Source organism: Sylvia atricapilla, chromosome 1, assembly GCF_009819655.1.
Source record: "Sylvia atricapilla isolate bSylAtr1 chromosome 1, bSylAtr1.pri, whole genome shotgun sequence".
Taxonomy (NCBI): Eukaryota; Metazoa; Chordata; class Aves; order Passeriformes; family Sylviidae; genus Sylvia; species Sylvia atricapilla.
In genome coordinates, this window is record NC_089140.1 from 119,057,406 (window position 1) to 119,345,763 (window position 288,358).

At 37.0% G+C, this 288,358-nt stretch overlaps 1 protein-coding gene and 1 long non-coding RNA gene across 2 annotated transcripts; one reads left to right on the forward strand and one right to left on the reverse strand.

Annotated features, from left to right (window-relative positions):
- Positions 1-1,786: 1,786 nt before the first annotated feature.
- On the reverse strand, positions 1,787-3,321 carry LOC136370811 (uncharacterized). Its single transcript, XR_010745240.1, has 2 exons — positions 2,953-3,321; positions 1,787-2,824 (listed from the first exon to the last, which is right to left on the reverse strand). It is a non-coding gene; the product is annotated as an uncharacterized lncRNA (long non-coding RNA).
- Positions 3,322-3,641: 320 nt separating this feature from the next.
- C1H8orf34 (chromosome 1 C8orf34 homolog) lies at positions 3,642-152,199 on the forward strand. Its single transcript, XM_066332160.1, has 14 exons — positions 3,642-4,082; positions 27,584-27,731; positions 28,670-28,801; positions 37,428-37,556; positions 51,342-51,370; positions 57,494-57,663; positions 61,486-61,652; positions 100,282-100,417; positions 117,494-117,579; positions 122,472-122,545; positions 132,033-132,153; positions 137,442-137,920; positions 143,220-143,313; positions 151,895-152,199. Exons 1-14 carry the CDS (start codon positions 4,014-4,016, stop codon positions 151,900-151,902), a joined length of 1,842 nt encoding a protein of 613 aa, XP_066188257.1. The 5' UTR covers positions 3,642-4,013; the 3' UTR covers positions 151,903-152,199.
- Positions 152,200-288,358: the final 136,159 nt, after the last annotated feature.

A 288,358-nucleotide genomic window follows, 5' to 3' on the forward strand; every position in this document is an offset into this window, starting at 1 on the left:
ATGTATCAAATTTTAGCCAGAAGGGAAAAAATTGTTGACTTGGCACTCGGTATTTGTGACCCACGGAGTATCTTTACAGCCAGCCAAGTCATCAGTTTCCTTTTCTGCTACACAGTGGCAGCTCTGACTCCTGAAGAACACCTTTGCGTATGAAGCCTGGGTAACTTAACTCTGGCAATGATGAATGGGTACTGCAACTAACTGCAACTTTGAAAATTCAGTGCTCAGCATTGGAACTGCAGCAAACTTATTCCTGAAAAATGGATGGCAGGACTGAAATCATGCAGAATACTATGGAATTATTTAATGGGTCCCTACTCTAGCAAAGTCTTTGAACTGAGTAAGTCAAAACAGAAACGACCTATCAAAAAATGCACACTGTTCTCTTGAAGAAAAGAGTGAAAGGTGAGAAACCCACCAACACGCAATGGTAAGAGGCAGGGAGCTCAGATATCACAGGCACAGACACAGGATAAGAACTGAATAGAGTGTGGTCATGAGCATCTTAAAATTAACCCTGTTCTTTTAACTCTTTCTCCTTGTTTTTGGGAATCTCATTTGTGAGGTGAATATATTTTAAATTTGAGATACTTTTCATTTTTGATGCCTGTGTGCAAGTGCTTTCAGTCATTTCTGTTATTGCAGTTCACTGCTGAGTGCTCTGTAGATATGCATGCTGTATACTGCTCCTGAAAGAAAAATACCCATGAAATGAAACCAGGACCATGCAAAGAGCAATATAGAGACTATATTTTATTACTTAGGTTGTAAAGTAATTTAGCGTTCAGTTGCTCATACAGAAAGGTTGCTGAAAGTAATAAAAATTCAGGCATGCCTAAACCAGTAATTTTAATCCAAGAGATATTTTTCCTTTAGTATTGAGATAAAAGTTAATTTTAGAAGACTGTATTAATACCAGTTTTAAAACCTCAAAATATCTTAATTAAAATTTAAAAATCCTTTTCTCCTAACAACTAAGAGGACAGCAGAGACATATCCAACTTCCTATGTTTATTTGCAAATCACATGGATTTATTGATTGCTATCTTGGTGTGGCATGTCTTAAGTCTAGCAACAGTTTTTGTGCTTTTTTGGAAAAAAAGAGGAAAGAGTGGCATCAGTGAAGTTCCTTTTCCTCTTATACCATGTCACTCAGCCCGGGTTCTCTGCAGGAGACGCCTGAACTCCCATATTTTAGCACTCAAAAGGCTTTACTGTCAGGGAACTGCTGAAGACCTTCAACTAGGTAACAGTAGCATAAAGCTCTCGGTAAGGAACTGTGTTCATGCCTCCCTAAAGTACCTAATCCATATCAAAGTATAACCTGTCACTTAAATCTCATGGGAGCTGTGGGGGTTACAAGATGTGTCTGTTTAGAAAGTTAATTCTGCATTTGGCCTTGGAAGCTTTCCCAGCCACAGCAGAACTGCCACTGTGCCTCCCAAGCCAACTGGAAAATCTAGATAATATGTCTGGATGAGAATTAAGAGAAGGAAAAATGGTCCAGGGAAAAAGGAAGCAAAAACGACAATGGGCACCAAAAAAACCCAGCATCCTTGGTAGATATTCAAAGGTCATCTGGACATAATGCTGGGCAACGAGCTGTGAGTGATTCTGCTGTAGTAGGGGGCTTGGACCAGTCCTTTTCAACCTCAACCATTCTGTGATTCAGTGGGAAAAATGAAAAAAGAAACCAAAACACAGAAATCCTCAAAACACTGAGGTTTTAACAGTGAGATCTTGGTATCTATCTATCTAACTGTATAATATGCAACCATAGACAGTTATCTTTAAAACCTCCTTTAATAAATTCTCTTTTCTATTAGTATTGCTGAGAGTCTTGTTTCTTTTCTTCAGTCCTCTTCCTGGTCTACACAGAGCAGCGAGAGTTTGCAGGTCCTGATACAGCCACATCCAAGCAGGTCTGGAAGTGCTGCTACTTTGAGAAATCAGGCTGTCTAAGGCTATAGAAACATGTGTTCTCATTTTTGCATCATGGGAAGGGGCATCATTTTACAAAGTAGGAGACTTTTATTTATTAGAGCAATCTGGGTTCTGGTGAGATTTATGAAATTTTACAAACATCCTCATCTGATAGGAATCATTAGAGCCACTGTAGAGAACCTGCATCACTGGCAATTACCCTTATGAAAGTATGATCCTCATTAGGCTGATTAAACTAGCTTAGCACCATATTATTTAAGTGGCACCAGGCAGTACTTTGCTGAAGAAGATACACTAAAACTCAGATGATATGAATTTTAGAAGACTACCCACTAAGAATCGAAATAAAAAAAAAATGTGCCATTTTTAAGTAACTACTATGGAAACAAAGACTGCCTCAGTAAGACTGGGATGAGCACATTCCAGCAAACCATCAAAGAATTCTCCAGGCTATTGCTTACACTACAGGATACACTGCAAGCTCTTTGTAATACACTTACACCTGACCTCCTTCTAGGTAGAAGCATGAGGTTTAGGTCAGTACGGAGGACTTTGAAGTCAAACAGTCAATGGCTGTGGTAGGAGAACTCAGGATCTTTTGACTCCTGACAAAATTCATCCCTTTCTTTAGCGGTTCCTGTATCAGGAGATGCTTGTACTCTTGCATTTGAAGAACACTGCTTGATTGAGAACAGGCAGCCTGATTCAGCAGATGTGTTAAATGTTCCCAATAGTCTTCAAAGCTGTTTTGTCTCTTTAAAAAAAATCCCTATTAATTTTTTTTATTTTTTACCGAACAGGTTAATGTTAGTACAGCAGAATCAGTTAGTGCAAAACAGAAGTGTGAAGCCCCAAGAAGCATGTTTTTGTTTGTTTTTCTCTAAAGAGAGAGAGGGAGAGGGAAAAAAAAAAAAGGCAGCAAAAGCTGGTTATGATCCTGCTTCCAGAAATGGTGGGATACTAATTACTTGAAGTGAAGACAGAATAAATACTGGTTCTTTGATGTACCCATTAACTCACTACTCTCGGAAGCCAGCTGAATATTTCTTATTTCTATTGCTCCATGGCGTTTTGGCAGAGCGCCCTTGGCTGCTTACTGGAACTCAACACAACCTGCGACCAGGATGCACCTGCATAGCTACTCCAATTATTCCACTAAGATGCTCATTGTACCTAACTGAGAATTTCACTGGCATCATAAGAAAGGTGGCATTTTAAGATTTAAAGATAATTTAAACAGAAATTAAGGAAAAGAGCTGTCCGTAGTCCTCGCAACCCCCTTCTCTGCTGGCAGCGCGACTCGTTTCACTCCTCCGCGACCTTCCCCCCGCTGAAGTTTTCGCGTGCGGCTCAGGTGCCTCTCTCCGGGCGGCCCGCGGCGCTCACGCCCGCCCGGGGCACCGGAGCCAGGCGGGGCCCCGCAAAAGCCGGCGGGGAGGGAGGGAGGGCCGCGGCTCCGCCGGGGGCAAGCCCGTCCCCGGGCGGGCAGGGGAGCGGCGGAGGCAGAGCAGCCCCCGCCTCCCGCCCGCTCTCCTCCCCCTTCCCCCGCTCCCGCCTTTTGTGCGCCGAGCCCGGGCGGCAAGGGGCGCCGGCGGCCGCCGAGCTGACAGCAGCCCCCGGAGCTGACAGCAGCCCGCGGCTCTCGGCTCGGCAGCGGCGCTGTGGCGAGGGCGGCAGCGTGAGCCGCGGCCGCTCCCGTCACCAAGGCGCTGCCTGGCACAGAAACACAGACAGAGACGGACTGACAGACACACGCAGCGCGGAGCGGCGCGGGCTCGGGGGCCGCCTTTGCGGCTCCTCTCCTCCCTGCACCATGCTCCGCTCCAGGCAGCGCCCGCCCGCTGCTCCCTGAGGGCAGCCAGCCCCGCGCCCGGCTAAGCGGGCGACCGGCACCCGGCTCCCCGCCCCCAGTTACCTGAGTTAGCTCCGTCCCGGGCACTTCGGCAGCGCCTCCGCCCTCTCCCGCTGTGGCAGCCCTTGTGCAGCGGGGGAGCGAGCCGCCAGCAGCCGGAGGGACTGCAGCCGCCGCCGGGGGAGACGAGCTCAAACCCCCGCCCCCGGAGCTCTTCATGGCGTCTCACCAGCAGACCAGGATCCAAGCCTACCTGGAGAAGAATAAGATCGGTCCCCTCTTCGAGGTAAGGTGCTGTCTCGCCGGCCAGCTCCTCCGCGGTGGGGGCGGGGGTGTCCCCACGATGGCCGCGGCCCCCCGCGCAGCCCCGGTGAACGCAGGGGAGGGGATGAGTTTGAGGCGCTGCTTGGGCAGTGCCGGCACCCCTCGCCCCGTCCTGCCGCCCCGCACCACGCCTGTGCCCTCGTGTCCCTCCTCCACGCCCCTCCGAGCGCCGGAGCTCCGCGCAGCCCTCCCTTCCCTGCTGTCCCGAGGGTGAGCCCCGCTTCCTCGCCCCGCCGCGGACGCGCCGCCCCTCTGCTTCGCACGATCCCGCGCGGGTCGTCAAACAGGTGCCCCTGCGCCCTCCCGCCCGCGGGCCGAGTCCCCGGGGCCGCGCCCGCCACGCCGCTGCCTCGCCCCGGCGGCCGCGGGACAGCGGCCCGGCCCCGCCGTCCGGCCACGGGGAGCCGCGCTCCCACCGCGCACCCGCCGTGCGCCGCGAGCGGAGGCGGCGCTTCCGAGCCCCCCGGCTCCAGGGCGGCAGCGCCGGGCACCGAGCAGCGGGCAGCGGGCGCCGAGCAGCGGGCGCCGAGCAGCGGGCAGCGGGCGCCGGGCAGCGGGCACCGGGCAGCGGCCACCGGGCGCGGCACGGCCCGCGGCGAGCCCCGAGGCGCTGCCCCTCCGTGACCGGCCGGCGGTGAGGGACAGGTGGGTGCCTCCCACCGGGAAACACACCCTCTGCGCCGAGCGCTCGGAAAGAAGTCTGTCCTGCGAAAAGTCCGTGTCGGTGGTGTTTTCTGAAATTTTTATCTGCAGTTACACACCGTGGTTTTGCTACAGATTTTCCGTTTCCTTACAACGATGCGCTTGCAGGGATTTGTAGATGCACAGATGTGCATATTTTACTATTTCAGTACATAAGCTGTGAATACTTGGAATTTGAAAGGGTACTAGAGCAATCGTGATTATTACCGTTTTATCATCCTGTTTCTCATGCAGTTCTAAACATCCGAATGCGCATATATTATGCACTGCTCTCTGGCAGTATTATCACAAGGCACAAGTCTCCCTTTTTCAGTATTTAACTTGTTCTCAGTCAAGCTTACTCTGTGTGAAATCTCTTTTATTCCGGTGTGGTGGATGTTTCATCTTCAGTGTATATTTTACCATCCGTCCCCCCTCCGTGTAAGAAAGGTTCAAATTTTGTTAGAAAATTATTCTTAAATGGTCAATTTTTATGTTTTTTTGTGAGTATAGGCAGTTGAAATAGACTGTGCTGGTTCAAGTGCTAGCAGTGTTAGATATTTTTATTTTGCAATAAATAACGCCCCATTTGATGGAACAGTAACTGGGTACTAGGGAACAGCAGGTGATTTTAGTTAAGGAATTCACATAAGATTCTGTTCAATCAGCTGTGTTGCTAGGTCTGTGTTCATAACTTGTTTATTTCAATGGGAATTCAGTGTTTGGGGGTTGTTCAAGAGTTAGGCCCTTGATAACTCTAATTTTCTTCTAAACTTCCTTAACCCCTTGGTTTGCACATTAAAATTCAAGCGTACTACTTGACATCTCTGTTCTGAGTCACTGTGTTTTAACCTAGTTTCTTTGTAGTATGAGATGCATGTCTCTATTTGGATTCTTGCAGGATGTTAGAGTTATCAATAGCGGAGCAAAAGCTTAAGGAGTTGTATTTGTTTCAGCATTTCATGTATCACTACATATTTCAGTAATCATTGTAATGTAGGAATTTCATTGTGATAGAAAGAATGTGAAAGGCTCTTGCATAACTGTGCAGGCTGCCTACAGGTTCTCAGTGCACTCCTGTATACCAGGAAGACTCTCGGCGTGAAATCCACTTCAACCTGAACCCTAGTGACTGGTTTTAAGATCTAGGGTTATGGCATTCCTGCAGCTGTTTACAGTTATTTTAATCCATTACACTGGGAGGAGGAAGATCGTAATTCTTATCTCCTCTGTTTCCTGATTGGCCATTTAAAATCCACTTACATACTTAATTTTTTGATGTACTTTTTGTTCTCAATAGTTTATTGAAGATCTGCAACCTGTGCTTCATCTTGTAGTCCTTAGAAGAAGGACAGGTATTTGAAGTTCATGGAAATTGATCAACAACTATGCATGGATGAATCTTGCACTCTATACTAGTACTCCTATTAGATGTGCTTTGTGGTGGTTCAGGAATTCCATGTGTTCGCAGTCAGATATAGTCACTAACACCTCAGTTTGTCGTGTGTCTGAAAGTTCTGACACATTGCAAAAGGAGACCTGTGCTTCGTCTTTCATCCAGGAACAGCTATTTCTGTTTTGGATGCTAATCAACCATCACTTGTTATGGATGACAGTCATAATTGTTTTTTTTTTAGGGAGTACTAATTTCCTAATACCAACTCAGAACAGAGTGGACTTGGATTCAGTTTTCCCCAGTGTTATTTGCTGAGCAGGTTGTGGATGTAATTGCTCAATATATGCTTCAAGTCAACATTTTAGGGAGTGCAGGAAATCCTACTGCGTAGCTGAGGGCAGTCACAGGAAAGAAGAACATGGAGAGAGGACCTGTGAGCTTTCTGAGATGAAGCAGGGATAGTGATGCATAAACAGATTGTATTTCATACTTGCATAATCAGAGACCAAGAGTGACTTTACACCATTGATTTTAGACAATTGCAGAGGCACGGAATGCTGATGGATGGAACAGTTGGTGGTGTACTGAAGGTGAAGTACAATTACCCTACATTACAGTTAAGAGCAGTAGTTGCTCTTGCTGGCAGGTCATTGTGTTCTAGTTGCTTGCAGTTATCCTGGTTGTGTCTGATTTCTCCCTTCTGTCCTGTATTTGTGGCCTTCTGTTACAGTGGTTAGGAATTTTTGTACTTCATTAACCAGCAGTACCTACTTAAGAGCATCTTTGCTGAAGTTTTGTGTAGTTTGACACTTGAATTACCTTCCTGATTTGTGTGGAAGAGTTCAAGAGAAGTGCTAACACATGAGATGCAGGAAGACCTTAAGCTCTGCCTTGGTTAGAAAGTTTTTCTTCTCTATGAAGAAACATGGAGAGTAACCTCCTGGAGAAAGAATTAATGAGCTTAAGCTGACTCAGCAGGCATTGGTTTTCTACTGACTACCAGGATCTGTTAGCACATAGTAGGAAGCCCTATGCACTAAGCTGTGAATGGTTATTCAGCACAGATTCACTTGATTCCAAACATTTTTACAAGGTAAATTCTTATTTATGGGTTAGCGGTGGGAAGGAAGGTGGGTGGGAATTACTGTGTATATCTGAGACTGTGTCAATTTTGAGATTTAAGACTGGTTGCAAAACAGCTTCAATACTGCAGCCTCATTTTCCCTTTTGAATGTATGTCCCCAGGTCATGGCTTTTCAAAACTGTTATTTCTCTGCTATTTCATCTTTCAGATGCCCAAGATTTTTGCAGGTAAGACCTCTGTAACTCAGCTTCTAAATGCCCTGGGGCATGCTGTTAGTGCTGACAGTAAGGTCTTAAGTTAGCCCCTTATATTCTGCCAGGTTTCATGGCCATCTTTACCCTATTCTGTGTAGGTTTTGTGTGTTGTGGGTTTCTTTTATTTTTTTTGTTTTGCTTTTGGAAGCTTAGTCATTTTTCTAAGGTGAGAGATTTTTGGCATCTGAGAATACTGTGGTTAGACAATGAGTTTAGATTTGAGGAATGCCCTTTAGAAATGCCTCTTTTCTGTGATTTTTGTGGTAACACATACCATAGCACTACCTGATTTTTTTTTTTAGATTATATTTTTTTCACATTAACTTGGAATGTAACAAGAATTCTAAAAATGAATTATTTCTGTGATGAAGCTTCACTGTTGTTTTTTTTTCCATCTTTCTAAAATGTGAACAGGAGGTATGTGCCTAAAATTGGCTGGGACAGAGTATTCAGAATCAAGCACCCACTCATTTCTGTCTGAGTGAAGTATTGACCCACTTTGCATTTCAAGCATCCAATCCAACAAGTTCTTTTTGTGTGCTAATAATCTCAATGAATAATCCTGCTGTCTGTATCCATACATCTATTCCTCTGTAAGACTGGATCTCTTTTGCATCCAGTTGTGTTTTCATTTGGGCAACCTGACAGTTAGTTTCTGTGAATATGAAAGCTGGATCAGCATTCTTAAGAACAGATTGCAATAAATCTTAAAGAGCTCTGAGATAAATTTAGTGTTTTGGAATTTTTTTATTTCTAGAGCTGCAGCTAAAAAGCATAGAGCAGGTACGTTGTTGTTATGCAAACCCAAGTCCTGTAATTTCTTTGAGTTATAAAAAGCCAGAATAACTGTTCTCAAAATAAACATGCCAAACCCATAGTTCCCTAAGTTTTTTTTTTCTCCAAGTAATGTGGTATTAGAACTGTAATTTTTATTTCAAACAACATAAAGGCTTCAAAATAGCTCAAACAACATAAAGGCTTCATAATAGCACCCTTAGCTTTTTTTTTTTTTTTTCTTCCATTTAGCAGACATAATTACTGAAACAATTACAATGGGATTTTTTTTTTTTTTTAATCCATGGTGATTTTTCTTTCCCCAAATGAAATAGCATTATTGGTATGTCTAATTAACCAGTTCAAAATTTCTGACACTGTAAAACTATGTTTTAAATTGCAGTATCTGCAATTTGAATGATAGAGATGCCCTCAAAGAATTATTTTCTTTTGAGGTTTCTCAGATAAAATTTTATTTTATTTTTGTATTATACTTAATGGGTTAGAGTCTGTTGCTAGCATGAAAGGGTCTGTATTATGGATTGCACAAATGTCTTTAGTGAAGCATTTCATTTCAAGCAGCTAGATGGAGCCTTTGAAAGGCTGAGTTTTTCGGTACTTAGACACAAGGATGGTTTTAGACACTAACTTTAGTGACATTGTTTCAGCCTGGCAGTTCCTGTTGCAGGGAAGCCAGTATTAGCTGTTTTTCAAAGGATGTGTGGAAACCAGCAGTGATCTAGAAATGCTGCAGTCTTACTCAGGAGTGGGTAGGGAATCACATTTAAGTTCTAATTCTTATTTTTGTTGGTGCCTGTTACAGTAGGACATTTTTGTAGCCTTAATGTGCACTGAAGTCAAAGACCTAAGGGTAATGTAAGTTAAAGGTAAAAATAGTTGTAGAGATGTCCTTTGCATTTTGTAAAATTCATCATATATTCTCATAGTTGCCTTAGATAAAGTTATCCTTAAGGGAAAACAAGTGAAAGGCCCTAATTAAAACTACAGGCGCGCTCTTTTCCATTAACAAATTCTTCCATGAGCAATGGCTTTATGCTTTTTACTTGGCTTTTGTGGTGACCAGCAAGATGCAAATGTCAGAAATTTCCCAGTGGTTGAGGCAGTCATAATTCTACTCTCCTGTGTAATCTAATATTAAGAAAAAAATGTTCCTGAATGAAGAAAATTACATTGTTCTTGCTACCTGACTAGTTAATCTCTCAGCATTTAAAAGGAGTTGCATTTTTGTGATTTTACTCCTCTGGGAATTTGTCTGAAGTTAGTTGATGACTTTAAAAGTATATTGGAAAAAAGACAGTGAAAGAGACCATAGATTACAGGTATGGACTTGTGTGGCTAAGAACATAGATAGTAGCCACATAAACCTTGTTTCCATAATGGCAAAATTATTACTTGCCTGAAATGGAAAATTGGGCACTCTTAATTGCTTTTGAAAAAAAAAATTGGCAACAGACACAGAAAAAAAAAAATCCATGTAGTAGTTAAATTGGAATAATTGTATTTAAATATGGAATGATAAGGTGAAAGTATCATAACAGCATCCTTTTGTTACATTAATGTTTTTAAACTCTCAAAATGACAATTATTTTGTTTCCTGAGGAGGAGAGCAGAAGGCTTATATAACCATCTTGCATCAAAAAATACCTGGGAAAATGAGAAGTAGTTCTCAATTGAGTTGCTCTCATCATCATGTGCCAGCAAAGCCTTTCTGCTCAATGGTAAGGTATAAAGCTAACAGATAATACATTGAATTTTTCCTGGCAACCTGTCTAATAATTAATCATTCTAGATCAAAATAAGCCCGTTACTACTGGCCTTATTTCTTTATGTTTTATAAAGTATCTTCAAAGTTTTGGATTACATTGACAGTGTTGAAGTAAGTTCTTCAGTTGTTTTGTTTCTTTTGATTAATCCAGTAATTTTTTTGGTACAACAGATCAATGTGAAGTAGCAAATATAAAGTAAAATACTTTAATGGTTTTAACTCAGCCTGTTGTTTTTTTCTAACATGTTCTTTGCTGTCACTTATCTATGCTTTTCCAAGTGGGCTTGTTGCTATTCCGGGGTCAGCACAGTCTCAGCCTTCTGTTTTTTCAGGAGCTTCTAGGAGGGAAGGGAGTAGCTAGTACCTTAACCAGCATTTCTGCCACATGTGATGTGCTATTTTACTGTTCTGGAGCAAGTGGATTTCTTAATTATCTGCTTTATCATGGCATTGACTGAAAAGAAACACCTAGACAGACACCTGTTATTGGATGTTACTTAATTTAAAAGTGTCGCTTAGTAAATGGAAGCTAGAAACATGGTATTTAAATTGAGTTAGAAGCATGATATTTGAGAGTATTTTAACATCATGTTCTTTTACAATTTGCCTCTTATTTTGAATGTCTAATCAATATTATTTCCTTTTTTTCCCAATTTCTTTTATTCTCACTTGTGTCTTTCCATTTGTGTTATTTATGCAAATTAAGAAGTTGGGACTAATTTTTCATTTTCATTTGTCTAGTGATTATTCAGGATTTTTTCGTACAGTGATTTTTAATATATATTTTTAAAATCTGGTGATATTTTATTTTTCCGGGAAAGCATATGTGCTTTTGTATGAGTGAGGAGGGATAGAGAGACTTTTTAACCTATTGGCTACAAGAGGTGGCTGGAAATATTTTTATGTTCACCAACTTTTGGAACAAACACAATCCAGACACTTTAGTGTCTGTAATTACTCAGAAAAAAATGAGGTGTTACTTGCTGTATTGGCTATTATCCCCCTTGCACAGATGTGCTTTTTCTCCTGAGAAATGTCATACAAACTGTGAAGTATGACAGATGGACAGGTTCTGTGTTAAGAGTCTTCTCTGCCTGAAACCATAAGACATAGTTAAAAACCAGTGAAAGCAAGAACATTTTCAAGAACAATTGTTAGGAAACCCTTGGCCTCCTGACTAAGGCAGTGGGCTGTCTCACACATTACTACACATTACTAAAGGCGGTGAAAATCAGCACACAGCTGATAAGAGAAGCAAAGATTACAGATTTTCATCCTAGGACACAGGTAAAAAGCATGATCACATGAAATGCACACCTATGCCTTTGCCAAGACAACACAACATCCAAATCTGCTTTTAGTATGGAGGATAATATCCTTTTAAAAAGCTTGCTACAGTCATGCTTTAAAATGGCCTTAACTTTTATGTCAGGTCCCATATGCTGTGCTGTGTCAGTTCTCCTTTGTCTACTCAGTTTCACTGAATACTTATTTTTAGTTCCATCTATAAATGTTCAGGCAGAATCATTTGGCTGCGGTTATGATACCCCTCTGGTTTTGCTCTTCTGTTGATCTGGGCAGTTTTCTTCGCTTATTCACATAAAACTCAAGTAGTTATCTTTGCCTTTAAACAGGGAGTTTCCAATGAAACACCTCAGATTTTGGGATATATATAGTGTACATAGCACTATGAGAAGATGTGTTACAGTTATGAGAAATACACATTCAAAATGTGCATTGCCTGTGATAAATAGAAGGCTATTTTAGCCTTCTATTAGGCTAAAATAATTAGCCACCTCTTACAAAATTTCTGTTCATACAGATAGTCAAAACTTTTAATTGTTTATTTGTGTGAAACATCCTTTCTCCTTCCTAATTTTCCAGCTCCTTGCAATATGCAATAAATGAAATCACTCTATTCATAAACCATATTTCTCTATAGTATCTGGTACAATATACTTATACAATAGCTCTTTTGTTGGCTTTTGTAGGAGCTGCTTTCTGGGGCAGGAATTGTTGGAGTTTGGGTCTTTCAACTGTGTTGGAGCCTTTTTAATTGAATCTTTCCTTCTCTCATAGTTTGTTTTACTCCAGACACACTGATGGTTTAGTATTCAGGACTATGGGTTATGAGGCTGATCTAATAGCCAGTTGCTGCAGGTCTTGTTCATCTTCATTTCTGGCTGCACATTCCCAGTGTCCTTGTTCCAGAACTGGTGGTTGTGTCACATTACTGTTACCCAGTTTAGGAATATGAAATAGAAGAAAATGAAGTCTACAAAGAAGTGAAAGCTGTTCGGTAGGCTGAGTTCAGTGGGTCACCACATAGTTTGAGGACTGTGACACTGACTTGGGAGAGGAAATGTAGGTGGTAGGTGGGCTGAGGGTAAAGGAAGGGAGGGAAGGACAACTGCTTTTCTTTTTGCAAGCTACTAGTTGGGCATAAGAGATCTGCAAAGCTTGTGTGCTTATTAGCTTCATATGGATCTTGTCTTTTAAAGGTGCAGTTCCTCATAGGTTGGGGGAATATCATGGAGCCCAGTTGATTCTGTGAAGGAGCAGAAGAGGGAATTGAATAATTAGGGAGAACAGCTGAACAAATTAGGAGGAAACAGACCATATGAATACACTGAGCATGAGAGTGAGAAAGGATAGGAAATGGGAGGGGATGGGATGAAAAACGTTAATGCTATATTGTTAGCATGTTCTTTTTCTTTTCTATTTTATTTTTTATAATCTTAATCCCTACTGTCAAATGGTTACCTGCAATCTGTACTTTGTTTTTTTTAAAGAAAGGTTCTAGTGCTGGTGGTTGCTGAGAGTATAACCAAAGAGAGAGAAAGACAGAGGAAATACAAGAAAATATAATTTATTATGTAAAGATTATATAGTAAGGAGTATGTATATTTTGCAGGGTCTGACTACACCTCTAGTACTTGATCTTGGATATATTACTTAGGCATGGATTTGCCAGAGAGTTAAAGGCATCTTTAGCACCACTATTAACACTGGCTCCTGTGCCATGAACTCCTTCATTACGAAGGAGCTACCCTTTAATTCGATATTTGTGTGAGTGGAGAGGTAAATGGATGATTGTGAAATATTCCTCTGGTCAGGTATCTATATAAAAAAAAGGAATTCTGAATGATCATAAGTTCCATGTTCCTTTTGGTGCCCTAGTGCAGAAAAGCTGCTCTGTGTTGTTGATAGCAGAATTCATCCTAGAAGCCTAAATAAGTGGAAGCAATCTCTTACGGAGACATGAGAGATGGTTTGTAGAATCTGGAGACGTGAGAGATGGTTCATAGAACTGAAAAGGAAGGGTAGTTTCAGCTGTACGTGACCTTTGAAGAGAGCCTATGGAAGCAATTATGCATAGGCCAGTTAGGGAAAGAAAAGGTTTATGATGCAGACCCTGTGATAGCTTTGTAGAGATGGAACTGGGGGCTTTTATGTAATTAAGGATATTATTTCATTTGAAGAAGAAAAGAGAGATGGGCCGATTTCCATGATTGGTTGTATTGGGATTTCTCAGACTGAAATGTGTGTGCACGTGCATGCTCTCTGAAATGCATTCAGATACTCTTAAACACTGGGACAGAGAATCCTTTGTGTGCTGACAGAGATCCCATATAACTGTGGCCGATGTTAGCTGTATGTTTGTGTTCAGACACATTTTATTACTTGCACGTGTCCACTGCAGTTGGGCTCCATACACCCAATGTGACCTGAGGATTCTGAAGAGTCTTGCCCTTCCTACGTAATGAGGACATAGCACAGATGTTCAGGGAAATGCAAGCTGAGGTGAAGACCAAGGTTTGCAGATGTAGAAATCCCTCTGGTGTGCCATATGAACCGCCGCCCGTTATTGTGCTGAGGACATACTTTTGCATGGTGTAGAAACCGCAGTTAAAAAAATTTAAAGAGGTGTTTCAGAGCTCCTCCTAAGTGTGTCATGGTTCAGAATAATGCCGTTATTCAGAGTATATACCATGGTTCAGAGTAATGCCTGTAGTCTAATATAAAGTGTAAGACAGTGAAGTTATGTAGAGACAAAGGCTGATGTAGACTTACCAATAAGGAACAGTGCAGAGAAATAAACACAAAAAGAAGACTGAATTACTAGAGTAACAGATTTAATCTTGATTTCTTGTTCCCTGAAGGAGGAATACCTGAAAGAAAAAGACATCAGGAGAGAAAAAGAAACTCAAGAGAATTTATTTTATTCAGTATTTCTCTATGATAATAGAAAAAAAACTGGAAAAATGAAGTTGGCCAGAATGAAGATCCACTTAACATTTACTTAAACACTGAAAAAAAAGTTAAGTAGTAAGGAGAGGAAATAAAATATATAGTAGTTAGGATACTAAAATGATAGGGAGTTATCTGTCTGCAGTTCTTACTTCTGCTGATGCTGTCCTACTGCATTATCATGTATTAATTTGTGCTTGTGTTTCCCCTTCCTTTGTCTTGTTTATTTGCCTAGAGCCTGCAAACCACTCTGGTTCCTATGGTGTTCACATGGTTTAGGAGTTTTCATAGCAAGGCCCTGAGCTCATTATGGGCTTTCTGCTTTCCCTTCTTTCTTTGCGCTGCCTCAGTGCCTAGTGGTGCTATTAATCCCATTAGCTGGTGCCACACAATCAAGAAAAAATTGATTTCTCCCTCCTTCTCTGTGGCTCAGTGTGGCTGTTCAGAGCACTGACAAGTCTCAAGACTACAGCGCGGTCCATGTAATCATGCTGTATTCCCATGGGAGCCCTGCTGCAGTTGGTGAGACCTTGATTTACAAGAGAAAGGCCTTCACTCATAACCAGGCAGATTTACTATAATGTTAAATAAAGAGCAATCAAATCGTCAGGAAGCTTTAATTGGGCAATCGCTGTCAGGGTTGGGAGGTTATTTTGCAGCCTTGGAAACAAACAAAAACGTACACTAGTGATTCACAGACATTGTTTTCTAAATAAAAAAGCGTGAGAAAATCAGATTAATAATGCTTTGGCTATTAAAAATAGCTCTACAGCTCCCAAACCCTATCATCATCTAAAATCACCCAGATTTCAGCTTCTAGAAATAAAGTGATTTTTAGTTGCCTAAGCAATTGCAGTTGTGATGGTAGAAGTGTCTGATGAGAAATGATGGGCCTAACTCTGGTTCTAGATATAATTCAATTTATCTGTCTTTAAGAATTACAATTGTTATCCATAGAATGTCTCCAGTTGTTAGTAGGGCTCTAGCTTTCTAGTAAAATATAGACCTTTAGTCCTTTGTTTGAAAACCTGAGCCAGAGGACTGCTCCTGGGTGTTGCAGGTCATGGTCCCTGGTAGGCTAGTGAGGACGAGGTGACTAAATCCATAGTGACAGTTTATGTGGAGGAGATAGTCAAAGTGCAAATGACACTTTCAAGAAACATACCAGTTCTGTGTATATATTAAAGTTACCTTGTTTGGGCTAGAAAGTGACTTTAATAAGTTGATCCATATGATATAATTATTAGTACTCATATTTTTTAAGTCTTTAAAATAATTTTCTGCTACTTTTTCGTTCAGGAAAAATATATTCACTAGCTTGTATTTTTGGTACACAGTGATGATAATTATTTTTTTTTCTTCTTTTTCTTAATTTTCTTCTTTTTCTAATTATTCTTAATTACACTTTGCATTTTATAATAATGGCTTTAATATTGCCATCATATGTGTAGCTTAGCTAATCTATAACTTACAGAGTGAAAAGTGTGTCTAGCTTATGTAAGCTAGTATTTATTTAGCTGTCCCCATTATCTCAGACCTACTTTATCTGTGGGCATGTTAGAAGTGTCAGCCTTAAGCCTGTGCAACCAATGCACTTGGCCTGAAAGATCAAATAGTGGCATCCGACATCCTCTTATTTCAGAGCCTTTTTTACAGCTTGATACTGACACAGTTCTCCATTTTCAACTGCTCTTTAGTGCTACTGTGAGTTCTTTCACATTACTTCCTTAGCTGAGGGTTTTTTAAGGACTTGGACATGCAAGCTAGTTGTCGTGAAACCAATAATGGCATGAGACCTCTCTTTGATTAAATGTGTGTTTGGATGTAATCCATGATACATTTAGTGTGTGTGGTCAACAAAGTTTGGTATTTTTCCTCATACAGTTCAACTGTATGATCACTTCTGCTCATCAGTTGTTTTTTGCTGAATAATTCATTTCTGGGCATGATTTTAGAATATACTTCCTCTAAGGAGGAAGTGTCTTGTCTGAAGGAAGTTTTCCAGTGACTCTTTCTGTCCAGAAGTTGGATGGGGATATGTTCTTCCTCATGGTGCTTCACAAGAGGCAATACAATTGTGGAAGGCAGGGAAGTAGAGTGAGAGACCTTTGTCTCTTTTGATGGTGGTCAGATCTCTCTCTTTGATTTGTGATATCTCAAAGCACATGTGCACTGGTTAAGCTGCTTTTTTAATTTTATTTTTCTTTTTTTGTGCGTGTGGTTTTTTTGTTTTGTGACTCTAGTAGCCAAACCTGGGTGAAAAAAAGAGCATCCAAGTGGCAGTTCCACGTAAGATGTTGTAGTTGAGTCTAGGCACAGGGATTTGGTTTTTGGATGTGGAAATAAGTTAATGCAGGACAGTCCTGATACATGTTTAGAATGAATTGACATTACTTGCTTCAGGATTAAAATACTATGTTTCTTAAATGAACAAAGCTAAACATTATTTAGGTATCCGTGCTGTTCTGAATCTGACTACTGAATTATGCCTGCATGCCTTCTGGGGAATAGGGTTGTGTCTTTTTTCAGGGTATGTTTCAAGATGTTCAAAGAAGAATGTAAAATATTACCCTTCCTATATGTAGTTAAATCAATGTCTGCTGCAAATCTCTGTTATCTTCATATTGTATTATCATCTTCTGGCTGTAGTGAGGAAAAGGTACCGTATTGTGACAGAAATTGTCTGGACATGTTGCAAAGGGACCTGACTGATGTGTTTTGAGTCTTATTCCAAGGCAGCACACAGCCAGTAAAGGAGGTGCACAAGTAAATCTGTGGAGAGGATCTGGGACTGTGCATTTTCAGCAGGGCAATCTTGGTGCCTTGCATTGCAAGCACAGGGTTTTCTGTCCTAGGAGCAGCCAGCTGGGCAGCATGGTGTTCATCCTCAGTAGGCAGTGTTATCTCCTGGGCTCAGACCTCAGCCTTGCCAGGTGTGTGTGTTTGGAAACCTCGACCCTGAAGGGCCTGATTTCTGGAGAATCCCAGATGGCAGCCTGGGAGTGCTTCCCCAAATTGCAGCCATTTCTAGCTGGAGACAGGCAGTGACTGTAACTTCTCAAGGCTGAGGCAGAGCAATGAACCTGGTCATGCCAGTGGGAAGCAGTTTGGGAACCTTGGAAAGTGATTGGAGACACGTAGAACATGGGTACCTCTGCACTCAGTGTTAACATTTCCCTTCCTATGTGATTTTGCTGCTGTGTCTCTCTTACCTGATACTTCACAGCTCATATTGGATTCTAAACCTGTATACTTCAAGCCTGCTGATCTGTTTAGGTCAAAATGGACCACCTTGCATGTTTTCTCCTTATGTATTCTTATCTTTATTTATTTATTTTTTTGGTCTGACTGTGATTGGATCTTCATTCTCAGAAGTTTATTTGCCTTAAGTAATGGAAATATCTATTTTAATTTGACTTAACATAAAGAGATAGTCCATGAAGGCAGAAAACATTAGAGATCTGTCAGAACTTTGCAAAAAAATGTTAAGAGACAAAAGAAATCATTGAAGTATTTTCTTTGTCACCTTGGTTGCTGATGAGGAAAATCACAGAGGTAATTTTGGTTTAACTGATGGATGATAAAAATCCATATGGAAGGTATCAGAGGTGGATTTTTCTTCCCCTTGAACTGGAATTATTAAAGTATCTTCCTAGTTGCAGCTAAAGATAGATTCAGGTACAGTGATACCTTTTTGAAATTAAATAGTTTCCAGTATCATGTGGCAAATTCATCTATTTATTGGATGGTAGTACACAAAATGGAGAAAGATCTCTAGAGTGTAAAAACAAATTAGTCAGTATTTCCTTTGTACTAGTTAACCACACGTATTTAGATATTTATTAGTATATTGGTAATTCATGCATTTATAATCAAGTTTTGTTAAATCTGTGGACTGATGGGTTCTGCATGGCAAAAGATTCTTGTATTCTTGCATATATAGAGACCAGTTGTTTCATTCATATTTCATTGTGGGATTTGCTTTTTTTTTCCAAAAAGCAAAGTTCAAGTGTGTTCATGAAGCAAAAGCTTGGTCTATATTTAAGTGAACACAGGTTGAAATAACTTAATATAAAAGTATTACTTGTAACAGTAAAAAGCTGTCAGAGAAGCGGTGAGTATAAGCAGCGTTGAACTGAACTGAACATGACTAAGTGTTCTCAAAAGTGTTTGAGAGCTTGCAGAGAGTCTGCAGTGCTGGTTATCCTGGCAGATAGTGCACATCTTGTGTTACTGTGACCAATCAGTGTGACCTTTCCTGTGGGAGGGAAAATAGGGTACAAGTAGTTTTAAGTCAATCAAACAACTCCTTACATGTGGCATAACCTCTTTGTCTTCTTAAAATGCTATATAAAAAGCACGTCTTAGGATTATATAAGGAGTTTTGGGCACGTTTGCAGTATATAAATGCTACAAATATAAAAAACTTCTTTGTATTTTGCTGTGGTGAAAAGTAATTTCCAGATTTTTCCATGGCAATAAATTCCAACCTTTTCAGTTGAGAAATCTCTGTTGTATTGTTGCATATTAAACATTTAATTCTGTTTAGAAAGCTCATTGCAACATTGGTATGAAGTCTTAGGAGACCAAGTCAATCTCTCACAGGAAAATAACAGGAAATTAAGATGTGTTTCTGAATAGATATTAATCTATTCAAAGTGTATGAATAAAACTTGTAATTATACTGCATATTGCTCATAGTTGTTTAGTTCCTGTAATAAAGGAACATTTTCAAATTATAAGATTCAAGTAATTTTAAACAATCAGGGAGTGTGCATTAACTTCTTTGACATTTGTTTAGTGAACATTGCTGGGGCAAATTAGGGTTAACTTATGTAGGCAGCTAAAGTCAAGGTGATTAAATCTGTGTTACAACTTCCCCACCCTGGACTCTTATAACTCACATTCCCTATTTTATGTCGCTGTAATTGCTGGTTATTATTTGAAGTTCCATGTGACAAGTTTAAAAATTCTTGGTCAAAATAAAAAAAACCCACGAAATTTTTATAATAATTTTAATGCATGGAAGTAAGACAGAATATTTAATAACTTTGGCTATACATACTGGGCAGTAGAATGTTTTAAAACATCTTTTCACATTTATCTTTCTGTGTAACATGAGTAAATCTAATGGTGTAGTAATGCAAAGTTGCTGGAGGAGTGTTTGGGAGGAGAAAGAAAAGCACCTGGGAAGTTCAGTGGTTGCTGCACACATTCTTAAAATGTGTATTGTTGAAGTTGTTCATGGGATGCAATTGTAAGGATTTCCATCAATCTTCAAAATGTCCATTTACCTTTTTCTTTTTTTTTTTTTCTTTTTGGTAGCCTTCCAGAAAGAAGGAAGGAATTATTTGTAATTCTACAGTCACAGAGCAGTGGTCTAATTCATCTAGGCATTTTAAGCATGCCCATGCCTTTGTAATTATCTACTTCTTAGATAAAGAATATCTAAGCCGAAGGGCTTTGCTGAGTCAATTCCTTAATATACCAATTGGGTTTTTTTTCATATATGGCCTTCTCCTGATCACCCCTCATAAACCCTCAATAACCCTTTCTATAGTGGTACTGTACTGGGTCTTGACAAGGACTGGATTTTCTTCACAGGAGCCTGTATGTTGGTGTATTTCAGATTTTTGACTGAAAAGTGTTGGTACACCAGTCTTTTAGCCTGTTGCTTAGCAGTGGTTGCACAGGGTCAAGGCTTTCTCTGTTCTTCTCTCTGCCCACCAGCAAGCAGGCCCGGGGTGGGGACAGGCTGGAAGGGGACACAACTGGAACAGCTGACCCAGCTTGGGCAAAGCGATATTCCTTACCGTAGAATGTCATGCTCAGCGATTAAACCTGGGTAGTAAATTTTCTGAAATAACTTGCTTCTAGACTGGCAAGGCAGTGGGAGGTGGTGAGTGATTGCCTTGATATCACTTGTTCTTTGATTTTGTGGGGTTTTATTCTTTTCTCCTTCTTGTGGTTATTAAGCTGTCTTTATGTTGACCCATGAATTTTTCTTGGTTTTGCTCTTTTCATTTTTTCCCCATCCCACTGAGGGTGGGAATGAGTAAGTGGCTGGTGTGTGCTTAGCTGCTAGTTGGGGTCAGGCTACCAGAGGTAGCCACAAAAATACCTGCTACTTTAGTTTCTAGCATTACTCTTCCTCAAAAAAAATCGTATTCGGCAGATTGAAGCTAAGTCAGTGAAGCTTAAACTGGAAATATGATGAGATTTTTTAACAGTTGCAGTACTGAGTAATTGCACATGGTGGAACAAGTGATTTCAGCTTAGACCTTGAAATTGAAATAATATTACTTCAGCTGATCGGAGAAAGATCAGCTCCAGCCTGTTGAGTTAGCTTTTAGGTAAGGCAGTGGTGTGCAGTCAGTATTGTTTTATGGGTGTAATTTAAGTCCAGGTTGTAATAGTCTTTCCTAGTCTTTATCTATGAGTATTTCTTTTGATGTAAATCCTACAGACCTTTCAGAAAACCAGCAGTTTTCATTTTCTTTGGCTGAACTGTGAAGTGCATGCCTTGAGGGCAGAATTTCGGTGGTTGATAGAGTGGTTGGAAACTGAGGAAGGATTCTGAATTATGCTTCAGGGAAACCTTACAGTGTTTCTGCAATAACATGAACTACCCTCACCTGATAAATCCTTCCTGAGTTCAGATAATGTTATGGTAGGCATAAATCCACAAGTGTGAGATTGTCATGCAGAGATACAGGATTGCAGAAAGAAGTACAAGCTATCGTAGGAAGTCTTAGTGATTTGAAGACTAAACTATGGGAGAAAACGTGGTAACTGTTGCCATGATTGGCATCTCTTGAGAGCATGTCTTAAACCTTTTCTTCTTCTACTGAGAATTATTTAATGTTTTAGAGTTACCTAGTAGCAGTGACTTCTCTCTTGACAGCATTCTTGGAATGCTTGAATGGGAGAAAGGAAATACTTCAACAAAGCCATAGATTGAAGATGTTGGAAGCTATTTTGTAAACTCAGGAGTGGCAAAATAGATTTGGGACAATGGTATTTGAAATACTGAGATTAGGAGAGGAAAAAACCTGTAAGGATAAGTAAGTGAAAAGATGCAGCAAGGGGTTGAGACAGATATTTGCATGTTATAATGAGTGTGGTGGAGTTTGATAAAATGTTATGAACTTACTCAGTGAAACTTGGAAATTGTCCACCAGACCCCATCCATTCCTAAGCAGGATCAATGATGTGTATTTTATCAGGTATCATGCATGAGTTGGAATTATTTCAGATAGAGCTAGTTCATCTGAGTCAGGAAACTGATACGATCTGCAAAGGATTTACAGTGGAACGAGTCTGCTGTTTCCATTCTGCTCTCCAGAGTCCCCCTAAAAAAAATGGTTAGTAACATAGTCCCCAAAATTGTTTTTTTCTTATTGAATTAATACAGATATTTAGTAGATGAACACTTAAGAAAGCAAGCTATTCAATGATGTTTAGTTTCAGACTTCCTCTTGTTATTCTCATTCTATAAAATGTTACCTGTGCCACTAGTCCCATACGTTAGATTTCCCGAGCAATGCTGCCTTTTGGGAATTTTGTTTGCATCAAAGCATCAGAGCCACCATATCAGCTTTGTACTTTCATTTTTACTTCTATGTCCAAAGTAATTTCTCTGTGGGTTGTATTCCCATGCTGTGTACTATGGTCTTGTGATATTAAATTTAACTCCGCAGCTGTCTGAAATGGCATCAGTGAGGTTTTGAAAAGAGGATGTGTTGGTTGAAAATTTTTTCGTCAATTCCAGGTACAAGTCTGAATATTTTCATGAGCAAGCTGAATAGGACTACTGTTTGTTCTCAACTGTTATTCTGCCATGGTTAGTTTGAAGCAAAAAGTATGGTACAGGCGTGTGAATTTTGTTTATGTGGAAATTTGTGTAGAATTGAATAATTTATTTTATGGGGAGATGTGATGATCCTTCCATGAATAAAAAATATGTTGAAGTCCATTTCGTTTATAGTTTATAATGTGATTTTACTACTTTTAATTAAAAATTGCTCAAGAATATTTAAAGCCTGACTATTTTCCAGAAGAAAGATGCTGGTGTTTTTTCATTTATTTCCATAGAAAATAATCTTTTTTTGGTAGAAGCAGTCATTTCTGCTCTCATTTAAGAATTGCAGACTTAATTTAGGCAGTCAGAATAATGTTAAAATATACTTTAAAAATTATTTATTTTTGTTTCCTTGCTTTGTTACTGCAGTAATCAGAATGGAATTCTAACAAAAACGTGTCAGTCATTAAAAAGTTTCTTAAATCTGCTGTCCTTCCACAAGTTTTCCCTCAATTTTATATCTTCTTTGTTCACTTATAGCCTGTATGAAGGGGTTAGCAAGTCTAAATGTAGATGTCTGTATAAGTGTCCAAGCTTCACTGTAGTCAATGCATATATCTCCAATAAGTCAGTGGAGCCAGGAGAGCAATTCTTCTCATTCTAAGTAGACATACTCTGGCTGGTCAGCTGGGAGACATCTAGCCCCTCATGACTTTTTATTGACAAAGTCACTGCTGTCATCGCTGTGAAGACTTGATGTATTTAATTGTATTTAGACTTCTAATTTAATCCATGAAAAAAGAGCATAACACAACCAGAATCTGTGCACGCTGTGCCATAGTCTATAAAAGTCTGTACAGTTAAAATGTGATTGTTGTGCAGTTACTGTTACCAATTACAGGGCAAGGTAGAATGTCTCTTAATTAACTTAATAACCTGATAGGTACATTTAGACAGGCCTAATTAGGACTTTCTTGTAATTGGGCCTATGATTAATGGACTGTGAAGACTGTTTCATTTGTATTAAATGCATGGACAGTTACAAGGAAATTAGAATTTGAGCCTTCATTGAATAACTAATAGAAGACCTCAGGATAGCACAACAGTGAAAGATATAAAGAATTCTTTATGAATTATTGTTTATAAATTCTGTATATTCTTTACAAATAATTCATATATTAAACCACTAATTTAGACCTGGTGTTTTTTCTTTTACAGCCTCATTAGGCATGCATAAATCTGTTACGGAAAATATCCACAAGTGTGCTTTTACAAGTTATTTTTTTTAAACAGTTTAAGTAACTTAGTTCAATGAAACTAGTGAGTGTAGGAGCATATGAAGATACCTTTACAAGGTATGAAGAAAGAAGAACTGATTTGCACAGTACAAGGTAGAAGCCCTGAAGCAGTTAACTCTAAGACCATATTTCACCTTGCTGTTCTTTCTCATTCTGCCTTCAGACAGGCCAGAGCCTAATTTGGGGCAATATAACTAGGAAAAAGCAGGACCTGATGTATTCATCTGGGTGCTCTGGTCTGTAGTAACCACGGAAGTTTCCTTTGGCCCCATTTCTGTGCTCCAGTGTGTCTTGAGGGTGCACAGGGAATTCATAATTACTGACTTCTGAACGGCTTCTTCGATTCTTATGCAACTAAGAAAGAGAGAGACTATATGGAGTCCATTGACAGAAGAGACAAGAGGGCGTAGAGTGAAAGGAAGACACAGCAGTGGAAAGAAGATAGAGAGAGAATAGGTAGTGAGCAGTTCATTTGGCAGCATGGAGACCCAATCTGCCATGGTTTTTTATTTGTTGTTATAAGGCATGTTGTGCACAGAACAACAGACGTCCTTTATTTTAATTATAGAAAACTTAGACATTTGAGCTAGAAATGTGAAGAGTATAATTAATATTTTTAAGAGACTTGTCTTTAGGTGTCTTGCATTTCTGTTTTTATGAAGGGTTGAAACTTACCTGATGATTTGTTCATAAAAAAATCAATCTCAGTTTCAATGATCTTGTGCCATTTTTGTTCTGCTGTTGATGCAGAGGCGTCTTCAGTGAGACTAGTTGGTCTTTTTTATTTTTCTTGTGAAACCTTGCCTACTTAGCACGTTGTGAGTCAGATCAGACTGCTGCTAACCAAAAAGGAATTTTATTTTTGTACCTTGTATGCTTCAGTTTTTCTTATTTAATACATCCACTTTTGTCATCTTTTTTAAAGACATTTCAAACGTGTGAAAGTATATTTAGAGTGCCATGTAGTATGTTATTCCTCCTGTCTATTAAGATGTCACCCGAGCAACAGATGAGATCATCACATAAGCTTTTGATCATTTAATCAGAAGTTTAAATTAATTTTGCTAGAGAATGGTGCTAGAATGAGAGTACCCTTTAATTGGCATTCCAAATATCTTTTCATCACCAGAGAAATACGTGTTTTTACTTAAAAAATTAGGTGAGCACTCACTGTGTACAGTTAATGTTGGTGTGAAGCTTTGTGCCTTTTTTTTTGTTGCCTGGCTGGGGTTTGGCTTTATTTTTGTTTTTCTTCCCCCACCAACCCTTCACCTCACAGCATAGCCAAGCAACTGCAGGCAGCTAGCATATTTCCATGTAATTGCCAATTTGCTGGGAGTGACAAAAGTCTCAAAGGAAATTTGAGCTTGAAGAGCACAGGTTGAGAGCTAAACAGATGGAGTTGTGTCCCTTGATGAACTGGGTGGCAGAAACTGGTGGAAGGGCAAAGGCAGTGAGGATCATGGGGCTGTGATCCTATTTCTGGGATGTTTGACAGTGTGCGAGGCAAAAAGATATGGAGGAGAGCTAATACCTTCAGCATGTGAATGTTAATTTACACAGAGTGTATGTCTGAAGCTATTGTTATTGGAGTGGAGGTGTTCTTTGCGCCTTGTCTGGAGTTCAGGAACTCCATGGAAAGTGGTAAATTTGAGACCTCTTCCAAACCTTGCTTGAAGCAGCTTGAGAAGCAGATTCGCAAGAGTTTCTTTCCTCCCCTTTCGCAGTGGAATACTTGTAATAAAGAGCTTTGTTTTCCTAAATGGCAGATTTTGTAACCTGAGTTGCCTTTGTGTTAATTTTAAGTTGCATTTACTTTTAATGACATTTCTGAGAGTGCTTGAGGCAAATTGATTTGAGGCTTATTACACAAATAAGTAGGATTTTTTTTTGAACTTCAGACTCTTCAGTTTATGAGGATTTCAGCAATAATATATGTATTTTTTTCTTTCTTTTTTTTTTTTTTTTTTTACTTTAAGTGTACAGGATTGGTACAACATGTTCGGTATTCCAGATAAAAGTAGCCTCTCTCTACAGTTCTTTAAAATTTTTTAACTACTGTCTCAGAATAAGACTGAGTATTCTCTGAGACAGCACAGATCTCTATATCACTCAGGTCTTACTATCAATATGATAGTAGGTACAAAAAGTGATCCTTTTTAATAGGATCTTATTTCACATTCACCTTGGTCTTTGGTTTTTTTTTGCTACATCTCAGAAGAGGTAAGGAATCCTGTAAATAGTTTTATTTTATTAGATGAGTTTCTGTTACTGAAAGACCATTTCTTTCTGCTACAAGCAAGTCGGTTATGGCAACAATCAGGTAGCATTTGTCCTACATTGATATGTAGGCATCCTAAAACGTCTCATTTTTCTGTATTATCTTTTTTAATACTATGTTAATATTGAAGTGTTTTACTAATCTAAGACAAAAATAATTTTCAAACTATGATTCTGAGAAATTATTTGAATTACAAGTCAGCTGTAATAGATTGGTATTTTTCCTTTGGTAATAGAATCCTCTTCAGTGGAATTACTGAAGCTATTGTGGTCCAATATAAGCACTAGATTACATCTTTCCATTGTCACTAATTCTGCATTTTGGCAGGGAATAGAATAAAGGTTTGCTGTTAGAGTTGCCAAGCAACTAAAATATGAATTACTCAAATTTCTAAATTTTTCTTGTATGATATATATTGATAGGTTTCTCCTACCTTGGTGAGAGGCAGTCTAGATGAAGTTGTGCTCCATAGCTTCAACATTTCTAAGATTAGTAAGTAACTTAATTTCTCCCTGTGGAGTTCCAGTTCAAAACCAAAGACACCCAGGGTTTTTCATTTCACTGGGGAAAAGTATCAAAAATGACAAAATGACATCACAGAAGATTGTGTCTTCACAAGACATGAGATAGGGTGTATTTCTCCTTTTTTGTGGACAAAGGTCTTGCTGTGCCTTAGTAATCCTGTGTGTAGTTATTCATGTTTGCTGCTATTTGGTATACTTCCTCTGAAGTATCTTTTCCCATCATACTTAACTGATGGTAATTCTAAGTAACTACTGACCTTTGAAAAGATTTTTTTTAAATGAAAGTGTGTGGAAAAAATGAAGTGGGGATAGGCTTTGTGTGTAAGTTGTGTTAAGATTTATGCTTGGGGATAGGTGAAGAGAGAAATATATACTCTGAATAACTTAGCTGTTTGGGGTTTTGTTTGTATTTTTGTTCTCATTTTGTTGTACATTTCTGTAATTTTTTACTTCTGTGGCGCTTTTTCATTTTGCAGTGGCAGCCACAGATCTCCTGTAGAACTACATGAGTTTCAATGTCACTTCACCTGCCCTGAGTCATTCATTTCCTCTCAGAGCACATGTGCAGAGCAGAGCCACAGTTTCTTTCTGGCTTCCTAATGTGTTTTATGCCTAGGAAGCCAGAAAGAAGGCCAGCAGCAATAATGGAGAGTGTTTCTATTTCTGCAGCCCTGCCCAGCCAAGGTGCAGAACAGCAGTTGGATAGTACCAATGCGTGGCATAGAAGATGCTTTCCTGTTGATATTGGCTTTGACAGCATGTCTGCAACAGTGCAATAAAACATTTGTTTATTTCTATACTATAGTATTTTTGAACGCTTGCTTTAAAAACCGTCTGCCTGTTTCATCAGACCTTGGAGCTCCCAGATATGAATGCATATTCAAACCAGACAATTGTTCTATGTCTGGATGAGATGAAAAATTCGCAAACTTTCCTGATGCTCCAGTTTCCAATGAGAAGAGACTTGGAGGTATTGGTCAGAGAAGAGCTACTTGCAGCTCTAAAGAGATGCTGGTTCTGAGTGGTTAAATGGACAGTATTACTGTTTGGTGTAAATTTGATCAGGTAGTAGCAGGGATTGGCTTTTTTAACCTAAGAGAGTGTTTAGGCTGAGATCACTTCAGATATGAGTACTTCATAGCTACTACTACTTCAAAGCTAGCAGTAGTTTGAGGAGGTGGATGTTCCAGCGGTTTTCTTCAAATTTGAAAACAAACCATTTCTTTATAAATGCCTCTTTTTTTTTTTTTTTTTTTTTTTTTTTTTTGTTAATACAGGATTAGTTAAGGTGCAATATCTCACTAGTTTTTTATTTTGGTTTAATTTTCTAAAGGAGTTGATGACCAAGCTGATAACAGAGACACCTGACCAGCCAATCCCATTTCTAATTGATCATCTTCAGTCCAAGCAAGGAAACCGTGGTCAGCTTCAGAGAACATTGTCTGGCTCTGCTGCCCTCTGGGCAGAGAGTGAAACATCAGGTATGTTCTGTGTGCTAGAAAGGGCTGGTCTCTGGTTTAATCTTCCTAGACTTATGTCCATGATTTCCTGGATGCACGTGTGCAGCAGTTACTGAACAGGAACTGTTCTATGGTTTTGAGAATGCAGAATAAATGCTGTTTGTCCAGCAAATACTGAATTTAATATACATTGCTGTCTGTCAGCTCAGCCTATGTGTATATCATGTGAGTATGGATCAGAGTTACAGAATGGAAGCAGTCACACTCTCAGTGAGAGAGGTTCTTTTGCTGTCCTCTTTCTTTGTTTTCCTTTTCCCTCACATGGTGTGTTTGTGCCTGAGATTAACCTCTACTGAGGTATTCTTTTAATAATACATATTTTTATATACCTATAATCCCAACCCTTAATGAAGAGATGCTATGCTACTTTTTAAACTCCAGTGTGAATAATTTATGATTTTAAATCTTCAGAAGCATTAAAATAGTGTTCTGAAATAGTATTTGTTCTGATTGTAAAGTAGAAGTCTTGATATTCATATTTTGTTACAAGCTCCTATTACAATATTAGTTTTGTGTTTAAAAATTGGCTAATGATCTGTTTCAGACTACAGAGCTTAAATAATTGCTGATAGCCAAAGTGGTAATTTACTGACAAATCAACCATTTATATCAAATGCACAGTTTTAACATAGTGAAACATGTACACAACGTGGACATTAAGGACTTTTTCTTAACAAAAATAACTTTTTTAATGAGGGACATAATAATTTCTGAATTTTGATATTTAAAAAGTGGAGTAAATATACTAAATACAAAAAAAAAAATCAGGACTAGGAGAAAAAAGGGGTTATCTTTAATTTGGATTGGTATACCTCCGGGGTTTTTTGATTAATTTTTTTTAAGCCTTTGAAAAATGACCTTACAAATGTTATGATTATCTAATTTGATTCTTTTAACAGAAAATAAAGGAGCAAGAAGAGATTTTAGAAATTATGATAAGCCTTGGCAGGTAAATGCAAAAAAGCCTAAAAAGTCAAAGAGCGACCTTGCTGTGTCCAACATTTCTCCACCATCGCCGGAGTCCAAGTCATGTAAGAAAGCTTCACTACATTAATAATTTGTGCCAACTTTCCAAACTGTAGTATGTTTTTCGTTTGAATAAGGTTTAAAATGGAAAGCAAACTGTGAGAAGATGAAATGCCTATATATATGTTAGAAGAGTTTGATGCTTGCCTTAATCTCACTTGAATTATGAATATTTTTTAATGCCCTATATATATCTCATCATCTGTAGATATAAAAGAATTCTGGGTTGATTGATTAAAAAACAGACTAATATCTGGGTGTCTTGCATTATTTTGGGTTGAGATACTGATTATAGTTTGTTATTTTAGTTGGTATTGCCATTTTGCGCATGTAAAGTCTGTTCTGTTGATATTGGCCTAATAGATTTTTTTCTGTGTGTCAGGCAATTCAAAACTATGAATTATAACCAGATACTGTTCAAGGTATGGGAGTGGTGTCAGCAGAACAGATGTACTGTTCTGAGAATTGCTGAAGGGATCTAAATGTACAGGGAAGAAAAGGCAGAGTAGAAATAGAGCAGCTGAAGAGAATATTATCAACTACCTGTAAAAAATTAGTGAAAATGAAGACAACAAGGCTTAATATGAAGTATGCTTCCTGTGTACTGGCTATTGAAGAAACGTAATTTTTAAGCTCGATTCCTAATGTTGGGTTTTTTTGACAAATATATATATCTACAGTCTGCATACATATGTACATATACTTACACACCCAGGGAATTGGTTGTACAAGATTTTTCTCCAAAATAAATTGAAAAATTATATTTTCTGCTGTTGACTCTTGTAGATTTTTGATATTTTTACAGTAGCCAAATCTTTATAACTCTGAGTGTGACTAGGCGTACCAGATGAGAACAGAGATAGTATGCTGCATTAGAAAATTTGTTGTCTTTCCTTAAGAAGCAAGATGGGAAAGTCAAGACTTCAAAGGAGTCAAAAGAAAATTGCCCAGTGACCTCACTAAGTCATAATATTGCACAGCAATGGCTAAAGTAAATAATGATAAATTTATGCAATAAATGCTTTTGTGCTTTTGAGTGATTAATAATTTGTATGGTTGTGAAACATTCTTTACTGAGAATAAATAATGGCAACAAGTAAAAATAGCTGTTACAGGTAGCTGTATCCCATTGTACAGGATTTTCTCAGAGTTATTTTTTTCTAGAAATGTAGCATTTGTCTCTGTTTCTTCATGAAGCACATTTCCTGCTTCAAAAGCACTCAAATTTGGTCATCGGTTCCACTGTGCCTCTCAACAGGCACATGAATTTTTAAGTCTGTTCAAAAGAAGCCTGTGGATTTTAATTTATTTTCAAGAATAAATACAGACATTCAAATAAATGCTCATAATCACTCAGTCTGTGTCTAATCTAACAGATTTGCAGGATAACAGCAATTTATAGAGATCCACTGTTAGCAACAGTGGCCAAAAGATATTGTGAGCTCTTTCTGTCATTGTACTGTGTTCCTTCCTTCTGCCCTATGCTTGCTCTTCAGACGCTGTGGTATGCATCAAATAACTTCAATGCCATCTTCTGAAGATTTTGAGTTCTCTGTGTTTGTCCCAGATTGGGGGGTGACACCACATCACATGTGTGCCTACTACAAGTTTTGTGCATGTTGGTCCTGAGGTTGTCGGTTAGGGGGACAAAGAGGAGGCCTATCTATTCCAAACTATCAGGTCTCATGTCAGACAAGGAAATATTTTGTATATCTGTAAGACAGCTGAGATCAAGGATCTGACCTTGTGGACTGAAGGACACTTGATAATACTCTTCAGTCAGTAAGACTTACTCTCAAGCTAGCAAGGCTAGAAACAGCGTGTGGGAGTGCAGCTTTGCCTGCAAAGGAGGTAGAATTAGGGTGTGCTTAGTGCAACTGGACATTGATAAATACATGGTGCTACATGGGATTGATTTTAAGTGTGCTGAAAGAGGAGACTAATATCATTGCAAGGCCATTCTGTCATCATTGAAAGGTCATAATGATTGTGAGATGTTCCTGATGATTAGAAAAATGCTAATACCTCATTGATTTTGAGGAAGGGCAATCTGATCAGCCTATCTTCACCCTCTGCAAGGATTATTGAGCAAACTTTCTTGGAAGATGTTCCTAGTTACAAGGATGAAAATGTGATTTGGAACATCAAGCATGGATTTATGAGACAATGTCTGATCAGATCAACACAGTTGCCCTCCTAGATGAAATAACTGGCCCTGTAACCAAGAAAAAGCAATAGATGTTTCAAACCATGACCTTAGCAAAACCTTAGTCGGCTTCCTGTAATATCCTTATAACTCAGTTGATAAGATGTGGACTCAGTAAGTGGACAAGATGATGTATGGAAAGTTGACTCAGCTGGTAGATTCAAGGGATTGTGACTAGCAGTGCAAAGTCCAGTTGGAAAGTCTTATTTTTAATGGCATGCTCAAGGGACTGGTTCTGAGATTGATGGCATTTATAAGAATTTCCTAATGCCTTGGATGATGAGATAGAATTTCTCTTAGATTTGTAGGTGAGACCAAATTATGGGAAGTGGTTGGTATTCTGGGTAGTAGGACTGCAATTCGGAGGGATAAGACAGAGGAATGGGCTGAGAGGAACCTCTTGAAGTCCAACACAGGCAAATTCAAAATCCTACATCTTGAATGGAATAACCCTGAGCAATAGTGTAAACTGGGATATGTGTGTCTGGAAAGTAGCTTGGCAGAAAAAGATGTGGGTTGCTCATTGACAAGGACTTGAGATACAAACCAGCTGTGGCTGTGTGCTCATGCAGTGCTGAAGGTGACCTGCATACTAGGCTGCAGTAGCAAGAGTAGAGCCAGCAGTGTTTGTTTTTGAGGTGGCATCTGGAGTGCATTGTGAGATACAGTGGTGTACTGGAGCAAGTCCCGTGGAGGCCCACCAAGATAGTGATGACAGGGTTTGAGCATGTGATGGACAAGAAAAAGCTGAAAGAAATTGGTTTGGTCGTACTGAAGAATTTAAAGTTGAGGGGAGATTTTGTTGTTACCGTCATCTGGTATGCTGGGGGATGGATGAGAAGGCATAGTCAGATTTGTCTTCTCGAGAGTGTTTAGTGAAAGGACAAGAGGAGACAAAAATTATAGTGTAAAGGTAGTCAAACACTGGAACATCCTGTCCAGAGAGGCTATGGAATCACCATCATGGGGTATTTTTAAAACTGAGCCAAATAGTCTGAGCAACCTGTCCTCAATGGACCAGTCTAGGGCACCAGTTGGGCCAGAAGACTTCCAGAGGTCCTTACCAGCCTTATTATCCTCTGCTTCCATGCTTTGCTGTTTATGCATTTCCATTCTTTTTTCCAAAACACTGATTTATTTAAACCTTAATTAATCCTATTGTTTTCATTACTTACATCTGCAATTAGTTGTGTCTGCAACTTTTTGAAAATACTTTGTATATTTGAACTACATTTTGTTTTAGTTGCTATCACAGAGGTTGGTTTCAGACATGTGCCTTTTTGCCATATCTTACTTCGCTTATTTTCTGCCAAATAGATTAATATTTTTATATTAATCTATAGATATAATCTGTATATATAGATTGATATTCTAAATGTTCTTTTGACATTTCTTTCTTTATGATTTATGCTAAAATCAGCGAGTACCATGTACCCCTTTAACTACACAGATCAGGAAGTGTGTTTAGAGGGATTTCTGTCCAAACATGCACACCATAATCCATTTGTTTTGTGTCTTCAGCTTCTACCTCTTGTCCTTTTTTTCCCCAAGACATCTCCAAAGAGTTAGTAAGGACTCACCTGAGAAACAGTTTTGCACCTGCTGAGGCCTAAAGATTTACTCTCAGATTTGTGTTTAAAAGAAAAGAACAAATCTCCACACCCAAGAATCTAAAAAGCATTCCCCCAAACAGCCAAAATAAACCCAAAATTTAATGGAGTTCATCAGCTCTATTATGTTCTGTTTCAGAGTTTTTGTCTTGTCACCATCTGGTTCAAATGATCCTGAACTTGTATGTTTATTCAGAACTGTCATTTCATAGGGATGTTTGTGAACATGAGGGTATTTGATTTATTTAATTAGGAATTTTTTTTTCCTTCAGCATAGTGATGTTGACTGCAGTGTGCATGTTATTCCTGCACAAATGTCTTTTCCTTATGCTTTCAACTTTTTTATTGGAAAGATACCTCCACTCCCTCCTGCCTATTATGATCTCAGGTGCACCTGAAACACACAAACAAATGTTAATATCTAAGTCATCTGACCACTTGTTTCGTGTGTGGAAAACTGGAATTAAGCAGAAGCTGCTGCTGGTGTCTGGCAAGGAAGGAGTTTGGAGCTAGGGGTGTTTGTGTGTATATAAATGAAATGTTCAAGTGCTCACATTCTGTAACTGAAGAAAAAAAAATTGGAAGTTTCAAACTAATTTGTAAAACAGACTTCTTGTTTCCCAGCTAGCTGCTTTTAGGCAAAGTAGGTTGATCTCTTCACCACTTCCATATTAAATCAGGTCACAGATCATCCTTTCGTGCTGCTTCAGTTCAGCATTCTCACCACATCCCATATGCAAATACAATGTTGCGTGCTTCTAGTTGCTATCGGTCAGTCTAGGACTGTAGGCCATCATTCTTTCAGCCTTTTAATATCCAGATACTGTATAAACCACTTTGGATTTATTATCAAGGAACTCCAATAGGAATGTTATTACAAGATTTAAATGCATGAGTAATTTTACACTCAAATATATTACACATATTTTTGTTGTTTGAGATGTAAGATGGTCATACAATGCATTAATGAAATGTTGAATTTAATGAGCAACTGGTCTGATTCTGTCTGCAGATCATGGATTGAATAGACTTTCATGGGTAGATAAAACCAGTACTGATCTTGTACCATCATCCAGTAGAAAAATAAAGGTGTGCTGATTTGTGGCAGAATTCATAACACATTTGTGAATGAATCTAATGTGCTTTTATGGCCAGGGCACACCACCAGAAAATCAGAAGTACTGGCAAGTGTGTCTGTCCAGTCTCCTAGGATGGGATGGTGAAATCTCATTGCCATAAAGGGAAACTTTACATCTTTCTGTACAAATGCTACAATGTAGATGTAATAAATCTTCTGAATCATAGGCAAATAATTTCAAGAGAAAGTGTTAAATAATATATAAATCTCCCAAATAAAAGAGATGAGGTTGGGGTGGGTAATGTGATAAGAGATTTGAAATTACTGATATGATTTTGTGGAATGAATGAGCGTTATAAAGAAAGATGAAGGTGAGAGTATAATGAAAGGATTTTGCTTGTATAGTCTATAGTGACACGTGCACGTAAACAATTAATGACAGACTTCATGCTTACATAGGAGGATCGTGTATTTGAAAAGATTCCTAAGAAGGGTCATATAGTGTTTGTAAAGTTCTGAATGCGTCCAGCAAAGCCATTCATTTGAAAATTACCAGTGCTTGTTGATCCTACAGCTGAGAAGATAAAAGTTTATGTTTTGAAAAAATCTGTTAGCAAGAAGAAAATGAACTTGAAAGAACAAACACGTGCTGTATGATGCTATAAATAGATCTTTTAGTACCCATTCATTATTTGAAAGACTAGCTAAGTAGGAAGAGCGTGTCTTCTCTAGAAGTAATAAAAATTTCAGTCAGTTCTAATTCTGTTTTACTTCCCCCTCTGTTTTGATTCTTCAGATTGAGACAAATAATTGTTGAAACAAATTGTATTGAAACATAGAAATAATTCATGACAGCATAACTCTTCTGGTATCTTTTCACGGAAGTACAAAATGGTTCAGTAAAACACAGCTGATTGTACACGAGCATGCAAAGCAAATTTCCACCATGATTTTGACTGATTTCCCACTATCCATCTAGTGAGCTGCAGTCCAAGCTTCCTGTGTTTGTGAGACATTTTTCTGAAATCAGCAACCAGGTCACTGTCTTGAGCAAGTGTCCGTGCTTATCAAGAACAAAGATCTTGGGACTTTTTTTTTTCCCTGATGTGAGTTGGTCCATATACTTGGCAGTTGCTGATTCTGGAAGCTCCACTGCTGTCAAGTAGAACTTACATTTGTTTCATTCAGCTTCTGTCTCATGACAAATTTTGCTTCAAAAGTGTATGCTGTGTCAAAAATCCTTTTTTATTTTGAAAAATGTGTTCTGTTTCAAACTGGTATGGTATCAAATACTAACTTGTGGAAATTTTCTGTAGCCAGGAAGCTCCAAGGTTTGGACATCTTTTTATATGGTTTTACTACATTAAATTGTTGCCTGTTTGTGTTCTGGTGATATTCTGAGATTTTTTTGGTGTGGCAAGTTCAGCATAAACATAGAAAGAAAAGTCTGTCTTACTGTTAGTGAGTGATGCTGTAGAATATAGCACAGGCACACAGAAAGGTGATGGTAAGATGACTGCAAAAGGCCTCAAAAGGAGCATCTGATCTCAATGTTAAACAAAGGTAGGTGAAAATAAAGAGAGCTCTTTATAGAATTTCTTTGCTACTTTATTAAAAAATTTATATTTACAGTTAGTAATAATTTTTAAAAAATACTAGGTGGAATATTTTGTTTCTATGAATAAGAAAAAAAGGATGAGAGATGCTGACGTTGTACTGTTTAATTTGTATATGCTACAGTCTGTGAATGGAGTCGATTTTTGTTACACAAGAATTTATGTTAACTTTTAATTGACTTAGCAGTTCTTATACCAGGGAATTATATAATAGTGTTTGAAATTTATAAGTATCAACAAAAATTACAGGCTCCTCATCTCATGAGTGGAAACTACTCATACTCTAATACCTTAAAGCCTGTAAGTATTTACTGGGCACCACTATACCTTGTTATTTCCATTGTCCTAAGAAGGAAATACATTACCTGCCTTTTTTGAGCACAAAGCAGAACAAGACTCTCTGACTCTCCAACTTGCTCCCTTCTTCCCTTCTCCTTATTAGAGGTTCTTGTGTCCCTTTCCTTCTATTCTTATCTCTGTAGGTCTTTTTTAATGTCTCTTTTGTCTTCTGTCTTTGAAAATGTCTGTAATTGCAGTCTACTATATTAACTTCCCTAACAGCCAGGTTCCTGAGTGGGTGTTACAGATCAGGATATACCCTGGGTTGTCAGACTCTCTATAGATGTCTGTTTTGAAGATTAGTTGATATATGTTTACAGGAGGTAGAATCATGTTATTTGTGAAAGAAGGACTTCAATGTAACTTTGTCCCATTTCTTTACCTGGAAAAGATGACTATTGACTTAAGTCCACGAGGGAAAGTTGATGTTGATCCAAAGTGGAGCAGATTGTATATTCACACAGAGGAAAGTCAGCATAAAGGCAAATTTCAATACCAAGTTATTTAACACATTTTGTAATAGCTACCAGCCTCGATGTCTGAGCATGATTTCCCCATTCCATCATAAAAAGCATTGTGAAGTTCAAATTATCACGAATTATTGAAGTTAACACCTTTTTAGCATAATCTGTAGGAGTCTCTAAGTTGCCTTCTTAGCATGTATTTATCTTAGCATGTATAAAAAAGGATGTTTACAAGCATAGATTAGTTGACAGCTGTCAAAATAGTAAACAAAAATTTTGAGGTTGGTCAGGATATATTGGATATTTGAGGGTTTCCTTTGAAGCTATTTTTAAGTGAGTGGTCAGAAACTGGTAAATGATGGTTGGTAAAAATGCAGCTGGTCCTTTCTGGTGAAAAGGTTGGACTAGACATCATCATCTTCACACAGCATGGTAATGCTGTGTTTGGAGACAACCCAACAGTTGCATTTCATGACAAAAGCAGCAGCTCACTTCTGAGCACTGGCAAGAAGAACATGTTAAACTGCAGTTCCAGAAACCGCATTGTTTTTGTTTTCATTTCTACAATTTGTTCAAAATGTTTGCATTGTTGAGTGAAACTCTGTTCATTGTGCGTCCTACATATCTCAGACACTCCTCTTTGTTGTAGATAAACTTAGCAGTTGAGATACTGCTATTTTAAAATTAAAGGCTTTGGTAATAGATAATGAGCAGCAGATTGTAAGGTCAGGTCTGGGCTTCCCAAAGGCTGAGTTTGTTTAAGTAGTGAAATGAAGATTAGAGGCCCCACAACATGAATGATAAGGACTTACTTTGTTTCACTGTTTTTTTATGAACTGTGTTATCTACACTTCATGGCTTTTGAAAAAGAAAAAAGTTGTTTCAAACAGCTGTATGTAAATTACTTTTTTTCTTCTTGATAACTAGCAAACAACTAGCAAAGCCAAAAGTACCATTTACTCATTTTTGTTTAGACATTTTTTTGTTATTGACCTCTAGGCCACAGAATTCTATGTTGTTGCAAATTAAATACCATCATGTGCAATAGTTGAAATACATTTTTGAATTATTAATGTTAATTATCCAGTTTACCAGTCAATTCAGTTCTAAGAATAATTCAGGTATGCATTTGTTCATAGATGTTTTTACTTCACATTGACCAAAGAAAGTATTTCCGGCAGTTAAAATAAAAGGATAGTTAAGTAATTTTCACCCAAGCTACTTGAGTTTGTAAACTCACTGTGCAGATTTTTTTTTTCTCCTATAGGAGTCTGAACTACCAAATCTAAACTTCATCTATATATCTGTGTATATTTAGTGCCAAGGTCAATAGAGCATCCTAAATGGGATTGGAAGACAAAACCGGAGAACCATGATTTTGATGAACTAAATCATATTCTTCAAGAGAGCAAAAAGCTTGGAAAAGCCCTTGAGAATCTGTCTCGCAGTAAGTTGATTGATTTTAGTTTTTTAATGTAACCATGAAGCCTGAATTGTGATTTGGAAGCATATATCAGGAAGGTAGTCTTCTATTCAATGAAGACCAAGGTCATTAACATCAGCAGTTACACTCCTGTTGATAAGGTTTACAGATTATCTGAGGTAATTCAGGAACTCTCCTGGAAACTGAAACTATGACCCCTGCACCACTTTTTTTTTTTTTTTTTTTTTTTTTTTTTTTTTTTTTTCTCATTAGTTTTCTACCAGTTTAGTGAGCTGAATTAGCTCATAAAGAAATCAGCACAAGAGGCTGGTTTAATGAAAATGGTGGAAAAACGCATCAGGGAGACTGCTCCTTTGTGTGGTAGTTGAATTGGATTAACCTTTCTAAAACCTTAACCTCATTGATAGAGTTCAGACCTGTTATTGAAAAACATTCAGCTATTTTGTATCTTTGATTTCCTTGACCTTCTGGTTTTCAAAAGAAATTAAAATATTTTGAAGCATCTCAAAGAAGTACTCAGAAACATGAAATACAGTAATTTCATAATAAACCCCATGTATTAGCCCTTAAATACTCATGTAATGAACAGCTCTGAGGCTTACTGGATATGATCAGAGTAGCTGCTCTTTTTTTTTTTTTTTTTTTTTTCCTTTATAAGAGAATTCTGAAATACACTTGTGGGAGCAAATACTGCTTACAACTTTTAAAGTATGAAACGATAACATGTAGTCTTTGCCATGCTACGTAAAAACTAGGTGGCATGATCTGTGGGATTGTGTGTGCAAGAAACATTTATTTCTTCTCTCATTCAATTTTATCCCTGGCAGTTCTTGATTCATGGGAGAATTTACAGATAGTGAGGTCAGTGCTGAATGAGGAATGGAAGATTTGTTTTGCAAGAAATTTTGAGATTCAGCATTTTTCCAAACTGTGCCAAATACCCAAAACTCATTATCCCAAATCACACTCTCCCAAATGTTTTAGGTTGATCACCACAATTATATTCTGAGCAATTTTCAAACCTTTATTATAGTAGTATAGTTACAGAGCTTTTTTGAAATACTCCTCTAGTAAATTGGTCTATCTGCCTGTAAGGAGCTAAACCAAATCTGGGCAGCATCTCTGACTTGCAGCCTAACTATTGCCTGTAATGAATGTGAATGTAGGTTTCAAGCTTTCCTCCTTTAGAGACTTGTAGGGAAGCTGTGCACAGATACAGAAACAATTATTTTGAATTTCAGAAAGGGTTATTTATTCACTCTCTGGAGATACAAGCCAATCAGATGTAAGAGTTCAATAATTAATGCCTAAATTCACTCTTCAATCCTACATCTTTGTCTTTCCTTCAGAATATTGTGAAGTTTCCACTTCTACCTAGAACTAAATCTATACTTCCTTATACCTTAAATAGATTTTGCAGCATTCTGTACTGCTCCTTGCCCCACAGTTTTCTAACTGGAGTGTAAAACTCTGCAGCTCTTCTGGGTCCTACACTTGGACTGGGTGAATGTACTGGTCACCATTGTTGGAGTCTGTTTTTCATAGTTATTCCACAAATGAAACATCCTTCACTGTTTCTTGCTAGTACTTGATGCTTTCTGGTGATTTGTCAAGATAATACGGAATTTGAATCCCATCCCCCAGAGTGCTTTAAATCACTCGCAGCCTGATAATAAGTTCAGTTTCATAAATGTGCTCTCTATTTCTTCATCCAGATCATAAATGGAAATATTGTCAGTCCTCTTCATGATCCCATTTCAGATCTGACAACCAGTCCTTGAAAGCTACTCAGTAAGTGTGTTTTTTCCCACCAGATGTTTTTCTACCTTGCAGTGTTTTCACATAGATTGTAATTCTCTAATTTTTTTTTAACTGAAGTATCATCTAGGATAGTAAACAGAGTATTATAGCTGAAGTATTTTACATCTGCTTCTTCCTCTTACCCATTAGGCAAGTTTCCCAGTTGAGAATGCAATTAGAGTAATTTGATGCGATTCATTCTTGATAAATTCGTGTCAGCTTGTTCTTATCGCCTTTCTATTCCATTAGATGTTGATACATTATTTATTTAACAGTTTTGTTTAGGATTCTTACTGTTGTCTGATTTAGGCTTGGTGGTTAGTAGTTCCTCACATCTTCCCTTTTTCTTTTTCAAACATATGTATTTGCCCTTTCTATCCTCTGTTCCTGAAAGACAGTTGCTAATGGATTAGAGGTTTCTTCAGTTAGTTGGTTAAATGCTCTAGAGTGAATTTCACAGGAATCTGCTAAGTTCAATCTATCTAAACCACCAGCATATATTTCAGCTTCCCTTGTCTGGCTTGCAGTTTTTCCTCTTAAAGCCACTACTGTTAAGTATCTGGCTCCAGTTGATTTTTTTTGGTAAAAACTGAAGCAGGGATAGTATTGAACACTGGGGAATTCTTTGTATCATCTCTTATCTTTATTCCTTCTCTTTGACGTAATAGTTCTGTATTTTAATTTTTTTCTCATTTTCTAGTGTATTTATAGTATATTTTCTTATGGCTTTTTATGTTTTTTTATAGTTATAGTCTTAATGAACAACTTCAACCTTTTTTTCTTGTTGGTATCATTAAAACGCTTGCATCACATTAATTCTAAGCTGTATATTCTTGTTTCCATGTTCTGTACTTCTGATTTTCACTTCATTTCAATAAATAAAAAAATCTTTGCTATTATTTCTTACATGTCAGCATGCTATTAAAAAATCCAAATGAAAAATCTGAAAATTTTGTAAATAGAGAAAAGGTAGAATTTTGAAATTAAATTGATTTTATTATTCTTGCAGAGGTAGAATGTAGATTGCACGTAGGAAATGTCTTAGGGGGCTTCAATGAATAGAAGGTCTAGGTCTTTAAGAACTGTAAGCTGCATGAAATTCATTCTGTGCTGTACCCAAACAAACATCCCATGTGGTGAATTTTAAAAAAGCCATCACAATATCCTATGTCTACCTCTTCTGATGGTTGTTTCGAGCAGGCTAGTTAGTGCTTTTTTTTTCTGCAAGCATGCCATGAGTTTAATGCTGCATTTGATACTAATCTTATTTTGAAGTGGTGCGAGACAGACTGGTTTCAACAGCTGAGTACACGAATGATCAAAATGTACTATTAATGGCTTTTTACAGCACCCTCTCTTTTTTCCTTCAGTATTTTAACAGCAAAGGGTGACACATGCAAACAAATGTTAGAAGTGAAATAAATTTTCCATCAAGTCCTGGAATTTGTTTACGTTTTAATGATAAGCTTTGGATCTTTTAGTGAGTTTCCATGACTTTGTTGCCTGTTAGGCAGTTGACATAGCCTGTGAATTAAATTCTAGTTTTTGTTGTGTTGCTTAATTTACTATGCAGTCTAGATACCTGCTTTGAGACAAACTTGTGCACTTCATGCAAATTAGAACTGCCTGTAGGATTTGGAAGGTGAGAGTTAGGCACTTAGATGTCTGGTCTCTTCTACATTCAGTCGTAGTGATTAAAACTGAACTTGTTCTTATTTGGACCCTTCTCCCAACTCCCATCAAATGTGAGTAATTCTGTGCTTCAGTAGGTCTGAGAAACCAACAAGTGACTTTGCACCGAGAGTTAGAAGTATCTTAGGAGTTTTGAGAATCTGGAGAAGATTGTATTTGTAATTATAGTCCAAGTGTGGTGGAGCTTGCTGATTCAAATACACCATTTTTCAGAGGCTTACCCACAAGGGAGAGCTGGATTTTGTTTGCTTTCTTCCATCAGCTGTATGTCATTGAACTGGATTTTGAACTATCAAGTCATCTATTTAGGGAAGATTTTGTTTTATAAAGAAACTTGCAGGAATATACTGCGTTTCCCTTGTGCATATTTAACTTTCTTTTGTTGCAAGGTCTCCTACCTTTACTGTTGTCATCCTTCTTCCTGTGCAGATCACAAGGAAGAAAAGTTCCATCCTGTTTCAAAAGTATGTTCTTGTATTTCACCTTCTGGCCTGTTTGCCTTTAAACAGAATTAAAATCTGTATAGCTAAGGATCTTACTAGTGAATATGCCTTTTTCCTTCCCCTGTTTTCTGAGGAGGGAAAACCAAATAACCAGATATAGAAGCCAGTGGATTATGGGAGTTTTGAGTAGGGGAAAATTGAGGACTAAATCAGTGAGATCATGCTGCAATTAGGTGGAAAGTCTGCATGCTTAATGAACAACTTTGCATGTTACACAAACAGTTAAGGATTAGGGTGCATATTGAAAATACGTGCATATTGAAGGTGCTGGTAACTGCATTTGATGAAAAAATATCTTCTGCTCTGAGATAGGTACTCTTTTTAATCATAAGTAGTCCTTTAGCAAAGATAACTGACATTTTGTTAGTGTTTGAATGCTTGTTCAGGCCAAGTGTACATTTCAGATCGAAGGGAAAGAATCAAATTTATCATGCTTTGAATTCAGTTGACATTCTAAGGTCAAAAAAATGGTAATAAGTTAACATGAACCAAAACTATTCAATGATTAGTCCGAGTCAGTTCAGGGAATCCCAGAAACCATGGTATCTATGTATTAACAGGAGAAAAATCCTCTTTTGTTTCTTAGTTTTGAAGAGGAGTAATCAGTAAACGAGAATCCCATGGTTTTTTCATCTAGTAGGAGATATTGCTGGAAATCATAACAAATTGTAGAATCACAGAATGATTGAGGTTGGAAGGGATCTACCTCCAGAAGGCATCTGGTCCATCACTACTTCTCAAGCAGGCTCACCTAGAGCCAGGTGTGAAGGTTCTTCAATACCTTCAAGAATGAAAGATCTTCAAGTCCCTCCAGAGTATCTCAAACAGTTATTTATCATAATGTTAGAATCACTTCATGTTGTTTATAATTATGCTAAGAAAGGCAAGCATGATCTTACCTCTTTAAGAAAAATACAAAATAGTAAAACGTAGAAGAGTGTGTTCTGTTTATATTTTACAGGGAAGAAGATAAGCAACCAGAGTAAAAATCTCATAACTAGAGCGGTAGAACAAGTTCTAAACAAAATCACAGTATGTTAACAAACTGCTAAAATTGTGTCCTCAGTTTTGTGGATGAACCTGTGAGTATGTGGGATGTGAGAAGCTTTATATATACATCATGAACTACTTGAATGTATTTAGTAGTCTCTGACAAACACATTAGAATGGGATTTCATTTAGAAGCTTCTGCACTGTAGGAAACTCTTAATGACTTACATTCCAGTTATGGAAAATGAACTTCTGTTGACTACCACTGACATTCATTGAAGCCAGAAATTTCCAATGGTGATCATGATGATATAAGTGTAAATGCACATCTTCAGGACACATAACTACACTTACGTTAATTGGCTTATGAGGGACATTGTTTTAGGACATAACATGGTAGTATTTTTTTTTTTTCAATTGTATTTAGTTGATGATATGAAATTGACCTAGGGTCTATAGAGATGACTTCCCTGTTATCACTTGATCATCAAGCCCTAAATGTGTTCTAACTGAACCACAAGACTAGTCATCATGTTGATTTTTCCCTTCTTTTCAGTCTGAACTTTAAAATCATGTTGTGCTTATGTGAGATCAATGCTTGTGATTTATTTTGAGATCAACATTTTTAGATAAGCTCAATCAAGCATTTAAGGAAGATAATTATCTGATACTGCCTTTGCTCATAAAATCCACTTGCTTTTAGTATGATGTATGGGTAATAATACAAAATAATGTTTTCTGATGTTGAAAGAGGAGCAATATGAGCATAAATATTACTCTTCAATTATAAACTGGGGTTTGCATGTCCAGGAGATCACTTGCTACTTAAGTATCTTGCTACTTAGTACAAGGGGGTTGGCATTTGTAATGCAGCAGAATGTGAACTATGGCTCTGTCCTTGGCTACTGAATGCTGTGGTCTACCCCTCTAAACCGCCCTATTGCAGTGTACACCTTCCCCTAAAGAGTTCTGCAGTTTTGGTTCTCTTCTGATATGGCCTTGGTCCAGGAGAGTTTTCTGGGACATGCTATTTGTTGGGTACTTTGCATTTTATTTCTCTGTGTTTGCATTACTCGTTAGTCACTAAACCTCATCCTGAAACCTGTATTCTCCATTGGAGCTGCTCAGAAATTCGCATATAGATATTCTGCAAGTCTAAAGCAGAGATTATTTTACTAGAGATAATTATTTTTATCTTTTTAAAAGCCAGTATGAGGAGGAGGGATTAAATCCATATTTTCTAGATGGTGACTATAAGATGTATATTATGCTCCTATGTTGATGTGAGGTGCCTTGAAGATGAGAGTTTCTCTTATTTTAATATGGTCAAGTTCTGGGAGGAATATTATCCTTGTTGAAGATGGATACCACTACAGAGCTTAAAGTTGCTTAATAATATGAGGACATACACCCCTCACTGGTAAAAACTCTGAGGTTTCATTTCAAGATGCCTTCACAGAAAATCTGAGTTACTACTCGATGAAATTTGTCTAATTTCGAAAATGGTAAAATGACTCTCTGTAGGTAAAGCAATATTATGAGAATATATCTATTATGGCAGTCAACAAAAAGCATATTTAAATGATCCTACACAGAAATGAGTGAGATTTTTAGGTTTTTATATACTTTTTCTGGGGGAGGAATGCTTTGTTTGGTGCAATCATTTATTGTCCTTTATAATCAAAGAATCCTGTGAAATAGCTTCAGTTTTCCTTGTTTTCAATACATGGTTCATACAGGTACAAGGACCAGAACATACAGTGCTGCCTGCTGCAGTATGGCACAAGGTTTTGCCATGGAAAATGCAAATATATCTAAGATGTCCTGTCCCACCAGTAAGAACATAAGCTACCCCTGAGAATTTGGAGTTGGAGAAAGCATTGGGGCAGTGAACTGCTGGACAGTTGATATATGATACAATATTTCTGTGTTTGTGCCCAAAGCTGCAGGATTAATAATGGTAAAATAAGAATGCTGTTTCTGTCCTGGAATTTGTTACAGAGCCTGTGATATGCACTATGAGGTTGACAGTCCAGCCACCCGGAAGTTCCCTGGCCTAGACTGATCCTGAGAATGAATTTTGTCAAGTTATTCAGAGTTGCATTCGGGTTGTCTTAGTATGTCTAAACTTTGAATGTCAAAAGCCAAGTGTCAAATCCAGGAAGCTTTGTTTGGCAGGTAGGAAAACTGGCTATTGGGAACTCTGTGGCCATCTTCTGGATGTTGAGGAAAATGCATAAATATTTCCTTGAATATTGAGTTAAATAATGGTACTCTGGCATATATTAAAGTAGTAGCATTTTATTTTCTTATGACTGGGTGCACGTAAGTCCTCTCAGTTGTATATTTTGCCTTTAGAAAAATGCAAGTCTTAAAAGAGCTCCTTAATGAATTTTTATGTTATTTCTTCCTATAATTATTTACAGACCACAAATAAAAGCAATAATGGTAGATATCTCTAAAGTTCTAAAACTTTCATTCTTACCAGAACACCACATCTTTGTAATTTCAGGTGTATATCATATGAAAATATTGCCAGATTTTAAGCTACTCTAAATCTGATCAGAAATAATGCAGCAGTGAGACATTTTATGCCTTGACATTTCATAGAATCATAGAATGTTTTGAGTTAGAAGAGACCTTAAAAATCAATTAGTCCCACCCCTTTTCATGAGCGGGACACCTTTCACTCAATCAAGTTGCTCCTGGCCCCACATAACCTGGGAAAGCTTCCATGGATGGGATATCCACAACTTCTCTGGGTAGGCTGTTCCAGTGTTTCATCACCCTCACTTTAAAGAATTTCTTCCTAAAAGCTGATCTAAACCTAGCCTCTTTCAGTTTGAAGCTGTTATGCCTTGTCTTGTCCCTCTATGCCCTTGTGAAAAGTCCCTCTGCAGGTACTGGAAGGTGCCCTAAGATCTCCCCAGAGCCTTCTCTTCTCCAGGCTGAACAACCCAAACTCTCTCAAGGCTGTTTTCATAGGGGAGGTGCTCCAGCCCTCTCTTGAGCACTTTCATGACTCTCCTCTGCACTTGCTGCAGTAGATCCATGGGGGGCTCCAGAGCTGGACACACTCCAGGTGGGGTCTCACAGGAGTGGAGGTAGAGAATCACCTCCCTCGACCTGCTGGTCACACTGCTCTTTATGCAGCCCAGGGTGTGGTTGGCTTTCTGGGCTGCAAGTGTGCATTGCAGAGTAATGTCAAGCTGCTTGTTTTACCAACACTCAGAAGTCCTTGTATCCAGGGCTGCTCTCAACCCAATTCTCTGCCCAGCCCGTACTTGTGCTTAGGAGTGCTCTGATCCAGATTTGGCCTGTTGCACTTCCGTGAGGTTGGCACAGCCACCCCACCTCTCAGGCCTGCTGAGGTCCCACTGGATGGCATCCCTTCCTTCCAGCATGTCAGCTGCATCACACAGCTTGATGTCATCAACAAATGTGCTGAGGGAACACTTGAACCCACTGTCCGTGTTACTAATAAAGGTAATAAATAGCATCCATCCCAATACCATCCCCTGAGGAATGCCACTCACCACTGGTTTCCACTTTGACACTGAGCTGTTGACCCCAGTTTTTTGGAGTGTGGCCATCCAGCAATAACCCTCTGAATGGTCCATCCATTGAAGCCATGTCTCTCCAGATCTGAGTCAAGGATGTTGCACAGGCCAGAATCGAATGCCCTGCACAAGCCCATGTAGAAGACATCAGTTGCTCTTTTTTTGACCTGAACTTGTGTGGTGCCTTTTGCTTTGAAAATTTATTTTATCCTGTTGAATTGAGAACATTGAAGTCTAAAAATCACTTTTCAAAGAGAAATAATATCACTGAGTGGAGATATTAGGTATTGGTTAAATATAACTCTTCTGGCTGAGAAGTGCATATGCAAAGGCTAGGCATTTTAAAGACTTGTGGAATTGTTGTAAAGAAAGTTCATTTCTTGGTAAGCTAGAAACCAGGATGTCCTAAGCAGAAAACCTGTACTAAGGAAGATACTCATTCTAGACTCAGAAGGATTTTGTTTTATTAAAATATAAAGGTTTTGAGAAGTGGCTTTTACATCAAAGAAGATACTGTAACGCTGTATTGATTTACATCTTTATTTCTCCATACTTACCATTGTGCTGCTGCAGATTGTCATAGGGATAGAAGACTGGGAACAGAAATCTGAGATAACTATGTAAAGAATGGTTTTAATAATCCATGCTAATTTTAAGAGGCATGACAAGCAACTGATTTATATTTTAAATATAAAAAATCTGTAAGGTAAATTGCTTATACAGCGTGAGATACAATTTTTAGGCATACTGCTTAAAGTAGACATGATAATAGTAATTAAAATATGATAAGTAATAATAAATTACATTGTTATTACATTGTTTCTTAGATATATTTCATTTAATCATAGCATGCCAAATCTTTCTTGCAATCAGACAGTACATTGTTCTTCCAGTCCTCTTCAAAAACCAAGCTAGTGACAGAATGAGTGTTCTAGTTGAGAGAGGCTGTGCTAGCATCAACAGCCCCTCTCCAGATTTGTTGCTGATCAGAGATGGCAGTTGTGACTGTGGAGCATTTCTGAAGGACTGTGGAGCATTTCTGAAGGACTGTGGAAACATGTTTGTACCAATTATTGCGTTCTTCAGCACCCTTACAGCACAGAGGGTTGTTACATCCTAAAGTAGAAACAAGTGCCCTGAATTTGTCTGCTTTGTTCACCAGACAGCTGAGTGGGCTGGATAGTTGTGATGCCTGATCAAGTTTCAGCACCAGTAATTACTTGTAAAAGTGAGGATTATTTTAAAGACATGAAATTGGCAGCTGGCTACCTAAATAATTACATTAAACCTTTTCCATGAGCCTTAGCTGATGGTGGGAAGCAAACTTCTTACCCCTTTAGTTGGAATGGTTAGTAAGAGTGGTTGGTTTGTTGTGTGGTTGTCAATCACATGATATAAAACTGTGGCAAATGTTGTCTTTGAGCAACAGCTGCTATGAGAGAAAGGGTAAAGCATACTCCTTTATTTCTGCAGGATTTGCTTTTGACATCAGAAGACCTCTCCCAACAAAGGAGAGCAGTTTTAGCAGTCCCCTTCTTATCTGCTGCTTGGTGTCTTGCAGCAGGGCAATGATGGGGCAGCTTTAAAACTTCCATTCTCTATATTCATCGTCATACAGAGTCAGGCTTTAAATGCTCTAAGCTGGAGGAAGTCAGAAATAGTTGTTCACAGTAACTTTTATTCTAACAAAGCCATAGGATCTAAGGCTTAATAAACTACATGTGTCAGTTTTCCTGGTGTTAGGAGGTTTTTTTGTGATTAGGATTAAGTTTGGATGAAAAAGGTTACAGTTTGAAGAAGTGACTAAATTGTGAGATTAAAAGTTTTTAGTGTACGGACATTTCGGGTATACTTATGAATGTTTTGCTTAAAACTTCAGTGTCGTTTCTGTTTAGTAGTTTTATGTAATGGGCTTTCCCTTTGCGTCTAGCATTCTGTGATTTTATAATGCTGTTTTCCTATTTAAAATATATAAAAGATAAATGAAAACAATTGTAGAAAGTACAGAAAGCATAATCAATTACTCTTTGTCACCTATAAAAAGAAGTGACAAAAGGGTTTTCTTTTGGAAAAATGCTGATCTTTGGATACTAGCAATTACATGAACCGCAGATAGCAACCACTGTTAACATTTCTTTATAGAAATTCAACTATTTTAAATTGTCTGTGTGTTAATTGAAAATAAAGTAACTGACAGTAGGCTATTTGACTACTGAAAAAGTCATGAGTCTGCGAAGGGTTAAGAAATTAATAGAAATCCTAAATACTCCTCTACAGTAATGGTGACTATCTGTGGTTGTGTTCTCAGGATTTGGGATTAAGGTTTCTTCAGTTGCTTCTTTGGGTTTTTGGGGCTTTTTTTGAATGTTATGGTAAATATGCAAGAATTTTTATTTTTTGAGGAGTTATTTTGTGAAAACTGGAGTGTGTATTATTTCACCTGATGTCTGCACCTAAAAAATGATGTTGCTGTTGGGATTTTGTGTCTGCTGTGCACAGGGTGCAAATTTCCCTCCTCTCAATGTCAGCCAAGACATTCTGTGAGTTTGGCAATTGCAAAGAAAATTGTTGAGAGTTGGGCACACACTAACTGTGATACAGTATTGTCTTGGAACAAGATAAGTGTTTTTACATTCAGTGTTTCTTGGGGTTATTTATCTTAGTCTCTGCTAATGGAATTGTGTTATCAGTGACTAAAAGAGTACTGTTAATATTAATGAGACTCAAGATCTAACAGAAAGGTCTGTGTGACTGACATTGTAAATACCACCTCCAGAGGAATCGCCATGCTAAGATTGCTGTAACAAGCTTCTGAAAACGTTTCTTCCCCAGAATCCTTTTTCTTTTCTCTTGATGCCACATTAGAGAGAGAGAGAGAGAGAGCTAAAAAGAGTTTGCAGGTTTATTTCTGTGATTGAAAAGATCAAAGGTTTCTAAATTTGTAAAATTTTATTTTGGCAACATATCCTCAGAAGCTGCTAATTCTCTACATGCTTGTCTAAAAAATACATTTAATTTTAGTGTCTTGCTACTGTTTCCAATTTAGAAAGAAGAAATTTGATGCATTCTGCTCAATTCAATTACTCAGTTCAGTCTCTTCTCTAAATTTAGAAGAAGTTCTAGGGAGCAATAGGACTTACACAAAGCATTTTACTAAAAGCACACATTTAGATTAAGGATGTTTTAAAACTTTATGTCTTGTATGTAATTTAATCAGAGAGATTAGCAGAGCTTTTTGAGTGAGACATATAGTACCGCATGCTGTTTTTTCATTTGCTACTTTGTACTTCTGGTACTGATCTTTGATAGACAGCATGGGCACATGATTAGTAAAAAAACATTTGGCATTTTTTAGAACAGATTTTTGGAAATGACAGAATTACCTCTTAGATTTTTTTTTTTTTACCATAATATTTTTAAGGGGTAGGTCAACAGAAGGTAAAATTGCCCTTCTGTCCACTCTGAAGTTACAAATACCCATTCATAGGGATATGTGGAGGCAGAAGAGGAGGATAGTGATCTTCAGTAGGAGGAAATAAGCCTGTATCAAGATGAAATTAACTAAATTAACGTTATGGGAAATTGCTGAGAAAGGGTAGTTTGACTGTTTAGAGAGTATATGTAGTTGTAGAATGGATTGACCTTGGTTATGCAAAATGCATCCATGTGGTGGAGAACTGGTTGATGGTAGCCAGATTTTCAAAGATGAGATAAAAGAAGCTTGAATTAGGTTTTTATTACCTTCAAGAATGGAATTATCTTCCCTCTAAAAAATGTCCATTTGGGATTGAAGAAATTCATAATGCCTAAAAGTCTGGTTGGTGCAACTTGGTTATTGTACTCTGTGGGCAATAGTGTTGTGTCTGGGCTAAATAATAGTCTGAAGTTATTAAAAACTGGATAATTGCAGTGAGGATGGATGGATTAGTCAAAACCAATCTCTTTCAATTTAATCACTTTAGTCCTGTTGAATTACTATGAATATTTATATAATTTCTGCCATATTTCTTATGTGTTGATGAGGTTTTTAAATTATAATTGTAGTTCTCTTAGAACTTTGTTCCTTTAAAAACAAAAAGTGCTGTAAGGAATTAATCTAAACTGAGAATTAGCCAAAGAGTTAGTGATGAAACTGACAGTAAAAAATTCCAAAGAACTCATGTGGTTATGGTATACCAAATAGTATAGACTTATATGTATGTATATGCTTATATATTATCTTAAAATGGTGCACTCTTTGTTGTGATTTTAGAAACTCTATACTCAGCAGATAATACGTATTTTGCAACATCATCTCTTGCGTTTCATGAAAGAGGGTGTCTTGATTACATGATGAGTTAGAAAGCAATTTTCAAGTGTGTCTTCTTCCTATGTATGGGAGAGAAAATACTCACTTTTTTTCACCACTAAAGAAGTTTTTCTTTGATTTTTGATGTTCTCATCTGGTAATGTTTCTTATTAAATCTCATAAGAATCTAGGAGTTGCTTGCTTCCAATCTATCAGAATTTTCAACATGGTAGCATTATATGTATGATGACTTGAGCACTCCTTGTGATATGCTGATGTTTGTAAAAAGTTAAAAATTCTGAGACCAACTCTGCATATTTAAAATGCTACAGAATAGAAATAACTGAAACATGATATGATGGAAGAAAGTATAGGGAAGCCTTGGGCAGGCATCTGTAGAAAAGATGAGCAAATATACAAGTTCTTGTTCAGAGGATTTAGGAAAGATTTCGCATTGTATTGAGAAATTTTACTTTATTCTCTGAAGTTCCACCTGGTTTTATAGGATCGTTTCCACTTTGTATTGTGAAGAAAGAGAGAAGAGAAATGTCCATATTTCCCTGTAATTGCAGCATAATGTGTTATGCATGCTGGTCTGGGTGAGATTTGCATAATAATGTGTCCATTGGTAAATCTGATAGTGCTGATTTGATTTTAGAAAGCAGATAGAAATATGCTCAAATTGTTGTCACTTTATTGGCACATCTGCCATTTTCATTTTCATAGTTTTTTTGAAAAGTCATTTTGATAATATTGCAACTGAGGAAAATGAAGAGTGTATTGTTTCCAGGCAATTTCACTGATGGAACAAAATATGATATATTGTATGGTACAGCAGCATGCAGAGAACAGTATGTATAGTTTTCAGATTCAACCTTACTTTTACTTACCACAATAAAAGACATGTAAAAAAAGCATTTTTCAAAATCTTTTTTTTTATCTGTTTTGTTTTCAGGCATTGCTATTTCTGATGAACTCGATAAGGTAAGACTGATAAAAGATGTGTAATGAACAGTACAAAGAAACAGATGTTTATGATAAGGCACATGCCACTGTCCTGGCATACATTGAGAACGTGTCTGTTCTCTTGGAGTCAGAGGAAGTTTGGGTATGGAAAGCTATATGGGTAAGTACAGTATATGTGGATACATTAAGATCTTAGCCAAGGATGAGCTGTCAAGTAGGGAAAAAAAAAAGCCACTGAATTTAAGAGATTCTTAATGAGACCATGGAAATACTTCTGATCTTGACACCATCTTTGCTTAATATAGTTTGTTGGATTACTTTGTGTGCTTTTGGAAACATTTAGCCTTGAATGCCTTTTATTTATGAAATTGAATTCTGCATTCCCAGATATGATTTGTGAGAATATTTATAAATTATTTTTGCTGCCCAGGTTTACTCAGGAATGCACAAGGCATAAAGATCAGTCTTTGCCTCCTTGCTAAATGCAAAAATGGTCTCTTCTGTTCTGGCCATTTTTGATACCGTACACAACTAACATGCATTTTAGTTCTAGGTGTAATAAATTCTACACTGAAAGAGCAATCAAGGTAGGTTTATTTAAGTACTTAGGGAAACAACCAATTTTTCTTCCCTATTCTCAGCAGTGAGCAGCAATGTGCTTCTAGTGCCAAGAAACTTACATTGTGTTCTTGGTGTCAGAAACCATTGCTGTCAGGAAAATGAGTTCAAAAGGTATATAAGACACAGGAATAATCCTAATATAGAACACTTTTTTTTTTTTTTTTAAATAACTTCCATTTCTGCTGGTAAAATGAGGACACAACTCCTTCTGACACAAGTGCATATAAAATACTTTCCCTGTGTTCTGCAAGGAAGACCAGTTAGGGGAGATTGATAAATGTTACCATGCAGTCAAATGCATCTGGGCTGCCATTTCCAAATTATGGCCTAAGTCTTCCCACTGTTTCCATAACTGGGCTCAGAAGTGATGGTAAGCGCAATTAGAAAGCCTTTCCATTAGAGCCCTCCCATATAAGAATACTTATGAAGAACTCAATTTCTTACATTTTTATTGTTGAAAAACCTCTATAAGATACTCTTCGAGGGAGGAAAAAGACAATTTAGACTAGAGCCTGGTATGACATACTTCTTACATATCTATTTTAGCAAATAATTTCTGGTTGAGTTGGTTTTCTTTAAACTATGATATCTTATTGTTGAAAAACATCAATGTTTTTTAAATTCAGTTTTTAAATTTAGTTTGTAAATTAGGTCTGAAAACTGAGATGGAGAACATAATTGGGGAATTTCCACAGGATGCAGCTTGAGTGCAGACTCAGGGTTTTTTTGTTACTATATACTTGATTTTTTTATAATTTAAAACTGGAGGGTGGGAGGCTTTTTTAAAATAATACTTGGAAGTAGGTTATATATATTCAGTTAATAGACTGAATGTTCTTGAAGTCAAAAGCTCTTTGTACAATAAATAAAACCCCAAACAATTAAACTCTATAGCATGCATCATTTGTGCAGTACTGCTCAACAGGCTTTCAGCATAAATTTGGAGAAGAGTGATTTATCTCCATAATCTTTAGTGAACTTCATTTCTATTTCTTGTTTGATCCTTTAAGGATTTTTAATTACTGTAAGATTTAGTCTGTGTTAAGAATATAAGCATGGCCAGGACCATTCTGTGAAATCCTGTCTTCTAAGAATGAGCCCTTACCCAAGCTAATTCTTTATATGTTCCTGTGACTTGTTTCTACATGTATTATCTTGGGCCAACATTAGCTGAAGACAACCTGATAATAGTTGTTTTAATATTAAAGAGAATTTGGTTCTATTTCACCTGAATGTGTTCACAGATGATGCTTATTTTTCAGGTATATATGTAGTGAAGTTTTAATTTTTTAATACATGCTGATACTAGAGCTTCCTTATCTAAACTGTGGCAGCACTGAATAATTTTTGAAATTACATTCTTCTGTGGTTTGGATAACAGTTTAACTCACCAGGTGCATGTCTTGAGTCTAGAACAGCATGGCCAAACTCTGCACTGGATTCTGTTAAAACATCAGCATCTCATAGATATTATGAGAGACATCTAAAACTCTACTGTATGCTCTTCCTTGCTTTATTTTCCTGATGAACAGGAATATTTGGGGGAACTAAGACTATGACAGACGCCATAATTATGCTATTTTATCTGTGGTGTGGATTATGAACCTAGAGAAAACAGAAAATGCATGCATATGTTTCTTTATTTTTATCTTTTATTGTCTTTTTTTTTTTAATATTTCTTTCTGGTTTCAGTAACCTCTAATTGCAGGGGAGTATTTAATCAGCATTGTTGATTGATGTGACTCCTCCTCCAAGTAATCCAATTAATTAGTTAGTTGCTTAGTTACTCGAGCATTTGGATTTGGAAAACCAGTTTGCTCTGAATCATTTTTGTGAAAGTGTTTCATTTAAATGGATTCTTGTCAAATATTATCAAGTATTAGCTTTTTGGCAGTAATTAGGCCTTTTGTCCAAGACAGAGATAGAGAAATACAGGCACACAAGATCAGTCTTTCAGTCAATATGGATTCTTTCATTTTGACATAATCTAAAATTTGAGTTCACTGGTAACCTTGCAAAAAAAGCCGAAAAAATCCTAAAATTACTGCAATTAAAATAGATTTATTGTAAAGATTACCTTCTTTTTCATTGACTTCAGGCATGTAGAGCTTGGTGTTCTGCCTCTCTTGATCATTCAGTCTGTCAACTCTGTCTCTAGGCCATGGGAGCTACTGAAAAGTCAGAAACTGGCACTGCAAGTACACTGTGTAAGGAAAGAAAATAAGATGGGATGCCTTGTCAGCCACATATTTTAAAACTAAAATGCAGAGTTAATATAATACAAATTTGTGAACTGACCCTCATTGCCACTAAACAGAAACTCTTGGAGGATTTTAGGAAACTTCCATGCATAATGTGAAGGATTTAGTGTAAACAAATAAGAGCTAGGATGTTCACCTTTTTTTTGATATTCACAGAGTTCTAGGCTGAAAAAAACTCTAGAGAAAAGCAGTGAAGAGTGAGACCTGTCATTACATTGTGACATTTGTCTGGAATTCCCAATGATATCTTTCAGGGACTTCAAACACTAATAATGGGAGACACTTAAGTATTTGACACCAGAGTTAGACCCAAGTGAAGATGTAAAAATTAATAGTGGATTTTGACCCTCAGTATTAAAAAAAAATATTTGCTGTCTAGGGCATACTTTCTTTTTATATGTAGTATTCAAAAATGAAAACAGGATACAATTAATAAAATAAAGGAAACAATTATTCTTAAGTCATAAAAAGAAACACATTTCTTCTCATCCCAAAATATTTATCACTATGGAGATTCCCTCAAAATCCGTATCAGAAAATAGGAATACTGAGCTTTTAAAGTGATGCATAAGTAAATAGATACACAGATGTTGTACTCTTGGGTAGAGGTTGCATCCAGCAACCACATAGCCCAACCTGAAAAGGAGAATCAGCTGTCTGTCAGTCTTTCCCTTCTTTTCCTTTTCTCCACATAAAGGAAGCTTGAGTGTGTCAGATTGGTAGCCACTGATGTGGATAAGTGGATGACACCTGGACTACACCATAAAATAGTCCTCTTCATTTTAGTGCAGATTTAAATACCTGCCTGTGCTGAAAATATTTCTGTGCACACTCATGTCACTGTTAATCTCTTCTGTTATGTATGGGTGAATATAAATTGGAAATCAATAAAGATTCTAAAGTTTATATTAAAAAAATAAGCAAAACTATAAAATCTTGTTTGAGAACAGAATACTTCATATCAATATTTTGCAGCCTTTGAAATAGACTGCCAAATAAACATCCTGGTGTTCTGTGTAGAGCTGTCTCTGATTCTCCATTTGGTGTTTTCACTGAGGCTGCTTATATACTTAAAAGGAGGACAGTCAGTTAGGTCACTGAAACCATAGTGTACAAATCTAACACAATTCAAAAAGGGTAGCAAGGTGATAAAGTGAGGCAAAGCATGACTATATAATGTAAATTACATTTCTGTTAAGTAGAGTATGCAAGTGCTACTTTATCCCTAAAATGCCCATCAAAGAAATTAGCGTAGCAAGGACAGTCACAGAATTAATGTTTTACTTATTCATATGTTGTTTTGTGTGGTGTCAGGAAAAAATTATGAGCGAATTCTTAGGTGCTTTGCATTTTCATTTAAGGGACTGAAAGCTTTTAGCAAGATTGACAGTGCAAGTTATTCTAACTAACTAGTTCCAGGAAGAATTTTTATTAATTTTAAGAAATTATCCTAGGGAGAAAGAGAAGAGATAAAATAGCTCGAATAACAGGAATAAACCTCAGAAGGGGCCAGATGGTTAATATTTAAACAAATGTAAGCACCTTGTGTAATGAAGGCATTATGGGCAGTGAAATAATTTTTCTAAGGCAACAAGAATTGTCACCCCTGGACACTAGTGTTGTCTAGGACTGTCATCTAGTGACACTAATTGTCACTAGATGACGGTCCAGAGGTGACTGTCATCTAGTTTGCATTAGCTGACTATGCCACAGCTCTAAATAGATGCACAGAATATATTTGTAAGTACACTAAAAAAACCCAACACCAGTGGTTAAGTATCCTAAACCATCTGAAGCCATGGATTCAATTTTCAGTGGTCCTTGCAGAAAACAAATGTTGTAAAAGCGAATTAGTCAAGTGATGGACGAATCTGGACAGAGGTATGGGGAGTCGAGTGTGGTAAAGCATTCACAGGCACATTGCAGAAAGCAAAACAAAAGGACAAGGGTGGGTGAGTCAGATCCAGGGCCTGAGTTACATTTGACTCTCAAAAAAAGAGGTTCTTGTGCTCAGCAAAATTGCAGCATCTAGCCAGATGAGGGTGAATATATTCATATTGAAAACACTTAGCAGCCTTTTGTTTGTTTGTTTGTTACTTTCATTTCAGTAACAACCTTTACTTCAAACTGCTTTGACTGTATGTTTCAATTAGGAGGAGATTTCGAAAGTGGTTTGTTTTTAGAAAGGAGAGAAAATACAGTTTCTAGGCTACGTTGTCAGTGTGCTGTACCTTTTCCAGATGCTTTTTGTTTGGAAAGCATTCTTTTATGGCAGGAATATTTATTGAGGCACTAAGTTAGGTAACAGCCAAGGATTTGCTTTCCTTTAATTTTCACTCGTTAAAGGATAGGAATATCTCTCTCCTAATTAGGCACACTGTGTTTGAAATGTCTTTAGTAGCCTATAAACATTTTAATTAAAGAAAAATAATTATTCCTACCCCTTAATTTTATATATTTTTTTTTTCTGGTGTACAGGTGTGTTTTTAGTTTGACCATGCTGTTGTACATGACCCTTTATCTACAGCCAATCTAGTAAAATTGAAAACAGAGATACTCACTACATCAGAATGCTTTTTCATACAATTTAAGGACAACTTGTTTCTTTAATCTAAAGCCCTAATATGATGGTGCAAGTTACTGCTATTTTTTTGAATATGTCAGTTACATTTTGCTTGCTTCTTGTAATCCTGTCCAGTTTATTGCCCTCAAGTAAGTGGTTAAAAATAGTTTCAGAAATACATTTTATTCAAATGTTAATTCCATTTTCAGAATAGAAAGATACATTATGTAAAGCCCAGCAGGGTTATTTTTAAAATGCAAAATGCATATGTATTTATTAGTTTTGCATTAATTCATAATGCAAATAAGAGTGATGCTATTAATCTGCAACAGTCTTTTAGTTGGGGTTTTTTTATAAAAGCAGTGTTGCTTTTATAAACCTTCAGATACACTGAAGGTTTTAAGAGTTGTGCATTTATTTTAAAAAAAGTGATTTCTCTCAAGTTGCAATAAAAAAACCAAATGAGTGATTTGAGGTATCAGGGCAGCTGGGTACGCAATTATTTCTTGGAATTTTGTTAATGGGGAACTTTTTATTAGTCCGTCATTGTTTCTGGGTATTTTGTAGCCGTCTGAAATGATAATGCAATGTATTGGTTTTGTACTTTGTAATTTTTTTTTCTTTTCTTTCTCTGTTTGCATCTAGGATTAAGAACAAACAATACATTGTTTATTTTTTATTTTTGTTTCTCTTCAGGACACAGCAGGTTTTAACACTCCCCTTCTCAGACCTCGTGTGATTGGAGAATGGATTGGCCGTGAAGAGAATGATGCAGACCCTCTGGCTGCTGAGATGCTGCAGCCACCAATACCAAGAAATAAAAATGAGCAGTGGGACAGTGAGGATAGCAGCAGTCCTGGAGGAAGGTGGGTTTTTGATCTGGCCTAGAAATTTTATATTTTGTGAAACAGAGCTGTCTTTGTTACAAAAATTCCATTTCTGAGGGCAGAGTGCAGGGCTTTCGAATTCCCATGCCATAGTGTGGGCACGTGCAGAATAAATAGAAGTCATTAATATGTGACTTTTTCTTCTCATGCTTTTCTATATGGTTAACTTAATAGCCATTTGCAAACCTATGGATTTATTCCCATGTGTAAGAGCTAAGTGTATTTTGACATGGTTGGGGTCCATTGTGTAATAATGCTGTGATGTATAGCTTCATTCAGATACTTAATACCCTCACATCTTTCCAGGGCTGGTAGCAGCTATTTATTAATCTTCTTGACACTTTCATGATAAATCTCATTTTCTCATTTAAAGGAGAGATTGACAAAGGAAACAGACAGTATCTATGTTTTTTTTAACAAGACTTCCTAAATTAGTTTTCCTTTCATATCATAGCTTTTTGGTGTTAATAACAAGTATTACTCAAAGAGAAAATTTTGTTCTCTGCAGTAAATAATTTCTGAAGATTTATTGTGCTTGACTGAAAGAGTTTTTGCTTCAGCTCCATGGAAGAGGTTATAATACAAGGAGTCCATTTTCCATGATTTAAAGATATGTTTGTCATGGAAGGTTAAATACAGTCACGCTTTAAAAGTGATTTATGTTTTACTTTTTAATTGTAAATCTTCTGCACTGCCTCTGTTAATTGGCTTAAACGCCTACATTTCTGCCTTAACCTTATAGCATATCTCCTTTGTTATAACTAGTACTTTGACTGCAGCAGACACCTTTTTCTTCCTTTTTTTAGAAGGCAGAAACTGTCTGTGTTCCCTTTGAAAAGGTCTAAGGTATTCCTTCACTTCACATTCTTCCATGTGCCTTCTACATTGGAATTCACCTCCCTGTCACACCAAAACTAATGTGTCACTAGCTGTGCTCTTACAGACTGCATTCATTAAGTTCCCTCACGTCTTGGGAATATTTTTTATCCATGAATACTTCATTTAATTAGATTATCATGGGGGTAGCTGCCAGCACTACTATTTCAAAGAAGTAGCAGCGTGTAGTAATGATCCCTCAGCCAGACCTTGGACAGGAACCAACACAACTCAGACCCTGGGTCTCTCCAGTGCAGTTCCTGGGAAAAAAATGGAGTCAGCAACTGACACTGCAGCTTGATTGTGCAGGCCTGAGTTTCTTTTTTTCCTTATTCAGCAGTCTAGTAAAGGCACTGAATAAAGATCTGTTCCATGTTTCAGAGCAAACTGAAGATACTGTATCCCTTCTGTCATTAGAAAGGAGGAGAAATAAGCATCTCTGTCTAATTTCCAGAAGGGAGCAAAGAGCACTAGTTCTGAGCAGCAGAGGTGATTCAAAGCAGCACATTTTTCTCATTGTAGAGGGTGGTACAAGCTGTGAGAAACCTCACAGCTAATGCTATAATTAAAAATGTGATTAATGGCTTTGAGAATAGTATTTGATGAATCTTTTTGAGTATCATGACAAAATCAGGTTGCCTGGTGTGTGAATAAAGAGAATGTAGGGAACTTGATGCCAGGAAAGACTCAGGGGATAGTGATATCTCTGTTTTTAGGTGCATTAAGTGCTGAAGGCCTATTGAAAAATATATATTGCTAAGTGGGAGTACTGATTTTCAGTGGAAATGAGTAACTGCTAAATTACATGCAGCATATGGATTTACATTTGGATGACTGATTTTGTGTCTGGGATAATTCTTTGCTTCATTAGCATTTCATCCACTTTTGCATGGCATTTATAAAAATCATGTTTGCAGTCTTGCAAAGGAATCATAAAGTTGCAGAACTTCAAGATGGTGGTGATACTAAAATTGATACCAACTCTATATGGAAGTCTAAAAGACCCATGTTGGTCAAGGTTCATCTGAATGTTTAATAATAGTTCACTAATAACTGGCAGTTGCTTCAAGGTCTGATTTAGTGTTACTGCGAATTAAAGTGCTTTTAACAGAGTTTTGGAATTAACTACACAGAAAATGCATGAGACAAGTACTTGGTAATAATAATTTAGTTTTAATGTAGCAAATAACTAATACATCTAAAAATAGTGGGAAGAGTATGTTTTGCTCTCAAAAGAGTGACATTATCAGTTGTAAAGAAAGTTTGGCTCTGTCATCTGTATTTCAGTAATCTGTTTCATAGTTAATGTAGCCTTAAATAGTTAAGCTACATTTTGTAAGCATAAGTTGCATTTTGGCAAATGAAAGAGAGGGCAATTTGAAAAATCCACATTCAGTGTTTCAAATTTTATCTTGTTAAATTTTATTTAGCAGCACTTTTTATAAAAAGTGGTAGGTTATTGATATTGGATTTATGGGATAAGACAGTAAACTCTTAGAACTAATAATTTCCAGGTCGCATGTTTTGTTTTACCTGTCACTAAACATAAGGAAATGGTACATATATGAAACACTGCCTAAGTATACAAAGGGGTAGACATTGACAGATCATTGGTAGAGTAAGTGCCGTTGGTGTGGTGTGACACAGTCACCATTTCCTCCTGAAAAACATGCATTCCTGTGATGATGAGCAAGGGAAGCAGACATGTCATATGTGAAACCCCAGGCCAGTAACTCAAAAAAAGGGAAAAAAAAAGAGCAGCTGAAAGGACAGGTGTCACTAATGCTTTGACTGGGAAGGACAATGTAGCCAGTCTGAGGTAGCTGTATTAGTGATGTCTTGTCAAGTGGATGAAGAGACACCTTTTTGTCCTGAATGTTCTGGATTGCTACAGAGGAAGGATTTTGTTTGTCACTGGCTTTACAGTGCTCTCTGTCGCTCCTGTAAGGAAGAAAGGCAAGGTATTAATGAGTGATAAGAGACCATAGAAAAGTGCTGATGGCAATTCTGCTGGTACCAAGTTCATCTTTCAGAAATTTGAACTCCGTGAAAATAGGATTAAACTCATTTCCAAGTCACTGTTAGTAGTTTTCTACATGAAAAATTTCTTGGAGGAATTCTGAGAAGAAGCAAGGCTCCTGGGAATCTTCCCCCAGGAACAATGTATGTACACAATGGGGAATTTGGGTTTTTTGTGATATTCCTATCTCTTAGAGCGTGAAATGAACTAGAGCTTGCAGAGGCCCCATCCATAACCTGATGTCCTAAACTCAAAGCCCATTCTTCATCCCCAGGGTGCACTTTGTCTTATTAGTGTTTATCTTTGCTGGAGAAATGAACAATTGTTGATTATGCTAAAAATCATACATTTGCAACAATTCTGTCTTTCTGCAACAGACGGTAAGGACAGTATGAGATGTTGGTAGTACGCTCATGAAATGTCCCTCGTGGGGCACCGAACTTCCTTCTGTTTTATGTTGGTAGAGTAAGGAATCAGAAATGGCAAACGGTAGCAAGTCCTGCCTTAGATCCTTCTAACATCTGTGCAATTCCAATTTGCTGTTATTTAGGTCAGAGGCACAACTCAACAAATCAGGAAAATTTTTACAAATATGAAGCCCTTATTCCTGTGGGGTAATGGTATCAAAAACACTCAAGGGACCAGTTCCTTGTTGTCAGCTTTTTGCTGTGCATCAGTGCCTTAGCAATACTGATTACTAATTGACATTCGGTTGCTTTGTACATGTAGCTTATTTAGACATGATTGCTGCACATAAAGCCAAAGGGAAATTTCCCAGATTCAATCAAAACTTTAAGTACAAACTGAAAACACAAAACGTCTTAGAACATCCAATGATCAGGAAATGAGTGATGCATTTTGAAGAGGGCACCAGTAAGAGAAAGTTATGCTTTCCTCCCTCACAGCTTAAAAATGGAGCCAAAGACCAAAGGATTAAAACACCAACAGCAGCAACATAAGAAACTGCTGGCTGCCATGCTTTCTCAGGATTCCTTTGATTCTGCTCAAAGCACAGCTCCATCTGTAACCGAAGAAGACATTGACAATGAAGATGATGCAATGGAACTACTGGGTAACTGCAAAAAATTATGTGTATTTTCTGAATTTTTTTATTATAAAAACTCAAAAAGAGATTAGTCAGAAACTGCTCTCTGTGTTTGAAACTAAAGTATTCTGCAGCTGTGTGAAGGTTCATTAGGGTTTAACGTGAAACTTTCAGGAGAATTGTAAGGAAGACCATAAATATGTGTGAATAAACTCTCAGCTGCATCCAAATTCCATTAAATCAAATGCTTCAGGTGCTTAAAGTAATTAATTTGATTCTTTACATAAATCCCTTCCAGGTTCTACTTGCAGAATCTATTTCTGTACAAGGAACAGAATCAGTTTCATTGTCTTTCATCTGGTTCTTTTTCTTAGCTGTATCACAATTTTAACTTCAGTAGATTTTTTTTACTTGCTAGCTACACAAAGCTTATGTAATGTGAATTTGTAACCTCTTCAGAGGATTGATTGTAATTTTCCACTAGACTGTATTGTATCTTAAATTGCGCTCTAGAAGACTGGATGCTTGCTGCTGCCTCCCTTTCCTGGAATTACTAATTGTATTTAATTAATAATAGTTCTGCTTGTACTTATTAATTTCTTTTCTGCTATTTTTCAAAGTTTCAGTGTGTGATGCTTAAAAGGAAGTAATGGATTTCAATATTTGTTCACAGTTTCTGCTGTATGGAACATTATGTGGGATCAAAGCATGGGAAATTCACAATCTCAGAATAACTCAGCTTTCTTGAGTTTGTGAATACTGGCATGATTTATTTTCAGGTTGGACCTTAATCTAAAAACACATGCTGCTCTTCTTGCTTTCTATATTTCTGTTGTATCCTTACTATAGTCTTCAAAGAAACACAGAATAATTGAAGTTGGAGGGGACTGCTTGGAGGTATCTAGCCCAACCTTTTGCTCAAAAAAATCAGCCATAGCAGGTTCTTCTGAATGGATTTTGACTCTCTCCAAAGGTGGAGATTCTACAACATCTCTGGCTGTCTGTTCCATCTTTACCATGCTCATGGTAAAAAAAGGAAAATACTCTGTTTGCTCAATTATGAATTAATAAATAATTTATTTTTCTTTTTCAGTAGTTACCATACATTTAATACATACATTTGTTATACAAAAAAGAAGAGAATGGCCTGGAGTATTTATCACATACAGGATAGATTTTTTTGTTAATTTCTTTGCAGATAATGAGCAAAATGTATCCAATAGCTGTACAAGTCTTTTCTTCCAGACACTTGAATCTCCAAAGGTATCTGGAACCAAGAAGACAGTATAAAGGAATTTTCTAGTGTCTTGACATTTGGGTAGAAAATCATCTATCTATAAACTGGTGTTTTGGGTTTTTTTAATAAGTGCTTGATTATAAAAGTTCATTCTGGTTTTCTGCTATGGAAAACCTGGAGTATTTTTCCATCCTGCAGTTCATCAAAACTGGCTATGTTTTTACAAAATCAGCTTAAAACTAAGAAAGTTCATGAACAGGACCTCCAGTTTGGGTAGGGTATTATATAAATGAACATGAGTTTCTGAGGCAAAGTACTGACATATTTGAGGAGTAAGCATGCTTGTAGTGATTATAATATTGCCATGATACAGTAACAACCACTGAGAAAAGGTTCAATATGCACATCTTGGTATTTAAAGTGCTGTGCCTCTGAAGAACTGGCTTTTCTTTTAATTCTCATTTTGCAATTTCCTGACAGTATGTGTGTTATATTTGATATGATGCTTAGGCTACATTCTCCAGAACTGCTCAAAATTTGAGGATATGACTGTGTTTACATGGGAAGGAGGTTGTAGTTTTCCTTTGAAGGCAACATAAAGAACTTCAGTTTCTATCAGCAAATACAGGTATTTTTCATTGCTGTATTTTCCAGGTCAGTAACTGTTTGGTACTGTGACTGAATTTTTTTATTATGTACCACATGACTGCATTAACTACTTTGATGCTTCTTACATCTTTGATGCTTTTTTACAACTTAAATACAGTATAGCTAATTTCAAATCGTGGCTTTCTGCCATCACTGAATTGCCGGGCATTGTCGCATATGGCTCTTGGATTTGTTCTCGTCAGAGTTCAGTATTCTTTGTTTATTCAGCTCTTTCTTAAAAAATTACAAAACTTCATGCTCCCAAGTCAGGATTCTGGGAAAACAGTTCTACTATTTATAGCAGATAATTTAAAGCATACACCATATTTAAAATGCAGAACAAAACCATCCATCTTTAGGTGTGTTCAAGAGAACCTTTTGCAGAGTTTGGTTGATTTATTTAGATACTAAAAGCATGAAGCTGACTTTTTGCATATTTTCTTAAAAAGCTTGTAGGTGAGTCAGTGAAGGTTTTAGCTAGAATTCTTTCATATTCTGAATAAAAGAAACAATTACATTGTTATCCATTTCAAAAGAAATAAATGTGCAAAGAAGAAAAAGAATGTTACAGGGCTATATTCTGATTTCAGTTACCACTTTTTATATATAAGATAAGATGCATAGTAGGGCTGTTCCCATGCTAGTGCCTTTCTAAGTGTGTTCAGTTAAGCAGGTGGCTGAAATAGATTAGTGACAGATAACATCACGGTGGAAAGGATCTTCTTAACTTTTTTCGAAAAGATGAGAACTGTAACTGTTAATTCACATGTGTTTGTAAATGTTAAAGGATCATGCAGCTGATGTCTGGGACAAAATTGTATCAAGGGACTCATTTTTTACACATCATCATGCCAAGTATTGTGTTTTGTAAATCTAATCAGGAGCTGATGTAGTTCTTTGAGAAATTCTGCAGTCCTTTTGGAATTCTATGACATTTGGGCTTAAGCTGTCACTCATATTTGGCTGAAGTCCACTGGGACTTTGAAATCATGTTATTCCCTCAGTATCTCACTGGTTTGCATTGGAGAGGACTGAACTGTTACATTCCCTGAAATTGCTGTGGATATTGATTATACAGCCACCAAAGCATGACTCGTTCGGTTTTAAAAAATCAATTATTTGACTAAGTGTAAGAATATAATTAGAGTGTGTTGCTGTGCATAAACATACACATAATAAAAGTGTAAGGATTTTTGTAGCATGCTTGGACTTAGATACACATTGTTACAAGTTTATACAAGTAAGGAAGACAAAACATTCTGTGTTGTTTTACTGAATAATGGTATAGAGAACAAGTCTGTGAGGAGCAGCTCACAGAACAAGGGTCATTTAGCCTGGAGAAAAGGAGGCTCAGAGGAAACCTTATAGCACTCTCCAACTTTCTGAAAGGAGGCCACGTGGGGTTTTCTATCTTCTCCCACGTAACAAGTGATAGGACAAGGCCACAAGTCATGCCAGGGCACATTTAGGTTAAATATTAGGAAAAAATTGTTCATGGAAAGGTTTGTCAAGCATTTCAGCATGCTGCCCAAGGAAGTGGCTGAGTCACTAACTCTGGAGGGATTTAAAAGATGTGTAGATATGGCACTTACGGACATGGTTTAGTGGTGGACTTGGCAGTGCTTGGGCAATGGTTGAACTTGATCTTAACAGTCTTTTCCAGTCTAAATGATTCTATGATTCCATGATATTTAGTCATTATGCTCAAGCAGCAATTTCTTGGTTTTTCCCTATCTTTGTGTGTTCATGGTACTAAAAGTGTTACCATATGTTAACAGATGCTATGCAGTTGTTAACTCTGTGGCTCCACTGCAAAGGGTACCCAGGAAGTTCACTTACACAACTGTGGTTTAAGGGAAGGGTGGTGATAACTGAAGCCAATTTCCTGCAATTGGTTCATATGCCAGTCTGCATGATTCTGAAGAGCCTCTCTGATATCAATGCAAATAATCTTATATCTAAGCTGAACTTAACTGGTTGGAGCATCAGGACTTGTAAAACCATCTCTTCTTTCCTTTGGAGCTAGTTTCGAAAAAGATAATGTGGTTTTTTTCCATAATGTATAAGTCTTAAATGAAAGTTCAGTGATTGTTTGCCTCATGTTTGTTCTGTGTAATTCCTTCTATACAGTAATAAACCAGAATCTTTAAAGATAGAAATGCATTTCTATTAGTAATAAACTTTTCTATTATTGCTTTGGGAGATACCTGATGTGTTCTCTTTGCTTTAATAATTCTTCTTCTAATCTTTAGAATTTCTTTTTTCTTCAGCAGCTTTCAAATGTTAATTATTTAATCATTTTAACACCCTTGAAAAGCTATCTGGTGATATATTTACATTTTGTAACAAGAGGAGATAAATAGAATATAGTGGAGGTTGCTTTTGCCTGAAGGATGATACTGTAGCTCAGTGTCTGGTAGTCTACTCCTTAAATATCTGTGCTGCTTTTCTAATGAGCCTCTAAGTTCTTAATGAAAGGGTGTGCAATTTGCAGTGGTTTTAGTATATTGCCTCTGGTTTAACAGACGTTCCTGATTTCCTTGGTTCCTAAAGGTCTTTGACAACACGCAAAAACTGACTCTGGGCATGATAAATTATATGAATACTAGCAACCGGTTGTTCATTTTTGCTGACTTTCCCAGATGAACTAAACCTTCTCCATTCTGTGACTAAAATACATAGTTTTTCAGAAAAGAGACCAGAAGCACCTGGGAAAGATTATGTGAGTTCTCCTACATCATCAGAACAGTTTTCTGGCCTGTAGCCTGTTTTGTTGTGATTTAAGCAGAATGATTGTGTGGGAGAAAGATGTGTGAATTGTTCCTAATGTTCCCTTCTGCTGAGTCTTCCTTTTGGAAGCTATTGGGAAATCAGCAGAACTGCCAGTAGGGCACGCACAGAAAATGACATCCCTGAGAGACCGGAGGCCTCGTCTGCATGCAGAGACTGGGTGTGCCATACACTGCAAAGTTTCCAGTGGCAGATATAGTGCACTAGTGCCAGTGAGTGTGTAACAAATGTCCTCTAGTGGAGCACTCAAGCTCCATCAGGTGTGGGTTTAAATATCTTTGTGAGGTAAAAGTTCAGCAAATACCATATTCTTTTTTTTTTTTTTTCCCCTGCAAATATATGAAGTCACTGAGCAAGAGAAATGTGCAGGTCTGTTTAATGTCATTCATGGAGTTCATTGATTTCACTTCATCTTGTGGCCCATTGCTAAGAGACAAACATCTGTGAGAATATTTTAGTTGATCTGAGAATAGGCAAAGCTTTAACTTACTATTCAAAGAAGAGAGATTTGATGTTTAAAGTCCTAATAGAATCCTGCTCTTGCTATTTACTATGCTTAATACTAGAGGTATTTGATGTTCAAATAGAATATTTAGACTGACAAATTTCAGTAAGCTAAGTTCTATTGTTTGGTTAAGAGTGTGTTTGTAATGTTAGAATAAATTATTAAATTAATTAGTCACATATTGCAACACTTGTTAGATAAGCATAAAATGGATTGAAAGGGAGGTTGATTGTGCTTCATATTGCTATAGGGAAAGCAGAGAGAGAAAACCAATTATAGCTAGAGATACTAGCTTCTCTTGGGTTGAAATAAGTTACATGAGCTAATAAAAAAGCTTCAGAAGAATGATTAATTATCAAGGAATAGATGCTTACTGAATATAATGATGTGCAGAAGACTAAAATGTCATTCATTTATAGTTTGTAAAAGAAACCAAAGTTTGTTTTAAACCTGTACCTAAATAAGAGTGAAGAAGGTGCATGTCCGTTACTAAACCGTGTCCTATGCACCACATCTATACATCTCATCCGCTTCCTTGGGCATCCTGTTCCAATGCTTGACAAATCTTCCATGAAGAAATTTTTTCCTAATATCCAGTCTAAACCTCACCTGGCATGACTTGGATCCTTGTTCTGTCACTTGCTACATGGGAGAAGAGCCTGACCCCCACCTGGCTACAATGCCCTTTCAGGGAGTTGTAGAAGTGATAAGGTCACCCTTGAGCCTCTTTTCTCAAGGCTAAACACCCCCAGCTCCCTCAGCTGCTCCTCATCAGACTTGTGCCCCAGACTCTTCACCAGTTGCTCTTTTCTGGATATGTTCCAGCACCTTGATGTCTTTCTTTTAGTGAGGGGTCCTAAACTGAAAATAGGATTTGAGGTTGCCTTACCAGTGCTGACTACAGAGGGGCAGTCACTGCCCCTGGTCTTGCTGACTGTGCTATTCTTAATCCAAGCCAGGGTGCCATTGGCCTTCTTGGGCACACAGCTGTTTCATGTTCAGTCCTCTATTAACCAGCACTCCCAGGCCCTTTTTCACTGGGCAACTTGCCAAGCCACGCTGCCCCAGCGTCTACCACTGAGTGGGGTTGTTGTCACCCAAGGGCACCACCCACCCCTTTTCCTTGCTGAACCCCATACATGCCATTTGCCTTGGCCCAGCAATCCAGCCTGTCCAGATCCCTTTGCAGAGCCTTCCTTTGGCAGATCAACACTCCTGCCCAATATGATCTCATCTACAAACTGACTGAGGATGCCCTTGATCCTTTCATCCAGATTATTGCTAAAGATATTAAACAGGGCTGCCTCAATACTGAGGCCTGGGGAACACCACTGGTGACCTGCCACAAGCTGGATGTAATGCCATTCCCCACCTTTCTCTGGCCTGGTCATCCAGCCAGTTTTTCATTCAATGAACAAGTGCACCTGTCCAAACTGTGAGCAGCCTGTTTCTTCAGGAGAATACTGGGGAAATGGTGTCAATTACTGAAGTCAAGGGGGACACCATCCACAACATTTTTTTTGTTCAGTAAGTAGGTCACTTTGCTGTAGAAGGACATCCTGTTGGTCAAGCAGACTCTGCCTTTCATAAACCTTTACTGGGTGAGCCTGATCCCCATGGACATGAGGTTTTCCTTCATATGCTGTTTGGTGGCACTCAAGATGATCTTCTCCACGACCTTACCTGGCACCGAGGTCAGGCTAACAGATCTGTAATTCACCAGATCCTTCTGGCTGCACATGTAGATGAGTGTCATATTTGTCATATAACTTCTCACATTGGCGTATCGATAAAGTATCTTTATGTACTTGCCCTGATCTTGTATCCTACGGGCTATCCCTAGAATGCTGGATAAATTGATGTTCAAACTACTTTATACTTCTTTAGGACACTCAGGTTAGTTTAGATATACTGGAGAAATCTGTGGCAATATATCTAAGGAAATCCAGCAATGGATGTAATTACTTTTATGCCTGGATCTGTTTCAGTCAGGGTGCTGACTCTCCAGTATTAGTAATCAGCACTTGCATCTTCATATACTCTGCATGTATTTTTTAGCTTACACTGACGCTCAAAATGTGAAAGTTGGAGTTCACAAGTTCACAATCGGGGAGATCTGGCCCACTTGATTGACTAGTCTGTTTGCTAAACTGCCAGCTCCTGAGCAATCTTTTGGAAGTTCTCTTTTGGAAGCATGCAGGGAAAGAAAGTAGGAAAAAAGGTCAGTTACAACAGTCAAACTTGTAATTTGTAAGAAATTACAGGATTTCTTCACTTGGAGATTGAGAAGAGAGCAGGGGAACCCTGTGAGCTCTGGTGAGGGTTCTTTACTATTCAGTTTAAGACATTTGAAATTACTGTTTTTGTACTGGGAGAACAGGATCGATCTAGAGCTATCCAGACAATTCAGGGAAGTGACAGCAGAGTGAGAGTTACTGTGATTACTGGATTTTGGGTATCACAACCCCATAGAGCTAGTGTTTGAACTGCTTCATTGAATTCCTTGGCTTTGGGGCTCTTTTCAGCTACTGAGGGGAGATTGTTCATCCAAGTAATAGGTAGGGAGAGGACTTATTCAAAGAGACATTTGTGAATTTACTTCCTATTGTGAGGCAAGGGTGGGAAGGCAAGAAATTATGTCCAAACACAGCAGAGCTTAAATGCATTTTTCTTGTCAATATGTGGCTGATTGGTGTCAGGTTTTTCTGAAGTGCTAAAGTATTGATTTCTATTAATAAATTGTACTTTATTTTATATACAGATAATTTGTTACAGTAAGATAATTACTGCCAGCAAGAACATTCAGTGGAGTATAAATTTAGAAGGGTTTTGACAGTGGCCACAGAGATCTACTTATATATATAAAATCACACATATAAATTCTAAAAAAATGAAATGAAACATGTTTTTTGCAGGAGTATTTCTTCGGTTTTGCACCCTGAAATCATAGTGGTGTTTATAATAATGAAAATAATTTGGCATATGTAACAACACAAAATAAGAATTGAAACAAAATGAACCAAGCCAAAATTATGAATTAAATACTTTAAAATGTGCTTTTCTGTCCATCTTTCTAAACTAGAATTTATTGAGAGGAAGGTCTTGGAAAATCATGTAGAAAAACTGATTGCATTGCCATGTGCTGCAGAACACTGCAGCACCTTTTTCAAAAATTCTTATTAGGTTTTTCTGATGCATTAATTACTTGGTTAAGCCTTTCCAATTGTTGAAACTGTAATTTAATTCCATTTGCAGAAAATAGGGGTTTATTTACATTTCCTAACGAATATAGATGTTTTACATTCTTGTACAGTCAGGGGAAAGTGTATGAAATTTCAGAAAAAGACTATTTGTTTAATCTGATGCACCAAAAATAAGACAGTTCTGTTGAAATACTATGATTATCTTGTCTGCTTATGTAAATATTATGATTCAAAGCTTGTTATGTATTGGTTTCCAAGTATTTTATATTGTATTTGCTTTCATTTTTCTGTTTTATTTGTTTTTTCGTAGTTGAGTTTGGCACTCCAAATGTGTTTGAGACATAGGTTATTTGTGGTTTATCCCTAATTGGTATATTAAAGTATATTTTAATTGCTTTTCTGCTGATGTTAATTTATATTAGTGGCTTCTATTAAGAGTTAGATTTGAAGCTACTTAGTCTATTTCCAGAACTGATAATGTATGCCATGCAAAATGATAACCAGAAAGCATTCATAATCAAAATACATAAATTTTGCTGCTTCCTAACATTGGAAGCCTAATTTCACATGATTTAGTGGAATTGTGTTGGCGCTTGTCAAGACATGAGCTTATATGCTTCCTCTGTGGAGCACCATGACTGTTTAAAAATTTTGCAAGAAACTAAAAAATTATATTTTAATCTAAGGGCTCATGATGCTCCTTCCTCTGCCATTAAAGAAAAGGAGAAAGAGATGAGAGGGTGTATTAATGTTACATCTCAATGTAGATAGTTCTCGCTTATTTGAGAATTTCAGCTACCATGTATGAAGAGATTCTGCAAGGGAACAAAGGAGTATGTCGAGAAATAATATCTTCCAGATGTTACAGTAATTGAGAATCACACATCTCTGTCCTAGTCTCAAAGAAAGAGTCAGCACTTGGGTGACAAGCCCTGAAAAAGTTCAATCTACTTGAACCTCTTACTTAAAAGTGAAAGCTAAATTGTGAAAGCTAAATGTGTGGTTCAGATGCATAGCTGTACTCAAAACAGTGCAAGGCCCAAGCAGCTCAGAACCCACAGTGGCAGTAGAAAAAGTCACTTCTTCATACTTTGCTTTAGCTGTTTTCTACATCTTTCTGTGTAGGTCAGCTAAATTTGCTTCAGTTTCAGGTGGAATATGTAATGGAGCTGATCCCAAGTCTGGTAGTGCTAGAATGAGGCTGTGGGTAGGATTTTATGCATGCCATCATAGCAGTGAGAGATCAGGTATCTAATACATTGCTCTCATCTCTCTCTCCTTCTCTCAAAAAAATGTCTTTTCATGTGGAATTTGATTGCTATGTACTTGGTGCATTTTAGGGTCTTCATACAATGTAGTTTTAGATAGTTTGCCTTGAAACAGTAAGTATTTCTCCTGTTGTTTGAAGTTAGGTAAAGTGTTTTCTATATTTACTGTTTAGGTGATATTCTTAGCATACCTCTTTGCCCCTAAATCACTCATGAGTTTATTCTTGTATTAATTATTCCTGTTCTGCCAATAGTATGGGAAAATCACACAGAGCTAAATTAAAATTTATTCCCTGAGGGCTGATTCCTTGTCTCCTTTCATTATGTGAATACACCAAATATTTTTGGCTTTTCTCTGGGCTGGAAAACTATTGTTTCTTGCTCGTTCCAACAGACTGAATATTTGGATTTCAGGATTTCCTACCTCATCTACCCCAAATACTTCCAGCTAAAGGTAAGGTGTTGTAAAAATTGTGTGCTACTCCATTTTCCTTTTGGTATGGTTTTCCATTGTTACAAGGCAATGCTTTGTGATGATAAAATTAACTTGCATCTGTAGGGTAGTTGTTTGCCATGCACCAGGAGAGCACTGCAGCTGATGTTACATCTTCCAAGATCTATAGGCAGCAAATCATATAATGAAGTAACACAGTTACCATCAAAATCTGTAGCAAAAATCAGTTCTCAATAAATATTAGTAGATTATCAGGGAGAAAAAAACAAACTCAAACAGTATCTATACAACCAATTACTAAAAGCTTTTTAATTTTGGCTTGTAAGGTTGGGATGTGCTGAGACTTGACATTCAGTTTAGCAACTGGTATTATTCACAGTTGTCACTGTGGTTTATTGATGCAGAATTAACAGAATGACTATTCAAAAGATATTGATAAACCCTGACGAGTTTCTGAATCACAGAAGATAAGTAGGAAGTGATTGTGAGTTTTTTACTTCGGAAATCAGACTGAAATGTCTGTGTTATACACTAACAATTTTAGTAACTCCAAAAGACTTAGCACTTAGTTAATGTGTAGTTAATCATTTTGGTTTAGATTCACAGGTTCGATATGTGGATTTCCAAGTATGAGGGAGTGGGACTTAGGTGTATGATTATATTGAGAAGAAGTAATTGAATCGTAAGATCTTTTCTCAGACTGTAAAACTGACATTTTTTAGTGTGAAACCTAACAAAATGAAATTGGAGTTGACAAGTACTGTAACAGGATGGGGGAAGGATATTATAGCTTTAGTAACACATTCTTCTCCACAAGTGGGATAACTAGTATTCCCAGCAGAAACAACAATGAACTAGTACATCTGATACCTCGTGTATGTGTGATATTGTCTAGTAAGAGAAAAATAATGAAATAAAAGGAAGCCGTTTTAAGAAGAAGTGATTAGGAGAACAAGTAGAAAAATAGAGCCTTATCTTCCTTTTTCCTTGAGGCTATTTAATTTTATATTTTTAATGGCAAAACCTCATGGACAGAAATATGGGTTGAAGTTCAGGTTTCCTGAGTCTTCAGCTGCTGCAGATCTATATACTTTGATGTGATGGGATATAACGGTTTTGAGATAAGCAGATAGTAAAGAAGTAGAAGTGCTGCCTTTTCTATGCCTTTCACATTCACTTGTTCTTACAGCTTGTGTTTTCTTACAATCCTTAAGGAAAAAAAAATCATGTGCTGCAGCAGAGTTAGTGATGCTGGGCAGAAATCAATACAGGCAAAATTCTGATTAAATATAAAGGGGGAAAAAAATCAGCGTATGGATACATAACTGCTGAAACAGGTTGTCTGGAGAGGTTGTGGAGTCTCTGACCTTGGATGTTTTCAAGACTCAGTTGGGTAAAACCCTGGGCATTTTGGATGATGCTGCTATTAGCAGGACAGTGAGCCCTAGACATCCTGAGGTCCCTCTGAGCCTAAATGATCCAGTGAATTGCCCGTGTAGAGAGGGCCATGACATGCAATTTTGGTGTACTCTGCTTGTAATATACTCTAAATGGGATCATTAGAAACTTAATGTTGATCTATATCTGAGTAAACTACTGTGCAAATAAATGTTTTATCAAACAAAGCACACAGACTGAGACAAAGGGATTAGATCTAGACTTCAGAGGGAGAGTAAGATGGGTAATGAAATAGGATACTTTCTGTGGGATTAGAAGACATGCAGAGGGGTTAATATTAGATGGTTTAGATAACCTGTATAAGAATTATATCTGTCATGTAAACATGCATGAATGATTGCTGTATTTCCTTATTCCTCTCACAACTGTATTAACATAAAAAGGCAGTTTCAAATATGGTAACAGTATTAGAGATACAAGCTGCACTTTTAATTAACCAGTAGCTGATTACCAATTCAGTGATCTTGAGTGGGCCTTCATTTACTGATGAGAATTGTATGAGCCCTCTAGTATTGGTGAAATTATGTCAAACCTCATCGTTATCTCCAGAACCATGGAGATAAAAAAGAAGCTGCAACCTGATTCAAAACCAAAATGTTGATTTTGCTTAGGAAGAAGACCAGGTGAGAGGGTTGAAGGGTATTGTGCATTTAAACACTCAGAAGTAAATATATTTTTGTGCCACTTTTTAGATGTTGATACGCAAAAGTAATTAATGACCAAGACAAGTAATTACAGCTCATTACAGTTGTTTACCTTTCCTGAACTTTTGAAGTGGGCTGAAATGCCTGCCTGAAATTATCTAAATAAGTGGTAGTGAATGGCTTCCAATTTTTGCTTTCTTTTCAGAACAAGTAATTTTTAAAAAATGGTAGCAGGCTTTAAAGGTTGATAAGTAGCTTAGCACCTGTGAGGGCAGTAACAGGAGGTTTAAAGGAGGAGGTGAAATGCTCTGCGTAAAATTTAGAAGAAGTAATGTATTTTACCCATTTAGCTCTGAAAAAAACCAGCTAAGTGATAGGGGGTTTTTTTGTGGAATAGGAGAATGACAAGATAGATGGAAAAATGAGTCCTCTGGGCAGAAAGCTGGAGGCATCCCAGACTGTGTGATAGAGACCCATATTTAGATAGAAGAAATAAACAGTTCCAATAGGTTAGATGAAAGTTTAGTATTAACCTTTGGGCTCCAGATAGAGCAATCCTAATGGGAAATTAAAAAAAAAACAAAAAAAAAAAAACAACACTCCCAAACAGAACAGTGAATAGTCAATTGAGAGTGTATGAATTTATTTAGGTACAACTGGAAACTTTATCTGGTAAGAATACAGAGTGATAAAATATGGATATATTCAGTGCAAGAAGCATTACAAAATTACACATGATGGCAGATAGAATCTCTACAGACAATTAGCAACACCCTCATGTCTCCAAAATCCCTGACAGAGAGAGACTATGGATAGTGCATTTAACCATGACACAGGTGAGGTGGCAGTGTTATTGAAAATGCAATGAAATAATTTAAAATGAGGTATTACGGTGACCCACGCAAAGCAGTCCTGGATATTGAACAGGTGAGAGATGAGGTCTTAATAGTATCTTCTGGAGAGATGCAGAGTCACACTGCTCACTCACTGCTGCAGTCTGCAGAGGAGCTACAGCATTCACATCTTGGGAAGTGAGAGGAAGCTACAGAACTAGGTGAGGCTAGTGCTAGGAAAAGCATGTGGGAGCCTGAGTCATAAACATCTAGTCTCTCTTTCCACTGTTGAACAGCCTGGTCAGGATACTTTGGAGCCTCTGCATCAGTTTATGTTGTCTTCGAAATTCATTATTGTTGTTCTAATATTGTTCGGGCTTATATTAATTTATTTAGATTTTTTAAAATGAAAACAGACTTTGCAAACATTTAATTTTTTCTTCAAATTTATTGAGATTAATGGTGTTTAAGAAAAGAAATAATCCAAAAGCAGAAGAAACTTCTGATGGATAAGCAATATTTTCCTTGAAATCAATAATGAAAAAACAGGGACAATAAAGGAATCTTCTATTTCAGTATTGGCCAAATCTTAAGATTTTTTGCTTGCTTTTATACTGATTCCTTACAAAAACAGGTCCCCATTAATTTCATACAGTGCAATGAATGCAGTGAACCCTTGTTTAAAGGTTTTTGGTTGGATGCAAAGTTACCTCATATCCTGAGTACTCTAGCACAAATATTTGGACATAGAAAAAATGAGTTGCTCAAAAAGTCACGGTTTTCTCTGAGAATGACTGGGATAGGCTTCATCTTCTGCAGTACTCCTCAGCACCAACTCAGTCTAATGCCTCTGCCACTTGTGACAGCATGGAAGAGTTTCTTTCTATTTCCAGAAAGGAAATGTTTCCTGTAATACACTGGAAGTAGTAGATACAATGATCTGGTGTATGCCTCAATGAAAACCCTGAGATGGGACCTCAGACACGTTCTGCCTACAAAGATGAACAGGATTCCAGAAGTGGACTGGGAGGCTCCTGAGGTAACTGATTTTGGCACACTGGTTCCAGATACCCCTTTGCATTTGGGACTCTCTTTCTCATTGCTGCTGTAATGGTGTCTTTATTCTGCACCAAAGATTCATACTCTGAAGACTTTATAACTGGAATACTGTGATTGCTGTTCATCCTGAAATTCCAATTATATCATGGGAATTTTGTTCAGGTGGGACTTCTGTCTGATAACTTTAGACTTTGTAGGAATCTGCACTGTTAAACACTGTGCAAAAATGTGGATGGCACTGGGAACATACTTAGACTTTGCCATGCAAGCATACTCACTGAGACAAAGAGACTGTTCCTTAGTGCATTTCTACTCGTGTGCATTGTATGGACTGTTTCGTCCATTTGCACTAGGGTTGGACCATTCAGATTCAGCCTGTCGTTCTTATGTTCTACAACAGCTTTCAGTTTATTTTAAAATAACAAGCCGACATAATAAATGTGCTTTTCTAGTTCTAATTACTTTGGGAAAGAAGCCACTAAAATAAAGAGCGCAGAGGTTATATTCCTCATAAACCTGTTTCCACGTGTTTTATAGTAAAAATACGGATACAAAAGGGAAGGTTTTGGGTAAGCAGGAGAGCGTTTCTGCAGTTCACGGGCCTGGTTCAGCTGCCTGGTGGATGCTCAGGCGCTCTGAAGGCGTAGCAAGGCGGTGCCGTGTGGCTGTGGCTGAGCGGGCTTTTGGAGTGGCGCCGCTGTTGTCGGAGGCCAGCCGTGCCACCAGGGGGCGCTGGCGCTTTTCCTTAGGGCTGGATTCCCCTCCTACGAGATGAGATTTAATCTGCTTAAAAACCGAACAAAGTGCTGCACGTTGCAGGAGAGAAATACCGTATGGGCAAGAAAACGGGGCGAAAAAAGGGGCAGTGTAAACCTTTAGTGTCATTCTTCCGTTCAAAAGTTCTCAAAAATAAAATGAGTGCTTTATTTTACTAAGAAATTAATAAAATATGTATGGAAGTTCACACTGAAGACTGCACGTGACTACAAGAACTGATAAACAATTTTTAATTAGTGTCTTGTGGTTCACAGAAGCTTTCTTGGCTTGATTTTTTTTTTTTTTTCAGTGAACACAGATTTAAAAACTATCTTTATAGAAATTTGCGTCAAATAAAAATAATGCACGGAAGAAATGAGAATTAGATTTAGTTTTATTCCATGAATTAAAAAGTAAAATTTTTGTAGGAAAAAAGCAAACATCTTATTCTTCAAGAAATGCTGAAATGTGCAGCAAAAAATTAGGCATTATGGGCCTCCATTTAACCTGCATTATTGTGACTATTTGACGCTGCACAAATCTGTCCTTTTTAATAAAATGTGGGGGATTTTGCCCAATTTTCCGATCTAGGTCAGTGGTCCTGTAAGCCTGTCACATGATTCATCTAATTGTACAAATTTTGAATATCTGGTTTGTGTCACCTTGATTAATGTAGAAGCAAGTGAAGTCAGAGAGCAACACTTGACCAAATATGACAGAAACACAGCAATAATTGTTTCTTATAAAGACTGCTACTGCTGTTCTCCTGTTTATGTAATTTATCCCAGTTTTTGTAAGTCTGCTGATTTACAAAAGCAGTTATTTACAGAAGCAGTTATTTAGGTATGGGGAGGGAATAAATGTGTAGGAAGGAGAGGAACTGCTGATGTTCAGTGAGGGTTGCTGAGTTATATTTTTGCAAGAATAAACTTCATTGCTGTGATGAATTTGAACTTCATTTAGTTTTATTACGTTTGTAATTAACTTAGCATATAGTTAGTGCTAGACTTACCAATGGTGACATTTAAATAGTGCTAGAAAATGATTTATAGATCAGGAGCGTGACATAGTATGGGATATAACGTGCTTAATTGAACACATACAAAACTACAGTTACTTGTATAAGGCCAAAAGAACTAATTAGTGTGGATCAAGGGATTTGTGAAACCCATCATCAAAATGGTAATCTTTCATTCATCCTCCTGCCACAAAATTAGTAGAATTATTCCTAGTTTTGTTGCAGTGAGTATTGTATCCTTTTCCTCAGTAGAACATTGATACTATTTATATGAAATTTTTATCACAAAATAAGGTTTAACAATACCTTGTGTATACAAACTAGAAAAATAAACTCTTGGAAAGAAAATGTAAATGTATAGAACCTAAAAAATGGGTGCAGTATCTCCAGCTTCAGCTGTTTAAATTTTAACCAGTTTTATACCTTCTCTTTGAGTTTTGCTGTTCTCTTTGAGTTTTGCTGTTCACATAACTTCTTCTTAGTTGGTGTTCAAAAGACATTACATTGGAATAATACAGACAATTTGATTGTTTTAAATTTTGATTAAAAGTACATGCAGTTTTTGCAACTAATTTATGAAGTGTTTGTTGATCACTATAGAAAATAAGAAATTAGTGCTACAGCTGCTGTCAAAACCCTCCTACTGAACTTAAAATAGAATTTGTTTTCTTCTAAGAGATTGTAGGCCAAATGATTTAAAGGGCTTCCTTGTCTCCAGCAAAGAAAATTTTTCATTGTGTATGTATTGCTTTCTCTTTTCAGACTTTTAATTCGTACTTTTAGTTTGTAACGCGCCTTTTACTTTGTTAGAATCATGTAGGAAAATTGAATTTTAAATTATTCTAATCCTGACACTATTTTTCTGGCAAGTTGTTTAGTGTGTGACTATTTTAGCAACTTGAATTTTTTATTTGATTTGTTTATACAAAAGCCTATCTCAAATAATTGGCTGAGTTAAATCTGTTGAAAGAAGGGAGAACTTGTGGTTTAAATAATAAAAACCCCTAATGCTTCTCTTTATCTTACAAGGGAAAAATAGTTTGTTTTGCAAATTGTTTGGTAAAAGGAAACAGAGCATTGGGATATAATCACCTACTTTTTAAAGGATTCTTGCTATAAAATATTTACTCTATGAAAATGAAAGACTCAAAAGTCTAGAGGGTAAAAGACAGTGCTGATAGATTCTTCTTTGTGTGTGAGTGATCACTTCCACATAGAAGATTAGGGGAAAAAACAAGCTAATGCTATTCAAAAGATGCTTTTAAGTAATATCTGCTCTAGAGCATAGGCATTGCTCATATTCCCTTCAGAGAGATCATATCTAACAAGCTATGATCATCATTATAAACAGATGTAGGCATAGATACTGCTACTGAAAACCATCACTAGATCAACTTAAACTTTACTCTAGAGAGTTTTTAACTAAATGTGTGGTGCAATTTGACTGTAATTCCTGGGAGATAAGAGTGCAGAATGGAGAATAGTGTGGATAATTTTGTTGAGGCATGTCATATATTACTGAAGTGAGTTACAACGAGCAGGAAAAAATGCAAGATAAAAGAATTGGCATAATTATAACTTAGCTGGCAAAAAATAAAGTGAATTTATGGGGATTTATTTTGTGACAAAACTACAGCTCCAGAAGACTTTCAAGGAGCAGTCCCTTTGTAATCTCTGTCTTCACTAAGTGGATTATCAAACATAGGACTGGTTTGTTTTTTTTAAAGTAGTAATAGATGTAAAATGGCAGGACATTTAGTCACAACTTGAGAAATAGTAGACTTAGGCATTAGGCTTAGACTCTATTGCACATGTCATTTGAACTCCTTGTTAAAACACATGCTTAGAATGTCATTTTTAAATATATGATTTGCTCTTGTTCTGTGTACCTATTTCCGGCCAAGTCCATCCTTCACTTTTCTCTCCATTTGCACTGCATGTTATCAGTTCTGATGCTTGGTGAAACAGTGCTGGCAAGTGTCCAGCAGAACAATGATTAACTGTTGAAAGAAGGTCCAATTTTGCCCAATTTTCTGATCTAGGTCAGTGGTCCTGTAAGCCGTCACATGATTCATAAAATTGTACAAAATTTGAATATCTGGTTTGTGTCACCTTGATTAATGTAGAAGCAAGTGAAGTCAGAGAGCAACACTTGACAAAATATGACAGAAACACTAAAAGCTTTTACTAACTTTGGACAAATTTGAATTTTTAAGGCTCTTACAAGGGTACCTCATTGACTATGTTTTCCACTGCAGTGTCAATAAGATGTCTGATAGTAATGAAGTACTAATGGCTTGCCACAAGAATTTTGGATTTCTGCTTTAGTGTCTGAAGTCTAAGAACTCCTTGTTAAAATAGATACTTAATTGTCTTAACATGAGCTGACATACTTGGGTGTTCCTTACACTTAGAAATGATAAAACCATTTAACTCAGTAATATTTTCTTGGATATCTTTTGAGAGGTACAAGAAATAAGAAAAAAAAAAAAGATGAAATTACGTGTATTCATCATTATTATAAGAAAATGAAAAGCAGTCATACTGTTGTTCAGGAGTTGAAGGTTTACTTCTCGCAAGCATCTTTATTTTAAGTAACTTTTTCAGAATGATGGGTGAAGTAAATCTGTAGAATCAGATTGTCATCTGCAGTTATTTTTCAGAAAATAAATGTCAGTTTTTCCACCTGAAGTTTAGCATATATTTATGTTAATGACCTCAAGTAATCTCCAGCAAAATTCTGTGATGCACAAATTTATATGTATGTATATATGATAGAATCATAAAATGATTTGGATTGGAATGGACCTTAAAGATCATTTAGTTCTAATTTCCAGTCTGTAGGCAGGAACACCTTCCACTAGGCCAGGTTTCTAAGAGCTCCATCCAACCTTGACAGGAGCACTTCCAAGGATGGGGCATCAACAGCTTCTCTGGGCAACTTGTGTCAGTGCCTCATCACCCTCACCAGAAAGAATTTCTTCCTAATACCTCATATAAATCTACCCTCATTTATTTTAAATCTTCCCCCCCGTTGTCCTCACTACATATTCATGTAAATAGTCCCTCTCCATTTTTCTTGTAGGTTCCCTTCATGTACTTAGAACAATGCAATTATGTCACCCCAAAGCCTTCTCTTTTCCTGACTGAACAATTCTGATTCTCTTGGCCTAATACTTGCATTGTCTTCTGTGCCTACAGGATTTTGCTTCTTTTTCTTACAAATCATAGGGTATTATTAATTCATTGCCATGAAGGTGAATATTGTTGTAATATTACAAATTTGAAGTCAAGAATTAGTGTAAGAATGAATGTTGCAGCATTCTCATAATTTGTTGCCAATAAAAGGGAAGGGCATTTCCTGTGAGAAGCACTCACATCTTTATGTGTTTCCCTGTACCCTGGGGATCACTGAAACTGGCAGAGTATTTTTAAATGGCAATTTAGGTTTGAATTTTTGACATATATGAGTCACATGCCTATTTAGACATGCCTCAAAGAAAAAGTGTGAATATTAAGGTGGAATGAATAGCAGACATTGTCTTTTTTATTTTCCTAAATGTTTTGTTCCAAGTAAGGAATTTATAAATGTCTTTGTGTGAAGGTTCCTGATTTCACTGCTATAGGCTGCTGAAAATGACGTTCTTGGCAATTTCCCAGCTACTTTTAGTGGTGGAAAAACAAGAATGTCATTTTCACAGAGGAGCCGCCGGGACCTGCAAGATCAGTGCCTCACGGGTAGCCCCTCTGTGGGCCATGCAATTACAGACCTGGGCCACCTCGCTCAGGATGGCTCAGAATTTACAAGCATGGTGTAACCTCTGCAGTTAAGGGACAGGGTTGTGATGCCATGTTGACTTCAGTGCGCAGCATGTAAACTTGATCTTTGGTTAGAGCTTTAGCTTCTTTAAACTGCAGGCTTCCAGCTCCTTGGAAATCCCCAGCCCTCATACTCTGGGAGCTGATGCTTACTGCTGCCCAGTAGGCTTTATCAGGCTGGCGGGATAGCAACAAGATGTCCAACCATGACATTTGTGAGGAATTCCTACCAAAATTATTGCTGCTGGGTGAAAAAAGCTGGTGTAAATTGGTGCTGTATGGGGTAGAAATATAGCAGTTTGGTATTTCATTGAGTTAAATATGCTTAAACTTAATGATGTAGTACTTTTGAATATAGCTGAAACATGGACATCTGAACATCAGTCTTCCACTGTTAGTGTGAGGGCAGTTGTTGCCAAAATATGTTTGATGATGTTCAACTACAACTAGCTTGAATCTTGTTTGAAATACAGAGCAGGTAACGCCAGTCATCTTTGTCAGCTCAGAATTGTTTCTCCTAAAAGAAGGAATGAGCATCTGGAATATTTTTTGTGATCATCAGAGTAGATTTCTGTTTTCAGTGGTCCAGAACAGTTGTGCAATTCTGACAAAGCCTGTGGTCTTTTTACCTCTAGAAAGGCATTGCTTAACTAACAGTATGGCAAATACTTCTGTTTGTGGTTTTACATATTTTAACAGGATAGGCTCTGAGCTATTGTCCTTTTGCATGCTTGGTTAACAAAATGAGCTGAAATTTAGAGAATGAATAGTGCTTGTACCCCCTAGGCATTGTATAATTTCTTAAAGGCAGTCTGCCCATACCGAATGAATGACTCTTGGCTGTGAAGTAGATAATGTTTTCTTGGTGTAGTCAGGCTCCATGAAAGGGAAAGCTGCCAGCGTTTACAAAACAATTTAATATTAGAAACAAATCTGACACAATGGTGAAGGCAAGGCAAAACCACATTACTATAATTTTTGCCACAGCATGAAATTTCTAAGAGTTTCAAAGTTGTGCTTTGACACTTGTTGGTACAATGCAGCATTTATGCAGCATTTCAAGTAACTTCTCTGTGAAGATTAGTTATAATTACGATCAGCAGAATTCAAAAGCATAGAATCATGTTCGGTGTTTCATTGTGAAGAGTTCAATTCCATTTTGTTGGTTTATTAAGCTCCCCTGATTAAAAGAAATTGTCAGTGTATATGAGAACTCTTTTTTGTGCCCCACAATCCAAAGAATAGTCAAGAAAGTGTTTTCTTTAGTGTTACTGGCATACCTTTGGTGATAGGTAAAATAACAGTTTTGTGTCAGCTGGTATGCAGTGTTCCAGTGTCATTAATTCACATTGAATATCTTTAAACAAATATCTTTATTTGAAAAATTTTGGAGTCGAGTACTTGTTTATTAACAGCATCTTGTATAGTAAAAATAGCAAATATCCTTTTTTAAAGTAAGTGCTTATTTTGCATTCAAACTAAAACAAATTGAATTTATTCCAAAATTTGTATCAGAGTATGACCAACCTTTAAAAAATAATTTAAATTTTTGTATGAATTTACCTTTGCAGTCTGATTAATTTTTAGTTAGCTGCTTACTAGGTTCAGTTCTGAGAAATAAGACATCAGAGGAGTTTCCATGTAAATATTTCATAATTTCACATAAGAAATACATTGTTAGGATGTGAGCTATTGCTTCTGAGGCTAATATTGGTCTCAAACACTAAATATTTATATATTGCTTCTCTTTTGGTCGATATTTAAGCCAACCATTTGAGTATGAGGGATTTTTCTCTGCTTTTGAAAGGTTTGTGTTCACAGTAATGTCAAGTTTATTCTTCTTCTTAGAGAGCTACAAAAAGAGGATGTTCCTAGTGACTAGACTTGAGTACATCTTTTCCTTTTTGAGTGTGTGTAATTATGATTCATGAAGGTGTTGGCAAAATATTGGCTGGTAGGTACTTAGGGGGATGACTTACTTGGACTCTGGTAAAAAACTTTCGCCAAAACCTCAAACAAAAGCATTCTAAGGAGATAAAGTAGTCATAAAGTGAAAAGTAAAGTGCTGTCATGGATTAATAGGTAGTCATGTGGTGAGAAAGTAATAAATAATGCATTAAGCATTATAATATTTATTTTGTCAGTAATCCAGTAGCAGTGAGTACCTCCATTAGAATGTTATCATTTAATGGGAAGGGGGTGATAAGAGAAGTGATATTTATAACATTACTCTGAAATATCCAGGATGGTCAGGGCCAAAAACAAGTGAAGAAGTTTCTAAAAATTAACAGTGTTGTATTAGATGTCTTTTGTGGTTGAGAAATGTCCATGGACAGATCAGAAAGAAGGATGCTACATCCTTCAGACAATTAAATTAAAATGAATGGTTGTGATGATATGTTTCCAGGCCCACAACAGCTGTGAACATAAAAGCAGCCAGATACCTTTGACCCATGCTATTAGGTCAAAATAATAACATTGTCTGCACTGAATATCCTGCCTTCAAGTGTCTTTCAGTTGTTCCTGTTTGTATCCAGTGAGCCATCCTCATCCCAGTTTGGTATAAAGTCTTTCTGTTCTAGGCACCTTCATCCTAGAGCAGATATAGCAGAAGGAAAGGACATTGGAAAATGACAGGGAAACGACTGAAGACAGACAGAAGTTGAAGAGTATTGTAGATAGCAGATTAGAGAAGGAATGAAAAAGGGCATGCAAAATCATTAGTGAGTATGAATTGATTCTTGTCTGGCTTCTGACAGACTTGCCGCAGGAGATTGTTGGCTGGAGTTGTTGCCACCCTCAGCCATCTGCCTTGCCCTGAGCCTTTAATAGATATGGAAGCCCTCAAGGCAGAGACATCTGATCTGCTTGTAAATCAGCTTGTGAATCACTGATGTTTTCAGCCCAGTGCATTAAGGAAAGCTGTTTCTGCCCAGGAGAGTAGCACTGTCTGGCAGGGGAGGGAAAGATGGTTTCTCCTGGTAGCAACTTCAGGCAGGGTGAGTCTGCCAGACTTCATATATTTGAAATTTCAAGGACTAAAGCTTACTACTAGCTACTGAAAGCTGATAAAAAGGGGAATGTTTGTTTTACCTAGGGTTTATTTCAGTGGGGAGAATGTTCACAGTTACACAAGTGATTTTAGCGTGATGTAACCCGATAGTGATATCCCCTGTACGTCATTTTTCACCCAGTAACTTTTCATCCCCTGTTTTCCAGTGAGGCTGTTTTTGTGTGGATGATTTTGTATGGTGTGCAACTCTGTCTTTGAGTTCTAGCCCTTTTAAATCTCCTGTCAAATTTCAACTGAAACTGACAGTTTCCTAATCCAGGAAATTTCCTCCAGTTCCCTGGAAATTGGTGTCTGCCTGGAAGACAGTCTCATTAGTACCATCCTGAAGTGGCAGTACAAGGTAAAGAGATACCACTGCAGACTGATCATTATTATGGCTCTGAAACAAACAGAGCATCTGCTGACTTGCTGAAGCATTTTGGGACAAACTGTTTGAGTTAATGAAAGAGAGGAAAACAAGAAAGGTGGGCAAGATTACTAGGGAGAGGATACTCTGAGAAATATGAAGGGAAACAGCTGATATTAGCATGAAGGAATTATTGAGATGTAACACAAATCCCTGGGAATTCCAGATTCGTTAGGTTTGTGGCTTATAGAGTAGCTAACTCTACCTTTTTTGTATATTTTAATTTCCCTGCCAGACTGAATTTTAATTTTATTAGATGTTGCAAGGTGTGTGCTTTTACCATTCAACATGATACCAAGTACAAGCCTCAATTTAAAATTTAGAAGATAAATGTAATTGTAAGTGCTGTAAGCAGCAAATAATATATGCAAAGCAGTGGCAAACTTACTTGTTACATTACCTGTTTTTACTTGAAAACAGGATATTAAACTTAGACTAAAAAGCCGTTGCTTGGCCTGACGTTCTTTTTGTAGTGCATTGCATGTGAAGAACTTCTGAGAGTGTTCTATTTTATAAAATTAAATGGGAGTGGAATACTGGTTGTAATTGCTAAAATGAAAAAAAGGACAGAGGAAGAATTAACATGGAGAAGAAAGAAGAGAGTGAAGTAGGAGGTAATTTGGAGCTCAGTACAAAAGGAACAAATTTGGGTTTTCAGAAGGGGAACTCCTCTGATGTTTTCAGAACTCAAAATGCAATTTGAAAAGCTTTGATAAAAATTAGAAGACAGTGAGATTGAAAACAAAGAAGTAAATAACTACACTTCAGTGCATGTCTTCAGCCCACCTAAAATTGGAAGTATTCAATTTGTCTGCTTTGATTGCTGTCTTAAGAAATTCCAGGATAAAACTTCCATCAGGTAAAATTATGAGTACTGCAGTAAAAGTTGTGACTGCCCTACAAAAAAAAGATAGTCTCAAACACTCCAAGTCAGATACCACTACCACTACCAGTGGCATCGTTTGTAAGTGTGAGCCATTAAGAGCAGACCAGGAGTCTCATTACCCTTTGCTATGCTTCACAGGGTCACTGTGGTACACAATACCTTGGGTTTGCAGGTAGTAACTGCACTGCACCTGTAGTTATCTAACATCAAAAGTAGTGCTGCTCCCAGCAGTTCTTGCATTTTCTTTAATGACCCAGGATCATTCTTTGTATGTGAATATACTGGCGGAAGGTGTTATTATATCTAAGACATTTTGACTATTAATGTATCAACTATGAAGAAGGAAAAAATGTAGTGAAGGCTATACTTCAAGACAGGTGGCAGACTAGAAGTCTGTGGAGGCAAAAAGTATTCAGGATATGAGAAATTCACAAACAGAACAATTGTTGAAAAGATAAATTGGGATAATCATTTTATAACATCACAAAATAGGAATGCTGGAAAATAAATAAAAAACAATCTAAAGGAGCATTTCCACTGAAGGCTGTGGTCACTTATCATAAATAGCTACCAGACCCTGTGCATAATCGGTGAAGACAGGAACAGTGAGGGAGAGATAAGTACAGTAAGAATGCACTAAGTAACAAGTCTATTAAAAACATGGCCATGGGCAAAGATGAATCAAGAAAGAGGAAATATGGTAGATTTAAATATAAGGATCCAAGTTATCTTTGATATTAGATAATTTGAAGTCAATGGAGTTGTAAAAAGTAAAAGTAGACACTGGAGGCTGTTGAACATAATTCTTTATTTGGGGTCCAGTCCTTATTTCACTTTTTTTTTTCTCCAGTCGGGAGTGTTTGTTTAATCAAAGTATCAAGTTTTGAAGCAAATTTATCTTCTAATCTTTTGCTTTGGAGTTGTGAAAATTTTGACAATTTCTCTATGTTTCTCTGTATTTTTCTACTGCAGTGATCTCAAGATAATATATGCAATATTTGTGCATGAACTAGTTGCAAAGCAAGAGCTGTTAAAGAAAAATTAAAAAATGAAATTAAATTACTAAATTAAAATTAAATCTTAAAATTAATTTTTAATATATACCAAATAACTTCTCAAATTGCAGGCTATAGGATTTCAATTTCGTATTCCAAGGAAAATAAAAATGATATTTTAAGATGACTTAGTATTGCTATTTTCTATAAAGATCCTTCCTGATGGTATCATCTATTTTAACTTTAATAACATGACATTTCCCTGTTGTAATTTAACTGTTCTTATATCACAGACACTGCGTTGAAAATAAATATGAAGCTGTATTTTAAATTCAGCTTTTCTGATCACCTGTTTAAGTGAGTCCATGTCTGAGCAAAAACCATCAGAGAAGATTCTACTGAGTGAGTCTGAGCTGAGCTCAAAATTAATGCAGCAAGAGAGAACCTTCAGAGAGATGAGCTGCTTGACCCTGATTCTTGAGGGCCACACAAGTGTGGCTGCTGGCATAAGGATGGACAAATTAGTCAGCTGACATGTGGGGCAAGCAGGTCTTACTCTTCCACTGGCATCACAGACTTTGTTTAGCTTAAACTGATTGTGAAACTGCTCCTGGAGTCACTGAGGGCTTTGAACAATTATTGGTACAGGGAGCACACTTAACTCTAAGTGCTGGCTCCACTGCAATAAAATATGAGTTTAGCCACTGATGTGTATAAAGCCAAAGTTTTGCTGTGAAGGAGTGTGATCATGGCAAGAAAGGTGGTGAGTCACCTTTGGAAAAATATGTAAAAGCGAGGATGGAAATGGTTAGCAAAACACTGAGATATTGAGCATCTGAAAAAGAAATAAAAATTTAATAGGTTTTGTGTGTAAGTGTGTGATATTACATGCAGAAAGTTTGTACATTCCTGGACTAAACAGTAGAGGTTACAGTGTGCCTTTGTGACAGAAGGGATGTTGCACACAAAGGTTTCATTTATTGGCTTACTCTTTTCTAGGTTATATTGGTGTAGTCCAAATTTCTTCTCTGTAAAGAAATGGTATATCTTTGAAATGTCCAATAATGAAGGAATAAAATATAAATGAAAAGAATTATAGTTGTTCCATTGTTTTTAATTCTCTTCAGAGAAACTTTATAGTCCTGGGAATAATTAAATATAAATAAATATGCAAATAATTGGATTTGTCAGTTTTGATTTTTAACCAGATGCAGAGAGACAAATCCAATTGTGTCTTCAAAAAGATTTCTCCCTTTATTTTATTAAAACCAGAAGTTACAAGGAGATTGTTTTATTATTACAATAATAAAAATTTGAAAAGGTGGTGTAAATGAAACTATAAAAGAACAAAATTGTTCTTAAAGGCATAATTCATAATAAAAAAAAGTGATAGTCATGTGTTTGTCCTTTGTAACATAAGTAAAGAGCATACTTTTTTGCCCAACACATTCCTATGTTATTGCAGAATTTTAAAATATTACTGACTTTAGTATTTTGCTAAATAATTTTTTTAGTATTTTTCTATTTTGGAATCTATAAGTTCTGACATTGAAGTATGAAAGTAATGTTGCATGTAATCCTTCCATAGTCTTCCTTCAAGTTTCTTCTGATGAGTAATTTCAGCTTCCATTTGTTCAGACAATTAAAGTATTGTCTAGTAGGCTAGAAAAAGTAATATTTGTATTATACAAAAAATGCATTTATTGTTTCAAATAATTATTACAAATCATTACATATGTTTTATATGAAATGCAAATGAAGGCTAACTAATTTTATTCTCATGCATAATCTTTTGTCTAACTAAATTTAAAACGTGATGCTTTGAGATTGAGAAGATAAGCCATGCTTGCCATGTGCATGTTTTACAGTTTTCATGTAGAAATATTCCTCTTGGTGCATGAAAATTTCAGAGCACCTGGAGGCAAATCAGCTGGTTTCATGGACACTAGAGATCTGGGTGCATGTCCTGCACATATCTTACAGAGAGCTTGCCCTTCACTGTGATAGTTCCCTCTTATAGTACAAAGCAGTGACTAAACATTTATTTCCTTCTTCAAACATTGAACTGTCAACCAAAGTCTTCATTTCTCTCCTACATGTAGAGAATACAGTCACTGGTAATTAATGCTTGCTCACCTGCCCATCTCTAAAAGATTACTTTGGCACATCACAGGAAAATGCTTTTTCTTGACATAGGGATTACTCTATTTTTATTTAGGGTATTCAGAAGCTGAATGAATCATTGTCATTTTTATCTAAAGAAAGGAACTTTATGTATCATTTAATTCTTGTTTCAGACTCTCAGTTGCTTAGAGTATAAATGACTAAAAGTAAATGTGAGTTAATGTCTGTGGATAGACAGTTCCTCAGAACGTCACAGATTTAATTATTCAATCACTATCACCTAACTGCAGAGGTACTCTGAGTGATGTTGGGGATAGAAAAGACTTGTCAAGGTGTCTGACAATAGTTTCCAGACCTGTTTCTCCTTTTGGCTGTATGGAGAAACGTATCCATGTGGGGGATTTTATGAAATAGTTTTCATGCTTACTTGGATGTCCTTAGAGGGATAGAAAAATCTTTTGACATATTTGAATATTTCTGAGATGAACTTGTTTTCCTGATATTTTTCAGGAAATGGGTAGCAACTGGGTTATGTCAGTGACAAATAATTCGGCTGAATTTATCATCATGGTGGTTTTTTTATGAATATTCACACAATTATTTTATAAAAACAATACTTTTTTGGGGTGAAATTTGTTCTAAATGTATGTCTGGTTATCAGGGCAAAATATTGTTAAGGTCTTACAGAGCAGCAAGGGTTTTTTTGTCTTTGAATATTAAATTTCTACTAATGTGTTCAAAAGCATTGGTAAAACGGCTTGAATAATGTATTTGCTTAAGGAACCTAAAACCCTCTGTTAAAATTTCCAAATTCTATCGATACTGTAGTTAAACTACCTGTGACTTGGGAATTGTCTTTCTGATAGCCTGGTGTTTAGAGTTTGTTTGAATTAAGTGGTTTTGATTTTTTCATATTACCCATAAGTTATAGTTTGTAAATGAGCAACAGTTTGGCAAGAATTCACATCACATTGAATCTTCACATAGAGAAATGCTTCTTAAGAAATAGAACATTAATCATAGGTGGGGGGGGGGCTTTCATTGGTGTGTTGGGAAGCTGTTGGAAGTGTTGGAAGCCTTTTTAAATGGTTCTGATCTTCTTAAGCTTCTTATCCAGACCGTTCTGAAGTGCTCATCTGAGAAGGAACTTTGATTGTACACAGATAATTGGAAAGGTTATTTGGGAGCTGAGGAAAGTGTTTCCGTGAATATGCTGAAGCACTGTCAGATATTACAAGCTGCTTCTTGTGTTTTGACAAACTTAAGAGGTGTTGAGTTTGGAGGAATGCAATTTAATTGATGTGACATAATTTTATGAAGGATCAAATGTGTGTGTACACTAGTTTCAGTATAATATTTGTATCTGTAATATGAAAATTGATAGATTACTAAGTTTTGAAAATTTCTTTGAGCCTTTGGATTGCCTTTTCTAATTTGTGTTAATTTTCAAAGTAGCGAGACTTATCCATGAAGTCTGCATTCACTTAAAAAGCTGTACCATAATATCAGATATAATTTAATTTGTGCACATTACCATATTTAAGGAATTTTAAAACAGATGAGGAAATGGTGATAAGAAGGTAAGACACTGTGTTGATAATTAGTCTGATTTTAGCCTACTTCTCATGTTCAAGCTTATTTCCAAGTTCAATCATATTAGATTTTAACAGCTTGGCATTGCTTAGTTTAAAAAAAAAAAAAAAAAAGCGATGATTACTTGCCATGTTGTAATACTTTTTTAAAAAAATTGGAAATTGTATTTTAATGTGGTAACATGTAGTATTAAGAATCATATGTTGGTAATATATTAGGAATGCATTTCTGAAGATGTGCATATTCTCACGGAATCTCAGTTTTGAAAAGCTTTGGTGTCTTGAGAGAAGCAAGAAGCAAAATTGCACTAAATTTTAAGGTCGTTAAACCAGCAGTGGTGAGTTGCAGATGGGGTATCATTCTGTTAATGTAAAAATGATATCTTATTTTATTACTAATGCTTTGATAAACATGTTCACATTCTGACTTGTTAGTGTTACTTAAATGCCGGATACTTTTACTCCTTAGGGTTATGGCTCTGGGAGAAGTGATCCTTCTATGATCCTCCCTGCATATGAAAGCTTGTATTTGATCGAGGAAGTGATCCTACTTCCTCCTCTGTTCCTTCAGGCAGAGCTGTAGGCTCCTGTTGTTTGCTTTAGATGGTTCTTAATGCTTGTATTGAGCCCTGAATGTGCCAAGGCAGCTCTGCTAACACACATGAAGAAGATGCCACCAAAAATATACTATTTTTCATATGCATATGTAGCAGAGTCAGGTAAAAATCAAGCACTGACACACTGGGAATGGTAGAAAGGGGAAAGAGCACAGGAATAAATGGAACCTCACCCATGGAAACAAGCTACTGGAATACAGAACCGCATTCTTAGTGGCTGCAAGTTAGCACCTTGGAGTTTGGCCTTATTCAGCCACCATTTAAGCAAACAGTATTTCAGGGCTAGTGAGGTTTGCTAGTGTGCCTGAAGATAGAAAACTATTAATTACTTGGCTTTTTTGTGTTGACAAACCAGAAACTTTCTTGGGGCAGTATTGCCTGTTTCCTTTTGGCTTGAAATAGATATTTTCTGCCATTGCATTCTTTTCTTTATTTTCTCTGTTCTTCCTGTTGATATGGTTTGTACTGTGACTTTGTCTTTATTTCATTTTTAGGTTTTCTATCAGTCAAACTGCCTGCAGTCTAGGAAATTAGTACAGATGGTTCTTTTTGAGAAGGAAAATATAATAAATCAGTAATTTAGCTTCTGTGGTACAATGTACTCTTTTCTGCTCCCTCCATCCAGCATATGATGATTGTGCTTCCTGATGTTTTGTGTTTCCTTCACCCTTGTTTTTTCACAGCTCTTAGAGGAACATTTGATATCTGACATTGAATTGGCTTTCCAGTCTAGAGTCTCTGAGTCCCTCTTAGTCATTGATAGAGTGGTTAGCAGTTTTTATCCTCCACAAGAAGAGGAAGTGCTGTAACTAACAGGGGATGTGGTTTGAATTCTGTTCCACTGCTGTGGACTCCAAAGTTAAAGATGTCTCAAGATCTACCTGAGTTCCACAGCTCTCATAGTAAGGAGCTAAAACCCAAAAGGGAGAAATTTGAAATACTTTAGATAAATTTTCAGTCAATGGAGTTCATGATTAACATTAGTGTGTCTTGAGAAGCAGAATTGTCAGGTAAAATTTTCTGATCCATTTTCAAAATGGTTTTAATCTTCTGAAATGAGGCATTCTAGAGTAATATATCATTCATATCCAGAAGATAAAGTAGTGTTGAGTAAAAGCAAATGTATCTCTATGATGTTTAAGATGCTAGGCTTGAACTAACATTGCATGATTTACATGTAATGCCTGAATTATTTTTTGGCAAAAATCTTGTCCTGCAATATCCAATGAAAGTGTAGTAACCAAATGTATTATATGTACCATTAGACCATTTTCTGTTTCAGCCAGGTCTTTGTCTTGCATTGCAGAATGCTTGCACAAGCATTGCAGCAAAACCAAAAACCTATTTTCTCCTTTCCAAACCAAAAGCATGAGCAAACATAACCCAATAGTGCACTGAACTCATAGGTTACACAAAGCAATCTAATAGCATAAACAGCACCTATACAACATCTCCAACTGCACATGTTTTTCAACAACCTAAACTTTCTTTAAAAAGCATTTACTTCTCTTTATAAAAAGAAAAAGAAAAAATATCGAAAAAAACTGTTAGTGTATTTGAAACTTTATTAAATGATTAATCTATTGGATGTGTGGAATGGTTTTCACATTCCTACTAGTTTATCTCCTTCACCCAACTGGGGAGATAAAATTATATATTTTTTCTACTCTTGTGGAAAGATGTCAGTGGTATTAATTTAATCAATGAATGAGGAAGAGCATGTACTGTCAGCTGTGGTGCCATTGGTATGCTGATGGTATCCAGCTCCGTGTCTGCTTCTCGGAGTGTAGACAGTGCAGTCTTCCAGATGTCCCAGTGTCTGGCCAGAATAAGGATAGTGATACAAAACAGATGGTCTTGTCTCAGCACAAAGCAAAGTTGATGCAAGCTGATGGAGGGATGGGGCTGGAAGAAATGGCAGAGTCTTGGTCGTTGGATGCCATGCTATGCTCATTCTCATCCTGGATTCTCTGGTAGCAGAAGTAACAAGGAGGGCAGTTTTGCCTTTGCAGCTGGGCAGAAATTGAGGAGCAATAGAAAAGATCCACAGTGTTTCTTCTTTTTTTTTTTTTTTTTTAGCTAAGAGCTTTGGTGGTTATCGTAGAATTCCTTACATGTTACTGTCTCAGTCAGGACTTTAATGCACCTAGAGCTCGCTAGGAACTTTCACATACAGCATATGAAATATCTGTTGCTAAATGTGCCTGTGCACACAGAGAGTTTAGAGATTTCTTTGCTTTCTTCCTGCCTGCCCAAACTGTCCAGTCTGAGACCACTCATACATGAATCCCTAAATTAACTGGAACTTTTCTGGCGAAAAGTGCAATAGTGCCTGACAGAAAGGCACTTTTCTAAAATGAGAGATGTGCTGGTTTATTACTAGAAAATTAAGCTCTATAAGCATCTTGTTTCTTAGTTATTGTGGTTCTCTTTCATGAAGGAAATTCTCTGAAAGGCAAGTAAAATATTTGACTATGTTTGGAATTTATTCATTTTAATTTCAGAAAAAAGAAGTTGTGGAAATAGAGATATTTGCGCTGTAGGAATTCTTGATGTGTGTAGGTTTAGGAAAAAGAGCAAACATACTGGCACTCCAGAAATCTTTGGACTAACGGTTTTTAAAACAAAAAAAACCCTCTTGGAAGGTTCAGTGTTACTGGAAATGTTTGGCATAAGATTATTTGTAATTTTTCTGCTTTGCCTCAACTTTCATTTTAATAAAAGGTGTATGAATTTCCACTGGCCTCTCGACAACCAGCTAGGATTAATCCAGCCAAGGGACTGGTAGAGTAACTTAAGTGGCTGCAAAGAAATACGAATGTGGTGCTGAGTGCAAAAATTGATTCATAAAATGCTAAACAGGATAGTGTTTTCTCTGATTGGCTGAAAATGCACTTTACTTGTTCTGTGTTTTGTGAGGAATACTGAACTAATTATTTATCTTAGCTCATTTTCATAAAACTTCGTATGGACAGCATGCAAATTATCAGTTTAATTCAAAATAGACTTAATAAAGAAAAATGTAAGCAATAATGTAATGTGAAATTCAGTATTGCAGATATATATTGTAAGGCACATCTGTGCTACATTAACCAAATGCACTTCAAAATATTACGGCTGTCTCCCCTTTGTTAAAAAATAAAACAAACTGAAACCTTTTAAATATACATTCTTTCCTTCTGCTTTGATATTTTTGTTATGATTGAAGAAAAACTTTGGGGCTTAAACATGACTTTTTTTCTAATATTATGAAAAGCTTTTTTTGATGCTTTCTTTAAGAGCATGGATTTGAACTGTGGCCCAAATTGCACATAACTATAGTGGTTGCAGGAATGAATGACATCAGAATTGGAGCTAATTAGAAATATTGATCAAAATTTGCTTTTAATTTTAAAAGTTGCTTTATTTAAAGCTAAAGTTAAAAAAAAAAAAAAAAAAGAAAAAGAAAAAAATTACCAAGGGAAAACATTAAAAGACATTCCTTTAGATGCCTTCTGAACTCGGGAATTTTGGGTGCTTTTGTGTATTATTTCATTATGACCTTTGTGAGATTCAGCATTATTACAGTACAAGCACTAGTGTGAGGTTACGGCAATTGCAGTAGTGCAATGTAGAATGTGATAGAGCAAGTGAAATATTCTAAATTTTATTTTATAGGAAATGTAGACGTCATTAAAATGCTCCAAACAATACTAGATTCCCATTAATGTAAAAATAAAGATTTTGAAATAATTCATTAGCACTGAATGAAACTACCTAGTTGATAGCTTAGATGAATGAGTTTGAAATCTCTACTGGTAAGGAGCAACAATAGTTACTTAGTCAGTTATTGTTGCTGAACTGGTGGGTGAGCAGTGGTTATTTGGTGATATTAGATCCTTGATTACCAGTAGGGGAGTGATAAGACAGCATGATGCCAGTTCTTTTAAACTGTAGTTATGGACTTCCTCATGTAACTAAAATGAGACCATAATGTGCTCTGAAGCTCCTGCTTCATCTTAGAGACACTCTCATCTCCTAAGTCAGTGTTCTGTCAGTCTTACCTGCAAGTTACTTGTTTTCAGTTATGAAAATGAATAATTATGAATAATTATCACACCTTGTGGAAAAAGGTAGGATAAGCAGGAGCCCTGCAGGCCAGTGCTTCATGTAGTTTTCTAAGGTACTGAAGTGTTTAATCAAACTAGACCATCTTCATCGGAAAAGGCTACCTCTTATGTTAATTCCAATCCCAGCTAGGGGAAGATAGGAAGAGGGAGAAACTGAAGAAAGATTCCTTTCACTCTTGCTGATTAGAAGTGACAACTCAAATCAATGAATTGTTGCATCAGCAGTACCTGAAACAGTGCTGCTTTCCCTACTCCCATGTTGGTTTTGTGGTTTTTAGACGGTGAAGTGAGATTCTGCCAGATTGGCTCTGACAACTGATACAGGTAGAGGTAGATGTGCAAATTCAAGGTCTCAGCAGCATCGTGTTTCAATTGGATTTATGTGCATCCATCGGTGAAAGCACAAGTGTTTAGGGAATTTCCTGTCAACTTGAGATGCTTCTTAAGTAAGATGTCTTGAGATGTGTCTGTCTGTACAGATACACCTAAGGAGTGAAAGTCTGTTGATGTATTTATTTAGAATGATGTTTGTGTCAAAAGTATATGGCATGGGTCTTCACTAGGCAAAATGCTGGTATTTTAAGATGTTTATGGGAAAATTTCTTAGAATGTATGTACCAGACTAACAGCATTGTCTGCTCCATGACCTTGAAAAAACAAAATGAGGTGTCCTGTACTTAGTGTACTGCAGAGGATAACTCCAGTTTTGCATCTGTTGAAGCAGATGTTTAAAATATCTATTTCAGGACTGGAGCATCAGATATTCTATGTTCATGGTCCTTCCTAGTCTAGAACTCTAATTTCTGCTTGTGCCAATATTTCTCTAGGAATTAATGTGTCTTTTTGTTAGAATCTCTTGATATCTGGCAAGATAATTTATCTAAAAGAGGATTGGCTAAGATAATAAGACACATAAAAGTATGACCTATAAAGCTGCTTAGATTTCACAAGCAGAGCTCCTGTCAGCAGTAGGGTTTTGTTGATTAGGGTTTTTTGTTTCATTTCTTTGTTTGGTTTGTGTTGTATTTTGGTGTTTTTTGGTTCGTTGGGGGGTGTGTTTGATTGTTTTCAAATGAGATTGGTGGAACATATTAAGCGTATGTGCTTCAGCCAACAGGACTTGACAAATCCATGCAAGGATTTATATACAAGGATCTATATACAAGGAATACATCAATGTCTGCCACAATGTAAGAGCTACCCTGAGGAATTATTTGCTTCAAAGAAAGAGACATTTACTGGTGAACCAGAATTTCTTGGTGGCATGCAAGAACATAAATCAGAGTTCATTATCTGAATTTTTACTCTCACGTGAGAACACTTAATGCTTTTCTTAGTATTAGACTGAACAGACAAACTGAGCTGACAGATTTTTCCAGCTTTGAACCTTATACTTCTTGAAGTACTCCTGGGAAATTACTACATGTTTTACAATGGAGAAGGAGACAAAAGTGACTGGATCATATAAAACAATACAACATATGATCTGGTTACCTGAGCCTTCTGTGCAACTAGGCTTTCATTGTATTTTATAGGAGTTTTGCATAAGAGCTCTGTCCTTAACATAGACAGTGTGCAAATCTTGTGTTTGTAAGATGATTCCACACCCTGTCATCCCAAGACAATAAGCAATCTTGCACGGTTTCTGGAATAATTGGCACGAATGAGTGCCCCTTTCCCTCTCGCCATCCCTTCCTCCCAAAAAAGAAAGGAAGTAAATAACTGTGAACAATGACCTGTTTAAAAACATGACTTTGTTATTGAGCTATATTCTTGTTTAGTTGAAGTAGGTAATATTTTTCCCCTCCCCTTTTTGGTGAAAGTTTTCTTAAAAGAAAATCACAAAGAAATAAGCTTAGTACAGCATTATTAATCTAAAAAACATCTGGTTCTGTGCTATGCTATATTACACTTGTGATCTTTTTCTTACTTTCAAGTATTTTTGTGTATTGTTGTGGCAAAGCATAAAAATTACAGCTGTGTGAATTCATTTTGGTAAATTGATGATTTGAGGAAAATGTAAGGTTCTTTTTGCTTGTTTCGTGTGTATTTGTTTTAACATACAGAACATATCTAATAGAAATTAATGTAGGAATGAAGCTGGGTCTTCACATACCCTTTTTAGAGAATAGCAGACCTTGAACATTACATCAGAGAAATGCAATGAACAACCATGCATTAAAATAACAAATTTTTATTAGCATAAGTGAGATTGTTTTGTTTATGTGAACTTCCAGTCTATCACTATACAAAGATAGATAACAATTGTCTAAGGATTTGAGAAGTTTCTCTCTATTTTTGTCTTTCATGACACAAGCAGTCACCATCTCCTCTTTTCTTTCTCTCTTTTCTCTGTGAATTACCTCATTGCTGCTCAATAAAATCACAGAGCCGCTCAGCTGTATCATCACTAGTTGGTCTAGCAAAGAATACAAAGAAAGAGAAAAGATTCAGTGTCCAGACCCTGTAACTGAATTGACTCTCCAATGAAATCCTATTTTGCTAAGACTGGTTCTTTCCGATAGAAGCATCTGAACCTTTGGAGCTCTTTTTTTTTTACTGTTAAAAAGCAGTCTTGCATTCACTGATTGTATTTATTTTAATAACTTTCTTATATGTGATCAAATATTTTTCTGCAAAACACACATGAATTATTGAACAATGTACACACATACACTCACAGTTTAGTACTAAAATTTCTGTATGATTTAGTGTTTTATTGCTGCTAGGTTTTGTTGTTTGGATTTTTTTAAAATTAAAAGCCTGCAGTAATGAATGGGGTTGATCTGGTATATAAATTTACGAACTCAAAAACTCCCATCCAAAGTTATGAGTATTGCAAAACAGGCAGCTTCTCAAAGCCTAGTTGCTTTAGTGAGAAAATGTTCAATGTCTGCACTGTAAATCTGATGTTTCCAGAAGAAACTGAAATCATTCCATGCCAATGCAGAGGTGCAGTAATCAAATTACATCAAATGCTGTTGTTCTTTGGATTTGGTAGATGGAGTTACTCTTCCCTGTTTAATGGTGTTATTAACAACTTTTTGTAGTTTGCCATGGATAAATTCCATCCAGTGTTGAATTAGATCAACTAAAATTCCTCAAGAAGAATAACAGTTGTATATGATATAGGTTTTTGGTGTTTTAAATCTGCATTTTTAATGAACATTACTGCTGTTGGTCTAACAGCATGTGACAACAAATTTGTACTGCATACTGTTCTGCCTACTTGTCTGTTTGCTAGAACTGCAGGCACCTCTTGACTCCACATTTCTTGCACAAAGTTTCACCTAATTTTCTTTTGAGAGAAAAAGGCTTGTAGTTGACTAAAAATGACAAAAAGGCATGGGTTTGATATTCAAATTCAAATATAAAAGATATAATGGAGGGCAGCCTAAATCATTGCTTTGTTGAAACACCGAGTCGTCAGAGAGCCAAAGTTAATCACGCAGAGAACAGCTGAAAACCTTATTTAAAGAAATCACATCTGCTTAGTGGGAGAAAAACCTGAGGCTTGTGCTTCCATTTCTTTTAAGCTGTAATTCATCCAGTGGTTTACATCTGTTAAAAAATATGGAACTTTTCACACCTCTTTAAAGCACAATTAAACTGTATTTATTTTAATACATAATGTGTTCCAAATATGTAATACCTTTTCTGAAATGACTCATAGATGATTGATTTCATAGCTCTCTATCATATAACCTTCCAGGTCCTTTGAATTAGTTTGTGTATTAACCATACATGAAATTTAAAGGAAAAGGTGTTGAAATGGTGTAAAATGATGCCAGAAACTTCAGTACACTTGTCAATTTATATCAAGGCAACAAATTGGCTGGGAGGATGGCGGGGGGCGGTTGGGGAGGCGAGTTTTCTTAAGCAGTAAAATAAAACATTACAGAGAAGAAAACGTAGTTCAAGGACTTGGCTCACAAAATTTTAATGCGAGTTTAGGCTAGCTGTTACTGACTGTTTCTTACTAAAAACTCTGTCTTCCCAAAAGAGTGTTGTTAACAGGACATAATCCCGACAGTCTGACCACATGCCCTGAGTTCAAGGAACAGTGGTAAGAGTAGGGTCCATGAACTATAGAGGACAACCAGAAGTATTTCGGGTAGAGATTTGGGAGTAAAGATTTTTCTAATTAATTGAATGAATTATAATTTAAAATATTCTATACCTTCTCTGATTTTAAAGTTCTCTGTGACTTTTCTCCATCTGATACTGGGATTTAAAATCTTTTTGTACTTTGTGCTTCATTCAGATCCTTTAACATTAGGTTCTTTTGTAAATTAAATATATGAAAATACATGTGTATAGAATATCTGAAAGACATTTTAATAAGATGATGCCATACTGTGTACCATAAACATGGAATGATGACATGATCAGTATATGGTCATTGAATAGAAGCTGGCCAGTGTTTTGCTTGTTTACATTTCAGCTAGAGTCTAATCAGGTTATAAGCAACTGAAAATTGCTTATAGATACCTGAGGCATAGGGAACTTGCCTGTTTTGTGTTAGTAAAAAAATATGTCATCTCAGGGAAAAAAAATTCTCTGAGACCCTCTGCTGTCTCCCTTCAAAATGTGAATGGTTTTACAGTAGTTGAAAATTCATTTTTTATAATGAGTTGCCCATATTACAAGAATATGGTAGAGTTAATTTTGCACATTATGGTCCCTTTTAATGTGATATATATGTCCATTTCAATTTTTCTGGGTTTAGCAGAACACTTTTATTTTAGCAATATTTTTTCATTGCTAGGTGAATAAATGATGCAAAAACCACAAAGGAATAGCATACACTTGAAAAAATTTTTGTCTTCAGTATGTCCAGTGTCAAATTGGGCATATTGAAGACAAAATGTCTATTCAACAGCATCTCTTGATGACAAGCTTTGTAGAAATGAACCAGATAAATAAAGATTTTAAAAATATTCTGCATGGCTTGATATGGAACGATACTGAATATTTTTAAGGATGGTGATAATATATAAAAATAAAAAAATCTCTCAGATGTCTTTTCCTATTAGTATGCAAGTAAATGTTTTCTTCTCAGTTTTTGAGCAGTTCCATTTTTTAGTTATTCTACAGATGAGGCTCCTTTATTGCTACAAAATTTAATCATATGTTCATCCCATCATTCTGTCTTGTTGCAGAGGATCTTGATGATCTCAGAATGGAAGGAGTAACAAGTGTGGTGTCTTCTGGGAGCAAATTCAATCAAACTCGAAGTGCTCATACGGCTGAGCCTCAAGCAAAGGTCACATTGAATATATGTGCAAGATGTGCCAGGTAAAATCAAAACAAAACCACATCATACTATCCAATACATTTTTCCCCCAGGTATTTAGCTGCCTATTGTGCTTATGGGCCAAGTGATGACCTCTCCGTGCTAAAAAAAAATAATTACTTAGCTACTGGCTACCCTATGACCTCTGGCATTTGAATTGTGCAACTTATGTTTATGCTTGATATGTCGCATCAACAGTGAATCAAAGAACACAGTCTTAGGCCGTACTTCACAGCTTGAAACTGTTTTAAACCCTTCTCTCTCTGAATTTCATTAGTTATTTGAGCTTCTGTGGTTTTTCAGGGGATGAATCAGGGAATTTAAGGGTTCAAATCCAATTTGAAAAGCACCTGTATAAATGGAGATTTAGTTGCACAGGTGCAGTTCAGGATTTCAGACAGTTGATTCTTGCTTTATAATCGCATCCTGTTTCACCTCTGAGAAATAATTTAGTCAGGTTGAAGGCCTTTTAGTTTTGACAGCTGGCAATAATTTTTGCATTTACAGTGTGAAGACCAAATAAACAGGTTAGTATTCCTGTAGCTTCGTCAACGCGAGAATGCAACACTAACAGAAACCCCTTAAATTTCCTGGGTGAATTCTTCTATGTAGACAAAAGCTCATTTAGAGAAAGGATTTAAGCCTGTTTAAATGACAAAACTAGCCTTCTCACCCTTCTGTTAATGGTTCAGATTAACAAGAACAATACAGAGGCATGCCAATTTTATCTGCCTGCCTTTGCCAATGGCTGCTCTATTGTGTAGTTTGAGAGCGGATTAGCTGCTTGTAAATAAAAAGCAACCTGTGGTGAAATTAAGTCAAAAGTTTGGCCATATGCCACCCTACTTTTTTCTACGTTTTTTCCCCATTTTGCTCGTAAATTAATACTTTTCTAAAGCACTTTGTAGACAACGGGGCTTCAAGACATTTTCTGATGCTCTGGAAGCACAGCTACAGGCAGACCTCATCACTCATGCGATAGCATCTCTTGCAGGGTTGTGGAGCCTCGGGGACCTTCAGCTCACAGTACTGTCACAGCAGCAGTGACTAGATGGCCTTGTAATTCTAGATAGTTTTGCTTGTCAGCAGTGTGGCTTTTGCTTTACGAAAGGAGCAAATATGCGAATCATGGGATTCTTCCCAATTCATACAAAAAAATTGTTGATGTTGTAAAATGTTTCCAAAAACTACCTACATGAAAGTGTGGCACAGTTTTTCACCTGGCATCATTGTCCACAGATTAACAAGTAGAGAGGTAAGGAATATAGAAACCTTAAATTCTCTAAATTCTGGAGTTCTGAACATACATAACATCTTTTATGGATTGCTATGAAGGTTAATTAAATTTTGAATTCCCTTAAGTAGCTGCTAACAGCAGGTGCCAAGATACTATATATTCTCTCAGTCCTGCACACCAGGGAACAAAGGGCTCAGATCTTGAGCCAAACCTAGCAACCTTGGCTATTGCTATTGTTCTTTAACTGCATGTAATAAACGATTCTGCCCTTTAAAATATGAGCTGGGAGAGAAAGATCTCACAAAATCCCTTTTGTCACTTCACTTATCAGAGAATGCAAAAAAAATGCTCTATTTTGCCTTCAATTATTTCCCAACCATGTTTAAATAAATCAGTGAGGAATTGGGTGATACCTTCATGACTGTGATTCTTTTCACTCTTGTAGTTTAGCAGTTTCTTTAAACTTCTGAAGAATTAAAAAAATACACCACCTCATCAGGGGCAAGAGAAGTCAAAAGAGACAATCGAGTATTTCTGCTGTTTTCAGTAGTGAGGAAACCAGCATTTTCAAGGTTTTCTTCAAGGTGATAAAGTCTATCCATTCTTTTGGAGCATTCCTTCCTTCTTACTGAGGACACCTTTCTTCTCTTCAAGACGGTTATTAGTGCAATTAGCTCTCTCTTCAGTACCTTCACAGGGGTTGAGTCTGGAGCCTTCTTGCAGCAGCTGAAGTAGTGGGTAGTCAGTTGCATGAAGCAAGTGGTTTCAGAGACAAGACAGGTTTTTTCCTTTTGATTTCCACAGCATTTAGATTTTTTGTTAGTGATACAGCCATTGAAGCTACTGTGTTATAAAATTAGTCTGAGTATTTGGATCACCTCACTGACTCAGTTTCTCAGTGTTAGCCTTTGGTTCCGTTGTTATGTCAAAGGCTAATATAATGTAAGGTCATAATACAGAATCTATTAGTGTTTGTTTTAGAAATTATATTTTTATGTTTTCATAATCCATTTTCTAAGTAGTCTTGTGTGCTGTATAGTGTATATATAAATACGATGTGATTTCAATGTTTGAATACAATTAAAAAAGAAGTAAGTATAAACTGTTATGCATGCTTTTGGTTACAATTAAACAAGTATCTTTCCTCTTAATGTTACTCATTTTTCAGTCGTACAAGGTGATTTGAAATGAATTGAGCTATTAATGGCAGTGATGTTGTATAGATAATAGGGCTTGTCAAATCAGATTACCGGATTAGGTTTGCTGAAAGTATTTTGGCTGTTGTTAGGAGAAATATGACTTTTTACTTGAATTTTTTGGCATAGTTCCAAATATTAGGAAATATGTGTCTTGGCTAAGACAAAAAGTTGAATTTTACTCATGCATTTGCATAATTGATTTCTTTCAACCTTGTCCTATTTCTTTTTTTTAAATGCTTTGTTCTCTTTACTCTCCACTCAATTTACCTTCTATGACACCTCCTTCAAAAGTTTTTCCACTTCCTTGGATATATTGGAGCTTTTCTGAGAGAGGTTTATTTAAACAACCAGAGTAGTTTTTCAGTACTAGCTTTAATTAATTTGGCTTAATTTTTTTTATGTCACCCTGAAAGGACAAATATTGTTATTGAAGTTCCACCCCATTTCTTCATTAAAATAGTGTGTAAGTTGTGGATGCTCCTGCTTCTAAGATTACATTTTCTTGCCATAGATTATCAGTGCTCCTGCATTATTTGAGAATTAGAGTGAACAGTTCTATGGCCATGTACAGGTTACCTTAGCCTGACAAGAGTACTGGTTTCATTTTGTATGCCCCGTAAAATCACCTGCAGTAGGGTGCAGCTATAGGTCTTGTATTTCTGTGGCTTCTGGAGCTGCCTACAATGAGAGCACACTGACTTGTGAGAAGAATGGACTAAACCAATGGTTTTCCTCCATGCTGAGATAACTTGTGATCAGACTTCATTTAGTGCCAGTTTCACTCCTTCCTTTTGTACCACAAAAAAGGAATGCCAAATGGAAATGACTATAACTAGACATAAAACCCAGTTTTGTTAGAAGGCAAACTAAATCTAGTTTATATTGTGGAGGAAATCTGCAATGGTATTGAGGCACTGCATTTGGGAAAATATTCTCACTTGCCCTAAGTCGCTTAGACAAAGTATGAACTTGGTTTTGAATTATAAGAAATGAGACTCAGAATTGACATAATTTGAACTAGAATTAAACTCCTGAACTTGTAACTTTTTTTAGAAACTGATATTAAACCTTTAATCATGGTAATTTCACCAATCATCTTCAAATAATAAACAGGTAGCTAGTTACCACAGACCAGGTCAGTAATTTTTAATAAAGGTAAAATTCTCCACCCAGACATCCAGGAAATAAAAATGGAGAATCCTTTCAAGCTGTCACACCAGATAGGTTTTTACAGCTTATGATTTAACAAGCTAAAAAAAATTCTCCAAAACAGCCAAGACCCCAAAAATCCTTTGCAAAAAAGTCCTCAGAGGGAGATGAGAAATGAAAGGAAGGGTTAATTCTACTGGAGTATAAATTGGTTTGTAGTCTGGCATATAACTGTAAGAAACAGAGAGCTTACTGTTTTCTGTATAGATGTTTCACACACGATGAGCGAAATGCAGATGGATAACAGCTTTAAGAGGTTTTTCAAATGGGGAAGTAGCTACCAGAACAATGTTATTCCCATAGCTGCTCTTGGACTACAGGGCAAGTTAAGTAGGCAATATTAAGTCATCTAAATAAAGGGGTGACATCATTCACAAGGTGGAACAAAACAAGGTTTATAGATACAGAAAAAAAGGTTACAAAACCCCCCTGTATTTGGGAGGTTTGCTTTTTTCTATTTAGCCTGAAAAATTAGCAACGATGCTTCTAGTAAAACAGATCTAGATTTAGATTATTTGAGCAGAATTTTTACAATAATTCCTTCTTTGTCTAAGGGCACGGCTGGTCAGACTGACTTATAAAGTAGACTGACTCATTCTGTAACATTTTTTTGTAATTCCTTTCTCACATACAGGCAAAACTATTTCAGGTTTGACCAGTGAATCATAGGACATCCTCACACATTAGCAAAACTTCTGTGGGTTCAATAGATATTTAAATGACAATTTGAAAAGCCAAACAACACTTCCATATTTCTTATCTGTATTGTGACTTGCACATTGAGCGTTTTGCAGGAATTTAATCAACCATAAGGTAAAAGATAATATTAATGTACTATTGAATGAATTTCAGGAGGTTTTCTTTTTCTTTTTTCTTTTGTTTAAGGACCACCCATTAGCCTTGTATGCCCACTGCCATGCTCAAAAGTTAAATCTTGTACTTGTGGAGTCTTGCCAGTGCATTCCTGAAAGTAAGAAGCTTTTTGTTTTTAATAGCGCAAGGGCTGCATTCATTCTTTTTAACATCAATAGAATACAAAAAAGGGGTTGCATGTGATTAAAAAAGAAATGGGATTATAGAAAACATACTGTGCCACAAGCTTGAAGGCTTCTGAACAAGAATGTTGGGAAGGAGCACTAGTCGCATACAAATGTTGGGTTTGAGATGCAACGTTTTTAGTTAATATTTTAAGATTAGTTAAAGCCAAAGGACAATGTAGTAAGGCCTTCTAAAATACTAGAAGAATCAAAAATATAGATGTAAACACACAAAATACATCAATAAAAAAAAAAAATCGAGTTTTTCTTACCCTCACCCTTGGGATGTGGAGTATAGTGTAGTAACTTGTATCCTTGAGCTGTTAATGTAGAATAAATGAGGTACGGTGTGCATGCTGCCATTGTAGAAATTTTTGGAAAACTTGGTTTGAAGAAAGTACTCAAAAATTCTCGTGCCAGTTTGCCTTGCCTGTGAAACCTTGCCCTGCTCATCATCTGTGATGTTTCCTCCTTTAAGATGTCTTGTCCTTCAAACAGTCTTCAAGTTAGCTTGTTTATTTGCCAGTTACTTATTCTTTAACGATTTAGAATTTTAAGTTTGATTTTCAACAGTATAGTCTCCACTACGTCCATGCATACCTGAGATATAATCATATAAACTGTATGGTGCTGTGTGAAATTTAGAATCACATATTAGAATCTCTCCAATACGTCACTGGAATTTGAGCAGATCTTCATGACAGAGAGCCCTGACCAGGGTCCTATAGGGGAGAGACAAAGGAATTGAAGAAGCCAGTTAAAATTTGACATAAACTTCAGATTTATAGTGGAAACTATGGAACTGTTGTTTGAATTTGTCATCATATACATCTAGAAAAGAACATAAATTATTTGGTTGGCTGGAGAATTCTATGGTATTAACCTAGCTTCAGCCATTTGATGATCTTAGAATTTGTATGGAGGTGCTTTATCTCAGTATCACAAAGCTTTGACAATAGTAAAGAGACTTGAGGTCATAAAGAAACATTTGGTGGAAAACTTGAGCTGTGAAGAAAATAGTCTGAAACTTGACAAGTGAATCTAATTTAACTACCTATTTCCCCTGCAAATAGGGAAAAAGCTGCTGTTAAAAAGCCATTGTCCCCAGACAACACTCCTGAAACTTCAGGCAACAGAACTTAATGAAATTAATTACCCATATGAGTAAAATAATAAATACTGATTAAAGATTACATTTTAAAATCAGACAATGATCACAATGTTAATAGATTCCTGGAAGAATTACCCAGGAAAAGGAAGGAAGCCTCTTGAGCTTTCTCAGCTTCCACACTGCATAAGATCCCTTGCTTATTGTTTATGACTAGTCTGCTGTCACCGTCATTGTGTTCCCTGAACAGAAACCATTGGTATGGCTGACCTGTGTTTTGAGATGAGATGGGTACTCCTGCCTTGTCAGATGTGTAATCCCAAAGTAACTCTAGAACCGGGGATGGAAGTGTGTCAGGGAATGCACACTGAACCATGCAACATTGGGATAGAGGCTGATCCCATAGGGTGAAGAGGGGTCAACATCTGGCATCCTTTATAGATAGATGCGATAGGTCCTGGAAGAAGAAAGGGTGTAACTTTTGCTACTGGTGCCTTCTTTTGGCAGGTGGTCTAGGTTTATGTTTTGCCAAATTAGACTAAGCCATCATGGGAGATGCTTCTGCTTTGTTTTCAGCAGACTGCTACTGTTCAAGTCAGACTGTAAGATATCTTTCCCAAACTGAGCATTCTGGCATCAGTCACCTCAAAGGGAGTAATATAATACCTTGAAAATACATGCAGGACCAAATAGCGTTGAAACTCCATGGACTGTTTTCCCCGTGTCCTTACCATAGGTAACAGTGTGTGCTGCCTGGGTGACATAATAAAAGGCTATGTCTGCATTGAATTCTAGCAGGAAAAGTTCTGCATGTGCAGATATTCCTTAGCTGCTACAGGAATTGTGAAAACTGTTCTGTGAAGGCAGAGCTAATTTAAAGGTGGTTCTGGTATGTTTACATGAACTATAATCATCCCTTTAACTGCAGTGTTCAGAAGTGATGGAATTAGAACAAAACCCGATCACAGTGAATTTAAAATAACTCCCTGTTTTTCTTTATAGACTCTAATATTGTTAATGAATAATATACAGATGTGTCAGAAAGAATAACCTTGCAAGTGCTCCATATAATCCCTTATTTGACTCTGTACACTGTGATGTAATACTGGGGAATGGGCACAGGTATGTGTATGGTTTGGTATATGTATTTACATAAAGAATAGTCTTTGTATGTGTGCCCAATAGTGGTAAGGCTAGCTTAGTGACTCAGTTTCTGGCAGAAATTTCTGCTTTGTTAATTTTCCTGAAACCTGGGAAAAAATTACTTCAGAGTACCAAGGGGAACAAAGTGTTTCCAAACTAAGGTGGTTGGTACAGAATGAATGTTGATGGGAAAATTTTGTGATTAGGGTTCGTGTACAGACTTTGAGGAAGTTAATGTCTTCAAATCTTAACAAAACTTTGATTACATACATGTATTTTTGTCTTTCCTGTCATGCATTTCATATTATCTTTCTGACTGTGTACTGTTTCTAAGTGGCTGTTATTATAGGGCAGAAAGTACTAAACATTCCAGATGACTCATGTCACTATTTTACATTCTTTTTTCCTTTATCTATTTTATTTGTAACTTTAGTTTTATTTGACCACTTTTTAAAACAACCTGAATTTTCCTCATATTTGTGCCAGCTTCACAGACTTTGTCCTAAACAAAATATTTTATTTGCATATTTTTCCTTTTAGTAGTGGCAAACAAGTAAATTAAACTCCATATGGTAGTGCTTTATAACTTCTAAAAATCTCCTTTCACTTTGGAAAATTGAGAACAAACCCCATATTTTTCCTTTGGCTAGTTAAAACTTCTTATAAAGTAGAAAAACAAAAATAATTACGGGAAAAGAAAAAGCTGTGGCAAAAAAAAAAAAAAAAGTAAGCACTTTGCTTTTTTGATGAGTTGCGTTTGGGCACTGAGTAATTTGCCCAGTTTTGATGTATAAATAACTAAAATAATGTATTCAGTGTCTTTTGATTTTGTAAGTGCTAAGTACAGCTAAAAGAAATCACTTCATCTTTCCTAGAGTGGTGTACCACTTTGATATCTTCTTCTTTCAAAACAAGAGAAAAACACTGAAGAAAATAATTCAGAAAATGTTTTTACTGGCCCTAGTGGTTAGGAGAGACAGAGACCACAAATAATTTTTAAAGATTTGGTAGGCTGACTTGCTAAGTTGTCACAGTAACACACTGGCTTGTCTTTTCTTTCACTGTCTCGTGTTACTTTAGAATATCTTACTGTATGCAAAATAGAGAATATCTGTGTGATCTCAAATTATTTTTTGAGGTCATGAATCTAAGTTTGACCTCTGAAACCCGCAAGACAGTATAATTTTTAGTCCTGAACCTTAATTAGTTTCATGGCAAACTCCCAATGAATGTGTGTTTTGGGAGAATGGCCAAAGTCTCTTTATTTTCAAAATCATAACAGTGTCTTGGGAAAGCAGCACTATAAGAGAGGAGATTTACATGAAGTGCTTAGTCAGAAATCCCAGAAAGATCAGGCTTCTTGCCTCCCTCTTTTGTTTGCATGAATTTCCCACTTAGTAAATCCACCAAGCAATAACTTTAGTCCTATCAGAAGTTCCACAAAATACTGTGATAATAAAAATATCATCTGTTATCAAAAATTATGATAAGCTCTGAAGAGACCAGTGCTTTCAGATGATGTATTTCCCTCTCTGTTAGATTTAACAGCTATTTTATTTCCTTATAGTACGCACATGTGAGGTAGACTTGTTTTTTTCTACATAAATAGCTGTCAATCAGCATAAAAGTAATGGAATACTTCCATTTGTTTGAAGAAAGATAAGTGTTTACATGTTAGTGAAAATAGACTTAAACTTGAAACATGAGCACTAGGTACATAAAATTGGCCTGTGAGTTACATCTTACACATACACCTTATCGTGATAGATCTGTTTTTGGAAACATGGCAGTGCACCAAGTTTATGTGGAGACAGCCCTACTGTAACTTAAGTTGTAACTTAACTGACAGGGTATTAATATGTGGTTTTGGTTATGCAGGAAGAATGCAGCATAAGATGCTGTGAATTAGTAGCATTTCACTAGACTGTCTTTTGTAAGAACTATTGTTCAACAGTACCTATTTTTTTTTTTTTCAGACTGGTTGTTAAAAGAGAGAACTGGTTTGAGCAGGTTGGTGCACTTGTAAACATTTAAAACTGCCATGGAGAAATTCCAAAAACAGTAGATGTAAAGGATTTTTTTAGGCCTTTTGAATGTCCTAGTCTTGATTTGTAAAAATGAAGGAAGTAAGAGCATATTTGAATATGAAATTAATACTATTTTGCTGGTTCTGAAAATTCTTCTTCTCTCTCTCTCAATTTAATGGAGGGCGACATCTGCTTCATTCTGTCCTTCATTTGCAGATCTTGCCAAGACATCTCCTTCTCTTTTCCTCTACAAAACCCATTTAACCCTCTCAATAATTTAAAAAGACAAGTGCTTTACCAAGCTTTTCTCCCTTCTTTATCTTTGCTCTCTTTGATGTGTGCCTTGCAAGCTAATTCTCTATGGCAGTGGTTGTAGATTCTTTCTGGTTTTTTGTACAACACTGTGATGTATATTAGCCACAGAAGTTTCTTCTGCATGAAAATTATATAGGAAGGAAGCCAGGAGATCATGATCATGAGCTTGAGGAAGCTTGTTGGTCATAATTTGAGGGTCTGGATAGCAGTTTAATATAGCTCTTAAAGATACAAATGCACACTCACACACAAAACTCTTTCACAAGTCCTAGAAAAAAATGGTTCACAGGAGAAGAAAGAGTGTTAAGTTTGAAAAGACTGACAAAGACTGTAATTTTTCTCCTGTGAGATAATGGTTTGAAGCCAGCAGCAGATAAAAGATTGCCATAAGAATGGCCTAATTCCCCATCTTGTAAAAGGATTAGATAATTCAGTCTCTTTATGGATTCCTTACTCTGGGAAATATATTTCCACTTTTGGTTCTCCTCAGAAATAGCTGCAGAGTGTACTTATTTAAAGGCACAAAGACCTGCATTCAAACATTTTGGAAAGGCAAACAGCTCACAAAAAAGATTATTTTGCAGGCTGTGTGAATGTGTAAGTTTTGTTCAGCAAGTATATATTCTTGTATTACCAGCTGAAAACATTATGCTGTGCAATAATTATTGGTGACATGGGAACTTTCCACAAAAATCTCCAATAGTGACTGGAAAATAGTGTGTTTAATTTGCAAAGAGAGAATAAATGTCAACCAAAATCCATTTTTAACTACTGGTTTTATGAATTTTGAAATAATTTGCTGTGTTCTAGTGTTGAAGCACTGAGAAATAGTGTCCTTAAGAAAGTGAGTGCAAAGGCAAGAAACAGACTGTGGTTTGAATGGTATTGGTGAAAATAAAGTTATTTTAGATTAATTGCGTCTTAGATCAGGGTGAAACTCTAATAACATAAATGCTGTATATCTCACATGAACAGAATTGCTGGTAGTAACAATGTACTCCTCCTGCCTGATGGTCTTGCATCGCTTCTTCAAAGCAGATTTAAAGGAATTACAAATCTCTACTGGAAAGCATGCTGATTGTGTCATTAAGCATATATTCCTACATTTTATTTAGGAAGTGTATTAAATATCTGCATTTATTCATGTAGTCTTATAGTTTAATATTGGAAAGGTCTGCCTTCCTAGGTAATGTTCTGCAGGATAATCCAATAGTCCTCATGCTTCGTTTCTCTTCAATGTAGATGCTTCCTGTATTTTAGTGTAGGGTGAAAACAGAAACTATAGCACTGATTTCTTAATATAACAAGGTGACATACTACAGAGCTTTTCTATTGTTGCTTCAGAGGTGGCAGCCACTCTCATTGCTCCCCAAATTCACAATCCTCTGTTAGAGGATCCTCTTCTCATAAATCTAAGGCATTTTACTTCTACAGTTCAATGATCTAAAAATCATATAAACTTTTTTAATATCTAATCTTCTTTAGGAAGGTAGTGTGTGAAGCCAAAGCTGATGAGGAGTTTTACCAGATAAAGAGTACTTTTGCCTGTATATTTTTTAAATAATATTTATTCAATATAATTTTACCATTATAATAACCACTATAGTCATTACTGTGTACTGGAAAATGGGCATCTTTGTGTCCCTGTACCTGTGAATACAATAGGATTTTTTTCTGGCACAGTTTTAGTATTTTTGTATTTGTAAAAGACATTAGTAAAACAAATTGAATAAGTTAGAAATTCCTGGCTTTATATTTAGGTGCTGAAAAAGCTTTGGATTTTACAGCTGTATAAGGGAACGCAGAATTGTGGAGTCAGTAAGTCAAGGTACATGAGATCAGAATTTGGATGAGTATATTTGGGAACAAAGAATGAAGTAAACTCACCATATTACAGGCAAGTCAGGGCAGATGATTATGAAACTTGAAATACTCTTAGTGGTGTTGAAGTTGCTAGGGAAAGGTGCGAGAAAACATTCTGTGTAACCTAAAAGCATGTGGGGCCTTTCAGGACTTTTGTTGTCTGATCTCTGTTGCTATAACTTCCCTAGAGTTATGTATTTGTCCTAGGGAAATAATAACTCAGTATTACAGTATTACAGTGGTATCAGAGAAGATGTTAGATGTAGATGTGAAGTTTTAAATTACAGAAAGGAAGCAGGTGATTTGAAAGGTGAAAAAAAGAAGTCCAATAAGTCAAATTTATCCTTCTTATCATCTCTGACTAAAATTCCCTTTGGCTGCCAGAGGAACATCATCATGTTATGTGTATAATAAGTTTTTTGTTAATAAGTTCATGATATTCATTAATCTTTCAAAATGTATATTACAATTTTTGATCCAAAATAATGACTACTTCATAAAGAAACTATAACTCATGGAAGTATTTGGTAGGGTTTTTTAAGAGAATGGGTAACCTACTTAGAAATAATTTAAGGAAAATAAGTGATTCAACAAGTCAAAATGTCCTTAATTAAGATTCTAATACAAACATGACACTACCTCTGTTTTTCGGAAAACTTTCTTGCTATGGCCTTAAAAATCCGCACCTGTTTTGGCTGATCATGAAAAGAACTTTACTGCTCTTTTTGCTGAATGATTTAAGGATTCTTTACCAAACTTTCCACTACTTCTCACCATATTCAGCTAAAAGAAGTCAACTTAGTCTTTAGCAACGCAGATTTTCCAATTAAATGCATGTGTTCAGTAATAATGTTTCACAGAAACCAAAATATTTTACAGTTTATTCAGATTCAACAAAATTTAGCTGACACAGGGCAGAGCAGAGAGAATGGCTGGAGCTGCAGTGCTTAGACATGTAGTTTTCCCCCTGCTCCTTGGAGAGTGCCCTTTACTGTCCTGGAGGAATTTTTCTTCTACTACCAAATATCAGCAGAAGCATTTATATTTTCTTGAAATAGCAGGTTTTGAGGATTTCTTCTCAAGTGGAGTTACTGTTTCTGTTGTTGTTTAGCTCAAGGGAACATCAGAATTTGAGCTGTTATTCAGCTTTAGTTTACTATGTTTAAAAATAAGTCCTTAGTTGAGTACCAGAATTTGAAGGCCAGCCACATGCACAATAATTATATAACTCTCGCCTGCAGTCTTTTATTTAGGATTAAAGGAGATTTTGTCTAAAAATGATAACCCTTCTGCTGGGTCATTTTAGGAAGGAATAGAATGGGATTTTGGTTATTTAAGTGACATATTTATGGAAGACTAGGTCAAAATAGCATTAACCTAAATATAATCGAAATTTCTCCGTCTCTAAGTGAAAATCACCCTCTGAATTTTATTTGGCTCAGAAATTTCCTAAAGTACAACCTCTATTATACATTAGCACAAGATAATTGTTAATACACACACTTTGAATCAGTAGTCTACGCAAAGAATAAATACTAGAGAGCATGTATCTCACTTTGAGGTATCTAAAGCATTTCCATTTCTTGGTTTTCAGAATACTTTATGCCTTCTCCTTAGGCCCTGATGTTAGAAAGTACCTATACCTGTAATTAAGTCTTTATAATTATTTTTATTAATCCCATTAGTCCTCGGAAGTATTAGGCGAACTATGTTGGTTTTTTTAATTCTAGTATTCTGCTATAACATCAAATTTACTTTAGTTTCAGTAACTGCTGCTTTTAAGACTGTCATAGAACAGCAGTGTTGACATAAAGGGGAATCATCATGTATGTCAACATTTAGTGCACTGGAGGATTTCCCAGGTAGTAATTTGTCCTGCATCCAACCTGAGAGATGGATAGAGAAGAACTGTCTGAAATTCAACAAAGGCAAATTCAGGGTCCTGCACATGGGGAAGAATAACTCCCTGCACCCGCACAGGCTGAAGGCTGACCTGCTGGAAAGTAGAGAAGGATCTGGGAGTCCTGGTGGACAACCAACTGTCCATGAGCCAGCAGTGTGTTCTTGTGGCCAAGAAGGCCAATGGTGTCCTGAGGGTGTGTTAGGAAGAGCATTTCCTGTGGGTTGAGGGATGTGATTCTAACCCTTCTCACCCCTGGTGAGGCCACATCTGGAGTGCTGTGACCAGTTCTGGTCTCCTCAGGAAAGAGAGACATGGAGCTCCTGGAGCAGGTCCAGTGATGGGCTACAAAGGTGATACAGGGACTGGAACATCTCTCTTACAAGGAATGGCTGAGGGATCTGGGCCTGTTCAGCCTCGAAAAGAGATGATTGAGAGGTGACCTTATCAGTGTTTACAAGTGTCTGAAGGGAGGGTTTTAGAAGGCTGGGTCCAGGCTTTTCTTGGTGATGCCAAGAAATGTCAATATGCAGGTACCAATGCACAGGAAGTTCTCCCTAGACATGAGGAGGAACTTCTTTACTGTGCAGGTGACCATGCAGTGGAACAGGTTGTCCAGAGAGGTTTGTGGAGTCTCCCTCACCTGAAGTATTCAAGAACCATCTGGACACAACCCTGTGCTGTGTGCTCTGGGATGACCCTGCTCAAGCAGGGAGGTTGGACCAGATGGCCCACTGTGGTCCCTTCCAATCTGACCCATTCTGTGAATGTGTGAATCATATTTTTTAAATCACACCGATGGGAGGACTGTGATTCACACATGCACAAGCATGTTTGTAGTTATAAACCCTTTATAATTTGTTGCTTCTGCAACAAATCTATAGAATTTATTCAGAATATCTTTGGTCCTGAAGCCCTTAACAGTTTTCTTGGAAGAAGCCCTACATAATTTTGGGGTCAAAGAAAATTGAAATATTTGCCTGTAGGCTTTTTGCTTTTGTAGCTCTTGAAGCTCCAACATGCAGCTGGTTAATGTAACTGAAACAATGTCCTCTAACCAAGAGATCACACTAGAAACAGATATGGGAAAAAATGTTGGCTCTCAGGTATCAAATTTAGACTCACATTAAAATAATTAATAGCTTAAATAATGTTTTGATTAAAAGTTGAAGCGTTAGTAAGATAGTAGTTTTTAGGTAATTCTTCCAAACCTTTGTGTCTTTCTATTCGGTGCTTTTTTCTGGCTAAGAGTTTTTAAGTGTTTTCATTTTACTGTGGTGGTGTCTTATGAATAGTACTACTTTTGAAGAAAAAATTGTAATAGTCCAAGTACAAGAGTTCTTTTGGCAAGAAATAGTGTTTGTGACTTTTTTGGTGCTTGAATTTCATGAGAATCTCTTATGATATGAATTCATATGTAAGAAATACATAAATAAATTGAAAATTGGATGTGCAAATAAGGTACGGATATGTCAAACATCCTATTCACCCATCCACCCAGTACCCCAGCCATTTCTTCCTACAAAGTAAAATCATATGAAATGGATTTTCTGATTAGATACATTGAAAAGATTTTTTTTTTGCGTGTGTATGTTCTTCATGAGGCAATGGACCACTTAATATATCTAAATTCTAGAATAAGATGAGAATAATTTCAGTTATTTGTGTCTGGTTTGGATTTGTTGAAGCTCAGAATGGGAACATGTTATAAAATCCTGAAAATTCTGATGGGATAAAAGATGCAGCTCCTAACTGCTAGAGATAGTTTTTATATGACTGTAATGTAAGCAGAAAAGGTTGGAGTAATTATCCTTTTAGTTAAATATAAATGAACTACCGACATGGCTGGAGGAGAAGAGTATCTCACTTCTGGTTCCTGCAATTTCATGCATATCGTTCTAAGACTGAATATGTGCTTGCAGTAAACGTGCATATGTATGTAAGGAAGAAGGATGGGTGAGTTGTATTGCAGTGGAAAATTATGTGATTTTTGAGATCTTTCTCTTTTTTTGCATAGTTATTTTATTTGCAGTTTGTTTTGTCCCAATTTGAATATCTTTAGGATATAAAGTTATTTGCTTCTGTTTGACAAGCTAGGCTTTTAAAGAATTGGCAAATAGAGCATTAGAAGCCAGGTACAGAGCTATAAAGGATTCATAGAAGTAATTTTCAAAATTAGGTTTACAGCTTCTAAGTTTTACATTTTGTTTTCTTCTGCTTCGTGTTCTATGGATTTGCCACCTTAGATAAGAAATATTATGAATTTACACTGAGCTTTCCATATAAATAAATCATTCTAGGGACAATAAAAGGAGATAAAGTAATTGCGGGAGAGGGTTGTTGGGGAAATGGTTTTGAGGAGTACAGACAGATGACTTAAGATCCATATATATTAGATAACTGTGAGAGTCATAAAATGTGAAATTTTGATAGGGCAGATAAGGAGGTTCTACTTGATTTCAAAGGTTGATTTCAAGCTGAGTATAAAACAGCTGTGGAGAGTAAGAAAACAGAGTGAAAAGAACTTTTTTTTCTTCCAGAGATAAGTTATTTCTTTCCCCAAGGTTTTACTTGAATGCGTTTTTATGATTCTTGGGCTTTGCAAAATTGAACTGCATTTTTCTTATTCTTTTCATGTCTGAATAAATCCAAGGTAAGATAACCTTTATGTAAATGGCAGTTATATTGCATTTAGAGCAACAAAGCACTTCTTAAGAGCAGAGTTTGTACTCAGGATTCATAAGAGCCTGGAGAAGGATGGCGGGACTCTTGGGATGCTCATTTGAAAAAACAGATACAAGCATTATTTGTATAAATTGCTGTCAAAGCGTTGCAGTCAGCAGGTGCAACGGGAAAGCCTGAAGACAAGTCTGCCATAATTACTGTATTTTCCTTCTAACAAGTAACAAAGGAGGAGGAAATATTCTTGCATAGAGTTCCTTGTGGTGGGTTAACTTTGGCTAAGGGCCAGTTCCCTACCCAGCCAGTAGGATGACAGGAGAAAATAGGAAGTAAAAGCTTTTGGGTTAAAACAAAGATAGGAAAATCGTTTACTGTACATTGTTACTGTAATGGACAAAGCAGACTTGACTTAGGGAAAATTAGTCTAATTTATTGCCAATTAAAATAGGTTTAGGTGATCAGAAACTGAAAGACTGAAAGAGATTAAACCCACACTTTTCCTCCTCCCTTTCCTGGGTCCAGCTTCACCCCTTCACTTCAGACTCCTGTTGCCACCCACTGAGGAGTACAGGGGAGACAGGGAATGGGGGTATGTGGTCAGTGCATTACAGGTCCTCTCTGCCCTTCCTTCCTCACCACAGTTCTCACCTGCTCCAGGGTGGGATCTCCATTGGCTATAGTCCATCCTGGACATACTCACCTGCCCTAGTGTTGGTCCTCCAGGGGCTGCACGGGATATTGCCTCTGGCATTTCACCATGAGCTGTAGGGGAGTATCTGCCCAGAGTATGGAGCACCATCTCCTTTGACCTTGGCGTGTTCTCTGCTGTTTCCCAGTCTTCCTGTTCCCTGCTCTTCTGCCTGTGTGGCATGGTGGCTGGCTCTTCCATAACTGTATTTCCTCCGAGGTGCCACCATTTTGGCTGAAGAGCTCAGCCATGCCCTGCTGTGGTTCTTTTTGGAGCCAGATGAAACCACCTGTGACTGGCTCAGGGCAGCCCCAGCCTCTCCTCACCAAGGCCACCACACTGCCAACACATTGGCATGGACACCCAGTACAGTCCTGTTCAACTAGAATGTTTTTGATGGTAGGAAAGGAAGCTTGCAGTTTCACATGCACACCAACCCCCCACTTTTGTAGAATAAGACTTACAAAAATGCATAAGCTAGGATTGGCTAGTTCCTTGGACCTAACAGTCTAGGTTATGATTGAACCACGATTCTGGAGTTTTCAGCAAAGCTGCTCTTTTAATTAGGGCAATGTTGTAAGCAGAGTGTGTAGCCAGGGATAACATTCTTCTGTGACTTATCCATTGAATATGATTGCAAATGTTTTCACTGCATTTTTCTACAATGTAGATTGCAAGGGGATAATTTGGCAGAAAGGCCAGAAGATGTCTCCATGGTATCTCAGGCATCTGAGCCAGCAGTGTCAGACTCTGATGGTAAGTTATATAAATATTTTCTGCTCATTAAAAAAACCCAAACATAAACATCTTGAATTTGAGAGTAGGGGTTATGTCTATAAAAGATGAAACACTTCCAAGAAAGTGTTCCTGGGCATTTGAACTCATTTACTGTTCAAAGACCAGTAACATAATTTTGTCATGGCCAATTAACACTCTAGAATAATTCCTAGGCATATTTTGAGAGGTACATTGGGCCAGAATTTGTTCTTAGTAGCCAGAGCTTACATTAACACACTAACATTTAAAAGAGCTTAACAGTGTAGACATGGGCTGTTCATTGCTGCTTTTATGCCAAGGAATGGCCTTTGAAATATTTAATTTATTATTACACATGCATCCAGATGATTCAAGTGATTTACAGTAGAAATGAAGAGTTTATAAAATAACTCTGAAAAACTCTTTTTCTCCTCATACAGACATATTCATATGTTGGGTTAATCTGCAGTCAGGACACTCAGACTTATTTCAATTTCTTCTAAGGTTTTTGAAAACAGTAACACATGAAATGCTGAAAAAGACACTTCATAAGGGATATCTTTCCAGAGAATGTCCAGCTTTCCTATGAAAGATAAGGTTGATGAAGGCTAACTTTATCTTAACTGCCACTGTAATGCAGAGAGAAAAAAATAGAGGTTTTGACAGAGAACCTGCAAAGATAAATCTTTCAGTCCATTCCCATACTGTCAGGCAGAACCAGACAAGTCTACAAATTTTATGTTTTGGTTTGCAGTGTAGTCTTCAGTAGCCATGGACAAATTAGCTATTGTGATCAATTAACACAAAAAGAACCCCCAGAATGTATTTTTTTTTAAATTATCCTACTCTGTCTGATATCTGATGTTATTGTATGTGTTACTAGGTATCACAGCAACCTGAGCTTTTGCTCGTTTCTCTTGCCTCTTTTGTAAACCAACCATTAGTAACTAATATGTCTATAAAAATAAAATTTTCAAACTGGTTTTGTGAGAATGTGTGGTTTCATGCAGTCAAGACATTGGCTTTTCCTTTTATCTGCCATTGATCACTTGATTGAACAAGGTAATAGGACACTTAGAATCTCAAAACATGATGTCCTTACAATCTTCATGAAGACTGTCAGCAGGAGATGCTCAGACAGTGACTTCAATCAAGCCCTGTGAAAGGAAGGCAAAATTCTATTGTGAGAGTGATTCACAGAAAGGCTAGTGATAGTGGCTTGCTTGAGATAGGTAAGGGAATATGCATGCATGAGATTATTGCAGCAAAAGCAAATAGATGGGTAAGAGAGGGGAAAAGCTCTACAGTTCACAAAATAATTTTTTAACAGATCTCATCCTTTCATTTTCCTTCCTGTGTTTGTATCTTTGCTCTTGAAGTGAAAATATGCCCAATTTGCCGTGATGTCTTCTGAAATTGCAGGCTTCAGTTAAATAGTTAAATTTTGCTTAAGTGTCGGAGACACAGACACCAGGATTAAAGAAGGTGAAACTATCAGAAAGTACTGGAGTACTTTCTGGATGCTGTATAATATTGGAGCTGGATGTTTCATGGTCACAGGGTATGGTGCACAGAAGTGCTATAGCTGTTCTACGTTCAGCCACTTCATGTAGTTCAGAATACTCTGTGGTCAATATGGCTACAGAGAAGATGGAAGACACTTTCTTTGGAAAACACCACGTTCAGTAAAACACAAGGAATAAAACTTAGGTAGGTGAGGCAATGACATTCATGTTGTTACAAACATCTATCTCATGTCTATGAATATACATGGACCTGTTAGTCATGTAGCTAGGAAATAACAAGGCCTCTCGGGCAAAAGGACTGAGGTTAGTAGTAAGGTAATGCCAGATTTCTGTCTAGAGGTGCCCTCAGAAATGTTCAGTGTTTCAAAACGTGTTTGGGTGTTTTTTTCCTAAAATGTTGGCTAGTGCTACACTTCAATTTGAAAAGAAACACAGCTGGATTTCACAAGCAGGTACAGACTAGAAACAGACACAGAACTCGGGCAACTGCCCATTCTAGCAATGCTTCCTATAAATGCAGCACAGTGTTTGCTCTCTTTGCATCTGATACTTATTTCCAGTAAGTATTATGTATGAGAAGACGATTAAAAAAAACTCATATAGATATTGTTAAAAAACCCTAAGTAACCAAGGCATTGTTGCACTGAATTTTTAGTTGTGTCCTCTTACACATGTATTACATCATGAAATAGTGACTAGCAGACTTCATTTATCAGGTTTATTTGAATTTATGTTCTGCTATTATTTATCAGTGCCAGTGAACTTAATGAGAGAAAATTGTGCATTGGGAAGTGCTGATCCAAACCATTCATTCAAGAATAAGCAAGCAAGGTGCTGATGCACAACAAAGTTGAGAGTAGCTTTTGTTAGATAATGATCTGTTTCTGTTGTTAGATTTGGATCTCTCCTGTGAATTTCAGATGAACTAAACTCAGAAGTAATTGGTAGAACATCTGATCTAACAGCCCTTATAAATAAGCCTCATTTTAAGCAATTCCACCTGCTAAAGTCAATGCAGTAGCTTATGTGAAAAGATCACGTACATTATCAGACACTATACTGACTCCACTGGCAATCTGGATCTGGTTCTAATTAACTACTACACTGATTTCCCTCTAGTATAATCCTGCTGAATTGGACAGACTTGTTTTTGATCTAAGTAGTAAAAATGAGAGGTAGGAATGAGGTCTCAAGATTGAAGAACACAAGACACTTTAAAGCTGCAGTTTCTTTTCACTGTCCTAAACTATACCTCTCAAAAATGTTTCCCTTTCCCGTTAGACCACTTCACAGGAAAGAACTAAGGGAAGAATTTAATAGGTTCTTGATTTTGATTAGAAGCAGCAGCATAGATGACTGCACAGCATACTACCCTGTAGATGCCAGGCTTGTCTGGTTTGTCTCTTTGGGCAGTTCTCTACTGAATAGATGGGTATAATGGCTGAGGCTTCAAAAGATTACACTACAACAGGATTGATCCAGAAAAATCTACGTCTGTCAGCCCCCAATGTGTTTTTCAGGTTGATGGGATTGTAGAAGCAATCTACTTCTGTATTTTAGGGGTGGTTTTAGATACGCAGAAATAGTATCACTAAAGGACAATTGTTCATTTACTCCATTTCCTTTAAGTATCATACAATCTTGTTTCACTTACTTAATTCTCTTCTGCTGAAATAACCTTACCCTTTGAGGGAAGCCATGATATAAGAAAGGAAAAGAGGACATTATTGAATAAGGACAATAATGCTTTTGCAGTCAATGCATTCTTGTAGAAGTAAGTTTAAAATGCAGTAACTTATTAGGGAGTAATCTCTTAATACAAGATAAATGAAAAGTATAAGACTTCTAAACCACTCCTCAAATTATCTGAGAATAGCTGTTTATTGTGTGAGTTTCTTTGCAGTGTGTTGTGCAACTCCACGTATTTCTGAGGTGAGGGCAAAGACTTGTTTTTTTTGTGACTCTACCTGGAATAATATTGGACCAAAAATGTTAGATTCTGTGGTACTATGCCACTGTGTAAATGTGGTGTTTCCTATTTTATTGTGCTATTACATCTACTGCTGCACAGATTATACTGTGATATATAATACTTAGTTTGCTAAATAAATTTTGCTAAAGTTCACATTAGCAGTTTATTCCCTATCAGACAGAAGCCACTGGTTTTTATTATAAGGAGTTAGCTAGTTGAAATGAGAAAAAAAACCAAATGTATAGTTTCTGCATAGTTGGGTGTTTTGGTTCTGGTTTGTTTGTTTGTGTATGTTTGTTTTTCCCCCCTTTTTAAGTGTTATTATAGTAGAAAGTTCAAAAGAGACATAAGGATGTAAAGGAAAAGTTTGGAACTGGGGACGTTCAATAAAAACATGAACATATGAAAACACATATAGTGTTTTTCTGGATGGAACTCCATGACCAGGGTAAAGAATTAAGGATGCAAATATGTGGGCATTAGGATTGAGAACTGGATAAGGCCACAGCAAAAGTGTGGCGTCATCTCTCAATTCCCACACAATTCCCTGACCACAATCATCACCTCTTCCCCCTCCACATCAATTTGTGTTTGCAATCAATTGATAACCACAGTTGCCACACTTCACAGTAAGTTCTGCTTTCATAGTAAGTATGGATTGTCTGAGATGTTTAACAAATTGGGTTCTGGAAACATAAGGACCTCCCTGCTAAGTGTCTGAATAACAGCAGAACTACGGAAGATCATGACATCTTGTTTGGTTAGGCTGCTGATGCAGCAGCTAAGTGCCTTAGCAGAGTGTTAGGCAAAAAGTGAAACTGCATAGAATGTTATTTGGAAATTTCTTTCTTTGACATGGGCACATAAAATCTGTTTTAAGCCATTACACATGCATCGAAGAGACATTTTAGACTCCTCACAAAATTCTGTCATTTTACAAATGTGGCAATATGGGCCAAAATTATACTTGCAAGGCTTCTAAATGTTGTTTAAATAGACCAAATACTTTTACTTCAGGAATTTTAATTGAATTAATTTAATATATTTTTGTTCATTTTATTAAAGCTGGAGATCCACTACTCACTTGTGTAAAAGGTAAACAGTATTTAGTTTAAATAGTAAAGGTAATAAAGAACCTAGACGATACCTTGGCAGCTGAAGGAAGCTTGCTGATCACTCTAGTTCTGTTAGAGACACTATTCCATGTTGCATTAGGGTTCTAAATTAAAATCAGACATAAATTATAATCCACTGAGGTGTAACTGAAAAGCAGTACATTTGCAGTAGCCACATTTACCTTCCCTGCAGTAAATTTTCAGGTATTAAATTTTCAAAGTGACTAACGCTTACTTGATTAGAGTGATTTACATTTCTCATGTACCTCTTTGGAACAGCTCAAGTACCTGGGGTTGAAACACTCACAGAAGATATTAATGAGTTTCAGAGTGCTTCTCAAGTGGCAGCATCTGTAAGTACCTTCTCTTATGGGTAATCCTGTAATTTTTAAAACCAGTTTCATAAAAAATAAATGGTGCATAGAGATAAAAGTTGTGTTTGCCAGCACTGTCATCCTAGAGAGAAGAAAACTGAGTTTACATAACACTTCTGAATTTTCAGTTCTCTGTTTAAATTTCTTTGTTCAAGGAAAGGTAGTATTTTTAAATATATTATTATGATCTACAAAATCACATGTTATTGTTTTCCTATTGAAAGTGCAGTAATTTTGTACATATTCTGTATGTTTTTAAATGCTAGTCAAATACTAGTTTTGCCAGATAATATTCAATTTTACAAATTAAAGAGAACAAAATAATTCAAACTACAAATTTCATTCTGAAATACGAAATTGTAATATTCAACTGTAATTTAGATTTCTGTTACCATTTGCTTGGAAACTAGTAAGAGCAGTTTAGTTAAAATGTATGGCTAGTTCAAATGTATATTTTAAAATAATGCAATATTATGCTTGGTAATATCTCCATCAGTCCTTTTATTTTGAAACTTAAGAAAATCTTTGCAGATATGCAGTTTGGGGAAAACATAACCTGCAGTAAAGTAATTTTTAAAGAATTATATAATCATAATTTTACACCAGGACTTTGAATATAATCCTGGTGTAAGGATTGTTTTTTTTTTTTCCTCTGAGGCAAATAAATTGACAATAGTTGTTCATTTTTTGCAAAATTTTAGACAGGTATAAGAGTACACATTGATTACTGTTCAGTCCGTTCAGCAATACTGCTTTATAGCACATTTTAGTGTTGATAAAGGAAGTAAAAGAAGGGCTCAGTATTTTTTATCAAAGGATAAAAGGGTAATATGAAAAAAGAAGAAAAATGGCAATGCAGATTGGTCTTGCAGTTCTTCAGGCAGCTGATTAAGTAGTGTGAATAAAGCTAGATAGTATTGAACATAAAGTATTTACAACCAGATTATTTATCCAGGTAGTTGAGGGATATGGAGTTCCAGAAAAATTCCTAAAGCTCTTTGAGAACTTGTAGTGCAAGAACCTCACAAAGCATTTGCTGATATTGGGCAAAAAGAGTAAAAAACAAAACTTCAGCTGGCATTGCATGGAGCTTCTTTTTCAAACCTCCTTTCTGCTTCCCACCAGCCAACAGAAGAGTAAAATAAATTCTGCAGCAGTTCCTGAACTCACATTTTCTTATTGATTTGGGCTCATAGCTACAAAGTTTGATTTAGTAATTCTGCAGATGTAACATGGGAAGAGAAACACAAATGGATTGCATTACATAGAAAAAATACAAAGAAAACAGAAGTTCATAATGCTTATTAGCAAAATCTTGTTACAGAAAAATACAGCCTTCAGTGAGCAATTTTACATGTATGCTCTGTGCGTGCAGGCTTAGGAGCAAACAAACAATATGTACCAGTGTTCGTTTCATGCTCTGGTAGTTCCAGGCTTATTTAAGGTTACCTGGAGGATGGAACTGCCAGAGGCAGTAATGTTACCTGGGCTGAATCCCTGAAAGCCACACTGCCTGATGCTGCAGTTACCAGTGCTGCAGAGAGAAGACAAGAGCAGCTGCCGCTCTTGTTCTGCCTGTCCATCCTCTCCTAAGGCAAAGGCAGATCATTTCACATTCCCAAGCTCTTGAAAACACTACTTTGCCTAAGTTTCTAAGAAGCCAGTTATTGTTAGTTCATGCACTTTGGGTTGGTTTATTTTTTTGGTGTATTATGTCTTAGTGTTCTTGCTTAAATAGTATGTAGCTAGCTGATTGTGTGCTTTTGTCTCTTTATAGTGGCCTAATATTCAAAATAAAATTCAACTATCCAACACTTTGTAACTATCTCCTCAAAAAGAAACAAATGATCCAACTGTTCTCCTTGCCTTTCAGGGCTCTGAAGGATAGATATGTTCCATGATCCCCTAATAATTTTCAGTGAGACATATTCTTTGACAATCTTGACATACAAAATATATAGGTAAAACTGAGATGCCTCATAAGAAGGCTGTGTAGATAAATGCAATCTTGCAATGTATTTCCACAGTCTTTCAAAGCAGTCAAAAATATGCCTTTAAAATTACTTCAGAATTGATATCAAAATGTATGCTAATGACTTAAATTACTTTAGGATTTTTTATGAGATACAAGATGAGGGGAAAATGGAATTAGATGTTGATTGGACATTTCTCATAAATTTCTCATAAACATAAACTGTTTAATGGTATTCACTCAAATGTGCGTATTACATGTAAAAATTCCTGACATGGTTCAAGGTGTGCAATGTTTAATATTGGTACTGCACTCCAATGGAGTAATTTGTGTTTGTTGCTAGTTAAATGGATGATTATATAAGTTTTTCTCTGCTAATATATATTTGACAAATTTTCCTCAAAGGTCCCTTGGCCTTCAGAGGATGACTGTTTTGAGAAAAATTGTAAGACAAAATAGCAAGAATTACTCATAAGGATTTTCAGAAAAAAACCCTTTGGGTTCCTTTTTCATGTCCCACATATGAATCCACATGTAAGGTCTTTAATGTGGATGCTAAAACAGTCTGGACAGTACTCAAAAGAGATAGACAACATCTATGTCTATAACATGGTTCATGTAATTTACGCTGTGGTTATATTATGATTCTCTTGCAGCTTTGTATATGTTTACTGTTCTATTTATGAAAACCTGTTTTTTGTAGTTAGACATTTTTCTTTATACTTTTAAAAATAGAATCTTTTGCTATGCTATATTTTTCATAAAAAGAGTTAATGTTTGAGAAACTGAGAACTTAGATTTTCAGTGCTGCACAACCCCAAACAAAGCATTGTGGACGAATAAGTGAGTGAAGCTGGCAAAAAGCTGGTTGAAGTATTTACAGGAATCAGCACTTTCCCCAAGTTTTTTGTAAGAATTCGAAGTGGAAGCAAGCATTCAAAACATCCTTAGAGGGCCTAGTTTACTGCCTGGCAAATATTTTGTGTAACAAAAAGTGCCAGGCAAAATGCAAAATCTTTTTGTTGAGATTTTTTCACTGTGGTGAACACCAAGTTTTCTAGCCAAATGTTTCTGTTTCCAGAAAGCAAAATAAGACTCTAAGAAAAAGCAGAAGTGATACTAGGAAAAAATTTGAGTGGCCTGGAATTCTAGCAGAAATGGAAAGGCAGGCTGTCAGAGGAAGCTACTGACTTTACAGTGACTACCAGATAGAAACAGGGCACATGCACAGAGCAGATCATATCGAGTAGCCTTGGTCTTCTCTCTGACTTGTTTCTTTCATCGCCTGGATCTAACAGGACTTATACTTAGTTTTGGGTTTTTTTATGTGAATCTTACCTTGCACATGCACATAAAAAGGTATATTTTTCTTTGTAAATTATCCGTGTAAGGCAAACCAATCCAAATGCAGCAGAAACTGGAAGAAAAAAGCTGTTCAGCTGCAAAAAGCGTTTCTGCATGAATGTGCCTTGGATTTTTGCTCTTTATTACTGTGGGAAAATACTGTAATAAAGTGTTTTATAGAAGTGTTTTGTTTTAAATATTTTTTCCTATATTCCCTACTGCTTTGGAACATTTCATTTGCTTTCATAGAAGAAATACAGACATGGATTTTCTGTGGTAAATACATAAATTCTTTAATTCAGTTTTTAAAATGACTGAAAGCTTCATGCATGAGGAAGAACAGCTTTTATTCTTGCTGCCAGTATATGTTGAATACAATAATATTACAATATTTTAATTATGTTTGTTAGAAATTTTCATAGCTTTTCCCATTTTTCCCCTAGAACAATAATATGAAGTAACTTAATTACTTATTTGAGTATAATCAACAGACATCATCCAAATTTCCGCATTTAACTAATTCTGTAGATTATTTACTGGATTGGGGTCACTGTTTAGCATTTAGCAGGTTAGTCATTCAAATAGTTATTGTAAGAACACACTGCCACATCAGGAACAACAGCAGTGCACCTTTGCAGTACTAGGAATTTTAAGGGTCATATTTATATCATATTTATGTACATATTTATGTTCCAATTAGAGATTTATTAGAGATACATAAATATGTTTATTTATGTTCAAAATGGTAAACTCTGATCTAAAAGCTTTCAAATCCAAGCTGGATTTTGTAATTATGTAGAAATTCAGGTTTTTAAAGGTGAAATTTAAAATTTTAACTTCAAAATTTAAATAATTTATAAAAATAATAACAGTTAATATTAGATTAATTCAACTCTTCCACAGGTAGTGAAAAAACCGTACACCAATGTGTGAGTTTAACCACTGTTAAGTAAGTTAACAATACCAGCTGGTTACAAAAGCATAATATCAAACTTCTTGGGAAATAATTGATAATTCCTGCAAATGGTTAAGAAGATATTTTTATTAGAAAATATTTAATCTTCTAAAATATAATTCTAAATTTAAAGAATGTTCTGAAATTTAGAAAACTGCATACGTAAAAAAAAAAGGAAATCAATGAATGCCTTGTTTTTACCTGTCTAAAATTTTATGTTCTTGGGAGTGACAAATTCGGAAACATTAGTCCAAATAACAGTAAATAAAACAGAACTGAAGTTTAGAAAAATTTATTTTGGTTTCATTTCAAAAGCTGAAACAAATGTGATTCCCAGGTGTCCACATATTTCCTGCTTCCTGCTTTCCTGTAAACAGAAAAAAACTATGTGTAAGTTAACTCAAACTACCATTTTTTCACTGTAAGGTTTAGCGTAAAATGTGCTGCTGGCTGACTGCCACGGGAAGCCAAAAGCTTGTAATTTGAATTACACGGCATTTCAAGTAGAACAGGCCCTAATGTGGAAGGAGGGATTAGAGGTGGCAGCTGATATTGTAACAGAGCTCCAAGAAGCCTTGTATTTTTACAGTATCAGATAGTTTGCTCACCTTATGTCCTTGAACAGATTATGGAAGCTGAAAGATTAAATATTAGGTGACCTCTTTACAGAAGGTACATGTTGAGTGAAGAATCCTTAAACAAAATATTGCACAAAAGAAAAAAAAAATCCACTGCATGCAGCACATCTGTACTTGCCACCTGCTTGGACAGAGTAGAAGGGACACTTGTAAAAAAATTTGTTCAATAAAGAGGTTTTGGTCTGGTTTTTGGGGTGTTATCATAAAAAGCTAAGCCTGGGTGTATTCCTTACACTTTTATCTCCTGGAGCTACCAATAAAATTTCCACTGGATTAGCAAAACCGTGTAGAATCAAAAGTGCAATAAAAACATTTTTCACGTACTTACAGCTTGCCAGGAGCTAACTAATTTGGTTTCACATTTTCTCATTGCATTGTTATCATTCAGTTTAGGTAGTCTTCCACATCCATGTGGGCATGCACAGGAATACCTTGATTTCACTCTGAAACAGGCCAAAATGGCATAGAAATACATAGCGAATAGTTTATTAACACATTTTATGGCCAATAGGGAAGAGTTATTTATTTTTTAACAAGTACTGTACTGATTCTTGCTATGTAGGATTGTGCTGCAGGTTGACACAGAGAGAGTAAGCATGAAAAAAACTTTCTTACTCTTATTCATGACCTCCTGAATTTTATTTCTGTTCCACAGTGGCATTCCTGGTGAGTTACGGTGTTTTCCCAAAGTTTGGGAAATCACTGAGGAGAGGGATTAACTCTGGCCTTATTGTGTGTAATTTTTGATTTTAGCAGTAATTTGGGTAAGGGATATAAGGAAGAAAAAAGCAACCATGAATGTATTGTATGTGAAGAAATGATGATGTTATATAAAGAAGGTCACTTAAGAAATGGGCATGCAGTTGGACCTTCAAAGTTGACAAATGTATCCCAAGTGCTTTGTTTGAACATATTTCTGGTGCAGAGCTCACTGCCTCACCTTCAAAGTTTGAAGGTGATGAACAGGACAGAGTTGTTTCTACAATTTATGAAGACAAGAATGTCTTTCAGTAACATCTTCATACTTTGATCTCATTAATCTTGTTAATGCAAATAGGCCATTTATAAATTTTGTGCTGATATTTATAAAGCATACAGAATAAGCAAGGGCAGTGGTAGTTTGGAAGATGCTGAAATATTTGCGAGGATTCTGTGCACATACTTAATACATACATGCTGTATTTTTCAACTACATTCAGTCTGCTGTGATTATCATGAAAGTCTAAGTTAGCTGACACTAGTGTTTCGTCTCTGCAGTTCCTGGCTGGGAGACAAAGGATCAGTCTGGGTGAAGTGCAGTAAGAATGTTTAAATAAATGGTTTACAAGCATGAATCTCTTTCTTAAGTGACACATCTGAACTGCTGCTATTTATCCAGTGGAGAGAGGAGACATCAGGGAATTCTTCTAGAGCTGTACAGATTCATTTATCCTTGTATTTGGATTGACATGCTTCCAAAGTCGTCTTGATAACATCCCCTACTTTCAGCTTGTGTTTATCTTTTAGGAATCAGACTGTTGCATAAATTGTTTGCTGGAGACACTGAGAACCTCTGTCTGTGTTTATGCATTATGCACCTTGATGAACTCATAGTCTCAAAATGTTAATTTTTTTTTTTTTAATTCTCAGTGTTATTTAAAAATATATAAAAAAATTACCTGGGCCTACCTCCAAAAATGTTGTTGGTTTAGCCATGGAATATTTAGCTTCAGAGAAAGAAGAAAAAAAATGGTTACAGTACAGTTTTAATGAATTCTTATGCCTTTTTTTTTTCCCCGATCATTTTGATTCTCTATCAGGTAAGAATTTAGTTGGAAGGTACTATTATTATAAGCACATAATTTGTTATGAAATGAAATTGCTATTATTTAATATTAATATCATCTTCCAGAGATACTATAGCAATACTGTTTTGATCTTTTGTGAAACTATTGCCTGAAAAAATGTCATAAGATTACGATATTACGTCAAATAGAAAATGCACAGGAAGAGTTACAAAAGTTGGGGGGAAAATTCATCCAAAGTTATCTCGGTTTCACTGGGTGGTGCAACTATGTATCTGAAAGGGAGTTTGAATATGTAACAGTAGAGAACTTCCTTTATTCAGTCACCTTTGTTTTGTATGACTCTTACATGACTACTGTGCATAAAGGGAGGAAGTACAGTAAAGGCAAAATGTGCAAAAACGCAGCACAGATTTGTAGAAGATGAAGATAACTCCATTTCATTTCCAGAAGCATTTTCAGGACATGGAAAGTGAAATCTTCTCATCAGGCTAACCTTTGGAAGTTTGTTTTAAGGAGGTCAAGGAGTTACTGAAAGCTGATAATAATTTGATGTAGGAAGTTTGAATAGTCCAGTGTGAGAATATTACAAGAGCAATTTGGTGGTTAAGTGTTGCCACAGACCACTGACTAGTTTTTATTCCAAATTTCATCAGTGTTGTATTTATGAATGAAATTGTATGTTCAAAGAAGGATTAATCCTTATAACCCTGGGGTTTCTTTTCCTTGTTCTTTTCCCCACATATGAAAATATACCCTATAAAATGCAAATAAAAGTGTTCTTTATCCATCATAAAAATCTGGAGACAGAGAATATCTAAAACTAGTATGAAAAATGAAAAATTTAAGTTCTCTTACATACCTTTTCCCCTTTCCCATCTCTTATTTAGTGTCATTTATTTCAGAGGAACTGATCACAGAATAATATATTCCTCCATTTAGAGATACATATTGGGTAATTAATATCCATTTGAAATAAGCATTTAGAAGTATAATTTAATAGAGGTTAATATTCTGTAGTGAGCTCAACAATCACAGTTGTTATCTGAATGGAGAATTCACAGTGAGGACCCAAGTAAAAAATGCTCAAAACCTCTTAGAGAAACAAATGAATCAGGTCTAGTGATACGTTTGAAATAAAAATGTTTGAAGGTAAGTTCACTTCTGAGTAATTTACTATTTTATTCAGCTATTCCTCTGTATTTGCATGGGATTAAATACAGGTAATTTTAACCAGGAAAGAATTAGCATTAAAAATGTGGCAAATAAGAAAAAATTGTCACTATTCTAAAGATTTTATGAATTAATAAGAACAGAGTTATCTGCAGCTTCAAACTATTTTGTATGCTGGTAAATGTGGCTGGGTAGTTTGCATACACGTGAACAGCATTACAGTATAGTTGTAGCTTTAAAAATATAAACCTGTGTTATCATATTTTAAAGATGCATGATTTACAATGATCACTTGCGTTCAAGGCCGTGTTTATTTGGAATAGATTAAGAATGATTTAAAATATATCCAATATTACATTTTACTTCTGTAGAATTATGCCTAGTTTTCTAAAAGGGCAGGCAGCTACACTGTTTAAAGCAGGGGTTTTTGTGGATGGAGATTATATTCATGTTCATCCTTTGAACTGTGGTGCACCTTTGCCTGTGGGAGGAGAGTCTTTGGCCAGGGAAGTGCCATCAGTCAGGGCAGTGATCCACAGCAGCCCAGTGTCAGCCGTGACACTGCTCCAGCCTGACTGACTGTGGTGTCCCCTGTGCCCTCTGTGAATGGGGCCAGCAGTCTGGGTCTTCTCCTCTGACCAGTCATTCTTCTCCCTGAAATTACTTCAGCTTAGTGTCTTTGAAACAGTGGCCTCTCTAAATTTGCTTGGCATTTAATGAAAGGTTTAAAAATTAGTAAGAGGTGAATGAAAATGTGACCACTGTATAAACCTTGTTTCTTTAGGAAACCAACAAAACTTCCTAGACTACAGATGAAATGTTTTGGTGAGGTAATAATGTAAAATTTATTTCAGATAGGCTGTCAAGGATTATTTAATTGATGTTTTTGTTTGTTGTTTTTATTTGTTTTTTTATGAACATATCTTGCACAATTGGTCTTATATTTTATTGTGTGTTTCACATACACATCTATCAAGTTTACCTCATAGTATATCTTAAAAAAAAATTCCTGAAACTATATTGAGTGGGTTTCAGAAAAATGCAAATAATTTTGAATACTACAGTGTTCAATAAAGAAGAGACTGGAGCAATGGTCTGTTCACTGACAATCTTTTCAAACTGCTATGTTGCCCTGATGATTTGCCATTTCTAAAAGGAATAGTTCTTGCAGTGATAAAACAGTACTGGAAATTTTGATTAGGAAACTCTATGATATTCCCAGAAGTGCAGCTTTGCGGAGATGCTGAGCCAAATGTTATGGTAATTTACAGTAAGTGCAACCCTTACTAAGTAATTGGAACTGCAGAGAATGTAAATCATTGAGGAATTTGTCCTGTTATGATGTCTCGGCATAGCACAAGAGCTTATGTGAAGATGTATATTTGAGTTATTTTAGAACTACTTTTTAACTAATTCCTACTGTTTATTTTATGTATGTTAAGAAATGGTATTTTGTAGTATTTTGCATAAAATTTTATATATTCTACATAATAAGCACCAGATTCCTTATCCTAAATGGGGACACCACTCTTTTTTATTGTTTCGTATATAAATATGAAACCAGATTAAACATACTCCATTTTCTTTTTGTCTGTGTAAGTCTCAGACAGTTTGGACTTTGGATGCCGTGACTGTCAGACCTGGAGGTTCCCCAAGGCAGAAACTCCTAAAGGACTCCTTAGCAGCAAAAGAACTTCAGACCATGGAAAAACACCTAGCTGGTATGTAGGGGATCAAGGAACCATAAAATGCCTAGAAGTACTCAACCCAGCTTGCTCTGCCAATATTTCAGATGAAGGAAAAAATTATCTAACTCACATGCCAATGAAAACAGCTGAAAACTTTTTTTTTCCATTGAAGAAAATGCAATTAGTGTTTTATTTTTATATGTAATGAACTTCACTGTAATCAAAGTAAGTACACTAACTAAATATTAATTAAACCATGTTAAATATACTGTAGTCTGAAAGCATAATAATGCCCCTGTTTTTTGTTTTCATGTTTTGCCCAGACTTATGCAATGAGGAGGTGCTGATGTTTTACTTACTGTTAAATAGTCTTTAAAAGCAGACTGCAGTGGATCTTTAACTGGAGAATAGATTGCTTTGCAGGAAAAAACTCACCTTTGTGAAAATTCTGGTTGAATGAGATTTGTTAATTTGTGTGCCGTAGAACATCTGCAACATCTTTGGTGGGGTAACCATTTCTGAAGTCAAACAAAAAAAAGGCCCAGGGTTCTTGGTAAAAAGATGTTTCAGAGCTTTATAAAAATTGATGAGGAATATTCTAAAATTTAGCTTGCAATTTGTTCTTCTTTGTAACAAATGTTTTCCATCTTCAGCTTTCATTGAAAGGTACTCCTATATTGTGCGTGTGTGGTACTAAGTGTGGTACTCCTATATTGTGCATGCTATTTTTAATATGGTGAAAGCTTCATAGGCTTATTCTATTAAAAGTCATTCTTCACTGGAACATAAAGACTGTATATATAAAATGAAGGTAGAAATGAAATTTATCTAATCATTCTTCTAAGTTATTTAGAGAGTGAGGCAGAGAACACTTTTGGTGTGATTTTTTAAAATACTTTGGATATTTATCTTGCCAATAACAATGGTGTGAAAGCTGTATTTTCTTTAGAAAGGAGATGTTGCAGCTGAGGTCAAGACAGTTGACAAAGCTTTGAGCACAGTGTGTGAAGCTATTTAGGGATAGGTTTTGATCATAAGGGAGCAAGAACTAAAAATCATGATATATGCAAATGAGACCTTTTTAGGTGGGTTTGTGTCTGACAGTAGAGATGCTGTAATTCTAATTTTTTTTAATAGGTTCATAAAGCTTACAGCCATTAGAGCTGCAGCCACTGCCAAGCTAGATTGAAAAATCCATGATCCCTCTCTCTAAACTGAAACTCCCAGGAACCTCTAGTGGGAATCAGGAGAGCAGCAAACCAATATGTGGTTTTTGTAGCACAGCAGGGCCCTGCTACTGAGGTACCACTTGTTTTCCCTTATGTTGTCACTCAGGAGGAGTCTGATGAAGATCTCCCTACTTTGATTTATGTGCTAACTGGTCTCACTTCCGTGGTCATACAATGTGTTCTTGCGTGCATTATGCAATAAAAAATGCAGTCCCTTGGCAAAGCTGACAGTAATAACTACAATAGTCAGTAGAATATAGAATTTTAAATACTTAATTGACTATAAACTAACTAGCTACATTCGCTTAATATCTGAAATTCCTTCTGCACTTTTGTGACCCACAAGATCTTCTCTCTCACATCAGTGCTGTTGCTGTCATTTGACTTTGGGCCTGTTATTTAAGTAAAGCTGTAACATGAGGTTCAGCCATTCTACCATTCAGTAATTTTCGTTGGACTGAGAACTTTCCTTGAGAACAGCCCAATTATTTCACATTGGACTATTGTATTCCTAATAATTCATGATCTATTATAACACCAGTGGTGCTTGAGACAATTACTCCCCTCAAAGACAAGAATAACGTAATTTCCATGAATAATCAGTTCAGAGTACCTAAGATAATAATGCTGTGGTTTTGCCTAGCCTCATTTGTCTTACAGATTTGCAAAAGTTGAAGTGTCTGTGATATCAGCAAGTCTCTTGTTTCAGTTCTCTTAGCAAGTGCAATGGAACCTATTAATTCTATGAAATGGCTGCCTATCAAGGCAGTAATTTAGATGCCTGAGCTATGACTTGGATTACCTGTGTAATGATGAAATATGGCCCTCATTTCAGATACACCTTCTTAAGGGGCCTTGCCTTCCCTTATGGACTATGTGCTGGATAAAAATCGCTCCTAACATAAAGCATAATATGGTGTCTGTGCCTAAATAAAGAGCTAGCACCAGTTGCCAGCAACTGCCTCAGTACCTTGATATTTGAAAGCAGCAGTTTTACAAAATCAGATACTGGAGCAATTTTCTTTTCCTTCTCTACATATGGCGCTTTTTTTTTTTTTTTTTTGTCTAAAATACAGGCTCTTATATTACTATGGCTTCTTTATATCACATGCAAGTGGAGAATATTTTTTGATAGGTGATTCCAGTATCTTGCCAATTTGTTTTGTTGCACTGATTTTTTGGTCTTTGTATGCTTCTGGAAAATACTTTATCACAAGAACTGTTAAAAAATAAACAGTTTGTTAGTGCATATAAATCATGTACTTATTCTGGATATTTTTTTTTTATTTGAAAGCAAAATGCCTTTGTGTTGCTCTGTTGCATTTTATTTTCCTTTAAATGACATCAACAAGCATTTTTAAAAATCCTAAGTCATAATTTAATTGTATTATTTAATATGGATCAGATAATAGTGCAAAGCTGGGAATTTGTGATTTCTTTTTATTTCTGGTTGAAAAGCTTACATTAAAATAAAATCAAATAGAAGATGTGTGAATAAAACTGAGTAATTATTCTATGGAAACATGTTAATTATATGTAGAGAAATGATTATAATAATTGGTTTATCTGCAGGCTTGATTGCTATATGAAATTAAAGAAACATGAGCCAGCATATAATGTTTGTTTAACTCTTACTAAATCATTCAATATTCATGCTATTTCTTAGCATACTGAATTCACTACAGGCAAATTGGATGTCTGTAATTTTGCAAATAAATAGACTAAGCTGGATCTTTACAAGACCATATTCTTTGTTTCTCTTAAATCAAGTAGCCCACAGTATAATTTATTGGCTGCTGATTTTTTGCCAGGCATCTTACACACTCTGCACCAAAAGTGGAGCAGGCAGCAGGTTAAGGGAGCTGCTTCTTCCCCCTCTAAGATCAGCTCAGTTGGTCAGAGCCTGGTGCTAGTAACAGCAAGGTCATGGGTTTGACCCCCATACGGGCCGAACTGAAGAGTTTGACTTGATGATCCTTTGTGGCTCCCTTCCAATTCAGAAGATTCTGTGATTCTGTGCTTCACTACTCCACACTCATGAGACCTCACCTGAGTGCTGCACTCAGCACTGGGGCCCCCAATGTAAGAAGGATGTGGACCTGTTTGAGCAGGTCCGGAGGAGGCCATGAAGACACTCAGAGGGCTGGAGCATTTCTCAGCCTGAGAGACTTGGGAGTTGTTTGGCCTGGAGAAGTGAAGGCTACAGGGAGAGCTAATTGTGGCCCTCTGGTATCTAAAGGGGCCTGCAAGAGAGATGGAGAGCACTTTTTATATGGGTATATAAAAATATGGGTAGTGATAGGACAAGGAATAAAGGCTTTAAAATAAAAGAGGAGAGATTTAGATTAGATGCTGGGATTAGATTAGATGTTGGCAATTCTTGACTCTGTGGATGGTGAGACACTGGAACAAGTTGCCCAGAGAAGCTGTGGATATCCCGTCCCTAACAGTGCTCAAGGCTAGGTAGGATGGGGCTCTGAACAACATGATTTAGTGGAAGGCATTCCTGCTTATAACCAGGGGGTTTGGAACCAGGTGATCTTTAAGGTTTCTTCCAACCCAAGCCATTCTCTGATTCTGTGAAGTTCCAGAGTGAGAGCTTAGTGGAAGAGTAGTTCAAGATGTATTTATTTCAAATTGGAAATAATTAATTTTAAGGGGTCAATTAAAAATATTCTTAACTGTGTACTAGAAATATTGACTGTTTTGAAATCTGCTAAAAGCAAAATACTTAATGTTTAAGAAGTTGGGAGACACTTTTTTTCTGAGGTTTTCACAACTATTTCAGTTTTACTAGCATTTCTAGTAATAGCATTTGAATTGTGTGTAATATGTTGTATTAGACTAGTAACATGAAATTGGCATGGCTTATTTTCCTGTTTTCAAGATTTTATAAAATATGTTAAAGGCAGCACATCTTTATTTAACATACAACATTTCTTTTATACCTATTGGTAAACACAAGTGAAAGAAAATCTCTTCCAATATGCAGTTTAGAATCTGTTTCTTTTAGGACTTTTAGAACCTGAAATTATTGTTTTAAAAAAAATTTAATGCTTATTTTAGACAAGTTTACTTAATAAGTGTTTAAATAAGTAGACCCTTGCTAACTTACAGCTTCTGGGACTGACTTATCCATGTTCATGGAAAATGGCATTGCTATTTTAAAGATAATCAGCTGTCTGTGAAAATCAAGTAGAATAGAGTACATGCCAATGAAGTGAAAATTCACAACAGTAGTCTAAGATAAACTTAGTTGAACTGTTTCTTAAGCTCTACATTTGTACTTGCAAGGACTTTCACTGTGTTATCAATTCTAACCTAAATTCCAGCTACCCTCCCCTGACTTTGATGTCTGTATTCTGATTTAATTCATTGGAAGCTTATTAAATTGAATTTTTTCAGGACACACTGTCCTTAATTTGTTGTGTTTCTAAAACAAATCTTATTTTTTATGACTGTGTGTGAGGTAGGGATTGGACCACCCGATGGCTGTCACCTTTTCTCCTTGGACTCTGGGTATTGGTGACCTCATCACCTGCTGCAGCATTGATGGCACAAAATTCAGGTTCAAACAGCATCACAAATCCAGACATGCCAGAGTTCAGTAGTTACTTCCCTCAGAGTTTTGTTTGGGCAGGTAGACATAAGGGCCAGAAGCAAAAGTTTTGCCTTGAACCAGTTTTGGATTGCTCTTCAGTGCAGCTGAGGACGGCAAGTTTACATCACTGCTCCGTCCTGGTTTGGTACTAATCTTGATTTTGCAGTAACTGTGCAAAAGCCACATAGACATAATTTTGCTGAAACAAGGAGAAATTTTGTAGGTTGTGTTCACATCCAGTGAAGAGGTAATATTTCATTTCTGCAGGATACCTGTGTTTGCAGTGAATCAAATGTAAATAAACTTAAAGGAATGCTTGCCAAACATTTGCACTGTTAATTCTGATGCCTTTTATTTTAAACATGGATAGATTTTCTCTGCACAGCTTCAGGTTTTCACGTACATTGGAGAAAATCATTAAGAGTTTTAAACCAGAGAGAAACAGATAGTGAGTTTCTTTCTTTTCCATTTGTTTGTGTGTGTGTGCACAGACATTGAGAAGGACCTCGCACTGTGGGAAGAAGCAAGGCTCTCAAGAAGCCCTGGTGTCCAGCATCCCAGTGTAGTTACATCTGACCACCAAGGCAACCTTCAAGCTGCACAGGGCCAAACTTCAAGGCCTCAGGTGCCAACTCCGACAGGCAAGAACATTCAGCTCCAAAGAAACAAGTCACCACCGCTGCCCACGAACAGCAGAGCACAGATCTCCAGTGTCACAAACAGCAGTGCACAAACCAACAGGCCATCAACTCCAGGGAGCAGACCTATGACCCCAAATAGCTTGTTGTCACGGCCTCTTACCCCTAGCAACCAAGGAAATAGGGAAAGCATTATTAGCATGCAAAGAAGCAGGTCTTTGTCATCTAAGAGCCAAATGGGGAGGACCCTCAGTGCTGCTTCAGGGCTTTCTGTGCAAGTGAGTGGAGATGTTGTTGGAACTGTCACTACTCAGAGAAACAGTTTATCAGAAGTAAGATTTTCAATTTAATGTTTTTGCTATGTTTAATAATGCAAAGACTTGATTGCATTTTATGCTCAAGTAACATCAGTATACCTAATGTAACCTACTGTGCTGAAAAGAACTTGAAATATAATGATGAGAAAATTAGCAAGGAAATACTGCTCGGCTTTGAGAGGTACTCATTAGAGAATGTCAGTATTATTACAGAAATCATGCAGGAGCACTTTGTCCCCCAGATTTACCATGAGCTCGGTAGGGCTTTGCTTGTACGATGCATAGCAGTTTTATTAGAGTTACAGTTTCTAACAGGTGCATACCTCTGCAATATTAAACAAAACTTTATCTAATCTCTATGTTCCATGGTATTTTTTTTTTCCTGCCGCACTGGCAGTGCATGATACTTTCTTGATCTACTTTTTATTTCATTTTTTTGGCAATTGGAATGATTAGTTAGGCATTACTGAAAGGACGGGTTTTTCCAAAGCGCCAAAATGAATTGCAAGAGAAAATGTCCAGCATTGTTGAGTCACTATCTAATACTATATGCATGGTAACTAGGCCGATTTACAGCATAAAAATTTCCTGTTACACATATTAACTTTTACAGGACTAGTCTTTATTTAAAACAAAACAGAAGAAAATGTTAAAGTACCTTGTAAATTCTGAGTAGGATTCTCCTCTGCTAGCCTCAGCTGCCTTAAAGATACTTCAGTCTGTTGGCAGTGGAAATAAAAAACGCCTGTGAAAGAAAACCCTTGCTATCTCTATATATGCCTTACAAAGGTGAGTCTTTTCTCAGGATATGCCAGTCCTTCTATACTGACTTGAGAAGGAACTGTATGTCTAGACTGCTAATTTTTTCGTGGTGGAATATGTTAGTTCCCACCATTATTACCAATCTCTTTGTAATCCGTTTGTCAAAGCCTGGAGACCTTTATTCCAAGACTGAAAATAATATCATACCTTTAGATTGTTTCTGAGGAGTATCATCTGTTTTAATAATCTGTTGGGTGTGACACTTGACACAATGTGTTATCAGTCTTACGACTCCTAAAGAAAATTTAAAATGTTGTTTATGATAGTGTTGCTTAGGGTTGCTTTTAGGAAATTTAGAGATTAAATACTTAGTATAACTCTTCAATTAATTATATAATGTCCTTTATTTGTTGTGAAGGAAAGGAAACGAGGTATAGATTACTCCAGAATTTGGGGAAGAAATCTTACTTAAATTTGGTGGTGAAATAAATACTCATTATTTTGGTGTTTGAATGGCAGTGCACTAATTCCATCACTTGAGCTGTTTCTTCACTTGGAATTGAATATCCAGATTAAAGACATGAGGACTGAAGGTGACTACAATTCTCCTGAAAGTGTCTTCACTGCCAGTTGTTATATTTTCAGTTTTCCATGTTTTCCATGCAGGGAAAAAAACCAAGGAATTCTAACTTCTTTTTTTTTTTTTTTTTTTTTTTTTACGGAAGAGATCACTTTTTATCCTCTTTTGAAATATGGGCTGTGTTTGTGTGTAAGAATTTTCTCATATACCAGAAAATGAGAACTGAAGTGAATTTTAAACTAAAAAATATTCAGAAGAAATGAAGGGTTTATTGTCTCCAACTAAATTCTTCACCCCTCTTTTTCTTCTGTTTTGGGCAGTCTTGTTCTTAATTGATACATAGTCATGTGATGCCAAGTGAAATTATTGTATATACTCCTGAAAGTATGTGTATGTAATGAGTGAGAGATATCCAGTCTGCCCATCACTTTTGATCTTTCCTGTAAAAAGGCAGACAATTAAAAATGCTTTCTTCCACAGCCTTTCTGTAGTTATGATAATAATAAGCAAGAGTCTCATTTAACTTGCTGTGTCTTGTTACTTCTGTTTGCTGATAGCTCTCACAGTAAGTGTCCTGTTAATACTTTTAATATATGTATATATTTGTCTTAAGAATTTTAGGAAGTGAGCAATATTATTGTGCTATTTTCCAGTTAGAGTAGCATGTCCAGATTCAGCCAGCAATCCACTGTAAAGCTGATGTTAAACCTCAGCATTTCTATGCAGGATCTTATCCTCTGTTAAAATCCCTTCTAGAAGTGACAAATTCTTTTCTTTCTCTTTGCTCACTGGGTACAATAGTACCTTGGCTGCTAGTGACCCAGTTCAGACCCTCTTTATCCTTTCTGACATGCACAAGTGACCTTTGACATAATGGAAATTCAACTTGGGACTAGCTCTGCTTCCAATGGGAAAGCTGCTGGTATGACACATTCATACTGAAGACCTTCCTCTGCCGGATTGTGAAGACCCACGGATATCAGAAAGTAGCTGATGGAGATCGGGCCAATCTGCCACTCCCTGCCTCATTTTTTGGCTATACTAGAAATTTTGGTAACCCTTTTAAGCTGTCTTTTGCCCACTTAAGTTCCTGGTCACTAAGAGAAGTGGATTTAGACAGAATATACCCAGGAAATACATCTGTTCTGTGACATTTTTTGCCATGTTTGACATTTCCTCCTATTTGTGGCCACATGATTTTGTTTTCTTGTGTCACAACTTGTCTCTGACCATGGAGATAAATTTTAAAAAGGCAGGGATGGTTTAGGGTAGGAGAACAGGAGTCCTGTCTGTCTTTGTACTTTTACAGATCATAAACATATAAAATTTAGGGCTGATACTGTAATTTATTTTTCAACTTTCATTGTAGGTTTTGTATCCTCTTCCTATATAAAACTAGTAAAATAAAAGAAGGGAAATTGCCTTTATTCTTCTTAGCCTTATGGTCTCAATTGGGAATTTCTACTAGATGTAAATACTGTGGTTATATTGCCAATCCTATAGAAGATACTATGATAAGATTTTGCAAATAACTCTGCTTCCTTACTCTTAGGTGATGTTAATGGAATTAATCAGAACAATGTTGACATGTATTTGATCAGAGTAAGTCAGTTGAAAAGAATGTGACTACTGGGTGCCAGGAGCATGTTTTACCCCAAGGAGCTTTATTTATTTATTTGTTTACTTGTTTCTTTGTTGGGAATTTTTACATATCTCTCAATGCCTTATGTATGCTTCCTTGATTGTAATGTGTTTCAGAGTAACATAACAAGACTAAATAGAACAATATTGCTAATAAATGCAATTCAAAGTTCTTAAGCTTTAGTAAAGTTCATGATGCAGCATGGGTGGTTTAATCTTTTTATAGCATAAATCTTAAATAATTTGGCAAGTACTTAACGTATCAGCTGTTAAGAATGTTGTGGGGTTTTTTAATGCTCAAGACTTATAATAACCTGAGATTTTGTGGACAAGTTTCTGCCTCCTGGCACACATAATATTACTAAGTTCTAACAGGTGTGTTTTATTATCAGCTCTGTTCAGGGCTGAATTGAATTATAGCAAAAAATGCTACCTAGAGAAATAGTTTTATTATCTCTATAAAGATAATAAATCAGAGTTCCAAATCCTTTGGCAGAGATACTTTTATGCATGTTCCTAATCCTTTGGTGTTTTGTATAAATTGGCAAAGGAATGTTGAACCCTGCTTATCTCTTTAGGCTGGATTCCATTAAAGTGACACAATTCTGCAATACTTGTCAATAGCTGTTGAGATGAAAATACTACTGACTCCCTTGTTTGCCATATCATTTTCTGAATATGTGAAATTTTGCAATAATTTCACTTATTCAGATAGTTTAAAGTGGTATTCAGGAATCCTTGTTAGTCTGTTGTTAAGAGCAGGAAACTTCATCTTATTTGAATATAGCCTTGATTAACAAAATTTTTGCTCCTATTAACTGGAGTATAGAGCATTACTTGTGATGGGGCCTCTCTTTTTGGTCAGGTGCTCTCATTCTGTTCCACTGCCTGGCTCAGGTCTTTGCTCTGTTTTTGGAAAATTAAAAAATGTGTGGATCAGTGTGAGAGGCAGTCATCCCTACTGCAAGAATCCTCTCCTGTGAACCAGAACATGTTCAGTGTTGTTGTCAGCAACCTTCTCAAGCAAAGCACATTGGAAATGACAATTCATGAGCCTGGAGCTCCTGCCTGAGTTTACTGCTGGGCCATGGCAGCAGTCTTTGTGGAATTTTTAGCACATTACTGACAGAATTAATAATTTACTCCCAGCGAGTTAGATCTTGATTAAGCAGCCTTCAGTCTCCCAAAACTGATTTAAACAAGCCTGGATTCTGTATTTGAATCAGATAGCCTAAGAATAAAATTTATGTTGTAATACAATTTAACTTTAAATATGTAGATTCACATTTCAGCTGATGTAACCCAAAAGCAGGGTTATTACCCCTCTTTTTTTTTCAAGAACTTATAAAAATCTGGCCGGTAATTTTATGATATCTGGCCAATGTTAAAGCTTTCTTTTAGAGACTAAGCTTGCATGTTTCAACTGCTTTTCAAAATAAAACTGTGCATTCCAGTCTCATCTCTCCACATGAATATTGCAAAGGAATGTGTCAGAGTATTTTATGTGTCTGTGTGTATACCTGTTCACGTACATATATGTGTGTCTGCATGGAAAAATATTTTTATACACATTTATACACACACACATATATACATTATATTAAAAGTAGGCAATTTTAAAACAATTTCAAAAGCATATATTCAGCTGCCTATGAATTTTTAACCATGTAAAACATTTGTATTTTGGTGTTTTAATGATTATCTTGGAGACAAAAGTTTCCATAACATTTTTCCTTCCTGAGCCTTTTCCTTACGCAACAAAACCATAGGTTCTAAATCAGGTTTCGAGTTCTTTTCTTATTAGACTAGAAACAGTGAAAATTTTGATAAATCAAAGCCTCACCTAAGCAAATTGCATTTGAAGTGTCTGCAGTCCAAAAACTGCAGGGTCAGATGTAATATCTGCAGTTTTGTCCTGTCACTGCATTTCCAAGATGAGTTTGTATGTGTCTTACATATCTGTGTTTATATGAGAGAGAGAGCTAAATAGACCCCTTCATTTTGGTGGGTTTGGGTTTGATTTTTTGGTTTTGTTGGTTTGGTTTTTGTTATGTTTTTTGTTTGGTTTTGTTTGTTTGCTTTTGGGCTTTGTTTATTTATTTTGTTTGTTTGGGTGGGGTTTTGTTTGTTTGTTTTGTTTTACTGAATGGATTAAAAAATTCTAAGGAGCCTGCACATTCTCTACATTCTGGTTTTGTTTCACAGCAAGTTGGTTTTTTGTTTTTAAAGGCTTTTTTCTCTCTAGTTAATTGAGGCTAGTGCTTGCTGCAGTCTTCATTTGTACAGAACAATTGTCTGTCATTTTATCTAAAATAGATCTGTTTGTGGCAGGATGAATTCTTACAACAGCTTCAACTTGCTCATCAACCTTGGATATTGCCGAGTGACACGGAAAGTGAAGGAGTGGAAGCTGACCAAGACAGATGTAAGTATATGTGTAAGGACCAGCTAATATGTCAAAACCCTTCAACTTTACTTCTGTTTTCCATATCTTCAAATACTGTGGAGATGCCACACCTGCTCACAGGAGCTTTTCTCACAAGTACCAATTACTTACTTGTCTGAGGGCTGAACCTTGTAGGATTGATTTGCAGAAGTTTTCCTGTAGTCACTGAACAATGACAAAATGATCACGGAACACTGTTTACTTAAGCTAAGTGGAACAATTTATCCTGATGTGTTAAAGTAGCTGTTCCGGGAAATAACATGAACTTGAAATAGATAATCTGTTTAATAAATCTGTATTCACCAGAAAAAAAATGAAGCAAACTAAAAAACTCCAGGTTCAAAAAGTAAAGCCTCTCTCCTTAGATTTGTCGCTCCATTATCTCTATTTTGCTTACATTCTTTTTAAGTCGTCTGTGTTAATAAAAAAAGTTCTTAATCATACAAGTAATCCTTAATATCCTATACTCTTGGAAGTATTTGTCCAGTCGTGGAAGTGGAGGTCAGCAGGATCAGAGCCTAAATGGCAGAACAAAAGTAACAGGCTATAAACTGCAGTATTTTCAAATTCTAGCAAATTCTTCCTGCCTACAAAGTACCTGCAAATGATCTTACTGTTTCACATTTTCTCTTTTAATTCATGGTATTTTTGTGATCTGCAAGGGTGAATATGCAAACTGCTTCCTAACGTATTTTAGGTGATGTACTTGAAAAGAACAGATGATTTAATCAGCATGTTTAGGAAACTCAATACTGATTTAAACATCAAGAGTTAACATATGAAAAAAACATTTTCTTTGCAGAAGGGAACAGTTCTATAAGGGACTGAGGATTCATAAGAAACATGCCAGATAAACAGAATTTTTTAAAAATTATGCCTCCCTAAAAAATTTTTTTTTACTCATACATCAGTTTCACAAACTCATACATAGCCCAGAGTTTGACTGAAATTTAAATTTACACAGTGAGATTCTGAAGAGCATGTGCCAGGTCTTTTTTAACACTACTAAAATCTTACAATGAGATTCTGTGCATCCAGCTGATTTTAGTCCAAGGCCTAAGTAAGTCCAATTTGACTTGCACCAGACCATTTCAGTTATCTTTGAGCTGAAGCTCACCTTAGGTGGCTTAAGAGAAACTCTGAGATCTGTCTTTTATATGCATGCAATTTTCCCTCAGTATTTTCTGTAATAAATTTACAGTCCCACAAACATTGGTAGGACTGGCTGTGCCCGCACAGACTGGTGCTAATTATGTGGCCAGGGAGACTGATGCTCCAGGACATATCAGATACACAGTATGTTTTTTTGTAGCTGATGTACTTGAATTGCATGGGTGTGAGGACTTGTGAGCACCCAAAATCCTGCACTATAATATTCCAAGAATCCTGGTAGGTCATTGTCACTGCCCAAAAAACAAAGTGGTAAGTTAAAAATTAAAAGCGTGTTGTTAAGGTCAATATCCAAAATGCCTCTTGAACAGTGACAGACTTGAGGTATTGACCATCTCCCTCAGAAGCCTGTTCAGTCTTTCACCCTCTCAGTAAAGGAATGCTTCCTGAAGTCTAGTCTCAATCTCCCCTGGCACAGCTTTGAGCCATTGTCATGTGTTCTGTCACTGAGAGGAGATCAGTGCCTCTCTCTCCACATGCCCTCCTCCAGAAGCTGTCAATCCTCAGCTTTATTTTCTCCAAGCTAGACAAGCCCAAAGTCCTTAGCTTCTCCTCGTAGGCCATTCCTTCCAGCTCTCTCACCAGCTTTGTTGCCCTTACCTGGACCTATTTCAAGGACCTTCACATCCTTAAATTGTGGTGCTCAGAAGTGCACACAGTGCTCCAGGTGAGGCTGCACCAGTGCTGAGCACAGTGGGATCATCACCTTCCTTGAGCAGCTGGTGATTCTGTATTATTGCTGATACACCCCAGGGTGGGGTTGGTCCTGTTGGCTTCCAGGACATGCTGCTGATTCTTGCTGTGCCTGCTGCCAACCAGCACCCCCAGATCCTTTCTGCAGGGAGGATCTCCAGCCACTCTTCTCCCAAGTTTATGCTTGTGCCTGATTCTCCCAGCTGCAGAATCTGGTATTTTGACTTGTTAAACTTCATGCCGTTAATCACTGTCCAGTGCTCCAGTCTGTGTGGATCCCTCTGCAAAGCCTCTTGTCCCTCCAAAGAGTCAGCAGCAACTCCTGATTTGGGATCATCAGCAAATGTTCTAATGATGGATTCAACTCCTGCCTGCAGGTTGTTGGTAAATGTCTTGAGCAGAACTGGCCCTAGAACTGACCCCTGGGGAACACCACTGGTGACCAGTTGCCCCCTTTGAGCTCTGCCCTCCAGCCAGTTCTTCACCCAGCAGAGCCTGCAGCCACTCCTCCCACAGCTGGACAAGTTGTCCTGGAGGATCTGTGAGGGACAGTATCAAAAGCATTACTAAAATACAGAAAAAACACATCCATCACCTTTTCTTCATCCACTGGGTGGGTGACCTTCCCATAGAAAGATAATGAGTTAGTTGAACAGGACTTTCTTTCCCTTTGTGAACCCATGTTGACTGCAGTGTGGTCAGCTGGTGCACCCTCTATAATACATCACTGTTTCTACTACTGTAACTAAAGGGATGGAATAAAAATGTTTTATCAAAGTAATACTTCCTGTAACTGAAATCTAATAGTGAAAAATTTTATTCAAAGTAACTAATGGTGGTAACATCCCTGTCTGGGTTTTTGTGCTAGTAACATTGTCGAGTGCAGAAGTGCCACTGCTGACAAAGAGAAGCTGCCAATTCCTGGTTCAAAGTGGAGTCAGCAGGGGGCTTTGGCACACTTGCTGATGCCACTGCTTGTAGGTAGAGCAACTGGCAAGATTACAAAGTAATAAATCTGTATGGATATTTTTTGTGTGATTTAGTGTTGAGAAGGCCCAGGAGTTCATAATTTGTGAGTTTGAGCAGAAGAGCTGCTAAATTAATCTTTACAATAGCAACACCTGTTCTTGGACTCAGCTTTTAACAAATGACATGTGGATAATATTTACCACATTCTTTGAGATAATAGCAGCCAGGTGTAAAGCTAGTTTTTGGTAGCGGGAAAACAATGCAAAAAGAGAAACTCTGTGAGTCACCTTGAGCTCTTTTAAAGTAATATCTTCTGGTTAGAGTTTTACAAGAAAAAGAATGAAAAGGGGGAAGAATTTTAAATGTATTCAGATGTAATAGTTTAGAGAGGCTATTTTCAAAGCAAGTGATAGCTGAACAGAACTGGGTCACTTTGGAATCTCAACATCTCTCAACAAACATCATTTGCAAAACAGATACAACAGTGCATATCTTGTCGTATGGAAATGAGATCTTGGTTCTCAGTTCTTGTAAATCAGACTCTACATTTTAAATTCTCCAGGCTCTCTGACAGCGTTTTAAAAATTCGCCCTTAGCAGCAAGTTTCAATGATAACTGGAAGTCAATAATTTTTAAACCTTCATACTAATTATGACAACGTTTTAAGTCAAATAGCAGCTCATACAAAAGCATTTAAATTATTCTAGCTTTAAAGATTTGTTATGTTCAAGAAGGAAAGAAAAGTATTTTTAAGAAGCTCTGTTGATTATTTTACCATACCCTTTCTTTCTCTTCTTTGTGGACTTAATTAAGTTTGTGGCCATAGGTCAGAGAAAGAGATAGTGTATAATTATTTACTCTTGTAATGTACATTTTGTTATTAAAAATAGGAATTAACACATGCATTTTAAGAGCTATTATAATTTAGAAATGAAATTTCTTCTGCTTGCAAAATGTGTTTTCCTTTGAAACTCTACACAATGAAAATTGTCAAGGCAGTATGATCCAAAATCAAGGACCTGTGGTGTTCTTTTAGAGTCACTAAAAATGTCTCTAGACAGAGCCTCATGTCTGTTCTTCTGTCTTTCTGGACACAGTTCCCCATTATTATCTACAGTAGTTTGCTTGTGTGCTGATTCTCTGCAAAGAGTTTTGAGAGAATGCATAGAGATAATTCTTGGAAAAAGGAGGTATCTGGAGAAAATACTTACCACTTGCATAGTCCTTCAGTTTGATGAAAGTTCTTTGAGCTGCCAAGAATACATTTTCTTCTTTATGGGGTACTGATGCACAGAAACAGAAGAACTGCATCTACTGCCACCAGAACATTTTTTAGCCAGCAAAAATGAGAAGAAATTCATCCTTTTTACAAGAAGAAATTCATCCTTTCAGGGAACTGACAAGAGAATTTTCCCTTGAGAGTTAGTCCTACAAAGGTTGAAGATTGGAAATTTCTTAAGTATCACTAGGTTCCAAGAACCTTGTGAAAACAAGGACAGGCTTGTGGTGCAATTTGAACTACCATCTGTGGTCTTGGCAAGGATTTGCTGCCCAAAAGCCTGAGTCTGCTTTCTTGGGTGGCGAATTCAAGAAGTAACCCACACAGCAGATTTCCCCAGGTCACACAGCCTTGGATGTAAAGGATCCCTACCTTCAATCAGTCCACCCAATGTACATGATACGTGAATGAAGTAGGCTCTTGAAAAGCTTGCTGCTTGGTTAATCCATGTAGCATGTATCCACAGAACATTAAGGGCTGGAAGGCACCTTAAGGCTCATCTGTGTGAAAACATTCCTTTGTGTTAATCCGCTTAAAGCATGCCAGTTTCTGTCAGTGGCACATGAAATTGTGTGTCTATTGTCACTTCATTCCAACTTGCCGAAAGGAGGGCTAGATGCTCATTTCTAGCTCAGTTGATCCGGGGAAAGTCTTGAAGTCTCTGACCTGTGAGAGGAAATTTAAATGTTTTGCCACTCTTCATCTACAAACTCTTTGCTAAGGTTGACAGTGAAAGGTCTGCTGCTGATAAATCAAATGGTTGTTGGTAAGAAGTGGGATTTCTACTCCATTCATACTTGCACTGATCTGGAAACTCTGCAGTCAAAGACACTCTACTGATGACTTCAACAGGTGTTGAAGAAAACCTGTATTTTCCCATTTGCACACAACTGCCTAGGAAAAACCCCAGGAGAATGAAAGATGGGGGTTTTTTGAAGACTTGAGAAATTCAGACTGTGTTCTAGTAAAATTCCAGTCCATACAGTATTTGTCCATAGGTAAAGTTCCTTACACTGAGTAAATTCACATGCCAAAACAGTCAGTTTATCCTAATTATGCAAATAAATGTTCCTAAGATTTGGAAAATTGCTTGGAGCGAGTTAACAATGAGGGGGAGTCTACTGCTGGAATACTGTTTTTGCTGTGAAAGTTTGCTTTTGCTAGAGCCAGGTGCTACTCAATATGAGTAAGAGTGACAGAAATGGGGTTAGAGCAGCAACTGTTGATTGCAAACTTTATGACATTTACACAAACACATTCCATTTCTTTCATTCAAATTCAGCTGTTTGTATCTCTGCTCTGCTCTGATGGAGCATAGCTGTTTGGAAACATCTGTTTCAGTGGGTGTGTGTTTAGGGCAAGGCTAGATGTGGTTTTCCTCAAGAGTAAGGTGCTTATGAGGCATCACTCAAAGGTTAGTCAATTATATGTCTGGTTAGTAAGAACATAATTGTTGTATCCGGCAGTTTTTCTCAGTGGATAATAAATTCACTATAAATATACACTTTTTTTGTCTCACAAGTGAACTTTTGGGAGACTTTTATCCCAATTCATGAAACTTATTGGTGCCTTTCTTTCATTTAATATTTCAAGAGTGGGAAATACAAACTGCAGTAAAAAAGTCATATCTCCCCGTTCCACGTAAACATCCACAAAAGAGTGTCATAAAGCTTTTGTCTGCTTGGGATTTGAGTTATTTTCTAAATTTCTCCAGTATGCACTTAAGTATATTAAAGATAATAGATTGTCTCTCATTCTGCCTGTCATTTGCTTGGCTATATATTTAGCTTGAGACAGTTCTATGTCCACTTCAGAAATAGGATACCTTCAGAAAGGATTGTGCTCCTGTAAACAGAATTTCTCCAGGCCTATTGGTTGGTCATGGCTGGATGTCTTGTGATACTCATAGCTTAAGCTGCATCACTTCATATAACTGCTTTTTGAGTCTGAAGGTTTTCTATCATGGAAACCTGCCCACTTGGATTTAATTATTTATTGATGGTGAAACAAAAGCAGATTGACAATATTTCTGACAGAAGTCAGATGACTGTTGGACAGTGTGTGGTGAGCTCAAATACAGTTAGGGAAAGTTGGAGTTAGACTCAAGTTTCCTATTTTTTGAATGGATGTGCTTAAATCCAAAGCTGCTGTTATCTTCTTATATTATTAAGGCTTTAAGGCATGTTGCTTTATTTATACTGATTAATATTTGGTTTCACTTTGGAAAAGTTCACATTGGACTAAATATTAGTATGAGAAGGGAGTTTTCCATTGCAGTGAGTAAAAAAAAAAAAAAAAATCAAAACCTGTTTTAGTGCAGAAAGCTCTTTTCAGTACAGCTTCCAAACCTACAGATATCTTTTTCTACAGCTTGCCTTATTATGCTAAACTTGGATTCCCAAAGACATTTAATGTAATAAAAAATGACACTGTAATTTAAAAAATGGCCTAGGGAATTATCAGGACACACATTAGGTAAATTAAAAGCTGGCTCAATGAGGAATCAAAAACTAGAGTTTCTAATGGGAAGATGTAGATGAATGGGCTCATTAGGGTCTGATAGGTTTGGATAATGGGTGGGAAGGACAAGTTGAAGTTATTAAATGATATGAATCCCCTGGTATAATGGCTACATTCCAGTAAAATGCACTTTATTATAACCAGATGAAGTATATTTAAACCAAATGAAATATATCTGGCACCAGAGAAACATATCTGTCTCTGCTGCAGAATAATGAGGCTTTGTCCTGGAAAGCAGTGACCTGATGGATTTAGGATGGTCACAGAAGATCATCTCGGTATGAGCTCTCAGCATAATGCTGTCACAAAGAAGGGTAGACCATTTCTTGAATGCCTTAGAAATTAAGTAGCAAAGTAATTATTCCACATCATATCAGTAAAAAAACCTGGGGGTTAGGTGTCTTGCCATTAGAACAGATTAGGATTACTCAAGGGATTTCAGAGGAAGATGAAAAATGACCCAGGGTTTGGGAAACCCTGTTAGGAATTTGCCTCAGTCACATAAAGACATTGAACCAGGAACTTAAGAGATAACTTGATATCTGTAGATAGATGTTTAAGTAAAAAAGATTCAACTCATCAAACTGTGACAAAGGAAATTAAATGCTCTGTCCTAGCAACCAGGAGCTTCAAGTGTTATAAACCAAAATTAGGGGACACAATGAACTCAAAGCCATCAACATGTGGTTAACTTAACTTCTTAACTTCTACAGTTAAGAAGACCAGTCCTTGGGTTTTCTGTGGGTAACAGCCACAAGAAGAATCTGCAAATGAAACAGGCTTACACGTATTTGCTCTTCTTTATCCCACCATAAAACAAGTTTGTTACCTAAAGATCAAACTGTGATAGAGCTGGAATATCTGCTAAATGAAGCACCTCCAAGGAAAACAGTTAAACATTAGGTATAAATTACAAAAAGCCCCCAAACATATAAAGTTAATAAAGGATAAAGACTGTTGCTAAGGTTTCCTAGGCTTTATGTCTTCTTTTTTGGTTTTTTTGGTTGGTTCATTTGTTGTTGTTGTTGCAGAGGTTTTCATGGTATGTACCTTGCTTTGTTGATTATCAATACAGAATCACTTACAAAGTCCAGGCTTATCACCTGACAGGCTGAAAATTATTCCAATTGTATTTAATTCATTACCTGGAGATAATGGGAAGAGTTTGTTCCTGACAAGTTATTTAAATCCCCCAGAAAGGGCTTGCATATTTAATTGTTCAGAAGGAGAGAAGCTGCTGTGCCTGATTTCCTTCAGTGTTTAAAAATGGCAAGGTGAAGGCTTCTCAGGTAACACACAGACCTTTATGCATTCACCTGTGTAGTGAAATATGGTTGTGGTGTTTATTTCCAGTTTATAACCTTGATTCTCTCGCTGGATCTATGTTGTAAGTCCCGTTACAGCATTACATTTCATACTAGAGAGGGCAGTTGTGTTGCAGTTGGCAACATTTGCAAAACAGTCCACTGCAATATGCATGTGTAAATATTTGTAAAGGCTAAATTTCCATTTGCTTCGGGGAAGGTTTTCAACTTGAACACAACCAGAAATTAAAACATAGCTATCTCAGTTTATCTGATTCATCACAGATGCGTATTATGTTCAATGTTTTTTCAAACATGGGTTGTTTTTTGCAATTTATTACCACTATTGACAAAGAAGTAGCAGAAAAGAACCCCTCCAAAACACTGAATAATTGGAACAAAGTGTATAACTAAGGATACTATTATTTGCTTCTGAATATTTTAGAAACAGCAAAAAAATCCTCACTGAGATTCACCAACACACCGATCCATGTTGCTTATTTAGCATAATGGAAAACTGTTACAAAATGAAAACACAGTGAAGAATTAATTTTCCCTTTTCTCCTATTTTTGTGTACATTGCATTTGAGCCCTAATTTCTGTGTTTTTCTGTTTGATTTCACAGGTTTGTGAAATCAGTGGGATTATTGAAGAACAATTTAATAAAAAAATTATGGTGATCAAAACTACACCTGAAAATTTGCATTAGTTTATACATTAAAGAAAAAAATATTTTTCTAGTATCAGCAGCACGTGAGTGGAACTGCTCTGATTTGTGGATCTGTCATGCACTGAAGGAGAGTATTTACTGTGGTACAGTGGCCTTATGAAAGAAGGGTAACTGTCACCTTTTAGTATAAATTTAATATTTTGTTTAGTTCATACCCCTTTTGTTTTGGATTGACATTTGATAAACTAAATTCTGCCTGACCAAAACAAACTTTGCCTAAAGATTGTATGTATTTTAACTTGTCTAAGGTTTTCTATTCCTTATATTTTTGTAATCTTTGCTCTTTTTTAGATTAATAAACATTAAGTATTTGCTGCATCTGCCCATGTGTATGTCCCATTCAGGTCTCACAGAGAGCTAGCTGTTCACTCATAGTCACCTGCAGAGAGAGGTCAGACAGGGGAATGAGTGAAAGAGTGAGTGTGGGTAGCAGAAAGAGGTGCTGCTCGTGCTGCATAGCTTTGTATTGAATTTATCTACTTTGATCTTTAAAACAAATAAAGACTCTGTTAAAAAGGGGAACATAATGAAGAGTGGTGCATGCATGTGAAAATAAAGCACCTAAAGGAATTTCATATATTATGATAAAGTGTTAGTTACCCATATGACTTACTGAAACAAACTTGCTGTTTAAAATATTCTATCTGGTGTGTGCTGTGAGCTTGGAACTTTAGAAGATGCATTAGCACAGACATCAAATGAAGGGATGTGGCAGTTGTGTTTACTGATTTCATCTACCTGTTAATTCTGTCAAGTGTGTTCTCAGTTTCCTTTGTCTTCAATTATGTATGCTTGGGTCTTGTATCTTAGACAGAATGATATAATGAAATTGCTTGCAACTATTAAAAAATACAATATTCCAAAGCATCTATTTGTTTAAGAAATAAAAATGAGTTGTCTGTCATAAGTGTTTCATAGTGTGAACTTTTTTCTGCTGTCTCACAAATACACAGAGCTAAATACACAGAAACTGTATGGTCTGTGTTAGTCATGAGCAAGTTAAATGGAAGTTAACATTGTGGTGAACTTGCTATATGTGAAATCATGGTGTACAGTTCCTATATGTAAAATGTTTGGCATAATGAAACCCCCTGGGGTAGTCCCTTTAAGTTCATTTCAGGAAGGTACTTTGTTAATTTGTCATCAGTACAGAAAATCTGCAATGCTGTGTGTATTTGCAATATACTTGAAGACTCATTTGCATATGGAGGGTATATTATCATCAATATGCTGTATTTAGCCAGTTGTGCTCAGAAAAGCATTCTTGTGGAACTAGTATCTCCTTTTCATGAGTTTGATTCTTCCTTGGTGGCCCTCATTTCACACTTTACCTTGACATTACTGAAAAATATAAAGGAGGATTGCCTTCTCTTCTTTCAGTTGCTTCATCAAACATCTGCTAAGCTGCATCGCTTTCTGCTTCATGTCATTACTGGGTTAAATTATGACTACATTTAATCTTTGGGGAAAATAGCATTGGCTTCTGGAGAACCAAGATTGCTCATAACAAGTTGAGAAAGAAATCGGAATTTGGCAGAATCTTAATTCTAGAAGTTCTGGCATGTATGAGAACTTGACAGTTTTGGCCCAGTAGGGCAGAGATATTTGGTCAGGGACGTGTCTGGTATGAAATTTTGGTTACAGGTGAAGAAATACAAGACAGGCTTTCTTCAGAAAGGTAGAATATCAGTCATGTCACTGGTATTCAGATGGAAAAAAGGCTTTTCCGTTGCAGATATAGTGAGTGCATCAAGAGTTCTTTGATTAAGATTTTAGCACATACTAAATGTACACAAGTATCTGAAGGTGTGGTAGGATGACTTGGGTGGTCTCAGTGGTAAAAGCTGTGAAGCCCTGAGCTCCTAGGATATGGCTGTTCTTGGGACTGGCCAGAACAATGGCATTTTTCTGGGACACTTTCTAAGCTGAAGGGCAGAGGATAAACCACAGAAAGCATTACTTTATTTTCACACTAAAACATACAGAAAGTCCCATGTGATTTTTTTGTTTGTTTTGTTTTAGTTCTTATATTTTTGACATGATCTCATGATTTTTTTTTAACACTCATGGTTAGCACTACTCCTTCTAAAGCATATGGCAAATTATTTTGGCTGTTATTAGCACTCAGTCCAGCAACCAGAGCTGGCATTACAGAGGAGAAGCAGCCACCTGGTGCCCTGACTGCAAACAAGCTGGCAGTGAAGCATAGCAAGTCAGGAGAGCTCCAAGGAGGAGCTGAGATGCACTTAATAGGCAACAAGCAGCTGGGCTTAGGGGGCCAGGGAGCACAAGCAGCCGCTGGGCAGACCATGCAGAAGGCAGGTGTGATAAATTTGTTTTCACCTCCAAGCTGTGGGAAGCCTTACTCATTTTCTGTTTGACCTCTTTGGCTTCAGGAAGCAGTTTCCCAATTGCTTATGGGATAAACTGTGCCTACATGGTGTCTAATTGAATTCAGAGTCAGCTGTGGATGCTCTTGATGCTGCTCTAGTTAGTTTGCCAAGAATGTCAAGGTGGAGGGGTTTTTTTAGTTTGTTGTTTGACTCTGCACCAGGCACTTCAAAGTCATCCAAAAAGCTATTGTAAAGCTGCATAGAAATGTGCTGCTGTCTAGTTGCATGGAACAGAACAGATTTAGCACTTTTCAGAAAGATGCTTTATGGGTCATTGCTGGTGCTATTCAGTTACTTCATTTGAATGGAAAAAAGAGTCATAAGAAACAGATAATTTTTTCCTAGACATATGTTTGCATCTTAATTTTTTTAAGCCTTTATGAATGCAGTGATGTAGGGATACAGGATTCTGAATAGTACTTGTTAATGAAAAAACTAAACATGTCTCAGTATATAAAAATGCATGTAGCTTGTCTGAAAAGCAGCTGTTTTTCTTTCAAAGGCAAATTTATCATAAAATAGGCTTTATTGCCATATGAGTTAGTGCTGCTTCCTTTCAAGACCTTCATACCCTTAATACTTTATCTGGCTTATCTTAAAAACAACTTTGATCTATCTGTATTCATTTCAATAACACAAAAATACTAATGGTTTTCTTTCTGTAATGGTCATGTCAAGTAGCTTCATCATTAGTCAGATTTTAAAGACTGTCTTCTTGCTACCGCAGTGTCCAGCTCTAGGATTTGTAGGTATGACTGAGAGAAAAATGGGGGAAAACTTTTACTTGCATAAAGATACTATAATTAAACAATTTATTTTGAAATATCCAGTGGAAGGTTTCTGTGAACAAATCTGTATCTTGAACACTTCAGCAATAATTTAAAAACACTTACACAACAATCGGTTGTAGTCTACATTAAGAAAACCTTCTGGCCCTGTGGGAATATGTTTCCTAAAAATAGGACCTTATTCACAGTTCAGGTGTCTTTCTTCTGAGTTAATACTTAGAAAAGAGGGGAAAAAGACTTTTGTACTTCCTGGAGTATTGCTTCAGATATATCTACATTTTACGTACAGAGGTAGCTAGATAAGTGCAGGGGAAGTCCTTTAATCCAACAGCTAAATTCAGAGAAATATATTAACTTGATGGAAGCCAACTCACATGCATGAATGTGATGCCATCATTTCATTGTTCTGGCTGTACATGGACATGCTTCACATTTAATCCAATAAACTATTCATGTAAAATACAGAAAAACTCCCCTGGGTTAGATTACAGCAGCCTGGACTGCTTTGCAGTAAGCATGGTAACCATAAAGTTACTATGCTTTTACTAACTTTGTATTACTAGCTCCAGGCAGCTTTAGAAGAAAAAAAAGATGTGCAAAAATATGTGTGCAGAGAATTTTGCCCATTCAGTCTTTGCCCTGGTTTCTACTTTCTTTTTTTTTTATTTATTTTATTTTTTTTTTTTTTTTTATTTTTTTTTTTATTTTTTTTTTTTCATTAGCGAGCAGATAGTTAGGCAATGCAATTAGTTTTGTAGATGTTTTTTGTGCTTTACAGTTTTAGCTGAAATTGCAAAAGTTTGGGATTAATCCAAAAAATTTTATACAGACCACTGGTTTGACAGCATTACCTTACTTCTTGCTATATTGCTGAATTTAGTTACTTTTAATTATCAAGTTCCTGGTTAAAAGAAGATAGATATTTTTAAGTTAAATTTTTGACAAAACTATTCATTGTGACTTTGGTTGCTGTTTTCTTTCTTGGTATCTTATGTAAAACTAAATTATAATCCAATAGAATCTAGTTTGATGACACACATTTTTTTCCTTTGGATAGTAGAGTCAGCTACTATTTTCTAAGGCGTGTCTGCCCTAGATATGCAGCAAATTGAATATCAGCAAATCTGAGTCTGTAGAAGTTTCCTCTACATCAGCTTTAAACCTATCAAGGTGCATTTTCAAGGGAAAAAAACCCCCACTCTGGACCATAAGTTCAGTTCAATCAGCAAAGCAGTCTAGTGGTGTTTTCACTTACACAGACATGGTACAAAGGTAGAGATTTCACTTTATCAAGAACTGAAATTTAATCTATGAAGCTCCATGTAGATCTTTGTTGTTGTAAGATGGCAGTGTTTTAGTGACTATTATTATGCCAGGTGCTATTACAGAAGTTCTACTGTAGAATTTGATGCCATCTGCAGCTCGTGCATCTTTATTGTATAAAGAGTATCTGTGTTTGAACCTCACATTATTTTTCTTTAATTATTATTAGGCAGTCCTGGAGAATGCTTCTAGTTCCAAAATGTCAAGGTAAAATCACTGAACCAATGTCTTCTCTAGATTCCAGGATCTTCTTTTGAGAGTTTAATGATGGAATATTTTTCTAAACTGAGAGACAGAAGAGACCTTTTTGCCCACTAAAACCAGCTACAGCACGGCTCTGAAGAGACCCCACAGGAGAGCAAACATAAATAATTCCTCTTGTGAGTTACTTGAATGCTGAGCTGCTGATGCTCGCCAGAGACCTCCTCTCCCAGAAATCTCCACATGTTTACCCAGAGAGGGAGTATAATAGCAAAAGGGCCTCCAGATATCAGTTAGTTGCTCTCCCTGATACAGCATAACTGCAGCCTGACAGATGTCTGTCTAACACATTCTGAGAATGTCTGGAGATGGACAATCCCTCTCATTATCTTCAGAAAATCATGTACCCAAGTGCTTGTATTTTGCTCTTTTTGACAGCTCTTTCTCAGAATAAGATCTTTTCTCCTTGAATACATTCTTTATATCTTAATTGTCTACATCTTGCTTCAGCTCAGATAACAATGAATTGAGATACCACCCAAAGCAAGAAAATGAATTATTGGTCCTGTAAACCTTTTTGAGTTTTTGCAGTGATGCAAATGTGGCTAGGATTTCATTCCAAGTTACAGACAGTGCTGAAGAAGCATTGTTACAGCGCCACAGATTTGTCAGCAGTGCACAGCAAGGACTTGTGCTCTGCAGGGTGGACATGCTGCTGCTCTGAGAAGCCCTGATTTTGCTTCAGCCATTGTAGTTGTCTCCAAAAGTGCATGAGGATTTCATGAGTGCATTTCAAAACCTTGCCAAAATGCTCCCCAGGGCCTGATAAGTACCATAACTCAAAATCTCTCCTAAGTGTCCCCAAAAATCATTCTCTTCTTATTGATGTGTGTAATCCAACACCTACACGCTCACAACTCCATGTTTAATGAAGTCTGGGGCCCTTTAGCTGAGATTCCAGAGTAACTTATACTTCCTATTCCCCCAGGTGAAACTGTATTTCTGTATTTCAGAATACATTATTTGTTATTGACTTTTCATCTGGACACAGATCTTGCAGAATTTAAAATATTTTCCTCTGAGGATGTGTTGAAAACATCTGATGGGCTTGCCTGGGGTATTGTGATGCATAGGCCTTCTGGGAGAGACTGCAGCATCAACCTCATCTGTAATTCTGTGTCTGCTCTTTGCAAAGACAGGAAGCTATTTAAAAGACAGAGCTAAAGTTCCTGATGTAAGAATAGCCAAAACTCCAGAGGCAGATGTACACTCACTATCTCTCTTTAAAGCAATTAATTCAAAGTGTGAATTAATATTATCTTCCATCACTTTTTCTGCACACAAAATGTTTGTCCAGAGTAATACTCTGTTCAAATGGCAGAACACTGATTTTTCAGCATTTGGACATGTCAGAAGAAGGTTGACTTATTTAGGAAAAAGTAAATGTTGTACCCTGTAGATTTTTAAAGGGTAAGAGAATGAATCCAAGAATGTAGGAATGCTTATCGAGTATCGAGATTAAGTATCTGTATTCAGAATGCTTTATTTGTCTAGTTTGAGATTAAAAAAACATACAGTATGTCCTTCTCTGCTCCATTCCACTGGAACCACATTCAAGTACATAAGATAAACTTCAACAACCCTTCATAATACTTATATTACTTCTGTCTTCACTAGTGACTCAGAAATCTGAGAGCATTGACAAGTGTCATGCAGAGGCGTCCTTATCTCTTCAGAGTGGTGCAGTGAGGCATTACCAAAACTGAGAAATAACATCTACAGAAAATGTTGACATCTTTTTTGCTTGACTTTGACCTGTGATGGTCATGTGATATTATGCTTTTGTCTCAGCTGCTTACCTGACCCATGATACTTTGCAGTTCTATGCCTAATGTAGTTATGAAATGCTATACATATGTATATGACATATGTAATAATTGAGAGACAGTGAGAGAAAGTTTTATCCTGTACTTACTGATACAGAGGAAATATTGCTATTAATGTTTGTGTATAAGGTTATCCCATCTGTGACATGCTACATCCTTTAGAATGGTCTTCTCTTATTCACAGCATTAATAAATTCTGTGTTCAAAAAGCTACACTCATTTCTGAACAGTTAAAAGCATCATATCCAAATTGCCCTGTTGTCTTTTTAAGCTGGTTTGTTCTCTTCTTTGCAAGGCAAAGTTGTCCTAGCAGAGAGCAGCCTCCCAGCAGCTGCATCTTCTTGGCACCCTGAAGGATCATTTGCATCCCTGATGGTGTTTCCAGCAAGTTGTGTACTATACAGTGAAGCTCCAGCTCTTGTAGTCCTCATGTTTTATGAGCTTGGAAGTTATCCAATTTTATTACTGGACATTTTAAAAAGATCATCTGAAGGCTTTAATAATTTTTTCTAAACTATTTCTTTGGTGTATAAGTGATCTTTGACATAGATAAATTATGGGGGTACAAGTTTTCCATTAGGAATATCTTTTCTCCTTCCTATTATCGCCATATTCAATATTTTTTTGAAGTTCTTAATTGAGGTGGCTACTCTAATCCAAATACAGCATTTTTGAGTGATTCAGAGAAGCAATGATAGTTTTTCTTCCTATTAATTGTAATTTACCACTACCATAGGATTTTGTGGAGAGACAGTGATAACTGAGAGAGACTTAAATAAAAGCTTCATCTTTTAGCATGTTGAATTTTTGAATTTTGAATTCTTTGCTATGTTGTATTGCTTGTAAAAGCGATTTTCATTTTTCTATTTGAAACACATAAGATCTGCCAGTAAAAAAAAATATCTCATTTCTCTGTTTAGTGTGCCAGTAACTGGTCTACATTTTGATTTCATACCCTATGATGTCATAGGAATACTGTAGTGTTCTGTTTTATGGCCTTCATGCTTCTTCAGTACTGAAGAAGTTTGGTCATAGTTCAATTTAGCAAGCTAACTAACCTCATAGCAAACTAACATTTATAGTTCTCACAGGCTCATGCCAATTTCTGAAGACTGCTCTCGATTCTTCAATAAAAAATTAGTAGTTTTGGCTTATGTTTTAGCTTATGTTAGTTTACATTTCTCAGTAGAAAAATACATGCCACCGGACAAGAGGAATTTTCTGGGATTTTGTTTGTATAATTTCTTTGCTTTTTAAAGTGCAAACAGGTGGCATGTAGCCACCCAGAATATGTAGCTGAGTGTCAGCTAACATTATGATAGTCTCATTGCCTCAGGTAGAGGCAAAGGGGCATTTGCCAAGTGTACTGAAATGCAGTGAAAATGTGCCCAAGGTTCCCTTTTCTTCCAGTGAATCAAGCTTTTTGAAGAGCTCTCTTCCTCTCCTTCAAGGGCTCTAAGGGTGTTTTCGCAGCACTTTTTTGTCCTCTTCATGGTCTGTCCTCAGAATGTGACTTTCCAGCTGGAGCACTTCCTTTTGCTTATAAGCTGGAGTGTCTGTTTTCATTGTGGCTCTGGAGTGTTGGATTTGCCTCAGTTTTGTCTTCACAGGTGGAGAAAATTTTATATGTGTTAGGAAGTGAAGGGAGTCTGCACACAGGGGTTTCTGTGCTGCTGTTTGTGCTATGTGAGTATGTGGACATTTCTGTACATCTCTACTGCTGCCTTTTTGAAGGAGTGGAACTGGGTGGGCATCTCTGCTCCAAGCTGCTCCTTCTCAGGTGCTTGGTCATGCATTTCTGAGAGATTCATGGCACTGCTGCTGGGCTACCTCATCAATTTGAGCTGAAGCTCTCAAGTGATTGCAAGGTCAGTTTGAGAATCAGAGATCCTTGTTGACACCCTTTGATGCACCCCAAATCCTTTGTGGTCTCATAGTTCCTGTGCCCTGTTGACAGCACTTTGACATTTCAGTGGTCATCTGACACGGATGTTCCTGGACGGCATCCTGCTGCTGTCCTGAGATGAATGGCCCTGTCTCAGATTTGAGAATAGGTTCAGATCCACAAGTAAATGGTGCAGTTCTTATCTTTAAAATTATACAATTTAGTATAGTTCTGCTGCCAAGTAAGTATCACGCTCTGGATAGGGCTGTAAGAGAGCATTTAAAAATGCTTTCTGCAAACCGTCTATTCAATGCTGATGTGGTGAAACACTCCAGAAAGTGCTTCTCTCAGTCCCAGAACCTACAGACAATATTTCTGCAATCCAGTTTTGACCTACAGTGCTTTCAAGTCTGCCCTTTGCTTTGTACATTCTCTTCACGGAGGTACCAATTTCCTCTTTCATGAGGGAGAGAAAAGTTATTCATATGGTGATAGATCCCGTAACTTTTCAGAATGAGGAAATCATTTTATTGCTGGCAATGAATAGCAATATTTATGTCATGGAGAGGAGGTACACTCTACAATATATTATATAGGATTCTAAATTTATTATACACACTCAATTTTTCCATTCAAAAAGATTCCTTTTTGATAAGATATAAGGTTCCTATAGTGAAATATTTGAAAATTGAGACTTTTTTTATTGCTTGTATTGCCTTGAAGTTGAAGTAGATCATGTAATAATATATATTTCTTCTTTACATACCATTTTGAAGTTTGCTTCCCTACAGAATAGTTTTGAGTGACTGTTCTACTGGTATATTTCAGAGGAACGAGATTTAGTTAGGGCTAGCTCAGAGGAGACAGGCAGAATAAGCAGATAGATATCTATGGGTATTCACTTAACTATCTTTTTTGTGTGAAGGTTAGAAAACTAGTTTTTGAGCTGTAGCCCAGTGCAAACCCAAAACAAATAGCAGGGTTTGACGCTTTTGGAAAGTGACTCTGTATTTCCAGTGGTGGCAGGCAACAGCACTCTTTGATTTATAGCAGAACAACTTTCACTTATTGACCATATGGCAATTTTCACCACCTACGTTGTGCAGGACCTGTGTCAGTAGCACACAAAGCAATGAACCTTATTCCCAGGAAATGTGACTAACACAGAGGATACTGCATTTTGGCATATTGATTGATAGCACAAACCAGTCATAATTAGGTATCTCTTAATCCTGTGTAAATGTGTCAGGCTTTTGAACCTCATTGCATTATTTTGACACTATTGAATTATCAAGTGTGCCAGCTTGTATTCAGATTGTAGATTTGAAAAAGATTATGACAAAAGATGTCATGGAACTAGTTTATTTAACCCATAGTCCTATTTTATACATAGTCTGTATTAATAGATAGTTTTGATGCAAGAAACGGGAAGGGAGGGATATTATTGGAAATATTTGACTCTGTAGCTTGCATCTTCATAGGATCATAGAATGGCTGGATTCTGGATGGAAGGAACCTTAAAAAACAACAAATTCCAATCTCCCTGCCATGGGCAGAGATGCTTTTCGCTAGACTGGGTTGCTCAGAGCCTCATACAACCTAGATTTGAACATTTCCAGGGACTGGGCATCCACAGGTTCTGTGGGCAACCTGTTCCAGTGCCTCAACATCCTAACAGTGAAGAATTTCTTCCTATATGTAATCAAAACCTACAGTCTTTCAGTTTGATTTGACATTTCCCCTTCTCTTCCCCTTCTCTTGTCACTACACACTCTTGTAAATAGTCTCTCTCCATCTTTCTTGTAGGCTCCCTTCAGGTACTGGAAGGATGAGAACATTCCAGATCTTTCACAATGACATTTTTCTTGCCAGCAGTTTATTTTTACCGTTCTAATTGTTGCACTGCATATTGGAACAAAACTGGAAGCAGAAACACTTAACCTGTATTTGGAAACAATTATTTCCACTACTTATGGAATTATCCATTACTGGAATTCTCTGATGGCAGTGACTTGGCTGATATGCAGGACTGTAGGAGGATGTTGTTGGTACTAGTGAAGTGAACTCGACTTGGTACCTCACTTTACCCACATTATTTGTTCACTGGTTATGTGTGGCTAGTTGGAAAGGGAACTTCTTTGGTCAGTCTAGTGACAGTGCCACCAGGCATGCCAAACATCATCATGTAGGCCATGCTAGTCAAGATATTTGTTCCCATTTGGCAACTTGTTTTGCCAAAGGTGTGTGTAGAGCTCTGTCCTTCAACTGACTGATAGTGGATGATTTACGGAATATCTAAAGCTTTGTGGGCTAGACATGACAATTTCATTGAGGCTGGATATCATCTGGCTCTGTAGTCGGAGTGCCTAATAGCCAGTATGTGCTTCCTCAAGCCATCAGGGCCTGTTTTGTTTGTATGGGTCTACAGCAATTACTGCTGGGAAACTTCCCCTTCCCTTGGGCCAGGGCTTATGTCTTGCTGGTTGTGTGATGACCTGAAAATGAACCACTTTCTTTTGTCAATCACTTTCAGCCAGATTGTTTCCCAAAGCACTAAAATGCTATGCCTTAAGACTCAAACTATATCTTGGGTCAAAGATGGAGCTGAGGTTTACAGAAATCTGTAGCTTATCGAAATGCAGATAGTAGTAGATCCAGCATGTGGAGGTGGGGTTGGAGAATGGAGAATGGGAGGTGAGGGCTGGGAGGGAGAAATGCTGAGCCACTATAAAACAGACAGTGCATATAAATAAACAGTAAAACCACTTGTGGAAAAAAGATGGTCAGCATGCATTATCTACTATTACAAATTCTCACCTGGTCCCAGATCCTTTTGCAAACAATTATGAACTTTTGACTTTACTAGGAGTTCTCTCAGGTGCTTTCTGATACCATAATTGCTTTTATAATGGAAAACGGAATTAAGTGATAAGAGTGAGAAAGAGAGCTCAAAACACATTTACTGTATCTGTGGTGAGAGTGAATTGCTGTGATGACAGAGTTAGAGTAAAAATAAGTTCTGGGAAAGACAAGAGTGGTAATTTTTGTAGTCAAGGAGAAGAAAAATAACCTGATTGAAAAAAGTTTATTATGTCAAAATCTTTCTGCCTCAATAATGCTAATAAAGATTGGCTGGAAACCACTTAGCTCTCAGTGACACTCCTTTCAGACATTCAGTTGTTTGCAGGTCCTGCACACCAAGTTGTCTATCAATCTATCAATGTATATTCAAGGAGACAGCATTTTTTGCTTAACTATACTTTGTTTTACTATATTCCTAATGGTGGTGGATATTTGGGTTTTGGTTTTTTGTTGTTGTTGTTAGTTTGTTTTTGTGGGGTTTTTTTAGTTTGTTTTTGTGGTTGTGGGTTTGTTTTTTTTTTTCTTACCAAAATTAGGTACTTTCTTTAGACACACCCCATGGTTTGCATGCTCATTTTAGCTACATGAAATCACAATGACTTCCTGTAGAATTATCTGCTGTCATAAGCATTTAGTAAATTTATAAGAATGGACCACTTTAATTAAAATACCTCAGTGCTGTCATGGACTTGCCAATATCCGTATGCCCTAAATATGTAGTGTTTAATGGCTTGTAAATGTGTAGTGTTTAAAGTGTTACTTTTGTTTCATTTCATACTAATATATGTCATAATAGACTTCTAAAGAGTTCTGCCCACATTTTGGGAAGCTGGATTATATGTGCATTTCTTGAGTCTTTACATTAAAAAATAAGAGCCACATTTGGTAGAAGTCAGTGCAGCTACAACAGATTTGTCAATGGCAAGCCCTTTACTTTTATAGGTTTCTCAATCTGATTTGTTATGAAGGAAAAAAAAAATCCTGTTGCTAATGATGATAATGTTGAATATAATGTTTATTTAGCAGAATTCTAATGGGAATTCATTGTTCTTGCCTGACACATGCTTTTTCAGAAAGAAAAATTGGAAAAAGAATCTTAAGTTCTACCCAAGTATGCCAAATATGTCTATACAAATGTAACATATACTGACTTCCTCTATATTAAACATCAGTGTTTACTGGCAGCCAAAACAAACAATACCGCAATAAAAATGAACAAATAGAGGAACTTGGTTTTTATTTCTAGTTTTATGCCATCCAATCAGGTAGGTCCAGTTTTTACTGCCTTTGATGAAAAAAGAATACAAAGAGAACTTGACTGATTTGAGAAGTGAGGTCCTTAGACTGAAATGATGAGAAACTTGAAACTATAGGCTGTAGACCAACACCAGTAAAACTTTTAAGAGCTTTGATACTGATTTTCCAGCTGTGGGATTTCACACCTTTTGCTTTCAAATTTCATTAGTAGTCTGGGACTAAATTAAAAGGAAGAGGATTCTCTTAGATACCAGGAGAGCTGATCATCCCTCAAACTTAATGGTTGTGCTGTGGCAATTAAAATTATACCAACGGCATTCTGGTGTCTCTTTTTATCAGATTAATAAGTCTGGTTATTCTTTACTTAAAAACAGCTGTAAAGTGAACATCTGAAGTCGGATAGATTGCACGTGTTTACCTGAACATTCACAGACTTCCCAAAATTGTTTGACCCTTTATCCAGAAAGGAAGAGATGAATTACTTTACCTACTGCCTATGAACAGAGTAACCTAGCCCTCTCAGTTGTAAAGCTGCTCAGTGCATTGGAAGATTAACTAAAAAGGTCTCTGGAAAGTGGCCAGTTGTTTTTTGTTTTTTATAAACTAATGCTGTCTATTTTTAATAAATGTTGACATGGCACTATCTTCTATACAATTAAGAAGCAAGTTAATTGTCCTTCTCTCATGTGATGCAGTACCCGATCCCTTTCAGCTGCAAGTTTGCTGTTACTAGAGGAGGTTGTAAATAAGAACTTTACAGAGTGACTTGATAGAGGGGTGTCTTTTGTTACATGAAAAGGGCTTCCCCATAGTTTATGAGTTGTGATGATAGAATAGGAATTCACTGTTGCCAAAATTAATTCCTAATATGCTGTATATGGTGGAAAGAATGCAAAAAAATAAGGCAAGAAGTCTCTTGAGTTATTTCCTCTCTCCAAAAAGCATGCATTATGATTACACTCAATGTAATACCTTTGAGTCCACTTCCATTTCTGTGACCTGTAATTCTGCATGCAAGCTTTTGGGTTTTTTTGGCTACTCTTCCTTATTAGTTTGGCAAGTGCCATGTAATGTCCTTGTTCAAGGAGATACTTTCCTTGCTCATGCCTATAGTCAGACTGAAATCAAAGAGAATTCAGAATTGGGCATAATAGCGCTATAAATGGGCTCTGTCCTCCGGATACACTTAGAACATATTTTCCTCATATGTGAAAGCATTAAGTTGATAGGTGCACTGTGTCCCATATTTTGAAGTAATCCCTCAGGTCTTGTGAACTGAATTCAATAAGACAGGATCTGATAAGATTACTTTTTATCAGGGACCCAGTAGTAACATTATTTACCCTGATGGATGTGTTCCTTTGTTTTGATGTGTACATGCTGATTTATTGGTACTGCAAATGAGCAGAACTCAACATTGACTAGAGGTTATCTAAGATGTACAATGTCAGTAGTAGTTTCTTATCATAAACATGTTTGAAGAATGTCTATCAAATTTCACTTGCCTTCTCCTCAGCAAGTGAGATTGTAACTGTATTTCATGACATGGCCTTTTTGCTCCATGTGAGTACAGCACTCAGCTAATCTGCTGTGATTTAGGGTACAGTGCTGGAAAGTCACATTCCATTAAAATCTGGTTTTAGCAGCTCTGAAGTACCCCTTATAGTGTCTCCCTCATATTTATGTTCAAAACTCTTTGCCTTTGGATGGCTGAACCCAGCAAAGTAAAATCAAATCAGATATGGAATGTGGCATGGCTTCAGTATTAATTCAGGTGGGATCTCAACTGGATGTTCTGCTGCAATTTATAGTAGCTTCATCCATTGGCTTCTTTCTTTATCAGTCAGAAAAAATCCCTTTTGCATTTGTGCATTGCTAAAAAGCACACACAAATGCATGCTGGGATGCAAATTTTTATACACATATTAAAAATTTAAATTGAAATTAACATTTTAAAACTTTTCCATGCTAATGGTAATAATATTTCAAAAAGCTTCATCTTACTATCCTTGTCCAGTTAACTATGAATGTGAAAATGCTGAATTAAATTCTCTTAGAGAGGATGATTAGATTTGAATATATTACAAATATATTGGTACAAATTTCAAAATTTTTGACTGGTCAGATCAGCCGATATGATAAGTGCTGTTGGCTCAGGAGACACTATCTTATTCCAAGAGGATAACCACTAGCTGCTATCTTATTCCAAGACGATAACCTCTAGATGAATACCATGAGATTTAAAGAATGCTGAATAAGTTCCCAGTTTTAGCTTGCCTCATTTTATAGCTCACTCCATTTGATTATAGCCTCCTTGGGGCATGCAGGATAACCCCAAACAAAACTAGACTGTATTTTTGTAACCTATCCAAGAGATGACACTTGCAATTAGTTTGCTATACACTTGTAGTTACGTTAAATCAGCATTGTAATAATGACAAACCAGTCCATTCAAATGTCAAAATTCTAAAATATTTCTGACCTAAATGAGATATGTTTTCAAATACATGTTTATATGCACAGTGTAAACATTAAATATGAAGATGGTGGCAACCAGATTCACAGCAAGGCCTTTGTGCATTCCTGCTTATTTTTAAAGAGGCTATATAGACTATATAGAGTATACCAAGCCTCCCACTGTTAATGTAAAGCTATTTAGTGATTTAGCCTTTTATTAAATAATGTTTGAATAATGGACAATAGAGTTGGAAAAACTGTTATTCTTTAGCTAAGCCAACACAGTTGGAGTTTGTGACCTCTCTGTTTTTGTTCATGTAGAAGATATGGAAAAATAGCTATATTGTGAATCACTTTATGGAATCCTTGAGGATACCATGTTATTGAATTCCTTGTGAAACCTGGCTGGATTACAACACTGCTTCTTTTCCTATCCATTATCAGTAAAATCCCACAGAGATTATAGTAGGCTTTTAATGACCTTTGTTTATAAAAACATCAAAACTCTATCTATACTAACTTGACAGCTAATTAAGAAAGGTTTGTCACAAGTTTGATGTGGACATTGGTTAAATAGCCTGTTCAAGCACCCTTATTCATACTTGTACTGTATCATGAAATAGCAAAGTTTAATAGTTCAGATACTTTTCCTGTATGGAACACAGGCATTTTATCAAAACTAGAACATTAGAAACACAAACCAGCATTGAAACTGCTATTTCTCAGTTTTGACATGAATACTAGCATTTGCCAAGTGAAACTGTAGTGATCACAGCAAAATTATTGCCCTTTTTTAAGCTATGCTAATATCAAGTTTCATCTTTTGTCTTTTAAATCTCTACAGTAATATTCCTACATCCACTGAGAACAATAAGAGATCTGGATGTGGGATCAAACTTTTTACAAGAAGATTTTTATGTACTGTTTCCCACAACCTCACAATTTAGAGAAACCCATTCAGTCTTCTGTTTTGGTTGTCATTTTTTTCATTCCTGTCTTTTCAGGCAAAATGGAGTAAAGACTACTAGGTGAGTTTCTGACTACACATGGACACTGAAGCAATGAAGTTCACAGAATGCATGACTCCTTTAATGGAGATATCAATATATGCATGTATACATTGTCTCAGAACTAACAAAGTCTCATTTTCATATCCATAACATACTGAGTTAATCAAACAGACCCCACTTTACTGACTCTGCACATAACTCTCAAATTTTAACAGCTCTAGTGGTTAACTAACCCTAAATGTCCTGAATCATTTCAGGCAGAAAACCAATGAATAGATTTTGGATTTTAGATGTAGAACCAATGAATAGATAGGTTCGAAATACAGCAAGATCCTCAGCAGAAAAGCACCAATCCTGTCTTTTAAAAGGCTGTAAATTCAGAAATTTTGCTATCCTCACTGAGCACAAGTCTTGGCCTTAAAAAACGTAGAGAAATCTTCACTCTGTAGCGCACTTTGGTGTTTAGGGTCTGGCCACAAAAGGCCAGTGGCATGAGTTTTGCTCTTCCGGAATCATAACAAGGGTTTGGAAATGATTTTCCAACATCTTGAGTGCTTTAGGCAGCAAGATATAGAACCCAGAACCTCTCTTTTGTTTGTTTGCAGTTTTTGTTTGTTTGTTTGCTTTGTGTTTTTTCATTTTGCTCCAGGCTTTTGAATGCTGAAATGTGGACCTGCTCTACCAGACCAAAGAGCCAGGTCAGAATAGTTAGAACTCTACTTGTGATGACATATGCTTGAAGGAGTTCATGGCCTCCCACTTTCACATCTGACCTTTTGGAAAAGATTGTGCATATGGAGGAAGGTTCTGTAAATATTTCCAACAATCAAATTTCTCACTGGAAGTTCTTGGCCCTTCTTTCTTTATCTGTGCCTCCATGAAGGAGCTGATAAAGTTTCTAAAATTTGTTTAGAAAATTTTGGTTTCTTTTTAAAAATCAGAAAGTAGCCCTGGTAGGAAAAATAGATACTTGAATGGCATTCTTTCTGCTTTCTGTACCACTTATCTCCTGCTATGTATTTTCACTGAGCAAGAAAAATCTGTTTGACAGCACATCTAAAAAATTATGCAGAAAGCTACCAAAAGTGGTTAGACAGTTTGGAAAAAATGCAGTAAACTGGACTCTGCACTCACTGTTTGGACTGGCAAAGATTGGAATGGATCAGGAGGGGAAATCATTGAGAGCCTGGGGGTTCTGGTGCATGAAAAACTGGACATGAGCTAAGAGAGTGAGCTTGTTAGCCAACAGGTGAGCTGTAACCTGGGCTGCATCAGGGGTGGCCAGCAGATGGAGGAAGGAGATTCTGCCCCTTTACTCTGCCTTTGTGAGATCCCACTTGGAGTTCTGTGTCCAGGCCTCAAATCCTCAGTACAAGAAAGATGTGGACCTTTTAGAACAGTTCCATAGATAGGCCACGAGCATGATCAAAGGGCTTGAGAACCTCTCCTATGAAGACAGACTAAGAGAATTGGGATTGTTCAGTCTGGAGAAGAGAAGGGTCCAGGGACCTCATTGTGGCCTTCTGGTAGCCGCGCACTTCCAGGGTGTTTATTAAAATAAGGAGGGTGACATTTTATGAGAGCATGTAATTATAGCGTAAAGGGAAAAGGTTTTAAACTAAAAGAGGATAAATTTAGATTCTATGCTAGGAAGAAATTCTTCACTGTGAGAGTGGTGAAGCACTGGAACAGGTTGCCCAAAGACATTTTAGATGCCCCATTCCTGGCAGTGCTCAAGGCAATGTTGTGTGGGTCTTTGGGCAACCTAGTCCAGTAGAAAGTGTTGTGGAGATTGGAAAGAGATGATCTTTAGGGACCCCTCCAATTTGAGCCAATCTATGCTTGTCTTGTAAAGAGCTGTTTGAAACCATCAAGATATTAATCTTGAAAGCTGATTTTGGAGGGGGTTACTAATGCCATCCTGAAGAATTGAATGAGTGTCTTTCTTTCTTTGGTTTCTTTTCTTTAGTTTGATTTTGTCTGGCTTTTAAAATTAATTTAGCCATTTGGTGCCAGTTGGTCCTGCTTGTATTTGCTCCATACCATATTGTGTGTATTCAACCATTGAGTTATTGATTACAATCACTGATTATCTCTTAAGTGTGCCACAAAACCTATGGCAGAACTTCAGACACAGCAGAGGTTAAGTGTGTCTGTTCATATTATAATTTAATCACAGGCCATGAAGGGTTTGGTTTGATGAGCAGGTTCAGTAGTTGCCAGTGCTGTAAAGGTTGAGTTATGCTGAAAACATCCTTCTGGTTATCACACATGGGTAGGTCAGAGGTCTTGTTACCTGGGCTGATATTTGTCTGGGTTCAATGCCCTGATTTCCCTGTTGAATCAATTCCAAGGGCAGACCATTTACTTTTCTATAAAATGTGAATTCTATCTCACAGGAATTAAAGATATTTCATCAGATTTTTCAGTAATGATCAGTTTCTTTATATAGTGAGGTCAGCTTCTTTGGATATATGGTTGCTGCAAGCCTGGTATTGTAGTCTCAGTAGCTGCAGAATAGATTTTCCTTCTTTCCATCTGCTCCCTGACAGAGAATTACCAAAGAAATATCCTACCGTGTCTTCTGTTTAAAATTTATTGCCAAGACCAGGTACTCCAAAAAGAGGAAATCAGCGGAGTTATCTTAATTTGTCCTCCTACATAAATAGACAGTGCTTTCATAAACAGGAAGAACTAAGCATCATTAGGAAGCACATTTGGCCTAAGTGCGTTTTCTGGAAATATTTATGCTCTGCTCCTTGTTTTTTGATAGTCAGCCTACATAATTGGGAGGAAACTGGTCTTGGGTCCTTTGCTTCATTACAGGCTGCAGGCTGATCTGTTACAACCCCAGATTTGTTCCTTAGAACTATTTTAATATTTCTGGGGGACAATAATCTCCAGCTGTATGATGGCTGATTCCCTTACTTCTTATATACCTCTAAGACATCCATTCAGTTTCAGGGGGATTCCACACTATACAACAATTCAGATTACTTTTATGGATTACTTATTGTGTTTAACATTATGTGTAGGGAAGTCTGTCACAAATCAGATCTGCCAGAAAGGGGATGTTAATGGGGCTAATTGCTTTGATGTAGCTGTATTCCATACTGGATATAATTGAGCTAATAAAATTGGCCTTTTATCACAATTAGACACTTCAAATCTAATTTGCTACTTTTAGAGTAATATCCTTTGATTCAGTAATATGCTGAGCAGGGCTGTAGTCATTGTAGATCTATGAAAAGACATATCTGGTGGTGACACTACTAATATAAACTTCTAAAAGATATGTTTAATTTGATATTGAAGACATTTAACTTTAAAAGCAATTTTGCAAATAAAACTGAGCTATATTCAGGTAAAAAAAGGCATTCAGCTGTTAAATTTTACATTTCTTTCAGCTCAATATCCTCCAAAGCATCTGCCTAGTGATGATGGACTGCTCTAGTGTTTGCAAGTTTCAGCATCTTCTGGACTCCTTAATTTTCCCATATAATGCTGGAACTAAGCTCATTTCTACTTGAGACTCAAAGCTGTATCCATCATGGAGGAACAACCCCTTCAAACATTGCATGTATGGCAATGACTTTGGTCTTTGTAATCTTTTTATGTAGTTTTGTAAGTGGTGAACAGTACTTATTGGTTTATTCAGAGTTTCATTTTCCCTTTTCTATCCTATATTTTGCCTTCTTTGCCACACTTTCTAAATGCTTTCTTACATCTCTCCTGATTTAGTCTGTGGTTTAGCATCATGAAGACTTTTGTGCATGATAAAGACACATTCATAAACTAAAACCTAATGAGACCTTGAATGAAATGTCAGGGTCTTGCAAAATATCTGCCCTGGCCATCAAGGCAAACATCCTTTTGACTGCAAAGCCCAAACCTCAGAAATCAGTTTTCCCCTCCTCATTTCCCTCCCTTGCTGCATTTCCTCTTCCCTTCTTAGTACCTTTTATTAGGAAAACAGCCTTTCTTTTTCTAAAAACGTGAAGACCCCAGTCCTGTTTTCCGTAGCCCTGTTGTTGTCCATTACACTGAAACATGCTGAGAGGGAGAGCATCCATCTCCCAGACTCAGGGATCGGGAAAGGAAGGAGACCAAAAAGCAGTTCTGAAGTTTGCTTGCTCCTCACCATAAAGACTGCACCAAGAGGTGTCCACTCAAAGAAGAGTAAATAACAGCAGACCTGGTGCTCTGGCAGTAGTTGTTTAGGATATGTTACTCTTGAGAATTTGCAACTACTAACTGGGTCTTGATCTATCACTATATAAAACTGTCATTATTTGCATTCACAGGTGCTTGAACATCTCCAAACAAAATGAATTAAATAACATCCCATGTCTCTTTAAAGGGTTTACAATTTTAATTTTTAGAGAGCAATAGTTACTGCATGTTTGTTGGAGTCTGTTGGTCATGATGATACTGGTCTCAGAGTGAAGTTTTCTTGGGCTGGTAGAGAGGGTTTTGGAGATCTTTTTGCTTTTGCCAAGTCCCTGCCCTTTGAATTGTTTAATGGAGGTGAACACACAGGCGGGAGGTATTGGTTAAACCTTTGTCAGCTCTTTCAGTTCCCAGCTAATTAAGACTCTAAAAGCTAGCCTCAACTCCATTAACACTGAAACCATCAAATGTGTGTTATTTTGGACCAACTTAATTTATATTAGTTTCATTATCTAGTCTCCTTGAAACACATGACCATTAAACTCAGCCATATAATGGATAATGTAATAATGTTTGCACAGTTTATGTCTCATTACTATTGATTATGTACTTGGACAATCAGTACTGTACAACCAGTCCCAAGAGAGGGCTATAATTCAGCAGTTCTTCTGAGTGCCCTATGAACAAAAACATGCCCACATGCACTCTCCATCTACACCCTGTCAATATGCCAGCACTGAAGGAATCAAAATTTGCTGCAGCTTTGCTGCTTTTTTGTGCTTTTTTTGGACTCTGAGATGAACAGCCTGAAGAGTGGATATTTTTGTTATTTTCTGACTTTTCTCAGGATATAATTTAGATCAATCACGTCTTTGTTTTTTCAATGTAATTTGATTTCAAACCCCTATTTTCCCATTATATTGCTGAGCTAGCTTTTTGTTTTCACTAAGAAAGATTGGAATAACCTCATATTGTCTCTCTGAACGTGACAGTGGACATCCTGAAATTATGTATTTATATATGTAAAACCACAATTAAAACACACTATATAGCACTTTAAAAGCTGATCTCATCATCTTCAGTTTAGCTCATTTTTCTCTTCCCTTCACCCATGCCCTCATTCCAATGGTGGATTGAAACCAGGCTTTCTGGCTGCAGCCTTTGAAATCTGAATTTCATCAGTGATAGAGCACTGGAATGTCTGATTTGAAGCAGAAAAGATTTATTGCAATCAATGTTAGTGTGCACAAAGTCACGCCATCCTGTTTTAAAAGTTACCTACTGCCTCTCTCTTCCCTCCAACCACTCCACCTGACTAACATCTTACTGTGAAACAGTGTACTTGCAGTCCCATCTCAGACAAGGGTGGGGTTTTCTAATGATTCATTCAAATATGTAATAATTATGATCAAAGCATAATTCACAAATTGAAATTAATCACATTTTTAGTGTTGGCCCATGAACAATAAACAATTTCTTATAGGGGGCCCTATTAGAGATCAGTGAAAGTTCAGAACTTGATTTGTCTTTAGTGCATTTTTGGGGAGTAGTAAATGATTTCATACAGACTTTCTGGCTCTATGTGAGCTTTTCTTTTGGCACAAGTGTACTTAAAAAAAATGTAGGACAGACAGTAGCTGCATTTCATAAACCATTCTATTATTTCAAGTTGATTTTTAATACTGTATCTAAATTGACAGAAAGAAAAAGCTTGACAAGTGTGTTAGATCAATTATTTGTGACACTTTTAATTTATAAGGAAGATTGTGATTTTCTACTAAGCACAAAATCATATTAGCAATTGGCAACTAAAGAGCAAATTTTCCTATAAACTGCACATGGAGTAAATAAAAAGTGTGCAATCACAAAGGAAACTTGTAGATTTTACCTTCTTTTCCTGAAATATGGGAAAGATTCCACAAAATGTCTGTTGTTCATAATCAATACAGGAAGTAAATCAATTTACTGAGTAATAGATCTCTTCAGAAAGTGCCAAAAAAGCTATGAGTTATTTGAGGGGTATGACCTTGCTGTCCTCTTATAGTCTCAGAGGATGACGAAAGGAGAGAGAATTAATTTCGTGTATGTCCCTCATGTAGATATTTATCATCAGCACTGATACAATCCTAAATTTTCTTTAAACACCTCCAAGATGAGTTTCTAGTACTGGCCAAACATTCCACACTGGTTCCAAAAAACCAGAAAACTTTTAAAAGCTTGAGAAAAAATATGCGTGACAGCTGTGAGGGAACATGGTAGGTACTTCACAGGGTAAGGACATGACAGAACAGAGAAAAATATTGGGCACGCTGCAGCACAAAGTAGAACAATTTTATTTTTTTTTTTATGTCTTTTTTGATGTGTCTTCAGAAATGTCCTTATGTAGGAAAATCAATAAGATGGGTCCAGCACAGCTCTCGGATTTACTGTGTAGTGAGGCTGTTACTGCAGTGAAGTCCCGGAAATTCCAGATGTTTTCAGGATGTACCTACAAACCAAATAGAAAGCTGGTTATAGGCCATGTGGGTAGCTCAGGATCTCAGGGTTATTATAATTAAGCTTTGTCAAGATTTTTCACAAAACTAGTCCTGAAAGCTAGATTAAAGACAGGAATATGAATGACGATTTCTACCAGCAGTGTGGGTCCACATTTACAAGACCTTCTGCTATGAACAGGCCTTTGCCAGTGAATTCTTATGCTTGTTTTCTTTGTCTTAGTAGAAGCCCTGTTTTCTGGAGGAGTCCTGAGAATCTCTTTCCTTGTGCAGACGGGGCAGTCCTGTAAAAATGAAAGGGTAAAGCCCCAGATTTGTACTGGTAGACTATGAAACTAGAGGAGTGCATAGACTTAACATTTCTCTCCACAACATTGAGCCATGAAGGTTAAGAGCAGAGTCTTTAAACTGACTATTTGGTACCTTCAGTACATGCAGAGCTGAAACCAAGCCAAGCTTGAGAACTAAGAGCTCCTACCAGTTTGCTAAATTTCTGTTTAATTTACATGTAATAACAGTTTTCCCACTGCTGACACTGGAAGATGTTTGCATATGATGACTCCCTTATTAATACGGTATTTGATTCTAGGATTTATGGGTGGATTTTCAGACTCTTTTCTGAATGTTTTGCGCTTCAGTGTATGTGTGATCTGCCATGGCAAGATCCACAGAATTAAAGGGTAGAACACTTTTGAGAAGAATTTTAATTTTATTCAGAAATCAAGTTAGGAGATCATTGGATGACCCCTCTTGTGGAATAAAATTGTGTCCATTTTGTGAAGGCAATACTGTAATTGTTCTGTTAGTTTTGACTTAATGACTGTAGTGAAATACTCAAGACTGGACTAGTGGTTTCCAAGCTTTACTTATTTTATTTGAAAGTCAGCTGTGTTTTAACAGAATGGGGGTGCACTGGCTGTAAGAACTAATGCCACTACTAGTTCACAACATGAAATTATTTCTCTTTATTTTCCTTTTAATTGATTTGAATGATGTAATCTGTGCTATTGCCTTTTGGTCTGTGTTTACTCACCTCTGCGCAGTGCTTTAAATCACTGTGGCTTTAATAGTACATGCAATTCAAGGCTGTGTTTGGATGTATCCTAATTGTTTTACCTGTTGTAGCTGTGAATTATACCTGCTCAGGTCAGAGGAGAAAATCTGTTTAATCTGTTTCAGATGGTTAATCTCAAAACACCACCTCTAGGATCCTCTTTTTAGTTTTTCAATCTCCTCTCCTTCCACTTCTTGTTGATAAAGTCTATTGATTCCCACGGTGAACAAAATTTCCTCTCTGCACCACTTATCCTCTGCTGGGTTGTCCTGTGTCTGACCTTTGTCTTGGCTAAGCCAGCCTTGCTGCTGGCCTCAGTGGCCATCATCTGTTGTCTTTTACATCCCTTTATGAATTCATGGGAAAATTCCAGCCAGGCTTCCATCTATTCTGCTTAAATCCTTGCTGCTCTTCTGCAGTGCTCTTTACTAAGCAAGACGTCAGTCCAAAATTGACTTTTCATCTAAACTCATCAGCTAAACAAGCTTCCAGTTCATATTTATGGTCCATCTCAGTTTATTCTGGCTAAGGAGCTGCCTCACCTTATTTCAGTGGCTGAAGTAGCCCATTGTACCCCTTACATATTGGTATTTATTTGGACAGCAGAAGGGAAGCTGACTGGGTGGTGCTTGACCTGCTGGAAGGTACTAAAGAGTGGCTGGGACACAAGGAAGGCCTACAGGTCTCTCCAGGGAAAAAGTCTAAGACTCTGTGCAGAGCTTGCTACAATCAGGAGCCTTAACCTTGTCTGAAAGGCTTACATGCTTCTCCAACTGAGAAATAGTACAAATAACACTTAATAACACTTAGCTCTCATACTCCTCTAAGCTTTGTGTTTGTAATATATTAACACAGGCAGGCATTGAGGAGTACTTTTCCCCACTTTTTTGCTGTGAAAATTAGTCTGCAAAGGTTAATAAATTGGTACTATATATTTCTGAAGTACTATCTAGTCAAGCAACAGAAAATTTTAATTATATATGCAGGGACTAACTGGCAAAATGAAAGGCAAACACCGTGACTGAGGTAGTTGTGCATATAAGGTACAAAACTGCTTGGATCATTCCATGAAGACAAAGAGGTGCACAGCTCAGCTCCCTTACCTCCGACACACAAGCCCAGGTGGACTTATTCTCCCAGTATGTATGCCTCTTATTAATGCTATTAAAAATTATTGCTCCAAACAAGAGGGAAATACACCCTTAAGCTAACAGTTTAACATTTATTTCCAATCTTATATTTGTTTTTTTGGAAACATAGAAGAGAAATATCCTGCATTTCCCAGGTGGAGTAGAGGGGAACAATATAAATTTTGTATTTTAGTGTGGAAAATATAAACACAGATGAAATGTACTTCAGAACTCATTTTGCCAAAGCTTTTCTTGGATTTTTTCCATCAACATAGTTACTGTAATTATTTTCCAAATGTTACCCATGTGATTCTCATTTGCTGCATGTTTAATTCCCTACCTTAAATGAGGGCACTCAGGTATGACTAAAGATGGCAGACATCTAAAGATTTGTGGGTTCAACCTGCATAATGGCCCCACAGTGGTCACATAGTGCTCATGTGCTCTTATATGAAATACAGCAAGAGCTGGTTGAAATTCTGTGTGTGGATTCAGTATTGTGCCTTTTGAAGCTAAAAAGCAGATGTTCTCCATGGCATGATACCTCAGGTATAAAATTAATATTTAAAATTAATTTAAAAATTATTTCTGCTATTTGACATGTAAAAGCCTAAGGTTTCCCATCAAAATTAGCTTAACTAAGTAAATAAAAATCAAAGAATTTTCAGTAAAATTAGGGCTTCTATTGAATAACATTATTCTCATAATTTACTTCTCTTATTCTTTCTCCTCTAGATACCAGCCACAGAAAAACATTGTGTCTCAAATGCAGTTTAACAGTCAGAACTTGTCAGCTTAGACACTAATTAATCAGCCAACAATAAAAATTTTGCAGTTAAGACTCTTTTCACTTTTATTTGTCCTATGGCTAAGTCAATTCCATGTATTTAATGCTCCCAGCAGTAAAATGCAGACTCTGTCCATTAAAATTTTTCATCCTGCATGAATGTGGCCTTTCTCCTCCTCTTTCACTTCTCTAATTTAGAAATGCCTGGTTGTATCACAACGGTGTTGCCAGATTATCTGGGAGCTGGGGAAGCTGCAATGCTTACACCAAGGTGACTTTCTTGCAATGCTGAAAGAACATTAAAATCCCTAGAAAAAGTCCAAACCCAAGAAAAATGCTAAATTCTAGGCTAAATCTCAAGATAGAGGGCTATTTCCTCCTGCAATATTTGAACATTCTGGCATACTGGTGGAGGTCATGTAATTCCCTGAAAAATGTTCTGCACAGCAGTTTTTTGTTTAATGAACCTTGAATTGGTGTTTAATGAACCTTGAATTTTTTTAGTTTTATGTAATACAGCATAATGCTCCATTTACTGAAGCAGAAGGTAGAAAACAGAAAAGCCAATGGATCAAGACTGTCAAAAAGAGACTGCTTCCATAACTGTCCCTACATCTCTTCCAGTGCAAGAGACAGAGGGCAGCCTTGCATTTCTTTTTTTCTTTATTCTCCTTGGCTTTGCTTTATGTTTTGATTTCAAATGTTATGAGACACAAGGTAAGTTATTCAAAACTATTTATTAGCTTGTTAAACTGAAATGCCTTTGCTCCTTGGCCAGGTTTTATAGGAACACACAAAACATTGAAGTACCTCACAGGCAGTGCCCCACCTTCACAGATGACATCACTGCAACACGACTTGATTTTTCAATATATCTTAAAAAATATATTTCTAACAAGTACACATTCTTACATGTATTTTCTTTCACTTGAATCAGCCAACTTATATGAAGTCATGATTTATGTCTCCCAAAGGATCTTAAGAATTTAGAATCTATAAGCCTGATCCTAATGTCTTTACTCAGGCAAAATGCCTGGAATAAACCAGAGGATATATAAGGCTCCATATAGCATTTGGCCATGAATTAAAAAACACCATTAAGAAAAGCATTTGCAGGTATCAAAGGTGAACTTTGCCTCGTATCTAAAAGTGAAGGAGTGTTAAGATACACCACAGTTTATTCCACACATATGACTTCCAGCAGTTTGCTTGCTGGACTCTATCGTATTTTCAGCCATGTCCATCTAGTCCAACCCATCAGGCACTGGTGCACATACATGGGTGTATCTTTATGAGCCTTTCAGCTCAGACCAGGTGAGTGAGCATTCCTATACTCTGCCAGGCTCATCCTGCTCTCTATCAATCCATGTTGCAGGGATTTCTCCTTGCACACAGGCTGCTTTGTGAGCTAAACCATAGCAGAAAATGTGCTTCAGGAGCTGAGCTAATGCAGGCCTACAGCCCATGGGCATTTGTTGTGCATGGGCAGACAAGAGCTTGTCTGAACCAACACCTTGTCCTCCCAAACACAGAGAGTTTGGAAGTGAAGTCCTTGGCTCTGCTGTTTCACTTTCCAGATCTGCTCATGTTGGGGTGCACAACTTGTCGTGGTAGATGCAGTCACATATTGTGTTCCTCATGATCCTAGTACAAAGCAGACCGTAACTGCAGCCTCAGCACTAACCCACATGTCTGCTGCACATCTGTACAGTGAACAAGTCTGTGATAGGGGTTTTTGAGAGGGGGTTGTATTTTCTTTCTTTTTTTTTAACTTCTATCAGGGAGTCTTAAATCTGGAGTTGTGGCTTTCTGTTATTGAATATAATTTCAATAAAGAGATCTGTTGCATCTATTTGCCCTGCTTTGTTAGTGTCTCAAGCTAGCACAATCTCAGTGTTTTATAGATGAATCATATGTTATTTGAAAATCTCTTACCTGGAAAACTGTTCCTTTCTTACTGTGGCAAGATTTATTTCACTAAAACCAACACAATTTAGACTTGTCAGGCAATAAGTTTCAGTGGCATATGTCAAAGATCCCAGAGTGGGTTGAGCTGATTGAAATCCAGGCTGCCCTGCTAAACTGGTATTCCTTCTGCCTTAGGCCACACTGAGTTGCCCAAAATCTTCAGCAAGAGTAGTTTGGGGAAGCTCTCCCATCAAAGTTTTGTTTTCAGCCAGTCAGCCACCTAGGGTGGATTGCTCTGGTGTTGTTCAGCCACCCAGCTATGGCAAGGATGACCAGAACTGGGGCAAGAGTGGGGCTGAAGCCTGGACCATGATAATTCAGACTTAAATGGTTTTATATGCAGTGGATTTGTAGGCTTATGCGAATGGAATTACACTGATTTGTAGCTATTGAACATGGCTTGTGAAATTTAAGTAAAATAATCTTATCTGGTGACTATTTCAGAAAGCATTCATTCCATATTCAGTGTGAATCATTACAGAATTGGGATTGTCCAAAAAAAGAGAATGAATTGTGATACAGATCCTAAACCTCACCATCCTTTTAATGCAATCTGTTCCCTAAGTCATCTCTGTGTTGCCCATTTTTAATCTGAGTGGAAAGTTCACGCGACACCATTAGAAGCAAGCGCTCCAAAAGGCAGAGAGAGGCCACTTCATGTACTGTTTTGGAAGTTCCCTAAAGTGAAAAATGATATTCTTGAGGATCAAGATTCCACAATGCCTTAAGGTACAGTACATTCTCTAAAAATGATGCTTAAGCATATTTTTTACTATCTGTAATACTTCCAGCATAGTAAGATTACAGACATGCTCGTAAGGATTTGCTGAGAGCTATAACAGTCAAATCTTTCCATAAATTATCAGCAGAAGAAAGCAGTCTTTTACTAGAAATTGATTTAACACTAACAAAATTGTGCTTATCTTAATGAGTTAATTTGGTGTTCTCGGCCATATCATATACACTTCCTTGGGGCTTTAAATAGAATCTAAAAATACATGTAATGAATATTTAAAGTGAATTGTCTCTCTCTCATGTGTGGAAATATTAGGTCTAAGTCTGAATTAATGCAATATATATATATCTATATATACACATAAAATGGAAATTTCAATGGAAATTCAAAATCCACTTTTCAATATAGAAGTGTTGATTGATGGCTTTGTTCATTAATGTATTTCAAATAAAAGTCTTCTACCGTCTTCTATAAAATTAGAAGGTCATGAAGAAATGCTGACATCACTTATAATTATTTGCTGTCCTGGGCACTTTTATTATTATCTTAATGCTCAGTAGCTTTAAGCAATCTATCATTTTGCAAAATAAAAGACGATTGATCCAGTTATTTTTAATGGCTGTATATTCCTTAGCTGTATAATGATAGTGCCCTTTTTTTTTTTTTTTTTACAGCAGAAAAGGATCTTCCTAAAAACCATTAAATATTTGTGATGAATAAAGATTTTAAAGGAATTGAATGCATACTTAATTATTAATCTAAAAGTCTTAAAAATAATAAAAAAGTTCAGCTTGGGGAAGGTGAAACAGGCCTATTTTGTTTTGTTTTTGTCATTGGGAATGACTTCTGGATGTGAAATTTGCTCAGGTGATGATGGCAATACCTGAGTAGTCAAAGTCAGTAAAACGCCCTTCAGTCATGAAGAAGGAAAAGTTCCGTTTCTTGAAGATGTAGCATTCAGGTGAATAGAAAAATCCTTAGTATAAATGTGGGACACATATAGCAATAATATACCCCAGATATTTCCAAAAAATTCTGTTCAGAGATGACATTTACAGTTTTATATACATTTACAGTCTGGCACTAGATTACATTTAATTCTAATTCTCATTGTCATCACAACTCTCCCCAGTTCCTCTAAAAAGGTTAACTTTACTGTAACTGTGTCTGTCAAACAGAGACAGTACTGTTGTAAGCAAATGCACACTGGTGACAATACAGTCTCAATGTTGCAGAGAATTCACAAAAATTTTGTAATAGTTTAGAGGAACTTTTTTTTCCCTAAAAATAGAGATGATCTGCTATTGAACACTGGCAGGAAATGCAGGGAATTGAGATGATAGCTACTGCTGAAGGACAGTGCTGGTGTCTTTTTAATCCACTGTTCTGCAGAAAAAGTAAAATCATCTGACTTCTTAACACGATAATCTGTTATTAGCCAAATGTTTTAGTAGGCACATCCAAATCTTGTTAATCCATGCTACCTATATTTCTAGGGACACGCAAGCTACCTTGTACTTTGAGCTGCTGTTTTCTTTTGTAGCATCATATATCATGAATACAAAACTGTAAAGCAAATTAAACAGAATCCTGCTCAAAGCAAAATATAGTTAAACCCAAAATAAAACTTCCAATAAATTGAAACGTGGGGGAATATATACAAAAAAAATTCACCCTATGCTGTCAGAATAATGACTGGAGTTCCCCCAGGTACAACACCTTACCACATATTTCTGTTCTCCCTCCCCTCACTTGAGCACTCTGTTTCAGTATATTGAAATACTGGTTAGATGTTTATTTTAAAAATTAAGAAATGTTTAGGAAATGACACAGTTTAGCCAGTGGCAAATAAGTGAAATTAAAAGTTGGCCTTCTGCCACTGAAAACAGAGACATGCTCCTAATGTGTTGACTCAAAGCTCATAACATTTCTGGCAAATGAAGCATGAAGCATATTGTCAGATAAGTAAAGACTGTTACATCCAGAAAACTACTCTACATGAATGCTGAGATTCCAAGTCAAGCACTGAGAAGTTAATAATTGCTGGGGTTAAACTGCCTAAGCAATATTAATTCAACCTACTTGTACATGTTATGATGTTCTTTAATTACCTGGTAATTGCAATAGCTATTAAGTGCACAGAACATAGTGAGGGCAAGATCCAACTGCCAGTCCAGCTCTGTCTGGAATCTTTCCATCCAGTCATTTGCTATTCTTCCATTTGGCCAGATGCTGGGACCTTGCGGGGTTGCCTCGATGACATCCTTCTGGGAGGAGGTGGTGGGAGGCACACGTCTCTCCTTGCAGCCAGGCTCAGAGCCAGAAGTCATGGTGCCAACATAACCTGCAAAAAGAAATCCCTAGGGCAGGAACTAGTCCTACATCTACAGAGCTTTGCTCACCTGATTTATTGCATGCATCTGCTTGTGGGAGCACTCGATATGTTTTTACAGAAGCTGAAAGGTGTCAGTGAATAAAACAGAAGCTTTCAAGAAGAGAAAGGACAATATTAGTACTGCAAGAAACTGAAAAACACACCAACATTGAATTGGCCCTTGTCTCTGTTTCTGTCACAGAATTCTTCATGCAAAGATGATCAAATACTTTTAGAAGCAGAGATGATCAAATACTTGTAGTTAAGTTTCTCACAGCTGCCCACTGCCAATCCCAGCACTAACTGTAAGAAATGGAAAGAGAACTTCTTCAGGAATATCATCCTTATTTTTTAAGTATTGTGATAGTACAAACAGTAGAACTGAATTCAAATACGGGGAATAAATGCCTGTGCAGTATTTAATACGTTAATCTGAGAAAAAGTATAGAACTGCAAGCCATGTAGTCACTGTTGTCTGTTTACTAAACCTACAAAGGAGACTGCAAGAAGTGGGCAAGAGTGTCAATAGAGACTTCCATAATGATTACGTATAGGGTTGATTTTTAACAACCTTAATTCTGACTATTTTCACTTTTGCAAGGGATTCTTTGTTTTAATGTGTTCCATTATTCATGCTTGTCTTTATTCCCATTATTCATGGGAAGCTAAGGGAAGGAGCAGGGGAAGGAATGCCTCTCCACAACTACAGGGCCAACAAGACTAGAACTTCCGAGCTCAGTCATCTGGGCCGTCCATGCTTGCAGTGGTTGGATATTACCTAGTGTTAAGCCACACATTATAGCAGTGGTTTTCACAGCAGTGTTTCATTGCACCACAGAGAGACCCAGGACTGCTGCTTTTCTTCCCAGATTTCTAAAGGGAGCAATTTTGCCACTTGTCTATAGACATGCTTATTTCTGCTTCTCAGCCCTCCTCTACTCCCTTCTGCTTTCGTCCAGAACCCCAGCTTCTGACCTCTCTCAACACATACCTTTGTTTCCTTGTCTCTCTTTCCCCTTGGATCAGATTCTTTCCTTTACTGCCAGGACACCAATGTGAATGGCATGCCTGATGAATAGAAACTGGTTTTCTGTCTTAGTTCTGGACTAATGGCATGACAAAACTGCTCCATCCCTTGCAGCATTTCTCCCAGGGAAACATATGCGTATTTCCAGTATTCTTAGCCACAAGCATTTGAAATATCAGGACATAGACCATGACAGATCATGAAACTGCCTTCACAGTCACAGGACTGTGTTAAAAAACCCCAAACCCCAAACCTCTGTTGTTCTTTTTATTAGACTTCTTGGGTTTTATTTATTCTCAATTTTTTTAAAGATTTCACCGTGTAGTTACATTGTGTTTTCAGGCTTTTCATTATAAGAGTTCTGGAAACCTTCTGTTAAAAATACTACAACTAAAATTTTCTTATGCTCAGCAGGACTTCAGAAGTTGTCATTTTAAGAATGTAAAGTGGTGCAAGAGGTGGGCTAGACCCAGGAGCATTGTTAGCTCTGCCCCTTGTCCATGTATAGGGATAAGGCATGCTCAAGACGCAGAGGACCCTTGGAAAAGTTAGCTGCCAGGCTTCAGCTAACTGTCTGGAGCATTTAGCAATGTGCTTTCCAGAGCTGTCTCCATCAACATTTTAACTGACGTCGGTTTTTGTAGCAAGAAACTTCCTGAGAAGATTCGTGCCTCTGCTCCAAGCAACAAGGATAACAGACTTCTTTCCTGAGGCAGCTGGAAGGATTTTTACATGGACAGCATCATTTTAACCTTAATACTATTCCTGGAAATGGGTGAAGCATTTAAGATGACACTCTCTAGAAGAGCTCAGCCTGAAGTGAGCAAACAGCATTACGTACTTCAGGGAGAACTATAGAAATATGGCGAACTTCCAAGCAACTCAAAATAAAAGTCACTGGGGAAAAAAATATGCAATAAGGAATTGTTGCCATTCATGTTTAACATGAGGTGAACTTGGGGATTCTAATTAATTTATTCCATATTCCATATTTAAAGTTTGTTTCAACACTTAGGTAGGTATTGATACTATGAGACTACATACTAAACACTACATTTACATACTACAGTTATGTTACTGGATTTAAATACCTAATTTTAGTTATGCATCTAAAAGGATCTGTTCTTTCGTATAAATAATGGATGTTACTATATTTTGAAGCCCACCTTTATAAAGCCCAGTATAATTTCAGAACATTATCCCACTCTAGAATTCTAGATTATACAACGATATCCTTCTCATTAAAAGAACTACTTAGAATCTCATTTTCATATATAATAATTGGAAATAAAGATTCTTGGTATTAAGAATAGCAATTATTTTTGCTTTTTGACAATTGTGGCTCCAAATTATCCACTGTCACTTTAGAAAATCTCCTTTACTTAGTGGGAGATCATAGCTTCAATAATGGTGAAAAAAGGGACAAAATATATTTGATAAGCTTCAAACTGACACTTCTTGACTGTTTTCTACTTATTTATATACAGATCTGAATTCAGTTGGTAATTTAATTTATTCATACATTGTGGGTAACACAGGTTTATTTAAAATCCAATATTTGAATATTTTGAAATCTTTGAAATGATGATGGGCCAAACTCTACCCTATCCCACTAGACTAAGTCCAAAATAATTTTGTGAAGAAAATGAACATTTAAAGGAAAAGACCCAGAATTCAGACTTACCCCAATGAACTCACTTCCAGATTCACATTAAGGAAAGGCTGACAGTTCGGTAAAGTATCTAGCTGTGAATGCAATTTAATGAATGAAACCATGGTTTAAATTAAGCAGTATGAGGACTTAACAGATGACTGTTGAGGCACTTGTGTCATACTTGTATTATAGTCCAAACATGACTTTCTTTTTCTGCTTCACCTCTGAATCTGTCCCAGATATAGAATACTTAAACCTTTGTATCCTCTAAACCTACAGTTAGAGCTCTCATAAATGGCAAAAAATTACATCAGTCTTCCACACACAACTTTTAAAGCTATTGAATGCCTACAGTATGCTGCACACAAGTGATAAAAGTGTATATGTGTGACACTATGTCTGCTTGGTAGCGGAAAAGGAGAGAGAGAGATGCTGAAATACTCAATTCTACTATTAAATAATGACTTGCTTATGAGACTCACTGACCTGTTAAATACAAACATCTGGTCTAGGTGTTCAGGATCCAAATGAATTACCCACCAAAGACTAACCAGGCATATCAGACCTCAACTCACTCCCAACAACCAAGTCACCCAATATTTCACTTGTGGAAAAAGTAAGTGTTTTGTTAAAGTGGGGCTAGTCAAATAAAAGTTTTTTCCAGTACTGACAATAAGGCTTTATGATTTGTGTTACTGTATTCGTCAGCTGTGTTCTGTTGCTATTCTGCTAAACTTACCAAAAGCTTCAGATTTCTCATGACTTTTCTCAACCACACTGTGATCCCATCCTGTCTGATAATTTATGGACAGGTCTTGTTGGAACTGGGAAAGAACAAAACTCAGAACTATGGAGAAGGGTTTGTTTATCACTTGAATTTAAGATACATTTTTGTGTGAGTCAGTATTAAACAAGAACTTTAGCATGTTGTTAAAGCAGTTGTGATAAATGGTAGTGCCAAAGACTTTACTGATACTAATCTGAGACCTGATTATTTGGAATTGTTCTATTTTTATTACTCTAATGGGCATGTGCCAGACTTGGTTCACCACTTACATGGCTTGCTGTGGCCATGCAACAGAAACTTCAGTGTTGCTCTGTGACAGAACAGCTCAAATCTCCATGCCTGCTGATGGCTGAAGAGGAAGAATGGTCAGTATGCCGCTCTTTGCTCTTACCTTGTCTGATACCTACTCTCAACACATTGTTTTGTTGCTGCTGTATGGATCACTGAAAGACAATTAGCCTTTCCTTTGGGAAGGCAGAAATCAGACCATTTCTCTGTGTTGCAGAGAACAAAGAAGAAAGTGTGTGCCACTGCTGAGTGTTTGGCATTTGATGAAATGATGTTTTCTCAGAAGCCTGCATTGAGCTTGCCTCCCTGGCAGGGCAAAAGCTGTGCCTGTGTGAAAACCAGGTGGCTGCAATTCCTGTCTAGCCATGCTTAGGTCTCAATTATCCAGTAAGGCATCTGTGTCTCCTGTGGTCACGGGTCCTTTAATCCTGGGGGAGAGACTGGATTTTTCAAGTTAGAGAACATGAACTGGCTGCAGTAGTCATAGCAAAACTCCTGCCCCCAGCAGGTGAGCTGAATGGCTTTCTCTAACAGGAGCAGCAGTTGGCTCCTGGCACTACCTGCAGAATAACATCTGCTAGGAGTCTGGCAGAGAGCAGTGGGAAGAGTTGGCTCTGTGGATCATAAACCTTGGATGCCTTCTTACCCAAATTTTGTCACTTTCTCCTGCTAGTGAGCCAAGTGTTGCTTAAAAAGAAAGGAGTATGTTCTCCCATAGAAAAATGATCACTGGAAGGAAACTCTTAACCCTGATGTTAACACAGTTAAGCTTTCCTTTGTCCTGGTGAAGGAATGCAGAACTGTGTGTGAGGACGTGAGGATGGGAGATAGAGAACAGGTGGAAATATACTCTAGCAAATGCATGAAACCTGCCTTCTTACATGTTGTCTGAGTGAGAGGTGCTTTGCTAATGACTGTACATAATTTTCTTTTCTTGTCCACCCCCACCTATCTTCCTCTTGACCTCCATATTTTATTCTACTCATTAATTTTCATCTTCTGGCAATACTTCATGAAGATAGTTTACATGCTCACTAGTCTATAGGGGAGAAACCTGCAGAAAAGTGGGTGCAAAAGAACAATGTTTAAGAAAAAAGTCATTGGTTGTTGGTACTGCCATACTAACTAGCTCCATCTTCTCTTTATATGTTTTATCCACTATATTTTATCCACTTGTTTTAGATTTTTGGCGTGCTGGAGCAGGAACAGCATTTTATTATGGCTTTTTAAAACAAAGAAAAAGAAAAAAAAGAGTTTACATCAATCAGGAGACATGAAAATTATTTCACAAAGAGGGATGTCCCTGTACTTTTTTTGGGACCTCAAGTAAAATTTCTGTTACTAAACCAGTCAAATCTAGGCTGTAATGCAAAATTAGAAATTAATAATGTAATTTTCAAGAAAAGTTATGCATGAAGGTGGAGCCATAGTTATGAAAGCTTTAAACTCCTCAAAGTGAATGGTCATCAACAGCAGTGCAAAAATTACTGTATTTACAGACAGGAAATCTTCTCAGATAAACACATTGATAGCTGTTTAACATTTCCTGTTGATGCTGTGTTCCTGTTTTCCAGTTACTCTTCAAACAGGTTAATTTGAAAATGCTAATAGGTGGATTAACATCGTGCCACAAAGTGCTGTACAAGGTCCCCAAACATAAATATGTAAGGCTAAGCTAGTTTAGTAACCTAATTTAATAACTGATATTTAAATATACTTGTGGACAAAGCAAGAAACCTAAACAATTCACATACTAGAGCTGTTTATCCTCCATGAATCTGTTTTCAATAGCTGACTTTTTTAACCAACATAAACAACTCCCTTATTAAATTGTGTATAATTTTGGAACTTGGGTAAAAACATTCCCACAATATTTGGTGCAGATGTCATAAAGTTGTAAAAATCTGCAGAATACCCTGTCTTAAAGCTGGTTATTTTAGGATTAGGAACAAGATGAGTAAACTGAATGAGTGTCAAATACACTATAAATTATGAAAACATTAAGCAACTGCTTTTTACCTTATTTGCCTTCATGGTGAGTACTGAGAACAACTGAGAATCTGCTTGATCACACATCACCTGGCACAGAATTTTGAAATATTATGAATTAAGGTCCTACATTGATGCATATAAAGTCATTCTACAAAATTGTTGTCCCATAGGTACAACAACCTAACAATGATTTGTTAGGCATCATCAGTGTTTCTTGTGTGATTGAGTTTCTTCAGTGTTTATATGCCCAAAGATACCTCCAGAAGCATCTGCTTCTTCCCTTCCTTGGAATTGAGGACCCAGAAGGACTAGAGGCTTCTTCAACTGATTTTTCTCACCCTACACTACCCTCCCACCTCCCTTTCCTTCTCACAGTTTTACTCTGTAGCAAAAGGAATACTTTTCATTATTGCCCCAAAATACTCAGAAGGAATTTACTGTTCCCCTCAAGTATGATCAACCAGCCTAACAGCTGTGAGGGCAGAAACATCTCTTTCTTAATTTCAGCCTGACTGATTATTGCATACCTGAGATACCGGGTCTAACACTTTGGGCCACATTCACACTGAGCAAACCTGAATAAGACGGGATGAAGGGCCATGCTCTTCATGCCATCAAGTGAGGTTTGAAGATTGTGATGTGACAATAAATTGAATAGAGCAGACTCACATTTTATATTGTGTTTCTGTATCTGGGCACAGTGGAGGGGTCATGCAATTCATCACTGATGCTTGTACATATCTTTGAACTGTAGTGTAGTTTCTATTATGTCTGGAATATGATAATTTGTAAAACTCCCTCTGAAAATACTAACTCAATGAACAGTGAAAAATTGTTTATGAACTGTGCATCCCAAGGAGCACAAGCTCAGGGGCTGCCTGTAGGATGCTATTTGGGGAATTTCTGTCCCCAACCCAAAATTTCTTTACAAGTTTCCAACGGGAAATACAGTGTCATAGACAATGAACCAGGGGAGAAACTTAAGGAGCTTCAGTTGCAGCGCCTGGTCAAAGTCCTTAGTGAATTTAAAAAAAATGCAAGGTACTGTGATAACATCTCAAAATAAATAGTGATTCTGGTTTTCAGTTTAAACACTTCAGTATTTTGATAAATCATTAAAAAAACCACAAAACCGAAATCAGAATGTGTCTTTTTCTCCTCCTGACCAGGAATGGGTGTATCACATGTGGATTAAGTAAAAAGAAGAAACATCATGAGCCGTGTGAGCGATTCACTTTACAAACTGTAAGTTAAAGAAAGACTAAATTTGAACATCTATTTCCCTGTAATTTTATCCCATGCATGCCATACAGTAAGAGATGAATTATGATTGTGAAAATCGAGTGTCTGTGGGACAGCCTGTCAATCCGTGTAAACTGATGGTAAGGGCGCAAATGTACAAGGGTCCTGCCTCTGAGTTTGCAAGCTGGCACTCCTACTGCATGACCCAGTGTTGGATGTGTCTTCAATGTCTGAAATAGCTGAAGATTCCAGGATGTTTCAGTCAAAGACAAATCTTGGTAATTCTTGCCTTTGGCAGCTACTAGTTCTGTCTATATGTTATACTAGTATGCTCAAAGATCCCACAGACAAATCAGTGGGAATATCTGCTTATGGTTGAGTTACAACCATACTTTCTCTCCTCTCATCTGCCGGCCTTTGCCCAGTCTCTCCTAAATCCCCATCCCCTAGCACACATTCCTGAACTATCCCTTCTTTCTATCAGGCACACACTTAAAACAAGTTTCTTCCTCTTTCCTGCCTACGCTATCAAGTGGATCTAGTGTGCGTGAGGACTCCTGAGAAGTATTTAATAGATGTGGTCATATTTACTCCTGCCAGCTGGACTAAAAGTTATGAAATACCAACCAACCACCACTGTTCCCTCAATTCTTGTGCTTCAGAGAAACTTGCTGACAGTTGCTTGAAGGGTGGCTATTTCCCATTGTGCTCCATGACAGTAAAGCCAAATGCCCCCAGGGAGAAGGATGACCTCGTAACTGCTGAGGAGATGGAGACAAGAGAATCCCATTAAGAACAAAGAGACAGAAATACCACTTGCAAAATCACAGCCCGCTGAGGTCAGCTGGGAAAGAATAAGGGGAGATGGCAGCCATGTTGAAAGGCGTCTTCAACAAGGCTTTGTTGAACTCCTCTACTGGCCAGCTTTGTCATGGAGCTTGTTTGTTGATGAAAATTAACGCAAAAATTTTAAAATCACTGAATTTTGGAGATCTTTTTCAAAAACTAGCAATCCTATTGGGGTTTAGAACCTTTTTTAAACAAATGTGGCTTTCCAATAAGTCCCGGTCTGTGCGTGAAATTACGTAGGGGGTCTCCAAATTACTTTAAAAGTGTTTCTTTCAAATAGTATGCACTGTCTATTGAAATATAAAAAAGTGTGATTTATTACAAGTAATGCATCTATCTCAAATAAAACAAAAAGCTAAAACAAAAGATTGCATCCTGGGACACTGAGAGACAGTGAATAAATTAATTTGTGGGGCAAATAAAAAGAAAGAAAAAGATGCAAACACATGGACATATTGTTTATGTTATAACTTTAAATAACTGATCAGAAAATAAAAATCGACAATTTTATTTTTAAAGGGATTTTTTTTTGCTTTTATAGTGGAAATGACGCATTATTTGTAGGCATGCCACTAACTGCTGGTAGAACCTAGTGTTCCTTCTCAAAATTAATACTTATAAATAACTGACATTGATTGGGGAGAATAAAAGCCAGGGTCCTGTACACATTGTATTTGTACATCTTCTTTACTTATTTTCTTTGTGTTTTGACCTATGTAATTTTCTTCTACATGGCCAGACAAATTTAACTTTAGCAAATTAAAACTTGAGATTACATTTATTTCTCTTAAACAAATATGTATCTTTGAGAACATCACTAAATATGTTATGAATTATAAGAGCAGTGCACTGAGTCACATACTTGCTTGACAGAAATAAGTGTTGGCTAGAATCAAATTGTAGAACTCAAAGTGTACTGTTGTAAAAATAACTAATTAAAAGCCTAGATAATTTCTTTGAGAGAGATGTATTGAACCAGGATAAAAGGAATTGCTTCTTTCATGTAATTGTATTAGCTTTCACACACTTCTTTGCAATTTTCACAGAGGAGAAAAAAATCAGGAATACTGTTAAAAGCATCTGTTAAGCAGATACTTGTAAAAGACTATGAATCATTTTTGTGTACAGTACACAGCTTTAAAGGAAGATTTTTTATGCATTAAATGTTGATCCTTGTAATCCTAGTTATCCTTCCTTGTCTCAGCTGTTTATTTCTAGTTACAAGGTCATTCAGCTCTTTCTGTATCTCATGTTGAATTTTACATTAAAACCATGAAACATTCATTTTCTTTTCTTTTAGCTGCATGATTTATTAAAAAAAAAATTTCCTAAATCTTGTAGATGGAAATTTTGATCTTAAAGAAGAATCTTAGTGATTTTGGAAAAAATGATCTTTATAATTTTTCTGCCTGATATCTTTCTTCCTGTGATGTGGATTATGACTTGGCTTTCACAACCATCATTACTAATCATATTGTTTGAAGTCCAAAATTAAGATAAATTTGGAGTTTTTCCAACGAATTTTGCTGAGACACAATCTGTTCCTTGTTGCAATACTGAAAATCTAACTTTCTCTTCTGAAAATTTTAATGTAAATTTTTAATAATAATTTAGATTATCAAACTGATAACAAATCTGCGGTCTTACCCAGGAAATGAGCAAATACAGCAGTAACATTTTTTGTTTGTTCCTGAAAAAAATGTTTTGCCAACATTGCAGGAAGTACAGGGTTTTTCTTATTATTTTTAGCTCCAGAAATTTAAACTTCAATCCTGAAAACTGCATGTGCTCTACATCTGCATGATGCAATTACCTTAACTGGGACCACTCACTTCTTTATCTAAACAGCACCCTAAGTGTGTTTGCAAGATTGGAGGCTTAGAATATTTTGATTTTAAACAACATGATAACATCAATCTGTAATGGGGACTTGGTGCTGTCATTCACTTAGAGAAATGGAATCTAAATTGTTTCAGCCAGGACTAATCTTTCTCTTGAATGAAAACAATGGGTTTGGCTTTTTGTTGTTCACAGTGTTGTTTTAGAAGAGCGCTTGGTCAGTTTTTGAGAGGGATTATATGTCATATTGCCTATGATAGCAGTGGACTCAGTTTGATGACTTTGAAGACTCCCTTCAATCTTGAGCTTATATATGAACCCAGTCAGTATTATTGTTGCTGTTTTGCTGGATATTTTTTGTTATGTCCAACATTTTAGTTGGTGTATTGCCCTGCACAGCAGCATGTGCCTTACACTTAAAGTGTAGGCTGATGAGAACTCCACAAAAGTAACCTGCTAGAAGAGACATTCTGTGATTAACAAATTTACTAGTATATTCTTGCAATGACAAATAGAGAGCACAACTGTATCCACTGCTTTTCTTTTCTTTTTTTTTTTTCCTAGGTTATCCTCTTTAAAAAGTGTACCCTGTAGGTGTTCGTGTTAGCTGGTATTTCCTTTCAGTGTCTCCAGTAAGTTATCCTTTCATTGTGGTAAGTAAGAGTTTGCAAAACTTTGCACCCTTATTCTTAAATTAAATACTGACAAGGAATGGAAGTGTAAAGCATGCTAATAAGCAAGACCTCCCTGTGGGAACCTGTGATAGAAGACTGTTTCACATTGAGAGGCAGACAGCGCTGTTGACACAGGCTGTCAAAAAGGCTTCATGTCTTTGAAAAAAAATCTTAATCTTCTTTATTCATGTGTGAACAGGTCCAGGCCTTCATCCCGTAGCTCATATGCATTGACTGTTTAAACTGTGGGTTGCTAGGCTTTGGGTAGGGTTTGTTTGCTTGTGTCTACATTGTACGAATGGATGAGGACTGAAAATTAAAATCTGTCTGACACAGAGCACTGCTTTTCTGTCTCTGTTTGAAGAGACATGGCAACCCAGGGTGAAATGAAAAGGAATTTTATTGAGCGCAAAAACCGCTCAGTGTTTAAATGTTGGATGCAGGAACTGAATGGTCAATTTGGGAGGCTTGTAGGTTGTTTATAGACATTGGGATGGCTGTCAATCACAGTACAATGGTGAAATTTGTGTTGGAAAAAAAGTGCTTTTTAGTGGCTGAACTCCTGTTTCCTGTTAAAATGCTCACATCAACAAACAAAAAGAGGTTTTGTCTGAAGTTTACAAGCAAGAAAATTTCAGAATAACAGAGATGCTGCTACTGTTGTGGCATCTTTTGATCATTGCGGCACTGACTATTTAACATTTAAAACCAATTTTACAGAGAAAGATCCTATTGCTCTGTGGATCAGATTCTGATCTGATCTGTGGCTTATAATCAGGAATAAAATTCAGGAATATGTCAAATTAATGGCATTATTCTACTGAAAAGCAGCATGAAGTGGATTCTGAGACTTTGTATATGTCTGTGCTGTTAAAAACTTTATTTAGATATGTTTTACATGTTCTTTATATGTTTATAAATCAATAAAAAGAAGAAGTAGTAGAAAAAAAAGTAGTAGATAAATAGCACCTATAAAAAAATAATGTCTTCCAGCACTTTTTAGTAACAAGTAGAGAGAAAAATGTTATTTCAGAAGCAACTTTCCCCTTTTCATTTATTGTTAAAGCTAACTAGAAGCATTTTGCTACTTCATTTTACAGAAACTTATATTATCTCAGCTATAAAATTTCATGCTGAAACTTGACTGAATGTCAAACTTACCACTATAGGTTTTGGAATAATTAAAAAAAAAAAAAAAAAAAAAAAAAAAAAGGAACTGAAGGAAATAGAAATAGGCCTGTTTTATTAGAATCAAATTTAAAATGTAATGCTGTTCGCTTTCTCTGTTTTATAATATGAAAAAGCATGTTTTACAGAAAACTGGCAGATATCTCAGCCCTCAAAATCTGATATAAATTTGGTTTCTGTGGTCCTGTGGGATTCACAGGAGGGAAGAAAGAGAAAACCATTTATTCCATTGTAATTTTTTCACCTCCAAGCATTTCAGCCCCCAACTCTAGATCTTTCTGCCTCTGTGGTAGGGGAAGCAGAGAGGCTCAAAAGGGCCAAAGCATGGCAGAGCTATCGTCCAAATTATAGTTCATATTAAATTGTTCCTTACCTTATGAGCATCCAGCCCTTATATTTTCCATAATCACTGGGAGCTCATAGAGCATGGTAATGTCATGCAGTTTTCTTCTTGTGAAAAACAGGGCTCTGCCTTTGTGTTCACCTTCATATTTTCACTAACTCCCTCAACGTACAGTGTTTACAGTACTTTCCATGTCTTTCTGAGCAGGATTTTATTGGCATATGCAGTAATAAGCCACTTGCCATTTTGTAGATGTATGTGTATAGTTAATTCTGAAATAGCTACCACCTTCAAATGTCTTGATTACTTGTTTCATCCTTCTCCTTAAACATATCGCCTTCAAGACTATTACATAGATAAAGACTGAAATATTCATCATGAGGAGCTCTCCTCTGTAATTTTTAAATGAGAAAATACATCTGAGGACAGCCTCAAAACTAAATTTCCTATCACTTTGCCGATTTTCGAATTTTTCGTCTGTTTATCTTTTCAAATCCTTGCCTAATTCCTTCAGTAGCTGAAGTTACAGAGCTCATGCAAAACACAAAAAGTTAATAATATTTCTGCTTTCCAAACTGAAATTTCTCTTTTTTGAGATCCATCTTTCTTTCAATTTAAATTTACCATAGTAAACCATGTACAGCTCTAATTAATTGCTTAATAATTGGTTATTTACTGCAACTCTCTCTCTTTTCAGATTTTGTTGTCTTGACAACAAGACCTTAGAAAAAACCAATGCCTGTAACCATAGAAAAACAAAACCTGAGTTTACATTTGGAGGGAGAGTGAATGTTTTTTAGTACCTGTGTTATATACAGGAACTATACAGGCACTGAACCTGCTCAATGGAAATTCACAGAGGGGTGTCTCACCTGGAAGTTCATTTTCTCTTCTCAAGTATCCCATGTTGCTTTTTGCAAAAGAGCTTTCCCCTGCATTCCCTTCAGCTGCGGCTGCATTTGGCTTCAGAAGGAATGCAGCTGCACAAGCGAAATGCTGTGGGGTTTTCCAAGCACTGTCCTTGGTTGTACTGCCACACTCACCAGCCTTTTGTATCACTTAGCTATATGTCATTTTTCCCTCTTCTGTAAAATGGGATCAGTGATAAGCGTTCTGCATAAAAGCAGTGGTGAAAACCGATTTTATGAAAAACAAAGTTGTTGTTTATTACTACTCATAAGTCTCGGCCGAGTAAAGCCTTTCAACTTCTTTATAGTTTCCTTCACCAATACATTGACACAGCTTGTGTTGCTTCCTCTGTGCATGACTGAGCGGCAAATACATCTTCTTTAGCAGAAAAGTAGAACACTTATATTTTTGCTTTCATTCATCATCTCCCACATTAACTCTTGTAAGGTCCTACCCGTTATTATTCTCCTTGTTTTAATCTCCTAGAAGCACTTGTCAGTAGATGCTGTTCTTGCCTGATCAATACATTATTCTTGTTTATTACCGATCTGCCTCCCCTTAGGAATGCTCGATAGATGCAACTGCCCCTGGAGACAGCCTCTCCCAGGTTTATCTCCTGTTCAAGGTCTGCTCCCTTTGCCATCAGGAATGTCAAATACAGAGCTTTCTTAATATGCTAACCCTATTCCCATCCTATTGATTTCTGGCTCTTTGCTATGACCTGCTTTTGAAGCCTTGATTTGCCAAGGTCTTCCCATCTCAAAATGTCTCCTAAAGACTGACCTCTTCTAGGAGTATTGGGAAAGGAAACCATTCTTCTTGCTCTTCTTTCCAGGTGTGCTTTAGTCTTTCCTCTGCAATGTTGGGTCCTTGGGGGGCAGGCACTGGGGCAGATTCTCTGGGTGTGGACAAGAGCTTTATTTTTTAAGGAATTTTATCTGGCATAGAGGAGCTGCTGCACACTGGGCAGATTGCTAGGAACTGTATGCTGCATACAGTGGTCAAACAACAAACTACATCTTTCAGGCAGCAAGTGTTCCTCTCCCTCCCCCCCCTTCTCCAGGCTTTATTCTGGAGGTCTAAGTTTATAACAAAAGAAACAAAAAGGTTTTTATATAAATGGAAAAGCAAATGGAGCCCAGCTCATGTTACAACTCAGCCTTCTGACAGCCCGGAATGGAGATCTGCCCTACTTAGAGGCCTCTCTTTGCTCTGAACTGCAAGGGGGCTTTTAATATTCCCTCACTTGCTCTGAGTGCTCTCTGATTAGACCTTCACCTCCAGCTCGGCCTTAACCCAAACTGTACATTTGGCAAAGGTTGCTGCAACAGTTTTGTCTGTACAGTAACTGCAACAGTGGAGCCATTATCCACTGCCTCACTGCTGTTGGGGTATAAATAAGAAGCAGGGTGTGTGTGCACAGTGTTGTGATTGCTCAGAAAACTCCACTGTGTTGCAAATCCTTTAAAATAATACAGTGAGAAAGTATTTCGACTTTCCATTAGTCGTAAAAGCCAACATTTTTAATATGCACGATTAAATTTAGTGAGGGAGATAAATGTGTGTTGGTTTTTCTTTCTTTTTTTTTTTTCTCTGAAAGAGATTCATGGAAACTGCCCAACACTTTTGGTGTTGGTTCTTAAATATGTTTAAATTTAAGAGGGTGGTTTAAATTAACAAAGCAGGTGCCAGAATGCCTAAATTCAATCTTCTTACTCAGGTGCCTAATTTTAGGCAAGGCAGTATTTGTAGGATTAAATATCTTTTATTGGACTATTTAGAAAAAACCTCAGACTTGGGAACACAAATCATTCTCTTGTTAGGTGCTTAAAACTTTAGAGAAATCATTCACACTGTAATAGATGGTCTGTGCTGAAAATAAACCACACTTGATTTCTTACAGGCTTTCTGCAAGCCATGTAACAAAGGTGGAACACAATTTTAAAAGCAAATGCATGGATAGGCTGCAAGATGTAGTGATGTCTGAATTGAGAGTCACCAATTACTGCCAGACATTGAGGTTGAATGATTGCTGTTTTATGTTAAGCTGACTTGTAGGTGACAGTATTTTTGCCTATTTTTGAGTATCTTTAAGATAATTTCTTCCTTTAAAATGAGAGCTTCCGAAACTTCATGGTTGTAAAATAATAAATATTTTGGCGGATGTGGGAAAGAACTAGCTTGCAATATGGCCCCAAAACAAAATGGAAAGTGTGGTCACTGGCAAGAACAATTTGAATCTGGTACATTTTATGGAATAAATCATTATCTGGCTTCTTGTATGGTTATATCAGTACATAAAAATTACTGAAGAGCAGGAGAAGCTTGGCCAGGTCTATTCAGTGTAGCAATATGGCATACAGAGCATCACACAATCGTTCCATGCAAGGTTCATCCAATGTCATCATCTCTTTTCTTAACTTTCTTTGCCCTTTGTTAGGCTTTCTGCCTTTGCAGGAGAGAGAAGCATGAGGAGATTTCAGGGATATTATTTTCTCTAGTTCTATAAAGGACCAGATAAAACAAAACCCATATGACCTTTAGAGCTGTGGGTGAGCCTGTTTGATGAATGCTGGGCACATCACAGGACTGTGATGTGTCCTTTCCACTTGGAGCCCATAAATTCTAAGTTCCCAAAATGTGTAGCTGCAATCTTATGCTAGAGAAGAAACAGATGGATGTGTCACTGATATTTGGAGCCAACCATTTTCAAGATGCCAACTTCCATGCTTTGTAAAAGTGGCTAATTACTTTGCTTTCCTAACTGCCTTTCACTTGGTGGGATGCCATTGGCCTTTATCTCTTTGTTTTTACATACCCGGCTATTTTGTTAGTGCTCCGCACTCTACACCCCTGCTTCTGTTTCTCAGGAGGTTACACAGTGAGTTATATATTCACTTGAGAGACAGCCCTCCCAATTTTTAGAATGAATGCAAAAGAGAAGTTGGATAAGCACTTTTTTCTCTTTAAATTTGAAACCTACAAAAAAATTATGTGTGGGTTGTTGTCTGTGTGTAAGAACCTTCAGTTTCTACTAACAATACAGAGATTTATGGGGGAAAAAAACTTCTTTAGATGACTCTTGCTGTGTCATGAGAAATACTATATGTGGATTTACAGATCTATCTAATTTTTATGCCTGTACACTCCTCCTTAAAAGGATTGCCAGCTTTGTCAAACAGTGAGGTTTGGGTACAGTTAGCTTTTCCTTCCCCTTGGAAGAATACATTGACTTTGACTGGTTTGCCCTTTGTGAGCCTTGTCTTTAGGACTCTGAATCTCATCCTAAAACACACTCTAGACAGCAAAGTAGAAAATGCGTGTTCATTGCCTGAGCACTACACTGCTTCAGCTAAAACTGGGAAGACTTCATTCTATATTGTAATAGGTCTGGCAAAAGGAAGCCAAGAGCCTCACAGGGGGCCAGCAGGTTTTGGATCTCAGTCTGAGTTTGCTTCTGAGCTTTTTCTTAATATCACAATGGGCTCTTGCTGTGTGCTTCTAATGCCTCAGCAATGAAGTCAGGGTATATTATGCCATCTGTCCAGGAGTCAACACTACAGGTCAAGCTAATTTAAACTGGCACTTTTCATCTCCCTATGCCTGTGTGCATTACATTTAATAGTTTAAGTGAGTGATTGTATCTCCTGACCCTGCAACAAGGACAAAGCACATGTTTGTATTTTTTCATTATCTCTGGTTGTCAGGAATAAGGACATTTGATCCTTTAATGAAAAATATGGTTTAATCAGGGGCTGATGCACAACTTTTGTTTTAGGAGTGGTTGTGTTCCTTTAAATTATTTTTCCCTCTCATTTCTATTTTTTTTCTTTGAAAGGTAAGTAAAAAATAAAACTTATATATGGTGGATCTTTGTAAATTTAATCCTGGATTGAATAGTTTAAATGTAAAAAAATTCTTCCTCACATTTAGAGTTAAAAAATTTATCAGGGGAGCTGTTTGCCCTGTGGCAAACAGAAGAGTTAAGTGATGATCCTGGAGCAAAATTATTCCCATAAATACTTTGAATGCTGTGAAAAGCGTAACCTCTGCGTCAATATTTCTCAACTGAGCTCTGCAATGAGCTTAGAGAAGTTAAATGTATAGAGATGATGGGTGAATTTTTAGGATGTAGATATGATAAATGAAAAATGTGCACAGCAGTATAATAATACGTGTAAAATCCAGGGAAACCTTTCTCCAGGTCAGTACTCAGTTTACTTCATCTGTCATATTTTTCCTCCTTCTTTCTGCTATTTCTCTGACTTGCTATTTCTCCTCACAACCATGTTTCCAGCATTTTCCTTTTTCTGACCCCGGAGAAACAGAATCATTGCTGAGGAGGGAAAGGGAAGAAAGACCACACACAAGCATTTATTTCTTAAATACATCTGAAGTTTGGAACAGGGATACTGTTTGTATGATTAGATTGTCAATATGCTGATTTCCCTCATTTCCAAAAATGTTATACAATATGATAACATAGATCTATCTCCTGCAGCCATATTAGCCCAGGGCACCAAAGTTATGACTGCCAAATTCAAGCTAATTTCAGCACCAATTGAGATGGATCCATGTAAATTAACTCTGTAGACAGATATATGGGTTATTTGTTTATGTTACAATAAAGAATCTTAATATAAACCTGGTCCTGTGTGACGGCAATGGCCAGCTATTGGTCTAATATTTTTTGTGACATGAACCTTTTGTCAATAATCAAAGACATGGTGCCATCCAAACACACACACAAACACACAAAGCCTAAATATTAGGAAATGAGGAAATACGCAGAGCTTCAAACATTCATTACCCAAAGGACCCTGGAACTGAGAGAAACCAAAGGAGAAAATGTGACTGAGCCAATAGCCAGTGTGCAGATGTGAAGGTACAGCCTGCCCAAGGTACAGCTTATAGCTGAAAGTGTTTGAACTGCCAAAATTAATGTTTTTACAGAAAGATATTAATTTCACACCTACTTTCTATACTAGTGATGTTAAACTTGGAACAAGGAGCACAAACATACTAAATCACTCATTAACAAGGGTAAAAGGAAAAGAAAACACAATATGCAATAGATATTTTTCATTTAATACTGAGTGTAATTTCATATGCATGTCCTTATACAAGGAAATCTCTGTGTTATAAGTAGGTAAAAACAGAACAAATAACAAGATTTTGTAACTAGGATTTAAAAGCTGTAAGGAAATATGATACTTTCAGAAACGTGCAACATTTTCAATATTAACCCTTATATTTTATACTGTTTCTCATCTCTATTGCATCTAAAATATACTGAAATTTTCTAATATGATATATGGTTTATTAATCAAAATGAAACTGTAAAGTATTTCTTACCATTATTGTGAGTTAAATATTGCATTCTAGGTAAAGGTTACCTGTCCAGAAGCTAGATTCATAACTGAGAAGTAGGAATAATGGCATATTAGACCATTGGTGAAAGAAGAAAATTATGAGAAGCTATAATGGTGACTTCATTTGCTGTTATAAATCTGGCAGGGAAATGATGTCACAGAGAACTGTATCTTTAAAAAGACATTAAATTAATCCAGTAAGGCAGGACAAAAGTGGCTTAGAATTACACATTAATATTAATCCAGAGCAAAATGTACTACAAATTTAAAATCAATTCCTAAAGAAGGGACTTGACAAATTTAATGAATAAGTACAGAAACTCCCATTATCAGCAATAAAACTATTAAAAAAAATTGAAGAATGAACATTTATTAGATTGAATGTGTTGTACTTACACGGCATGATAAAAAAGTGAGGTACTTCTTATTCATGCTTGCAATTCTAATGTATATAAATCACTGGAAGGACCATTGCAAAAGAGCATTTAGAGAAGAGGGAAGGGACAGATAGTCATTAGCAGCAAAATAAGTGAGAGGTTTTTGTGGGAGAAGAAGTGTTGGAGAGTGATTTAGCCTCCCTTGCTTCCAGCAGACTAAATGATGTTATTCTACATTATAAAAACAGACTTAACAACTGGGCATTTCCCTTTAATTCAGGTTAATTCCTGCCTGTTGTTGTGTTCAGCCCTTGCTGCCATGGCAGCACATTTGAACCCATGAAGCACCAGACCACTGATCACAAATGCTGCTGAAGGTGCAAATTGCAGTGTCCCCTGTGCTTCCTGGAGTCCAGTTCCCCACAGGAGAAGGCATTCTCTGATTTTTGCCTCAACTGGCATGGCATAATGTGTCCTGCACAGGAACTGACAACATCCTACAGAACTTTCTGAGATCCATTTCAGCTTTGTTTCCCTAAGGAGAGGCTTTCTGCTTTGTAGTCCCAGCCGAACTTTGGTATGAGGTTGCTATTTTCCAGTTCCCAAGCGAGAAAATCTATTAAGGGAGTTGCTCTCCAGGACCCCAAAGTTCATAGAGCTCGACTTCCAGAAGACCTTTTCAGAGCACTAGAGTAGGAGCCAAGCCCATGGCTCTTGCTCTGTTTGTCTGTGGCAGTTCACCTGCCTGGTTTGTCTCAGACAGTCTCAGATTGATGAAGTTTTACACTGTGTGTATGCATCAACCGTTGATTTTTTGAGTGGGTGAAGGCAAACTTATCTGTCATTTACACTATTTGTTCCCCCACCCACCCAGGAAGTTCTGATTTTTGCCAGGGCAAACAGCAGAATGGTACCTTACCTTTGTGAACCACTGGTTAGTAGTACAGTACTATGTTCAGTTTTTGCAGCAGGTAAAAATGCAGAACAAAAATTCATGTGTTGCAGAGACTGCAAATTCTTTTTGCTTGCATGAGCTTTTGGGAACAGAAGATTTCTTTCTCCCTGCACATCTGACTTTACATGAATTTTGCTTTTTAGGAAGGAAGGACATACTGTGGTTTCATTTTCAGATGGCTAGAAGTATAATTGTCCCTATAGGCTTTATAAACCAGGCTTTTGTCTTGTTTGGGAATACTTTCTCAGGAGATTGATACCTGTTTACATTGATTTTTTTTTTTTTTTTTTTTTTTCACTCTACTGCGCTTGATATTCTGCTGCCCTATCTCTGGAACAAGTCACATGCCAGTTGCTTGAGAAAGGAGATCTGTTGGTAACTGACATTACAAAGAGTCCACAGAAGATTAAAAGAATATTGTTCTTTCTTCCATTCTTTTATCTTGCTCTCTTCTCTCTGAGCTCTTGTAAGCTTGTTTAGTAGGCTGAGATATGCCGTGTATGTTATATAAGGATATGATATAAGAAGCTTCTGACAAAAAATAGATTGCACTTACTGAGATGATGAAATGTGAAAGAAATAAAGTTAAGAATGAGCAGCAATATTTGGCTACATTTGGACATTAACAGACATTATTTATTGAAATTCCTTCTCAAGATCAGGAAATTATTGGAAATGAGCAGAAATCATTAGAATTGATGCTGCTGCAATATTAATATATTTCCTCTCTGTTAAAATTTTACTGTATGTGATCAATAAACAAGTTAGCCAAAGGTAACTTTCACTCTTATCCCTTTTATCTGAATAAATTGAGGAATTTAATTTACTTTTAATAAGATATTAAAGGGAAGAAAGAAAAGTAAAAAAGCAAACAAAAAGTATTATATAACTTTGGGACAGAATAGATTGAGCATTTTTTTCCTGTAGTGACATACCGCCATGTAGTGGCACCTTACTTCGATATTTACTTTTGTTATGGTTAAGAAACATGTGGCGAGATTTTCCCTCAGTCAATCATGCCTGGTAAGCAGATGTTGGTTTCAGTAGTATAACCAAAAATTAATAGGGTGCTAGAGGCTCAGAAGTCTGTTCTACTTTCAGAAACTGGAAAGCCCCTTTCTGATTTGAGAGCATGTACAGTCAATCCAAGTTCAGAGCTGGAGACAAGTTGTGTCCTGCAGTATTATTCTCTTCCTGACACACTCTACTCCATGCTAGTGTTGTAGGGCTTGTTCTGCACATTCCACTTCTGTCTATGCTGTGCAAGTGCTCAGGATGATGAACTGAAGCTGTGATTTACTGTGGCTTAGAGCAGTGGCAAAGTCCACTGCTGTCTTTGAGACATTTGTAAAAAGCAAGTTGCTGCTGTAGCACACTAACACACAGCCATTTTACAGAGCAACACCTTTGGAGAGGTTTTGTACCTTTCCTTCCAAAAATGACTGCCTGCTCAGCCAGAAGTATTCTTTACATGCTCAGTCATTTCGAATTTCTTTCCTTTGTTTATTTTCTAACAAAGGTAGAGCTGACCTGATATGTTTACAAGCAATAGATAAAAATACTTCATAATAATTAGAGACATAATTTCTATTCTATAAACTGATTTGGTTTAATTTTAATAAGAGCTGAACTCAATCCATCTGCATATGAGGACTTAGTTCCTTCAAACAGATAAACACACTACAGACTTTGTACAGCTAAGACGTCTGCAATTTTTTATAAGCTAGCAGAGAGGCTGTTTTATTTAACATAGTTCACATTGAAAATATGATTTGATTCTATGTTTAAAGTAGAAGTGCAAATTCTAAACCACAGGCTTTGTAAAAGCTTTCTAATTCCATTCCAAGTATTATGGAAGTCTGATGTTTGAATAACGCCAAGTCATCTTTTAATTCCTAAACTGGCTCCCATAAAAGGCTGGAAAGTCTTTGATCTATGTAAAAGAGAAGATCACCAGGGAGAAGTCTCTGCTTCTGTTTGTCCAAATGTTGCAAGCAGAGTCTCTAGGCTATAGCTAACAACTCAAATTATATTTGTTTGTGTCTTAGACAGACTTTTGATTTGCATATAAAAGGGATTTCAATGGCAATATCAGCTCTTTCATGGGATTTGCGAAGGAGGAAAAAGGATAGTCAAAATTTGATCTAATAGACTGGCCTGCAATGATGTCATGTAATTAGTGTGTGGTAGTATAAATATTGCCTGATATCGTACTTCTATTTTTAAAATTATCTGGTATGTACATGCCAAATTTGATAAATTCTGTAGAAAACTGGGGGAAAGAAACTTTTTCAATATTGGACTAAAGCATGGAAATAATATACACCTTATGGAATGGAATGAAATAGAATAGACTAGGATAGGATGGGAAAGGATAGGATAGGATAGGGTAGGATAGGATAGGATAGGGTAGGATAGGGTAGGATAGGATAGGATAGGATAGGATAGGATAGGATAGGATAGGATAGGATAGGATAGGATAGGATGGGATAGAAGTTATCCTGAAAGAAAATATCTGGAAGGATTATTCTAGTAAGGGAAACTCACATTCAATGTATGTATAAAGTTTGTGGAATGCACTTTCTAGCAAGGTCTCCTGAATATTTTCACTGGTTATTTTGGAGGAAAATAGAAAGTACAGAAGTAGGCTGAAGAGAAGTTCTGACTATTTAATAGGGAAAAATATGAAGGAAGCATAGGAATTGTAAAGAAGGCTCCATACTGGAGCTAATGTTGATGGCATCTAGTTTTATTTTGAGAGAAGTGGGAGGCACAGTACCATGCAATAGCACTGTCATCTGTTTTATGACTGAAGTTATCCTTCTCATAGGCAGAAAAGGTATTTATAATCACCTGTGAACATTGCCTACCAGTAATTTTTCTACATAGCACACTCCTGTAATGATCTATTTTTTTCAGAGAAAGTCAAAAAGGGTTTAATGGGCAAATCTTCCCAGTCTTTGTCTCCTCCCATGAAATCTATGAGAGTCTTATGTGAGGGCTTAGACAGGATGGAAGAATTGTTCTTTCAAGCTGGACTTTATTGTTCTCTTCTTGAGCATTTATCACAAACAAATGCAGATATAAGTGGTTGTCCTGCAAAAGAAACATGCTAGATTAGGATGGTGTTTATCTCTTCATGTCACTGGAGCCCTTGACCACATGCTAGAGACAATAATTGCTTTTTCCATTATCCCCATTTGGCCATCTTTTTAATTCCCTTTTAGTGTTACTGGAAAAAAATTGTAGTTTTTTAATTATGTGAGCTAAGTTTACATGAGCTAACTTAGTCCCTCTCAGTAAGAAATATGGCAACTCTAGAGGTAAATGTACATTTTTAACAAATAGTCAAGATGCTAACTACATTAGAATTTGTTCCTAATATTAGATATAGTGCTTCAGCATATCGAGTTTTATTGTTTTTCATGAGAATGATGTCATCCCATGACCTCATATTAAGACCTAATGCAAAGTACAGATGCTCTTCTCCAACAGTCCTTTTAAACAATGCAAATGTGCTGCTTTCCTGTCTGCTGTACTCAGAAAGGCACATGTGCATCAAATAGTATCTTTTTAGCCTGATGTAGTTGGAAAAATAAAATATGTCACCTCTTCCTGCAAATTTTGCCTTTGTTATCTATGTGTTGAGTAATTGCTAGAATAAAGGGTCTGGACAATCTTAATGACATCCAAATAGTTCAAAGGAGTCTGTAAAGTTTGTCATCACTGCTTAAGTTGTCAAATCATAGAAAATAGTCCTGGAAAAGACCTCAAGAGGTCATGAAGTCTCTAAACTAAGATCCGCTATACCTATCTTTTTTTTTTTCCCTGAGAGATGTTTGTCTAACCTTTCTCAGTGATGGAAATTCCATGACCTTCCCAGAAAAATCTATTCCAAAGCTCTTTCTTAATGTTTAACCTTTGATGCTGTCACTGCTTGTTCTTTCCACCATGAGCAATTAGAACAGATGATTTTCTTCTTCTTGACAAGAGCTTTTCATGTAATTGAAGGATGCTATGATCTTTCCCCTCTTTCCCAGCAAACTATTTTTCTGTCTTTGTGTTTTCTAATCTTTAGCCATTTTCTTTGCTCTTTTCTGGAGAGGTGATGAAGCAAGAAGATTTGATATCCTCCTTCTAACCCTGTTACCTTCCTTTCAATCTTCCTGCTAGTTTAGCAAGGAGAATAGAGATAAGACTCTTTGAATCATCATGTTCCCTCCCAAGCTACCTGAAGAATTTGCCCTGGTATTGTGAGCTACTTTTTACTTTTGTTTATTTAGCTATTTACTTTAGTGACTTTTTTTTTTTTTTGTTATTTTAAATGTAAGTAAATATATTTATTTGAATATAAACAAATGTAATCTGTTTTGAACATATAATTATTAGTGTGACTCCAAAAAAATTATTCTGCAGAGGAGTTTCATCACTTCTTGCATTGCTGAATGTATTTCCATCTGCCTGTACAGGAAGGGCTAGACATGCTTGTTTGCCTCAAAAGCTTTGATTACCTTGGTTTCCATATGATCTGCATCCGCCGTTAACTGTATTAGTTAACTTTGGTTAAAATATCACCAAGGATCTGATTCAGACCATCACCATAAACAAACACTTTATTTTCAAGGGACTTCATTAGGGATGTCAAATCTCTTTGGCTCCTGCAGACATTTTTTTTCTAAGAAATTTTGCCTTCTTTAGAGCTTCAGAATCACTTTTACATCAAAACTTTATGTTACTTAGCAGCAGGGTTTTCAGTTCATTTTGTGTCTGTACTTTGTCTATGGACTGAGCCCCACCCATGTAGGTTACTGCTTTTTTCTCTTTCTCTATGCAGCTGTTCTTCTGGCAGGCCTTGTGGGGAACTTCTTCCAGTTTTGTTTCAGTCCCTGAACTCTACAGGACTGAGCCAAAAACTCTGTCATGTAAGTACCATCAATAGAGATCTGTTTCTTAAGCTCATGGGATCAGTCCCTATTTTTTTGTGCTCTGCCTGGAAACTCCAAAGTTACGCCTGATGGGAGATCCCCTTGTAACATCTGTTGTGGGACAGTGCCTCTGGGTCATTATCAATGGATGTGGTATTGCCTTGCTAATACAACCTGTGGACAAGAGGAAAAATAGATGTTGAAATTAGACATTGAAATAAATTCTCTATTGTCACCACCCCAATAAAATTACATAATACTTAATACTTGCTTGACTTTGGGAGCATTTTGTTGCTCAGAATTGTGAGCAACACACTTGTGGCTTCTATTGGAACATATTAGTCCTGGACAGGGGTGTTAGACTTCCATATAAAAATGGGGCTATGTGACTTAAGATAATTTTGTGCATAGAAGAACATAAAATTAAAATTTTAAATACTTAAGACAAATAACAGTTCAGGATTTGACATTCCTTTAGCCTAGAAAATCACTTTCTGGTCTTGAAACAACATTTAATGTGGTTGTCAAAATTAGCTGTCTGTCTTTATGGACACCTACGTGACCTTTGTGAGGGACCCTTTCTGAATTTCGATGAACCTTGTCTGGAAGAAAAGGTAATAAGTCCTTTCTCCTCCCCTTTTCCAATGTTGTTTGAAATGCAAATATTCATGTATAGGTCACAACCGTTCTGAAGTCCAAGAAAGCAAAACTATGAGATCAGGGACTTTGAGAATTATCAGTAAAGCCATCTATATGTTTTGCTTTTACATATTTAAAAAAATAAAAAAAAAAAAGTTCCCTCTCATATTTGAATTTGAGGAGAAAAGAGAATTTTCAAATTCATGAAAGAGTTCAATCTTCTGAGCATGAATATCTAAGTAAGATGTGATCTTAAAAATGACAAGGAGTCAACATCTGGGTATGTTTTCCCGCATTAGCAATTGCTGTCCTAAACTGCTGTTGCATGTGATGTTAAACAGCTGCTGTTTCACCCCAGAGGTAAGACTACTCTGTATCTGACTTGCACTTAAGTCTCTTAGAACTTTTGAAATAAAAAGGTCTTAGAGAATGTGCAAAGTAGAGGCACTGAATCTTCACTGTAAGTGGTACCTAGAAACTCATACTTTAATTCAATGAAAAGGTATATTTTAATGCTTATTCTCGGCACTACTGTATTATATCATCCAACCACTCTTTCTCATTATCTATATACTAAATTGTTCAAGCCAGTAATTTCAGTCTGTCTTCACCATGTACTACAGAAACACCATACAAATAGCTGCTACAAATATTAAGAGCAGGTCCTTTTCAAGGTATTGTACCTTTGTCTACAATTTGCATTAAGAATGATCTCTATCCTCCCAGCAGCATCAACCCATCCTGCAGGCTGAAAAGCCTGGTGGGCTTTTGACGCTGATTTTTTGAATAGGGTTTCTTACCATGCTGCTTTTTTTGGAGAAGAAAAAAGGTTGCATAGGATCAGGAAAGAATTATTTGGGACTTGTTTGGATTTAATAAAATTATGATCAGGAAATTCATAATGGGTAAAAAAGTTGAATGTTTTGTAAATTACATTCTTCCCATAGTGATTATAGACAGGATGTTGAAATATAGCACACCAATTCCTGTAGCTTTTGTCTGCATTTCTGTATCTTGAATGAGATGAATCATACTTCTAGGAAGAAAAGGCATGACTATAACACACCTGCACTGGATGGGAACTGCAATTCCCCTAAACCGCCATGACTTTATATAAACATGTTGACAACAAAGCAGAAATATGATTTTGTATGCACAGAGAAATAAGACCATTGTGATTCCTTACAAAAGAATTATGGATGCCACTTCTTCCAAAAGTTTCATTGTAAATGGTTCTTTTCAATGTGGCCTTGTTTTCGAAGTCCAGGTGGAAGCAGTTAACCATTTTCCTGATTCCTAAGACCAAAACTGAACTCCAAGTGCACTTGCGAAATCAGTGGCTCTGGAGTTAACTTTCTGTTTACTAATGTTGTTCAAACATTTGCTCAATTATATAATATTTTTCCTTCAAAATGAATTCATAATTTTTTCCATAAGAGGATATGCCGAGATGTTGCTTTAGTTTGTCTGAATGACTGCAAAAGATCTGATTTGCAGTGTAAGAACTGCAAATATCCTCAAAATATTTTCAAGTATACCTCTGTGGGCATCTCTCTCCTAAAGCCTATTGAAGAACACATTGGAAAATGGTAAGGAGTCATTTATGCTCCTTATTAACTATATTGTGTCTGAATCATTGCCATAAAAGAAAAATCAGAGGCTGGATTCAAAATAAGATTATTGTGGTAGCTGGAACTATATTTTGAGTTGGTGGAACCCTCTGAGTATACTAAGACTGAAAAAGTCTTGTCCAGCCACTTTTCCCCATTTTGCCCTAGCATCTTGTTAAGCAAAAGCATGTGAGTGCCTTCACAGAGAATCAGACAGGGCAAATGTTCACTATTTACTACTTTAAAATTATCTGCAGACAACCATAATTTACTTGATACACATGTTAGCGAACTGTGCTCTATTGGGCTGTTTACCTTCACTCATTGTAGGTATTTTTGCACTTGCAATTCAGAGCTGTAAGCTTTACTCCCCAGTAAGTGTTAGTTTTAGAATCACGAGAAAGTCTTACAAAGTGTTCTCTGCCCCTTGAGGAATATTACTCTGTATTCACCTCACATAACACAGACTCTTTACAGATTACGAATGTCGTTCAAGTCAAGCCAGTCTGGTAGAGAGTCTCTTCTAAATAAACTTTCTTTTATTTCCCTGGTCTTAAAGTCTGTTCTCTGTCACTCTCTCTTTTTTTTTTTTTTTTTTTTTTTTCTCTTTTGTGTGGGGTTGAGATTTATAAGGACTGCTGTTACAAGCTATACGTTTTCTTACATCAGTCCTTTTGGCCTCAAGACCTTGGAACAGAGAATTTACAGTGGCCATAAAAATGACCCCGCAAACGTACAATTCACCTTTGCAAATGTTCTGAATTTGATGTAGAAAACTAGTGAGATGAAAAGTTGTTCCTATTATTTTCCATGAAGAAAACCAGCTCCTGGCTACCATTAAAAGTAGTGAGGAGCTTACACCAACTCTCTTTTTAGAAGCTAGAGGAAATTCTTACCATTTTCAGAATCTTCATCTGTACCTTTGCAGAGAGCCAAGCTGGCTTGAGATCTGAGAAACTTTCATCTTCAGGAAAATTCAAGCACAAACTCCCAGAGGTTTTCTTAGGACTGTGTCTAGGGGAACTGTATTTCTTCATGGAACATAGTGGAATATTCTAAAAAAAATATGAAAACCTGTTATAAATAAACCTAATTAAGCATTTTCAGATGAATAAACAGTAGTTTCATAACCCTTGCTATGAAATCTCATAATCTTATAATTAAGTCCATGTTTAATATCAAAATGACAGTTCGATGGAGTTGTTTTGAGGATTAAATAGGGCAAGGTACCACATGCAGTTTTTCTGCTCCATACACTACAGATTTTACACAGGGATGACATCACACTAAGTAAAAAGGCAGGTGATCTATTACCTGGATAATGTGTGCTAAATAATGTCGAACCTGGTACCTTGCACATGAGTTCCTTTTTTTGGAATTGAGGTCCCTAAGGTTCTCTTTGTTCACATTCCCCCAGATTGGTCATCTCACTCTGAAGCAGCATCTGTACAGTCTGTGAAAAGTAAGAAAGTGAAAATCAGGCTTTAGTTTTCTTAGGATGTATTCCAAGATTCTATGACTTGTGTGAGGTATGTTTCCCACTGTTACTAGCACGCTGGACGAGATCTTAATTGATCTCTTGTTCTTTATTTTCTGGGCAGAATGGAGTCTTTGAAGATGAATACTGGCTCATAAACTAAATGCTTTCAGCTGTTGCTGCTGAACATAACAATTCCTAAGAAGATTTTTGTCAGTTGCTAAGATATTTCCTTGTTTTTATGGAGAAGAAAAGGTTGTAGTTTAACCCTTAAACAACTTCTGGATAATGCTACAAGCCACACTAAATGTGTACAGTAGAACTTTGACAGCTGGAGAAGGAAAGCATTCTTTAGCAAGGCAAAGCATTTAGAAATGTAGATGTAGGATTAATATGACCTGTCATACAGGAGATCATATTCGTTGAGTAAGTAGGTCTACTCTAAATTTAAAAAACATGAATAGATAAACTTAAATAAACAAATATTACTACTGTGTGCATATGTAGTAGCTAGGCGAGAAAAGGTTGCAGGACAACACCAACATGCAGCATGCTGACATAACACAAGGTAGTATCGATCTTACACAGAAAGCCATTTCAAGCCTTTGTTTTCCTGTATTCCAGAAAGGAGTGACATGTTACATGGTGCAGCTGGCAGCTTGTCTTGGCCTGATAATGCATGATCAGAGCCTCATGAAACAATTTAATTGGAACGCCCTCCTAGTACATAAAATATTCTAAATGAAAAGCAGAAACACAGTGGGATGAGAGGAGTGTGTTTGAGAGTCAGGCGTGTCTGAGTCCAAATTCTCCCATAGCAGAACTTCCCCTCCCTGCCTTTCTCTCTCACCAGCTGAGCAGGTCACAATATTCTGTCTTGCTGGAGAAAATGCTGATAATCTTTTGAACCTCTCCAGCAAGAGAGAGAGAAGACTGCTTCAGGAGCTTTCATTTCTACAGACATCACATTAACCTTGCTGCCAGGCAGCAGGAGGCTGGGGAATAGCTGATGGGAATAACCAGTATGGGAGCCTTGTGTCTGCTCCCTGGAATTATTGCAGGGTCCACAAACAGGAGGAAGGGAAAAGAGAAACTAGGATCTCCATTATAGCCAGGGTTGGACCCAAAACTCATATTATTATATAAACTGCTGTGGATGAAATAGTCAGAACCAGAGCTTCCATTTTATTGCGTGTTTGTTTCCCTGTTGAGCTAGATATTTACCCCATTTGAGCTGTCACTGTAAGTCTTTGATGAGACAGGAGAATGAATATCTGGTAGGAATAAAAGATAAATCCATATTCCACATAGCAGGAAAAAAATCTTGTTTCCTCTAGGGAACTTGCTGAGGGGCTGGGAAGTACCTCACTCTATTTCTCTGCTGAAAACAAGACACCCCAGCTGTTTCCCAACCAGCCGTCAGGTGTTGTCCCTTTTTCTTGTATACATAACAAGTCCCACTACACTTACCAGCTGCAGCTCAGATAGTTCGTGCTGTTGGCTGCGGAGTTAATACCCTTGATACCACCCTTTTTAAGAATAGGCAGGAAAGAATTTTTTGGTAGATTTAGCAGCCTCCCTCCTACACACAAAAAAGGTATATCACATACATAAAACTGCCTTTGGGTGCAAACTCTTGCAGCTGTAAGCTAGAAAATACCAGAATTAAGGGTGTTGTTTGTTTGTTTTCCAAAATTAATTTAATTTTCCAGTGATTAGCTTTTAGATGATCTGTAACTTCTGTGATCATGAGCTTCTTTCCTGCACGATCACTGCCTCATTCAGTGCAGGGTGTACTTACTCAGTAACCAAATGCTTAATCTTTACTTCTTTTTGTGTTCTCAGTAGCATTGTTATGTACTACCTTGCTATAAACCCCACACTATTCATCTCATGAAGTTTTCTGTAAGACTCATCACTTAGGGTTTTCTTTTTAAAGCACTTAAAATATTTTTTCAAATTCTGTGAGATAAAGAATGCATTTTATCAAGATTTTCTAGAAAGTACAAATCCAAACTAATGTGGATTTTTTTAAAAAGTAATCCATTCATTTTGGGCACCCAGTTCCAGAATTGAACCCAAAATGATAAGCAGCTTTCACCAAGAGAACAGCCAAAATAAATGTTGAACAACAAATGTTGAACAACAGCTAGGATTTTTGTATCAGGTTGAATACAATTGTTCGAAGTAACACAGTTCCTTGAGTTTCTTTTGGCTTCTGCAGCAAGCAGAGGTCTTGCAATCAACAGGTACCAATTTTCTAATCAGTCCTGGGCAATGGTCTGCTCTGCTCAGTCAATTGGCAAATTTAACTGAAAACAGAGCTTTACAGTCTTTAATGTCACAGTTTCTTGAATGCATTTGCAGAAGGATACTAGCTTACAGCTATGTGGACAGTCCCATCATTGGCTTTTCTCCATTATTTCAATCTTAAGTTCTTTTTGATTGTATTTTTTTTATGAGGTCGTCTTCTTTTTCAACAGGTTTGCTAAATTATGTTTGAATGTGGAAATCAAAAGAAGTGTTCTAATTTCCCTATGTTTTTTAACATATTTGTAAATACTTTCTTATACAACAGTATGGAACAAGCTCTTAGAACTGATAACATCTCCACAATCTCTTGATTATATTTAATGCTTCAGTTGTCCTGCATGATGCCTTCATGAGACTTGAGGTAAAAGGAGGAGTGGACCATTGCTTAGTAACTATACCTTGTATTAAAATGAGATCTTAGTGCACTTTTTGGACAATATTCTTGTTACAATTAACTTTAACACAAGACATTACAATAACTTTGTGGATTGTCTGCAAGCATGTGCTGTTCACATATTAAAGAATACACTGAAGATGTCAATTCTGTACTTACTTGTGAAATTTCCAGCAGTTCATAACTAGTGCTTTGCCTTAGACGTCACAAAATCAAATCCTTATTATATCCCATGAGTTCCATATTAGGCTGGAATTCCAATGGAAATTCATGAGGGACTTTCTGTCTGCGGGGTTTTGTAATGTGGCTATGAATACCACTAAAAATGTTTTTCTTAAAAGCTGGATATCCACACATGCATTATTGGTAAACCACTGGGTTGCTGAATTAAGGTTTTATTTACCACTGAAATAAATATACTACCCAGTATACACATAGTCAGGAACCACATATGGGAACCATTCCTAGGCTATATCAATATCAGTTAAGTTGTTTGCTGTATTTAATGCTGTGTGTTAGCATTGGGAAATATGATTTAAAATCATTAGCTTTGCTAGTTAATCTCTTTATCTCTTCCAGATATCTGGAATCTGTGGGAATCTTGGTCTTTCCAAATTTGGAAGTGTTTTGCATGCTTTGAACCCAGTTTCAGAGAAAATTCTACCATCTTTCTTGGATGTCTTTTGTGTGATATTTGCATCAGCCTTCATGTTGTCAGAACAGATTTTGCAAACTTAAGGTTTTAATAAAAGGAAGAGATAAACAAGACATAAGTGTGTTCTTTTTTACTGAATTTTCTTATTTGACAAAAAGTAATAGTGCTCTTAAGTGTTTTTTTTAGGGTGGTTTTTGTTTGTTTGTTTGTGGGGTTTTTGGTTGGGTTTTTTTGTGTGGGTTTTTTTTTTTGTGTTGTTGTTGTTGTTGTTGTTATTGTTCTACAAAACTCTATTACTATGCAGTATATATTCATTCCGGAAAAAAAGGAGTAAAATTTATTAACCTTAGAGTTTTATTTCTAATTTGTTATCTGATGAGTAATTAGAAATTACTGTCTGAATAAAAAAAATTCCTGCATATTTTAATAAACTATATACAGTTTTTCCAACTTATTTATGGCTCTAGCCATTTGATACTATATACTTTTAAAAAATTGATTGTTGGCTCTACCTGATACACCTGTCATAGTATCTATTTACAGTCTATACATCCTCTCTGCCAAGTGAGGTCATAGTTTGCAATGTGGTTAGCACTGAATTCACAACATGACATGATTCTGTATAACAATCTGAACTTGTGAAACCAACTAAATGGTGGTAATCTTATAGGGAGTTTTATTAAGCTGCAGCTACACATGGGGATATAGGAAATATGTTGTTGAAACTAAAATTTATATTATTAATCATTTTAAAATGAATTTTCTTCTCTGTGTGTGTATTTTTTGTGCAGGATAATTAGCTAGCCACAGTTTGTTTATACAAGGTGTGTGTAATCTGTTTATAGACCATGGCAGCTGACATAATGTAGCTCTTGGAGAGCTGTGACATTCCCTTCCCACAAGTAACATTTGAAATGATAAAGCAACATTCAGATGAATAACTCCCCACCAGGTAAAAATCATTACAGCCCACATTCTCCAATAATGTTTTCAATCCACCTTGTTAAACCTTTCCACAGAAGCAAACCCACTTGCTGTAACTGTAGAGCTATTCTTTGGCCAGTTTGGGGCCCCAAAAATGTGTCTGAAGTAAATTTACTGTTACTGAGAAGACTGGTTTTTGTAGACCAAAATGTTATGATATGGCTCAGACAAAAATAATGAGATTTGATTAGAGGATTAGAAACCCGACCACACGAGTCCCCTGTCATCTGGATGGAAATATGGCATAATGGGGCATGAGGAATTTGAGCCCAAGTATTTGCCATGTTTGAGACTCACATTGTGCCAGGGCTCTGAAAATGTTTTCTCCAAGATCACTGCATGCTGCTCAGAGGAGAGCTTTCAGAAATGGCAGGATATTAAACTTCTCTATTTGACGCCCCCCCCCCCCGCCCCCCCCCCCCCCCCCCCCCCCCCAAAGTATGCATCATTTCTCACCAGAGTCCATGTCAATGTCTTTTTTCTGGACTGGTGTATTTTTCCCTGTAGAGTGACAAAGAGGGGAACACATAAATATAATTGTGGGATCTGCTCTGCATGGAAGTGTTGTGCAAAGATAGACAATATACTTACTGTCTGCATCTTCTGGGAGGGACACTGTGCCAACAGGACTCAGAGCTGATGTGAATGGCTCTGGGTTTGATTTGCAATAGAAACATGGATCCCTTCTGTATGGGTAGAGTGTACCTCAGCAGGCGTGTATTCGGTGGATTCAAACCCCAGGGGAAAGGTAACCTAGCAGAACTGATGTCTGCTGAGGATCAAATTTGTCGGCATTCAAATAGCTTAGATACGTGTAGTGAGTGGATCCAAACTAGAATAAATTATCCAGGGAAACAGTCTGGCAAGGCTCTGAGGGCTGGGCTGTGTACACCTCCTTCCTTAGTGTGCAGTGGTAAAGCAAAGGATGAAGAGGGAAGAGCAGTTAAAACAGGCAAATGTGTTAACAAAAGAGAGTGGAGAAACACTGCCTCTTCTTGTGCAGTCTCTTTTCCCCTTAGGTATAGCAGCTTTCAGTTCTTCACGCTTACAGCCTGGCTCCCAAGACACAACAGCAAAGAAAGGAGACAAAGAGATGAGGCTGGCTTTAGTTACAGATTTCTGTCAGTGAGGTCCTCCTCCCACCCTGAAAGAAATTCATTACCATATAGTATGTCCCAGTGCTGAAGCAGTCCTGGTGTACAAGATGCTTGCTCTGGAATCTCTGTGCTCTCCAGCCTCTCTTAGTCACACCAATGTACAGCCTGGAGGGTTCTTCTGACTTGGAAATTCAACTTGCAATGTAGACTAGTGATGCTTCTACCCATCTGTGGAATTACTTACATTATGGTTTCTTCTTATAACTGCTATTTGCTGGTGATAGCACCTCTTTAATCTTACTTTGACACCACATGAACTAGGTGCAAGTGAGACAGATATTTACCCCTTTGCCAGCTCTGAGCTGCAAACTCCATCAGCATGCCCAGACTATCTATTTCTGCAGAACTGTGACTCCAGTTGAAAAGTTAAAAGAGAGTGGACAGGATCATGTTCTGCAAATGGGTGAATGTAGTGCTGAATTCTATAAATACAGTAAAAGTGAGTGGGTGATTGCAGTGAGCCTTTCCATAGCCATTCTTCTGCAATTCAAGACCCTGCAGGCACAGGTGAAATGGGACAGTGACACTTCTTCTCTGCTGGAAAGACAAGTCACGAAAGATCCCTGGCTGGTAGAGTGGTTACCTGGAAGTGAGTAGAGACATATTCAATTGAGTATATACTCCAAGGAGAAAATTTCCAGTTTTATTGAAATACTAGGATATTTTCTTATTTATTTCAGTGAGACAGGCTGTCCTTGGGACATAAGAAGACTGCAACATGACTGCAACTGAAAGAGGTGTTATTTTCTTACTGCATGTAGGACTAGAATGGATGTCAGAATCAGGTAGGAAGTGAAGTGGAAGGAGGAGAGGTCATTTTTTTGATAGTTTGGACTTTGAGATATGTGCTGTGCGAAGCACTTGCCATACTGAATGGTGTATATATAGCTGATTGCAAATGCTCTTTCTGCTGTAACCAAGCTGCTATGGCAATGATACAGGATGTAATGTATGCTAGTTTCTCTGTGTAGGATGTTCTCGTGCAACTCTTTAGTATCAACGTGTGACTATTTGGTCCTCTAACTGGTGGGTGGGTGCTGAAGTCTTCCTCATGGGGTACCTCATGCAAATGCTGCAGTTATTTTCTTCCTAATACTTTTCTTTTGCAGATATGATGTGTACCTGAAATATGTGTCCTTGGTTTTTGTAGCTTTTTTGTGACGTATTTGTTGTGTCTTCCGGAAATGTCCAGTATTTTACCAGAATACTGAGAGAGGGAATAAGACATGACCTGCTGTGTTTTATTTCTGGGAACATTCCTACATGACAGTTGTGTATCCTCAAGCCCACACTTAAAACGTAGATCAAAGAGTATTGCCAACATGTATTTTTCCTTGAGAGTTTTTTCCAAATATGGAGTCATATTTGCTGCTCTGCCAGTATTCTTGCAGCTAGTGTCTGTTTTATATTTCTGTGCAATTCCTCTTGTTAAAGAAAGAAAGAAAAGCATAATTGCCAATGTCTGGCTAAAATGTGCAATTTGGAGTATTGACTCTATTGTGATTTCAGATGGGTAAATGATAAATAAATATGCAGGGAGCTTGCAGCATGCACTCTTGGGTATAGTGTTGCTATTCTCCCATTTCTGTTATGTTCAGATGACACTAAGATAGTCGTGTAATGGCAATGACTAGAAGTCAGTTGGTTAAGAAGTCTGCTCTCAAGCTATTTAATATGCAATGTACTGTTCAGAATCCTGCTACAGTGGGGGTACAGATATATACCTAGGCCTTGTACGTTTGACTCATAGTTTGTTAATAATATGTGATCAGTTAAACAGCGCAGGATGAATACATGAAATTATTTAATCATTTAGAATTCACAAAATTTGCTAAATAATAGGGTAAGGAAAATAGAATTTGTGCAGCTTTTTGTCATTGTAGAGCAGGCCATGCTAGCCTCTAATTTTCATTACTGGGTCGAGTTACAGTGTCAAGTCTAATTCATGGGCATTTATACGAGGCACATTTTAACAATCTTCATTAGGAAAAATGCTGTAATTTTTCCTGAAGGGCCATAAGATACTGAACAAAAAATGAAATAATCTTAAGCCACTGATCTGAAAAATGCTTTCTTTTTGGCATTCTTTACACCATAAGAGGGCAAAAGCCCAGTATCTGTGATGTTACTCAGTTTGGTATATTTCATCCTCTTCAAAAAACTTCATCTCTCTGGACAACCTAAACCATTAATCTAGGGAAAAAGAGTCAGCACTTAATAACAGAATGTTATTTTATTGAGCACTTAAACTGTGGCCAGGAAAAGCAAATACACTCTGAATCAACCCAGTGCAATGGAGTGGAATATAAATGTTGCAGAGCTTATCTATGGAAGCATGTTGTCATTTTTCTGAGGTTTCTATCAAACTTTTAATCAAAACCATAGCTGAAATTGGCCCATGTTACTGTGATCATTTTTGAATGTTCTGTACTGTTAAGTCTAGCTCACAGATTTATATTGTTTCAATACTAGCACTTTTGCCAAAAGTTGCAAGAGAGTTGCAGGCTTCAGACACACATCATCAGCACGTGTAATATGTCTACTTCAGAAGCAAAGAGAAGTCCACTGGAGATGGCCACAAATGCAATCCAGTGGCTGGAACAAATGATCCGATAAAGCTGCAAGACGATCTGGGAAATGTATAACTTTAATGAATAAGGAGAAATGCATTCACAAAGACCAGCTGCAGATCAGGTAGGCTAAAGGCCCATATTAGCTCCTGTAAAAGTCAGTTTGGAAAACCTATAGTAGAGTTCAACACTAAATTGGCCTACAGAATGCCAGCACTGATTTAGCACATTGCTTAGTGATGTGCATTTTCTGTTCATTCACTTTTCTTAGCACAGCTGCTCATTGTGCCCCTTATCTTTTTCACATACAGAGCCCTGTGAGAGTCATACCAAAATACATGGAGATGATATCCATATATAGTCCATAACACCTACTGCATATACCTGAAGTTCATGTTTCAAACTTCAGGTGGCAAGATCCTAGCATTGCCATAAGCTGTATTTTAGGCTTAACTTCCTGTTTTGTTGTCTTCAGTGCACATAAACAAGCACTTGCTCATGTGTTCTGATAGCCCATGGAAACAGACATATGTATAGGCAAATTTGGGTTTTTTTTGTCTGATAATGCATTTACTAGAATACCTGTTAATCTAGGGATTTTGTATAGCACTAGATTTTATATACAGACATCCAAAACCACACATACCTCATCTATCTTTGGTTTATATTAGAAGCACAGAAAAGAATACAACACCAAAATGAAAACCAGGAGTGGTTTACCTAGTATCATAGCTGATTCTTTTCTACTATAGTAATACCATTAAAATGGTATATGAAGTATCAAAAGAAAAAATATATGGGTGCACATAACACATAATGTTAGTGAAGTACTTATTTAATAAACTATACTAGTTAGTCATGCCCTCATTAAAAGTTTTGAGAAATGCAGGTTGATCAAAAACATATTGAATGGAAAGTAAGGAAAGGATATACTAACATTGTCGTATATTGATAGTTATTTTTTCCAATGAGAATGCTGTATGTTGTTTTGTTTTGCTAATGGAGTAGGTGTGAAGAATGAACTTCATATAAGGAGCAGAAGACAGTGTAAAATACGTATTTTACTAGTGGTTTGGCAATTCAGTTGTTTGTTTCTAATGGCAAAAAGTTAGAAAATAAAAAGAACATATTTATGGTGATTAGATGAAATATTGAATTAATTTTATGAGGCATGCTAAATTAGGAAAAATGTAATTTCTTTGGTCCTCCTTTTCCTAAATTTTATATTACTGAGGACTGGTCTTAGAATAACATCATTCTGTACTCAATTTTCAAAATGTTTCCATTTGATTTTACAATATTTGCCCAGTGTTTTAAAGGTAAATAGGCATTCGAGCACTCCAGATACTTTGCAGAGTTAAGTCACCATGATCAGGACTTTCTGAGGCAGTCACACAGTCAGTTGGGGGAAAAAATTACTCATTTTTATGAAGCATCCAAGTCCATTATCCTTTATTTAGCCAAGACCCGAAATTACCCTGATGTACTTGGCTGACTGTGTGATGAATGGATTGGCTGGAGGAAGGAACTGGTAGCATTTGTAATTTCCATGAATCTCTGGGAGGTCCCTATGAGGAAGTCTCAAGTAATAATTTGAAGACACTTCACATGAAGTAGTTCGGGATTATTATTTTTCTGGGTTTTGAAATAAATTGCACAAGGTAATTTAGACAGTAGAAGTAATAAATGAAAAAAAAATTCTAAATTGAACTTTGTTTCCTTCTGAACACTTACTTCTTCCCTTTTGATTCTTACCTGCTGCCTGTCACTCTAACATCCAAACGACTTGATGTTTTGTGCCTCTGTTCAACATTTGCCCTGTAAATTAACAGAATAGTGGTGTCTATATCTAAATGACTGGATGGGGAGGGGGGGGGTGGTCTTGCAGGTTTATGAGTGCTTGGTGAGACCTTGCCATGCACCAGCACACTCCAGGGTTTCTGGAGAAATAAAACCCAGGTGATCTGGCTAGAAGTACTCTCCAGTGACCACCCAAGCTAAGCTTTGTCCCTTGGCTGGGACAAAGCCATGGTCCATGCCATAATCCACTCAGTCTAGGCGCAGTCATAATTGCCAACAGTGCCTACTCCATACAAAACTGTCTGGTGGGAGACACTTAGAAAGTTTCTAATCTTTAGTAGATCTGTTAGCAGAAGTACTATTTACATATTCAAAACAGTAAAGGTCATGCAGCTTACAAATATGTTTTGTGTTTATGTCACCCATTGAAAACCATTAGGTAGCACGGATCACAGAATTACTTTCAGCTAAGCCAGAAATACAAGAGTCAGATGTTACAAATAAACTCCAATTTCAATTGATTGAATAATTATTTTATTCAGCCAGTTTTCTTTAGAAAATGGTTACATCAAATGGTTTGAAAACTGTTCCAGATGTCAGTTGTTGTTTTTCATTGGGAATGCATGAGCAAATGGAAGGTCATTTGATTGATACCAGCATCATACATAAATATCACACCGTATTCTATCTCAATATATGTGACAAGCAATTTCACTCCTAGCAAAACTAAACCTGAATGTCCTTTTTCCTCATTTAAACAAATATTCAGTTTTAATCCTGTTTGTAATCACAGAATACACTCCTGTGTCCCTTCCAGCAACAAGTACCTCTCTATGTTTGAAAACAAAAGATTTAATCTGATACAAGTTCCTCCTTCCTGGTATCATTTACCTTAATGTCAGGTTTACTGAAAGTCTTCAGTCAAAACTATTAAGAACACACTGTTTTTTGATGGAATAAGTCTTTTGTGAACCACGGTGCTTCCTATAGAAAATGTTGACTCTTGGTTGAAATTGCCGGAAAACCAAAAGTGCTACGTTGGATGCACTTTCCCCATTCCTCCCATTCCCACTTGCTTTTGTGCCCAGCTTCCTTGGTCAGATTACACTGCCTGTAAAGCATTTAAATGCCTCTAAGAGCAGTGAGATTCAGTGGACTGTGAAGGCAGACAGGACAAAATGTCAGAGCAAAACATTTGCAAACAATTGTTTTCCTTCCGTCTTCTCCTGGCTTTGAGATCTGTTACTCTGAAGCAGTGATTTACAACAAGATCATGTAACTTCTTAACAAATTCATCATACTTTTGACAGCTTAATAGGCTTCAATAGCACATTTTAAAAACCTGACAAACATTTCAAAATATGATTCCTGATATGTCATTAAAAATAATGCTATTCTAAGACACAGCACTTCCTTTAAAAACAAAACAACATAAAACTTCAAAAACAATTCACCATGCTTTTAAGGGGCTTAAATCAAGGATTTTTTTTTTTTTCTATTGAGGTTTCACAAGTTCTGGGACAGTAAATAGAGCATGATTTCTAATGCCTTTCTGAGGCCTGTAAGAAAGTAGATATAATGAAACTGTAGCTTACACAGAGCAGTGGAAGAAGTGTTAATTTATGAAGACCAGTGAGATCTACTGGCTCCTTAACAACAAAAAATTCTAGGTAAATCCTGACTACCTTGATTTTAGCAGGAATTTAATCACTGACTTCAACAGCTTGGACTGCATGAGTAAATAAAAATGCTTGGAGCTCTCCTCTGCTCACTGCATTGTAATTCCTACTGGGACTATCTCTATGCCCCTTTCCAAGCCCTTCACAGGAGTGCTGGGGTAGAGGAGGAACTGGCCCAGGACAAACTCACACCAAGGGCTTTTCTGGAAACCAGCAACACAAAGAAGCATAGCCATAAACACTAAGGCTAGAAATTCACCTTCTCCTTCCAGTCTCTTTTAACTAAAGTCTCTTGTTTCTCTGTTCCTCCCATAATTTCAATATCTGAAAGATGAGATCATAAATATAGGCATCACCTGGGTTTTTTTGCCAGTGCAGTTCAAAGGGATCAAGAACCTTTCTAGTGAAGCCTATGGTTAAAAGCTGTATTTGCCTGAATTCTACACCCTCAAGGTAAAAAAATATATATATATATATTAAAAAAATCTGTAAAGTAATAAAATTTTAAGTGTCCTTAAAACTGTAAATGTTAAGCAACTATTTTATTTAATTACATACCATATGCCGCATTTGGCACACATTAAAATCTGTAGGATTTTATGTGCTTCTTACTACTCAGTAACTAGTACTTAGTTAAATATTTAATCTAAAACTCCTTAAATACAGAAGTACCCTGCATGAATTTATAGTCTCCTGTCATGCAAGAAAGGAAGAGGTAAAAAATCTGCAATTCTGTAAAACTTTAGAGGGTAAAAAATTATATATAATGAATAGGAACCATCGTCCCTCTAGATCACTGAAACTTAGGTCATATGCTCCACCTAATTTGACAACAGTTTTACAAATTAAATTATCCTACAGTGCAAACATAATGCATTTTCCTATCCACCACCTATCTATTTGAAAGCAAATATTCAATTCAGCTTTTATGTATAAATAGATGTCCTTTCAGGCTGGGGAGTCTAAAAATTTTTCATCTAAATGTACAATTAAACATTTAAGTGAAATTTGTGTTTTTCCTACTGATCATCTGTTGTGTATCTTTTTCCTTCAATTATGACTCCAAAGAGTTGAAAATAAAGCTTTGTTCTCTATTGTAGTTATGGTTTTTCACAACACAAAAGCCTATAAGATTTTGAAGGCAGAAACAGCTGCATGGCGTGCTAAATCAAATAAAATTATTACAAATAATTTTGTAGCCTTATTTAAAAATAAAACTGTTGCCAGAAGGAAGAATTTTAAACCACATAGAGTCAGAATTTCTGCTTTTTGATTCCCCCTATTAAGTTGCAATACCATTTAAAAAAAAATGGGCAAGAAGAATAGGACCAGAAGTATTCACTTAATGAAAATGCATTTGTGTACCTTCCAAAGGTACAGTGGAAAAGAGTCTCTCTCCTGCATTTCTTTTTGTTATTGTTATTTTTTAGGATGGATGAAAATTACAAAGCTTTATCTTGTCAACAAAATCCTGAAGTCTTCCTCAACACTGGTAACATATGGCATTCTTTAATTTTTAGTCTCTCTGATCACCAGGAGCATTAAATCAAATCATGATCTAAAGTCATCAAAGGGGTAATGTACCATGACAAGATGAAGTTAATTCAATTGCAGTAACTTTATTAGCACTACATGGTACCCAGGTACAGTAGAAGTTAATGAAGGCAATGAATAGTCAACATCTGTTCATTGAAAATACTTTAGCCCTAATTTAGTGTAGAGAGATAACTTCTGCACTGAAACATCAGTTGTTTTTATTGCTGCCTAATATACAAGATCAGCATATTAGTTTGGCACAGATTTCTAAAGAAAGTGTCCTGACCTTGTACCAGAAATGAGAACTGTGATTATGCAGAGTAAGTAAATACTTGTTGTCCGAAAGTCTGGCATTTATTGATCATAACTTTTAAAATTGTGTAATGTGGCTTAGAAGGACATTCAGCAATAATCAGCTGCAGGGCTTAGAACAGTGATGAACAGTGTGTTCATCACTGGGGAAAAGGTCACTTGAAACTCAGAATTTCTTCCTGTCCTGTTCATATTTTATTTTTTAATAACTCTTTATTTTTCATTTGTAGCTCCAGATTGCAAAGAGATACTCATCTGCTGGGCAGCCTACTTACCAAGAAACTTTGTTGAAAGCTAAGGATTCAAAGTGTACTGACCTTGTGGCATAGAACATTTCCTTCTCATCTAAAAGAGTAAATACTCAATGCTTTTAACTGAGACTGTAATGAAACAGATAGTGTTTCCTGTTGCAGTTGGTTTCCTCTACACTTTTTTGAAACTTTCTTGGAAGCTGTCTTAATAAGCATTCCTCACAGTAAACTGGTTTGTTAAACTATTTGTGCAAACCAAACATCTGAAGAAGCATGATGCTAACATGAATCAAGCGGAAACTGAGGGCTTAAGGCATACCTGAAAAAAAAGTATTATTTGCACATTATCTTCCCTTTTTTGCTTAGAATGTTCCACTAACATCATAATTTCTGGAAGGACAATGCCTAGGAAGAATTTGAAGCTAGTTGTTTCCTGTAAACTATCTTCTGATAGCTAATAGTGGACTGCCCACTAACATTACTTAATGTTTAGGAAACAGAGTGAAAGAACTCAGCTACTAATGTAAAGTTCTGTAAGTCGAATCCATACTGGAATTTAAGCATAAAGTATTTGCCAAAAGGTAGCAATGAGAGGGAATCTGAAGGCATGTCTAAAATTGCTTCTGTAAGGCTCTGAGAAAAAATTTATTAGGAAGTCCTTTCCTTTCTATAACAGCAAATGCGTGAAAGACGGTGTATCAATATTTTGGCAGTGGTAGATGAGCTTCTTTATGACTAAATAAGTGTTAGAGCTGTAGTTATCCACATTGAATGGTATCCTTAGGAAAGACACTTGTTTACATTTTTTCTTTGAGCTTTACTGCAATTGCTTTCTTAGCCATTAATTCCTAAAGAGACATGAGCACTGTAGCTCTTACAAGTGACTGATGTAACAGGCTCAAGGGCCAGACAGGCATAAATCCCTTTTCTTAGATATCTGCTATGGTGCTGACAAACCTGCAATGGGGAACGCAACAGTACTGTTGTGTTTAAAGCTTTGGATGAGCCTCAGCCTTTCTATTTAATGACATATTTCTTGTAAGCAAATTTACAATGGAAACTGAGTTCCGTGTGTGTGTGGTTTTGTGTGCTTTAGTATTTAATGTAGCTGTTAAGTACCAGATTAATATCTCTGTACAAACCTACTCAGTTAGCTAGGTCTGAGTAAATAATGTACTAAGTCTTATTCTGAGTCTCTAATAAAGCACATTGAACCATTCCTCTTAATATTGCTGTTATGACCTAGCATAAGAAAGAAGTATTACTTTCTTCACAATAGGGAAGTCAAAGATTAACAGTCTCAAGTGGAATCTTTGTAGAAAGAACCAGGAACAGCTGTTTAAAGGGTTACCTTAAATTACCCCAGCAGCAATTAATTCCCAGAAGTTCAGATTCACTAGTCCACTCTCCAAAGACTAAATTCACTCAAATAGTTGGTAATTTCACATCTGTAAATAGCATAAAATGCAATGGATCAGGCAATTAGAAAATTCTGATATTCTAGCAGAGTTAATGAATTTCCTTTGAAAAAGAAAAATTAAAAATGTGATGCTTGGCTTAAAGATTTGGATTTTAACTTGGGATCAGGAAAAGGAAATCAGACACTTTTAATTCTTAGCACATGGTTCTTCCAGTCTGCTTTCTGAAGCTTTTTGTGGCCCAGAGTGATAGACAGCAGAGAAATGATTTTCTAATTTTTATTTGTTTTAGCTGATCTATAAACAGTGCTTTGACCTAAAGATTGAGATTCCAGAGACTTATTCTCCTTGGAACCAGGAAGCTAAAGAAACTTAGACAAAGTCACGAATAGGGGAAGCTTTTTTTTTTTTACTTGTCATGAGGAGAATAAAGCTTTTATCATCACTGATAAAAAATGACTGCAACACTTATTGCTTTCAGTATAAGAAGCTGCAAGATCAAGGTAATAAGGCATTCTCCAAAGGATACAATGGGAAGTAAAAACTCTATTCTAGTATAGTGTAATAGAAAGTCTAACGAAAATGTGGTCATCCATTTTAAGCTGAATGATACTCAAAGAAAGAAAAAGACCATGGCTGGGCTTTTTTTGGTGCATTATAATCCCAGCCAGCTGAAAGCTCTGAGTAATGAAGCAGATGATACTATGTGAGGTTGTCCATCTCAGCCTCCCAGCAGTAAGGAATTTACTATAACAATTTATGGACTTTGGTTCCCATGGAAGGAAATATGTGTATGCCTATCCTGATGTAACTGAAAGTAGAAGCTGAAAAATAAAGTAACTGTTCCCAGGGCTTTTCACATTCGACTTGATTTCTGCATTAATCATCTCTATCACAAACAGTCCTTGGCTGTGGTCCATGAAGACAAAGGAATGATTTCACAAAGCAAAGGAAGACATTTTTCATTTACTCGTGGACATCCTCAGTCTGAAAGGTAATCTTTCAATAACAGAGAAATTTAATGTGGAAGCAGTGATATTGACAAGTAAGGTCAAACAGACTGAAACAATGTTGAGTTTCACTTCAGATCCTGGGTAAAGACACTTCTCTTTGGGCCCAATATGTTTGAAGCTTTGAATCCTGGAAAAGATAGGGCTAATCTTTTCTTTCCCTTGCATTTCTTGTCAAATACCAGTTAGAGAACTAATCATGATGCTTATCATGTCATTTAAAAGGTTTCCCCACAAAATATAAAAGCGTTTTCACCAAAAAAAGGGAGAAAAATGCACAAGTAATCTGAGAGATAACAATCTGTATTAATGTGCAATGTAATTCACAACCCTCTCCCCCACAGTTGAGTGCCGAGATGCTCAAAGCCTGGAAACATAGAGATAATTAATCCATGTAAACTCATTTCTGAAGTAAAAGACAGCTGATACAAAGTGAAAACGTCTTTCAATTAAAAGTTCTGTAGGAATGACTATCCAGAATGCATAGGGATGTTTTTCCTGTGTCCAGTGGGAACATTTTGCTCTGTGATATTAAAGGCCCTGAGTTTGGGCTGTTGTCTTAGCTGTGTTTCCCACATCATTCTTGGATGCCAGGTGGCCTAGGAGGACATCCAGGAATTATCAGCTGCAGGGCTTGGAGCAGGGAAGTCCTGGGAGTACAGGGGGTGAGCTGACAAAAATTTAGACAAAGTTTCTAAAAGAAATATTTTTCATCGAAAGTTTGCCTGACTGGCCTAATATCATGAAGTGTTTTGATTACTAAAATTTTCAGAGTAAGTCCTTTTCATTGTAGGTTTTCAATTACTTCAGAGAGTGGCAGTACCATCATGTCACCTAGCTTCTCTCTTATCTTCTTTGCCATGGAAACATTAACACGTCTGTAATTAATGAAAGGGTTGTGATCAAGAATGTTTTTCATGTGCCTGAATTGATATATGGTCCTCTGCAAGATGAGGGTATAGAGCTGATGAATGAAAGATCCTGGTTGTTTTGTTGTTTGTTTGGGATATTTTTTGTTTGTTTTGTTTCTTTGGGTCTTTTTTTTTAGGAGGAGGAATGTGAGAAGAAGGATAAAAGCAGAATAATTTTGGGACCTTGGGAGGTCTTGGGTTCACAGTCAGACAAGGTTGCTCAGGGCTTATGAAGGAAAGTTTTGAAAATCTCCAAGAATGCATGTTCAACAGCCTTTCCTAAGCAACCTGTTGTTTTTCTCTTGCTGCAGTTTGTGTCTGTTGCCTCTTGTAAAAGGACTGTGTGTCTCCAGCACTATTTTCTCTGTAACCACTTGGTAGGTAGTTGAAGGCAACAACAATACTCCTACCTGTGATCCTTTCCTCTTCAGACTGACCAACCCCCATTCTATCAGCTGCTTTTCATACACCAAGTGCTCCAGCCTCCTTGTCTTGCTGGCCCTCCACTGGCCTTGCTCCAGTTCCTCAATGTCTTCTTGACTTTCTCATGCTGCAGAGCCTAAAGCTGGAGGCATAACTCCAAATGTGGTCTCACAAGTGCTAAATATAGGAAAACAAATGCTCCCCTTGGCAAGAGTATACCCCTGCTAATGCAGCCAAGTAAGCAACCGTCCTTCCTCCCTGCAGAGGTAAGCTGCTGGGTTTTGTTCACTAACACCCCTAGTTCCTTGTCTTCTTTCTCTCCCACCAGTGCCAAGCCTTTACTGTTACATGCTCTTCTTTCATCCCAGATGCAGGATTTTGTATGTGTCCTTGACTTCGGAAATAGTGCCTGCAGAAGCATATTCTTCCTCTTGCTTTAGACCCTGAGTTGTAGTCACCAACACATTACTTGAGTAATACAATCCAAATACTATCTGTAGTCTTTAAGTACTTATAGCTGTGTCTTTTTTCAGCCTCAAAATATGGCAGGGAAAACAACAAAAAATAATTTAGCTTTCTGAAGTGAATGTTATCCCTGTATGAACTAAACTGTATCCCTTTGGATAATATTTTTTCAGTGAGGTTTTCATTTTAGCACCCAAAAGCTATAAATATTAAATGCACATCCACATTTATTGCAAATGTTATTCTGTGTGTATTTGGACAGCTATTTACTTATCTATGCCTGAATGAGATATAAATTACCTTATTTGCTTAAGTAAGCACCACTAAAATTCCTGCCACACATTCAGACACTGGATCCTAGTGAAGGCTTCCAAGACATGGTCAGCAGCTTCTGGGCTTAGTTCCCTCTGCAGACTCAGCATTCAAAGAAACAGGATGAAGACTCTTTGCCAGATAAGGCAAGGAAAAGCATTTTGTTATTAGTATGCAGAGATGGAGAATTGTGTGACTCAGTTTGTATAAAACCACAATCTGAATAAGCCTGCGTGAGACTTGGCAGGTGAATCTACCAAACCAGCCTTTGAGAATGTCTCTACAAAACTGATTGGTGACACAGCCAGATGAAGGAAAAATAAAAATGTCTATGATTATTTTCTTTTCCACCTTTCCTGGCCACCTTCCCAGTGCTCCATAAAGGGCCAAAAGGCTGGGGCATAATTCCATTTACAAATAATTTGTTTTTATTATTCTTGGTTAGTGTCAACCTTATCTTGCATTTAAGACAGCAGGTGTGATGAAGTCTCAACAGGATTGAGCTCAGTAGGCATTTTGATTATGCATTTTCACTGCAAGGATGGAATTAACACTTTGTCTTGGTTTAGATAGACAGGTATCTGCCAGGGAAGATTGGAATTTCCCTTGGAATGTAAGCCCCCCTCCTCCCCTTTTCCAAATTATAAATTTGCAATTAAAAGTCTGTCAGGCAAAGATTTTGGTATCGGTATAGCAGTTCTTTACTAGGGATATTAAAAATATAAGTCTTGTGGTACAGATGAATAAGCAAGCAAACAAACAAATAAGAAATCCTAGAAAACTCTGAAAGAGCCAGAGATACAACCTGACTCCCTCCTGGTCAGGGTGTTGGAAACAGTCCAAAAGTAAGCCCTCCTGGAGTGGCAGATGTGGTCCTATTGGAAGCAGTGATGATCCTGTGGAGCCAAGGGTCCAGGGATGGGTCTAGTCTTCCTTCGGGAGTCCCGTGGGAACACTGGATGTCTGGTGACACTCATGGCTCCTTTTTGTCTAGGTGAAGATGGTTTGGCTCCTCCTCCCTGGGTAGAGTATCTTACAATAGTATGATGTAATGTGTCATATTGTGGTGAGCTTTAATGGCCCATTAACAGAAGACATCCCCATGGGGGTAGTGGAAGAATGAACAGAGATAAGCAACACTGCCCCATCTGAGCAGAGATAAGCAACACTGCTCCACCCAGTTTTTAACAGCTGGCTTGTTATCAAAGAAGGCAGTAAACCCCTCCCTAACAGATAAAGAGAAAATATCCCCAACCGGGTTCTGGCCACCTCTTTGTTTGAGTTAAGTGCTCTTAAGTATCCAACACTTGGTCTCTTTGGTAACTAGTGGGGAAAAATTCTTTAGAGGGAAAAAGGAAAAAATTTAACCCCCAACACACTTTGACACAAGCAGTTTAAAACTGACTTGTTTTTCAGGATAGTCATCTGGTCTCTTTTATTCTCAGTCTTGAGGACACAGGTGCCTAATGGTCAGGGTATTCTAGCACGTTCAATCTCTGTCTTGGAGACCTACTCTCCTTGTTTCAGTTTTCTATTCTGGAGACAAATTCTACAACTACATATACGCTTATAAAAGCGCCTGAATAACACTTAACACAATTTTGTACACTTTAATCTTAAAATATATATTCAAAAGTAAGATGCTACTTTTTTATGGGGTAACTTTTTTAAACAGATATGAAATGTGATTTTTTTAAAACTACAATGAAAACACTGTTCTCCTGTTCAATAAGGAGACAAATGAAGGTCTACATCTAATCTGTTTCACTGCCTCATCCCATTGCTCAGTTTCAGTCTACCACAAAGATCAGGAACAGAGCTGTTAATATAGGAGATGGGAGGTTTTATATTGGAATTTCTCTGGACTTGATCTTGTTCTGAATCTGATGAGATTGTTTTTCAGCCTAGTGGAAAGGATTAATGCTGGGTACACAAAACTGTTAACAATGGCAAAAAGTCTGTCTGTAAAGAATTGAAATATCAGTTTGAGATGCACAAATAGAACTGATAAAAAGCCCAATATTTTCTGACCTCCTTCTGTATTTGTCATTGTTCACCAAGTTGTTTAAAATACAAATGCTTTGCTGTGGAGTTGGAAAGTCCTTGTTTGACTCTTTTTCTTATTTAAGTTCATAATAAGTCCTTTGATAGTGGAGATCTAAGGCAAGTACAACAGGAATCAGTCCCTTAACTTTCTCCCAAGAATTGTCAGAACTTTTAGAAATTAATTCTGTTAGGACTTTTCAAAAAATAAAAAAAACAAAAGCCAAAAACCAAAAAACAAAAAAACCAACCAAAACCAAACCAAAAAAACCAACCAAAACCAAAACAAACCAAAAAAAACCAACCAACCAACCAAAAAAACCCCAAACCACATAACCAAAAAAATAAACTAAACCAAACCCCACAAAAAAACCAAACCAAACCAAACCCCCGAAAAAACCACCGATTTTTGTAGAGTAATCTCAGAAAAGCAGGCTGCAGAACTCCCATACTAGCCCTATCTCTTGGTCATCAGTTGAAATTCTACAGAGAAACAGAAATCTGAAAGCCCTGGGAACACAGCAGGTTATAGGTTTGTACTTTTTTCCAAGAGCTATTTCTGATCTTGTGATGCAATTCTGGTGAGTGTCTGTGGATAAGACAAAGAGGAGTCAAAAATTATAAGTGTGGAACATGGTTTTCTATCTTAAGCAATAAATGCAAACTTCTTTAGGCACTGGAGAACTCCAGTATCTGGAAGGCTCTGATAAGCTTTAAAATAGCTATGTAACAGCCATGGTGATCTGTGTAGTGCAGAGTAAAATATGTAGCCATTTATCAGAGACATATACTGCTAGAATCATGAAACTTTCCAAATATTGAATGTTTATATCAACTAGTGAGCAAAGCAATCAGGTAAACCTGCCTACTTTATTCATTCTGGGCATAGCAGGCAGTGATTTGTAGTAATTATCTTACATATTTTATGTTTCTGGGACCAAAAATCTCATGACATAATGGAACTGTGGGAAATCAAAAGCAGAAAATCTGTTTGCATGTTTCAAACACCTTCCCCCCATCCTTCCCCTTGACTGAGTTGACTTGCTCAGCCCTGAGCCGTCACACTGCTGTTCAAGGTAGGTTGAACCAGGCCAGGCTGACGGGGTGTGATGCTGGTGGATAACAATGCAACGTGCCTGCTTGATTAGGGGCTTGATCAGGGGTTTGGCTCAGCGCCGTGGCAGGTCCGTGATGGATGAACCAATTCAGGGCACAGGATTCCCGGATGCGAACGCAGTGGTGAAGCACTGCTCTGCGGATGGGATAAGTGCTCTCATTATTCACACTCTGGACAGAGTAAGTGCCTCCATTACTCACATGTGTGTCCACTGTATATTGAGTAAAATATGTATCTCTGTTGTTTACTCAGTCACAGTGCAGCATTTTATCAAGTTCAGTGTTAGTGAATTAAGTATGGGAGCACATGGCCTTTTTAACCTTTTTTAATTTGCTCCTATCATGCTCGTAGGTGGTCTCAGGACTAAGACCAGAGTGACTCATTATATCACCAAAGCAAATGCTGTGCCAGTAAAGAATTTATATCCTTTAGTGGGGATTGTGTTAGTGGGGATAGCATTTCAAAATTAACTCAAGGTAAAAAGCCCCTTGAAGAATTACTCCATGATGTAACTTTGGCATGGCCAAATCCTGTTCATCACTGTTACCTGGATCACAGGCAGAAGTGGGAAGGACTGTTTTTTTGGTTGTTGTTGTTTTGTTTGTTTGTTTGGTTGGTTGGTTTTTTGTTTTTTGTTTTGTTTGGTTTTTTTTGTGTGTGTGGTTTTTTTTGTTGTTGTTGTTTTTTTTTCTGTGCTTTTACTTGAAAATGGAGCAAGAAATGACTCATGTATCTGCTAGAATGATGACGTGGTGGCAGCTTAAAAAGCTTCTCTTCCACTATGAACATCTTAATTCTGACTGGTCATGTGAAGAGATATATGTAATTTTTTTCAATTCTAGTTTCAGTCAGTGGAAGAATTTCTAGCCAAGTGTGATGTGAAACACCCTCAAATTTAGTGCAGGCATTTACCCAGATTGAGAATGCAGGCTGTCCAAAGGGGAATGAGGATGCTTAGAGATCAGAGGATTTATTTTGGAGCTAACAAACAACTGTTTAGACCAGTTCACTTAGGAGACAAAGCAGAAAACTCGAGATCTGAGCTTCTGGTGGTCTGTGCAGCCCGAGTCCCCATCTTGCTGTGTGGCCTGTCGAGCTGTTTAGACAGTACCCTGCCTGCACAAGGCAGTAATGTTCATTATCTTTCTCTGCAGTCCTGTAAAATATTCTCATACCTTTTTATAGAGGCTATGTGAGAGCGCTTTCTTATTGTATAAATCCAGTTTTGTAGCTAATGTAGTATTTGTCTCATATGGCCCTGGGTTTTTAAATTTTAAGTCCCCTCTACCAGGCCCAGATTTATTGGAAAGTCTAACAGACCATGTGAGAATGTTCCCATTCACTGAATTTCTATTTAAGGAGTCAACTTCATTGCTTTTCTTGTTATTTATATGCAATATCAGGCACAAATGCACAAATCACTGTTAAATGCAATACTTAATGGAGAGGCAGTGAAATTGCCAACAGATCTAAAAAATAACCTTTTCTGCCTTCCCTTCTGCAATCTGTTTCAGGGTTACACCTGGTGCCACTCCTACCAGCTAATAAGCCTTGGTAATCTTGCTGCTGGTCCTTCTGCTGATTAGTATTGATTATTCCTCTCACCTGCAAATGAAGAGAAGTCTGCATTTCCTTATTGCACTCACAAGGCCAGATGCCAAGAATGCAAACATCTTCTGCTACCCCTGCAATAATAATAGACATTCAACAGACCTTTTCTAACCCATTTAAAAAGAGGACCAGGTAAATGTCCATGGCCTATTTAAAGCAATGTTTGAACTGTGGACAAATGGGGAATTGCTGTCTGTGGAACGTAGGCAGAACTGGTGCTCATCTGGGGAAGTGCTACAGCTCTACTCGGGAATAGAAAGCTGACACTCAAAAGCAGCTTGAGTGTGTCCAGCAATCTGTCATGCAGCTTGTCCTAACAACTTACATAAATTAGCAACTGACCTGACCAAAATATCTCCTTTGGTGATATTTTGGGTTGCTGTTAGTTTACACGATGAATTTTGCTTTCTACCCGTTCTTAATTGTGTCCTGCATAGACAGATACAAAATAGGGAATCCTATCCCCCATATAAAAGCAAGTATACATTTTCCTGGAATGAAAGGAAACGAAGAATTACTGATGAGCGAAGTGTCAGTTAACTGAAAATGCTGGTTATATTTCAACAATAAAACAATTATACCAAAAGCTATCAAATTTAGGTATTGAATTAACCCTCTTTTACAGCTGGAGGCTTATAAATTTCTTCCACTGGGAAACATTAATCATGGCTGATGCGTTTCAGCAACATTGAGACAGGGCAATAAATGCTAGGGAAGAGAAACACGAAGCCTAAAACTTGGTATGGCTGAAGTCATGTGTCTTGTACTGGTTTTAAACAGTCAAGCTACCCTAATTTACAAACTTGTAGCTTGCATCTTAAGTTCACTTTATAAATAGCAGAGATGGATGTCTCTGTTTATGCTGTAGGTATTGACAAATTTCTTACTCTGCTTTGTCACTTGAGCAGTTAATTGAAGCCATCTCTTCTTCAGGCCTTTTTCTAAGCATGCGCTCTGAAGTTGGCCCTCCTTGTGTTGTCTGTATTGTTAACTGTATTGGCAGGAACCTCACTGTTTCTTTTCACAGATTATCAATAAATATATTAAATAGTGCCATGGTCTGGTTGACAAAGTGGTGTTTGGTCACAGGTTGGACTTGATGATCTCAAAGGTCTTTTCCAAACTAGTTGATTTTGTGACTCTGAATAATAGAAAACACTTAAAAATCCTTTGCTTGTGAATCAAGTGAGGTGTAAGGGCTTCAAAGAATTACACTGTCCAATTTTTTGCCTACTTATTGTGTTAACCCCTGAGGCTGCAGTTATCAGATATTACTGATGTCTGAGGTTCTCAGACACAAACAGATAGATGTAAAAATGTCAGTATTTCTGTCTTTCACTTATGAACTTTCAGTTTGGGATTTATTGCTGTATTAAAGATGTATGTGTTTATGACGACCATTCATACCATTAAAAGTAAGTAAAACAATAACTATCCCTAAATTTTGCTAAGTTTCACAATCAAAATGGACATTTTGAGTAAAATACTGTAAAAAAAGTCTCTTGGTTAAAGCCATTCTTTTTTATTTTACCAGAAACATAACGAATTCAGAAAGTTACTGCAAACTTCAGTAACTTTTGGGGAGGAGGGAAGTAATTTGTTTTTTTAACACAGTAATTCCTTAAATCTCTCTCAAATAGCCCTACTCTTTTGTGCTAAGGCATCCTTTGTGAAATGGTCTGGGTCGTGGCACTAAAGTCACCATGTGACTTTTTGTAGCTAGTTCCTCAATCCCTCCACCTTCATCTACTTTCTACAAACTGAGATGGTTTAATTCTTCTCAGCTGCCATTTCATTCTTCATTTTTCAAAGATGCAAATCTTCCCATTAGAGTATTGTCTGACTGACAATTCCTCCCAGTGTATATCTGCTTAAAAAGGGCGAGGGGCTAAGCGCCAAGTTAAGGTGATGACATACGATCAAAAAATAACTGGAATAAATGTGAGTTATTAAAAATTTGTTGACCTGCAAGGTCTTTTCAGAGTTACAGTTCTTCTTGATGACAGGTAGTAATGGCTCCAGTGAGCTGGAGGCTGGCATGCTGTTGAATGCTCGTACCAATTAAAATTTTCCTTTAGACCATGTGGGTGATAGGAGATTATTAAAAATAAGTGGGGCTGACAAACAAATCTTCACTAAAAATTATTAATGTGAGTGGTCAGGCCATCTCGCCAGACGAGCTGACCAGCCCATTTCTTCTGCCAACAGCTTTATGAATGCTGTGACTTTGGTCCTCTCTTTTATTCTGCCTGAGTCCCTGCTCAGAGACTATAATTCTGTTGTTATGCCCATCTGAGGATTATTTTAAATTAAATGGATCTTAAGACTTAGGCATTCAATTTGGTATTTTCCATAGGTTCTGCATGACCTCAAGAAAATGTTAAGGGAATGAACAACATCACTTCAGACACCTGAATGAAGTGCTTTAGTGCCAGTTCATTTATCAGGGCTTGTCCAACAGTCAAATGTCTTGCCCTAGCAATAATTTAGAAAGTATTTAATGAGGAGGTCTAAATGGAAGATGAATTGGTACACTAAATTTTCTCACTTTATTTTGCAATATCTTTAAAAAATGTAGTTAGAATACAGCATGCATCTCTCCTTCAGACAAGGCTCAGTAGAAATATTGAAGAGCTGCTGTTAGATGTTATTCCATGTACCCATCACTCTTCTACAGCTTTGGAGTCCCTTATCATGCTACAGTTTGTTGCATCTTACTTTTGTTTTATCTCAGCTACATAAATCCCACTTTTTTGAATCCCAAAATAAACCCTTTATTTACAGGTTATCCTCCAAGTACCTAAGAAGGACCTGCACAAAAATGTGAGGCCCTTGAGCAATACAGCCACTAACATTTTAGCCCCTTTAGGGTCAACTGATATGATTTACTGCTTTTATTAGGGAGAAACCTCATTTTTCTCACTTTTTAGGACTTGTTTGGGACGGATTTTCATGTGTTGCTTATTTACAAAAAGCAAATTACTTTGCCATATCTTTTTGATAGTCCTGAGTCATCAAAAGATTACACAGTTAATAACAGAACTTCATCAAGTCATTGTGAAATATTTGGGTAGCAAGCCATCCCTCTTCAATTCCAATCTTCTCCTTCCACCCCAGTTCCTTCAAGCTGCCTCTGCTGCCATCTCCTGCTCAGAACACGATCAGGGACAAGCACCTTGGCAGGTTGCAACAAGATCAGCCTCCACCTATCTGTAAACCTGCGGGTAATGAGTGTTTAGCACTTAGTTGTGCCATGACCCTTCTCAAGAGTGCACCTGCCTCCTACCTGCAACTGGAAGAAGTTGCCTAATTACATCATCATCTTAGAAAGGCCACTCAAATGTAAGAGCAATGGAGAAAGTGGAGATGGGAAGACAAAAATATTTGGTATAACTGCTCCCCTGTCTTTTTAAATTATGCTTAGACTTTCATGAGCCAGAAAATCATCGTGTTTGGCCAAAAATCTCAGAGGCAAGGGTGAAAAAATAAAGATACATACTCTATTATTCTAAGAAACCATTAATTATTTAAGATGAAGATTCTTCTGCAATACTTAGGTTTTGTTTGCTGAAAAAACACCTATCTTTCTGTATCTTTTGCTATGGAACTGGGTTTATAATTTTTTGTGTATTTAGAGATCATGTTGAGCTGAAAGGAAATATATCAAAATTTGGTTTATATAGCTAGAATCAGATAAAACTTCAAGTTGTTTTTAAGGTGTACAACATCTATTATGTGCAAATAAAATACAGTGCAGTTAGTTCAAAGATCAACTGTGCTGTACTCATGAAAAAAAGTGTGTTTAAAAGATTTTAGTTGTTGGGGACCCAGCAGGCTATCAATTCCACCTTCCTTCCTTTGTCTCTTTCCCTCTCTCTCTTTCTCTCTTGCTTTTTCTTCTCTTTGTTCTTTTTCTTTCTCTCTTTTGAAAAAGACATCTGCAGACTTAAAAATCTCTAGCTTGAAAAATGCTCATGAAAATTGACCAGTTATCAAACCCTGATACATTTTTGCTTTTGTAAAATATCTTTTCAAAATAAAATTTGATTTTTTTTTGGCAGTTCACTTGTAAAATGAGCTATTTATTTTATAATTGTGCAGCAGGCACTTTATTGCAGTTTATATGGTTACATTGAAATTACATGAGCTGGGGCACCTAAGGGAATGTTTGTATTTCAGAAAAAATTGGGCTGGATTGAAATGCAGCATGAATCACAAGAGAAGTTTAGAAGCACAAGAAGATGAATGTGTCCCTAGTGACTCAACAGAGAACATCTGGTAGGTGAGATGCCTTATAAATAAATACCTAGAAGGACCTTGGTCTTAACAAATATCAGTAAAACATGAAAATGTACTCTAAAAACATGAGAAATGTATATTATTAGTTTCATTTAGGAAGGTTAGAATTTACTGCGTATTTGTCTGATCATGCTGGGAAATTCATGGAATTGCCACAACAGCTAACTGAGATGAAGTCAGTTCAGAAACTCCAGGTCATCCCTGTGGAGGGATATAGGGATAAAACCTTGGAGCAGAACAGCTTATGGCACTCATCAAAACATCAGGCACATGGCAGCCACACTGATAGCTTGGATCCCTCTGGGAATCTTCTCTCAGGTCAGAGTTTTTGGATGGACGTGCAAGCAGCTGAAGACAAAGAGCTGTCCTAAAGGTATGGTGGAGATCTTTTTGAAAGTGTGGTGGACACCTTCCCCTCTCACCTGACTCCACCTGGTTTCTGTCCTCACTTCTTTGGTTCTACCACCTGCAGTTTCCAGCTGGGATGTGGAAGCATGTGCTGAAGGAGCATGCTCACTCAACTCCCAAGACCCTTCTCAAGACCATCTATTTGAAGAAATATCAACTATTCAACTAGTGGATTTTGACCAGATTACAGTTTGCAAGACTGCTCACTGGAAACCAGTTACAAACAGATAACTCAAATACAGATTTCCCTGTATATTTCCCATATAAAATGTCTTATTTACTTAGTTGGGTATTATTCTCTATATCAGTCACTGCATAGAAAGAAATATTCACAGGGTCTGGAAAGAGATTAGTTTGGCACTTGATTGATGCAAAAAGACTTGAGTTCTGATACTCTTTTCATTTCTTAATGTTTATGTTGAATAAAATGTACAAACATTTATGGAACAGAAATAAAAGCCACAGGCAGTGTCTATTCTAAGAAGATGTGGCTGGAAATGTTTGCTGGCACAAAGGCTAAATGGCAAAAAAAATCACCCATATTCAGGCAACTAAACATTTTTATCCCCAAAACTGTCTTGTGAGGGCTGTTCCTGGCATGCATTAATTCCCAGACAATGTCCAGGATCTGTTTGGAGGAGAGTAAATTGGCCAGCGCTTAAAACAGCCCAGAGTGTTCTCTGACAGTTCAACAGTGTGGATGCTCCAGACCTGGTGCCCAGGAACAGATCCTGTCCGTGGTACAGGTCATTTTACTGGCACAGGCAGAAGTGAACCCTTCTCCCTCCCAGGTGAATTTTACTGGGAAAATGCTATAATCTGGGTTTTTTTCCTTTTCTTTCAGTAAGGAAAGAGAAAATAGCTTCCCCTTCACACACGCACCATGACAATCTCCAGCCCAATGTGCTGTCTTGAATGATTCTTGTGGATTTGAAACCTGCTGAAATGAGGGAGCTGCTCTTCTGCTAGAGCCACCATCTCCTCTTCTGGCTGGTTTTACTTTTACATGTTGTTTTTTTATACAGATCAATCTTGTCTTGATAATGGTACAGTGAAAACCCATCTCTCTACTCTTACCTGTGCTTCCTCAGCCCAGTCTGGTTTTATCCTCTGCATCTCACTCTGAGTCCAGCTGGGAGATGCATGTTGTCCTGTATTTCTTGCCTGATCTGGTCCTCATGTGTGCGACTGTGTGAGTTCATTCTGCGAATTGATTCAGCCAAAACTTAAAGTTTTGGTTTCAGGTTTAGGTTTTCAGTCAGACATTTTCCCAGAACCTGTTTGCTGCTAATATTCATGTGATCTGAAGAGGTAGGAATAAATGCTTGCAGGCAGCTCTTAATTACACAGACATAAGCTCAAATGGAACTTTTGCAGAAGGTAGGCAGGAAGAACAACACCAAAGCAGGACTTTCTCACAGGAGAAAGGAGCTCAATGTCTCTGTCCTTCAGGGCTAAGATTGCTGAGGCAAGCACTGAAGCAAAAGCTAAAGCACTTCAGGATTTTATATCAAGACCTCTCCTACCTGCAGCCTTTAAATACACTGGAGGTTATTAATGGATTTCAGTATGATACTTCAGGAAACAGCCACATAACTGTTGCCTACCACCAACTTCAGCTGTTTGCCTTTCGTGTATTTGGGCCTAAATTAAAAAGAAAGCCCAGTTCTCAAAATTCTGAATCCCTGAATTATTCTGCAGCTCCCTTCAAGAAGCAACATCTTCCCAGATAAGCTCTTGCAAATTGTGTAGGGTGTTTTACAGTAATTTATTTAATAATTCTTTTTCAGTATAAATAAAACATTCAATATTTTAGTTGAGATGACATCCCAATTTATTTTCCTTCTATTTTTTTTTCCTCCCAGAAGTACCTTATATTCTGCAGTTGGATTTAAGCTCCATATTCAGTCATTAGGAAAAAAGACTATTTACTTAGCTGAATATGTAAGCAGCATTTTTTTTTCAATGTGAGAAGCTAGAAGAGAAATGAAACTTATAATATTTTCAAATTTAAGAAATTATATCCTATATTTAGGGTATCTTAGGCCCCCTTGTTTATCTCTGTAGCATGTTCAGGTCTAGTAATCTGAAGACATGTACTAAATCTTTTTGCCTACAGAGCCTGAGAGACTTCTGTTTATTGATCAAAATGGAATGAAAAATACCCCATTTTTTTTGATCCTTATCAAAATAAGCTGTATCCATGTTAATTCACAATGTTATTCCATAAACATTTTTTTAAAACAGTGAGAAAGGGAACACACACACACAAGTATTCAGCACAAAAATACTGTGGGTACACTTTCTTATAAACATTAATCCCCTAATCATGAAATTCTCCTTCATGTGAATCCAAAAGAACTATGTCTGGGCAGATACTACCATTTTCTTTTCCATGAATAGTTGAGTTTTTTCAACAAATTCATTCTGGCTGTATTAATGGCTGTTCTGTATTTTCTTTGTGTCAAAACTCAGACAAATGCTCTTATTGTCCAGAAAGTTGGCAGAAACACTGAATATTGGTGAAAAAAATTCCATGTGACCTATAATTCCAATCAAAATGAGTACTGCCACTCAACAGGACCAATCCAAAGCCTATTTTAAGTCAGTGGGAGATTTTCCATCAACTTCAATAGGATTTGGATAAAGTCCATGCTGTATACTGGCAACAAACAGCTCATTCACAAACTACAGACCACTGCTTGTTTGCTGAAATTTTGGAATGAATAATTTTGAATAATGAAGAAAAAGTCCTCAAAATTGTAAGCAGCTCATGGGCAATTTGTACACTCTGAAAACAGTTGCTGTGTATTAATAAGCTTACTTTGACACAACAAAAGTACAGCAGAGAACTGCCTGGTGGTTGATGTCTAAATTCTGTAAGTATCTCTAAGGTGAGAGGAAGCGCTGAGTTTTAGGTTTGGGTTTACTTGTTATTTAGCACTACCTTATATATATTTGTAGATATATTTCAAATGATGCTTCAGAACAAGCCTGAAAACTAATTGGTGTCTCCTGCAACTGGCAACTATCTAGTTTTAGTCTTTCCTAGCACCAGCAGCACCAGCACAGCTCACTGAAATGTTTCTGGTCTTCTCCATCTTTGTGTGCTTCTGTTCAGATAAACTATTCCTATTCTGCTCAATCTTGTAAGCATGTAGTTTAGTCATTGTGAAATCTCAGCAGGCAGGCTGAAGCTAGTTGAATGTCATAGAGTCCTAGCATATATAAGGCTCGAAGAAACCCCTTCAGTCTTCTGGCCAAACCCTCAGCTCAAATCCCAGCCAGCTTATTCCAGTTTGTTGACAGTATTGTCTGATTTACTCCTGAATATCTCTAAAGCTGGAGATTTCACAATTTCCCTCAGCTTCTTGGGAACCCTCTTTCTCATCATGGGGTTTCTCACGGTTTAAATTTTCTTTCTCTGATACTGAATCATGATTTTCATTGCTGCATCTTCCACCTGAGACCTTTTTTCCTGTCACTCTTTATGAAGAAGAGTCTGGCTTTGTTTCTTTTCTACACCTTCCCCTTATGTCACTGAAGATCTGCAAGACCTCAGACTTCTCTCTTTAAGACTGTCCCTATATGTTGCCTTCTGCAGGTGCCTAACTATCTGATGGCCTTTCACTGTATCAAGAACTTGTATCTGGATGCTATACTCCAAAAGCAGTCTCTCAAGTGCTGAACAGAGAAAAATAATCTGTTGGCAGTGCTTACGCTGTTCTTGAAACTCATGAGGTTCCTGTCAGGCTGTCAAGATCCCTCATATCTCTCCACCTAAAATAAGGCATCAAAATGCAGCCAAGTAAAGCAAATGGTATATTTTCTGCTGATGAAGTCCATATGGCATCCATTTATTGCTGGTTACATGATTAGACTCTGCCAGAAAATGATACCTGTTTTCTGTCTAGCTTTTTGTTGTTAATTGTCAAGTCACCAGGTCTTTACCAGTAAAAATTAGGCAATGATATGGCAATGAAGTCCTATAATGTCTAAAGCAGCTTAGCAGATCCTGATGTGTCTACTGATACGATGTGCCAAGAGTAATTATATCTCCATATAACATGCTTGTTACCTTGAAGAGCAGCTCAGAAATCATTGACTGAGTCTGGCCTCTTAAGTAATTTTTGTGCATTTCCCATTTAAATGGGATTTGCCAAGCCCCAGTCATTATAGCAACTAGAACTTATCAACTTTGTTCATATATGTGTGCAAGAAGTACTACAGTTTCCGCTTTCTTATATGTAGGAACTGCAATAACACTGAGAAGACTTAGAACCCTGCACTGGCTTCCCTCCTTAATACTGTTTCCTGGGCTGATCTCTTTTTAGGACAGAGAGGACTGTATATATTGAGTAAAACAAAAAATTCAAAAGGTTCCTTTAAACAATGAGCTGGATGGAGGTGGGGAGATCCATTAAGGATTTTGCAAATCATCAGATGGGCAGATGTGATGACCACACCTTTATTTCAGGCTGATTTTGGAGGCTAATTTTGGAAGCTGACTGAATTTTATGTTATTGCTTTTGTGGTATTTGCTGAATTAGAAAGAAAACCTTAAGAAATTCTTTAAATAGTCTAGATATTCCATGAACTGCTACAACACAAAGCTTTGTCAGTCAAACGTGAAAGTAAAATTTCTTGATAATGAAACTAAAAGGTAACATTTTCTTCTGAGTTGACTATTTCTCCATAATATCCAAAGTGCTGTGTTTTGAAAGGTTTCAGCCTCCCATAAATCTAGACTTTTGCCTAATGTCTATATTATATAGAAAATAAGACAGTGGAGGTATTCAGAAAAGTGTAATTTGAGGTACTCTTGAGGTGAAAAATCTGTGTTCATGCTCATGTCTTACTTTTGCTTACTTCAGAACCATTTAAAAAAAAATATTTGCTTGCTTTAGGTAGATATAGCTGTTATCTAGGGATGACTGTTGTTTACTCTGCTTACACTTATGAAAACTGAAAAAACTAGGGACTATGATTCACGGAGAATGACACTTTGCATATTTCTAACTACAGTCTCAACTTGCTTTCTACTTTTTTTTTGACTACCGGCTTTCTTAAAAATCTAGTGCCTCTTTGTTCAAAAACAATGTAATTTGGGGAGGTAGATTTCTATCTTGTTTGCTTTGAATGTAAAAGTATTTTGCTTTTAAAATCATGTGCTGGATGCTAATTTCATGTTCTTTTCTGTGGAATGCCACTGTCACAATTTATGAGGTTTCTGCAGTGAGGAAATATTTCAGTATTTCCTCACTGTCCAGACTATTAAGTCCCATTTGTCTCACACTGATATTCTTAAAAGCTTTTCACTTGTGTTAACCAGGCTCTAAAGTCACCTTTGTGTAAGTATCATCATTGCTATTTTCAGCAGGATCTAGGTTATGAATTTTGATGAGATGTCCATATACATATTGCCTAATTTCATGCATCTGATTTGAAATGTCTGTGGTTTAAGTGTTTTAAAGAGAAACTTTTCTATCTTTAGGCATGTACATACTATATTTATTGTTCCTCCCTACACAATGACATTTGTCCAAAACTTGGTTATTTATCCCATAATTCTACTATGTTCCCATGATCTCCTCCGGATGCAGCCGGCTAAACAGTGCACAAGAATTATTATTGTGGACAGGTATGTTTTCTGATTTCCTAATAGACCTCAAACCTATGCTCCATATTTTCCTTGGGGTTGGCCTAGGGAATCATGACTAAACAGACATGAGCACACTTAGGATGATCAGTGACAGATGTCTCATTTGCTGGTTCATCTGTGTACAATTCACTGACCTCTGTTGGATGTGGCTTGGCATTTTTTTAGGCAAATTTGGAACAATTTGTGCTGATGCCGTAAACATACGAACAGCAATCCCAAAAGAAAAGCAACAGGTCCCAGTGAGGTGGTTTGAAGAACTTAAGGTGCTTGGGCACCATCCTCTCAAGGCAAAATGAATTACCTTCAAAAACAACTCACAGTACCGAAAAGGATTTGATTCCTCATAGAGATGAGGAATTGGGTTGCATGACTCTCTTCTGGGAAAGAGGCATGGTCTTGTTCAAGATGGAAAAAAAACCCCTGCCAACATTCCCCCACATTGCTTTTGTGGGAACCTAAATGCACAGGGTTTAAGCATAAGGGCTTTGAGGACAAAAGCAATGTGTATGCTGACATTTTTTCTTATTTGGTTTATTTTTTCCAGATTAGTTTTGTAAAAGTCAAGCCTGCATCCTACCTAAATGACCACACATTCTTGGCCAGTACCTTGCCCTTGTGTCCATTTGTAAGGTATGACTTATATAATGGAAAGATTACGATTTTCTTTACTGTTTTGTATATTTTTTTGATATCTTCAGGTATTAAGAGTACGAATCTAACTTTTCTACGGCATGATGCTTGTGGTTTATCTCTCCAGCTTGGTGTCTGTCATCATATAATCAAGGATTATGAGGCAGTAAAATGGCATTTGATCCTAGATCATCAAAATAGAAGACCTTCATGCCAAATCTCTCCTCAGTTCTTACTCCATCATTCAGAGAACTTTCCTGCTCCATTGCCAACTTGTCTTTTAACATAATGAGATGTGATTGAAGTGAATTATTATTCCCTTCCTCTTCTTTTCTGCCACACTGTCAAGTACTACCAATGAAGGAATGAATGTTGTGAGATGCTGACTACCTAAGTTAAATTGAGGCCTTTTAACAATAATAAGTCTATTACATGCAATATTAGATCACTTCCTGTTACTCTAGGCAACAGCCCTTCCAGAAAAAAAAATACAAAATCCAAAAGTCCCACACATTTATATTTCCAGCATCAAGAATTCCTTACAACATTTTCATTTAGTCTCATGGTACTGCAAAAACAGCACTAGACTGACAGATGAGCCTACGAAATAGCAACTGGCCACCTACTCATAAACCTCAAACTATGAGCATTAAAAATGCCATCACCTGGCTCTCCTGGCTTGAGCTGTGAAAAATTGTAATTCTGTGGGAGCCAGAACTGTCATGTTGCATGATGTCATTTTGTAGTAGAGGTGACTGTAGTAAGATAGTTCTGCCGTTCTAGTGCAGCATTTGTGTGTAAAATTAGTGCTCCATAATTAATAGAGTAGTACAGGCTGGATAACTGGGACCATAAGGGAATATGGTGGATTAGGAATGTATATATGCCAAAGCTATATTTCAGTCTGCTTAAAGAGCAACAAAAATGTTAGGACATAGGAGAACAGCTGAATGAGGAATTGAAGTAATTCGTTTATTTTATAGTTATTATCTTCTAGAATAAAGACACAGGACTGTGCTTCTGTAAAAGCACCAGAAACAAATGCACTTTGTTCAGAGTAGCTATGGTGATGTTTTATCTCTTTTCATTTTTCCATATTGTGACATCTGCCTTTTAGATATCTCTCTACAGTACATATTTCAGCCTCCTACGGCAGTGACTTTGAGAGATTTTGTCTTTAATTTAGACATTTTTGCAGGTTATGGGAAATTATGGGAAATATTAGTATGCATATATTTTAAGTCCTCAAGAACTTGTTCATTTTACCTTCCTGGAAAAAAATTCATATTCTTGTTGTCCAAAGTAAATGCCTGCTTGGAGATGCTACTCTCACTTCCTGCCACTTTTACATGGTCTTTGCTGGAACCGCTGAAAAGCACTGCTGAAGATTTGGGAAGGTAGAGTGAGAAAAATCACTGGCAAAATTAATCATGGCCAAATTATCACTTCTGCAGATAAAATCTGACCAAATGTAGTGTTAACTCAAAGAATATTTGTTTTACAATGTTTGTTGTACCACTAATGTCCTTTGTTTTGACTGAGACTAGGGAACTATAGAGTAGTAAGAATTCAGATAAGTTTTTCTTTTTTAATTTTGTGCATGCAGAGCCCTGGAAGATTGCATAATTCTCTTAGGCTTTTTCTCAGGTATGTCCTTTTTAATATAGAAGAACTTTTAATAAAGAAGAACACATCTTAAGTGAACTTCTTAGTCTTACTCACAAAATGAGTAAGATCTGTCCATGGTCCTCACGTGATGCTCTTAAACAACCAACATGCTCTTGCAAAGAAGTCCCTGATTTTAACTTTGGTGAGCCTCTGTCCTCATCATAGGTCTATGGCTGACCAAGAATTGTTACTACAGGAGAGAAAAGAACTCTTCTTTTTAGGACAGATGTCAGAATGTAAGACATAAATATACAATATCTAGGAGAACAAGCAGCGAAAACACTTGTTTCATTGACACTCAAAAACAAAGAAAGACTTGTAGAAAAAGTGAGTATTTGAATTACAAGACACTAAATATGTGGAATATGTGTATTCTAAGTAGTATTAAATTATGTATCCATAAAAACTCAAATCATTCTACCTTCCTATCTAAAAGACATGAACAGGAAAACAGTAGTAAGATCGTTTAGGTGCTGAGTAGCTTTGACCATGATACCCCAGCCTCCCGATTTTTGGTTTACTCTTACATAAAAGCATCCTTAGAGGTGGAGTTTTAATGCTTGTTATTTATTTTAATGACTGTGTTTAACACTCATCTCCACTGTTATCATTAATCTTCCTTTTTTCATTTTAAAATTAAGGAGGAAGATTTTTATATTCTGAGACAATGAGTACACAATTGAATGTGTATCCTACCTTTGAACTCTAACTAAGGCTAGCTGAAAAATGAGGATTCACAACAAAGTAATATAAAATAATAAAGGCTTAAAAGGAGCATTCTGAAAATTAAAAAAAATACTATGAATATAGCAGGATAAAAGAAATATAGACAACTGCTTTTTATGTATTTAAATAGTTACAACACAAGGTTTTTTCAATGCTAGGGTTTTTGAAAGGCATCTGAAACCTTATATATCGGTGTCTAACTCAGCCTCCAGTTGGAAGCTTTAAGAAAAAATATCTTATTGGAAAAAAAACCCTTACTGCTTCAAAACTTGCAGAAATTGAGCAGATACATACATACACTTACCTTCCCAGACCAGTTCATGCAATCTATCATCAGTGAGAAGTTCTTCCTCATTTTTTCTGCAGAAAATGCTCATATGAGAGAATTATCATCATAATATATTTCTTAAATATTAGAAAATGGATATTTATAGTTCTTCCTGCTGGTGGAAATATATATAATTTTTAGACTTATTCTCATGTAAGACTTATAATTTTTAGATTTATTCTCACATAGCTGTCTTCCGTTGATTTTTTCTTCAAGGACATCAAGGTGGATGTTTCCTGAGAAACATATTTTTCACTTCTCTTTTGTACTTCAGATATATGAAGAATAGATAGGAAGTATAAGTAGTATATATAGGCTATACAAGGATGCATATTGTAGAATAATCCAGAGCTGTCATATATATCCTTCCCCTACCTAATCCCTTGTTCCTTTCTGACTTGCTTCTGAAAAATTTTTCTAAAGTTGGGGTAAATTTCGTGTGTACAACTCTCAATAACTGGAATTGTTCTGTTCCTTGGATTCATGTCTGTTCTTCTCCACGGTCATGATTTGTCACTGATTTTCAATTAATGGTATCCTGGAAAATTTACTCGCATAAGTGCCAATTTGAGCTACCTTATCTTCTGGTTGGGCGTGCTTGGATGATGACCACCCTAACCAAAAGTAACCCCTGTAAACTGGACATTTTTTTCAGACTCCTAAAGAGACAGGTAAGAAAAGACTTAGAACCTGTGAGGAAAGGAAAAAGAAAGCTCTACTTACAAGCATTATTCTTTTAATTTTTAGTATTGCTCCACCCAGGCTACCAATTCTAGTGGTGAAAATCCATCTTGTGACTGGTTATGTTATTCTGAAGTGTTCTTGAAAACTGCCCCTGAAGTCTGTCATTTACTAACTCCATCAGTTTGCCTTTTATGATACAGCTGCTGGCTGAGCTCAAACCTGCGCCAGTTAGTAAGAACAAAGCTGCAGCTTGAGTCAGTCTACGCAAGAAGGAAGAAATATTGAGAATCTTGTTGAACTGGATTTGAACAAAAAAACTATTTATTGGCATTCCCAAGTGATCTGAAGGATTAATTAGTGAGAAAATGGTGCATAGAAATTATAAATGAGAGAAAGGCTTCATTTCAGCTTATAGGCTATAATACTTTTATTTCCACTTCTGAAAGACGCTTCTGTAAGGAATTAACCTTTGTATTGACATTTTCAATCCACAAATAGGTTTCAGGTTACACTTAAATGAGGCTTCCATTGCTGACTCTGGAATTTAACTAGTGAATGAGCAATTCAGCAAAAATTCATAAACATGAATGTTACAAGTTTGTGGTATCATATTCTTGCTAGAAAAACCTCAGTACTTACAATTTCTCCAGAACATTTTTTCCATAATTGACCTTTAAAATCATGACAGGGGAACAAAGGATTGGCTGACATTTAAGGTGAAATAGGAGGATTTCCTCATATTTTATTACTAAGTTTGTTTTTCTTTTATTGCAGACTATGGGAGGAATAATTTGTGTCTGTTTTTAATCATCTGGTATCGACATGGAAAATTACTAAGGGTGCCACTTGACTGGAAGTGGAAACTTCCTTTTGAAAGAACCATAATAATTTATCATTTTAAGACAAGCATTCGGAAAATTATATCATAGCAGTTATCTGCTCTTTTTTCATAGCCTCAGAATTTCTCTGTGTTCATATGTGCCTACAGAAGATGAAAGGAGAATTTGTGGCTCAGTTTTGTGCCTTGCAGTTGCATTTGCTCATTTTCTTTTGGGAAATTTTCTGTTCTAGAGGATGCCTGTATTTGATGCACTTGTTCAAAGACAATGGAATAAAAAAATGGAAGTAAAAAATTGTTGTGACTTTTTGGCAGAAAGTAGAAACAATTAGACCTGGATCTCAGATCACAGGTAAAAGTATTACTTTGTGTAACAGCATTAATTATATGTGCTATCAAAATCTCATTTATAGGACTCTCAGTCATAAAACCAACTCATGAATTATTTCCTATTAATCCAGTTCTCAGTGTCTGGGCTGTCAGTGCACAGAGGCAGGAAACAAATCACCTAAACAGTCTGTGTGGAGTGAATGGAAGAATAAAAGCATGTAACAGTAAAAATGGTAGTCTAAACATCTCAGCAAAAGAGCAAGATTTAAGAGTACAGTTAGTTGATGGTTGCTTAGACAAAGAGCAGTAAATTAGAGACTATAAATAACAGAACAGTTACAGGCTTTGTAATAATGTCCTGGAACATAATTTGAGAGGCAATGGTTTACTATTATTACCTCTAATGACCAGAGTCTGTATAAAGAAAAAACCTGTAAAGCACACTATACCTATAAATTTAATGAAGCACATTTAGTCTACAAACACACACCACAAATGTAAATGGCCATTTCATGTATAGTAAAACGAGAAAAACAGAGGACACATGGGACAGAAGAGTGAATCCAAAGCTGAAGTCTGAGAGAGTTTATTACGCCTCTCCTTTGTGCCTAACTCACAGATAACACACATTGCCACCTGAGTCTGGAGCTAACACTAATTAACACTCAGAAGCTCATTTATGCTTTGAGGTCTTTCCTAACCTAAGTGATTCTATGATTCTATGTTCTTTCTTTCTGGAGCTTACCAGTTAGTTAACAGATTTCGTTCCTGAAGGTGTGCACATGTGTGTATATAGTAATGTTTAAATTTTTATTTGGCCTTCAGAGGATTTTAGGTATTGCAGATCCTATTTGCAGATTCTTCACCCTTTACCTCAACCTGTGCCAGCTAATATTCTTTCTCTCTACAAATTTCTGCCTTGTGGTGCCCAGAAATATCTACAGCTTCGATAGCAGGTTTGACGCCACTTCCAAAAGGCAAGATTTTCTCTTCCCAAAGAATTTAGTATCTCCCTGGATCTGTGGGCAGGAAAAAGGGTCATATTACTCCTTCCACTTGGGTTCAGTTCAGAGGCTCACTTGACAGCTTATAAGGCATCTCAGTTTCTTTTTCTTTTTACTGAATATATGAAGCTCCCTACACTGGTTTATGTGATAAAGGTAATACTGTTTACTGATGACTGAAATGCTCCTGTATGTCACCTGAGGTGGCTGAAAGGATGATGCCACCTGCTGAAGATCAGTCGAGGCATGAGAGCTGGTAGGAAACCCTCTGTGTCCTGTGGGTGCTGAGCAGTGCTGTACTCCCAGTTCTGCTTTGCGACCTGACTATGTCGCGTGTGTAGACTCAGAGGGTCTGTATCTGGGAGATGAAAAGAGGCTGAAACCTATCCTGGAAAGAAAGTGGGTGTTGCTCACAGCTGAGAAAGAGGTCTGGAAGTACTGTGTAAAATGATGGGGAGAAAAAGATCTGCTTCCCTGGAGAAAAGCTTGCACTCCAAGAAAAGCTTACAGGAAGTTACAACTCAGCAAACATGGACAGACAGTTTACTCAGCAAAGCCAGAGACCCAGCAGCACCTTGCAAGGTCTTACCTGACAAACTGATGCACTTACCAGCACTAATTTTCTGGGCAATGCTTCTTTCTCAGTATGCTTTAGTCAATGTTTCGAGACATGGCTACCATCCTCTAGAACATTCAGTCATGGTGATCTCTCACTGAAACAGGCTGGTGATCTCACTTAGTGAACCACAGTTCATATAGCAGGCCAACTGCCCAAGCTGGGCTTCCTTAGCTTTTAATGGAATCATATGAAATTAGGGAATGGTTGATGTAAAATATAGCTATGTGCCTTGCTCTCTGCATTTAAGACATTAGATAAACAGATGGTTTAATTGCAGATGATGTGGTAATTCTGGGTATATTTACCAGTGTGCTTTATTAAGAGAGAGTCCATGTTTATACTATGTGCATGTGATCCCCAGAATGGAAAACTTGTATCCCCTTTATAAAAAATCATGGGATCTCTGAAAAATTATTAGAGACATCTTCCTGCCTAAAACCTCTTCCTCCTTTGTGCACACATCTTTCAAGATGCTGGAGCTGTTCAATGACATAAACACTTTGTTCTAGAGCCTGTGACAGCCAAGATCTAATTTTTTTTACTTCTGAAATGACAAAAAAACTCCTTTCTTTCAGCTCTTTATAGTAAAATATTCCTTAGGTGCCAAGAAGTTAACAATATACGCCTGAATGTTTATTAGAAACTACTGCATTATAAACCCGTACATTTCTGAGTGAGAACAAACTAACGTAAACATCAGCACCTTATCACAGCATTATTCTAATCTATAAGACTTTTTTTTCTATCTTATTTTATTTTACTGACAGGAACATAGGGAGAATGAAACACAGATGGCAATTATTCCATTTAGTCAAGAGAGAATTTCCCATAACCATTTATTTAAATATTTCATTTGATGCAAGGAAATTATTAATTGTTCTTTAAGTAATGAGCTTTGGCATTAATAGCTCCTTAAAATCTGTCTTTGATTTTCCAAGAAATTATATTCATGCTTTGGATTAACATAAAACAATAAAAAATTATGTGGAATCATGATTCAAATGTTTCTGATCTCTTTATTTTTAACTTAATTTTAATGTTGTCAAACCATATAACTTGTGCAATGAAATAGCCAGCTTTACAGAACTTTACATAAAGCTGACATAGTTGGTTACCATTAAGGCATTTCAATAGGACATCTGTTCTGCTGACTTTGAAGGCAGCTTATAATGGTGCCTGCATAGTACCTGTCTCTGAAGTTGGTTTTGAAAGACAGGAACTCAGTAGGTGTTTCTTTACCAGGATGAAGGTGGCTTTTCTGCTTCCCTGCCTTCAGCAGCCTTCACTGTTCTCTGCAAAGAGGCTGTGTAAAGTGGGAATGGAGAGGAAAGAGGGAGGCAGTCCTGCTTTCACACAGGACTCCTTTCTCCCTTCTGCCCTAACTGTACCTTGGCACATGCAGCAGCCCTTTTCCAGAGTATGACTCAACTATATTTTCATTTAAAATGCAGATGGGAAATTGCCTCATCAAACCCAGGGGACAACGTCAGGCGTTGAGAGCAGCAGGAAGTTTATATCTTGGAGCGAGATTAGCTAGTTTCCTACGTAAGTTTTGGCTTTCCTGGCCCAGGTCTTAACAAGAATACACCTACAAACTTTTTAAGCAATAGAAAGAAATCTGTAGATTTAAATGTGAATGTAACTTCATTCCAATTTGTCGTCAGTATTTAAGGGAATGAGGAGCTCCGAGAGGTCAGTTTGCAGAAAGACCGTGAGAAGAAAATGGGCAACCTTGCTGGCCTAATCCCCTCCCCCTCCCAAGGGAATCCTTACAGACCCTGACATCATAACTATATATACTTAACCCTGTGGGAGAGCCTGTTGAGAGGTCCTATTATTGGTTACTTGGTTTAGAAATATTTGCATTATACAGAAAAAAAAATACATCTGCTGTTATTTTTTTTTACTTTGTTGTTGTTGTCGTTGTTGGGATATGTGTCTGTGTGTGAAGTTTCTCGTGTGCATTTTCACTTAAGCACAGTGCTTCAAGAGCATTCTCCATCTTAAAATTCATCCTAGTGTTTGTGGTTTTTTTAAAAACAAAACCACTCTGTGACAATGTGGGTGGCTGGGTATGTCATAATCCTGTCATGCACTTGGGTGCTCAGGCTGCAAAGAATCTCTTCATTTTCAAGCAGGCAGGAGAATTTCTTTACCTGAATGAAAAGAAGGCTGCCCCCTTGGTGGAAGATGCCACCCAAGTAGGCTGTGAGGAAAAGGCCAGTAAGCCTCTCCTCTTAACTCAAACTTGCCTCTTGAGGAACCATTTGATTTTGACTTGTATCTTATTGTTATGGCATTTCTGTGCCAGAGCACGGGATACTTTGCTGCTATTAAAAACATGTTAGCAGAACCCAGCATTTGATGGTACAGAGAAAACAGTAAGCAGAGCAGGCCATGAAAGTGCACTCCAAAAGTCCAAATGGGCTACAGAAAATAGGTATATTTGAACATGTGATCCTAGGGAGTCTGCTCAGCTGCTAGACAGTTTGGGAAGAAAGAAATTCTGGGTAAGTTGATGGAAGACAGGCTTTAAGTGCTACTGAGTGAGTTGATCCAGATGAGTGAAAATATTTTGCTGATAGGATTTAGCATGTATGACAAAAGTATGGCAAACTCTCTGGGGAAAAAAAATCCTGAAAGGATAGGTTAGAGTATCATCCTACAAACTCTTTTGTTCAAAGCCAAGGAAAAAAGTTGCCTGTATATTCCAAAATGACTGTATCTTTTCTGGGGCTTGACTGTGAGAAATCTAAACTAATGAAGATTAAAAAGTATCTTTTAGTATTTCTTCTTCCATAGTAAAGGAAGGCTGAAATCTGTTTGAAAACTGTGTAGGTGGATACTTCTCTTCCAGGTGGATAGGGGGATAGGTTTTGAAAAAAGCCTTGCTAAGTGTCAACTTAACAAGTTAATAATTTAGAAGTTCCTTTTTCTACCCCATTATTTCTGAGAAGCAGGAGTAGCTCTCAAAAGCTATGGGCCAGGTATTTTTTATTAGATTCTGGTCTGGTTTGTTCAGTTTTTCTCTAGCTCAGATAAAGTGATTGGTTTTCTTAGTCCTCTAGCTGATAAGCATCTCAAAGATTTACTATTTGTATTTATTTTACAAAGAAGAGAGCTGTTCGCTCTGTCTGGTAATTCAGTGAAAAATGGGTCCAATGAATTAACTGACATGGTTATGCAGATTTATCCAAATTGAAGGAGTTAACAATTTACTCAAATTTTGTAGTGTGACAAAGAGTTATGCACTTGTGCATTTTCTTGTAGCTTCATCACCATGTGCTATTTTTCTTGACTGAAGACAGAAAGACCCTGCAACAAAATATCTGTCATGGCCAATTCTTTTCTATACTTTGCTTTATAAATACTTTTTATAAAAGTAATACCTTTATAAAGACCAGTGCTGATTTCAGCGCTGACAGAGCTGGGGAGTTGCTGGACACCTATAGTTTCTGCATCTCTACAAAGTATGATCTTGTTTCTTAAGTTAAATTAGGTCTATGATTGATATTCCTCATTAACAAGCTATTATTCTAAACAGATAATTTCTCTTGTACTTGCTGTTTGTTTGCAGCTGAAGTGATATCCCATGTGCCATTTTAACATGCATCTGTAAGTCTCAAACATTCTCAAACAAAGCCATGATGGAGCGTGATGGAATGTCATTAAAAAGGGAGTTTCCATTTCACTGCTGTGGCAACCCTATTCACTTCAGAATACTCCTCATGGACATGGAGCAGCATGGAATGTGACAGGCAAACCTAAAGCAACAGCAAAAGCACAACTTTCACGATAAATGTAGAACTGCAAACCATGGGAATATAGTGCCAAATTGTGGTTTATGTTACATTCTTACAGAACCCTGAGAGGCAGGATAATATTTCCAAGCATTAGCAAGAGTCAATTCCTATGTGAGGAATTAAAAGTTACGCTGAGAAATTGTTTGCATCTGTACAATATTCTCTATATTAATATGGCCTTTTTCCTTTAAATATAGTATGGCAGAATTTTCACTTAAAAGTTCAGCTAATTTTTCAATTTTTCATATGAACCATGTGTTTCAACATGAACTATGTTGTCATCTGTGTTGTTAGACATAAACAATTAAAACCAAATTTTAAAACTGTCATTCACTTCAAACAATCTTACAAGCACTTTTTTTGAACTGCTAATGACATAATTGAATGGTCAAGAAATTAGCACATATTATATATTGTTTTAAGCAGTGGGCACCAGTTTTGGAACTGCAGATAATTTTTCACTTACATGACCATGATAGGCAGAAGAAATAGCCTTACAATTTTATATTTGATCACAGCTTGTCCATTCAATTTGAAGGTGTGTCTAGTTAATTTGGAGAATAATCTCCACTAATGACGTAGCCAAAGGGATTGAGTGCACCCCCAGCAAATTTACAGATGACACCAAGCTGAGTGCTGCATTTGACACCGGAAAGACAGGATGCCATTCAGAGGGACCTGGACAAGCCTGAGAAATGGGCCCTTGTGGTTTAACAAGACCAGATGCATGGTGCTGCACCTGGCTTGGGGAAACACTTGGTCTCAACAAGGGCTGGGTGATGAGCAGAGTGAGAGCAGTCCTTCTGAAAGGGACTAGGGTGTGCTGGTGGGCAAGAGGCTGGACATCAGCCAGCAGTGGGCACTTGTAGCTCAGAAAGCAAACAATGTTCTGGCACACATCAGGAGCAGTGTGGCCAGCAGGTCAAGGCAGGGGATTCTGCCCCTCTGCTCTGCCCTCATGAGACCCACCTGCAGTGCTGTGCCCAGCTCTGAGGTCCCCAGCACAGGAAGGACATTGGACCTCCTGTAGCACAGGAGGGGCACCAAGATGTTTAGAAAGGTGAAGCACCTCTCATATGAGGAAAAGCTGAAGGAACTGGGATTATCCAGCCTGGAGAAAAGAGGGATTTGGGGTTGCCTAATTGCCACCTTTCAGTACCTGAAGGGGCCTACAAGAAAAATGGAGAGGGACGTTTTGCAAGATGCATGTAGTGACAGGAGTGGGCATGGGTTCAAACTAAAAAAAAGACGGTTTAGATTAGACATTAGGAGAAATTCTTTGCTGTGCAGGTGATAAGGCACAGGAACAGGTTGCCCAGAGAAGCTATGGATGCCCTATCCCTGGAAGTGCTCAAGGCCGGGTTGGATGGAGCTCTAAACAACCTGGTCCAGTGGAAGGTGTCCCTCCCCATGGCATGGGGGGCTGGAACTAGATGATCTCTATGGTCCCTTCCAACACCACCATTCTACGATTCTATGAGCAAAGTATTAAAAAATACTAACAGAATAACTGAAATAGACAGTGCTAAGGTGATTGTAAGAGAGGAAGAAAAATTCCCAAGAAAAGTAAGTTTGGAGAAGATCAGGTACTACTGTGGGGGCAGTGAAATATATGGCTCAGTAGTAAAGGAAGGGTGGACTGTGGAACACAAAATTTGTAAAGATCCTTTTCCATAAAGCAATGCCTAATGAGGAAGAAGAAAGAGGAAGAAGATAGACCAAGAGACATTCCTCAAAGGCTACAAAGATCAAGGGAGATAGACTAGGAGAAGAAGAAGGAAAGCAGATAAATAAGGTTTGACACCCATTTTAAAAAAATGCATTAGGGAATAGATAAGTGCACAGTGGTAAGCATTTGGAATACAGACCTGCAAAGTTTTGAAAGCATGAGGGAGAAAAGTGAGGAAGCATTAAACTGATAATTAGGGAATGAGTCTTGAAGACAAGATGGATAAAAACTTTGGAATTTGGTGCAGAAATGGGAAGCAGTAGGCAGAAAACAAGAGGAAACCAAACAGCTTTCTGAGGTGATAGTGGCACATTTGCAAGACAACTGAAAACATGGATTAAGCATAGTGCAGAGAGTGACTTGTAAAGTGCAAATGTGGCAGCTGAAACTCTGATAAAGTAACAAAATAGTATTGATAAGGAGCTTACAAGAGAAGAAGCAATAATTTTTGATTCTCATCTCAAAGGATTCTACTGCAGTAGGGAAAATAGAGAGTCTCAAGGGTCATGAAGTGAGATAGGCTAAAAATCAGCACCCACAGAGAGTAGGAGATAAAACCAAGTAGATTATAGAAAACCATTTGGATTCTTTACTTGAAAAGAGAGGTTTTTTAGTGCAGTGAATGCGTTGCTTATGCTAAGCAGTAATACTGTTCTCCTGTGTGTTGTGGCTATTTTGACAAATTTAAAAGTTTGTATTAAAATTACTACTTTAAATGATGGCATATTATGGCTTTATCTTTAGGTGACTTGAACTCTCTCAGACTAAGTACAACATTTATAAAAATAAAATTCCTTTTTTTACTGATTTTGTGTATGAATCTTTTATTAATTGTTTCATGACTCCCTACAGCAATGATTGCAATGAAAAGCCATATTTACACTATAATTACCTTTACTGCAGAAAGAAAGTGGGATAAAATTTTAAAATTTCCATTACAAGATATATTACATGATGGGATATATTTCTAAGTATTGAGATGCTATTTTCATTTGTAGATTATATATTCCAAATTACATTAACATTATTTTTAATTCCTGTAATTAATGCTCCTAAAGAGGTTCAAAACACAAAGGTTGTGGTACCCCTAGTTAGTATCATAATATTGATTTAGAAAATATTTAGCCTTGGTGCAGACAGATCCTAATCCACCATTGTGTTGATCCTAAAATGAAGTTAGATTTATTTAGACCAGATCTTATTTTAGTCTATTGATATAAATGTTTTTATGAAGTGAAATGCACAAGAACCAGAAATACTAAGTAAGGATGCCAGAAGTACAGCAACCTCCACTGGGTGCAGAGGTATCCAGAATGATATTGTGGTAGTGAGTGTATCATAAACACCTAGTTAGCTCATCTAAACTGACACTGCAAGAGACCAGCATATTGCATAGCATGAAGCCAGTGGAAATATGTAACAAAGGATCAAGTTTAGATAAAAATACTGACTTTACTAAAGAGATATTTGTAACATTGCCAAAATCAAATAGTCAGAATGACTGTTTTGAATTTGACTTGAAATACACACTGTATCTCTAAGTACACTTTTACTTTTATAAGTCAGTAGTTTGGATTTTGGTTTTTTTTTTTTAGATTTTTAGATTAGTAGCAACAGGACATACTTTTTTTTTTTCTGCACAAACTTAAAACTTGGTTTAAAAAGATAAGATTCTTCTAGAATCTTCAGAATCTCAGAGCAAGGACTTCAGGTAAATAGTGAAATGGTGAAACTTTCCATAAAATCTTAAAGCCTACAGTACCATTTGTGAGTGACATTGTTTCCCACATATACATTCCACTTTTTAAAGTATGATAATACCGGCTTCAAGGTTGGTATAAAAGCCCTGCAAGCAGGGACATGTTGTATCAAAAAATCAAATAACCTCTGAACACAGCTGAGGATAAAATTAGTCTGGGCAATGGAAGTCAAAGGAATCCTATTCATGCTTGATGGCTTGATTGGACAGTCAAGGCAACATGTAATATGATATATTGTTATGCCTGGGATTAGCTCTATTTTCCTTTTATTTTACTGTCTCTTCAAATTAAACCTCTGCAACTTCATTTTTTCATGTCACTTGTTCTAGTCAAGCCCAAACAGAAGAGACTTAATCTAATTGACACATATGCTAAGAGCACACAGTGAAAAAAAACCTACATGGTCACTATTAATACTACTGCTTTACAAACCCTTCTTCTCTGAGCCTTACTAGATCTCATAGAAATCTCTGTAAATTATTCTGGTTTATGAAATATTTAGAAATCAAATTACAGAAATTGCTAAGAGGGTAGGATGTACTCAATATTTAGTTGTCATTTTCAGTAAATTTCCATTTTATCATAGTGCCCACAATTCTACTAGGGTGTAATATAGCCACAAGGAAATCCACAGAGGCATGCTTTTGATGGTGGGGCTTTTTTTCGTTTTGAGCTTTTTTTGTCATGTGGATATTTGAAAAGCACATTGAGTTCTTTATAAGCTTTGTTAAGCATGTTAAACATGTTAAACAAGCAGAAAAATCTAAAGATACCTGTTGTGCTGTTGTTAAATAACACAACCAGGGTGTGGAGGGGGGATGGTGCAGAGTGGGTATGGACAAGAGCTTTTGGAAATGGAGCAGAGCTAGGAAAGCCCAAGAATACTGCATGTTTTTACCACTAGATATAATACCCAGCATCACCAGCCACACAAACCTAAAGGACCAGAGAATGCACACTCCCCCTCCCCTTGGTAGGGAGTTACTGCCAGGCAGAATCTGTCTCACCCACTAAAAGCCATGGGCATGTAAAGATGGAGAATTTCCCCAGGATCCCTTCAGTGTAGGATCTTGCAAGCTGAACTTGAGACTGTTGGTACCGAAACATGCGCTGTTATTACCGTGAGGAGGAAGACAATTTAATTGGCATTACAAATGTAAGGACTTCTGCGAGCTGGCTTCCAGAGAGATGAAGGACAAAGGGATAACATATCTACCACATTTACATTATTCAAAAATAAATAAGGGGAAAAATATAGAGTTCATTCAGATATCCTTTTTTCAGAGGGGACACAAAAAGAACTATTCCTTTCTCTTCTTTGGAGGACAAGTGCTACTAAGGGGAGGATCCTGAAGAAACACTTCTGGAGAGTGTGTGTCTCTAACGTGTGACAAAAAGCACTGAAGTTGTTGAGATCAACAGAAAAGCAGCATTTTAATATTATGTCAGTGATTTTAACAAAAGAAATCCTTAGTGCAGGCCATCCACTTTGAAAAGAGTCAGAAAGATCAGTCCTGTAATAGCTTAATAGTCAGGTAACAGCTTCAGAAAACACCTTTTAATTCTTTGCTGTTCTTGGTAGTCATGAGGGTAGAAGCACACTGGCTGCTGGTGTGTCCAACACTGTTGTAACTGTTTAATGGAGAAATAAAACACTTCACTTTCCAGGAAAGCCAGTGTATCTCACAAGAGTATATCTATATTTCAAAGTCCTTGCCAGAAAGGCACATTTGTGTGACTGATGATAGTCAAAGTGAGAAACAGAATGCAACCTGGATTTGGATTTTTAAGGCGTTTTTTAATGAGAAGAAAGAATTTATTTGGCTTCATCATCTGCATAGTCAAAATCTGGAATTTATTAAGGCATAAATATGAACTGGGAGACTTTGTTCAGCATTTTTTCTACTATTTCCATTACTCTTCAGAATAAAAGGCATCCTAAGATTGTACAAAATTGAAATTTATATATCGAAGACTCACTTTCCTGTATGGAATAAGAAGATTAATATTTAGCATGGGAGCAGAAAAACACAACTAGTAAAGATCTTCTTAATTTCATGTATATTTATAAAACCCAGTACAAGTACTCTAAATGAACTACAAAAACTTGGCCTGTTTATTAAAGGTCCTAGGTTTAAGAACCACATATTAAAAGGCAGATATTCGGTTTTATTTCGGCAAGAGATGGTCCAGTTATTTCTGATTAGTTGCTGAGACATTTTAGAAACTATCAGATATATTTATCCACATTTGCTTGGCTGACTTTCAAGGAGAGGATCAAGAAAGGAAATGGAGAACACCAGTGATAAATATTCCCAGGAATATTCTGAAGCTGGCAAAGTCTCAAAATGTTTCACTGAGATTCAGATGAACTGCATATTATGTAGTCTTTGGAAAATTAACTAAATGAATGCATTCTGTGCTGTGGTTCCTGAGTTTAAGATGAAATGTCTACTGAATCTGCTGTGCTTTCTGTGGCTATTTGCTCGTAAGAAGTCATAGCATAACATAACTCAAAAAAATTTGTGGAACTAAAAGCCATAATTCTGGAAGTAAGAAGAGCACATTGTATCACCTGAGCATATTGAGCTTGTTGAAATAGAATGGCTCAATGATGTCCACTTGCAATATTCTGTTTTTTTTCTTAGCTTGTAACCAAGTATTTCAAAAGTTTGTGTTTCTCCATATACCCAAATGATGCTCCCTTATTTCAGAGAAATTACCTCTTCACCTAACCTCTACTGAGATGTTCTTATGACGTGAGCAATTCCTATTTTAGTGGTCACTTTGTGCCCACTAAGTGCGCAGAGAAATGATACTAGGGAGCAATTTCTGTTAGCACTTACTGCATGGCAGATGAACTGTTTTCAACTGAAATGACTATTGGTGACAACAGAATGGCATCTAGAGAAAAATACTACGAGAAATTGGTATCAAGTAGAGAGACATCTGTTTTACCTACATTGCAGCAGCATTATTTTAATCCCAATAATATCTGTAACATAATCTCTAACATAGTCAGTGATATGAGGGAGATACAGACCTATGTTGTGGAAACTATGGACATTGATATGCACTTTGTGTTGTTGAAGTAGCCAAGACTTTCCTTTAGTTTGGTTCCTCCACTTTCAAAATCTGAAGGAAAAGGAAGGATTTAACAGTTTGAAACTTGCTTCATCTGTATTTTATGTGTCATTTATAGCACCAGATCCACTTAAGGGAGCTGGTATGTTAGATGATATGTTGCACTTAATTTTTAATTAGCAATAGTTCATATATAAACGATCTTTGCTGCTACAGGAAGTTATTTATCCAATCCAAAATTATAAAACTGAAAAGTCAGGAATTACACGAACTAGTAAGTTGCACTTTTTATGTTGCCATTCATCAACATAGGACTTTAAAACACTTTATTAAGCATTTTAAAAACGAGACTTGTTTATAAAACTTGTTTTTACAAAAAGACTTTAAAACACTTTATTAAGACAGGCATATTTCATTACAGAGCTGTCAAGTTTGGAATGATTATGTTTTAAGAAATAGTCATTGGTTTTACTTTCCTGCAAATTTACAGTGCTCTTGAGAAGTACCCAGAAGCTAAAGCAGTGGCATGTCAGTAGGTCACTAGCTGTTTAGGATGTTGCAGGTGGGCACATGTGAGAGAAAATCTGCCGAATGGATGAGTATGGCATAAACAGAGAGAAAGCGAACATGTCATTGCCAAAATGAGCTCACAGCATAAGGAAAAACCAGAAGACCTGTCACTCATGAGGGAGATAAAGTGCATTCGTTTTTGTGAGGTTTGACTGTTGACTTTTCTTCGTGTAAAAAAGAAAAAGAGCAATACTGCAAATATTATCTGTGGAAACTGTTGAATTGCAGGCTGGATTAGATTCATAACAAACCTCACAAAATGCCTCTTTTTTGATGTGTGGAAATTGACTTTCTATGTTTTTTTCTGTGAGATCCTCATGAAGAATCAAAAAATCTATGTGTATCTGGCATGCACAAAAAGATCTCTTGCATGTTTTTCCAGCATGCACTGTGTCTTCATCCCCCTCTTAAATCTATCAGGAGCTTGAATGCATATCTTGGTCTGGGCCCTCTGAAGTCAAATTATTCCTCTGTTTCCATCTAGGATTTCGCCAGGAAGTGCTTCAAGTACCAAGCTGTAGGCTGATACCATGAGATTTGCAGACCTGAGAAATTCAGATAAGCCCATAAAAACTTTGAACCTCCAAACCTTTTGAAGATTGCCTGTCATGAAGTACAACCCCACTGCTGTCTGCAGACAACACTGAAGCATGAATGGAAACAGATTTCTGTTCCAAAAAGCTCCTGTGTGTGGCTTAAGGGCAAAAGGATAAATAAAATCATACATGGAAATATAATGCCTTTCAGGGAAGCACTCTGTCTCTTTGCATGCTTGAGTATTTCTCTGCATCCTTGATGGCAACAAAAGCCCATAAAATCAATTTATTTCCTGCTTACTCCTGCAGTTTCATTGTGGTTGATCCAATGCAGTGATGTGTTCTTTAAACATTCATTTCTCTATTTATACAGTCAAGCTGTTGTTGTTTACCATATTCCCATTAAGCTGGTCAAGGGTGTATATTTGAGAGAAAATCCAGCAGTAGCCAGAAGCTGTTGCAGTGGGAAGAAGACTAAACAACCAACAGGCATTGACAGGGATGCAGTGTGGAGCAGAGCCTGGCCCAAGAGCCTATGCCAATATTTCTGTGCCCGTGACTAAAGTCATAAAGTACCATGAGACCTGCATCAAGCCTTAGATCACCACCCTCTTTTTACCAACAACAAATAGCAGATAATACAGAAAAGTATACAAGGACTGGAAAAGTTTGGAGTGGTGCTTCTTCTTGCAAACATTCCCAGATTCTAAGAGTCTTTGGACAAGTTGTTTCCCAAACTAAATGTGGCACGGACATTACATGGACATATTTAAGGTTCCTGTAGCCTTTCTTCACAAACTGTGGGTTCAGAAGCCTATTTTTAGGAGACAAAATCATGTGGCAATTAATTCTGCAAAATCTCGATTTGCCCACACTTACACATCATCTACAACTATATATTTTTCAGAGAAAAAAAAGAGTGATTATATATTTTTTAATAAACTCCTTGTTAAAAACTTTTGTTTTCTGCATCTTATGTTATGAAGAAAGGAGTGATCATTATCTGTGTTTCCTATAAATGTCACAATTATACTGAACCAAGATGGAAGAGAAGATTTCATTCAGACCTAAAAAACCTTCTAATACCTAAGATGATGTCACTGAGAAAGCTGTCAGGCTCTTCACGATGTGAGGACAAGAAGATGATAGACATATGTTGAAACAAGAAATTGTTAGATGAGTTAAAAAGAAAAGCTGTTACACCATGAGAACAGTGCAGCAATGTTAGAGGTTGTCAGGAGAGGGGCAGCTAACATATTTGGAGGTTGTTCAGATCAAATTGGACAAACCCCAGAGGTCACCCTATTAAAAAATTGGTGGTTGGACTAGTATCCTGAGATCTTTTCCAAACTGATTTTTCCTATGATCTTATGTTGTATCCCCTGCCAGATTTTCTTTTCCAAAGAGAAAAGTTCTCCCTCATTCAGAAACCATTTACTACCATTAAATATTTTTTGTTGCACTTCTACCTTTTATTGTGTCCTTTTTGATAAAGGTCAACCAGAACTGCACTTGCTTTTCAGAAGAGTGTGCACTGAAGGTGTTCAGTGCTTTGTTCCTTAATCCCTCAGTAGTATCTTTGTCCTGGCTTGTTTGCCTTTTTGGACTGAATATGCAGTAGATATTTATTATACAACAATCCAACATCTGTGGGTCGATGAACACTTGTCAAATCGTCACAGCAAATTTACAACCCATCACTTTGTATATACAATTAAGTCTGGTTCTACTCATTGACCCAGATTTTCATCTGTTGTTTGATGTCTAATATTGTTAACTCCTCTTGCAGTACTTTAAGTCAGGATAGCTTTAAACTAATCTGATATTTTTTTCCATCGTATGACAGTTTCATTGCAGAATAAACCATAATGCAAATTATGTATTTCTCTCATATTATGGTTTTGCCTATTTTCAAGGCACCTTAAAATCTGTTGTAGTACAAAAGCTCGCTGTCCTACAGGAATGAAGATGGAAAGTTCCATTACTATTATCCATGCTTTTCTTCTGTGATTATTTTTTCCACTGGTATTGTTTTAGACCAAATTTTCTCGCTCTTCTAGTTGGACATGGCTTCCATTTCTAAATTATTGGCATATTAGCCTTCTTAACTGTGATGTTTAGCCTTGACGTTGTTGTTTTGTTCCTTTCAAAGTTATTTGGCTTGAGAGAATGTTTATTCAAAGTCTCTGTTGCCATGTCTCTATAACTTTTGGCTATTCCTAATAAATTTCCATTAATAAAGCTTCCAGGGCATAATTAATAATTATGTATTAGAGTAATTCACACATGTCTCAGGAGGAACTTGGGAACTGTTCTCCTTTTGAGTATTCCCTAATTTGCTGTTCATAGAAGAAATCAATTATGGCATGGAAAACCACAGCCTTTTGTGTGTGGTTTTCATGACATCTACTTAACCCACCCAACAGACTGAATCCCCTCTTCAGCTTTCACAGTCTCTCCACTTCTGTGACTGTGTGGCAAGCTGTACATACTTATTATGGGACCTCTGATGGGTTGTGAAAGGAAGGGTTGCAAGATTTAAGCTACTGGGGAAAACTGTCTGCTTTTCTAAAGGAAGGATTTACCATGCCAGGAGTTCTTGAATCATTTTTATCCTTCAGTGGTTCCTGGTGCCCTATTAATGTGACACTCCTTCATTAAAGGCTGGTAATGTAATATGGCAAGCAATCTGTAAACACTCTATTTCTGCATTATCATTGCTTTTATTTTTTTTAATGACTGTAAAGCTGATGTTTGGGTTTGTTTTTTCCTGACTGAGGTTCTGAAACCATTCAGCTCTTTCAGGGGCCAGAATGATGATACCAAAATGGAAGCCCCAAAGCCAGAAGGCCTCAAGAGAAAAAAATACACTAATCAGTAGGGAAAGGGAAAAACACTTCTTAAGTTTCATTTACATAAATTACATCTTTGCCCAGAAAGCTTTTTCCAGTGTTTTCAGTTATGTGTTTGAAATGTCTTTGTATTCCAGCTATGGAAAAACAGAGTCATTACTGGATATGCAGGTGCAAATTATGTTCATGGAATAGGGGGAAAAAAAGGTAGAAGAGAGATCCTCAGGCACTAGTGAATTCACAGTACAGAAAGGTAGAATATTAACTATCACTTTTTCCTGAACTGTAAAAACTATCCAGATGAGAGGATGAAAAGGATGACCGTAGCCAGATGTCTTTGATTCCAAACCACAAGAAAAGAAGGAAAGAAGAAAAGAACCTACCAAGGAAAGTTTGAAACCATGAGCAAATCTTCCAAAGGATGTGAAGTTTGTCAGATTAGAACCTGCTAAGGGTTGCAGTGCTGCATTACTTACACCTATGGACTAGGTATTATATATCAGATAGCTTTTATGAATAGTCTTTTCAGCCACTTTTATGGAGACTTCACTGAAAATGTGTAACCCAATACAAGACCTGTGAAAGGGGAAGGTCATCTGGTTCCTATCAGTGACTGAGGCCACCTCTGTGTTGAACTCCAAAGGTGTAAAGGCAAGAAAAGAAACTCAAGACTTTTAGATTTTGGTACACTGTTACCAAAGGAGAGAAGTTAGTGAAACCTGCTCTTAGATTCAGGCCTGTCCAACAGTTGGCTTCACTGAATGCTAAGACATTACATGTGAGCCAGTTACATACTGGTTGGAAAGAGACTTAAGGGGCATTTGTCCCTCCATGAAAAAAGGGCCTTTGACTAGGAATTACATTTGCTCCATCCCCACTTTGCAATGGAAGTGGTTTAGGGTACTGCCTGTAAGGGTTAGAGAGGGATAAATATCATTGTTGGTGGCAGTGGAGGAAAAATGTGAAGAGATCCCTGTGCTAGGGATGAATAAGATATCACTTTTACGAAAGGGATAAGGCACTTGGCAGACACATCTGCATGTGGTGAGCTGATCCTGGAAGAGAAACCTGTCTGTTTCCTACACTGTCAGCTACCTCTTCAAAATAAACTTATCCTTTAGAGCTGAAAAGCAGAGATAGAAGGCTATCATGAGACAACCATGGCATATCTGGTAACCATAGGTCATGAGGGAACACTGGCCAGACAGCTGTGCTGGCACTTGTGCTGCAAAGACTGTCAGTAGCACTCTATCCATTCACATCCATGCACTTGTGCTAGGGTCAATCTCCACAACATACTCTTCTGAACTATTCACTTCCTACCAATGTTGTGTCAATTTAAATAGGTTTAGCATTTATTCTAATAATTACAAACCACCCTGGAAGTTTGCTGTTGATCTCATTTGGCTATTGTGTGCAACTAAACTGTTAGTTCAGGCTTCCTGTTTTGGGGGTTTTTTTTGTTTGTTTCTTTTACTTTTAACTTTTAGATTTATCAAGAGAGGTAGCTTTTATTTCTGCTTATGTTTTCATGTATTTTCCTTCTCCAAATTTGTGCAAGTGATCCTGTGGGCTGTCAATGAGCTTGTCAATGTAAACATTTTGATTAAATCCAGTCAGTTTTAACCAAGTCTATCAGGAACTTCTGTCTTCTGTGGTCTGTTGGAAAGTATAACAATTGATCCAGTTCCTACTAAACATCTAAGCCTAGATGACACTTTGAAGCGAATGGCATGACGTCCATTTTTTGGTGGGAGCAGACTTAAGCAAAATTACTTTTTACAGAAGAACACAGACAATTTTGTATTTTTAATTTTGCAGAGGCAGACGTCTTGATTGCTAACATTCCCAAATTCTTCAGAAAATCCTCCAATTACAGGACAGTTAAAAAGTGTCTGGGTGAATTTCAGTAGTGTTGCAATATGGAGGAGAGTGAGACAGTGAATTTGCCAGCCATGAATCTATTCAGCAATTTATAACAGGTCTGCTTATGGACACCTGACCTCATGTTCACAGTAAACATTGGGATACATTTAGTGTAGGAGGTAAGCTTGGCACAAAGATGAGGGATCCACTGTGCCAGAAGTATATAACATACCCATCTAAGGCTAGCTATATTTGTCTGGGACCTTGCCCTTTTGTATGCCTCCAGGATATAAAGAAGTGCTTGTAGGCACTTGACATCAGACGGACAAATATCCTTCTGGGGGATCCTTATGCAAAGTGTAAGTATTAACAACTGCTTTACAAAAGGATCAAACTCTGCTGAAAGATATCTGGAATTTCTTTCTCTTTTATATCATGTGAAGCTCTAACCTGGTATATACAGTTTTCTGTCAAAATGTGAGACCCTGCCATCCTCTCTTTGATGGGAGGCATCAGGTCTGCTCAATGTCACCCTCTCTCTCTGGCATGATGAATGTAGAACTGATGTCTTCAGAATGGCTTATCTTCAAAGTGGGAACTTCTCCCTTCCCACTCCCCCCTTGTGCATTGTACAGCCTGATGTTTATAGTCTTGTGGTTAAAGAGCTTCCTGGGAAATAGGGGTTTGCCTGCCTGCATGACAGGGGGATATTGCACTTCAGCTTCCTAATTACCACTCTTCTACTGTGTGAAAAAGGGAGGGGGAGAATAAATCTCCATGGTCTCTTTTAGAAAGGCAGGAAAAATTAGAGAGGTCTTGGGAGAACTGCCTGAGCAGCTTTCAGGTGACCGTGGCAGAGATTCTGGGGAGAACACACTCCAGCCACTGAATATTTTTAGGATGCCATGATGGTATCTGTCACTCTGAGCTTTAGTTCAAGGTCACAGTGTGGTGCTCATGAAGTTAAGGTAGATGATGTATCAACTTGATTAGATAGGTTCGGGATGAAACTTTGACTCTTGGTGCTCTATTTCTGGTATTTCAGATGCTTGTGATTTTTTTTTCCCTAGCTCCTAATACTAACATTCATCTGAAGTAGGGAATGGCTGAGAGATAATAGGTGCATTTTAATAAATGGAAGTAAGTGGATCAATCTTGTGCTGAAATGAGATCTCTTTTGATGTCTCCTTTGTGTTTTGCTTATGTACTACTGAGTTTCTCATAGCATGAGATATTTAGCAAAGATACAAGAGAAAGGTTTGGGGGCTCTTACTGATATGATACTGAAATCATTTTCTTTCCTTCTGTAAACCAATATGCATTTTGCAGGTTGAGGAAACTGGTGGAACTGAACAGCTTTACATTCCACCCACTTTTGCTGAGGCTGGGAACAGCTGGCTCAAGAGCTTTGTTCATCATCTAATTTGGGGCACTACAAAAAGGAAAACTTCACACAGACCCAGGCTTTCCAGACCTCCCTCATAACATGGAATTTTCTCTGTTGTGCCTTCAAACCCTATGTCCTGTATAAAAAGCACACAGGAGATAATTTTTTCCATATTTTCCTTGTTTGTCTCCTATCTATTCTTTCCCAGGCTGCGTCTCTGAGAACAGAAGCATTCACAGTGACGAAAAGAGGAAAGAGGGTTTCAGCATTCCTATTTTAACTTAAAATATAGCATTTCCTATTTTAACTTAAAACCTAGCATTCTTATGCATCTACTTTACATGTTTCACCGTATCTGTACATTACAGTTCAAATGTCCAAGGAGACAACAAAAAAAAAAAAAAAAAAAAAGAGAGGACTTCTTCTACAATCAGTAAAATTTAAAATTTTCCCTCAGCCTCTCAGGCCTCTTGTAACTTTAGCAAAGACTTTACTAGTGATTTACTGCTGGTTTTATTTTAAAAATTCTGCTCAGATGTAAACAGTTATCTGAGGGACAGAAAGTCCCAGGTGTATTCTTTCTTTGCAATGTTGCATTGAAGTAAGACCTCAGTTGTTCCTTTGCTCTTATGGTATCAGGATTTTTGGTCCAAGGGAGGAGCACATGTCATGAACTAGTGGTCCATGGAATTTTAATGCTTATAATTTCTTGCTTCCTTAAGAAGCAAAGATAGTTCAGTGTATTGAATAAACTGGGACTGGGTGGAGTAAATAGGAACATCTGCATGTCTTATGTTATGACTCCCCTAGCAGTCATCCGTGTGCTGTGTGGTTCCAGAAAGTCTCTCAAGCATATAGATGGTGGCGTTCCAACAAGCTGGAATGGCTGGCTGCAGCTGATGTTTCAGCAAGTTACTTTATCTGCAGCTGTCTTCATCTGTTGCTAGATTTAGGGAAGAATATCCTCAGATTTTGTATGCTGAAGGAGGGGCAGAATTCCAAATGATAAAGAAAAAATAAAGAAAAAAGTAAAAATCCAGAAATCAAAAAAGAAAAGAAGAATACCAAGAGAAGTCTAAGACTGTGAAAATGCAAGGGAGTTTTAGAGAGTTTATGTCAGTGGTTCCTTTTAAGTACAAGGTAGGATTACATGAGCAGGATGAGCTCCTCCAGTCCAGTCACTATGATAAAATCCACTACTGTTGAGAATGGATTTAAATGAACATGCAATCCCAGTAATTATCCCTAATTCTTACAGATAATTCCATACTGATATTACTGCTGAACAAAATACAAATAAGTATTTAAAGCAAAATCGTGGTATCACCTTTACTCAGAACTGTGAACATCTATTGTAATAGTTAACTTCAACTCGATTTCTTTTTTGTGTGCAGAATTTTAGTTTATATGCCATGAAAATACATTGCCTCACAAGACGAAATATCTCACAAGTTCCAGCCACCACAACAGCAGCTGGCAATTTGCTTAGTTTATGATTATTTTGTCAGTAGATTTATCTGATCAGATAAGAAGTTTCTAACTGCACAGTCTTATTTTGTTTGGAAAACGGAAGACAATTATGAAAAGGCGTTAGACAGAGAGTTTGTAAGTTAAATTGCACATCTCAGCATCATTTAGCTGCCATTTCCCCTACTGCAGTTCTCACCCTACTCTCTTTGCCACCCTGTCTCAGCCCAGTGAATTGTAATTCCCCTCCCTGTTGTCCCTCTGCTTCTTCATTCTCTCCAAACTACCATACCTCAATAATATTTCATTCTGAACTGAGCTTTCAAGAACATTATTCCTAGTTCAGAAATGAAAGCTGAATTAGTTGAATTTAAATGAAGATCCTTGGGGTTTTATTGGCTTTAATTGATTTGTAGGACAAGGTGATTTTTATGTTCAATTGCATCCTTACTGGCAATGAGCTGTCTTCCTCCTTTCATCATTTAATGCATAATGGAGAGAAAAGAAAGAACATTCCATATTTCTACCTGTCAGGTTGCAAACAGCTGTGAAGGTACATAGACCATTCAAGAGAAATGTCTTTTACTCAGAAATGTCGAATGCTGATAAAGATAAGAAATTCTGCAAAGAAAAAAGAATCCCTAAGCAACAACCCCTAAAGCCAGAACAGAGATTTACAAAGAGATTTAATTTTAGAAACTGGTGTTGTGTGTTTTGAGGATGGGGATAGTCATGAGGTAAATTTTTCTGGGTTTTCGATTCCCAGTAGTATTCCTAATCACAATGAGTCCACAGAATTGAAATTTGTCCTCTCTGTTAAGACCGCCACCACAATTAGAAATCATGCTTTTACTAAAAGTCACTACATCTGTGATGATCTGAGAAATAAGCCTGCTTGGTCCACATTTCTACTTATGAAGGAAGCTTTTCTAAAAAAGAATATTGCCTGTTAAATCAGCTGAAATTATTTTAAAAAAGCAGGAAAATATTCTCACGCTACATAAATTTTGGTTTATAATTAAGCACATTTTCTGCAAGTGAATTTTTCTTGCCAGAGAAAGTGAGAGCTGATAGCTTACTAGAGAAAAATTAATTCATAATGGCCAAGATTCACTCAAGATGTTGCTGTTATTACTTATGGTGTTGGTGTTATTACTTATAATAAATATACTTGCATTCAGAACATGAGTTTGTAGTTCATACTTCCTAAGAAAAAAACACCAACTTAAGCACCACACAGGGCTTCTCTCCTATTTTGTCCCTGATGTACTACTGTTTGAAACCCATGTTTTTTGTGTTTTTAGCTGTATAACAGCGCAAATCTGGGCATTTAGCCCCAGAAGCTGCTTCTCACTTTCTGCTTGTGTTACTGTCCAGCAAAGCTAAATTGGGAATTAGATGCCTGAACTACTCTGGAAGTATGAACCCAAGCTGAATGCAATAGCTGCAGCTTTCCTGCTAAACTGGGATGATCACTTCGTCTCAGAGGGTGACAGCTGTATCCATTAACCTTATGAAAGGTTTCCTAGAGACAACACGAAGCTACAATGAAAGTCATGCATTTGCTCTGTAATGCTCTGGTTCAAAGTGCAAGCAAATACTTTGGGGTGTGGTATTCTTACAGTTCATAGCAACCTTTTTAATCACTGCTTCTTGCTTTGGACTAGACAAAGTGCCAGAAAAGGTTCAGTTAGAGGTCTTTTTCATTTCACAGTTAATTTCACACTGATATCCCCCAATAGCCACAAAGAGCTATTCTGACAGCTGGATATAGCTGGAGCATGGTGGTAGTCCAGCCAGACTTTAGAAAGGGGAAATTCCCAGCAAGTCAGTTAAGCTAAGTCTGCCCCATGAACTTGCCTATGAAACTTCCAAAACTTTTCAGTTCCAAGAGAGCCCACATCCCTTTCCCCAAATCAGGTATTTCATTCTAGTTGTAATTGAAAAAACCCCTGCGCCATGATTTTGAAACCAAACTGATTTTGTTCCTAGTTAAACCAGCTCTAGTCCTTAAGTTCATGATACCCATTTCTTTAGGAGGTAGTGCTCTGCTTAGTGTTATCTTCCACTCCTTTACCAAGTCCTCCTCTATGGCATGAGTCCTGTCTGACAACTGTGAGGAAAATTTGAAGAAACTAGTACATTAACTAGTATTTTAAGCATGTAATATTGGATCAGGGAGAGCATGGAATAATGTTATCCTTTTACTGATTCAATCAATAGACAAAGAACAGTGCCTTCAAATTCGTAGCACATGATGCTTCAGCCTGCAAAACCCACAGCTTTCGAACAGTAGTTGAGACTAAGGCATCTTTAATGACTACTACAAAGGCTGCTGTCTCCCCAGACTCCTTGTGTTATGAAAATAGATGAGGAGTTTTCTGCATGGCTGTATAATTGTAATGGAGTTACGTTAGTAGACGTGTGTTCACTGGGCCCGTATCAAATCCAGTAGTACCTTAAGAAGCTATTTTTTTCTGTAGTTTGTCTCTAGAGTTTTGTCCCAATTACATTTTTCTCAGTGGGAAAGTAAAGCACTTTAAAAACATATTGACCAAGTTAGTCACACATAAAAGGACTTTGGAGTCAGAAAGAGGAAAAACACTTCTAATTATAAATCAAAGAGACTCCACCAACTTCAGAGAAGGCGGAGAGAAAGCCAAGATGAGAGAAACTCCATGTTGTGGAGAAATTGAACCCAGCAAAAAGACACTGAGAGGATCCTATCCCATCTATTGCCCAAAAATGGTTAGGAGAGGATGATGAGGTAGTGATACAAGTGTTTCTTGTTTTGCCCATGCCTATAAGTATCTTATCCTGCTTGAAGACTATTCTACTGGCCTGAATAACATTTTGCTGCATTATGGGTTTTGAAAGTGTACAAAACCTCTGTTTATAGGCCTTGACTAAATCCCCCTTGAAAAGTTAATTTTAAAATAAAGCGTCAACAAGATAGGAGCTATTAAAAAGATAAGCTTAAACTGGTGGGCAGTTTCAACAGAGAATTCTAGTGTGAACTTCTTCTCATGAAAATACCTTATGACTGTAGCAGCATCAGGATTATCAGAAAAAAAAGTGCTATAATCCATTTCCTAATCATTGAATGACTAACCAATTTGCATAAATAATCTGTGTTACACAGGAATCACAATGATCGTATAATTTTATTGTTTAATAGTCTGTATGGTGGCTGATTTTCATTAAATGTTCTTAAATGAAGAGAAGTGGACTTCCAGAAAGATATATATGGAATAACAAGAAATTTGAAGTGTTTTAGGAGAAATGGAATTGTTTTACTATTCTTTATTTTATTATATCTATTACTTTCCCCTTGCACTCCTCCCTCATAAATAAGTTCCTAATCAGTGATTTACTCTTTCTTAGCTATTTGCCTGAGAAAATTTCAAGTAGATGACATACTCTGAGTTTTGGAAAAAACTTTGAAGGTCCTTGAACTAGTTTTAGTTTTGTCATTGTTATTTTTGCGTGTATACATCTTTCTTTATATGGCTATCACTTAGTAGCATAATTGTTCCAAGCCAGTTTAACAAAGCATAGTTCCTTTTATATATCATGTTTATACATTATAAAGATACTTTTGTGTCCTTTCAGTTTTCTACAGAAAGTTGATGCCACTTGATGGTGATTGAATATAATAATATCTGTCTCTGGGTAGATTTAACATCAAAATAAAGTAAAGTAGTGTGAACATCTGATTAACATATGGAAAGATTTTTTTAAATAAGCCTTTCTTTTCAAGTGCTGAAAGTTTGACAGTCTTTTATACTTTTTATGATGCTGTGGTACCAATTCCATGGTTATAGCTATAATCTCCTTTCAGACTCAATTTTGAAAGCCCAGACCCTTCTGTATATCAGTTTTGAGAAACAAAAGTATTGAGTATGACATTTTTCATGTGTGGTCTACAACAAGAGACAGAATATACTTATGGGAAATAACCAGATGAGATACAGAGAAATGAGAAAGTTTGAATAGCCAACAATTTCTTCTTATGAAAATGTTTCCAAAGTTATCATGAGCACAGGCCACTTTACATGCATGTATAGAACACTGGCTCATGTAACAGGGTAGTATGTCACTACTAAAAAAATATGAGAAAGGGTCACACTCCAATGAAATGTTACATTATATATGTTATATTTAGAAAAAAATTTCACAGAAAATGTTCAGAAGATCCAGCTTTAGGTTTTAGAATTAAAGTTCCAAGTTTTAAATAGAAATGCTCTTTTTTTTTTTTTTTCAGTTATGCATTGTTGATTCAAGTGAGCAAAATTATTTATAAAGCTTTGTTTTCCTGAGATGGTCAATTTAATCTGAACTTGGATGGTTCTGAAATACTTTTAGAAGCTTACTTACTGAATAGTGATGTCCAGTTGCCAAAATAAGGGGAAAAAAGTATTAAAGATATGACAGAAAAAAAGTGTGAAAAGCAATGAAGTAAAGAAAGAAAAATCATCATACAATAAAGTACTCTATAGGAAGGATTTGAAATATGTCTCTAATAAGTCCTCTTTTGTGACAGCTAGATAATCTGTTTCTTATAAGACTGTTCAATAACTCTTCAGGTTTCCTGACTTTCCTTTCCCCAGCAGAATTTCTGGAACCAGAATTCCACTGCTAATTAAGCAGAATAATAACAATATTTCTTTTACCAGCTGCCTAACTGGTGGAATTGAGAAAGTCGTGTGTATTCACCAGGTGTACATATTATTTACTTTCTGAAACGTGTCTGGCAGTGGGCCCACAGCAATCCTGTCTGTGGAGGAGGAGCTCCAGTTCCTCCTGTGGTGCCTCTCTCTGCTCTGTGACAAGCCCTGTGCCTGGTGTCTGTCCTGGAGGCTTCAGCCCTGTTGGAACTACCCTTCAGAACACCTTTGCTCAGAGGTCAGTGTTGGCGTCACCCCCCACTAGGACACTGTCAAATGTGAGTTTGTGCAACTGGGTCTTGCACACAAGAAGATCTTCCTCACTCCATTCCTCCATTGAACATAACATCAGATAAAAATAAGTAGATATGTTTCAGTTTATGTTCTTGTTAAGAGGAATGTTAAGAACATGTTCTCCTTCTTTCACATACCCTAAAAATCATTTTTTCCCAGTGACAGGTATACTCTTAAGAAACTTTTAAGTAAATTTTATACTAGATTTGTGGTTAAAAACAGCTAAGGACAAATGATATTAAGTACTGTGCCTTAAATTTTTTGAAGGTTGCTTGAAAAAGAAGTCCTTTCTGATGACTTGAAACCATTTTTTCATAGTATTCCATGTTAAATACTTAAGATGTGTTCTAAGTGGATACATTGAATTGTAATTTGCAAAATGAAAGAACGCATGAGGCAGTCCCACAGGCCATAAGGATATCTTCCTCATTCAAGACAGGGAGCCTATAGGATACACAAGTTTACAGTAGACTGTGGTATGTGCTCTGAATAAGCTTAATGCAGCTTCTGGTGGGGCTTCAAAGTTCCAGAGACATGATGTATGCATATAATAACATCTATTACTGTATGTAACTCTTGCCTTCAGCACAAGGAGGGCTCAGAGTTAATTGATTAGGTCTCTCACACATGAGCCCAGTTTTGGGTAGGAGAGTACAATAGGTTTAGGAAAAGGAAAGAAAGATGGCCAGGATAAAGGGAAATGTGTGAATATTAGGCTGAAAAGAAAGAGAAGCCAATTCACTTGAAACACACTACAGCTCTCAAGGGTTCCAGATTTTTGAGGGCATATGGGTCCTGCATTTGGGTGGTTGTGACAAATTTGCTCTTCCTATGAGAAAATTTCTTTTCCCTTATAGAAGTGAATGAAAACAAGGATTTGAGACAACTTCACCCTGAGATCTTTTTATCTGAAGACTGAGTTGCAGAGCTCTGAGTGTATGCCACTTAGAAGTGTTATGGGGAAGAAGTACCTTCAGGGACTTCTGAATAAAGACCACAGGGATTCACATAACAACAACAATGTGAACACTTTGAATAAGCATTTTGGGTTCGTTACCTACCACACCACCAAAGCTTTCCATTTGAGATAATATAAGAAACAGAAGCAAAAGTGACAAGGAAAGCATGGAGACTCTGGCCAAGAAAAATGCTTTTGTTATTACAGGACTGGAAGAAGAGTTGGATAACAGCTTCCTGTCTGGATTGCTACCTAACTATTAGAGTAGACTAGAGGAGCAGGTTCAGTTGCACTGCAAAATACCTGGGAGGACATGGGGTCTGGTTGTTAATTGGGATGGAGCATAATTTACCAAGATTAAAAACATCACAGTAGTAAATGAAATATCTGCATTAAACCAGCCATTCTATTCTTCAGCTATCTGTTTCAGGCAATATGAAAGGTGCATTGCAGAACAAAACATTACTGTGTGGTTTTTCCAGTTAGTCTAGCACCAAATCTATAAGGATTTCATAACAACTCTATAGGTATATTTTGTTTATTTTCTTATTTGTATTTTTCCTTCTATTTTTGTAAAAAAAAAAAGAAAAGGTTTAAGCTGTTAAATATCAGAGATGGTTCTGCAAGATTTCTTAAACTTTAAGGGGTATTTAGCATTTAGATTCCCTCTGTAGAGAACAATATCCTTCTTATTTTAGAGCCTTTAGGACAAAATGAGTTGCCCTCTGGAATTACCTACATCACCTCAGAACAACTGAGGGGCCCAGATTACTTTTTAGAATAAATTGGAGAGAGCTAAAATGCAATTCATCCTGGATAAATCAATACTTGTTCTGTTCCAAGACAACAAAAGTAATCTCCAACTCTGTAATAAACTCCACATAGGTGAAACACATGGCAGACTACATCCCCTCTGGATATTGGTGTGAGTCTCATGATACACTGAGGGGGGTTTTCTTCCAGTTAAGCTTCAAGGTACCTGTTGTAACTTTTCTACTTTTCTCTATATTGTCTCTTACTGAACTGTTACAGCAATAGGTAGGATTTCCCAGTGTGCATTTTATAGCCCAGCAAGGAGGAGGAGGGGAGGTCAGCCAGGGGAGAGATAGGACCAGACCCTTTGCTCATGGCTGACAGAACAAAGTAAGTGCTCTTTCAGATTGTATATGAAAGGATAAAAAATGAAACTGTGTTCTTTTCTCTTGTCAGCAAACAGCCAAAGTATTAGAAGTGATAGGAGCTCATTTATATTATGATAAACAGTTAATGAACTGTGTCCATACATTAAATGGTGTAATCACTTCAAAAGAAGTTTTTCATATTTTTGTGATATTTTCAGGATGGTTGGTGTAAGATTCATGTGACACAGAATCCAATAAAGGGCCTCAATTCTGCTTCAGAAACAAAAGACTTAACTTTATGCTGTTTGAAAATTGCTAGGAAGACAACATTCTTATAGATGGATTTAGAAGGACTCATTCCTCTATTTGTTTACCATGGAAACTGTGTTAACTTGACAGGTCTTATGACAATCCTCCTTTAACCATGATATAAACCTCAGTTTTTCAAAGAGATGAAAAAGCTCTGTCCGGGAAAACATATTCTGTCATTCCTACTGTTTCTTCTGCTTGTCTTCTTCTGGAATGGTCAATCGCAGCTGGTAGCACTACTTTGGTTAGCCAGTTTTCTTCCTTGCTTTTTCTGTCATATTATTTCTGCCTCATTGCCTCTTATAAAATGACCAAAATATCTCAAATTTATTTTCACTTGCAGGTAGGTTTCAGGACCTGTCAATTTTGGCACACAGTATTATATTCTAGTTGTAACCCAGGCCAGGAAGGATTAGTATCAAGTCTCATTCTTTGTCATCATTCTCCATATGCTGGACTGCCTTTGCTCTAGCCCAGAATTGCTGTGTCATCTCTCCTCCAACCTCACCTACCCCTCTTACCTCTTAAGATTAGAATGGTCCCTTCTTTTTGGATGTACAGCCACTTGTTTGAATGTCAGGTATTGAATGCCAAACCCTCAAATGTTCCATAATTTCTGCGTTTCATTAACAGGTTAAATACCAAAAAGAACCTGGTAGGATATTACGCAGCCTGTGGCATATTCTGGCTACACAGAGCCATAAATACTCTGGGGTGTGAGGCAAAATGCTGGAAACCTCTCTTCCATTTGGCAAGCACAATCTGCATTCAGTTGTGTTCATACACTAAACACTGAGAAAAAGGTAAAATGAATGTTTTCAGCAGGGAATGTAACTTTTTTGTTTCAGGTCATTCATATTTAAACTGTTACCTAAGAATTGCATGTATATATTAATGAGCATAGTCCATTCATTGCTTTATGTATCCAAAATTCTACAAGGAATTACTCAAATTCACATCAAGTTTTCATACATGCTATATTTTCATTTAGGTGAAAACTATATAACATCACACATTGCCTTCCTGCTAACTAATGAAGAGTCTTATTTGTTCAGTCCTCTGCAGAGATTGATGTAGAATTGGTGAATTCACTTCTGATGCTAACATTTGTGGGAGTAGGATGGGGAAAGCTGGAAAGCAACAGGAGAACATCACACTTGTACTTGAACGAGATCTCAGTGTTCTTTCACCAGTGCCCAAATCTACTGTAAAACTTCAGAATAAACCCCAAAACTAACCAACAAACAGAAATAATTTCAGAAGTCTCTGTGTATGTATACACAATTGTGTGAAAATGCAGATGCACATCAACATATGTGGTTCTGTATGCAGCTTATTAATATGGAAGTTAAATGAATACTAGTTAACATAGAGTGTAATTCAGGAATTTTGTTCTGTTTTGATCTTATTTATTAGTTGTCAATCAGATTTTGAAGAATACATCTAAGTAAAATGCCTATCTCCGTGCAGACTATAGATAATACTATTATGTCAACTATAAAAATTTTCTGATTTGATTTTCAAGCTTAGGTGCAGCTCTTGCAAGGTTAAAATCAAACTACAAAGTACAAGTCTGACATTTATTCATTAATTTGATTTTTAAAAGCTACTATATAGCCTGCAATTGCTCTTTTCATGTCATCTTGCTTCCTGCCTCATTGCCACTTAAAAAATGACCCAAATATCCCTAAATTAAGATTTGGGGAAGAAAAAAAAGTCATACTGTTTATAAAATGAAATATACTTAAAATGTTTTTGTCTTCTTAAGATTTTGTAAAGTTCACAAAGAAATTGACTTAAAAAATTGTATCTAATCAGTTCAAGGATTCTAGAATAATTTGAAATATCATTGGAATACCAATTGCATTATTTACCTTCATTTTGCTATAAAACTCCATGGGAATTTTTTAAGTGAAAACTTCAGTAAATGAAAACTAGTCATTGGAATGGATCAAGAAACTAAAATTTATTTACTGTCATGTATGATTAAAATTTACCACATTTTTCTGATCAAATTTCTTAGTGTTGCAAAATCGTGGCACCGCAAAAGCAACTGTGAATCAAACACTCTGTGCCTTTGGAGCAAGTGAAAACTAAGTACTGGGTTTAACCTAAACAGGTAATTTCTAGAAGCCCTTTATGAGTAATAGGAGAATAATCAATCATCTAGAACTCCAATTGTTCCACTTACTGGAGCTGAAAGAAATCATTAACATAGACATTTGTTTTTTCATGCTGGACCCCTGCGCTGAATATAACTCCAACAGCTTTGCAGGCAGTTTCTGGACAGTCTCATTTGTTATAGAGTTGTCTGCTGTGTAGTTAAAAGGTGCCTGCTTATTTTGGCAGTTCAATTGGTAACTGATTTGCATGGGTTTTAGAATTATTTCAGGATTGGTCTGCTCAGTTATGTAGTCCTGAGCGAAATAAAGGATTTATACTTCTGACAAAAAAATGCATTAGCTCAGACATTGGGGAACTTAGATTATGCTGCAACCTCAGGCTCTCAACATACTTTCCTTCACCACCATTATTGTTACAGGTAGAGTATAGCATTCTTTATACTTGAAAATGAAAATTAGTTTTCTTCCTTCAGAAGTATTTTTCTTTTAATAGCATATGTACCTCTTCCGACTCCAGGAATGAGCCATAACCGTATAGAAAATTTTCAAGTTAAGGGAGAATATGCTAACACACTTCTCAAAGCCAGCAATTTGTGGCCTTACATTTGAAGCCTCAGTGGCCTGATGAGAACAGCTCAGTAACCACAGTGTGTTGTCTCCAAGATCCTCCAAGGACGCTGCACCCTGATTAAAACTTTAATGTTCAACACTCACTGACAAGTCTATTAGTGGCAGGAATAAGGAGTTTCCCCCAAATATCTGAAGAACCAATATTAAGAAACTGAATTGGAGATAACTGGAGTACAGTATGTGTTCAACAAACAGCTTTGGTTTTTTAGTGTGATTTTCTAGGGCTGTGAATACTAGAATAGCTCATACCCAAAAGCAAACCCCAAAGTTTTGGCAGAGTAGCTTCTCATTTAGATCTAACTCCACTATCACAGGAACTGGGAATTGTGATGCAGGAACATTAAACTTTGGTTTAGAAACCAAGTTTCCAGAGGGCAGCTAAACTAAGTGAAGTTTATCTAAGATGTGAAGCCGATCAGTGGTTCACACAAAAATTTACCAAACTCTTATCTGCTTTCAATTTGCTGCACTTCCTCATGCCTCAAACATGACAGGCAATCAGAAAGATAACAGAAAAAAAGACTCACCAACACCTTTTGACCTTGACAGATATATTTGACCTAACTGCTTACAAGAGATAAGATGATCATAGCTTGAAAGAGTGTCCATTGAAGGATATGTGACACTTTTATATTTGACCACTAAAACCCACTACCATTCTTAAATAATTTTCCTCAAAAATTCTAAAAATTCATATTATAATTATCCAATATGAAGCATATCTCATGGTCTAGACAGGAATTCAGGTTCTTCTGAGAGATAAAATTCTGGCCTCATAGGAAACAAAAACACATCCAGTCAAGAATGATACTTTTAGGAGTCAAGGCAAGTTAACTACAGAGTCTGAAAGACTAAGACAAGGGACCAGAAACAATCTGTTCAAAGTCTAGAGCTTGGAACAGATTGGACACTTTCCAGATCTTACTGACAGGGATGCATGAAGCAGTCATTCAGTATTTATTCACATGCAGGAAGCTAAGGTGACTGTCAAACCGGTAAGATTTCTCATGGTCATACCCATATTCCCCATTCTAGACTTACATGACTTGTATCGTAACAGCTTTGTAGCCTTCAGTCTGACACTTAGTGAGTGTATGTGGGAGATTAGCACACTCACAGGACATGGTCTTGGTCATTTGGATCAAACAGAACTCAGCTGCACAGGATTCTATTTATATCTTCAAAGACTGATCCGCCAAATAATCCTCTCTTCTTCTTTGTTCAACATTTATTTGAAATTATATTTGTAGAACTTATTATTACAGAAAAGAAACTGGAATAAAACATCAACAATATCCAAAATTATTTGCCTGTTCAGCACATACAGATTCAATATAAGCAGATCAGACTCCTAGATGTTCTAAAGCTTGATTGGGATCAACACTTGCATAAAGAACATATGGGTGAAGGTAACTTTGGGATGATTTAGGTGGTGTTGATAGAAAGAATGAAATTATTACAAAGTTGCTCCCTGCAGAATCCTCTCTGTAAGAGCACATCATCCTTTGGAAGATGGATTTGGACACACTTCTGTTTCTTGAATGTTTGAATCACCAAATGTGTTGCTTTCCACACACTGTGTGTAAGCATCAGCCATAGACTTGCTGACTAACCATCATCCCAGGATGAAATCATAGCAATTATCTTTTATTAGATATGCAATCTCTAAAAATGCCTCAACCAAACATTCCTTTACAGACTCCATGGTTGATGAAAAGCTCAACAGCCAAGTTGTTATCTAGTGCTATCAGTGTTTCCAAAATGTGGCTGAAATCCCTCTTTGTGGGTGAAGCAATCACCCACAAATGGCTGAATGCAATCCATGCATTTTCTAAGAAGGAATAATGCATGTTAAACTAGCTGAACTTCTTAAAATTTTTTTTTGTTCACTTTACATAAAGTTTGCTTTATAATTAAATGGTTGAAGTAATCAATGCCACTCTTTTAAATTCCATTAAACACAAAAGTTTTAAGGACATACAATGTGCTGAAGACCTCCTGATAAATTGCTGGCAGGAAGGTTGTCCTAGTGGGCCGAGTAGCTAACACTTTAATGTCATTTGGAATAATCTTCCATCATTGCCAGGGGGCAAGGGAAAAGGACTCTCTCACTTCCCAGAAGAAAGGTTGTCCCTTTTCCGGTTGGGGAAATATGTCTGTGGTCCAGTTGGGTTTGGCTTTGCAGTGAGCATTTTTGAATGTGAATCATTCTCTCTGTATACTTTTGTTATTGGTCTTGCTGCTGTTACTGTTAATTTTCTTCTTTCGTTGCTGTTTCCAGTAAATTGTTTCTTATCTCAACCCATCATTTTCACCTCTGGTGCTTCCAATTCTCAACCCCATCCCTGGAGTAAGAAGGGAAGCTGAGGGGCAGGAGCAGAGCCATGTCTGGTTTGGGTGAGTCTCAGAGCAGAGCACTAACCTGGGGAGTACCTCTCTAAACCATGACAAAGGTTTACACTAGTGTCCTCACAGGACTGTCAGAGAACAAAACCTCAAAATATCATCTGTTCTTCAGTCCAGCATTTTCACAAAACACATTAAACCCCTAATAAAGTTGAAATCCATAGCAAAAATGCAAACTTTAATCTCTAAAGATTATAAGGAAGACAAAAGAAATATATCTTGTATCATTCAGAGATACGATAATTGTTATCACATAAAAACTGGAATAGGCTGAAGGATTAAATTATAATTAATTGGTCAACGAATCAGTCCATTTCTTAGGTTAAGGAAAAGAACATTTTATAGGCAAGTACTTGAAAGTGTATTTCAAACCACTGTTATAAAAATTACCTGTACGTAGGAGCAGAAATGAACCCTTGGAATCAATAATAACCTTTTAATGGGTTTGTGTTTAAATAATAATTTTGATTATATATTTTTCAAAGCAAGGAAAAAATACAATATCCAAAGTTTCTACAGCTGTAATTTTCAAATTACGTTTGAACAGATTACTTCTACCAGGCTTATTTAAGGTATACAATAGAAAGCTAGATACTTTCAGTTCTGTACTAGCAAAACATCTGATCATAGCCAATCTGCAGCAGTGAAAAGGAGAGCTGAATTTCCAAATTCCTTCAAAACCTATATTTTACTCCCTCTCATTTATTAAATGTTTATAGTGTGTTTTTTTAGAATTATTTTTAATTAATTGTGCTTGAAAAGAAACAGTTGTTTGGTTTTAATGTTTTTCTTTCATACATTCTGAAATGCCTAAATCATGTTTTTGAAATCATAATCCCTATCTGTTGATTAGGAATGATTTAGCATCATAATGAAATAGTTAGAAAGGGCTCCATAAGGACCACATATGGGAATGTACATCAAAAGGCAAAATATGGAATTCATATTGTATATAAAATATATGTATTAGATCAAATAGACTCTTTTCCACTAAGCTTTTACTCTACCACTTACAGTGAATATATAATATTGAAAGACTCATTAAGTGTTTGATCCTTGAGCATCAGAAAGAATATTCTAAGCAGAAGATAAAGGCATTAGACATTCCTACAACACAGCAGTATGAAATTATTACTCATAAAAATGTGTAGTGGTCATCAAACTTTGAAATGTACTTGAATAAGGGCCTATTTGTACTATTATCTGTTGTAGGTTTTCAAACACAATCGGTATTGCTTCAATTTCAGCAAAGGAAGATTACATGTATTGTTATCTTGTTGCATTCAGTCCATCAGTGATGCACTCTGTGTGCCTCTTTGGCCTCTACTTCTAATGGCTCAAACTCAGCATAACTCTGTTGCTTCTTTTGATCAGAGTAGATGTACCCAACACCTCAAAAAAAGATGGCAGAGCCATGTTAGCCAGCCTCGGAGGCTACTGGAGAAATTATACCTGCTACTGAAGATCCTTGCTGTTAAGCATAAACTTGATTTTTTTTTTCCTTTTATGAAGCTGTTCTAACATCCATCAACAGTTTCAATAAATATATAATTTTACCTTAAAATCTTTAAAGAATTCATGGATCTGATGCACTAGGCATTCAATTTCACTGGGTGTGGAGAATCCATGATTCCAGGAAGGACAAGCCAAACTACACTCCAGCACTGAGCTGTGAGTTCCTAAGAATTCCTCGTTCAACTCATCGCTGAATACAGAAGGACGCTCAGCAGACTGTGAACAGATGATTCTTTCACCATTAACCTGAGTCCTTTATTTTCTTTCCAAGAAGTAAAATAAGAAGAGAAAACCCAGGACTTCGGGGTCTCTATGAACTCCCTTCTGACATTCCTGTAAGCATGGTCCTGTTTCTTTGCACTACACTCTGACATCTTCAAGAATATTTATTTTTTTCTCTATGACCTCCAGAGCTTTTTAGCTCCAATCTCTCCTGTAAGACTCATCTTTTTGTGTCAGACTTGCTTCCTCTGTCATTAGCATATTATATACCTCATTTTTTTTACTTGTTTGCTTGCTGAGTCTGGTCTCAGCTGAACAATAAGGTTTTTAGAGCAGGAACTTATCTATCAGTCTATCATTTTTATGCATCCACAAATCTTTTGGATTTTTTCACTGTAACAGATTTGTGGGGATATAAATTTTCTAAACTGCCTGCATTCTTAAAGGTAGCATTTAATTTTGAATTAAAACTTAAAAGAATACAGTCTGTGCCATGGCAGTCCAGACACTTCATTTTCATAGTTTTCTGCTCATTCATGTGGATATGTTGATAAGAATGTGTCTGGGGTTAAGTTTTTTATCTTTGCTATTTTATGAGAACTAATAATTCACAACTCTTGATAAATATCAAATTATTTTACTTTATATCACTACAAGTCTGAAAAAAAAATATCCTAGATGATAAAAGATAGAAGAACACTTACAGAGAAGCAGCCTTCACTATACTTCTGATTATAAATATATTAAAAGTCCTTTCAAATATGAAAACATTTTTGAGTGAGTCACAATTGAGTCAAATTCATCTATAGTGAGTGGGTCATTGCTTTTGTTGTGGATTTTAAGTTCATTTACCCTGGTAAAAACATTATTCTGAATAAAACTACTGTCCTGGCTTTTAAAACCTCTAAACATAGGAATTTCTTTCTAGAAAAAAATTGCTTAGCTTTTGTATAAACCATCAGTGAAATCATGTCCACCTTTTAGTTACACGAGCATGTATTCACTGAGATTTTCTCTTTTATTACAATTTTTTTCTCCCAATTGAAATGGTAGAACTTAAAGATTGGAAGGGTTAATTCCTATGCCCTATCCCTCTGGGGACACTTCATTAGACTGAGCCAGAAAAAGCATAAAACCCATTCTTCAATTCAACAGCTAATCTATATGAGGAAATTAAATGCTTGCAGGGTCCCTTTTCTCAGCCTGGATCATTGGCATATTCTGGTCGTGATCATGCAGTGTAATGCCACTCTGGTGAGGAGTGGATCATTGCCAGCTGACAATACTTATAGGACTGTGGATATTCCCAAACTCTATTTGGGAAATATTTTAGTTGGTAAAAGATGATGCAGGTAAAAATATTATCAGTGACCACTCTAGAAATATAATCATGTAGCCTATCAGCACCCTGAGAGTGTTTAAGTTTCTTATTTCAATACAGCCATCGTGGCTGTAGTTTATGCGTGCATTGGAACCAACTGCATAAACTCACAGGAATTTAGCAAGGCTGGGATGACAACTCCTAACTGGGATTAAATCTTTACCACAAATTGTGAGTGAGTCCTTTACATGCTGGAATGAAAACCAGTGTTTTGTTCAACAGGGAACTTAGCAGGGAACTTTTCTAATTACTTTATCTGTATCTGAAGAAAGCAAACCCTCAGAATTTTCGTACGTTATTGTTCTTCTGTGACATGTCCATCCTCTGCTGTCCTCAAAGGCATCCCAGGTCATATTTAGGATAGTTGGTTCATTCAGTAGGAGTCCTTTCATTCATCCTGTGGAACCATACTGCTTTCCTCGGAGTCTCTCTTTGCATCTCTCATTCATCTGCCTTTCATCTGTATGCCTCATCAGATAAAGTTTGCAAAGTCCCAGCTGTGGTTTTCTATCTTTATTGCACTTTTTATATGATTCACCTGTAGCCATTTCAGAGCATTGCTATAATGTCATCCAAGGAACAGCACTTTCTTTATGTGACTTTTACTACAAATGTTTATTCAAAATCAGAAGGTGGTAGTAGAATGGAAGACAAGTCCATTCACAGCATTTGACGTAGCTCAGCTTTACATTGGCAGCCAGAGAGGCCCAGAAGAGTGGGTTAAGAGAATGCAGTGAGGCTGAAGAGGTAAAGACACCCCTGTAAAAGATTTCGGTATCCAATTTTTGCTAGTGTTAGTCTGGTCATGTATATTGAGTGGTTATTTGTGGTTGGAACAAATTACTCCTGGTCTTCCAGCTTAATTCTATGCAAAAGTATCCAAAATGTACACTCTAAGATGTCTCGGCAATGACATATGGGGACAACTGGGACATCAGTTTCAAAGTACACCCTGGTTCAAACTCAAATTCACCTCTAACTTTATTATTTGGGTCAGGAAGAGATCTGGGCTTATCAGAAGAAATTTTATATGAAGGTTTAGCAAATACTGTCAAAAAATTAATGTAGACAATACTAAAATTGACCAAAAAGTATTCACCCGAATGGCTCAAGTGAACCACTGCTGTAATACTGAAACACCTTCATGTAGTAGCAGGTAGGATGCTGGAATCAAAAGAGTGAGAAAGAAAGAGTCTAAACAAAACCCCCAAAACATTAGACGTTGATTAGTAAAAAAGCAAAACAGTGGAGAAGGAACATAGAAGTGAACCTCAGGAGCTGATACTTAAAGGTACACATCTAATCTATGCTAAATAACAGATCTGAAACTATTAAGTTTCAAGTAATTTTTGATAAACTCTTTCTTAATGCAATTGAATTTAGATCCATACTAAGACTTCACTGTCTATATATAGCACAGAAGATTATAAATAGCAGGCACATAAAACAAAAAAAAGTCATTAGCTGCTGTGGCTCCCTTGATCCACTTAATTAGGAAACATCTGTAGTGTAGTCAGTGTTCTTTTCCATAATTGCTTAATATGGGACAGGATGATATGAAAGTAAAATATATGTTTGGAAGACTGTAGCTCGCCAATTTATAATGCATTTCTTTTAAATGTTTTTTAAAGGTGCATTTTCATCATAGAAAGAAATCATATATCATAGAAACCACTAAATTATAGGATGTCAACTGCTTCCAGGTTCAAAAGCCAGACTCTTTTCTTGATCAGTGGGTGCTGGAAGCTAATATTATTTATGTGAAAGTGAAGTTAAGGCATGCAGTACATAGACAAAATTTGGAATTTACTAAAATAAAATAAGAGTTGCAATTTCTTTCTTACAGATATTTTGCACTTAGGTCTTGTGCATGATTTTTAAATTTCCTAAATTGGCAAAGGTCACTGAGAGAGTGACAGGACTGTAGATTAGAAATGCTCAAAATTAAATCTGAATCCTATGATATTTTTGTGTTGAAACACAAAGAGTGTTAATTTCTAAATGCACTTCTCTACCGTGCATTTCTACATGCATTATACCTAGTAAAATAAAACAAAATCTATGTACTGCTAGTTAATAATATTCAGTGTCAAAAAAAAAATAAAATTTAGTGCATTTTTCTCCCACTTATAAAAAAGCAAAAGAGGCAAAAGGAAATGGAAGGGAAAGTTTGTTTATGAAGAAAAAATGTAGGGAATTAATTTACCTGTGAGTATCTGGGCTTGGTAGAAAACTATCATGTCAGAAACAATTCTTTAAAAAACTGATTCTGTTTCTCCCATAACAACAATTGTTGCCACTCTTAGCAAAAGCTGTTGTTTCATTTACACTTCTATGTTTGAATTTATTTGAATTAATAATTTTGGTTTTCTGACAATTTCTTTGGCTTTGTACTTCTTTTCAGTAGACAAAATACGTAGGTTAAGCAGAGCGGTAACCTTTTAGGAGGGAGGCACTGTGAGAATGAGCTTTTATTGCTTTTATCTTCCCCTTGTTTTCCTATGGGCTGGTCTCAAATATTACTTCCCATCAGTTTTTCATCTGTGGACAAAATAATCTTGATTAAAAAAAAGAAAAAGAGTGTTGTTTGACCCCTCAT

What these genes read in the sequence shown, in the direction of transcription:
- C1H8orf34 (XM_066332160.1), top strand. Translation starts at nt 4,014, where the DNA reads ATGGCGTCTCACCAGCAGACCAGGATCCAAGCCTACCTGGAGAAGAAT. An exon ending in AGCAGCAGTCCTGGAGGAAG is followed by an intron (nt 57,664 to 61,485) that starts GTGGGTTTTTGA and finishes CCTCCCTCACAG; the next exon opens with CTTAAAAATGGAGCCAAAGA. An exon ending in AGAGAAACAGTTTATCAGAA is followed by an intron (nt 137,921 to 143,219) that starts GTAAGATTTTCA and finishes TGTTTGTGGCAG; the next exon opens with GATGAATTCTTACAACAGCT.